Consider the following 283,657-nt stretch of genomic DNA (forward strand, 5'->3'; position numbering starts at 1 on the left):
ACTTTTGACTTCTTCAGTTCCCGAGCCAAAACAATGAGGCCTTAGTGCATAGATATTATTCACAATCCCTTGAGCAAAAAACTGAAGTAAATATTCTCTCAAATCCCTTTGAATACAGTCAGGCCTATTTCTCAAAAATATCAAATCTTCTGTCGGAACTTTGTGAGGGCGTATAACAGGTCAGCGATCAGATCTATAATTTAAAAGTAAATCTTGTCTTAAGGGATCACTATTGAGAAACCTCTTTATCATGCATTTGTGGTGGGCAGTTTCACTGTGTATTCGCAGCTGGAGGTCTCCAGTGGAGACGAGTTGATTCTGTCAACTTTTTTTGTCAGAGTGAGTCCGCTCTGTTTGCGCGCTTATGAACACAATGGCTACTGTGCTGCCATTCGCGTGCAAACCCCGGTATGCAACATGTCTCTGTTGATTAGTTTCTCTGGCGGGAGAATCCACAGATGACTGTGCTTCCTGTCTTGTTTATTATTAAACTACATTATGGTCACTGTTGTAGCCTTAAATGATGGCTCTGTTCCTTTCTTGAAGAACCTGGAACCATTTAGTTGTACCCACCAATCCTGTCCTGTATGCTCTTATAAATGTTGAGAATGTCCAAATAAATGCAGAATATGTTTTTTGTAACTAGCTGAAACTTTTTAATGATTACATTTTTGCTTGTGTCTCTACTCATCCATGATAGAATTTTCAGCAGCCGTTACTCCAGTCTTCAGTGTCACATGGTCCTTCAGATATCATTCTAAAATACAGATTTGTCACTCAAGAATTTTGGTATACTTGTAATTATAACCAAAGATAAAAAAAAAAAATACAGTTGTACTGATCCCAAAATTATATATATAGGATATATATAGGATAGGATTGGTAACTATATACATGTATATATAGTCAGGTTGTAACTACCCAGAACTGCAAGTTATCCAAGTTATAAATAATATTGTAGCTTTGTATATGTATAACTATTGCAATGAAAAAGAGACTTACACCAGTGGTTTCACACTCCAGACAATACATAAATAAGGTTAATATGCACCCTCTTTTTAATGTCCTGGGAAAATCCTGGCCTAAAATGTCTGGATTGTGGCTGTTTTCCAGTTGTTTTCATGCTTCCTGAAGTTAACAAATGAAAAGTAGTTTGCACAATAGTGTGCAAGCATTGTACATTCTACAGAGAACAGTCCAAGCAATGCAAATTACACTTAGATATAATGTATTAATGTATAAGGACTGTATGGAGCATCCAAAGTAAAAAAATTTAGGCAATCTAGAAATCCCAAACAGGATATGCACAGAAAAAAAGAGAATATATGGTCACCCTAACATAAATGATACATACAGATCTGTACATTTGCATAAATCTTTTGTTGAGCACACGTTGATTGATCCTAAAGTAAAATTGATGTTTCTACCACAGAGGTTACAGGGGTGAGCTCCCAGGGATGCCAGGGAGGCTGTCAGACCTGCTCGGTTTACAATGGCTGTCTGACCTGCAAACCCAAGCTTTTTATTCACCTGGAGAGGGACGGGATGAGGCAGTTTGGAGTGTGCCTGGCCTCCTGCCCTAATGGTTTCTACGGCACCCGTTCCCCTGACCGGAATGACTGCATAAGTAAGGCACATGTTTTGTCTCAGCTTCTCCTTGAAATATTTACACTACCGACGTCTTTATGTCTTAGGTACAGTAATAAAGCTACGGGCATTGTGTGTATACTATAGCATTCCCTTCTGAGCTCAGGCAATGTGGTAATGTGTGCGTATCCTGTCTTGCAGAGTGTGGGTCAGAGTGCGACTCATGCTTTAACAGGAACTTCTGCCTGCGCTGCAGAGCAGGCTCCTACTTGCACAAGGGCAAGTGCACGGAGAGCTGTCCAGATGGGCTGGTGCCCAGCGATACCATGAAAGAGTGTGTGCCTGGTGAGTGCCCAGTTCACAGTTACAGATATGATGGACTAGTTTTTAGTATCCTTTCCTCCAGTGCTGGGGAAGCTACTTTGAAACTGTAGCTGGCCAAACTGTAAGAAGCTAAACTTAATTTCAAGTAGCAAAACTACAGCCAAGCTACTGTTTTGCAAAGTTAGCTACAATACAAGCTACAGACAAAAAGCAGTTAAATACAAGTTACTGATTAAAAGGTGTGATATATTATAAAATATCTCAGTGATATAATTTAGCATTTAATTAGAGCTGTAGTTTTATGGCACAAAAACTATTAGGGGTTTTGGTTGAATTAAATTAATTATGGTGACAGAATCAAACTTGAACATATAAATGCATAGTAAATCTACTAGAAACCTTCATTTACACAATTTAGGTGACAATTTAGTACATTGTACTGAGATATGAATCTGTAAATCATTTTCAATTGTCATCATTTTCATCAATTTATTAAATCCGAATTAAACTATTCATTAGAATGAATTAAAATGCCTTTCAAAATGTATATATGAAAGAGATAATCAACTGAATGAACCAGTTCACTAGAACGAAGACCATTTGAATCAGAGAAGGGTCATCTGAATAAAATGATTCATTAATATGAATCAGACTTTCAGAATCTACATATGAGAGAGAGGACAGTCCTGATGAGCCAATTCACTAGAATTAATCCAAAGCTACATATTAAAGAGTTGACCATGCAAATGAACCGATTCTTTAAAATGAATAAGACTTTCAAAAGCTACATATTAGAAAGAGGATCAACTAAATTAACCAGTTGACTGGAATTAATCAAATTATTAAAAGCTACACGTTGGAGAGGGTGCCATCTGAAAGAACCAATTCATTAAAACGAGCCAGACTTCCCGAAAGGTACATATTAAAGAGAGGACAATCATAATTAACTGAATCATTTCTGTGGTTCTCAAACCTGTCCTGGAGTACCCCCAGCCCTGCACATTTTGTATGACCCCCTCATTTATCACACCTGATTCAACTCATCAGTGGAGACTGCAAGACCTCAAGTATGTGTGTCCCACTGGGGGTACTTCATGGAGAGTTTGAAACCCCTGTATTAAACAGAGGGCTGTCTAAAATAACTGATTCACTAGAAAGAATCAGACTTTTAGAAGCTACATATCAGATAATTGATTATGATTGCTGAAGTGCTGAAGCAATTAACTAATCAGTAACCAGAGCAACTAACAAGGGTGTGGTTCAATGAGTGTCCATCACAACAAACAAGGGAGCAGAGCAGCAGGGAAACAGGATAGAAACAAGGCAACAATAGGGACACAAAACTACATACTATAAGACCTTGAACACAGACACATGAAACACAGACAGGGATTGTGACACTAATACTCAATGGAAAAAGTAGTTTGTTAAAAGCTGCAATAGCTGAACACTCTCAGAAAAAAAGCTTTCTTCTTTCAGACGAATCCAGTCGGAGTGATATTAAAAATTGTCTTTGATCTTTCAAGCTGTTTCATGGCACTCAACGGGTGTTGCATTGCTTCAGTCCAAAAGACGTGAAATAAAAAGCGCCCTTCGAATCGAAAACTGCTTGTAAACTATGAGGTTGGCATTGTGAGTCTCGTGAAAACCAATGTTTGTTTACAGGGTCAAAGGAAGCAAAGTTTCCTTACTTTAGCAAAAGAAAATCAGTCTCCTCTTTGCTTATATCGAAATCCTCCAACATTCTTCTTTACAAATCCTTGTTTTGTATTTCTAATAAGTGACCGTTGTTTTGTTTTGATCTCTCTGCTGCGTTTCCGCGTGCGTCACTTCTGAGTGGCGTATGCGTCACTTCCCTGGAACCACTTAGTTTACTACAGTGAGAACATGCCAGATTAAAGTGATTATTACGTTTTGAATATGGTTATTTTTCTTACAAAAACGCATCAATTCACTACAGGAAGCCTTTGTTCAACCCCAGAGCATTGTGAGACACTTTTTTTGTTATGGAAGGGCACTTTTTATTTCACAACTTTTGGACTGAAGCAATGCAACACCCGTTGAGTGCCATGAAGCAGCTTGAAAGATCAAAGACAATTTTTTAATATAACTCTGACTGGATTCATCTGAAAGAAGAAAGTCATATACAACTAGGATGCCTCGGGGGTGAGTAAAATGCAGACCAATTTAAATTTTTGGGTGAAGTAACCCTTTAAGAATAACCCTTTAAAAAGTTAGTAGCATGGTTACTTTTTGTTATTTATTCCCCATCTAATGAAACTGACAGTATGTGTGTGTGTTGGTTATACAGCATGTCCTGCAGACTGCGACTCCTGTCAGAACGGTGACGTGTGTACAAGGTGTGGGCCGGGACACTTCTTACTGCATGGACAATGTCATCACGTCTGCCCAGACGAGTTTGAGCCCAATGACTCAATGGAGTGCATCCCGACAGGTTAGAATCTGACATAACACCTGCTGTCAAGACACAGTGCTGTATGTGCGTGGCTTCACTAGCTTGTTAACTGTGTTTTAGTGCACTGTGAAGTGGGCGAGTGGAGTGAATGGGGACCCTGCTCACGCTCAGGTAAAACCTGCGGCTTCAGATGGGGTGAAGAAACAAGGACCAGGAAGGTCCTACAGAATCCCTCTCCAATGGGGACCCCGTGCACAGCTACTTCTGAAAAGAGGGAATGCCTTGTCAAAAGAAGAAGATGTAAGTCACTAATATAATTATTGATAAATAGACCCAGTCATCACTGAAAATTGTAAGCCTGATCACAGGAGTAAAAAGCTGCCTAATTTGAGGTACTATGAAGTTGAGGATGAGGTTTGCACCAAAAGCTTAAAACCCTATATGAGCAATAATAATAGTAATGCTTGATGTAGTGAATGGAATTACTAGTGGGCTGTTGTACAGTTTCCACTTTTATAGTACAAAAAACATTTTCTGTTTTTATTATCGTATAAATGCTTGTTTTGTATCGTCAGGATTATAATTATAAATATAAGAGCCAGAAATATTTCCCAACTAATGCAAAACAAATACATGGAGCAGATTCAAGGATCCGTCCAGTTGTAAGCTTAACCATATTTGGTTTGTTTTGAATGTTTATTTGTATAGTGGTATTTGTGGGACATTGCTGCTTTATGACAGACAGCAGGCCAACTCGACGCTCCATTGCTCTCCACCTCATAAACACTCAGGGCCTCAGCGCAGAGAGAGGGAACAGAGGAAAATATAAGGGGGTGGAGATCTGCATGTGAACTTTTCAGACTCCAAAGAACAATGACATAGATTGATCTCACACACAAGTTCAAAAAAAAACTTTGCAAATGTCTCTCTGTTCCAATAAATCTTTAAAGAATCATAGGCACATTTATGATGCAGATATATTTCAAGAGGATAGCAATGCATATATACATGAAGTGTCCAACATACCACATTAAGGTTAATTAAGTGCATTATCAATTTATTTTTTTCTGAATTTCCAGCGTGAAACACTCATTGGGTTGTTTTAGTGTATTTAATAAAGTAGAATTTAGCATAATTAGCATAAAATAGAATTCAAAATTGTAAAAAATAAAAAATAAAAATTGTAATAATTTAATAAAAATTACACATTACACATATTACATTACACAAAATTACACATATATTTATGCTCATTAAATTATGAGGCCCCTCCAAATTCTATAGCATTGCATATTTAGTTTGCAGAGAAGGAATCCCATAATGCACTGTAAAACAATCTATAATAAAAGATGGTGCACTAAACACAAAACCACATAGACAGACGGACGGACAGACAGACAGATAGATGGACATGTATTCTCTTATTCCCCAACTCATTGCTTGTGCCCAGAAAAACGTTTTGTTCCATGTTAAGACAAAGTGAGGAGTGTTGTATTGATCCGCTGGGGGCCACGAGTGAGGGGTGTATTTTATACACTTCAGGCTCGGTTATCGACCTCGCCCCTGCTTGTGATTACCCAGCTGCCCCAACTCCTGGAACATCAACTGCACACTAATTATCTGCTGGGGTTCTGTCCTGTCCGTGTTTATGTTCCACATACACCAGCAGGGTCAGTGGTCTGACTCCCGCCAACACAAAGTAATCCCAAGCCGCCCACTGACACTGATACATCCTCCTTGTCCACCCCCCGCTCCTGATACACACACACACACACACACACACACAACTGTTTTACTTGTTGTTACCCCAGCCAAATCCCTCTCCATTCTTCTCCCGTTACTTGTCATTTGTTTTTCTTTCGTGTTCTCCCGCTGACTAATCCTGACCTTTTTCTTACACGGCTTGTCCAAAAGCAGCCCTGTGTCTTGCCCCTGTCCTTTCACTTTCAGGCTTCATGACTCTAAATGCAACTCCTTGTGTCAACAAGTGATCTTTTTTCTTCCATTTTTTTGTTGATGGATTAAACTGAATGACAGCAAATGTTACAATGTAATGTAATGTTGCAAAAATGTTCCTTTGATGTTTTTTTTTTTTTAAAACAACAATTTTTTTTAATTTTATTTATCGTTTCCACAAAAACATTAAGCAGCACACCTGTCTTCTTAAAATAATAATAATAATATATCAATCAATCAATAATAAAAAAAAACATAATAATAATAATAATAATAATAACAGTAATAAAATAAATAAAAATTAATTTAAAATATATAAGTAAATAACTGTTGCTTGTACACCAAATCAGCATATTACAGTAATTTTTAAAATAGAAAAAAATATTTTAAATTGTAACACATTTTGACAATATTACTGTTTTATACTGTATTTTTGATCAAATAAATACCACATTGTTGAGACTTAAAAAAAAAAAATTAAAGAATTTTACTGACACCAAACTTTTGAATGATAGCATACATATACTGTGTATGCCTGTGTGTACATGTTTTACCTATACAGTATGTGACCCTGGACCACAAAACCAGACATAAGGGTAAATTTTTCAAAATTAAGATTTATGCATCACATGAAAGCTGAATACATAAGCTTTACATTGTTAGGATGTGATGATTTTTGGCCGATATACAACTATTTGAAAAACTGGAATCCGAGGGTGCAAAAAATCTAAATACTGAGAAAAAAGTTCTAAGCAATGCATTTTACTAATCAAAAATTACATTTTGATATATTTACAGTAGGAAATTTACAAAATAGCTTCATGGAACATTACTGAAAATTATTTTTCAATAATTCAGTTCAATAATTTTGACCCATACAATGTATTTTTGGCTATTGCTACAAATATACTATATATATATATATATATATATATATATATATATATATATATATATATATATATATACACTATATACTATATATATATTGCTACAGATGATGCTAACCCTGAATCAACAAACAGAACTAACAAATATTGCTACAAGTGTGACTGCATCATATAATAATTGTTAATTAATAATATTAATAATGTTCATCGTCTGGCTGACTACGTCTTGTATTCATTTTTCTAAAAATCCTGTCAAACGTGCACAAACTGACAGTCACCACATATAAGCTACTACTAAATATTTTAGAAACATAATTTTCTGTAAAGTTGCTTTGTAACGATTTGTATTGTAAAAAGCGCTATACAGATAAACTTGAATACCCCAGCGACTTAAGACTGGTTTTGTGGTCCAGGGTCACATATAGTAGATTAACAAATATGGCATCCCAGCATCAGTTGTGTGTGTGTGTGCGTGTGTGTGTAGCTCAATTGTTCACTGAACTCTTAGCCTCTGTATGCAGCTCTGCCCTGCTCAGCAGCACCAACCTCCCTAAGGGAGTGCAGCTATACTGGGCCTTCAAAGCCCGGGCATTCCTCCTGTGGGACAGGCCAGAGCCCTTAATCCCAGCCTGGCTCCTGCCAAAAGCCCCCCGGAAGACAGCATGCCTGCAAGGGAGGATGTGACCCCCTCCACCCTTCCCTACCCCACTCCCAGGGCTCATTAATGAAATTGTGCCCCACTGCACCACATCATATCCCCTTTCAACAATCCCCACCTCAGAGTCCTTAACAGCAGCAGACTGGGACGATTTGGGTTGTCAGGGTTGATTTTAGAGGGTTTCACCTTTTAGTGACTGTGCAGCAGTTACACCCCCCCCCCCACTCTTCAATCTGTCCTGACACAATTTTCACCCTCTCATCTCCCTCCTTTTCTCCCCTCTCAATCACTCTTTCAAGAATAATGTATAATCAGAGCCAGATGACTCCCCATTTCATCTATGTTGAAATAGACACAACTATGAGACAAAATTTGTTCCAAACCATTTCAGGCTTGCAACACATGTTAGAGGAGGATAGAACTGCAATCCATTGATGATGAATAGATCCATTATTGTGTGGCTACTTTTAGCTGTAGATAGAACACCTGTAAACTTGTGCATGGATTTGACATTTTTTATCGTCACAGAGCAAAACTATTTATTTTAAAATGTTATACTCATAATTGCACTTTATTCTATCACTCAAATGTTAAAGGTTAGTAAGATTTTCTTAAATAAATTACTACTTTTATTCAGCAGGGTGTATTAAGGCTAAATAAGATTATTTTTCTTGCTCCATTGGCAGACATTTTTGCTTGTTTTAAGTAAAAGCTAACAATTTTATTTATTTATTTTTTTAGAAAAAAGACAATATCTATTAAAAAAAGTAATTTTACTTGTAAAAAAAAGCATCTTGATTTGAGAATGTTTAGCTGTTCAAAAATAAGACAAAAATACTAAAAGTGGCAAAAACTATAGAGTGTTTAAACAACATGAATACTAATTAAATTAAACAAGCACATACAATTTTAATCTTTCAATTGAACAAAAGTGACAGTAATGAAATGTATAATTACAAAATATTTCAATTATAACTATTTCTATTCATCAAAAAAGTTCCCGCAAAAATGTCAAGTACCACCACTATTTCCAACCTTGATAATAATAAGAAATGTTTCACGAACACCAAGTCAGCATATTAAAATGATTTCTGAGGAATCATGTGACACTGAGGACTGGAGTAATTCAGCTTTGCCATCACAGAAATAAAGAAAAAATATATTATATTGAAATATAGACCAGTTATTTTATTTAAATTTATTTCAATAATGTTTCACAGTAGCACTATTTTAATTGTATTTTTGATCAAATAAATACAGCCTTGGTGAACATAAACATTGAGAATCTTTCTGACCCCAGACTTCTGAACAGTATTGTGCATATCTCACAATTATGAGTTCATATCTTACAATGTGACTTTTGATTTTAAATTATTAAATTATTTTACATATAGTTTTACCCTGAGGCAGAAACAGCCTTCCATAACTAAAACGATATGTCACCGAAAGATCACAAAAGAAAATTGTTTCTCCTGGATAGTAATAAGATTAAATGGAGAAAAAATGGAGACTTTCCATTTTTTCAGTTGCCCCTTAAAAAAATAAAAGAAAGAACAATGTCTCAAACACTGCTCAATGTGCTCAAAAGTCTAAGCTTTTTATCACATTATTCCTGCAAAACCAAATTATCTGAGCAATGCTACCCATAATAACTTTACACTGTTTATACTGTATGACATTAATTGTCACATTCGATTCAAAATCTCCAATGGGTCTTGTGCCTGCGCTTTGAAAGAGCCATGACGTTTTCCTCAAGGACTGAATCTGCTTCAGCATTGGTGAGCAGATGCTCAAGAACATGTTCCATCCCTGAAGAAATCGCTTGTATCCAAATCATCGCATGACAGTTTACTGAAAAACTTGACAGCCTTCCAGCTCTGAAAGAGTGGCAGTAAACATATCCAAAATAATCACCGCAGAGCTCTGGTCATGTCATGCCTTGGTTTATGGGAAAGGCAGAGAATTACGCCTAATCCATTGATCTCCAAATCATTACGACAAAGACAACAGTGTACGCAGAGGGAACTTCCTGTGTTTAAAGAGACGGGACGGCGAGAGGGGAGATGATGACAGTGAGTGAAATGTGTGTGTGTGTGTGTGTGTGTGTGTGTGTGTGTGTGCTTCGCTCGGTCAGACACCGTACATGAGTTCATGATGCACCATACAATCAAAACAGATTGGAGCCAGCGGAAGGTTAGTTCCTACTCCAGTTTCAGTGGCAAAATAAGAGTCGTGCATCCTCAGGGGCGAGTTTATTTCAAGAGTCGGGACTGCAATGGCCCCCAATCGCCCTGGCTGGATCCCAGGAATGTGTGGGTCAGTGTGAGTTGCAGTGGGCAGGGAGTCCGGCTGATAAATAGAGCCCCGCTTCGGGAGGGGGAAGCGGGGGAGAGGTGCTTGTCCACCTCAGCGCTTTTCCGATCCTGATCCGTGCCCCACCGATAAGCCTCTGACAATAATGGAAATTGGCTAGCTGTGAGCATTGAGCAACAGCGAGATAAAGTCATATTAACAGAATTTTTATTTTAAGTCTTTCTATTTTCGATGAGCTTATCGGTTATTCTGGTGTCAAACGTTCAACTGAGCGGCTTCACCTTGGTTGTTCATCTTGACAGTTGTATTCCAAAGAGACGTACGCTAATCTCAGGAATCGTGTTCCTGGAAGAACCCGGACCGGTTGCTCAACAGCGCAGAGCTGATAAAATTGATGGGTCGCCCCCACCTTTTTGCATATCCACTGTCTTATTCACACAGACATGAAAATGCTGTCATAATTCACTCACTCTCATGTTGTTCTGAAACCATACGCTGTTATTGTTTGGCGAATATTTGAAGAATCTTTCTGTATAATGACACTTAAAGTGACCAACTTGGGGGAAGGGCCAAAAATGCTTCTTTCTGAAAGAATAAAGACTAGTTAGTTAACACCAAGAATGGTAACTAATGATAACTACTAGTGTCCACACCAACACACAATAACATTCTGTTTTATTATAAGCGCACACTGCTTGAGCCCTTTAAAGCAGGATGCATTCTGATTGGCTGTCAATGTTTTTATTGCTCATCAGCTGGAAACAAAATAGTTCTGAAAGTGATTCGAACCATATAGTTTCTCAAGTTTTTATCTTGTGTGAATGTGAAATTTTGATTCATTGTCATCCATCATATGACTTCAGAAACAATATTATTATTTTAATATTATTAATATATACTATTATAGTATATGGAAATATTTTTAATTAACTTTTATCGTTGTTTTCATAAAAAAAATTAATAATTTATTATGTGCTTTTATCAATTTATTTTATATATATATATATATATATATATATATATATATATATATATATATATATATATATATTTTTTTTTTTTTTTTTTATATAGGCCATATATTTTGTGTTTCTGTAATACTTTACTTTTTATTGTTTTAGATTTAAAGGTCACTGAAAAAAACATGACACAAATTAAGACAAATGTCATTTGTAGGCGAACCGCCTCTTTAAAACTTGACAGTGTAAAAGAAAGAATGAAATGGAAAAAGATGCTGCACAAGACTGTCATCTTGTGGTAGACCAGACACAACCAATCACACAATGCACCAGATGGCTCTGCTGTTGCACAACTGTATAAATTGGTCTTCAACCTGGATTCCATCAAACTCTTAATAATCTATGAAAAACACTTTTAAATATAAGTGATGATTGCCGAAGGGATGTCTCCCAAGCAAAACTGCTGAAAATTAAGAACAATGGTCATCTTAGGTTGAATGAGTAGTGCCATCTGGAGCTGGGGAGAGATGAGGGATGATGGGAAATCACTAAAGACTGATTAATAGAATGACAGAATAATTCAACATGCCTGCATTGCTAATAAATCAGCCCAGATGCACGCCAAACTCTGTCTGGTCAGCGCGATATTCATATTGTGTGTGTGTATACTTCTTCCTGTTACAATACTTTCTCTTTTTCCCAGATTAATATGCAAAAACACTGAAAGCAATTTTCCTAAAAACTGTAAACATTGTGGTGCTTGAAAAACATTACTCATAAACATCCCAAACCAAAATGTAAGCATTAAAATCTGAATTGTTTGTTCTGTAGATATGAATGATAAGTCTTATGTTCAGCAAGGCTGCATTTATTTGCTCGAAAATACAGTATAATCAGTAATATTTAGAAATATTACAATTTAAAGAACTAATTTTCTATTTGAATATATTTTGTTATGTATTTGTAATTTATTTTCCTTTTTCTTGAAACATAATTTGTTCTTGTGATATGGCAATTTATTTTTATTTTTACTTTGATGAATAGATCATTTAGAAGAATGATAAATCTTTTGTTAAAATATAAATCAATTTAATACAACCTTGCTGAATAAAAGTATTAATTTCTTTCAAAAACTAATATACTTAGAATTTTATTTTTATTTTATTTTTATTTAATTACTTCTCTAGTGAACAGATTTTTACCTGGTGAAAAAAAAACACTTTATATTTGCCTCAATAATTGTTGCACAATGCCTCATGCTGTCACCATTTGTCCTCTCAGGTAAGCCAAAAGGTCAGCGGCGGGGAGAGAAGAAGAAACGCTTCAACCTGCAGGAGAAAGAGAACACTGAGGCCCGTCGAGAGAGGAAGAGAGAACGAGAGAAAGAGACGGTCGACCGAGAGGATTCAGAAAGCCGGAACAAAACAGAGCACCGTCCCCGGAGGGACCAGAGCAGAGACGCTGGAACAGTATAGAGAGATGCTGCTCCTCACTGCTCCTCTGCCTTTCTTTCCCCTATCAGTCCATGTCACCCCCTCACCCTCTTAACCCCTCGCCGTGGGGGTGTTGCTGCTACCTGTATAATTTAAACGTATACTGTATATGCATATGAGAGAGGGGGCGCTCGTCATCCACACCATTGCAGACATTGAGGACGCAACTTAAACTTCAGAGGGCACCCTTCAGCCCCCTTTGCGGCCTGTCAGGTGCTGGATTGAGGCTGAACTGTGTAATGTGGGGATGTTTCCGTGGAATGTTTTTTTTTTTTTTTTCTAAAGGGGGTCCAGGTACAGCGCTGTATCATGGTTTGAATGTAGGTTTTTGAGACATTAAAGTAGACTTGTATAAACATCTGTTTTTTTTTTTTTTTGGGGGGGGGGGGGGCTGAGTAAATTAAAAATGAGCATGCTTACTGCCACCGAGGACATTTCCTGCCGCCAGGGGCTGAGAGACTGCATGTTGATTGGTGTAAATGGCTTTCTTCATTCTGGGTGAGCAACAACACTCTCGCTGCAACGTTTTAGTAACTTTTGTTCAGTTTTCTCTGAACAAGTGTTGATTTGCCTGTCTGTATAAACAGGATCCGAGCTTTCCATTGAGGCCAGCTGACCAGAAATCAAAAGCACCTGTATGTCAAATAAACAGTACTGAGTTTGTATTCGTTTGTAATTTATTGCCTCCACCAGCATAAATATACAACAAACACAACAGTAGCCTTAAATGTTTGGTGATACATATAATCAAGATACGAATCTGTCTTATTTTGCATGATTTGTCATTGATCCATATTTAAAGACAGTAACACCTGCACTTCAGTTTCTCTGTGAATAATAGCATTAATACACAATTAAAAAGATAGTTGGAATAAAGTTTTTATTTTACTTATTCAAAGTCTCGTATTGATGAAAATACAGTAAAACAGCTATTATTGTAAAACGTTAATACAATTTAAAATAACTTTTTTATATTATTCAAATAATTGGTGAAGGATGTGATTGAAGAGTACTGACTGCTGAAAATCAAGCTTTGCCATCAATAAATTACATTCTAAAGCATATTCACATAGAAAACAGTCATTTGATATAATAATACTTCACCAATATTTACCTTATTATCTCTGTCAATTAAATGCAGCCTTGGTGAACATACAAGGCTTCTTTTAAAAACATAAGCAAATCTTGATTATTCCATATAATATAGTGTATACATGAATAACAAAATTTGTGATTCATGTTTATACAGCATTATTTGCAGAATTACCTTAACAATAGGCCAAATTAGTTTTGTGGGAGCTTCAGTTGTATAAACAGCCTACATAAATTCACAAAAGAAACAAATGCAATAATAGGAGAAATTGGCTGTTTTTAACCATCCTGTGTTATGAATGCCTGTTCTCATATAAAATTTCCCTATCTTATTGTTTTGTTTAGAAGATTAAAATAATGTTATCATTATATGTTTGAAATGTGACCACAAGAAGATAACACATTTTGAAATGTCTCCACACGCAAGAATCTGCCCGTTTGTAACTGCTGTGCGTGTCTCATCCAGTCCAGTAGGTGGCAGTGACTGATATTTTCTTCCTTTATCACCGCAATAGCGCTTGCGCGAGTGAGACAGATGCCGATTGCCGAGTTGAACGACAACATGCTGCGTTTTAGAACAATGACTTTCTTATTAAACATGTGAAGATTTTACTTTTAATAATTTACCTTGCTTAATATACTGGTATATTAAGTACATGCGGGTAGCCGAAACCGCTGTTGTTTGTGCTTTTGTCATTTTATTAAACACAAAGTGCTCTGTCTTTTACTATCGTATAAGTTGTTTTACCTTTAATCGTAGAGGTCGGGAGCTCAGACAGTCATGTCAGTGACAGGTGAGTCTCTCCATCAGTCCAGTGCTCTGAGTGAAAGGACCCTGACACCAGAAGAGCTGGACAAACTCAGGAATGACCGCGTCTTAGTGTCCGACTTTAAACAGCAGAAACTCGAAATGGACGCTCAGAAAAACTGGGACTTGTTTTATAAAAGAAACACGACGAACTTTTTCAAAGACAGGCACTGGACTACCAGAGAGTTTGAAGAACTGAAAAACTGCAGAGAGGTCAGAGAGATATGCATGCATTTGCTGTAACATGTTTGAGTTTGTGTATATGATTGTAACTTACATCTATTCTCTCAGTCTCAGGGCCAGAAGCTGGTGTTATTAGAGGCTGGCTGTGGGGTTGGAAACTGTATTTTCCCTCTTCTGGAAGAGGATCTCGGTATCTTCATTTATGCTTGTGACTTTTCTCCACGAGCTGTTGAGTTTGTGAAGGTAAAAGTAACCAAGTTATGTTTTTTTCACTCACATCTGTTCAAGCTTTTTCAGTTTTTGTAATGTTGCATATATAAGCTAATTGTTTACATGCATGATTATTCTTTATGATTGCAGCAAAATGCCTTGTATAGCACCGAGCGATGCCTTGCGTTTCAGTGTGACCTCACTAAAGATGATCTCCAGGCCACCATACAAGTGGAGACAGTGGATGTAGCCACACTGATATTTGTTCTGTCTGCAATTCATCCTGACAAGATGCTGAAAGCCCTGGAACAGATTTATAAGGTACTGCTGATCACATGTTGTAAGACTGAAACTATCACAGTGCATAAACATTTTTCTAAACACATGTAAACTTAAAACTGAAAGTGATTTTTCATGTTTTTGCATAATATATATTCTTAATATTATGAAGTAATTTATTTTTTAATCAAACTGACAGGTATTAAGACCAGGAGGTATTGTCCTCTTCAGGGACTATGGTCTTTATGATCATGCCATGTTGAGGTTTAAGTCTGGCAATAAGCTGGGCGAGAACTTCTACGTAAGACAGGATGGGACCCGTTCCTTTTTCTTCTCTAGAGGTCAGTATAGCATTAATTTGTTCTTAATCATTTGTTTTACCGCATTGAAGTTAGTGTTTTGTTTCTAATGTTTGTTTTCCATCTGTTTTTTTTTCTCATAGAGTACTTGGCTGGTTTGTTCCAACAGGCAGGATTTGAGAGTCTAGTGAACGAGTATGTGTTGAGAGAAACTGTGAATAAAAAAGAAGGTCTGTGTGTTCCCCGAGTGTTCCTGCAGAGTAAATTTCTCAAACCTGTCCCATCATCATCACCAACATAAATGTATTTTTGTGTCAAGTGTCATTCATTCATTTATTGTATTTCAGATAAATACAATTTCCAATTACATGTTGTTTTTGTACTATCTCATACTGAAATAAAATCTGTATATTTTTCAATTGTTTGGTGGATTTCTTTATTTCAGGTTTGAGAATAACGTTGTGTGGTGGACACTTTCTAATGTTTATTGTAGGGTGCAGAGTTGTATGTAATTATACCCATAGATATGTATGTAAGTAGAATGTATTTTTTATATTTATATATACATATTTGATCATACATATGATCCGATCATTGTTGTTCTAGTCAAGTGGTTAGGAATTAATCGTTTTCCACTTCCCAATGAACCCAGCGTTAGACGAACATTGGATGCAGTTTGTTTTTTCCGGGGCAGCAATGGAGTGTAGCAAGTGCGTTTGTGTGTTCTCTCGTCTCAGTGACAGATGTTTTATAAACAAGGCCTAAGTCGACGCTGGATTTGCACATCGTTTGCTATTAAAACATGGAGTGGTCCCAGTGATAAAAGACCACATTCACGTAAGTACAACTGCATCCGATTTCTGTCTTTTGTTGGAAATAAGCACATAAGTGATTACGTTATGTTAATGGAAACAAAACGAAACGTCAGTATTATAGCTCCGCCCACTGCACGCCTCCAGGAGCTCGGCTTTTTCCGGGGAGATTCGGAAAGCTGTATTTTTCTTTTATGTATATATGATAAAACTAAAGGCTTTTTTTGGAGATATGAAGGATGCAGTACTACTCTACTTAAGATTAACATGAGATTAGGTGAAACTGTGTATGTTATGTACCCTTTAAGGAACTGTGTAGTTTGTTTTTTTTATTTTATGTTTTGGAGCCCCCTGCAGTAAGGTTTGTAAAAAGTCCCAGTGGTAAATCTCGTTATTGTAATTATTGTGATTTTATTTTCATTTTATTGTTTGTTTTTTATTTTTATTTTAAATAAAATAATTTAAATAGAAAATAAGTACACATTTAAAACTATTTACGTCAGGTTAAACGTAAAACAATAAATTAGCAAACGAATACATAATTTTAAATGCACACAAGAAAGCACGTTGGAATATTTAGTAATGTCGTTTTTAATACTGCAATAAGCCATCTCATAAAAATTATTGAAAAAATTGTATCTCTGAAAATACTATTTTGTCAGTTGTCGTGGCCGAGTGGTTAAGGCGATGGACTAGAAATCCATTGGGGTCTCCCCGCGCAGGTTCGAATCCTGCCGACAACGAATCTTTTCCGTTCTGGAAACCAACCAGCAAACCGGAAGTGTTAGACCAACTTCCAGAGCACAGAAACTAATGTTTAACAGATCGGTAATTTTAATTTAGTAGAATTTGACTAGTTATATTATGCATTGACAGGATAGCAACGAAATGATCCACGCGTTTCTATGGTAATAAACTCCACCGGATAATCATGGCGGATGATCTGGATGATTTACTTGATGAAGTCGAATCAAAGTTTTGTTGCAGCACGTCTGCGTCTAAACAATCAACTTGTGCTTTAAAACAAAAGGACCAAAAATGTGCGAACCCCGAGGAAAAGAAACAGTCCAGGTATTTGGCTAGCGACATTAGCACCTGAGCTAACGTAGCTACAAACAAACTACTGCAGATAATTTAAAACTAACGTTAAACCCTTTACTTATACAGTCATTACCACACACTTTTGACACAAATAATGTGTTACCAGTCTGAGTGAAAAGATAAAAGGTTTACCATGAGGCTAACAAAACATCCTCACATGGCGATAATGTTTACATGATTTCCAAGACTTGGACAAAACCAGATTCTTCCGAGACAAAACTATAACGTTTCGACGTATTTTTACGGTTTCCAGAAAACAAGGATACAAAAAAGCTCGACATGATAATGATGATATTGACGCTATGCTGCAGGAAATACTGGATGATGATCAGCCCACCAGCACTCATGTAAGTCAAATAACTCGACAAAACCTTGTTATGTTCAGTGAACAAAGTAAAAATACTTTTTCAAGTTTAATATTGCAAGTTGTTGTTAGCAGAGCATCTCAAGCATTTGTAAAATCTCTCATGTACTAACAGGAATCCATTGCAGCAAAGACTTCCAGAAGTGATGCATGTTCACAGACAATGTCCAAGAAGTAAGTTTTTAGTTTTCATAAACATGGAGCAATGGAGCCTTTCAAACATGAAGCAACTAGATTCAAGACTTAAGGTGTGTTGTTACTGATTAACATTCACCTTTTTCCTCGAACAGATGTTGTCCTGTGTTTCTTGGGGGAAGTTCTGTACCACACGGAATTGGAACCAGCGTTTCTCAAAGGTGAAAATTACATCAGAATCAGATCTTGCATGGACTTCAAGGCCTCATGCATATTTAAAGAATTTTCCAATGAGCTCAGTATTACCAACCACTATCACTATATATATTTCCCCCATTTAAATTGTATGATAGATTTACTTAGACATGTGCAAATGTATTCTAACTGTGGTCTGTAACAAGGATCATCTTGTTTTTGAAGGGCCTGCAACCGTTTAAGATGCACATCTTGCGATTTCAGTGTAATCATGTTTGAGGATCAGGAATGGGACTCTTCCTGTGACTATTTATTTTTCAGGTAAGGTATCAGGAGGGGGCAGCATTGATCCATGTGTCCCACTGTAGCAGATGCAACGCTTTACTCATAGATTATCAATTCATTTATATTCTGCCACATTTTTGCACAGCACCAGCATGTCGTTTAATGATATCTTTGTTGAAGTCATCATTTTGCCCTCTTCAAGAAAAGCTTTATTAAATCTGCACATGCTGATAAAGAAACACTTTTGGACTAGTGTTCAACAACGCAACACGCCACCCTTTTAGCTTGAACTATTTTTTCCTCCAGACTGCGTCATTTCCTTATTATCTTCAGTGCAGTGTCTTGCAGCGACTCACTCAACGTTTGCATCAAACAGACAGTGAATCATTCGAACCATGTCTTTTATGCTGTTATCTTCTGTATTTAGGCCATGATGCACTTTGCTGCGTGCTCCGACACAGCCGAGCTCTTAAGTTGAAGCGTCTTTGTGTTTTAATGATATTCAAGCTTGCATCTTTAATTAGGAGAGAATGTTTTTGGAATTTGTCAGTTAAGCTTTAGAAACTTGAACTTGAGGCTTCCCCTTTGAAACAGGTTCCGGTTCAAGATTGTAGCTGCGTATATTGCTTGTATTACTTGCTATAGTTTAAAGTACAAGATAGAATAGCGTAGAATGAAACCATTACACTTCTGAAATATGGATACTTTATGGTTCAGAAATCCATATCTGGAGTTTTTAACAACTTAGAATAGACGTAGAAATTCCAAGGAGATTTGGTAAGCTTGAAAATTGTAACTCTGTAATGCTGTTTTGAACCATGTGATCTTTAGGTATTCAAATAATTGGTTCTTGCATTTAAGATTATATATAGATTCAGATTATATAATAATAATAATAATAAAAATATAATTATAATAATAATGATAATAAAAAGCCTACAAATGTAGATAAAGTTGTCTTTAAGATAGGCTTCCGATTTTTGTGTAAAATATAAACTATTTTTTTATTATTGTTATTTTTTTTATTATATTATTATTATTATCATTAGGATTTTTTTGTGAAATGGCACCACAGGACCATACAGCATTATTATGTTTATTGGGTTCCATTCTAATGGTTATTCTATTAAAATCCAGGCTTGTTTATGAAAAACAGCTTTCTATTTGGTCCTTGAAACAGGGCAGAAATGTGCTTTTATTGCGGAAGAAATTCTAAATTAAATCTAAATCATAAAAAAAAAATCTAAATTAAAAAAATGGTCCTTAAAAAGCCTTCCATCTTCAGTGCAAAATATAAACAATTTTTATAATTATTTTCATTTTTATTATTATATTTTATAGGATGCATTACAATATTATTATTATTATTATTATTATTATTACTACGGTAAAATTAGTCCAGAATATCCAGATGACTCATGTTTGCTCGTTGACAACATCCTGCACCAGTTTGACATTTCTAAATACGCAAATTTGAGAGAAGCACTCACACACAAGATACGTTTTTGCAATTGGTTCTATAAATGGGTTGTAAATACTGAAAAAATAAGGTTTGCAGTTGGTGATAAAGTTCAGTCGATAAACTAAAGCGGTGAGTCAGCTGTGCAATTGATCGCTCCAGGTTGAATTGCTTCTCTTCTGTCCCCTGCTTTAGGAATAACATGCCGGACCATCACAAACTAAAAGCCAAACTGAGAAGGAAAAAGAATGGGCGAGCGTACGCCTGTCAGTGTAGCTGGCACTCAGCCGTGTCACTCTCTGACCTGAGGGAACAACAGCAGCTAAAGTGGGTTTGTGGCAAACACAAAGTATGAGCACGAGTCTGCAACAGTTCTCCTCTGAAATCTTATCTTTGTCCACCAGCGAGTGTTGCATGCTCTGCTCCTCACAAAAGAGAATGCTGGCCATTTTCAAAATTTGCTTCGTGCAGTTTGTGGGGCTGGATAACAAAAAGAAGTTGTTTATGTGTGATATAATTGTAAAACTCTTTAATGACGCTACATTCTCATTTAGAATGATGAAGCACTGTGGCTGGTTTATATTATGTAGACTCTTATTTTGAAAAAGGAAGGCTGATAACATATACAAATATTCTAAATACACATGCAAATTGTTAGATATTTTACACAGTTAGAAATGTAAAAAGAATGAGATTGGATATTAATAATAAAATGGTTGTTTATAGATTGTTTATTCTAAAATAGAGAACGTCCATGTTTTTTTTCTTTTTTTCTGTTCTTCCAGAATATTCCTTTAGAAACACTCAGGTATTGCAAGGGCACGACTGTGTTACATTCCATGGTTTACAGGAACGTGATGTTGTGAATCATCTGTCCTAAATAATAAAAGCACATAATGAAAGGGAAAGTCGTGACATTTGCGAAGTGTGGTTACCCATACTCTGAATTGGTGCTCTACATTTAACCCATCCAAGTGCACACACTGTGAACACACACCCGGAGCAGTGGGCAGCTATAGATCCAGCGCCCGGGGAGCAACTAGGGGTTCACTGTCTTGTTCAAGGGCACTTCAGCCATGGGTATTGAGGGTGGAAGAGAGCGCTGTTCATTCACTCCCTCCACCTACAACTCCTGTCGGCACCGAGACTCAAACCTGCTTGTTACAAGTCCAACTCTCTAACCATTAGGCCACAGCTCCATTGTCCACAGAATAAATAGAATCAATAATAAAAATAATCATTTGTGTTTTTGCATGGGTTATCTCTTGCAGTTGTCATGCTGATTTCACCAGGTTCCAATTTCATCATAGTCGCTCTCTGAAGATTCAGCAGAATGGTCCTCCCTCTCATTTTTAGGTGGTACATTAACATATGATGCCTCTGATGCTGTGCTGCTGTTATCGGTTTCTAAAAGATAAAAAAAAAAAATTAATCAGTTTTGTGTTTTACTTGCAAACTAATACTGCTTGCACTAAGATTCAAGTTTGCTGTACAAAACATCTAGGTTTAAAGGAGTTGGGGGATTTCAGAAAGGAAGCTCTGAGTGAAGAAAGACTGTCACATGGTTAAGTACCTTGACTGAGGTTTCTAGGTACATGATGGTCCCCGTAACCATCAGTACTTTCTGTCATCTGTGACATCTCAGGAAGTGATGGGCTTTCCTCACCTTCCAAAAAAACAAGAAACACAAATTTTTGTTAAGTTTTTAGATAATTCCTTGAAACATAGTATTTGATTAAAAATACAATAACAGTAATAATGTGTAATATTGCAATCATTTTTTATTTTTGTTTTAATAAATTTTAAGGTGACATGATCCTCGAGAAAGTATTGCTAATTTGCTGCACTTTTGGAAAACAATGCATATTTTTTCAGCATTTATTTTAAACAAATATTTTGTGTTATAATTATAAAATATTTGCATTTAATTAAAAAAATCAATTTGTGGTCTTAAAAAACTAAATCACATTTATATATTGTACTAGATACTGTACATACTACTTTTTTATACTATACTGTATATATACTGTAGATTTGCACTCTATTCATTAACATGCTTGTATTCTTAAAAAACACTAACACCAGCTTCTTTTTTCTTTCTGTTCTATCTATTCCTTTTATTTATTATACAATTAACAAAAACAAAACATGGCACTAACACTAGCTTGCTCTATTCTTTATTCTGTCTGTTTTTTCTTTTTCTTAATTTATTATCTAATAAAAAAAAAACTTGCTGTGTTTACTGCGTTAAGCTAACTGAGACTTGTTATAGCACTTGCATATCATTGCCTTTTTGTTAATTTTGATTGCATCCATTTTCCTCATTTGAAAGTCGCTTTGGATAAAAGCATCTGCTAAATGGCTAAATGTAAAGTATATATACTGTACGTTTCATTCATACCATAATGGTCAAAGGCGTTTTCATCAATCTCTGTGTTCTGATAACACTCTTCTGATGAAGTACTGTCTGAATCATTCCCATCTGCCAAGCACAAAAAAAAAAAAAAATCACACATATCCCTATCAAAATACATGGTTGTCAATCCTGTCACATTGTTAAATCAAATATGTACTTTGACTGTGGGATACAGGTGCATGAGAACCGCTGTAACCAGCAGTGCTTCCTGTCATCTGAGTGCTGTGTGGTGTCTGTAGTGACTTCTCAGGAAGTGATGGGCTTTCCTCGTCTTTTAGAATAAACAGTACATGAACTTTTAACTGACAGAATGAATCCTCAGAATGCTAAGTGAAAAAAACCCTTCTTCAAGCCTCAATATTAAATGATTTATGTGAACCTACCGCACTGGAGACTGTTGTCCATGTCGATCTCTGTGTTTTGATAGCACTCACCAGAAGATGTACTGCTTGAATCATTCACATCCACCACTAAAGTTAAAAGAGAATTCATAAATCCGAAATTGTACTTCCCTACTACAAGATACTGTTTAACCTTAAAGGTGGAAGAAGTTTTTACAGTCTGGTATTTCATCAGTAGGTTTACATCAGAGCTTTACCTTGACTGTCAGGGTTTGATAAGTGATGGTCACCGTAAGACAGGGGTACAAATGATGACTTTTTGTGCAACAATGGTCTTTCCTCACCTTCATTAAGGGAAAAAATAGGAAATATCAGTGGATACACATAAACATGTTCACTCTGAATTAAATTAATTAAATTATCCCAGTGTATGATTTATTTTTACATACGCGACATGAAATTGTTGTCCGTGTCAATCTCTGTGATTTGATAGCACTCGCCAGAAGATGTACTGCTTGAATCATTCACATCCAACGCTGAAGACAAAAGAGAATTCATAAATCTGAAATTTATGTCCCTACCACAAGATACTGTTTAACCTTAGAGGTGCAGGATATCTGCAGGATTTTAAAGCTCAAATATATTGCTTGATACCTGCACAAATCAAATTAATACCATATAAGCAGGGTAGGGCAATGTCTATGCTAACATATTAAACTGTAAAATGACCATAAAAGCATAAAACATTATTAAATGATAAACTTCACATTTAAGCCTTTAAACCATTTTTAAGAAAATGGATGACAATCCACCAGTTCACATTTACTCCTTTGCAGTGTGAAAAAATAAAAGGTTGCTTTTCACATTAGTCTGAACAAAAACAGCAGACGTGCTTAATGAAAATGCAATTCTTTCTCTGCCAGCAGGTGGCACTTTCGGAATGGCAGAAATACAGTGGTTTTTCCCGGTAGCGGCAGCACACTTTAAAATGTGCAGCAATCATATTTATTCTAAGAAATCATAGTCTTTTTAAAGTTTATTCATTACATTGAGACATACCGCAATTCTTGTCTTTCTGTCCCCAAATTTAAGACGTCTTGAAATCATATTTAACAATTTTTTTATCAAATTGAAGGCCATAAAATATCTTAAATGCTACATCTAAATGTAAGACTTTTTAAGGACCTGCGGAAACCCAGAGGTGGAAAAAGTTTGTACAATCTGCGATTTCATCAAGAGTTTTACATCTAATCTTTACCTTGACTGTCGGGGTTTGATAAGTGATGGTCACCGTAAGAAAGGGGTACAAATGGTGACTTTTCATGCAATGATGGACTTTTCTCACCTTCATTGGGGGAAAGAAAAATCCAATATAAGTAGATACACCTAAACATGTTCTCTCTGGATTAATCAAATTAATCCGATGTATGATTTATTTCAGCATATGTGAGATGAAAATGTTGCTTGTTTCACTCTTATATACTCCTATGTACAGGGAAAAGAAAAATAGTTTTTCCTCATTAAAAGCTGAACAATACTGTCACATGAAATCTGCATACGTTTCCTGTGGGTATCAGGAGCACCAAAGGACAGTGGTGTCAGTGAGGGGTTATCAACTTTATAGCAAAGATACAAAATATCATTGGATTTTTCTTTTGAATAAAACAATCAATAGGCAAGTGTAAACATTTCCCATTAATTTGAATATGATTTATTTGTGCATACCTGACTTTTGGAAGGTGTCCATGTTGATTTCCACATTGTGTACACTTCTTTCTCTCGAGCATGCGCTGTCTATGTCATCTCCTGCTAGACAGAATTCAAACATTTTAAATGTGGTTGCTCACAAGTCCCTGCTTATTATTCAATGCACAGCATTGACTTCTTAGATATGTCCATAATGTTAAAACAGAGAAACTACTGTATTATTGGTTGCACTTTATTTTACAGTATGTGTACTAACATGTACTTATAGTGTACTTACAGTATATTTATATAAGAAAGTTCTGGTAATACAAGTTAACTACATGGGGTAGGGTTAGGTTTAGGGGTAGGTTCAGGGTTAGTACCTAGTTATTACATAGTTATTGTAATTACTATAATAGGTACATAGTATGTACATGAGGAACAGGACTGTAAAATAAAGTGCTACCGTATTATTTTAATCTGTACACTACTTGTCAAAAGTTTGAAGCCAATAAGATAATTCTTTATTCAGCAAGGATGTGTAAAATTAATCTAAAGTAAAAACTTTACATTGTTTCAAAAACAAAATTGTGCATAAAAAATAATAAAATGCATCAGTTTCCACAAAAATATTAAGCAGCACAACTGTATTTACTACTACTAATAAGAAATGTTTCCTGAGCATCAAATTAGCATATTAGAATGATTTGTGAAGACACTAAAGACTGAAATAATAATGCTAAAGATCATCTTTGCCAGTACTGAAATAAATTACAGGTTACAATATGTTTAATTCAAAAACAGGCTATTTAAAATTGCAAAGATTTCACAATATGTCTGTTTTACTGTATTTTGTATCAAATAAATACAGTCTTTGGTGAGCATAACACACTAAATTCAAAAACAAAAATCTTATCAACCCCTAACATTTAGAATAGTAGTGTATCTTGACATTTTGCACCATTTAAAATAGCTTTCAACTTTAATAAGGGAGATGTCAAAAGCTGAATAATTGTGTTCAATGATTGCAGTGTAGTCTGAAAGCTCTCTATAATGTAGATGAGTTTCAATTTAACTTGAATTAAAGTATAAAAGGAAACTATTTTCCTCCATCAACACTCACTGACACTGTTTTATGTAAAAATGGCAATAAAAGCAATAATATAGGACTTTGTTTAAAACCATATTTCTCTGATGTGTGCAATTTTAAATGAGGAGTGATTATATCTATTTTAGCTGATGATTGTGGTCATCTGCAATAGATGTGTCGTCTGCTAAAACCAGCATACTTGATGGGTTTAGATGCAGTCTTTGTGGTCGACTGCTGTTGAGATGTTCATAGTTTGAATCATTGGAGCTGTCCGAGATGTGAGTGGCTCGGTTTGTTCTCTTGGTAAATCTGCGGCTACTGTTTGAGCTCGTTCCCGGGTCAAGATTTCCTGAAGAGTGAAAAAACATTGCAAAATTTTAAGTTTGACCATTACAGAAATGACAAAATAGATAGTTGTGAAGTCATCATTTTATCTATATTATAATTGAAGTAATGTAAAATGTAATCACTTATTTCAATACATTTTAAATATTGTAATTATAGTATTATTTCACATGATTAATATTCAGAAAAATAACAGATTGAATTCACATTCTGTGAAATTAAAAACTAACAAATATGGGTTAAAAGCAGACCATACTCTGAAATATATTTAAGAATATTTATAATAAATACTATAAATAAAAAATCAGTGAGGACATAGAAAATAAAAATATAAAATAAAAACAATAGCAATACAAACCATACTGATCCCCCCGAGCAGTGTGGAAAGATTGTGTGTTGTAGACTCCTAGCTGTGCAGTGTACTGGTTCCCCAGGCTTGTGTGAGAATTACTGTGTTGTGGGTTAATCACACATTCTGTTGGAGAAGAGGATCGAAACAAATGGCTTAAACTTCCCCATGCAGCCATAAACCATTGCCTTAATCTTTTTGTATTGTCCTATTAACTAAAATCAAAAGAATGCGCTAATAGTTCACAAAAGGTTTGTCGCTAATCATGTTCTATAAAAAAGAATTTCCTGTTATTTGAATACACTGAATGCACACAGAAATTGGCCAAGAAGTCAGTAAATTCCTTTGAAGATCATAACAATACAGTAGCAGTAACATCAGTGGTGTATTTGTATGCACAGATGCTCTCAGAGCAATCTTAGACAATGATAAAAAAAAAAAAAAAATACAAGTCTGTTTGTTGTAGCTCAGCTCTATACTTGCTCGGTTCAATGTTATTTAGTTCTAAGAAGACGTGTGTGTTTTTTTTTTTTTTTTTTTTTTCAGATGCCACTGTTTCATGCAGTCTAAAATGGTTTGAATATTTTTTGGTGCCACTTTATTTTCACAGTCAGTTATTTAATGTGCAGTGGATATTATTTAGTTCCTAACCCTACTGCAACACCCCGATGCCACTGTTTCCACTGCTTCAGAAGGTATGAGTGAGTAGTGCTTTTACATGTAAAACATGCTTATACTTGCCCTTTGCTCTTTTGAAATGCACATAGGCAGCAGCATTTAAAACAATAAACATAAGCAGAGCGATAGATAAGATGATGCAGCCGATCGCTGCTGCTGAAACTCCACTGCTGCTTTGTGCAGATACCATTGTAGTTGACACTAAAAGAAACAGAGAGGTTTATAATAACAGAAATCATGCAGGTTGATGTTAATCATTTATTAAACTGAAGGAGCTGAAGCATCACCTGCCACCAGAGTTGTCAAGTTCAGCTTGGTTGTGTTGCCTATGAGTGCGATCTGAACACTTTCTATAGGAAAGACAATTAATCCATTTGGATACAAAGAAATACATTTCACAACAATACACTTGCAAATCTAAAGCTTATATATGCTTGTTTTGACATTTCAGGAATAATGTTATAAGCCTGCCCTACTTTTTTAGCTGTTTTTTTATACCAACTGACATGGAAATTCTTTCCCACCAACCTAAAAATTAATTCTGACCCACATTTCAGTGAAATTGTGGTTAAGGTTCCACCTCAAGAGGACATGTGCTAGGACCTCAGGTACACACAGGAAATTTGGTTGCTAAGTAATACATTTAGCACAAAAAGAGTTGGTGTCTACACCTCAGATGTCTGGTGTCTCAACACAAAGTTCATGCTGGCCATATTTATGTCCTGTTTTTACTGAACGATTCAACAGTGTTTGTTATTTCAAACAAAAATGGATTACTCTTAATTTTAAGGTGTCCTTGTAACAGTATAATTATAAGAAATGTTAATTAACCGCATTGCTATCATTACCATATTTGGTTGCACATTAGTGGTGCATCCAGGGGCTCATGCGCGATAGAAAAATAAACTGTTCATTTGCATACCAACATGACTGACAGCTCCTAATGCACAATCAACCTTTAGATCAACTAACTGTAATACTGTATAAGATTTCCATTCAAACATAAAGCATAAATCTAGGCTATGCGCTGGCGTTTTAACATCAAAATGCAAAACTAAAATTTTATTCACTGACGCTCCACTCGGCAGCGCTAAGACCAGCACCACAACCCTGCAAATTAAAAGCTTGCTTATTTTATAAAAAATATCAAATAAAAAATTTTAATACTGGCATTGTATTTTTAAGCATACTATAAAATAATTGTAATTTTATCTAATACTCTTTTTTTTTAAATATATTAATAGACATATCATCATACTCTTAAATACAAAAAGTACATTAATACTATTATTAACTATTTGATTTGGATGTATATTTAATGAGTCACATTATGTGCAGTGTGATTACCAAACCATATTTCCAGGTGCTTATGTGTGTAAAACATATGTGCACCCCTGAACATACTTATACATATATACTTTAGAATTGAAAATTTACCATTGTTATTATTATAATAACAAGGACACTGTAAAATAAAGTGCTCTTAAAATTTATTTTGTAATTTTTAATGCTGTCAAGTGATAAATCGTGAAGTTTTTGTTTATATAATGTGTGTGTGTGTGTGTGTGTGTGTGTGCTGTGTATATTTATTATTTATAAATAAATACACACACATGCATGCATATATTTAAGAAAAAAAAGTTATTTTTATATTTTAAATATAAATTATATGAATATAATATATATACACACGTGAATATGTCTATTTTCAAAATATATACTGTATGTGTGTGTATTTATATCCTTATATACAATGTAAAGTATGCACACATTATATATATATATATATATATATATATATATATATATATATATATATATAACTTGTGATGTGATTAATTATTTGACAGCACTAGTCATTTTAAATCTAAACAAAATTTAGATTAGCTTTTTTTTTTTTTTTTTGACATCATTAGATAATATCAAACAATTGCCAAAAGCTATTTAATGTTTTTTAAACAAACTTGCATTCTCCAATCAGTTATATATTGTCCACTTTTCAATTCATATATATTTATATCTATATATTTTTCATTTGAAAACACTACTTTCCAGTAAAGTGCACAGAATCAGAATGTGTATAGTACCTGAACACACAACGCCAGCATCTTCCTTATGTCCACAATAGTTGATGAGAGTGGTGTTGACTGAGCTGCACTCCCATAAGCTTCTCTCAGAGCCATTGCATTTCATTTGGCTGATGTAGATGGTACCTGTTCCAGGCCCAAAAAACTCCAGGCTTATCGCATGTCCACATCTCAGCTGGGCACAAACTACATGTCCACTACTGATGTCAAAATCATCATCACACACTGTTCCCCAGTTCTCAGAATGCAGCAGCTGCACGCGACCAGCACAGTGATCACGTCCTCCAACCAACCGGACCTCATGGTGCTCTGGAACATAGTGGTCAGCCCGGACATAGCACAATTACAACAATGAAACAAAAGTAGAACACTTATCAAAAGGTCTCCGAGAAGACCTCAGATGACTCACCGCAAATAACTTCAGTTGCATTCACGCAGTCCCCTTTTGCAGCTGTAGTGCAGTTGTGCAGTTTTGAGTCTCTCAGGATGCAGTCTGCAAGACAAGTGCCATTGTGCACCGTTGCAGTAACGTTGTGCTTGAGAACACGGCCACAACTTAAACGTTCACAGATTTGGAGAGCAAGTTCTTTCTTTTGCTCAGCATCCAAAAGGTTGAGAGTCACATCGAGTGTAGTGTTCTTGTAAAGAGCCCTGGGCACACCAGAGCAGCCTTTGGACAAACTCAGGGTGGAGAGCTCAACTAGCTCAGAAAGACAAAAAACAAGTCATTCAGTTATTTCATTCAAAGTTTCTTTCTTTCTCATGAATGTATTCACTTTGTTATCTTTACAGCATGCTGTGTTGAGTCAGAACATTTTCCAACATTGCATCCAGACACTGATCTTATCTGAGTGTGTATTTCTAGTACATCAGACACTAGACTTTTATTTAGACCCAAACAGCAAAGTGTATATCTAAACCGTGGGGCATTGTTTTGTGTTGCAAAGCATTGTAGCACTACACTGCAACACAGCCACATCCCGTGAGTCACTTCCTGTGGAAATGTCATATTGTAGCATGGAGGACCCTGGGGAAATAACTTTTTTTATATTGAAAGTTTATGACATTGCCTCCGCAGTGTGGTTTGAGCTCGTGAAGTTCTCCTGATTTATGACTACAGGATGCAGATCAGTGGAACTGTGACTCATTCTAAAGGCCTTGCTTTGGGGGGACAGGGTCAGAGGTCACTGGTCTGATGTTCCACGGTGGTGGTGAAAAACACTACTATTCAAAAGTTTGGAGTCTGTTTTTTTCTTTTTTTTTTTTTTTTTTTGAAATGTGTATTTTAATTAAGGTAGGATGCTCTAAATTTATCAAAGGGGACAGTAAATTCTTTGAAATTGTTTCAAGAAATGTTCCAAATAAATACTGTTCCTTTGAACTTTCTATTTATCAAATAATCCTGAAAGTTTCCACAAACTGTTTTCAACATTGACAATAGTAAGAAATGTTTCTTAAGCACAAAATCAGCATGTTAGAATGATTTCTAAAAGATCGGGTGACAGTAGTAAATCACTTTTTATAATATATAAAATACAAAACATTTAATGAAATTGTAATTTCACAATGTTAATGTTTTGTACTCTGTGTTTTATGTTGAGCGTAAAATACCTCTTATAAAAACATGAAAAGATTTTACAGACGCCGAAACATTTGAATGATAGTGTAGTTGATAAAGAAGCATGGAAACACGATATATAACAGAGCTTGAAACATAAAAAACAAAGACCTTTAGTTTTTTTTCCAACACGGTTGGTGGAAGAAGGTGCTTAATCTACCGAAAAGATCATATTAAATATAATATTATAATATTTTTTACTACCCTGTTAACAGTCTGGGAAGTTTATACAGATAAACCACGATTTGTCATATTAATATTATAATATATTTTTTTACTACCCTGTTAACAATTTGGGAAGAATCTGTGTAATTTCATTCTAACGCTAAATACTGAATAACCATCAAAGTGTAATAGACAAAATATGTGTAATAAAAATTTTCTACAAAAAAAAGGGGCGTGCTAGTTTGGAAGAAAATGTTTGTAAAATACATTTTTAATAAGATGAAAAAAATATCAGTTTGATCTTTTTTTGACTTGAATAACAGGGTTGATAAATGCAATGAATATACAATATTTATACAAATTTGGAAGATGGTGATCATTTAAGCATCTTCCTGTAACGCTGCAGAGAAGACTCAATATTTTTTTTATTTTTTTTTTTATATAAAATTATGTTTTTGGTAATTCAAATTAATCAGTAATTACATAAATTCAAAATGATGACATTGTGCTTAATTGTCGGATACGGTTGAGACTCTCCCAAATGATTGCAAGGACTTTTCCTGTGTGATTGCGTACAGCATTTACATGATCATTACAACATTCGTTCACACAGTGATTAATAATTTTAAAATAAACTCTAGCGTGCAATAAATGGAGGCAGTTGACTCTGGGGTGGTAGATTGCTCTATCAGTTCTGTGCAATCTTGCGGTGGTCTTTTCTCTGTTCAGTTTGATGATAGGAGTTACTACCTCAAACACAGTTCTCGTGCATATTCTTCAACATCTTGATTAACTGCTTGATTTTGCAGGCCTCTTAAATAAGCTAGTTTTTTTTGATTGTCGTGAGATTGCTGCTAACGGCATCCACTGATAACACTTATGTAGACAAGATGCAGATGTAGACAAGACACTTTCTAAGGAAGGCATGAGTAGCAGTAATCATTCAAACTCACTCTGTTTGTCTTTATGATCCGCATGCTTTTTCACACTCTTGGAAGGTCGCTCATCTGTAAGATTTAGCCCTGAAGATTAAAAAAAAACAAAAAAAACATCATGAACTGTCATTTCAGTCTAAAGCGTAAAAGTAGAACAAAGCACTTAAACAGTCTTCCAATTTGGTATTTTTTTAAAGACAGTACCAATGAGACTGTTGAACAAGAACATTTACAACATGGAATAGGTTTGAGTGGCTTCTAGTGTAAAGAGAACGTATAAATCATATATCAAAGTTGTAGTTATTTATAACTATAGGACTATTTCTTGAAAACCTGCTGTGTTAACGCAAACTACTGTAGATAAAAGGGTTGCTGATCTTGTATTTTAACACAGCGTGGTCCTCTAAATGAGTTTTTCTCCATCTGCCTCACTCCGAGCCAACACTCGGCTTGGCCATTAAAGCATACTCTAAAAAAGGCACAGTATAAAATTCATTCAGGAAAATGATGATTGCATTTTTTAATAACCATTACATTCTCACTCTCTTTAGACATCCTCAGAGAATCTAAAAATATTCATTTTTATTACAAAAATGGTATGATGTCTATGTGTACTTAGTACATTAAAAAAATTATATATATATATATATATATTTGTGTGTGTGTATGTATGTATGTATGTGTATATATATATATATATATATATATATATATATATATATATATATATATATATATATATAATCACAGAATGAAATACATGTATAAGAAATAATACCGCTTTGAGCCAAATACATTTAACTTAAAAAAAAAATGTAAAAATTGCTTACATAAAATTCAGCGTAACCTCACAACGTTCTAATAATTCATGCAATTTCTGAGAGTTAAACATAAAATGCAAGTTATTAGTTTTATAATTAATATTCTCTATAACAATACATTTGTTGTATTACAAAATGAGATCATTAATTAAGATCAAAACAAAACAAAAACATTTGCAAGGATTGTCTTTTTACGATTATTTGCAATATGTAATCTTCCTCAGATTAACACTTATTTTATACAGACCAGGCATATGTACGGTCTTATTCATCAAAATACAATTTGTAGCACACTCTATGTCTGTCAAGTTCCATGCATTCTTTATAGCAGAACATTTCACTATCATGGAAACACTTTTCTATAAATGCAGAGTCCACATACCACAAATACCACATTATCATGTTAATAAGATCCGTAGCTTTTTTTTTTTTCCTTCAATCTAAATGAACTCGGTGTAGTCTAAAAATGGACCCGTCAGCGATAAGGTGTTTTCATCATATGCATTTGTCTTACAAATGAAGTCATCTTTCTTCATTCAATCTCCTGTGAAGATCAGCTTATTATTTGCGGAGTGTTTCATAGTGCACTGAAGTGCATAAACGAATCTCCGGTTGCACTTTGTTCTAACAGCACTTTACTTAAGCGACGTAATGAGCCGAGGCAAAACTTTCTTTTGTCACTTTTTTAAAAAAGCCTTCAGATAGCATTGTGCTGCATTAGTTAAACTGAGCTTTGTTCAACCACAAAGCGTGTCTTACACCAAGTCTTTTGTTGAAAGTGCACATTTGATTTTCCATCTATGATAGTGATTGTCTCTCAAGAGCTAGTAAGATTGTGCAATACCCTTTGAGAATTCTGCAGCCTCAAGTACCATCAAATTAATAGAGAAACCACTAGGTCCTTTATTAAATATTAAAATGTTTAGTTATTTTTTTTATTTTGCCAGAATATTGAATATTAATAGCAGTTGAACTCAAGCTCTCTAGATGAAAGACCCAGTCTGCCTACACAAACCATACACCAAAACTATTTTACCTTGAGACAAGGACAAAGCCTGGAGAACAACACACAGCAGCAGAAGAAGCATCTCTCAGTCAGTCAGCCAAAGCTTTCTGTTCATCCCTGACAGAGAAAAGCCTGACCCTGCACGTTCAGGTTTTGGTTTCTGTGCAGTTGCTGCATGTGGTTTCCACTACGGGGCGAATCTGAGCACATATGCACTCCCTACACAAACGTGCACCCTATTTTGCTACCGCTACAGGTCAACTTTCACTTCATATTTCACTTTATTTTGGACTGTTAGTGGCTAATGGAGTTTTTTCGATTCTGGCAATAGTTTTGAAGCCATTTTCATTTCTTTCCAGTTCATTACAGACTTTTATTGAGATTCTTTGAGTAGTTACACAAAACGCTCAAGCTAGGCAGAATCGATTAAGAATTCATCATGAAGCCCAATTCATCATTGGCCTGGCATGCAATTAATGAGTTGAAGGGACAATGAAAACAGCTTTCTGTAGATAAATTGTCTGTTATTATCTTCTAGCCTTAATTATAAGTTTAAGACGTCAAAGAAGATTTCCACACTCGCTGCAGTGCCCAGAACTTCAGTTAGATGACCTTATCCTATTGAATTTCTACAGCATTATAGAGAAACTGGTGGGTATGACCCCAACTTTTTTTTTCTGATATGGGAGCAGGGGGAAGCCAAATTCAAATAATAAAATCCATCTAGCAAAATAAACAAGCTTTTACAGTGGAAGAGAAAAGGCTTCCCATATCTTTTGTTGTCAACATCAAAGGCCATGTGTCCAATCAAATGGACACATTTGACAGAAATCTGGGACACGCCAGGCAATTTATGCAGAGATGCAACATGGAGAAGTTGCATAACATACCTTCATCTTTAAATCCAAGAATAAAACAGTGCAAGGTGAAAGGAAAATATGACCGAGACTACATTAAGTATGGGTTCATTTGCACTGAAAATAACCATGTTTGAGCCAACATGGGAGCAGGGGGGGAAAAGCCAAATGCAAATAATAAAATCCATCTAGCAATATGTTCTGGTAAATTATTGGCTGCCAGGAGCAATTGTTGAATTGTTCAATTAATTCCCCATTTATTTAGCATATTGTCGGTCCTATGCTTGACAACAGTATTGTGTCGAGTCTTCACTTTTCCAACTTCCAACCTTTCCAATGTAAAACCAGTTTAGAACCACTGTTATGAATATATATATATATCTCTGAAAAACTGTAGCAAATGCTTTATATTGACTGTCGAAATGTCAATGTAAAATAACTTGAGCTTTCTTTCATGTGGACTTTAAGTGTGGTGATCTTACCATATTTTTGGGGATTACTCAAACTGAGACTCGGTCAGTTGTTGCAGATATAATGCAGTTTCTACCCACAGAATCAGCTAGTGGTTAAAAACCGGAGCCGGTTAGCCACACATAGCCGCACGAAGGGTGAAGATTATACCTTAAACTTAACAAGGGCGACTTAACGTGAAGTCATGAAAATACATTTAATTGAAAGAGGAACCAGAGCCAGCCAGTGAGCATGTGTAGGAGAAAAATGTAAAAACCTCGTTCACCTGTTCTTTATTTCTCTTTAGCAAGCAGCATTTCTGTGCACAGCCACAAGGGGGAGCTCTAGTTTTATCTTGAAATACAGCTGAGATGTGAAAATAGGAGTAGTATTCACCAACCATTATTTATCTTCTTTAAATGTGTGTGTATATTTCAACATCTGTTTCATGTTGGCATGTGATTTCAGGTAGACTGCTGTGGCTGCATTGTCAGCCAGAGGAAAGATGTTTTGATGGCCAAAACACTGCTAAGTATAAAAAGATTCACATCTCCACAGCACAAATGCACTGAGGTCTCTCTCTCATCTCGGCTAATAAAAGACACCACAGGTTATGGCTTTCCCACCATTATGGCCCTCTCAGGTAGTTTTCATGCTAACAGTACACAGGCCTAACAGCAAAGCTGTTCAGGGACAACACTAAAGTCACTGTCCTCTCGGTCTTTGTGCAGATAATCTGTTTTTCTCCTGTCAGTTTCTGGATGTGATTTTGGATGAAAATATAATTTCTCAGAATACTATTAGTGACTTCAAGGTTCAAAAGAACTGCATTTAATTGTAATTTAAATGTTGTATAGCATTATAAATGGCTTTACTGTCACTTGAGATCAATTGCATTCTTTCTGGGAAAAAAAAGTATTAATTTCTTTCATTTAATTTTGGTGGATAAGATTATTTTACAAAGTGGCATGCTATCCACTTTGTATAATACAACCAATAACAGATTTGTTGCTTTAATAATTAAGACTAACGCCCTCCAATGCCATTTTACTTCAGTTGGTTGCTAACAATTTTCATCCACAAGGTGGCATCATTGAGTTTTTCTAAATGACATTTTCATGACGTGTTCCCGGAGACGGGGATGTTACCACGGACAACGGTCAAATATCGAGTTTACTAACCAATCAGAATTAATTATTCGGTGTATAATTAAAGTGTTTCCTGAATAAAATCACATCTTTAATAATTCAGTAAAAACGTCTTGCTGTGAAGATGAAAATATTAGTCCTACAGGCATGGTTTAGCTTACCAGATTTGATGGGTCCCTTATGGAACTCATTGTCCTGGTGACATCTTCAGTAAATCCACTCACTGGAGGTCATGCCACGTTATTTTCCATTGTTTATTTTAGCAGAGACATCAGGGGACAAGGAGACCTGGCCATTCACAGTACAGCTACCAAACAACTAATTATTTTCAGGGTGTGAAACAATTATTGTCACACTGACTGAGCTGAAATTGCAGGTTATTTTCATCAACAAATTAAGGATCACAGGTTAACGCCTGACTGGAAAATTATCTGACTGACTCATGAATCTCTTGTATAAATGGTCTCTAAAGCATAGGGCAAAAATGTCCCTCTGTATCTGATGGAACAACCATGTTCATATGCTCCACATCACACCAAGAAACAGCTCTGTTATTATCAAAAGTGAATCTGGTTTAAATAAAACAGCCACAGAAACACAATATTTTATTGGAAATGCAGAAATCCTTTTTCTGAGTAAAGCTCAACACTTTGTGAAAATCAGTGGCAGTAGCTTTTTTTTTTCAATACAGTTAAAGCTCAGGTCATTCAGGTAACATTTTGTTAACAGACTATTATTTTTACTCAGACCCCCTCAGCGACCAAGCAAATTCACAATAATCATAAAGACAGTATGTGCTATTTTACACCTTCCAGTTCTCTGACCTCATTTGAGACAAAATGCTGAGTTCAATCATGTCTCTCTTCACAGGGAACCGCTGTAATCTTGCTACTTTCTGAGATCCGAGTCAGGAAACACACCTTGACCCATAGTATCGTGCTAGAATCAATGTTCCTACAAAATATCCGAAGAGTTTTGTGTTTACATGTGTGTGTTTGAGATATTTGGCATTTGAAATGTCAATGTCAATGAAATTTATGTCATACAACATCTATATGTTATGTTGGCTATTATATCACTTTGCAACCTGCTTATTAATCCTTACAAATCTAAATTAAAATAAAGCACAAATCAAATCAGCCACTGTCCGGTGGGATATATTTTTTGTGTCATTTAAACCGTCCATCTAGAGACTTTGCTGTCATAGAGTGATGATGCATCTCCATGGACAGTCCATGACTTATGCAAACGGTAATGCTTCATTCTTAGTTATCATGACAATTAGCATGTTAGTGACAGTAATTAAAACAGAACACAGTATAAACATAAAAGGCTCTTGAGATTCCTCAAGAGTTCCTCCAACACTCACATGCCAAAGAGCTGTCTACCACAAAGCATTAATTAAAGATGATTTAATCATTTAATAAATTATTCACACACGAGTGTATAGAGAGAAAGTCCCTGACCAATATTGGAGGGATTAGACTTTAAAGCTATCTTTTTTACCTTCATTTCATTGAACAGTGTTTGCATGGCAAATGTGTAATTACATCTTTGTACAATTAGGAAAGGCACATAACCAAACTGCTTTTAGTATTTCTGTAAAAAATATTTAATACACAAATAGCATGGATACTAGACTAGAATGACATCATTACAAATTAAGTTGGAACTAACAATTATTAATCTTAACTAAAGGCTGAGAAGTGAAAAGGGTTCAGGAACTGTCTGTTTCTGAATGCTGTCTGATCTGAACAGCTCCTTTTGACATCCTACGCATGCAGTCTGCTTTGCACAACCTACCTTCCCATCATGCACTTATGCTTCAATTCATTGCACAATCATCTATTTCACCATCAGCTGCCACAACACTGCACTGTCCATTGTCCTATTCCTCTTTATTGATTATTATTTGTACTTCAGCATTTTAATGCTAGATGCACTGTACTTTCAATTGCCATGCTTTTTCAGTTGGTACTCACTGCATCATGGTTGCAAAAAAATTGTCCATTTAACCAACTTGACCCGTAAGTAGAAGGCATGTGAACTTAAGCATTAGAAAGGGGTCTCAGAAAGGTCATATCACAACTGGAACTGACATATAAAGCACAGCAATTAAAAACAAAAACTGCCTGAATAACCTTGTTATAAGGAAGATCTATTGGCATCAGTGTCAGAAAAAAGCAGGATATGGAGAATCTTGTTAATGCTTTGAAAGTACAGTTTTGACGATGTCTTGAATGTATTCAAAGGTTTTGCTTCTTTCTATTTTCTTCTATTATATACTGACTCAAGCCTTTTCTCAACTGCAGCAAAAGAAAAATAATTACTACACAACGTGAAAGAAGCACAGCAGACTCCTTACAATAATTTAATTAATTTGCTTTTCTTACCTTGTTGCATTATGTTCAATTTAGACCGTAATTACCGTTTTATTCCCCTGGTGTCTCAGGGAGATGAAGTTGAACGCTACAACACCGTAATTGTGAGTCTCTTTGTTTTTGTTCAAGGGCACTTGATGTTAACAACATGGCATTTCTGTGCCCCACTTCTTTATAGCTTTCAAACTGTAATGCTATTTACTTGTTTAGTAAATCTTGTATGTACGACACAGTTCCCCTGGCAACCCCGTATGACGCTCAAAGAAAATTCTTCTTGCCTCCAGAACGGTCACATATGTGAGACCGTGAGACTGAACTCCCTCTGTCTTTAAATGAATAATTTCTCCAAAAAGGAACATTTGCTGAAAATGTACTCACCGTCAGGCCATCAAAGTTGTAGATAATTTATTTTTTCATCACAAGAGACATGAAGGAATAAAGCATTACATCAGTTGCTCACCAATGGGTCCTCTACAGTAGATGGGTGCCATTAGAATGAGTGTCCAAACAGTTGATAAATACATCACAATAAACCACAAGAGCCTCTTGCTTCACAATTATTGTGTTGTTTTTCAGCTGTTTGGACTCATTTTGATGGCACCCATTCACTGCTGAGGATCCAACTTCACCCACTCAGCATGTCAGCTGCACCATTATCTTTTTGGACAGGCTCACATCACAATGGCTATTTTCCTCACAAAACCTCCCTGCAATGGCAGGGGAATTTAGAAAACAGATGAAATAAATAATTTCATTTGGTTCATCATAATAGCAGCTTTGCCTTTATGTTTTCTGAACGATGAAACAGAAAGAGGAGAAAAGAATTCACTAGCAAATGCAGCAGTCAGGCGGCTTTTAATAGACAACCTTGAGACTAGAGTTTTAAAGAGACCAGACGTGGAAACAGGATGAAAACCTATTTATCGTCCAAGGCTTCAAAGTGCATTAGACCACAGACGGGGATATAGATTATGAAGGACAAATGACAACTATTTATTCTCTGTTAGCTGTATTTCGGCATCTCCTGAAAGCTTTTGCACGTTCTGTGAGAGATGTGCACTTATTGTTGAGTTGCTGCGTGAGTATGTGTAAAGGTAAGTGAGCAGTTGTAATGACAGAGTGGGCATTTTTACACAGATTTCAGATATCCATACAAAAGAGGAGTGTGAATAACTTCTGGGTTTTACTGATTTTGAAAACATTTTTATGGGCTTTTTCAATAAAGGAGAGGAGAAAAATCTTATTTCAGTTTGAAAAGACATATCCAAGAGCCTGGCTTGAGGAATGGGCCATTTAGATAAGGCGTTTTTCTTAAAATACCACTAAGTATTTTTTTAAGAGATATCTAGCAGAGTGTCTAACCAGTTTTCCACTATTCCACCAATTTTTGTACAAAGAAACATGGGTCAGTTTTAAACTTAACTAAAAAAAAAAAAGTGTGTTTTTATGGAGGAATATCCCAAATACATACAGGTCTATGGTCACACCATAAATAAAACAAATCAATCTTGAAAAAAGAAAAAAACTGTTTTTATAAAAACAAAATTTTACAGAAAATAAATCCCCAAAACTCCTTTAAATATGTGTGTGTGTGTGTGTGTGTGTGTACACATATATACATTATTATTATTATTATTATTATTATTATATATATATATATATTTTTTTTTTTAAATGAGAATATACTGATAATCCCCATAATAATACAGGTGGCAACACATGATGAATTTAAGATCATTAAAACTGGGCTTCCAATAAACCAAAGTGTCTTTCTAATGAAACTTGAAAACATGATTTAAATTCATTCATATTCATTCCTATACCAATACAATAAGCTGTAATGAGAACAGGATTTTTTTTTTCTTAAAGATACCAACTGAGCTGTTTGTGTTGTGAATGTAAACATCCCTAGCTGCTCTGTGTAGTCTATAGAGGGTGTGTGTTAATGTTGTAACCACTAATTAGGTGTTATCTCACAGCTTTTAGACAGAGAGCGAGATCGTTCCACCCACCACCTGACATCGCTTGAGCTGATATGAAGTACATCCTTTGCACTCTTCCAGAAACACGCACAATTACACCAGTCACGCACTCCTCTTCTGCCTGTCACATACAGAACATTCCTGACCTACACTGTAAAAAATTTCCTGTAGAAATTACAGTAACTTACTGGCAGCAGTTTGCCAGTAACTTACTGTAAATTAAACTTACAGTAAAAATACTGTATTCATATTTACAGTACCATTTAACTTGCTGTAAATGTATTTGCAGTAATATATTTTTTTACTGTAAAACACAATTATGTTTTTTTCTCCTTTTATATATTTTAATACAATAAAATATTACTTTACACTGTGAAATTTACTGTAATTGGTTCACTTTTATGTATTGTAAAACTTTACAAATTATTGTATTTCAACAGGTCTCATGTCTCAGTAGTAAAAACTATAAAAAGAAACAAAAGACTGTTTAACTTCTTTTATTGGTTTAACAGTTAAATTGTAATACTTGAAATAACATTTTAATATTCTTGCAGATTGTACTTTCAGTTTTCCAAAAACTTGAATACATTTCATTTATAAATAAAAGTTTCATATTAAGAGCATTTTAAAACAACAGACATGAACAGATTCAGTCATAAGAGCAATCTTAAAAATTTACAAATTCAGAAAACTCCTGTGTAGAATGTATTTGCTCTTAGTAGCTTATAGTTTTGCCAGCTGAAATCCAGAAACTCCTTAAAGGGATAGTTCACCCAAAAATCTGAATTAGGTCATTAATAACTTACCCTCATGTCGTTCCAAACCCGTGAGACTTCCGTTTATCTTCAGAACACAGTTTAAGATATTTTAGATTTAGTCCGAGAGCTCTCAGAGTTCCATCATCAAAGTAGTCCATGTGACATCACAGGGTCGGTTAGAATTTTTTGAAGCGTCGAAAATACATTTTGGTCCAAAAATAGCAAAAACTACGACTTTATTCAGCATTGTCTTCTCTTCCGGGTCTGTTGTGAGACAGTTCAAAACAAAGCAGTTTGTGATATCCAGTTCATGAATCATTCGATGTAACCGGATCTTTTTGAACCAGTTCACCAAATCAAACTGAATCGTTTTATACTGTTCGCGTCTCCAATACGCATTAATTCACAAATTACTTAAGCTGTTAACTTTTTTAATGTGGCTGACTCGTGAACGAGTCAGTATTTTGTTCGTTATCTGGCTCAGCTCGGTGTTCATCTTCAGTTCTCTCCTCACAGCAGTTCAGTCAGTGTACTTTTTGAGTAAATGAATTACTCCGGGATATTGGTTTGTTTGAACTCAGAAGTGTCAGCCACATTAAAAAAAGTTAACAGTTTAAGTAATTTGTGTATTAATGCGTATTGGAGATGCGAACCGTTTAAAATGATTCAGTTCGATTTGGTGAACTGGTTTAAAAGGATCCAATTACATGGAGTGATTCGTTCGCGAACCAGATATCACAAACTGCTTTGTTTTGAACTCTCTCTCACAACAGACACGGAAGAGAAGACAATGCTGAATAAAGTCGTAGTCTTTGTTATTTTTAGGACCAAAACGTATTTTCGATGCTTCAAAAAATTCTAACTGACCCTCTGATGTCACATGGACTACTTTGATGATGTGTTTCTTACCTTTCTGGACATGGACAGCAGACCGAACACACAGCTTCAATGGAGGGACAGAGGAGATAAATGGAGGTCTCACGGGTTTGGAACGACATGAGGGTGAGTTATTAATGGGTGAACTAATTTTTGGGTGAACTATCCCTTTAATGAAGTAGGATACATGAGGGTTCAGACCAGAGTTCTTCCTTTGCACCATCTTCCCACTTCTTTTGATGACGTGGAACTTTGAGGAGCACTTGCTGTTGTCAGGGTTAACATTTAACCTTTACATAACAGAGAAAAAAGTAAGATCATTTGATGTGAAAAATGTCTAACAAAACAACCAAATACTCACAACACAACCAAATACAGAAATGCACTGCAAATGGCACAGAACACAACGGAAATATTTCCAGGGGACCCAATATGTGACGAACCCGGATGGAGCATGTTTAGTACTCAACGTCTACTTTTATTTTCTTGCAAAAAATACAGAGATTACATATTTATGACATACAACTTTATATACAATATAAAAAATGTAAAAAGAACATGAGGGTGAGATATTAATCTATACATTAGTAACATTGTAAAAAAAATTGTAATGTTATGTTTAAATAAGTTTCATAGGTAAGAAATGTAAGGTAATGTAGGATCCAAAGATGAAACAGCTACTTTTAAAGTTGAGACACACACAGATAAATAAAGCATATTACGAAAACTTTTTTTTGTATAAAATGTATTTATTTGCAACAGTTATGTTAACAGCAAAAATAAGACATTTATGTCCTAAGTACAGCTATTAGGCTGATAGACACCATGCTGCTTTGTCACGAGAACATCCCAGGTTAAAATAATGAGGAAATTACGTTGGCTAAATCCGAAATCGCCCCCTTAACACTCATTCACTCATTTCTACATTAGTCCACTAATACGGTTCACTTGAAGCTGTGAATGAAAACGAGTGAGTGAATTCGGACAGCCGTTGATCGCGCATTGGATGTACACAGTCGGGTTCGTCACTTATTGGGGTCCCCTGAAAACATTTCCATTATGTTCTGTGCCACTTGTGGCGCATTTTCGCGAACGAGATTATGTTATTCTCCCGATGCTGATGTACAGAACAAATGTTACATTTGAAGTAGACATATTTTTCTCTTGGTTGTTTAGTTTCCTTAACTTTATGTGTTTGCGGTAACGTTAAATGTGAGACTGAGGGGCGGAGAGGCTTTGGAAAGTGTATGAGCATTCAGGAACTGCACACGAAAACCTTAAATTCGCCGTGTTTTTATGCCCTTTGGCATGATTAATAAAGGCGTATAATGTCTCCACAGAGACGCCAGTGTTTGCACACGACACGAACATTGCGAGTTTTACTCTAGCACTACAAGCATGACGTGCATTTATATGGGGTAATCAGTTAACAGCAAGCGATAATAGCGGGAAAAAATCCGACTGACTTTAAGCTAAATCCACGAAAGCTTTGTTGTTCGGCTAACAGTTCACATGAACACTCACCAGCTCCTGGAGTGGGGTCAAACCCAAGGCAGAGACCCGTTAATGTCCATATTTTGACGGTGAAACGTTCAGAAAAGGGAAAGAAAGGAAAGAAATATGAATGTTTGCACAGTGTCACCACAACTCTCTCTAGCTCTCTTCACAGCATAAATGTGAGGTGACTGCGCACCATTCAGTGGCAGCGTTTTTTTATTTATATTTTTGTTTTAGTTAAACCAAAGATATAATATATTTAAAGTAAAAGAAGTAATATTTGTACCCACCTTTGCATCTGACTGGTTCTTTTCGCATCTGTGTGTCTTGTTTTCTTCTTTCTCCAAGTGGGAAATAAAACTTGATCTGTGATTGGTCAGGTTTCGCGCTCATTTTTTCTTTACTGTATTTAGATTTACAGTAAATTAAAAATACTGTAATTTAGTGTCGCCAAGAGGGTATTCCCCAAAATGTAACTTTAAAATACAGTAATATGCTGTATAACTAACCTACAGTAAAATACAGTTCATTTTACAGTTAAATACTGTTGAATTTACAGACATTTCTAACAGTGTACTAATTACCGTACAAGTCTAATCTCCCAGTTATTAGGCCTTAATGTTAACATGGATTTGGTGAACTGACAAATGCTGCGAAAACCTTTTGTCAACATCTCACACTGTCAGTTTGATTTAGACTCTTGGGAGGGATTCTCTGTTTAACCCTGTCTAAAGCAGACTTTGTCTTTAAAAAATAAATGATGCATTGTGCCAATTTGAACAGTGCAACCTGACAAAAAGACAGGATGAGTAATATCACAGATGTCTCCTTCAAATTCAAGTCCCACATTTATGGAGCAATACATTTTCATTATTTTGTTGGTTCAAAGCGCAGAGAGAGTTTAGATCAGAAAGGTAACAGGTGCACAATCGTAAAGCCAGGGTTAGGATGCGTAATGCGTGAGAATGACAGCAATGCAACACTTCTCACACTTCCAACCCCTTAGATTTCTGTAAATACTATTTCTCTTACAAACGTGTTGCTTTTAATAAGATGGCATTCATGAAGCCGCAGCTGTGCAGCTTTTTTTCCATCTCTAAAAAAGAAAAAGCCACACAGCGGGGCCACGTTGTGACGCAGTCAATCAAATTTTCTCGAGGAAAAGCAATTTCCACATCATTATCTACAGGTTTCAGTGGTTTCCGCTTTACATGAAAGTTAATTGCTTTAAAATTGTGTTTGTTCTTTCAAAATATGACCGTTTGGTTTTGGGAAATGGAATAACTTGAGTGATTGCTGTGGTGGATGGTGAATGAGAAGACATAGTAATAAGATTATTGTTTTTGCATATTGCATTGAATATGTACACTGAATTGCATAATATATAAGTGGCTCAAGTATAATTCCATTAATATTTATTTACTCATACAAATAACTTATGAGCTTTTTCTATATGGTGAGGTTTGCAAACAAGCACTTATTTTTCTTCAGAAAACACATGAATCTATTTTAAAATGGATTAATATTTTCTAGAGCACAGAAATAATTGACATTCTCCACATCCAATTACATTATCTGTTAGAAGATAAAAAAAAATAAAAAAAACTACATTCAGTCAAGAATATTTCTCTTGCTAAGCATTGTCCCTGTCCGGTAAAGAAATAGTTCAGCTAAAATTTAAAATCGTGCTTCCAAGGCTATATGCTGTTATTTTCTGTGGAACACAAAAGTCGACATTTCTGAACAATCGTTACACAGCTTTTGACATATAATGACGGTTCACATCGCTGTCATGCTCCAAAAAGGGCCAAAAACCCCATAAAGGCACAATCAAAATAAAAAAATGACGCCTCCTGTGCAGTGCTGTAGGGGGTCGTGTGTTACACAAAGCAAAGTAATATCTGAAAGCCCAGCCAGTTCGAAATCGTGCGGTCACAAAGCAGACTATTGCATAGTAATGATGGGTGTTAAGGAATGGAAAAAAGATCTTCCTCCTACTCTCATGCATTATGCTATCAGACACAAAGGGCAAAAGCACATCCAGCATTTTTAAACAAGAACACACAGATGAAAGCCTCATATCCTGCAGTGTGTGGGTGCTTTCCTTCTGATCATTATAGCTTAAAGCACAGGGCTCCACTCCTCCTATAAGAACCAATGTTGCTTTAAAATACATCTAACATCCTATTGGGCAGTTGCTACTACCAAGTAACACATTCACTGAGAAATAAAAACAGAAGTATAGGTGAAGTAAAATAAATTAGCAGTTTTCTGTTGTACCAGTGGAAAAGCAATATCTCCATCTCAACAACAAACGCCTAAAAATAAAGGTTTTTATTGGCATCTGTGATTCCATAAAGAATCTTTAACATCCTTGTACATGATTTATTGCACAAAGGTTTTATATGTATATGTATATATATATAGAGAGAGAGAGAGAGAGAGAGAGAGAGAGAGAGAGAGAGAGAAGAAAAAGTTTTCCTCTATAAGCATCGGTGCACATGAGCACTGAAGAAAGCACGGGCTGAAACATCTACTCTTTGGTCTGTTTTTAAGACATACTGATATTATAGATATATTTGATATACCTTTTTTTCGGTCTGATTGTATTTTTCCAGTGTGCTGACAAATTCAGCCATTTGGTTAAGAACTTTTCACTTAATGGTTCTTTGGGAAACCCAACATGTTTCTTCCATGGCAGAAACCCTTATTTGAAAACTTTCTTTTTTAAAGTTTAGATATGCATGACCAATAGTTCTCTGGCATAGTCTGTTTCTATAACTCTCGGACAAGCAGAAAATATGATTACACATTTTACCATATTTTTATGTGATATGTTCTGTACGATTGTTGAATGCCACACCGTTATTGAAGTAGAAAATGCAAGCCGCTGTCCGGTGCCAGCAGGGGGCGCACGTTAGCTGTCATTATGAGCGCACAGTAGAACTCTCATGATGAATCTCAGCCATTCTGACATTCTGCACGAGTTTCTATCCTCCCACGGTCCCACCCACCACAACTACACACGACTGAACTCAAACTCATTGAAATTCATCGGATACCGGAAGCGCATTCTGTCAATCTTAATAACTGATGCTCGATAGACTTATGCAGGCGTATCAAAAAAAAAAAAAAAATTCAATTTGGATTTTTCAGCTCATGGACTAAATTCAATTTAGATTCGAACTTCGACTTAAAATATCATTATACACTGCGTGATTTTGCATGTTTGCAATAACTAACAATTTGGAAGCTGCTTGAATTGCATATAGGTCTATTTTTCCTCCAGGGATTCAGTCCTTAAAGAGACAGCTCACCAATTTTGTCATCGTTTTAGGCCTACTCATCCTACAAGCTAATTCAATTCTGTATCACTTTCATCCATGGAACAAAAACTTCACATTTTAAAGAATGTTCATGCTTCTTTAACGAAGTATATTAAAAAACCAGGTGCCTTCAAGCCGCCCCGCAGGACAAAAAAAGTAAAAGCAGTTCACATGATTACAAATCTTCTGTTGCCATGACGTCAAAACACAGGACAATTCTGAATACAGAAAAACACAATTGGGACGTATTGCATTTCAGTCTATTCAAAATTTTGAATATAGTCTGCCATATCAATGTAGTCACATGAATACTTGCAGAAGAAACTGCTCTTCTAATGCTTTTGTCCTCTTGAAACATGATTAAAAATGTGACCGTTGACCTCAAAACATCTTTTGTGTTTGATGTAAGAAAGTCATAAGAAAGTTATATATATATGGAAGAAATGTCATTTGATATGGAAGAAAGTCATACATCTGGGCGAGTAAACAATAACAGAATTTTCAATTCACATGAACTGTTTAAAGAAACTTTACAATTTTGTCATCGTTTACACACCATCATCATGTCATCTCAAACCTATCTGACTTACTTTTTTCTTCGGAACACAAATGATGATAATTTGATGCATGTTGGAAACCAAAATATGTTGGTTACCTTCGAGTTCTGTTCTATAATGAGAGAATTTTCATTCTATGGCAAACTATTTCTTTAAGCTACTCTCAAAACAGAATATTAGAGTTAAATGAACTTTACTTCGAACACATTGACATCATCTGTTTACAAAAACGAAGCACTTGTCGTTCCTTTTGTTTGCCTTCTCTCTTCACAATGGCACTTTCTCTGAGCATAAGGCTGAAAACTTTAATCACCATGACTGAAAAGCAAAAGGCAAATGATTTATGAGAGAAGACTATGTGACTGCAGAATACAGATACAACATTCCCCACATTAGCCATGATAACCTAGAGTGCTTCATATTCTTAATGATCCTTCAGTATATGTTCAACACCTGCAGAATGTGCACATCTTGTTTAGTCTTAAATGTGATTATAATTACATTTTACTTGTGTATTAGCACAGAAGACAAATATTGTGCAGGATTAAGCCATTGATTTTGTTTTCCAAGTGTTTAAAGGTCATATTAGCATATAAAATGTCCTGGTTGAACTTGTTTTAACCCTAGAGATCCCCAGACTGATAACTGTATTACGGAGATTTTTCTTGCATCGTGACATGCACGTGATATTTAATCGCTTATATCAGCAGTATAATCCACATGTGCGGAGCAGAAGGGTTCAACATCTGCAGCGGTGGGCCCTCTGAGAAACAGTCCCAACAGGTTATTAACCAGCAAAACGATCTGCAGTGAAACCTTTTAGAAATATAGACACACCCAAAGATCCTACGGTCTGGTGGTCAGAGTAATTTTACATTGCCCATAAATCTGACAAGGTTTCAGGGATTAAAGCGCACCACACCTCTAACGCCTATTAAAAATCCAGACTGGCAGTTCGATGAAGTAATTTAGAGTGGCAATTGACTGAATATTACTGACAGCACAAATGAATGGATTAAACAACCCATTTATTTCCATGCTTGTCTATCAGCGTCATAGAGATGTATGATTTTTGAATTTCAGGCTTCAGTGGTTGTTTCCAAGAGCATGCCATTAACATCATAAAAGTCTGACTCCTTAAAGCTGGTTATTCTAAATATAGGACCTCTGTGACCATTATAGACCAAAAGTTTCAGAACAAATGCTAATCAAACAAACTAAGAAATCATGTCATATAAAAAATTTCAATGGCACATTAACCCAAGGCACATTAACTACAGCACGTGGCATGGATTACCATATAAAGGCTGACACAAATAGACTAAACTGCAGCAGACAGATTATCAATCACAATGACAGGCTAGCCCGGCAGGGTGCAAGCCTTCAGTTTGGTTCCGAGTCCTTCTAGTGACATTAATACTCTCTGTTGCATATGCTGAGCCGCGGGTACTTGTTTTTGGCAATTATTACAGAAGACAAGACACAAGAGTTTTAGCAATGCATATATTTTCCTCAGAATTAGTATCAAATAATGATGATATGATGGATTACATTCAGTTTTCAGCCCTTTCAGAATTTTAAATGAGAATTTTTAAATGGCAAAAAATGTAAAAGAAACAGAAAATACCCCAAAATCCATCAAAGAACAAGAGAATCAGAAATTACATGTTCAAGAAATCACAAAAGAAAACAAAATACCAGTCCTGTTTATCCTCTACTCCAATCTATTCTCTTGTATTTGAAGGCCAGATTTGTAAAGACATGTAGTCCCCGCCCACATCCTACCCAAGCCACTCCCCCAAGCAGGCCCCGCCCCTCTCTTGTGGTTTGAAGAGAGAGTAAAGTGCTGGTAGCTGATCCAGAAGTGTTCAGGAAACGCACACATGAACCACACGGAAACGCTATGAAGAAGAAGAAAAAAAAGCAGCAAGCCCAACTAAGTATATATACAAAAAAAAACAACTGTACAAAAGTTTACAACATGCTAAATCAAAACAATCATCTCAGAATGTTACAACATACAAGTCAAATGAATAGAAATCATCTCAGGTTAGATTTGGAACGATTAAAACAATTCATTAAATCAAACACTATGCCAAATATAACTATCCTGGAATCTAACGTTATATTCCGAAAGCAAGATTAGATAATTACCTCGAGTCACTGTAAACCTGTTTCTAAGTCTCAAATAAGTCTCACATAAATGTCTAAAAGCAAAAAAATACTTTTGACTTGAGTGTATCTGTCACTGCATATGAACTAGACATATGAGAAGGCTCTTTAGCCAGAGTTAGGTTAATTAAATATCCCTTTTCACTGTCAGTTTTCTTATTCTGACACAAACAAAAATATGCCATCTTCACAGGTGATCAAGTATTCAGTACTGAGACAGTACAGTTCTCAAGAAGTATGCTGATACTCTCACTAGCTTGACTTCTGTAGAAGTAAAAAAAAAAGCTTTTCGAATTACCCGCTTAGCAGCTTTTTTGGAAACAAGGTGGCTGTGTGACAATCTCTTCCTCATAATTCTTTCGATTCCCGTTCAAAGCGTGTAGGATTGACTGTCAAGGCCCGACATGTGACTTCTCTAACACAAAGACCCCAATGAGAGAGGGCAGGCCAAAAGGAAAGCACGTCCTTCACCTTATTTACATGCTATTCCTGTGGACTGCATGCTAATGTGTGAAATCAGGGCTGGAGAGATATGTCAACATAGTGTAGGGCATGTGGACGATAGACACAAGATGCCAGAAAATACTTCAGCTGGATTCATGGGAATGTCAAAAAGCTATTCGGACTGAGAGAATATAATCGACTGTCCTCAACTGAAACTGTCGGTCTAGTTTTGACCATAACTACAGTCATATGAATAAAAATGTTCACTGAATGTGCACCTGTCGTGTGATGTGCCATCAAATGAAGGCAGGTGTCTCAAAGTGAAGAAATCAGTCATAAATAGTTTCTCATTTCGAGGATCCTGAGGATAAATAAGAAGGCACTAAGGCAGCGACGACCTTGTCAGATGAAATTTCCAACAGACTTCCTACACCACAGCATTATATACACGCATTTACAAGCTTAGTAGCGTCTATCTGATATGTCATTTGCAATTACTAGAAACTGAGCAAAGTGAGAAACAGAAGACCTTCACCTGAACGCACACTTTCATGTTTTGTTAGTGGTTGGTTGTTCAAAGCACTAAATGCAGTTCCTTGTTTAAAAACCTAGTTACAATGCACTACACGGTTTCACCTGAGGGAGTGTTTGCCTAGGAACAGCCCGCAATCACATTACCCAACATTCTCTTCCTCCAGCGGATAGCAGCATTGCTCAGTAAGAATATGGTAGCTAAAAAGGAAAAGGGGGGAAATAAGATGAAAGAGCACCATTGCCAAGAAATGCATTAATAAAATAAAATGGATTATGAGAGTGACTTTAATGTGAAAGTAGAGCGAACCGACAAGTAGTGTTCATTAATACACAGGAACAATTCCCATCAAATCTTTTGTTCATATGCACAGGGGCGTTTAATTGTTTTGGGAAGGTGTTATTGCCACAGGAACCTTTGCAAACCTGAATGAAAATTTGACTAAAATTATGGGATATGATCTGCGACCCTCAGTCACTGCTGTCATCGTCGTCGTCGTCGTCTGAGATATTGTTGCTGGATAACAAGGAGTCTGAGCGGGACGGGAGGGTGCCGCCCGTGGAGAGCTGTTTGTAACAGAACTCGCACACCCGCACCGGTTTGGTTGACTGACTGGGTAGCAGGAACTTCTTCTCCGAACACGGGCCGCACACGACGAAGCCGCATTTCCGGCAGTGGTGGCGGCGGTTGACGGGGTTGAATTTGATCTTCTGGCAGCGCATGCACACGGTCGCCTCAGAGTCGGGCACCCAGACGGCCGCGTGCTCGCCGGTGGGAGATTTCCCACTTTTTTCCAGTAGGTCCGAGACGCACTTGCTTATGTGGCTCATCCACTCAGACTTCTCCGTAGCTGTGGCGGCGTAGACGGCGAAGGATTTGGTGGGCGTTTTAATGAGCCAGCCGTTGCGCAGCTCGCCCTCGTCCTCTACCGTGTCTATGGTGACGCTCTCCAGAGGGATGATGTGCTGCTTATTGTACTTCTTCTTCTGGATGACGATGTTGCCGTACACCAGGATGTCATTGAAGAGGAAGAACTGCCGGGCTTTGGGCCTTTTGCGGCACAGCTTTGTGAGAACGCCCTCTCCGATCAGCACTCGACCTGGGATGGCCAGCGGTTGACCTGCTGTGCCGAAGCATGTTTCCACGACTCCGATGCGCTTAGAGTTGGCCTCACTGTTCGCCAAGCGGTCCACCATCTTTCACACGCCTGACAAAGAGAAGGGAAAAAAAATAAGAGGTTACGATTGGAGCAGGAACAGAAAGCAAATATCATGGCTCAGACAATATCAGCACACATAAAGAGATGATACCACACAGACTTTAAGAAGGAACACTTGTGGTTTATCAAATCTGTACCAATTCTTTTTGGCCTTTAAATAGTTCCCAGTATCTAGTTCATTTTGAAGCTACTTAGGCTTATATAAAAGAAAATGCTTTTGTTTTATACACACAAAGAGGTCAGGATGTCATACACTGCTAGCAAAAAAGCTTCTGTTTTGCATTTTATCATTTGAAATTCTCTATATTCAATGCCTCCAAGAAAATCACCAACATATTTTCAGTCAGGTTGCAAAATGCTTTGTAAGACTTTTTCTTAAGAACAACATTTCATTATAATATAAGTATTATCAATGCATGTAACTGATATCATTATTAAACCTATAGCAAAAATAGTGTGTCCAACCATTTTGTTCCATGTTACTGACCATATTTGTTTCATATTACTTAGTTAACAAACACTTGAAGCAAACATAATGCTCATTTAAAATACCATTCAAGTTTGGGATAAGCAATTCATTTTTTATTTTATTTATTTGACAAAATAGCACTGATTCAGCAAGGATAAATTAAATTGATCAAAAAATGACAATAAAAGGCATTAATAATATTACAAAATTTCTATTTGCAGAATCTGCAAAAATGCATAACGGTTTTAAAAATGTAAAATAATAATAAAATAATCTGCATATTAAAACGATTCCTTAAGGATCATATGACACCGAAGACTGAAGCTGAAATGTATATTTTGCCATCAAATAATAAATACATTTTATTAATATTTATAATATAAAATATACATGCAAACACACTTCCAGGACAGTTTATATATTTTTTTTTTACCATGGTAACAAGAATTGTGAAATATTTCTGGTGAAAATAAAGTATTGCGAGAAGAATTTTTTTGCGACTAATAGTGACTTATATAAGATACTAGAAATAAAGAGTGGTCTCATACATCACCAGAAAGACAAGTCTGTTTAAAGGAAAAAATGAGTGTTCCTCCAGAACAATATCCATCATTGTGAGCTACTTTTTTCATTTTTTTTTTTTTTGTTTGAAATAGCCTTCAATCTGCAGATTGTTTGACAGAGATCACGAGTCAAGATGTATAATGACATGCTTTCACAATAAAATGTTTATCCAGTTTATCACAGGAAACCGTAGATAAGAACAGATTATCAAAATTAGCTGCAGCTCTAATAGTAATCTTCCAATCAAACTGCTTTTTTGATCACCACATTATTACAGAGTATCTTCTTTTCACAGGGCTGGAGAGAAACAGAGCTACATGACCTTTTCAAGGACAACAGGATCTGATCATTCTCACATTACATCCTGTCTGCCCGAGTCGCATCTGTGCAGGTCTGAGAAATGAACTGCACTAAATATAAATAAACAACATGTTGCAGCAAATGACAAACAAATCTCATAATGCTACGGTTCATTTAATAAGCAGGTGCTAAATCTCGCAAGTGTGTAATACAGTAGCGTCACCCTTGTTTATCCAACTTGCCTTTCGACGTAAACAAGTGACATAGTCCAGAGCTTACCAGGTTGCTTCAGATGGCGAACACAAACTGGTTTAGTCTCATGCAAAAGCTACTCTTCACATCTCTGGTATCAACTCGTTTCCTCTTTGTGAATTAGAAATGATCAAACACAATCTCGTTGTCACGCCAGCTGGGTTTCTAAGATGCAGAGTGTTTGGAAAAAAAGAGAAATCTGAGGTTTGTAGACGCCTAAGGGAAAAAAGTGTATAATGTGAATTGTGATGCTTGGTGAACTCATAAGTCACTTGAAGATGAAGAGGATTAAGAGACCAGAAACAACTCAAATTCTAAGATAAACCCCAGTTCTGCCTCGGTTATGACTATCATATTGTAATCCGACGAGAAGGCACACCAAACAAGCCCCTTCACCAAGAGAGGAACGCCATGACATTTAATACATCCTACACGTTGACCTCGATGTTGAGAAAGCAAGCTTGCCCATGTACAACTTCAAACTTCGCACACAAACCACATATTTATCAAATGCTGTCTCCTCCAATAGCACCACCCCCTAAACAGGAAACTTCACCACACAACTAATCTTCCCCGGCTAGAGTTAATACTACTGATAGACTATGGACAGTTTGCTAATAAATGAAAGGTGTTTCTTGTTCCAAACCTGTATGACTTCTTTCTTCAAGATGCTACACAAAAGTGTTTCTGTCCATGCAAACATAATGGCGTCCAAAACAATATTGGATTTCAATTGTAAGCTCAAGACTTAATAAAAGTATTCTACAAAATACCACAGAAGCATATGGTGCTTTACAGCATCAAGGAAGTCATTGGAACATGAAATGAGTAAATGTTGACAGAATGATATTCCTTTAATGTCAGCAAATATGTACGTTTAAAATGCTACAGTGACACCATATCAGACAGTATCTCGCCAAGTGCCAAAAAAAAGAGTCACTTGAACACAATGCATGGGTCTCAAGACACATTTTCAAATGTTAAGACTATTTTTAACACAAGTGTCTTAAAACACATCGCGTGTGGCAGGATGCCCAAATAACAGAACAAAACACAATGATGCAGCAGCCAAAGACATTTGTCAGAATAGTGCTTTAAAGAAGATGAATTTTCTGAGAGGGTTTTAACACAACTCACTAATCGACTAGGCATCTGGGAAACAACATCCGATGTTTGGTTAATCAAACCAAAAATGAAAAGACAAAAATGTGACCAATTTCACATGGTCTTTCACATGGACACTCAGAGGACCTCAGCAATCATTTTGAAGTACGACGCCGGGCAGTAGAGAAGCTCTGTGTATCTGAAACTCAGTGAAAGGACACTATGGCCTCCTACACAGATGCACTTTCCTGACTCACTTCCTCCTTCTTATAAAAAATGAAAACTGATGCAAGCGTATTCTATTCCACACATGCTGTGGGCAATACTACATGTTCAGAATAGCTAAAAATGTTCCATTTTAGTTAGCATTTTAAGTTAGTGAAAACCAGTTGTGCTCTGAATATTATAAGCACTATGCAGTATTAGCAACATTAACCTATCTAGAATCAGTACTGTACAACAATGCAACAGACAAATACAAATTCTAGACTAGGGCTGCAGGATTAATCGAATGTGATTGTGATCATACGATTATGAATTTGAAGAAATCATTCACGTTAATGACCGCTGTTTGCGTAGCTTCTCAGTGAACTAATGCTGTGTAGGTTTTTTTAACTAAAGTGCAACTGAATCATAGCAAAATGTAAATATTGTAGACAAAACACTAAAAACTTTCACTTTCTCTGTTGAGAATATATGACTTTCTTCTGCAAAGAAACGCAAAAGCAGATATTTTAATACATGCAGTTCAAACAACACTGGACCCCACTGACTTTCATGAACATGAAAAAAACTCTTTTGTTACTAAATAATGAATTTTTGAACGAGTCAATGATTCAGTGAGCCATTTATAAAAACAGTTACTTGCTTCATTTATTGAATGAATCAGCCGTTTGAATGAATCAGTTGAATCAATGATTCACTCATTAAGAAAGTGACTTGCCACTACCTACTGGTGGTTTAATTTCATATTTAAAAGTATTATTGAATTTTTCCATCATTTCATATTTGTAGGGCCGAAACGTTTCCTTGAGTAACTCGGACAATAACTTTGTTTATTACACACACGGAAATGCACGTGACACTTACAGTGATTTCAGCTTCTGTCGTCTCACTAAATGAGGACGTGAACACATGTACAACATCTCCAGAACGGTTTTGAGAGTCACTTCATTTGATGAGCATTTGACCGTTTGATTTGAGTATACACATACACAGAGCTGTAAAGGTATGTCAACCTGTCAAAATAAAAGTCTGGTTTAATTTAAAGACAAGAGTTTACCAGAAATTTTCAACAGAATGTACATAGCCTACTACTACTAAAAAAAAATAATAATAATCTTTCATGTTTTATTTTTAATAGTAAATCCCCTTTGTTTACCAAAAAATTAGGTTTGCTTAATTTTCAATAATTAAAAGATAAATTAATGTTTTATGCATTCTTGGATAACAAGAAAAATGCAAATACACACCTGAATGTCCGAGGGGGAAAAAAATTTCATAAGGCTATTTTAAGAAAAAAATCTAATAAATTAAGTTGTTTTTATGCATTTAAATAATTATACATGCTAAAACACAGAATAAGGTAAAAATAAAAACATATGGTGAATAAATAATAAAACATTTCATAGGTCCCTAAACATGTTATTTTTTAAAAACTTTTAATAAATTGATGAGAAAATTTATAAGTTTTATGATTTTAATTAATTAGACATGCTTTTAATAATAAAAAAAAATGGAATCCAGAAAAATTAACATGGAAAAAATGGAATTTGGAAAAAAATAAATATGATTTCATAGGGCCTAACACAAAAGCACATCTTCCATGCTGCAGCAGAAAACATCCACTCTACTCAGAGGACCGTCACCCGGGACAAGGTAATTTAATGTAGCATTAACTCAATGTGATTGCTAGTCGAGATGAAGGCTGTTAAATTAAAATGGTAAATGGACTACATTTATATAGAGCTTTCAACAGACCACATGGCCATCCAAAGCGCTTTACAGTTTGCCTCACATTCACCCATTCACACACACATTCACACAATGACTGCAGTGTCTGCCATTCAAGGCGCCATCCAGCTCGTCGGGAGCAGCTGGGGTTAGGTGTCTTGCTCAAGGACATAGACACTTGGTCAGGTGGAGCCACCAACCTTCCGGTTTGTAGACAACCTACATGAACCACTGGGCCACTGCCGCCCAAAATTAAGTATGTTAACTATGTAAGGGACAACCCACGACAGGCAGTACAATTATGTGAAAATATACCACACATAGTTTATACCACGGCTACCAAAGGAGTTAATTTACTGCCCCAAAAAGTTGCGAATGGCTTTTTATGATTAAATATACTAGATACTTTCTTTATAATGTGAAAGAATGTGAAAACGTATGTTGGTTTATAATTTTTAGTTTTTAGATAACTTTACACATTTAAATTTATTTTACACAGTTTAGCCCATGATTGTATATCGAACACTGCATCTTGCAAGTTATCGCATATCACATTTTTCTTTAATATCGTGCAGCCATAATACAAGTTATTCTATTATTCACAACTTTTTTGATACTTTCTTTATACCAAGCCTCTGAATACTCAGTTAATACTTTCGTTTGAATACTGAACGTTGAATACATGTTATAATCATGTCCCTAAAGCCTTATGTGCTACATTTTGAGTCTTTGTTAATTTTAGTTTGATTGCCATGAATAGGATTTATAAATGCACAGGCTTGAACTTACTGTATGATAAAGATATTTTAACTTAGTAATAAATATCAATAATTATCTTTTCACCTCTTTTACAGTAAATCATCACAGCTTCGTATGGACAGATATGTGCGGAGAGCTACTTCATGATCCACTGAGCAAGCAGTTGAGTTTTCAGAGAGCATTTTAAACATGATTCTCTTGTTCCAAGTTCCTGTCCATGTGTTTTTGCCTCCTAAATGCTACAGCGCATTCCAAGACAGTAAAGGCTTATGTTCAGAACTTTGTTTACTTTTAGTTCTGTAAATTAAGTTGCATGACTAAAAGGCAGTGTTTTTGTATTATTAATTAATGTATGGCTTAGTTTTGATACTTAAAAAAAGTAATTTAAAAATAATTAATTTTATTTGTTTTTGCATCTCAGAAAATGCTTTATTTAAAACCCCAAATGGATGGCACTTAAATGCACTTAATTCATTTGTCAGCTTTATTGTCATTGTTCACAGTACAAGTACAGAGAAACAATGGGTAATAATTAAATGTTTATTTTTGATGTATGCATTGTATTCTATGCATTTAAAAAACAAACAAAAAAAATTCTAAAAAAGGAAACTTAGTTGTTCATTTTAAGAGACCCAAGAGTCTTATTTTCTCTTGCATATTTAATACTGGACTTTAAGCAAAAAGACGATTAATCGATATCTACAGCCCTACATATTTGTATGTCAAATCTAATAACATTATTTATGCATTTGGACAGATGGAGTTTGTTGATACTGATTTCATCTGAATAGTAACAGTGAAAAGTAGTGGTTGCAGATAATTACAAACATGCTTGGAATTTGATATTAATTACTGTAGTCCCTCAGAGCATGACAGATAGAGTCACATTTCTTGCCTGCTTCACTAGATTGCTCAAACACTAATTTCCTTTGCTGAAGCGCATGGGTCTAGCTATTAAGTCCCTGACCGAATTTGCTTAGATGGGCTGCTGGCAATGATTAAGTGAATCTGATCTGGAAAAGAGGCCTAGGAGGCCTGCGCTGGACACACTGGCCATGCAGAGAGATGTCATCCTAATTCTGCCAGCCTTCATGACAAAGGCTGATGGATGGGTGCCTGTCTCCATAATTAGACTCTCTGTGGCATGACTCACTACAGCATCTAAATTAGCCACAGCATCTATTTCACAGGTTCTCAAGTCCTCCAAAAGCACTTTCATCATGCAACAGACAGGAACCAAAGATAATATTTTTTTACTGGATGTTGCAATATATAAATGAAATTAAAATTAGGCAATGTAGGGAATGTCACAATGATTGTAATCTGCTTCTATCTGGCCATCAAGTTTACTTATTCACTAAAATACACTTTTTTCCCAGAAATTATGTGTAAATAGTAAATAGAGTTTGATTCTTTTATAAACATAATTTTTTTATTCTTGTGCAGCTAAAATTTTCAAGAACAGATTGTCTTACATGTACATATGTACTTTAGTTATATATTACGTGTGTTTGTTTCGGGATGGTAATAAAAATGTATTATTGCAAGATTTTTAAAAGAAATACTGTATGCAAATGCGAGTCTATATTTCTTTGATCAAAAATACAGTAACAGTGATATTGTGAAACATTACTACAAGTTATAATAACTGTTTCATATTTTAAAGCGTATTCCTGTGACAGCAAAGCTGAATTTTCAGCATCCATTACTCCAGTCATCCTGGTGCTTTTGGACACTTGTATGGGAGATCAAAGACAGCTGGAGGTGGGAGAAGAGCAGCAGGTGCAGACCAGACCTCTCTTTCTCTGCAGAACGCAAACACATTGCAGGTCTAACAGCCAGCACCTGGCCCTCCAGAAGCCAAGCAACTTGATAGTCCATCTGCTGGAGGAAAGCAGGAGCTGGCGGACACGTCAATCAAATACAATGCACAAATGGTCATAACAGGAATTAACTGCTTTCTCTGATGCAGAATTATGTGATTGTGAGAGGCGGGTGTCAATACTGAGTCAGCTTACTGGCAAATCACAATTATATGAAATATGAGTTCAATGTATCATGAGAGTGAAGGAGCTTGATATGACCTCAGTCCCCAGCCTCCTCAATTGTGTCAGGAAGGTGACATGAGGTGGAAGAGAGATGGGAGAGGCTGTGAAAAATAACATCTCAGAGATGAGAAGAAAACTGAAGGCTCAGACTACACCAACTAATTAATGACATGCTTAGTTTCCATTAGGCATGTGCTGATTACCGGTTTCAAGGTATACCACTAGAGTTGTTCCGATTCCGATACTAGTATCGGAAATATCTCCGATACCACAACAAATTCTGGCATCGGCATCGGCGAGTACATGAACCCATATACCGATCCGATACCATTTTCTTAAAAAATACCTAGTTATGACCGCAAGCTTTGCCTAACCGCTGCACGGTTCTTCTTCGCTGCTCAAAATGCATTGAAAACACAGGAAGTTGTGCTGTGTTGCCACAAGCAACCCCTGTTTAGAGCAGCGAAGAAGAAATGAAAACGCGTTAGCAGCCCTTATCTATATATGACTGGATCACTCATCACATTCTAAACTGCCAAAAGACAGTGAAGCCGCTACTATATTATAGATCAGTGGTTAGCAGTATGTCTCTGTAGTACCGGTAGTTACAGACTCTCGAGTATATTCAGTACCGGCAACTGCGTTCAGTCGCTTCCGTGTAAGTCAAAACGCAGGGCTCCAGACAGTAGCCGAATATATACTAGTGTCTGTGAATATTAAACTGCAAAATACTATTTAAATATTACTCCCGCAAAATCTACATCTCTGTGGGTGACTGGCACAGATGCGCGAGAGCTCGCTGTTTTGTAGTCTCTGCTGTGTGTCATGAGGACACGAACGCATAAACCGTCACTTCATGAGAATTTACCGTTTCATTTGAGAATACTGTCATATCATAAACACAGACACTCAAAGATCTTCATGGCAGCCCATTAAAATAAATGTTTGGTTTACATGAGTAAATTGACAATATATAAAGCTACTGTTGTAGCCTACAGTAATAATAATACATCTCTATAATAATAATAATTATGCCTAGATGGTTGCTTGTTTTTTACTTGTTTTTTACTTGTTAGAGATTATCTGATTAATAGATCTTTTTTTATATTCCTAGACTTATTTGTTGCAGTTTTTTTATACAGTTATATTGTAAAACTTAAATACCTTTTTTAGTTTGCGGTGTTAGATTTTTGGCTGCATTTGAAGTTCTTTTTTGCATAAGAAAATAAATAATACTGTCAAATTCATGTTAGATAATAAAAATACTGTAATAAATACAGTAGTTCACCATGTATTTGTTCATGTTTTATTGAGGGATCTGTCTGAAGCACACCATAAAAAAATTCTAGCAATTTACACAGGGCTAGTAGTATATACAGCTGTATATACAGATATACACCCAGGTATCGGATCAGTACTCGGTATCGGCCGATACCCTGAGCCCAGGTATCGGAATCGGTATCGGGAAGAGAAAAAGGGTATCGGAACATCTCTATATACCACGATACAGAAAATTTCACGGTTTCAAAACCACTAATATTTTCCATGATACCGTTCCTGCGGTATGTGCTGTACACTTTCACATTCAGTGTTTCTTTCTGTCTCACGCACAGCCGTCCCCCACGGTTACGAGTCATCCAAAAATATTTTTCATGATATTCTGGTGGCGGTCGGTCGGGTCGTTTGAAACAAAGATGCCAATAAACCTTTGTAATTTATATAGTACTAGACACAATTTTTAAATACACTTTATTGGCTGAATGACTGGCGCGAAGATGACGCACAAGCTCAGTCTGCAGGTAGAGATGGAGGCGGCAAGAGAAAAGGTGAAGACTGGGGAGCAACCGTGCTGTTTTTGGTAAAACATGATTTTGACGACTTAATTAAGTTTTGTTTTAAAGAAAATATGAAATTATATGAAAGTATCTCTGAGGGAAGCTGACAGCCTTCTAAAATTTTACATGGTATGATTTCACAAAGCTTGTCAGAAAATTCAGTTTTTGCTTCAAATTGGGTTATTAAATCAAATGATGTGTACGATTATTATTATATAACTAAATTATATGAAATGATATAAATTATATGCATATGAATTATATATCTAAAATTAAATAACTGCAATTATATCTTTAGGTTCAATAAAGATGTCAGTCCTTTTTTAGGAAACAAATCAAAGAAAAAAAATAAACTGAATTATAATTCTAATAATTCTACTGTTTCTAATATTCTGTATGTTGCTCAGAAAAAAAAAAATATGGTGTCCAGCTGGAACAAAAAAAAAAAAATTTTTTTTACCCAGATATTTAAAAATAAAACATTTTAGGGGTGCTCCGATCACGATCGGCCGATCGTTATGCGCATCTCGTCAGTAAAGCCGTTTCTCTAATCAGCAGTTAATTCCATCAGGTGCATGATCGTGATCGGAGCACCTCTAAAACATTTCAGAGCTGTAACAACAATACCGTGATACAGTGAAAATTTTGCTTAAGGTGATCATAGCGTCAAAATCTCATACCGGCCCGTGCCTAGTTTCCATGTTTGTTCAAGCATGTCTAGAGCATACTAACAACAATGAAATGATCCTGCAAAACAGTCTAATATAACCTTGCATACTACATATAAATGCACTCAAAACCATCAGCATATTGGCTATGCAAATAAGGCTATATGTTGAACATTTTTAAACAAATCACAGTCTTTCCAGAACGTCCACACTGAAAGTGATTGAAACCAAGTGATTGTAATAATGTAATGCTTTATTGCATCACACCTAGTATAAAGAGGCACAGTATAAATAATAAATCTAAGGCAAGGCAAGTTTATTTATATAGCACATTTCATACAATGGTAATTCAAAGTGCTTAACATAAATGAAGAAAAATAATACAAAAATAAAAACAAGCAATTTTAAAACTTTGGAAATGATTTAAAAATCGACTTATTTAAAATTAATTTAAAAGTTAAAAATAAAAAATGATTTTACATAAAATACAGTGAATAAATAAAATACAGTGCAATCGGTTCAGACATTGCACAGTGCTCAATTAATAAATGCACAGCTGAACAGATGGGTTTTGAGTCTAGATTTAAATGTGACTAGTGTTTTAGCACATCTGATCTCTTCTGGAAGCTGATTCCAACTGCGGACGACATAGTAACTAAAGGCGGACTCTCCTTGTTTTGTGTGAACCCTTGGTATTTCTAACTGACTCGATCCTAAAGATCTGAGTGCTCTGTTAGGTTTATATTTAGTGAACAAATCTGCAATATATTTCGGTCCTAGGTCATTGAGTGATTTATAGACAAGTAAAGGTACTTTAAAATCAATTCAAAATGTTTTTAATAAATCTAAGAAAGAAAGAGCCCAAGAAAGTCACCAAGTCTCAACAAAAACTGCATATTATGTGCTTCATAAATCTGGAATTTATGGCAGGGCTGCTATTTGGAAACCATATGTCTAAAGTCCAAGTCCAATGCACATAAAAACAAAGAAAATCCACTACAAGAAGCACAAACCTGACACCTTGAGAAATGAAAAACTATTATTTCCAAAACAACCTTACTGCCAAAATAAGGATGTGTTTACATTTAGAAAAACCAAAGAATCCCCTTTAAACCACAATGTCTGCTATCAGCTTCTAAAAAAGTATTTGTTATTGTACAGACAGCCACCTCATGGGTGTCGTCAAATCAAATGATTTAACGATCATATAAAAGGCAGTTCACAAAACTAGACACACTGTATGCTGCGCGATTCTTTCTTGAATCGATTCTGAGATTAGTTTTGAACAGCAGATGGCACTGCATGCTTTAGAAACACCTGTACTCTGCACATTTCCAAATCAGTACAGACACTTGAACCAAAAATAATAATTCATAAAATTCAAAAAGGTTGAAGCGAATTACAAAGGTGTTCACAGTGGGCTGTGTTTACATTAGGGCTGTCAAAATTGCTCAAAAATGACGTTCGAATATTCCCTCTAAAAAAAACACGAATATTCAACTATTTGAACATCTGGTGGCGCATCTTGTCAATGACGCGCATTACGTCAATAACAGGACAAAATAATACAAAGAGACATAACTACTTGTATAGGTAGTTTATTTAAGTTTAAACATATTTGACAACGTATTACCTACACAAAAAACAAGGAAATCAACTAATGGCCAAGACTGCAGACCTCACGCTCTCTCACCCTCTCTGTGCATAACGGTTTAAATGAACAAACAAATTTTTTCGTGCTGATCAAGAGTTTGGGCAAGCAATTTTAGGGCGCGAATTCTGTCCCAAATATAGCAGGCTTCATTCAGTGATTGAAACAAATATTATTAATATTAATTGAAATTTTACAGCATATAGAACTGGCACTGAATGCTCCGAGCGAGCTGTGCTGTGGTAAACATGGAACTTTTCCTTGACATGAAACGATAAATGATCAAACCTCGGATCCATTGCTTGACAGAACTCCCCGAAGCCTGCCCCATCCACGACACTGATCGGTCTCACGTCCTTACAAATGAACGAAATTAATTTATCCGTTATGGCCTCTTGTCATGTTGCAGACAAAGAGCTTGTGGCGGGCGATGCAAAGTAACGTTAAATGTCAAGACGTGACTGTTTAGCTGGAGTTCCACACATTATGCAATGCTCATTTGGGTGCACATTTTTGAGATGTGACCTCATGTTGCTAGTGGTCGAATGGTATGCTAACTGTAACTTGAATAGCTTGCATACAACTTTATCTCGCGGGTCAACAATTTTACCTCGCTTTCTCTGCTGCGGTCGAGTTGGGCTCTGCTATTGCTGGCATCTTCCATGAAGACGCGTCAACTTTCAGCAGTGATGCTGTGCCAGACAGTGCGACTCCTGTGACCTGTCCTTGAACCCTCAGGCGTGCTAGCGCCCACTCGCAAATCAAACAGCTACGCCTCTACTACCGTGGGCATTTTTCCACATTTTTTTTTTTATTCGAATATTATTTTTCACCTTCAAAATTCGTTTTTTAAAAACTATTAGAATATATATTCAAATTTAGAATATTCATTGACAGCCCTAGTTTACATTACTCTTGCATCATAAAAGCATTCTAAGATGAAGTGAAGTTACATGCCTCAGTTGAATGCATTCTTTAGCACTCTTCTTCATGATAAAAAGATTAGAGCACCATCTGCTGTTAAAACCACGAATCGATTCTGCATCACTTTATCGTCCCAGCTGTAAGGTAAACAGGTCCATTTAGCTCAAAGGGAATCATTTAAGATTTTAAAGGGAATTTGAACGGAATCACTGTTTCACAGCTGATCATTGAGACGCCCTGCGATTCACTGAACGAGCTGTTTAACATCAAATCTGCACTGGATATTAATATCCGAAGTATAGTGAAAACACTATTAAATAGCACAGTAACAAGATCGGCAGTTTAAGACATTAACTTGTAAGCACAAAACACAAGATACTTCTTTAAGACATATAATCTAATCTAACACATAAACACACGCACTCATACATAATTGTTACAATAATTGTTCTAAGGGGCCGTTCACATATCGCGCCTAAAAACGCGTGGAAAATGCTAGGCGCACTGCTTTCTCCTTCTTTCCAAAGTGCTCGGGCAGAAGCGCTCCTGAGGCGTCTGCCGTTGCTAAGCAACAATGACGTGCTCTCTCCATGAAGAAGCGGAAATTTCAGCAAAGTATAAATGGATTTGCAGCACTAAAATCGCTCGCAGTAACTCTGCTACTAAATTTATTTCAAAATGGCAAATCCATATACATCTATGATCAGCTGTTCCTTCATCTTGGCTGAGCTTTCAACGTTGTTACGGGAAAGGATAAAGCTGATTGGTTAGTTCTTGTCACATGACCCGTGGTGCACTTGCGGCATTCTGAAAAGTTGAGATGTTTTTAACTCAATGCGTTGCGGACACTTCTGGAAAAAACGGGAACGTCGCGACCACGTCGCTTCCATTATGAGCACGCATACTGCGCACCTACATTGAAAATAACGAGCTTAAGCGCGCAAAAGACACGATATGTGAACGGCCCCTAATGGTGTTAATGTTGAAAGCTGTTCTGTGAAAGAGTTAGTTGGTTATCTTGCTTCTGACTTGTGGCACTAGGAATTCATTTACAACCTCCTGTTGCCTTTCTGAGGAATTTGGCTGTTTCAACTATGGTCCTGATCGACTCTTTAATTTGATTGGTTCAGGTTTGATACTCTACACAGCCCTAATTCATACATCTCTATACTTCAACCTGTGTAAGTTCTGGGATGCTGATGGTAAACACTGTCTTTCCTCAAAGAAAGAAAGAAAGAAAGAAAGAAACACTCAGGACTGAAGCTAGCGCTGACACTTTAAGGTAAAAAATCTAATTGATTTCTCTGATAAAAAATAGCAGTTTAAAGTACTACAGGTTTGCTTTGCTTGTAGGTCTGCATAATTCAGCCTACCATTTTGTTAAATCTACGATTATTTTTATTATGTTTATCATCATTACTAAATAAAAATATAAAAAATTGAGAAATACTAGTCTACTATTGTAACATTTCACAAGTGTTTTTTATTTTATATTAGCACATTTGTAAAATTACAATACTAATATTTATTATTGTTTGCTGCTGGGGCTGGGTGATATGGCCTAAAAATAAAATCTCTGATTTAATTTTTTTTAATTCGATTTCGGATTTTTTTTTCAGATTCCCCCCCCCCCCCCCCCCCCACTTAAGGAAAGCAATAAGTACAAACAGCAGACAACTTAAAGCAAATTTTGCTTTTATTTAATCAAAATTAGGGCTGCTCCGATCACAATCGGCCAATCGTTAATGCGCATCTCGTCAGCAGGACCATTTGAAGGAATTTGGGGGCCCCAAGCAAAATGGACATAGAGGCCCCCCGACCCCCGCACGCACGCACGCAAAGCCTACAGAAACCACAACATAGCCATACAGTTTAAGTTCACCCACACTTTATATAAATAAAAAAGGTTTACAGTGCAAATACTACTTGAAAAAATAGTTTGGTGGGAATTCAATAGTGATTTGCACTGGTTTTTTTTTTCTAATAATATGACAGCACACACTTATCAGTTTAAACTCTGGGCTTTGCAGGATATCAGCTATAATTACAGAGCTTGTGGTACCTTGTGCTATACAGAGGAAACATCAGCACTGAGAAGTGATGCATCTGTTGATGGTGAGGATGAAGTTGATGGTGTAGCTGGGAAAATAACTGAAAAAAAAAATCTGAAATTACCTGTGAAGTACGTCTTACCATTTCACTGTTAGCATATTGACAGAGGTCACTATTAACAGCTCAGGGGTGCGTTTCCCAAAATCATAGTTGATAAGTTAGATGGTAGACCCTTTGTAATAACAATCATTAATAGATGGTAAATTGATAGTTAATTAATCTTTAATCTTTGTCATTTAACTGTTATCAAACAGTATTTTTACTTATTATAAAGTTTACCGAAAAATTTAAGATATGTTAGTATTTCCATATTTTGATATTAGAAGGGAAGGGATGCAGACAGCTGCTTTCACTACCGATGCTTAAAAACATCCCAAGCTAATGTTTGATGCATGGAATTTATTGTGTGGTTTTCCTAAACCCCATTTGTTAAACAGATTATCACGGTGGAATAGTATAGCATGCTATTTGCTATGCCACTTTCATCTAGGGCTGTAGCTATCAAATTTGTTAGTAATCGAGTATTCTACCAAAAATTCCATAGATTAATCGGATAAAATGTGTTTTTGCTTATTAATATTAATTATGCAAGAGAAAATAAGACTCCTGGGTCTCTTAAAATGAACTACTAGGTTTCCTTTTTTTAGAAAATTTGTATTTTTTTATTTTTAAATGCATAGAATGCAATGCATACATCAAAAATAAACATTTAATTGTTATCCATTGTTTTTCTGTTTGTACTTGTACTGTCCACAATGACAATAAAGTTGACAGATGAATTAAGTGCATTTAAGTGCCATTCAGTTGGGGTTTTAAATAAAGCATTTTCTGAGATGCACATTAAACATTGAATACAAAAAATTAATTTAATTTATATTTTAATTATTGAAAATTAAGTAAACTTAGCTTTTTGGTAAACAATGGGGATTTACTATTAAAAATAAAACATGGAAGAAATTTTGTGTCATTAAACCTTAAAAAAAAAACCTTTACAGTTCTGTGTATGTGATGTGACGCTAGTTTAATTCAAATCAAACGGTCAAATGCTCATGAAGTGACTGTCAGAACAGTTCTGGAGATGTTGTTCATGTGTTCTCCTCTTATTTAGTGAGACAGCAGATGCTGAAATTACCGCGAGCGTCACGTGCGCTTCAGTGTGTGTTAATAAAGGAAGTCGAGCTTCAGCTCCATTCATTAACAGAGACACGCAGAACATGCAGGATTCATATTTAAATAGACTGTTCCGGCTTAATATTTACAGATATTAGTCCATCACGTGAGATCACGTGGTTGGCTGGCTGTTGTCAGCAACTACTGAGAGGGGCCCCCTTGAGGGGGATCCCGATAACAGTGTCATTACACGTTATGTATGGGCTAGGTGCACAAGATGGCGCCGGTGAGCTTCAGCGATGCGAGTGTGTGCGTACTTATTTCCGGTCTTGAGACGCTCGCATTGACTGTAAGGGAAACTTACATATGAAACTTGGCTAGATGTATATAATTAAAGATTTTCAAATTTAACAGCCGATAGTGGTATATCAAAAACATGGGGAAACATCCTCCCTATATTTTGCGTACCTCTGTGTGGAAATTCATCAAGATACAACGCGGAGATTGCTTTATTCTTCTGTTGATTATGTGGATCAGCGTCAGTTCAGGTCCACAGGGATTTCTTTTTTCAAACACAAACCTCTCAAATATGCAATACTTTTTATTTTCGAAGAGCTTGTTTTGTTCTGTTATGTAAGATAAATGTTTCTGACTGTCAAACAAGACGCACAGAGATTTCTGATAAAGCGTTTTATTAACTTTATTTGATAACATAATTTATAACTAACTGTACAATTAAACGTAATATAATTATGGTAGGTTTGCCTTAAATAAAAGATCGCTGTTTGCATTCATGTGTGTTTTTATCTGGTTATTTGTTTTGTGAAAGATCTGCAGCATAAATCATTATCTGTCTACAAGTAGCCATTGTTATTGTTTTGCATTAATTATCAGATTCAACAGATATTAAAATTAGTCACGTATTTTTTACTGTGTAAAATAATCTTGTGAAAATAACGATGAAACAGACTGATGTATGTGTACAATTGAGAAATGGATACTTCTGAAGATAAATCGCAGCCCACGTCTCACGAGGTAAATATTTAATATAAAAAATTATAATAACAATGCAAACATCTTCGAGAAATAAGTAATTTGTACATTTACATATTTGGTAAGATAAAATACATTATATAGCTGTGTATATACACCATGAGTTAAACTTTCATCTCGTGAACAATAGTGAACATTAGTGTACTTAATTCATTCACCGGACCGAAACATACACAGGTTTCAAATCCACTGGCTCAGTTAACATTTGTAGTATAGTGATAATAGCAGTGTATATCTTATTTGCATATGAAGTGATATTATAAATCCTGTAAACATATAGAAGGTAATATTTGGACTTCTCTGGTTCTCTGCACTGACTTTAAGCACAACCGGAAATACCTACGCACACACTCGCAAGACCGGAAATCCAAGATGGCAGAGATATGCATCTAGCCCATTGACGATCAAAGGGGCGCTCACACAGTGTCGTTGCATTTCATTCTTAACCAGTCGTTGTCTTGGGGCCCCTGGCCAGCTCAGGGCCCCAAGCAATTGCTTGGTTTGCCTGCCTTGTCGCGACGGGCCTGCTTGTCAGTAAAGCCGGTTTTCTAATCTGCTGCAAATTCCCTCAGGTGCGTGATTTGCTCGATGTGTAATCATTAACGATCGGCCGATCGTGATCGGAGCAGCCCTAATCAAAAGCAAGAAAAATGTAACCCCCATTTTCATATTCGGCTGGTGCTGCTGCTTTTGACTGCGATGGGCTTTAGGCAGCGTCGGGTCTCTTGGGGAATCTGTGATTGTCAAATGCACTCGGCTGCAAAGATGGAGTTTGTGAGAAGCATTTATTGCGATTCGAGGCACTCAGAGTAAAAGCAGCTCACGTTTAAAAACACAGTGCCAAACTTCTCTCTAAAAAACAAGCAGCAAATATTTCATTAAAATGCAGTCTTTTCGGTTAACCAATCTCACTGAGCCATGTCACAGCCCCATTTTTCTTTTAATTAATTGTGCAGTCCTATGAAGCTATTCAATATCCTTTAAGTAAAAGGGTAAGACATACTGACCCCTACCGAAGTTTACATTTTTGTGATCAAATAGTTATTTTATTTTAAAACCAGCATGTAAGTCAGCACTGTAAAAGAGAAGTAGGTGATGACCTGTAAACTTGCATGACTGCACTTCTGGCTTTGTCCCAGAGCAAGTTAACTCAACAAACCTGTCAAAAGTAACTGTAATCAGCAGCTTTGTACAGTAAATATCTGACCTTAATGAAGCCAATAAACCATTCTGGGCAAATTAAACACAGTCAACTGATGACAGCACGGTTCCTTCCGGTAAGTCAAGATTAAGGAAGTACAGCTAAAGTATTCTCAGCAACACCAAAGGATATTTTTAACCGTTAAACCTTAACTACATTCAGATCTTTTGGTTTCTCCTTCAACTCAAGACAAAAACAAGATCTTCAAAGTAAACCCTTTTTAAACTTCTCAAGCATTTCAGCCCACAAAATTAGATTTTGTGACATTCACACACAAAATCTAACCATACATCCTGTCACATCACTATGCATAAATAACCCACAGGTAACAGATCAGTTAAGATCAAAATTTAAGGTCTTGCGGTTTACAGCTATTAGTAAATGTGCATTTAAAAGCATTTTGCCTTCTGCAGTATAGGTTAAAAACTAATTCTCATTCTGTCAGAGCATCATCCAGCATGGCCTATACATGGAATCAGAGACTTTGCCTTAAATTCACAAAAACATCTGTGTGCCTGTCTGTTAATCTGAATGAAATATTTTGTTTTAAACCTAACATAAAGTATGTGTTGCTTAGTGATATAACTCAAACAACTTGCATCGTAATAAGCCACAGATTATCTCTGGCCAAACAACATGTTAAGACTACTGAAGGGTAAAGTTCACAACCTTTGTGCGGCTTACACAAGGTTTACTGGAGTGCGTTCAGAATACATCTCAATATGCTGTGTTCAGAAATTGACTTTCCAGGTACTTGGTTAGGTGGCAGACATAAGCCAATTCCCTAATAAAATCACAGCTGGATCTGTTCTATGGATTAAACAACAGAAACTTTCGGTCTAAGGTTGTTTTGATAGCATGGCAAGGGGTGGGAATATTTAGGCACCTCACGATTCAATTTAATTGTGACCTGGGAGTCACCATTTGATTCCAAATTCCTCACTGGCTGATAAATAGTTGATGCTGACAATAAAGTGGGGGGCAAAGGCCAATTATTAATTATCAGTCACTGAACCAATATATTAGATGTGCAGTTCAGTTACAAAAAATATTAAATTTGTGCAACAAATATTCTTAGATATGAAAATAACATGAAAAACAAAAGACGACTGCATTACTTTAGCCTTTTAGCTATTTAAAGGTACTGTGCTGGCGATTCAGAGACAGAAAAGAAAATGTGAAAAATGTGATGCAGAATTGATTCGGCCTCCAATGGTGTATTGGACTTTGTGATGAGTAGAGCTTTGATTATAGGCAATGCTCAATTTGACAATGCCCTCTATAAAATTGTCCTTAAAGGGTTAGTTCACACCAAAATGAAAATTATGTCATTAATTACTCACCCTCATGTCGTTCCAAATCTGTAAGACCTTCGTTCACCTTCGGAACACAAATTAAGATATTTTTTTATAAAACTGTAGAGCTACCTGACATCCAAAGACACCAACTCAACTGAAATGTCCCCAAATAGTAGATTCATCGGTAAAACAATCCATGTGACATCAGTGGCTCAACTTCAGCTTCGCAATACTTTTTTTTGTGTAAAGAAAACAAAAATAACAATATAGTCAACCATTCTTCTCCTCCAAGGTGCATCTTCCACCATCTTGGAGGGTACCCAAGAACGTATTGGACGTAATCAGCATTGTTTACGTTCAGGGGTAAGATGAGTGCATCAATCATTTGTGTAATTAGCACTGTTTAAGCTAAAGGGAAAGCGTGTGTATGCATTGTAATACTCTTTAAAATGGCAGTAGACATAACAAGGGGGAGAAGAATGATTGAGTAAATTGTTTTTATTTTTCTTTGCACAAAAAAAAAAAAAAAGTTTTTCTCATAGCATCACATAACGTATTTTCCGGACTATAAGTCACACTTTTTTTCATAGTTTGTTTGGTCCTGAGACTTATAGTCAGGTGTGACTTATTTATCAAAATTAATTTGACATGGACCAAGAGAAATGAACTAACAGAAAACATTACCGTCTACAGCCGCGAGAGGGCGCTATATCCTGCCAGAGATGCTGCTCAGTGCTCCTGTAGCCTACACTAAGCAGCATAGAGCGCCCTCTCGCAGCTGTAGATGGTAATGTTACCTCTTGGTTCTTGAGTCTAAATAAATGCGACTTATAGTCCGGTGCGACTTATATATGTTTTTTTTTTTTTTCTCGTCATGACGTATTTTTGGACTGATGCGACATATATTAAGGTGCGACTTATAGTCCGAAAAATCCGGTAACTGAAGTTGAGCCATGGATGTCACATGGATTGTTTTACCGATGTATCCACTAAGTCTCTGGATTTCTGTTGTGCTGCTGTCTATAGAGGGTCAGGTAGCTCTCCGATTTCATAAAAAATATTTTTAATTGTGTTCTGAAGATGAACGAAGGTCTTACGGATTTGGAATGACATTAGGGTGAGTAATTAAAGACATAAATTTAATTTTGAGGTTAAATAACCCTTTAAACTGTGCACAGCTTTTAAGACAAGAGGGATTCAAGAAGGTCATTCGAGGGCCTCTTAATAGGACATAATCTTTGTTGAATAACTGCTTTTCCCTCATTACACTGGACAACATTTCAGCTTTGACCCTGCTGTCTGTCTTGCTGACACTGCATGGCCATATGTCTGTACATTACAGACATGAGGAAGGTAGCACAATTTAAAAAAACCTCTACTTTGACAACTAAGACAGACTTGCATAAGCACAGACTTCTTCTTGGATGTAATAATATGAAAATAATAATATTATTACATAAGATTAATTTAAAGCATTATAATTGGTTGACTCAGTATCTTCAAGAGATATATTGCACAATTAAGATGTTTGCTTAAAATAATCATTGCACTAAATCACAGCAAACACGCTAAGGTCAATGGCAGAGTAATGACTAGAATGTAATGTAGAAACTAAATCAACTCAAAGTCTAACAGAATGAAACTTTAAAGAGCTAATCTTGACATGTACATTAATAATATTTTTTTTTTCAGAAAAAATACTATTTTTACTTTATTAGGGAAATGAGACCAATTGTATTCAATGTGAGCATCAAGAAATGAACTGGAAGTATTAAGCAAAGTTGGTAAAGATGCTTTTTTTTGGGGGGGGGGGGGGGGGGCACTAACTTACTTTTCACGTACTTTTTATATATAAAATAGTTTATTAATATATAAACTATTAATTTTAAGCATATGAATAACAATCATAATTAACAATAACACATTTTAAATAATTAAAGGTAATATTATATCACATAATGTAAAAAGGGGCATAAGTCTCTGGTGTCCCCAGAATGCGTCTGTGAAGTTTCAACTCACAGTTCTCCATAGATCATTTAATACACCATTTTGAAAATGGCTATTTTTAGTGGAAGCAGAAACACGCTTTTTTTTCGTGCCTGTCTCTTTAAATGCGAAAAAGCTGCTGCTCCCTGCCCCTTTTGCAGATTAGAGCTGCATCATTACAGCTTGGACCTGCTAAAAACATCTGATTATCATGTTTATCGAAACCATGCTTCTGATATATGGCTTTCTGAGTGCACACATCTGAAGCACATGGACAGAAAGCACGGTCACAGCATGGGAGTACTGAACTCAGTTCTTATTCACACAAGTTTATGTTAAACAGTTTTTTGTTATGTCTGTTAAGATTTTAGATCTGTGTGGAAGCAGCAATATACAGTAAATAAATCAATAAATCAACTGCTCTGTTGTCTCCTCTGAGGCCGGGAATCTAGTGTTCTGTTCTCGTCTGTGCAGCCAAAGACAGAACACTTACCGTATTTTTCGGACTATAAGTCGCACCTGAGTATAAATCGCATCAGGCCAAAAATACGTCATGATGAGGAAAAAAGCATATATAAGTCGCACTGGACTAAAAGTCGCATTTATTTAGAACCAAGAAGACAAGAGAAAACATTACCGTCTACAGTTGCGAGGGTATGGAAGCATATGGGTAGCAATAGGGCTGGGCGATATGGAGCAAAAAATATATCTCGATATATTTTGCTATATCTCGATATACAATATATATCTCGATATCTTTACAGGAAAAATAACCCCCCTAAAACTACTGCAAAAACAAATATGCCAAATATTACATGTTTAGGGCCCTATGAAACGTTTTATTTTTTTCTTCACCATATGCTTTATTGTTACCTAATTCTGTGTTTTAGCATGTGTAATTATTTAAATGCATAAAAACAACTTAATTAGTTTTTAAAAAATCTTAAAATAGCCTTATGTGAAATTTTTTCCCTTCAGAAATTGTGTATTTACATTTTTCTGGTTGTCAAATGAAGGCATAAAACATTTATTTAATTTATCTTTTAATTATTTAAAATTAAGCAAACTTTATTTTTTGGTAAACAAAGGGGATTTACTATTAAAAATAAAACATGGAAGAAATGTTGTGTGATTATTCCTTAAAAAAATATGTTCATTTAATTTTAATAATAGTAGTAGTGGGCTATGTACATTCTGCTGAACAATAGTAAAAGATTTCTGCCAAATACTTTTATTTTGACGAGTTTACCTTAACAGTTCTGTGTATGTGATACTACAGTCTATGATGTGATATGAGCTAGTTTTACTCAAATCAAACGGTCAGATGCTCATGAAGTGACTCTCGGTGCAGTTCTGGAGATGTTCCTCATGTGTTCACGTCTTTATCAGTGAGAGGAAAGACGCTGAAACCAGCGCGAGCATCACGCGCTTCCGTGTGTTTAATGCTGAATGAAGACGCGCTTCTGCGCCATTCGTTAACACAGACACGCAGAACATGCAGGATTCATATTTAAATAGACTTTTCCGGGTTAATATTTGCAGATATTAGTCTATATCGCGATTTGATTTAAGTGCATGACCTACTTTTGATAATTCATTCAAAATTTAACCAATTCCGTGACATTCCGCGTTAAACTGTACCGTTTATATGACTGGATTCCGTCCGCGTTTTCTGCATCGCGGAAATCATTGGGCCCTACGTTAGACATCTGCCTTCTGTTCGTCCTACGCCTTAAAACCGAAGTATCTCCATATAATGGAGCAAGTTGTCCTTTTGTTTTTAGACTTTGTTTTTTAGACTAGTTCTATACACGCGAAGGGAGTGGGGACAAAAGCAAGGAGGCGGGGGGCGAGCGAGCGGGGGCGTGCACAGCACAGAGAAGGCAAAGAGGCAAAGTGGCAGAATCAGAATGAAATATAAACAACATATCGATATATACGATATGTCAAAATCCATATCGTGTTTAAAAAATATCTCGATATATTTTTAATATCGAGATATCGCCCACCCCTAGGTAGCAATATTCAATTTGGAATGTAATATGCAAAATGACAATGCAATATGTAAAATGGCAATGCATTTGTGTTACATTTAAACTTTCCAATACATTTGTGCAACGTTTGGTGCAAAATGAAAATGAAAATTAAATTACATAATTTTCATTTGCCATTTCACACACTAGTTTTAATATGTAAAATGAATACTAATTTTAACACTTTATAAGTTGCAAAATTAAAATGAAAATGTATTACAGAAATTATTAGATATGTATAACATGTTCAAGCAAAAACTGTGGCAAAATTATCATTCAAATGCTATTTTTCTTAATTGCATTAACACTCACAGTCAAGACACTTACGATTGCATTTTCATTAAATGTCCCGCAATGAATGTAGAAAAATTCAATTTGCACATTGAAAATGCATTCCGAGTCGATCATGTCTCCTCCCCCTCATGCCACGTCAATCACTGCGTGAACAAGGCGGGGCTTGCAGAAGATCAAGAGACTGAAGTCTCAAGAAGAGGATTCAAGTAAGAGTACATGGACAAGACAGTTGGTCCGTGTACGTTTTGATCATTTCGGTTTATGGCTTCAATATTTCATTCGCACTTGTGGGTGGAGCTTAAACGCTGCTTTCATCTGATTGCTCGAATCGCTCCACCTTCACCACAGCTCTTTCATTCTTTCAGACAGAATAAGAGACAGTGCGAGTGAAGCACCGTAATGTCTGAAACCACCGCTCACTGTTAATTAGCATAATATTTGAATCAGATGTAGCTGGGCACATAATTCGTGCTGCTGAGACCTGCAAATTATTTCTAGGTTGTAGTATTGTATAAATATTGTCCCACTGATAAATACAGTGCAAATATTTCTGTCTCCTTGGGGGGGGGGGGGGGGGATCACATCATATGACCCCTTTAATCTTTTTCACATTTCCTTGGTTGGTAGATTGACCCGGGACCTGATTATAGCACTTAAAACCTGTTAAAAAACAGTCAGATTTTCATGATATGTCACCTTTAAAACATTCATAATAAAATGTTTTTATTTATGCAGTCCAATTATTATCTCTGCACTGAAATGCAGGAATTTACATTTTAGAATAGGTTCTCCTTTTGCATATCAAGTGTCAAACACTCAAAGTTGAAAATATTTTTTTTTATTTATTAGTACTGACCATACATAAACGCATGCATGAATGTATACATGGAGATACTGAAGAGAGCGAGTGAGAGAGAGAGATCAGTCTCTACTTTCAAGTACTTTGCACAAAGTCACACAGTCACAAAAGGAAGGAACAGACAAAGCCAAAATTACAAGAAAAGTCCATTAAAATACATCCATGAATATATGACAGCATCTATCTTCACAAATAAAAACACCCAACTGCAGAGCCCTTTTTAAAAGTGCAGGTGTGAATCAAACAGCCATATGAATGCAGAAGTGAAACTGTGACGATAGAATATATTAAACATTTCTGAGGACCTCATCTTAAATCATTCTAAAATTAATGCTCAGTGTGAGGTCATAAAAAAAACATACATATATATATATATATATATATATATATATATATATATATATATATATATATATATATATATATATAATACGTATATGTATATATCTTTATACATTTTGTAGGGGAAGCAAAAGTATCAGACTAAGACTGCTTCCTTAATTCATGGTTTAACAGCAACTAAATAAAAGTTTCATAATGCCTCTACTGCTACAATATGTTTGGATTCATGTGTTAATTTCATTTCATCCTGATCGTGCACAGTTGCATGCTGTGTATAATATTAATATTACCCATGGCATGTCGATCAAGTTTTTCCGCCAAGTTAACCACCGCAACTTGTAACTAGTGACTTGTAACCTTAAATCTAAAGCAATTGCAAATAGTCTCGTTGACAAGCGATTTGACAGAGGAGAATCTGCTACTCCTCGATTTTCCCATCACTATATGACTGAAACCACGCTGTGAAGCAAGGAGCAGAGTTGGGTGGTTTGCACTATGTAACGTTAGTTTCGATGAGTCACCCAGGCAGATGTGGCTGTCACACAGGCAGATAGTAATAGGAAAAGTTCTGATGTTTTGTCAAGTCAAAAACGCAAATATTTAAACCAAACTGATTTAAGGTAACGCTACTTTGTCATATAGCTCCAACTTTAACGTTTTTGGGTTTCTTGTTTTGACACTGACAACTAAAACAACTAAAAGAGAAGCTACTTTCACAGAGTTTGCACAAGAACTTAGTACTGGCTGGCTAACATGAGTTATGAATTAGATGAACATATCTAAATAGCAAACGACATATGTTGTTATTGTTGTGAAGTTAGTTTTACATTTCATCGTTGACTTAACTTTTTCCTCAAGTTAGCATGCTACAAGCTAGCAAGGCGCTCGGACTGTCCCATAACGCACGAATAGTTCCTTGACTTCTTCCTACAGCTTTCAAACTTACCTGACTGAAACACATTTCACTTAAACTAATGTAGCAAAATAATAAAGCGAACCACGGTACACACGCAGTAGTTAAACAATTGCAACGCAGACTTGCTCTGACAGGCGCGAATGGAAACCAGCGCTTGGTAAATTTAGACAGACACGCGCGCACTTACCGATCGACGGCTGTAGACGCGGAGCCACAATCTCTTGTAAGATTTCCAACGGCCAAAATACTTAAATTCCAAAATCAAAAAGCGTTAGATGGAAGTTTTTTGCCACTTTCCCGGGCAGCCAAACTCGGAAACTGCACTTTCAATATGGCTGAGGGCAGGAGCAGGGAATGTAAGCGTCACTAGCGTGACTCTGGGTCGGGGTGGTGTGGGAGAAGGGGCAGGGACTAATCTGGATAAACACTGATCCTTGTATTTACCGTAGACTGGCGATCATGTAATGCCTTTCGCTTTTCCTTCTCGTTGGGAACATGCACTTGCATGTTTTTTTGGAAAGAGCCCACGTTTATAACCGCCTTTATAATTGCCATAAAATGAGTCATGAGAATTAGTGTGTGAGGTTATCAGCAGGTTTAATAACTCGATCGAGTAGTTAAAGGGTTAGTGTAGTTTTAAGACATAATCTTTCGTTTTACTGGTCAATGATTAAGGTCTGCAGCCAACACAAATGACATTTGTCTTTCTCGGTTAAGTTGACACATAGCTATGATGACTATGCATGACACAAAATGTGGGTAATTCTGTTTTCAAATATTCTATTGTCTTTGACTATCTTTGTAGAGGATACGTTATGAATATCACATTATCAAATTTGAGGAAGAAGTAACCTTTCACCTTCGGCCTATCAGCATAATTTTACTGTAACCCACTGACATATAAAGTCCCCATCCTATATATGAGCCTCTTATCTAGCTGTTGCCATATTGCTTTTTTTTTTAAAGATGAAAAGCATAAATGTTGTATCAAATATTATCGTCTGACACTTCATGTAAGTACTCTAGTAAATACTAAAAGTGCCAGCATGCATTTCACTGTTTTCTTAGTCAAAGAATCCTAAAAGTGTTTTCCTGTTGTGTGAAGGAAGCGCCCATTGATGATTCAGCACATGTATATTTGGCTCACTAACTGTATTTCTTGTTTCTGCAGAGAACAGCCTTGTCATCTGAACATGATATCCATGCACCACACTAAAACTAAAACTGTAAATGTTTTTTTTTTTTTCCTAATTACAATTACGTTGACAGCAGCGTTGTTATTCTACTTTCTAGTTAGAACTTGTGAGACAAATGTGTAAACAGTATAACTCTCTGCTGCCCCCAGGTGCCTGTGTGTGCACACACACAAAGGATTCAGGCAACTGCAATTTTTTTCTTTTATCAGGTATTTTAGCTCTGACTGTGTTCGTTGAATGTTGCATATCAATGATACACACAATTGCTTTTTAAGCATGATGCGGTGCTCTTATAACGGAGCCACTGGTTGATAACTACTCGTGATTGATAATCTCTAATGATTATGCCTGTGTAGTAATTGAGGGAAAAGTAAACAATAGCCTCTGGGGGAATCCAGTGACTGCTGCAGCGCACGTCAGACTGGCATCACTCCTCGCGCTCAAGGCTGTTCGTGCACACGCGTAATGTAAAGAGCAGTCAGACACAGGGGCTTCTAGTGGACATTTCCCCATTCCTCCAAATGCATAACTGGTGCAAAGTTTGTCAAGGTGTTTGCTTATAAACTGTATACATATATATAAAGAATCTTGGCAGAATAGCCCGGACTCGTAGACAATATTTTTTCAGATGTGCTAGAAGGCGCCGAGAAGTTGGAGATATGGATTTTCATTTTAAGGTACGTCCACATCAGTTGTACCGCATTACAATTAGATGCTATACACTATCCACATGCAGTAGCCTAATTGGTAACTCAAATGGTTTTCCTTTAGCCTTTTGTTCTAATATTGAGGTGTTTAGTGACATTTCCCAGTGTCATTTTGTGAGTGTCATTTCGTTAAATGAGTCTTTTCCATTTTGAAAACGTGGTTTTAAAGTTATTCAAGATTTTAAACATACTCACGGGTAAATTTTTTAATAATATGCATAAACAGATGTGTAATAGCTTTATCCATGACAAGTTAGCATGCTTAAAATATTTATTTTATGGAATTCTGTTGTTTTAATAATTGCTAGTTACAATAGGGTTGATGCACCTAATCTATAACTTAGGCTACTTAAGTTCGTTCATGTACACTAAAATGAGAAAAGATTTTTAAAAAAAATAATTTTTAATAAAATCTAGACTGAAAAAAATACAATGTAGCTTGTACAATTTCAATCACAATGTATATTATTCCTAATACAGTTTATTTATTTTTTATTCTTATTTTTTTTTTTCTCGATGTGCCCAAAATGCCAATTAATACCAATTATTGTGTCTGGTGTCAGTATTTCGTGGCTGATATCTTTGGGTACAAATATTATGGCACCATTTTCGTGGAATGACCATTAGCCTACTCACACATTCATTTTCATCATTATATCATTCTTGGCAGGAGTGAATTTCTCAATTTGGAAAGACCACCATGAGCAGGTTGCTGTGCCTTGCCTCCGAGCCAGAAGGAGAAATACCACTGTGCTACTGACAGGAATTTTACGCGCAGCTGAACAAGGATGCCAGAGGAGCTCGCAAACTGCAGTGTGTGTTGCTGTACCACGACCAGTAAGATACTCATGGTGGTCTTCATGATATCACTGATACTTGCTATACTCTTCGGGAACCTCCTGACATTAGCAGTGGTCGTTGGAACGAAACACTTCCACACTCCACAGGGTTATTTAAAAGCCTCACTGGCCGTGGCAGACCTAGCTGTGGGGATTTTTGTGGTGCCCGTCTCCGTTTACGCAGAAGTATCTCTCATGATCTACAATTCAATGCCAGAGTGGACAGCGCGCAATTCCCAAGCCACACCTCTCCACCCGTGCAATTTTATCGGACCTGTGTTTGCGGGATGCACTTTAGTTTCCATTACAACAATTTTCCTCCTGACTATTGAAAGGAGCATTGCCGTTTTGAGGCCACTGCACAAGGAATCGGTCATAACTAAAAAAAGAACAAGCATACTAATAGTCTTTTCCTGGATGGGCAGTTTTTTCCTGGCAATATCCCCATTGGTTTTCAGCGATCAAATCGCGCTGGAGTACAATCCTTGCAGTCGCATGTGCAATTACGCGCTTGGAAGCGCAGACTTCCCTTCCCAAGCATGGAACATTCTCTTACTTTTCCCTGCCTTTGATTTTACGCTACTCGGAGGTACTATTGTCATCAATATCATATCCCTCACCACAATCCGCCAGCATTCAAAAAGAAGAAAACATCTTGCAGAGAACGAGAGTCAAAGCTCAACGAAACCAACCTTCTCCGACATCAAGGCTGCCAAGACAATAGGCACTCTGACGCTGGCTTTCACCGCTTCTTTTACTCCCATCGCCGTGTTTGTAGTTGGAAATGTGCTGGGAAATGAATGGTGCAATTTTGCGTTTTTTGCCTTTTGGATTTTGACCTCAAACAGCTGCTGTAATGTTATTATATACGGCGCGAGAGACCAGAAGTTTAGAAGTCGCGCGTATCAGCTGCTCATATCCGCTCAATTTAACACTGCGCCTAAGAAGACTGAGTATGAAAACACTGTAAATGGAGGGAAAGACAATGAAGAAATAGTCAAGCAAACCTAATTAATGATATAACTGAGCAGTAGCCCGATTCAGGTGGTGCTTAGACCCCTTAGTATCTGGTTTCTAGCTGGGCATTAGATGGACCAAGCTGGTTAAAATGGCTTATAGCTGGTTTGTTGCTGCTCCTGGGTCTACCAGACCAGCTAGAAACACAGCTGCCAGCTTAACCTGCCAGCTTTTCTAGTCCCCCTGGATCAACTTGAGGCTTACTGGCTTTCTTCTAGACACATTGAGGACATGGGCCATTCCTTGTAATCAAATGTTATGATTATTATCCTAGCCTAGATTTGCAACCGTTAGGCCACAAGATGCCTATTGAAGCCAGTGGAATTTAAGGCCTTCATAACCACCTGGCATATGTAACTATTCTCAGGTCCCCTCTTTTGATTTATTCTAAACTTTGCATGACTCATAGCATTATGTCACATGATTTCACCTTGTATTTGAATATATCCATAAACATGGATCATGACAGTCCCACGGAAAAAAAAAAGTGGTGGGGTCATCATACACATTACATGGATGCTCCTCTAGAATTTTAATTTGACATCTTTTTTTCATTGTGGAGAACTGATATTTTGAGACATTGTGGCTTAAATTAAATGTGTGGATATACACTGGTCAATAACTGACACTTAAAAGGATTAATGTAAAGACATAAAAAGTATACATTATTATAGGGTTCATTGTTTATTGGCTTGTGTAATTTTTATAATAAAAACCTAGGTTAGTGTTAGAAGGCTGTGTCATAAAAGACAAATGCATTTTCTCATCAGTGTATTCATATCAAATGTGTAATTTGTAACTCTTGTCAAGGGCCAAGACATTATACCAAAAACCCCATGGTTGATGCTTATTATTTATTTAGACCATTATTCTTTTGCACAGTTTTGTACTATATACAATAAAGTATTCTTCATTAAAAGTCTGTTCTGTATTGAATCATTACTATAAATATACTTTAAATTCCTGTCATATATACAGTCCAGACCAAAAGTTTGGAAACATTACTATTTTTAATGTTTTTGAAATAAGTTTCTTCTGCTCATCAAGCCTGCATTTATTTGATCAAAAATACAGATAAAAAATGTAATATTGTGATATATTATTACAATTTAAAATAATTGTTTTTAAATTTATTATACTTTAAATTATCATTTATTTCTGTGATGCAAATCTGAATTTTTAGGATCATTATCACATGATCCTTTAGAAATCATTCTAATATGATGAATCATTATCAAAGTTGGAAACAGTTCTGCTGCTTAATATTTTTTCAGAACATGTGATACTTTTTTAGGATACATTGATGAATAAAAAGTAAAAAAAAAAAAAGTTTTTAAAATATAAATATTTTGTAATAACAATATACACTACTGGTCAGTAATTTGGGGTCAGTAATTTTTTTTCTTTCTTTTTTTAAAAATAAAATCAATACTTTTATTCAGCAAGGATGTGTTAAATTGATAAAAAGTGATAGTGTTAAGTGATTTTTTTTTTTTTTGAATAAATGCAGTTGTTTTTAACCTTTTATTCATCAAATATATTAGACAGCAGAACTGTTTCCAACACTCATAATAAATCAGAATATTAGAATGATTTCTGAATGATCATGTGATAGACTGGATGTTACATGTGTCACTGAGGACTGGAGGAATGATGCTGAAAATTCAGCTTTGCATCACAGGAATACATTTTTTTTAAAGTATATTCAAATAGAAAACTATTATTTTAAGTTGTAATAATATTTCACAATATTACTGTTTTTTCTGTATTTTTGATCAAATAAATGCAGGCTTGATGAGCAGAAGAAACTTCTTTAAAAAAAATTAAAAACAGTAATGTTTCCAAACTTTGGTCTGTACTGTATATATATATGTATATATAGATCTGACAATGACAGTGCTTTTAAAACGTTTACTTTTAAATTTTATAAGCAACTTATCCTCTAATATCTAAATAGACTACTGATTACAGGAATAGTCCGCCCCAAAAATGTAAAATCTGTCATCAACAGCTCAATCTCTGTGCTTTACACATGCCTTAACAGCTCAAATGGACAACTTACCCGTCAAAACCTCTTATCCCTCTTCTTGCAAATACCCTCACACAGATGTGATGCAACTACATGATGCATCTGAAGATCCAGCAGAGTAGGCAAATGTCAGCCATGTTAATCTCAAATCAGAATTTTGCTAAACTGTCTTTAATCTTGTTTCGGAGATTACTGTCTGGTGAATCTCCAATCATTCGTCCCCTCATAGATGTGACAAGCCTGGAGGGTCCAGTTCTGAACCCGGGGGCTGTCCAATTCCCATAAGACCTTGGGAGGAGGGCAGATGGCTTGGCTTTAGCTTTTTTTATTTTTTTTTTATTTCAATGTCATTCCAGTGGAGCAATAGCAAGATTGTTATTTATCACAACAAAATATGGCAGCTGCTTACTCATAGGACCTCTGGTAAATAATGTGTTTCATTTTCTTTCTTTTTTTTTCTCTACACGTTGTAACCTTCTGGAGAGTGCACCAGTCACGTGTATGTGCAGGAGGACAGGACATATGTGTATGTACGTTCACCTCACTTTGAGACCATAGAATATCTAAAATACACTATTCTGTGCCATAAATGTAATTGAATTTAGTGCTGGTATTGTAGCACTATATTTCATCTTAGTCATCCCATATTTTGTCCTAATAGAGTTGTTTGGAGAAAGTGGTTTTCATTAATCCAGAGTTTATGTTTGTCCATTTATGCCCTGCAAAACAAGCCAATTTAATCTGACATTTATAAGGTCATAATGAAGGATGTGTGTCTGGCATCCATAACAAATATGACCCGGAATTGCCTCCATAAAACTGGCACATCATACTAGGAGGAAGGTCGCATTACTCTAATTTGCCTTTGCTGGTGGCTGTTTGCTTGCATGGAACATGTTAAAGTCACATTTGATGTATTGGTTTCATTTGTGATGGTTACATTCATTAAAGTTTTTAAATTAAGACCTTAGAAAACATTGGGAGAAAAAGTTCTACATGTATTGTGTGCTATAAAATGAGCAATGACTTAAGTCCAGCAGCAGTTATTTTACTCCACTTCAGATTCTGTTCTATTTGGCAATCAGTATGCCGTTTTTACAGGTCTGTCTGTGCTTAAAGAAAATGACCCTAAATATATCACTTCGGTGGAATCCATGCGAAAATGAGAAATGGCAGAACAGTTGATCAGAGACACAATACCCCTCTATTATGCATGGCAGAGATGCAAAGGATGAAATGCATTCAATGACTTCATATGCCAGTGATCTAACATGATAATTGTGTCTGAAAGAATAAAAGAACTAAAGTGATGATTTTCAGCGCTGATTCAGACTGATAATAATGTAGATAGTATCAAAGAGTTCATGTGCTGCATAATTACTTAAAGCATTAAAAATGACCAAAAATGTAGTTTCATATTTTGAGTGCATTTATACTTCGTACAGGCTTAAAATTAATTTCTCAAAGAAATAGTTCATCCAAAATTCAAAATGTATTCTTCTGTTGTCCTTGATTTCCTCACACATTTGACTTCAGAAGACTTCGATCCATTTGAGCAACCTTTTATGGTGCTTTTTTTTTTTGTCCTTTTGTAATTTCTTATTCACCTTTATTATGTGGAAAAGAGTGGCAAGACTTTTAAAAGATTCACCTTTTTTCATTTCTTTAATTTCTTAATAAACTGCTCCTTTACTCTTTTAAAGAGACGATTTAGCCATATATAAAATACAATTCTGAAATGGTTTACTCATCCTCATACTGACTTCCAATACATTGGGATTTTTTTCTAAATGTGCAGATGAAAACCTGTGGGAAAACACTTTAGGCCTTTCAGATAGCTCTCACTATCTGTCCTAAGATTCGCTGTCTTAAGTGTCTTCAGAAATGATAGATGAGAGGTTTTATCTAGCAGATCTGGTGCTATTGCTATACTCAAATCTTTGTACACTGCTATTTAGTTCTATAGTATTTAAATGGCCAACGAGAGCTTAGATGCTAATTATAATTTGTTCTTTTCATGTTTGTGTGGTTTTTCAGAGCAGAAAGACTGCTCACACAATCAAAACCACCTCTAACTCCATGCACTCTTGTTCTGAAAGACCAACAATGAAGTAAATCAGAGGACAAAGAAATGTGTTTCCATTCATTCAAAGAGTGTGGTGTTCACTTGTAGCCAGTATTTCAAAGGGATAAATGGAATTTCAATGAAACACCGAGATCACAAACAGTTTGAACAGAGATCAAACTGGCAATCAGCTGTAAACGGGTATGGATGGGTATTTAATAATTTGGACATGTTTTGTAATGACAGGTGTTTCATTTGTTGCCAGTTATCTTCTAATTTGATGGATTGTAGTTGTCACTTAAAAAAAAAAAAAATTAAGACATGGTATTTGCTTCGGGTCAAGAAATGAAAAGCATTTCACCTTGGGAACCGAGGCTGTTGATCTCAAGATTCGAATGTGAATATGAGGATCGTGATGGGCCAACAGAAGCTGTCAGTTCCATTTCAAAGGTGCAGTGCAGCAATTAGAAACTGTTTTCAAAATGCATCACATCTCCACCGGCCAGAAAGAACAACTTAAACAAATGAAAGGTAAACCTGTTCTAACTTTCTGAAAACAACCTCTCCATCCTCTCCTAATTCAGCCTTAGAGGGAAATATGGAAGACCATTTATGCCACAGAATAATAAAACAAAAATAATACAATATATGAATTGTTTTCCTCATAATGCTGAGTTTATATATCACAGTTCAGAGTATCAGAATTGCAAAATATAACATTAGAATTCAGAACTTTTTTTTTTTTTCACCTCACAATTCTGACCCCCCCCCCCCCCCCTCAGAATTCTGGGTTTACATCTTGCAATTCTGTGTTCGTTTTTTTGTTTTGTAAATTGTTTCTGACAAAGAATCAAAAAATAAAAGCAGTGTATGACATTTGTATTCTTACAATTGTTAGTTTACATATCTATTTATATAGTTTATATCTCGAAAAATTTCTCAGAATTGCAAATGTATATTTTTTTTATTGTGTAGTGAAAACAGGCTTCCATTCAAATGTGATGCTAAACATCTACACGTGGAAACAGTGCATAATGCTATAAAGCATTGGATGAGATAACATAAAGAAATGCCCTTAAAAGTACATGTCAGGATCAAAGAGTCTATGCTCACTTTTAATAATAATTAAAAAAAAATGACCTTGACATATCTCAGTGAAGGAGGCAATTATTTGCCCGTTTTACTGTGATAATTACTTGTAATTTGTCTCCTTTCATTTCAGCACCTCCATTCAAAGGGCCAGAACTTAATCACTGACCCCCAACTGACTAGATAAGATTTGGGAACAGAAATTAGCTTTAAATGTGCTTATTATCTATGAGAAGTAGACTAATGAGCTCCAGATACATTTTGTGTGTGTGCTTTACAATATGTGATGATTCATTGTCTTAAAGGTATGTGCTTTAAACCAAATCATTTGAACCTTATAGGAGCTCAGTAACCATTTATACATTTTACCAGATGAACGCTATAATGCATATTATCTATGCAATTGAAAAGTGTTTCTATTCGATTTGTTTAATTATTGAGAGAACATGTGGCACATGTGTTATTTCTGAAACTAAACTCAACTGAAAACCCCAACTTGTTTAAAACAACTTAAATGAACCTTTTTTTTAAAAAAGCATCCTAAACCAGTCTAAGCTGGTCTTTCAGCCTGGACAAGCTACTTCAGCTAGTCAGCAAGCACATATTAAGCTATGAATACACATATTACTGAAAAAAAATAAAATATAATAATAAATAACGCTTACAAATACATATATACAGCGGCATGAAAAAGTCTGATAACCCCTTGCAGAATCTGTCAATAATTTTAACTAAATAAGAGAGATCATACAAAATGCATGTTATTTTTTATTTAGTACTGCCCCGAGTAAGATATTTTACATAAACAATGTTTACATATAGTCGACAAGACAAAAAAATAAATAAAAATAAAATAAAGACTTTGGAAACCCTTGGTTCTTAATAACATCTGTGGATACCTGGAATGATTCACGACTGTTATGTAAAATTCCCTACTAAGGACAGTACTAAATAAAAAATAGCATGCATTTTGTATGATCTCTCTTATTTTGTTAAAATTATTAACACAGATTCTGCAAGGGGTTCCCAAACTTTGGCATGCCACTGTACTGCCTTCAGTCTTCTATCAAAGCGCCTGAATGAGTTAAGAAAAGCAACACAGTGGACCTCGCTCCCAGCAAAATATTCTCTGCAGTTCAATAGCAGTCACAAACAGCCTGGAGTTGTTTTCTTGTCGATCAGATAAGAGCTTTTGTGGCAGTGGGAGGGCTACTATACTATATAAAATCATGATTGTGCCACTAAAATATGCCACCTTGCATCACATTTGCAGCATGAAAAATATTTGGTTGACCTTACCTATCAGAAAAAGCATGTGACACATTCCTCACCTATAAATATGTAAAATTGTTGCCAATTTGTTTCGCAAATGTCTTAAATAATTGAATTTATTCCAAACGAGTTCCACAGACCAAGTTGGGAAAATATTTGCTTTGATTCATGCCACCAACACTAATTAAGTTTGACATAGTTTGTACTATCTCTATATTTGTTGAGTTAAGACACATTTAAATTTGTCTGTTTTGATTGTGGTTATTTTCTGTGAAGCTTGGAAATTGAGTAATCAAACACTTTACTTTCAGACATGGAAAAGACAGGAATACTATAACATTCTGATCATATAGAAGCTAGATGATTTATTACAACTGCTTGGTTTGTTTTCCTCATCTGTCAACAATCAGAGGATTATTTAATCAAACGAATTAATAGATCTTCCTCCATGATCGTAGATAGAGCTGAAGGGGCAGCATTGGATTCCTCTTTTGTAGGCTGGGGTGAAACACATCAAAGTCTGCTTTCCTCACTCTCTGCAGGTAGTCCTCCAAAACAACCTGAGGGACCGAACACACTATTCATTTCATTTCTTTTGTGCAAGCCTGGACGATAATACATTTTTGAAAGAACGTAAAAGTATAAAGAAATAGAACCAAAGGCAAAAATGGAAGTAACACACGGTGACAAAACACAGCAATGCGTTTTTAAAATCTAGCAACAAAAAATTATTTCAATCATCTTGATATTGTGGGGTTGAGATTCAGCTGCAGGAAAAAGTCATAATATATACACAATTTGTTTTATTTTCTTGTCTTCATTGAACATAACTGTTGAACAATTTGGGGTCAGTTAGACTTATAAATGTTTTTGAGTCTATTATGCTAACTAAAACTGTAATACAGTAAAACAGTAGTGAAATATTAGTCAAATATTATTACAATTTAAAATAACCAAATTCTATTTTAATATACATTAAAATGTTGTTTATTTCTGTAACCACAAGCTGAATATTCAGCAGCCATTACTCCAGTCTTCAATTTCACATGATCCTTCAAAAATCATACTAATATGATTATTTGGTTATCAAGAAATATGTCTTTTTATTATTAATGTTGCAAAAAGTTGAATATTTTTGTTGAAATAATATTTTTTTTATTATTCCGTGCTAAAATGCTGAATAAAAGCATTCAATTTCTCAAAAAAAAAAAAAAAAAAATTACCACAAAAATTCACATCTGAAAAAAAACACATGTGAATCCCTAGGCTACTGACTTAACCGACTAGCTCAATAAAAATATTTTTAAGTTCACAATTTAAAAGAAGAATACCTAAGTGTTCACATGCTTTTTCCTGCGACTGTAAATGAACCCAAATACAAAAATACTATCCTCAAATGCCAAAGCTTACAGTAAAGTCCTTTCATGAGAACACAGTTACGAATAACACCAGCCAAAGCAAGTGGAGCGCAATGTGTCACTAAATGGCCCGCAGGGAAACGATGGCTTTAAAGAATGCGACTGACAGTTAAACACAGGGATGTGGAAATGCAAAGTAAGAGCAGAACATTACAGTAATATAAAGTGATATAACAATGCTTTACAGGCCATTTAGTTCACAGAAAGCATTTCATTGGCCGAAGCAATTGAAACACTGAAGAGTCTGCAAACAGGCAAAAATTACAGCCTGCCTCCCAATGCTTTGCCTCGTAATACACTAAGAGTTATTCCCTCTCCTCCTCCGAGGCGGGCTCCCTTACAGAGAAATGACTGTAAAAGAGTAAAAAAAGGCTTAAGATGTGTAATCAGACCGTGAGCTGGTAGTGGTGCCTCTAGGGGGCAGGAGTCATGAGGCTCAATGGGGCTCCGCCTCTTTTGGAGGCAGAATGAGGATAAGCCATGAGCTTCTCTGTGTCACATCACATTAGTGAGGCGTAGGGAGGGGAGAGGAGCTGAAAGAGATGAAATTACTCACCGTTTGCAGGAAGGCGGGCATGGCCGCATGTGGAACGTTCTCGCTGAATGATCTAGCCTGGAAGACAGCGCAGTAATGCGTCAAGATATCAAAAACAAGATTCTCACAGCTGAGCTGTATAGTACCCTACACTACAAAAGCCTTACTAAGTGAATCAAATTAGGTCAAACAAACCTGGACATGTCCAGATCATATTTCACATCATATTTTTAAGTCAAATTTTTCATTGAAAATGTAGCACTTATTTTCATGACAGTTCCATAATCACGCCCAATGGTAGTATATGTTGTACATTTTCTGATCTGAATCTGGATAAATGTTCTATTATTTTGTAAGAATAACTGAATTGTATAAAATATAGTATATATATAACTGTTTTCATTTTATTAATACAGATTTTTTTTTTTTTACTGTGGTATAGTAACGAGAATCGTCACACAGAATTATAGGAATCGCAAAAAACAGATCTGAATGCATTTCAGTATTATTGGGCAACATGCTTAACTATCACAAAAATCTAAAATATGGTATTCTGAGGTGAAATGTGACTCAGACATGTTTTTATGACTCACACAAATTTTAACCCACACAGTTTCATCAAAAGTTTGATTAAAAGTATAAAATTTCAGTTTGGCCCTTGTTTGTGATTTAAAAGTGGTCCTCACCAAGGTCATGTGGCGCTAACCTTGATTCATACCATCTGACCAGATATGCAAAGCAGGGTGAGCAATATCTGACGAATTCTCCGATTAGCATTTCCTGGAGATATTCCCTGTGGTTACACTGGACTTTTAATACATTCATTAATGAGGAGAGGGCAACAATCAAGGGTCATCAGAGCTGCTGGTGGAGGAGGGGTGATTTCGCTTGAGAAATCTAATGAAGTTAGTATGCAAATTGAAAATTACTAGGGAACAAACACACAGTCAACATCTCCCATCTACCAACAGATATTAAAGTAAAGAGCTTTGCATACGTGCTGGAGATGGACATGGGCTTGGCTGGCGATGTCATAAATGACATCCCTGACGTTTTGGTCCCTGCTGCCACGGATGAAGTCCTCTTGAGATGCTCCATGCTGGGTGAGAAACAGTGAAAATGCATTATCAGTAACCATCTCTTGATAGATAGAAAAATGAGCTTGATGATACCACAATCTTTTCTTCATCCCTCCATATTTCAGGCACCATCACAACAATACACCTGTATTACACACCGAAAATGTAAAAGAAAAAAAAGACTGCACTCTGTGTAAATATACATATATATACACAAATACACTTATATGCATATATATCTATACATACATACATACACACATACATACATATGCATACATATCTATATACACATACATATACACATACATAATGTTCTTTGGGGTGATATACGACCCAGGCATTTCTTGAGTTTTCATGAGATTCATCTTTATAGATTTTCCAGCATTAAACAAAAATACTTGAACAGCAGAAGAAATTAGTATGCTGGATGAAAACGTGACAATCTGTATGCAGAACATGAGGTGAACCGTTTACGATTCTGCATCCCAAGACTTCTTCAGAATAAATGTTTACTGAAATTGCACTTAGTTATATGTGGGAAACTACAGATTCAAACGAAGACATAAACAAACAAGTGTGACATACGTTCATCACTCAAGTGTCCCCTGGATTGCACTGCCTCAACTGTGATCATATGAACAAACACGAATAAATCCACGATAGCAAGTGAAGTGATCAATAAACACATACTGCAGAAGCTTTGATTTAAAAGCCAATTGTTCCTCAAACAAAAGCTGTATGGCAGAATAAAGCATTGGCAAGACAATCAACATCAGGAATAACCAGGCTGTGTAACTGGCGGGAGGCTATCATTGATCTGTTCTGATTCTTGAACAGGGGTTTCACGTCAAACAGAGCCCTTAAACTGACAAAAATGGCTTGCATACACCCAGAGGCTTGTATTTACAGTCTACCTAACAAAGAAGCACCCACAAATACCCCTTGCATTGTTTTACAAACATATTTGGCTAATCTCGACAGGTTGCACATTAATATTGTTTACAATTCCTAGAGCAAATATTCTCTAAACAACTGCAAATTAGATAAACCTTCAAAGTTCTGCTGACTTTTTTAATTCAACATAATCCAATTCAATATTAAAGACATCAATAACAGGTTTAAAAGTACAAGTGTACTTAAAAGTACATTATTGCCTCAAGAAAGGAAGTTTAAAAAAACAATAAGTAAAGACAATTATTAAGGAACGTCCGCATGCTACAATCAAATAATTACCTATGAAGAAGCAAAAACTTTAAAAACCTACAAATAAAGAAGTATTTATTTAAAACGAATTATGTTTTAGTGAGCATTTATTAACCTCAGAAACATGCCTACGTTGTTTATGGTGAAGCAACAGTGCCCCCTTTTGGTGAATGTGCAATCATAGGGCAAACAATACATAACATAATTAGATTTTAATACTGTACACTGGCTCTAGCAGAGATTAGTTGAGGATAAACGACAGATGATATTCTTTTCTTTAGTTACATTAAGGGCAAGATCTTCTAAATCCCAGTTCTAATGGCTCGTTCATGCTGAAATGGTGACAGATGGCTGAAACAAAGCCAATGGGTTTGGGTTTAGCAGATGAGAGGGCACTGGAGTGGACAGCTTCACCCACATATATACTGACTGGCACATGGATTGTCTCTAGTCCTTCACTAGCGCCTCTGATGTTAGAAAAGCATGGAGTTACAGACAGGAACAGAGATGACAGGTTGATAGCAGATTTACTCACCAGCATGCAGATGTCCATGGGCAGGTAGACCTTGCGTCTGCTGCTGTTGTAGGGAGTTGCCCGAAGGCAGGTCAGGATGCCCTGGGCTTTGCCAATGTGGCTTGCGGCATGGTCTGCATGGACATTTTTCACACCTACATTAAAAAAAGATCCACAATGCATACAACTTTGAGACCAATTTAAAACAGATTTGCGTAAAATAGTCTTGCTAATCAAAAAAATGCGTTCTTAAATTATATTTCGAGTCATATCATGAAAAATCTAATATCCCACCTTTCAAACAATAACATCTCAGAAGTCAAAAATTCCTTAGTCTGAGGAATTCCTTAGTTTAGTTTCTGCAGCATATTACCAGTGGCCTAATTTCTGATTATGACTTTTTGAAGGATGGGGAAATGTAAACTACACAACAGTTTAAAAGTTTGGGGTCAAAAAAAACCAAACAAATATTGATGAAAAGTTAAGTGAAGTAAAGGCATAATATTAATATAATATTTCAAAAGATTTCTTAATCAAATACATGCTGTTCTTCTGAACTGTCCATTCGTTAAAGAATCCTAAAAATAATTTACCACATTTAAAAAAAATAATAATGATAATGTTTTTATTAAACATTGATAATAATAATGTTTCTTGAGCTGTTAATTAGCATATTAGAATAATTTCATATAAATATATAAATAAATAAATAGCATTTTAAAATATATTAAAATAGAAAGTTCAAAATTCAAAATTCTTACCTTTAAACTTTGAGTGGTAGTGTACATTGGAAATATTCTTGCAAACCCACAGTGCAAATCAACAAATTATAAAACTAAGCTATAATAACATTTTAATAGTTCCTTTCAAAATTTAAGCAATGAATTGACTTATCAGGGTGATAACGGTGTTTCACAGAGGAAAGCAAATCCATAATGTGAGGATGTGTAAATGATAGAATTTTAATTTTTGAAAGAACTATTTCTTTAAATTGGAGATCTGCGTCTGCTCACCAAGTGTCTCCAGAAGCAGGTAAAGAAGAGAGGATTGTGTGTTTTCGCCATAGTCCTCCAGCTCCCGAAGGTTCCTGTATGCTTTGTCCTCTAGATCTTTCTCCTTTTCAAAACATAATGTTTTTAATACAATTGCCAGAGGATAGTATAATGTGCATAATATGCCGACTCACTGAAAGACAGATTAATGTCTAGAATTAGAAACGCATGTCTCCGACAGCTGTCAAAGTTATTTAAAGAGAACTTTCCAGTATGTTCTTGACTCGTATATTAGGAGACATCTAAGTACTTACTCTTTCAGATATAATTCTTAACATCCACCTCCTTGTTAATGTGTGTTTCCTCACTGCCTGAGAACACAGAACAGTTATAGTATATCAGTGCCCAATGTTTTGAAGAAGACTTTGATCCAAACAGCATTGGACATTGTATAGATACATTTTTCAATTAGACAGAAAAAAGAAAGTCATACAAGTTCAAAGGGCATCATTACTGTTGCCAAGATTGGAGATTGCCAAGTTTCGTTTTTTTCCCAATGTTTTTGAAAGAAGTCTCCATTTACTTGACATAAGATACAGTAATACAAATATAGCTTTTTTCCTCAAATCTTTGATAAGAGTTTAAAAAACAGCATTAATTTGAAGCATTATTAAAAATCTTTTGTAACAATAGAAATGTCTTAACTGTCTATTTTGAGCCATTTAATGCATTAAAGGGGTAGTTCCCCCAAAAATCAAAATTATGTCATTAATGGCTAACCCTTATGTCATTCCAAACCAGTAAGACCTCCGTTCATCTTTGGAACACAGTTTAAGATATTTTAGATTTAGTCCGAGAGCTGTCAGTCCCTCCATTGAAGCTGTGTGTACGGTATACTGTCCATGTCCAGAAAGATAAGAAAAACATCATCAAAGTAGTCCATGTGACATCAGAGGGTCAGTTAGAATTTTTTAAAGCATCGAAAATACATTTTGGTCCAAAAATAGCAAAAACTATGAATTTATTCAGCAATGTCTTCTCTTCCGTGTCTGTTGTGAGATTTCAAAACACTGCAGTTTGTGATATCCGGTTCACGAATTAAACCAGTTCACCAAATCGAACTGAATCGTTTGAAACGGTTCACGTCTCCAATAAGCATTAATCCACAAATGAGGGAGTGTCAGCCACATAAAAAAAGTTAACAGCTTAAGTCATTTGTGGATTATTGCTTATTGGAGACTCAAGAAGATCTGGTTACATCGAATGATTAGTTCGCGAACCTGATATCACTTAACTGCAGTGTTTTGAAATCTCACAACAGACACGGAAGAGAAGACAATGCTGAATAAATTCATAGTTTTTGCTATTTTTGGACCAAAATGTATTTTCGATGCTTCAAAAAATTCTAACTGACCCTCTGATGTCACATGGACTACTTTGATGATGTTTTTCTTACCTTTCTTGACATGGACAGTATACCGTACACACAGTTTCAATGGAGGGAGTGAGAGCTCTCAGACTAAATCTAAAATATCTTAAACTGTGTTCCGAAGATGAACGGAGGTCTTACGGGTTTGGAACAAGTTATTTATGATATAATTTAGATTTTTGGGTGAACTAACCCTTTAAAGTCTTGGGGGGAAAAAACGTAATGACTCCAAACTATTGAATGATAGTTTTAATGTAAATTATGACAAATTTTCTTTTATAGAAAGAAGACACACCCTCCACAGTTCTGCACTGATGGGCTGGGCTGAATGGTCATCTCTGTAAATATCCTCTACAGCACTCTTCCAGAACTGCATTCGCATTAAACCAATGGTTTTCTGAGAAACAGAGTCCTTAATCTGAAAAAAGAAGCCGCAAATATATATGAGTTTTTCAGGCACTTCTATGTCTCACAAGTTGGTTTTCAAACTATGATTCTTATATCTGTACAAAAAGTAAATTAGCTTAAACCAAACTGACTAAATGAGTTTGTGCATTGCTGCACTCATTATCTGGAATACCTGCCTGTGCCAGTTCTACATTGAACGCCCTCAGTGCCAGTGCAGATCGACGAACAGCCTCAGGAAAAAGCAATGAACACAAAAATCCCTCATAGTCCCTCTTCCTGTTGATGACAGTCCAGTGTTATTCACTCTAGTGTCAACAACCTACATTTACAAAACTAAATAAGCCTAAATAGAGACTGACATTTTTGTAGGCATGGCAATTATTACATATAAACCACTTTATAAGGGTCAGTGACAAAAAGACTTCTCAAATGATAAAAAAAGAGATTATCTAGCCTAAAGCATATTTGCCAAGTTCTTAAAGATTCAAATGATTTAATGTCTTAAAAGTACTGAAATGATTTCCTTGTACACTGAATTTACACACTTATGACATAAATTAATCGCTTTCCTCATTTAAAAAAGTCCCAGAACATGAATTCATACATTATTTATGCATAATGCATTTCAGATTTTTTATGAAAAGTTTTCTCTTTTTTCATTATCTGTACAGAGACATTAACTAGACACGTCTAGCATTGGTTTTAAAAACTGACATCCATTTTATCCATGAACTTTAATCACAACAAAATGTAATGCATTTTACATTATTACTTAAAAAGCGTCACGCCATATTCTTATTCAATTTAACATAAAGACAGAAAGGTATTCTGGGATACATGATGAAACTACTAAAAGTAAATCTACTAACCCAATAACTTACCTTACAACATCAATACAGTACTGTTCATTGTGCTGTCCTGTTGTTAATGCTCTTGAGCATTTGATCTCTGCTGGCCTCTGTATAAATGTGGGATAGGGAATCTTTATGTGGAGAGAATTTTTGGTTGTTAAAAGTCCATTCTTTATGTTTATACTGGATGCCATTGCAAAATGCATGCATCTGGGTATCCTTGAGCTGTACGTTCTGATCTCCTCTTGCGTGTGCGTCATATCACAACTCCCCCGTAAGCAAGCACTTCTGATAGTACGTTCCGCTCAAAAGCAAATCGAAGGTTCGTTTCGGAGTGAACCATACTACTTTCGTGACATTTAGCATTTAATAATTCTTCATCTAGATGAAGTTTAGATACATTCAATGTTTTTGCACAGTTGTTTGCGCTTACAGAGAGCGAAAAAATGAATGACAGCTAAAATCTGTTGATCACGTGAATTGCATCACATGACCAGCACATGTGAAAGTCCTTCGTCGAAGAAGACGGATTATAAACGGGACAGTAACTTTATTCTATTGCATTTTGTTTGATTGTATAATACGTATGTCTTATGGCAACATCGTATGTGAATTTCGTTCTTATATATATAGGAGTATGTTTGTCTCAATGCAAAGACCTCCGGTAAGGACGTGTATGTTGATGATCAAAACTCTTGAAGTTGAATGTCTGCAAACCCCTGGCTTGGATGGAGATTTAGAATGAATTGTGGCCTGTTTTTCTCGAGTTCAGCAGTTTTGACTTATTTTGAAAATCTATTGCAATTGACTTTTTATTCTAAAAGACTTTATAATTAGGTTTCAGTTTCATACCTCATTAGTTGCCTAATTATTGCACGTGAAAGAAAAATATATGGTTGCTGCTTCTCTTAAAGATGATGTCAGTTTTAGAGTGCCATTCATAAACTGTAGTATTTAACATTATATATTACCTGTCTCTTTGACAGACCTAGGGTTTGCAAACGGATATAAGAAAAAAATCTTGATGACCCTAGTGGTCCAGGAGTCGCTAAAGTTTTAATTTTATTTGTGTACAAGTTTTTATATATATATATATATATATATATATATATATATATATATATATATATATATATATATATATATATATATATATATGTTGTTTATTTTGTCAATTAACATTATTTTAAAGTTACCAAAATAAGACTTTAACAACAGCGTCTCCTGCTGTCTATTTTTTAAATTAATTCTCCTAATATAGAAACTTTGAGATAAATTTGCAGAATAATAAATGGTTATTTTAAGCATTATTGTATTAACTGCAGTTTTCATTAGTTCTTGTATACACACACTTGCAGTACAGTACAGCACTCCCAACTGAATCTACAGTTAATTTGCATATTGAATTTGCATTAGTGTAAGAGGATCCCAGCAATCACATTCTGAACCTAGACTTGCATAAGGATTGCGCAATCAAACATCTGCTGCTCCTCAACCTCCTTTTTTCTCCGATAATTGTGTTGGGTTTAGATGGAGAAGTATGCAACACAACAGGTGTCTATGAAAGAAACATGAACACATAAAAATGTCCTTACTCAACAGAACAATGAACCACATCCACATGCTGAGATCTAGAAGAGGGATTCATTTTCTCGGAATCAGTTACACATGCTCCAAATTAACCTAACTAGCTTAACAAACACAATTTGCTCTTTATTTCTCTGATATAAGCATGTTCATTTTCCACAGACATTCTTCGGATGACGATCTCTTGTTACCCTACTCCAAATCCCACGGCCCATCTCATTCCCACCGCCATGTGAGGGACTGTCAGCCCGTCTCTCATGGAAATGTAACCCACGAAACCTGGGCAGCAAGCAAACACTCTAACTCTCCAGTGTTCAAGTCAAATATATTCATCTCCGACATCACCGATGACTCTGGTGTTCACAGATGGGCGAGCGGCCACATCACAGAGGTTCATGACCCATTGAGATCCGTGTCCGTTCTGGAACCAGGAGGCCCTGGAGGGTGCAGGTGGAGTCACAGAGAACTGGTGGAGCTCACTGCCAAAACTAGAAAGTGCCTCGTCGCCCAGAATGGAGGCTTCTTTGACACTGCAAACGGACAGTGTTTGGGGAATGTCATAAGTGATGGGAAACTGGTGAGGAACAGTGGAGGAATTCTAAATGCTCAGTTTGGCATCCGAAAGGATGGGACGCTAGTGTTTGGGTAAGGACACAGCCAAAGGTCTCATCCTCTACAGTCTTTCTCCTGGCTTGAGTGATGTTTTGCAATACCACATGGTTTGTTTTTGTGTGGAGACTGAAGAAACAATAGGCTTTTCCTGGTTGGGTGCTGGTGTACTTTTGACCTGTCTACAATTAAGCTGTGCTTTTATATCTGTATCACACCCTTAAAGAGATCGGTCATCCTAAAATTAAAATTCTCTGAATATCTTTTTTTTTGAAGCCATATGATACTTATTTTCGTCTGTGGAACGCAAAAGAAGATATTTAGTAGAGTTTACTTGAGTGCACTGCTACATTGTAAGTTAGCATACATCTTTAAGCACAAAGTGGTTTCCTGCACTGCAGGGTGCTGTAACAAACCTCAGCCTAAATATGGGTGCAGAATTTGGAGGAAGTGTTCGTGGGAATACAGGGCCCCTAGAACATCTGTTTCCTAAAATAGAAACTTTACAAAAACATGGCAATATTGCACAATGCACCAGTGCGCTTAATAATAGGCAGTACTTTGGAACACTATGTACCCAGAGTGTATGGTCAGTCATTCATTATGACGTTAAAGGCCTTTAACCGGAATATTCTGACGTTAGATAAGGTGTTTATATTGCATATGTTGACATTCACCTTGATGAGCTTTAAGGAATTCAAAGCAGCCTATAGTCAATAGAGAATAAAATAGTGCACTTGGTTAGCCAGTTTAGTAAGAGATTATTAATGTTTGCTTTTTGCTAATTACTATTTTTCATTTAGTTCTCACTTTTATCCAGTGTGAAATAGGGGTGGTTAATCTGTCTGATTTCCCGATTCGATTCGATTACGATTATTGAAGTCCCGATTCGATTACAGTCGATTTTCGATTATTAACGATTCTCGATTAACGATTATTGATTTTCCATTTCACAACAGTAAGTAGTAAACAAACTGTGTAAATCATTACTAATAAATGGTAGAAACAAACCGAATGCATGTAGCGGTTGGGATTTTCAGTTTACTACATGCAGCAGGCACTCTGATTCCATGTATGGGGCACATATATATTATTCATATGACACACAAACACAAGTAGACAAGACCTTTTTAGTTCAAAATCTATGCCCCGTGTCACATCGCCTCTGCTTCTGCTATGAGCAGCGCGGCCAGATCTGCCTCGCGCACGCGCCGAGTGTGCACAGCTCGGACTACTGTCAGGGTCATTGCGACTCCCCACCTTGCCTCCTAACTGTCCTATGAATACTTCGACCTCGTTTAACATATCCACTGGCATTAGACAAAGTCTTCACTACAATACTGTCGCCGCGATTGCGGAGAGGTGCGGTCAGAAGACAAATATACATGTCTAGTAAAAATCTCCCACCTCGTCCCCGCAACACTAACACGCCTGATAATTTCGCAATGAACACTCCGACCCCTGCAAACATTGTTCACACCTCTGACATTTGGCAAAGGACCATTTACATTGGGCAAAGGATTCACCGTTTGTGCTTGGTGTACTTTCACTTTCAATATCACCGTCATCTTCTGGATACAGATATTCCCCTTCAGAATCAGTGTCCGCGAATAGAAGTCCCAACACTTCATTGCGGGTTTATTGAAGCTTTATTGATGCCATTAGATAATAATAAAAATAATAATGATAATAATAATAATAATCTAATGCCAATACTCGCTGACGTTGACAACATTGGTCAGTTAAAATGGCTCACTCTCACACTAGCTCCGCTTTTTTTTCGCACTGATTCAATGCGCTCTCGAAGATTTTGTTAAGGAGCATTACGTTTTTTTGAGTCAGAGATTAAGTATTACATGTCTGCTATCTGGTGCAGGGGAGGTCGCGTGAAATTTGACACCCTATTTGACAAAATCGGCCGTTTTATTCAGTGCCGCATCTTGTCGAGTAAACTCGACCATGGCGCCAAGAGGGTTAGAGCTCCTGCCATGAAAACCAAAATAAATCCACACGCTTGCTTTGAGCCCAGATGGAGCTGGGTGGTTCGGTTGGTTGCTCGCTCCTGGTTTTTCCATTTTACACACCTGTTCTGGCTGCTTGCTAACTGGAACTGGGCGCGTTCGTGACGTTCAACTCCCGGTATAATTTTTTTTACAAAATAAAATAATGCAAAAAAAAAAAAAAAAAAAAAAAATCGATTTTTGAAAATGTAATAATCGATTCATACTCGTCCATAACATACTCGCGATTAATCAATAATCGATTTTTTTCACCACCCCTAGTGTGAAATACAATATGGGTATTATTAGGTTAAACCTTGTGGACCAGCCTGGTGTTAAAGAAATTTTTTTGTGGCTTTTAGTTGGCAGTAGAAAGGAAATGCTCTTTCTCTAACACCAAAATAGTGTCTGGCTAGCAGTAGTAAGTAGCAAGTGGCAGGTTGTGATAATATTTATACTTCGTTACCTTTCCAAACAGACAGCTTCTACTGTAAAGGAAGTTGCTAGAATGTATTTGTTTTGAAAGTGCCTTTCATTGCTTTAGTCCATAATGCAGTCTATCTAGTGTAGTGGACACAACCAATCAAAAGCTTGAGTCAGTAAGGTGTTTTTTTTTTTTTAAATCAAAATACAGTTTTACATTAACAATACATTCATAATGTTACACGGGGAAAAAAAATCATGTTCTTCAACACATCATGAAATTATGCAGAACTGTCCGGCAATCATAATATGATTTCTGATGATTTCTAAAGGACCATGTGGCCTTTGATACTGAGTGTTTGCTGCTAAAAATTTGCCACCACAAGAATCAATTATGCTTTAAAAATATTTAAATAGAAAACACTTATTTTAAGTAAACACTACTTTCTTTTGATTAAATGAATGAAGCTAACATCCCACCCCACCAGGAGATGCATCAACTCAGAAAAGAAAATTGTTCCCAAAACATATTTAAAAGCAACCCCGTTATATGCTTTGACTCCGAACCTACAGCCTTTCAGTTACCAGCCTAGATTTGTTACCATTATTTAGGCTATATCTCTTTCTTGTGTATTTTCTTAGCTACCTGTCTGAGGATGACATCCTGGATCAGGTAAACCCTTTCGTACAGTTGATCAGTGGGGTGGTGTGGCTGCTGAGAAATGGTGAGATCTACATCAGTGAGAGCATCCAGGCAGAATGTGACGAGACACAGGAGACCGGTAAGATTAGACAAGATTCTGGCTCCCTAAAGTGTTATACACCCCATATCATAAAAAACTGTATTTTCAACAGCAGTTCAGGCACTTGTCCTGTTGTTTTTGAATACATCTATGCTCCAAGATTATATTATAACATTCAATAGGTCCTTAATCTTCTATTGCAGGACAATTCCAGTACTTTGTGAACGTGATATCTGCCCGTACGGCAGTAGGTCACGATGCAGAGGGCAATCTCATCCTCTTCCACGTCGATGGTCAAACTGGTGTAAGAGGGTGAGAATAGACTTTAAACCGGAGCCGATCTCAGCTGTTTAACACTGTAAACATTGATTCCTCCCCTTCTGTCTGTCTGTGCATGCTACAACACTAAGTAACCCAAAATGAACCTTGCTCAAGAAGACAATGCAAAAGCAGAATGTTTTTTTTTTTTTTCATTCAGGGAGGGTATAATCATAATCAAGCTTTTTTTGGTTTCTTTGAGTTCACTTGTAATGAAACTCAATGTCTCTTGCAATAAAACATCATAATATACAATAAAATTCTAAGGTTTGGGGTCCGAACATTTATTTTATTTTAAGTGAGGATATGTTAACTGATTGACAGTAAAGAATTGTATAAGGTTACAAAAGATTTCAGTTTCAAATGAATGCTGTTCTTATGAACTTTTTATTCATTAATGAATCCTGGAAAAAAATGTATAATGGATTCCACACAAATATTAATAAGCACGGCTGTTTTCAGCATTTCTTATTGCAATGTACGGGGAAGTCGTGGTCTAGTGGTTAGAGAGTTTGACTCCTAACCCTAGGGTTGTGGATTCGAATCTTGGGCCGGCAATACCACGACTTAGGTGCCCTTGAGCAAGGCATCGAACCCCCAACCGCTCCCCGGGTGCTGCACCATAAATGGCTGCCCACTGCATCGGGTGTGTGTTCACAGTGTGTGTGTGTGTGCTCTGTGTGTGTGCACTTTGAATGGGTTAAATGCAGAGCACGAATTCCGAGTATTGGTCACCATTCTTGGCTGAATGTCACGTCACTTTAATAAGAATACTTGGGTTTCAGCTTAGTTTTAAAACCTTTATTTAAACCACTGTGGGCCATCTAAAATCCATCATACTAATGCATACCAGAAGTTCAGGTACAGTTTAGTTCAGTTTATTTTTACACATGTTTACTAAACTGCTATCTTTGCAGTATGAACCTCTGGCAAGTGGCAAAGTTTTTGAAGGAACAGAATGTCATTAACGCCATCAATCTGGATGGAGGCGGCTCGGCCACTTATATCCTCAACGGGTCCCTGGCCAATTACCCTTCAGACCACTGGTGTGTAAATGCAAAACTACACATTTGCCAACAACAGCGTGCTGAGTTTGGCTTTTTTATTACAATATTCTCATTTCATTTTCAGCAAAACTCCAGAGTGGCGCTGTCCACGGCCGGTTTCCACCGTGTTGTGTGTTCATGAGGGGCTGTGCCAGCCGGAGGACTGCAGCGGACATGGGCACTGCGTGGAGGGCCGGTGCGTCTGCCAGCAGGGCTGGAGCAGCCCAGGATGTGCCAATCTCACATGCCAGACTGAATGTGGAAAGCATGGAATCTGCACTGAGAGTGAGTTGCTCTCTCTCATACACTCCTTTATATCACAAAAGGACATTATGGTCACACTTTACTTGAAGCTTTTTCTAATACATTGATTGAGCCTTGTAATGCACCCTGTTATGCATTTTATGATCTCATGAATAATTCTAACCACAGTTCAACACCTCTATTCATTGTTACATCTTGAGAAAATATAACGCATTAAGAATTATTCATCATAACAAATTCATTGTCTGCTTCTCTAAATGCATGACTAAGTAGCCACATAAATTGATCTATTTTAAATGTAACCAGGAATCTGCAAATATTATAATGCATTCTAACTTTGGTTTCAGTTAAGTAAACATATAATGCATTACGATGAATACCTTTCTAATGATTGATACATAAAGGTGACATTTGATTTTGACATTTGATAGCTTAAACTACATCCTTTACACTAGATTAAATTTATTGCTGAAAACATACATATTGTTTGTAGTTAATGTTTTTAACAGTAAAAATTATCTTGTATTTAAGGTAGTATAATTTTTTTTTAACTACAATTCTCTCTCTGTTTTTCCTCTCTCTGAACAGATGGATGTGTGTGTGATGCTGGATGGATGGGTTCAAACTGTAGCCAAGGTAAGGGCAAAATCAGCTTGGCTGTCATGCAGATTCTAAAGATCAAACTATCTGAGTGGCTCTTTACTTGGGAGATCATTACATTTAGTAATTTACTCTTATATATGAATTTATTAAAATCAGCAGTGATTGGTTATTTTTAACCAAAATGCTTATACTTCTACAATGAATAACATCTGTCTGTATCCTCACAGTATGTGCAGCAGGTTTCTATGGCGATGACTGCAATCAAACATGTGCATGCGCACATGGGGGCTCATGTGATTCTGTTCACGGACGGTGCACCTGTCCTGCTGGTTTCCATGGAGATTTCTGTGAGAAAGGTATGCAGTCTAATCTCAAATGTTTTCGGGAAATATCAACAGATGCACATTTGATATTTTAACAGGGGCGATTATGTTTCCAAATGTATGTTTAAGAGTTGCCTAAACTTATGTCAAAAAACATACGTCAGAGAGAGCTTTATTGGCAAGTACATTTGCACATAAAAGGAATTTGTTTTAGAGTGTCACAAGCTTCCAATACATAGAGACAAATAAAACACAGATAATATATAAATTATATATTTTGGATGAAAGTGTCAGTTGAATGTAAATTTTATTGCTTTTGCTGCAATGCTTTGAAACGCTGTTCATTGGCAGGAACTTAATCTCAGCAAATACTTAACTAATGCTCTTCATTGAGTCCAACAGTTTGACGTTAGCACAAAACTTAAAACATACTCAAATACGCTCAAAAAATACTTCACACACACACACAAATATTAAGTGATGTTTCCAGAACCTTTCTTTCTTTCAATGCCTTCTAGAATTATGCATGCATTGCTGTTTTAGAATATAATTATCTTAACTGTGTCTCTGCTCTCTTTGTCGTCCCAGAATGCCCTCTTGGATTCTACGGGCTGAACTGCAAGCAGCCGTGCCAATGCCATGACATGTGCCCATGTGATGCGGTCACAGGAAGCTGCAACACCACATACCAAGGAGAGAGAAACATCAGCCTACACAGAGGTGCCGGACAGCCCCTATTAGCACTCACACGACATGTAAACAACACATACCCCGTGTGACGTCTCTATAGATCCGTTTAATGTTCACACTTTCTCAGCACATAACTCTATCTGCTTCTAGCTTCGGCCATCAGCATTCCTCACTGTTCTTCTATATGTGTGTGTATGCTAGTGTCGGTCCACAGTTCTCTACTGTAGAACATGGCATGCAAGTTGCCTGAAATAGTAGCCTTGAAGGTCCCATATTTTCAAAGTTGAAATTTCCTGGCTTTTTTTCATGATAACTGAGGTCTAGGGGCTATTTAACTACCATATAAATTTCAAAACATTCAGTCCACAGTAAAATGCACACAGCCTGCTTAAAGTAGCTGTGATTTTTCATGAACCGTTGTGACTTCTGTAAAAAGTTGACGTCAGAACTACACAGTCGCCTCCTTCAGTCACCATCCCGAGCACGGCCCACCGTCCCACCCTCCTTTTGTCAAACTCCCAGACAACATTGCGTTCGTGCCATTGCTGAGCACTGAGCAACAACAGCACCTAAACATGTCGAAAAGGTTAACTTTAACAGCAAAACCTGATTGGCCGAGCGTAACGTTACTCTCTCACTCAAGGGATGGATGATCTGACAGGATTGTTACTATAAGGTAGATCACATCACAATGTGTATAGTAAAGACAAACTCATCGTGTCTATCTAGCACGTCATGTTGAAAATGTATATACATTTCAATTTCAGCAGGCAACTATTTTTACAGCTAATCGTCAGTTTGTTGTTTTATACACATTCACAGACATTTTGTCAAACACGACATCGTGAGATGCAAAAAAACATATGGCAAGAAATCTATAGACTCGTCCATAACAACAAGACAATACTTTATTGAACCTTTTCAGTAAGTGTGCACTGCAAACACGAGCATTTTTGACGAACGTTTCTGTCCTGTCCGCTCGTTTTATCGCTTTTTAACCATAGCTGTCATTGGTTTGTTTGTCTGGCAGTGGCCGCAGATATGCAATCAAATTTCTAATTTGAGGCTGTATTACGTCAATTCTGGCACCACACATCACAACAATATAATGTTAAGCTTGTTACGTAGCTGAATCTGTGCTGGTTTGCACTGTGATGTCGGCTGACTTTAGTTACCTGTGGTTGGCCTGGCCGTGTGTCACTCAGAAAACAACAGGCCAATCAGAAGACAGGCGCATGAATATTAATTAGACCGTCTAAAATCGACCTGTTCTTAGCAGACCTCCTGAGAAAGGAGCTGTAAAATATATATAAAAATGTAATTATACTGCAAATATATAATCTCAAAATCTAAAATAAAACTCAAGAACATTTTACAATATGGGGACCTATAATGGATCTCAATTTCTCACCAGCCTTTTTCCACTTAACTTTGGGCTGATTTCGTTGGAATTTTTATATATATATATATATATATATATATATATATATATATATATATATATATAATAAAAAAAGCTTAAATACGGAATGCAAATTCCATAAAACCAATTGTTCCTACAATCCGATAAAATTGAACCTGAAAAGAATATATTGGCAATTTTGATATGTCATTTTTATAACAATATAATTCACAATAAAAAAAATTTAGGCTTGAGTTTTTCAAGTAATATTTGTATTTTGGAACATATGCACACACTGTCAGGGTTTTTCTTTATTTAATAAGAAGTTATTTCCAATTAATTTATCCAAAGGTTTATTCAGCCAAAGTATCTGATGATTACTCTCTCTCTCTCTCTCTCTCTCTCTCTCTCTCTCTCTTTGCTCATTCACTCTCACATGATTGCAACCTCTCTTGCTCACTCACATCCTCAAACAATCTGTGATAAACAAAGCTGCCGGGTGTTTGCTGAGGGAGTGTTGAGAAAAGAGACCTTGCAGTCTACCCAGCAGCCCCTCGTGTTACTGATGACCCGTGCCATAGAGAAACTATTTGTGTCAAGACCAGAAAAAAAACCTTGTCAGCTCATTCTAGCCCAACTCTCTGACCTCTGTCATTTTTAAAATGAGAAGAAGCTGCATTCTCAGACTTCCCTGCAGAGCAATAATAAACCCCAAACCCCTGTTCACTGGAGTTCAGGAACAGGCCATCCGTTGACACCACGGGCTCATAACGATCCCATCTGCTGTGCACGTGAACCGCTTTCTGCTTATCATTCTCTTCTAGGTCTTCTAGGTGATCGCCTTCTCCATTGTTTGCTCTAAGTGAAAGATTTGAAATCCAGTTGGATCTTTCCTTGTAGGGGTGCTCCGATCACGATCGGCCGATCGTTATGCGCATCTTGTCAGTAAAGCCGGTTCTCTAATCAGCGGTTAATTCCATCAGGTGCCTGATTTCACATAGAGCAGCTGTTACTACACAGAGCCGTTGTTAATAAAAAAGATGCGCAAATCACGTTAATTTTCAGCGTTTTTTGGCGCATCTTCTCAGCTAACAACGGCTCTGTGTACTAACAGCTGCTCTATGTGAAATCAGGCACCTGATGGAATTAACCGCTGATTAGAGAACCGGCTTTACTGACGAGATGCGCATTAACGATCGGCCGATCGTGATCGGAGCACCCCTATTTCCTTGATGTTTCATGTAAAAAATGTTGCGTTCTGTACTATAATTTTCTGAACTCCAAATGTAAATACAAATTTTGGAATTTGGAACTGCAAAAAGGAATCTTTATTTTTAGCAAGGTCTCTGATCTTTGCAGTCTTGCACAATCTAACACAGGCTTTCCAAAATCTGTAAGTGAATAATAGGGCAGTGCATGGCTGTATTAGACCTGTATTAGACAGTAATGGGTGCAGAAAACCTGTTTAATTTTAAGGTTCTGCGAATATGTTGCAAATGGTCGTAAAAGCTTCATTTAGATAGTTGTTGTGCAAAAAGTTTGACTGATATTATAATTGAACTTTAAAAGAAAAAGTATATATGATAGATCTTAATATTTTCTTGATACATCTTAAATAATATTATATATTAAAAATCAGTGTCCATTATGAATTAAGTTGCGGTCACATTTGCCTCTTTCCGCAAATTTTAACAGGCAAAATCCAGTCATTCCAATAGGAATCCATGTGTTTTAATCATAGACATGTATAAAAACAGGTTTCAATGTGTGTGCGAAAGATTTCCCTTCGCAGATTTTGAAACCTATTCAAGTTGGTCACTTAAATTTGGGGGTTGACCAACATAAAGCTGCTTGTTTTGAAACTGTCTTCCGTGTGAGCTGTGCTACATCACTAAACATCACTACACTCTTGGCCATAAACGATGGACATTTTTCTTATCTGCAAATTTTCTTCTCTGAATTATCATCAGTGTGACTGCAGCTTCACTTTACAGCCACATTTGGATGTTTATCGAAAATAAAAAAATATTTTTTATTGACTGTAATAGACACTACACTGATTTACCAACACACACAGAAAAAATTAGTTGCACTTGCGCTTCTGTTTCCCACAATTAGAGCTGAAGTTAGGAAAGGGGGAGAGGTGAAATATGCCTGTAATGGAGGGTTATTGTCCTAACAAGGGATTTGATTCAAAAACGTTGTTGTTGTTTTTTTCCCACAATCTTTCAGCTGGTCACTGCCTGGCTACCCAGATGTGGACGGAATGGAGACAAGAGGAGAAGGCTCATGCTCCAAAACCATATTTATCTGAGTAAGAGCTCCAAACACACACAGACACACACACCATAACAGCAGCCAACGTGTCCTCTCACCACTTCATGAACAATAAGACAAAACATAAAATTTTGTCAACCTTAATTACTTACTTTGAGTCAGTACTGTCAGATACAAAAACCATGTGTACTTTCATGAGCAAAATACTTTTTATGAATATTTATAGGTGTAGCATGTATGCAATTATAATAAAAAAATAGAATTAATATATGACTAATTTTACATAGCAATTGTATATTGAATCCAGAAGCTGTTTTGTTTTTCTGGTGTTTCTTGTTTATAATCAGTCCTTGTCTAAATGAGACAATGTGTCTAAAAATCCAAAATAATTTCTGAAATAGAGCTATGATATGATATGAAACAGAAAATATAATTTAAGACTAACTCAGTATTTGATAAGACTAAAATATTTATCAAAATAATATTATATTTAGTAATATATAATGTTGTTACTATATATAATACTAAATAATATATATTTATAAAATATATATTTATATATATTATAAATAATGTATACATTTACCCTAATATAAATATGTTAATCTATGTGAAATGCATTGAATTGTCGACTGAGGACAGGTGGTTTTGATAAAATCACAGTGGTGCGTTTTTGTTTAGAACATTCTAGTGATCCTCTCTGGTAAATTTTCATAGGGGGAATATTGCTATTTTAAAAACTAAATGTTGGATACAATTATAGGACATGTTTTTCCTATGACTTAAAGCCACAGTTTCCACAACATGAGACTCAAACAACTTGTCATTTATACCATTCTCTATCTGCGTGTTTGAGTAACTTGACTATTGCCATGGAAATTCACTCTGACAAATTCCTGGCCCTTGTTTAACAGAACGGGCTTTCTGACAAATCTGAACCAAGTTCCCCCCGACTGTACTGTTAAACAGCTCTGTAGCAGCGGAGTGGCACAGATTAATTTAATAGTCAGCTCGGCCTTTCACATGTAAGAAAGGGATTGTACAGTGTAGCCTTGGTTGCAGTCAAGTGCTTTGTGGAGGCTGCGGGCAGCAGCGGTGGAGTCAGAGGTCAAAGTGCAACTCCTCCCCCTGAGAGTGTTTTGTTTATGTTTGCAGACAAAATTGGTTGGTTGTTTCCGCTATCCTGGCAACGTTGCTGCTGGCCAGCCTGGCCGGTAATCTTATCCAGACGTGCAGAAAATGCAAAGCGCGTGGGCAAAAGGCAGACTACTCGTACTTGCCACTTGGAGAGATCAACGGGTCCATGGAGCGAAGCAGAGGACAGGGGATGAAGTCTGGGAAAGTTCTTTTTCAGCAAGAAGACTCTGACTCGCAAGACTCCTCATAACCATGTTTCAAAATGTATGCATTTGTGCAGGGTTATGCAAGTGTGCCATCCAGCAGAGAGCAAGCGAGCTAGCTAGCCAGAACAAGCCCTCATTAGTCTGAAGACGAGGACAGGGTTTTTTTTTTCCCCTTGCTGTGAATCGATGAGCTTTTGGAAGCGCCTCTTCGTCTTTGGATTGGGGCGCCCAAATTGGCGATGATGGACAATGGGATGGGTGTTAGCATCCAAACAGCTGTCTGCGCGGCTCAATGCGTTCACATGTAGGAGGCAGTTCTCACACATGCCAAATGCCCTGATTGTGCAGTTTGCTATTTTTTTGGTTTGTTTGTTTTTTTTTGTACACTTTCATATTAGCTGCTAGCAATGTAAGAACCAGTTCCTCAAGTGACATCCTTCATAATTTAAAATACTATTTCACTGACCTCATTGAAGACTTTTATTTTGGTCTTCAGATGAGAAGAGAAGCAATATCACCACAAAGCCTTTTTATTGACAGAATGGCCCAGTTGTCCCACCTGTTGCCGTAGCAACAGACGTGTTTTGAACTATGGACTCATTTTGAAAAAATCCTTCCTGCAGGAACTTGCCAAACTGCTATTTTGAAACCGTTTTATTGAATGATTTTTCTTCCTCCTGTGGCTCTAGAGGTCATTCAGTTTATTTAGATTTCTAGCCCTCAGCCCTTTTGTTTCTGTAAACGCCTTGCCAACTCCTGCCAGATGAAATATATATATATATATATTTCATATCGTGTTTCTATGTGTGTGTGTGTGTGTATATATATATATATATATATCAAGGCCTGGACTGTTTTCTCACCCTCACTAGAAAAGCAAGAGAAGGACATTTATTTTATGCCTTGCTCAAAGATGCTCTTTTTTTCTTCTATCTCCTTCTTCTCTGTTCTGAAGCAGTGAATCTAGGCTTTGGGAAGAGATTTGAGTAAAGTATTTTGTTCAGGTTCTGTTTTCACTCTGAAACATGACATGAATATTATGGAAGAGGAACATTTACTCGAGTGTGTAGTTCCTCTGTTGTTTCCTGTTTAGCATTCAAATAGATCTAGGCTTGTCTTGTTTTAAGAGTTTCAAAGTTTCATTGGCAAACACAGAGACATGTCGACGGATGAATTTCATTAAACCTGTCAAAACGTTCCAGATCTTATTAAATTCCCAAATCAGCCGAATAAAGAATCATATTTTTCCCCTTAAAAATGTAATTATTTATTCAATTTGGTAGTGCTTGTACTTTCTTTAATATATGCTAATTTAAATAAAATACAGTGAAAGCAAAACACCTAGATACATTACGATAATGAGAATTTTGGGGTAAATTTGCTCACTTGTAATTAAAAAATAATGTTATTCTGCAAAATATATATATTTTTCTAGTTGATATTCTGAGGTGAAATATAGCTTGTAAATCACCCACAAAGTGATGTCTTTAGTTACAGAATTACAGAAATATAATTTAATATATAATAGTGAAAGGTGTTTGTCAGCGGTGTGAAACATTTGACCGTTTATTGACTTCCACCTAGCTCACTGCATGCTTTGCATATCTTCTTCACTGGGAGCAACCTCCATGCTGATCGCATTGACAGTTACAAAGACTTTAATCCAGGTTTTTAATACATTTTTTATTTTATTTCAATCTAATCAAGGCAGATGCCGCTCAGGTTAAAAAGGGTACTTGTTTGTCCACTGTTCGGTGATTATGCTGATCAGTGTCTGAGGCTGCTGACTTCTTCTGAGTGATTTTATGTTGTATGTCTTTTTGTTAAACAATAGTAATTGCTATAAAAAGAACATGTGCAATTCCTTGTGCAATTAAGTATTTGATTGATTTAAAGTTATGTTAGATCGCTCTAATTCAGATCGTCTGGTTGCTCTCAGGTTGGCTTGACATTGAGGTTAGTTACAGCCTAACCTATGTGCTTGACCTGGTAATTACTTTCACCCATTTCTGGTCTTGGGTTCATGCAGGATCATTGGTGGACACCCTTTCGAATTTCAATGAATGTATGAAATAAAATTATAACAAAATATGAACTATGAGATTTTTCTATAAGAAATGGCAATTATTTTTTATATTGCATATATGTTAGTGCAGAAAATGGCTGGTTTTCCACTGAGCACCCTCCCAAAATACATTCACAGTCCTAATGTATATTTTCTATACACTGAATTAGTTACTAAAATTTGACTTTATAGGTTATATGAGGATATATAAAGAGTGACTGCTTCATACATGTCAGGCTGCTAAACAAACACACTGCTGATTTATCTGTTTTGAGATAGAATTGATAATGAATGTGTCAGGTCACTAAAGGACACACAATTGGTTGTCATTGCACAGACTGCAAATGAAAGGTGTGTTCTTCCAGAGAAGTTAAAAGCCTGTTTCTCCTGGGTGTGTTCAATAGAAAATTGTGTTCAGGAACATATTTGTGCTTCTTCAGGTTTCATTTAATTTTATGCTGCTTTGTCAGTAGTATTTAAATGCCATGTCAGTAGCATTGTTTGTCACTTCCTATTCTATTAAACTCCTTGCATTATGTTTGGAACATTATTCTTAACATAATGCAAATGTGAGACTGTCTCTTCGAGTCCATGGGTCCCAAAACAGGTCACTTTACCAACCAACAAAACAACTAATAAAAGCCATTTGTGCATGTGCTTTGTCATTGTTTTTCATGATTGTCTGGAATTTTCCCTTTTTTCCCACTACATTACTCAACTCATCTGTCTGACATATTTAGCATTAAGGATGGGATCATCCATTCCTCTCCAGCTCTAAAATACGACACGATCTTAACAACAGTAAAAGTGGAATACTGTACACCTCAAGGCATGCTAGTGTGATATAATACATTATATTCAATGACAAAGTATATCTTTCTTCATTTGACATATATAAAAAATTGTTCAGGGCTTTTCAGTCGTTGTTTCAGACATTAACTTGATGCGTTCACTTTTTTATACATGCTTTAAGGTGTTTGGTATGCAGAGGAATATTTCTAGAGGCACAAGATTCCTACGGCATTTTAACTGCAGTTTCTTTGCAAGCCTCATTATTAATGCAGTCTCACACAACCACAAGACATACAGGTTCTGACTGACAGGATATCATAATTGACATCTCACGGACAAACACGCTCGTGCCTCCACCTGCATGTCTGTCCTCTTTACATGATGCAATCCTCTATCCAGATGTCACACTATGCTTCTTTGCATCATCATCCCTACTCCCAATATCCCTCCACCCTAACAGTCACACATGGGCCTTATGTGCTTTAAGTTTCACTCTGCCTTTTCATATTATATAAATCTAATGTGTTGCAATGTGATTACGGATGGTATAAGACCAGTTTGCTTTCAAGTGAACTTTCTTAATGGAGTCAAAAGATTGACATCTGTGGCCATGCAAGTATGTTTACAATTACAAATGCATTCCAGAAGATTTTTCCTTCACTGTAGTGCTTTCTTGTAACATTTGTGTCTACATGGATGGCATTAGAATTTCAAATTGCTGTATACTAAAAATGTAGATACAATTTTCAAGGCACAGTTTAAATCATGTACATTTTGAGTTAAATTCAAGTTCACAGGTGTAGCTCATGACATTTGACATGGCCAGAAAGTGCCCAAATCTGGTTTTCCATGTTGGTTTATTATTATTTGAAATGGATTTGGTGCGATGGTGATAGTATTTCTTGAAAGTAAATGTCTTTTTTTAAATATATATCTAATGCATGCGTCACATATCCTCCAAATACATTTTGGGGCCATTGTAAGTTTATGCAATGTGTTTGATTTTTCAGACTGCTTTGTTTAACCTAAGTGTCAGGTAGTAAACCAGGTCATTTCGGAGATTATGTCTGTGTATATAGTGCTTTTCGTGAATAAACTCTTACGTCACACTCCTTTTTTGACATCAAGCTGCGTCAGAAAAAGAGGCTCTGGAAATGCCACAAGGATTCGATGACATATGAGTTTTGTCATCCATGGACACTTGTATTAATTACATCAAAGAATGACTCACAAAAGTTACCACTGATAATATATGTGTGGACCTGTATAAAGACCACCACAAAAACTATTATATTGCATTACTATCCCTCAGCCTTGTTTTCATTTGCTCATTTTACCACAAATTAAAGAACTTGACTATGGTTTGTTGCACAACAGGTTTGGTACATGCCCTAAACATTAACAGAATTACATCAGAGTGTGGACCTCTGAACGGTGGATGGTGGATAATATGTTGTTTATATCAGGAATGCTGTGAAATCATAATGGACAATATGTTCTGTTATGGCAGGGTTTGATAAAAATCAGTTCAGACAATAGATTAGAAATCTTAAGCCTAGTTAGGGTGGAATTAGGCATCTGTTTTGTTCAGATTTTTTGAGCTTTTTTAAATAATTTATAATACAATAATGTATTTTATTTAAAAAATGCTCAAATAATAAATAGCATGCAATAAACTCTTACTTCATCCAAAAAGTTACTTTTCCAACTAGTCAAACTCTTGACTGACATTTTAATCAGTTAGTTAAATGACTGGATGTTCTGACAGCACTTCAGACAAGGCCTGCCGAGGTCAGGGTGGATTGTGGCTTATCTTTTTGGTTTAACCCAGAGTGAGCAGGTGCGACCTTGTTTTGGAGAGTAAATAAAGGAAATATCCAGATACAGAAGAAATGCTGATTCACTCTCATGTCATCCAACAGGGGGAAAATGAAGGGTTATAACATATTTATCCAACAGGAAAATTTCCCTCATGTACATAATCGGGACAAGTGTTGTGGTCTGAAAAAGTTGCCTGATTAGATAGTAAACTAGAAAAAGTGTCAGAGACATCATTCCAAACCAGGAAAGAAAGTTACTTTTTTTTCAATATTGATGAAAAGGTGATCTGTTTCATTTCAAGGGAAGAGGGGACAAAGGGTACAAATGCTATTCGGCATTGAGTAGGGCTGGAATTTCTATCCTCAATTATGCAGTATATACAGTAATTAAAAAATCTCATAATTTATTTAAAATACATTCATACTAAGTATACTTCAAATCCTTTAACACTTACATATCACTCTCATTTGTTGTTTCTTTATTGTAAAATGAATATTTCTAAACATTAAGCCTAAAATGTATTTTAATATCATTAGCTATTAATAATTATAATATTTTATAAATTATCTATATAGATTAATATCTGAATATATGGACGATGCAATAACATGTTTGGCTTGCTTTATTGGATCTCACCAGGGCAAGTCCTTTTGTTCAAACTATAGTGTCTTAGCGGGGGCAGAAAATGGGCCATGGCTAAATCTTTACAGGCCTCTCAGCAAAACAGCCTTCTTGAATACATCCATCTGAGCTGGGTTGAGGGGGGTGGAGTGCTTTGTTCCCAAAAAACTGGTGACCTACATCTACAACAGGGAGGATTTCAATGTTTTGTTCTAGACATTTCACTCAATAAAGAGCTAAAAAGAAGATACTACTTACAATTTACCCCAAAACGTCAGTTTTACTCAAGTATTTTAATCATTATTAGATGCACTTGATTCTGATAGGTCAGTCATGCGTTCTGTGGTCAGATAGGCCAGTTTTAAAGCTGTGTAATCTTCTTTTCCAATAATCAAGTCTATATTTTATTTCCATTTATTTATTTGTTAAAGTAAATAAATGCATTTTTAGGATGCTATGTCATGGTTTATGGTGACCAGCTGACGGTACATAATCTTATGCTGTTTTCTTTTAACAGTTTGTTTAGTTGGATGAAAACTAAGGTACACATTAACATAGTTAAAAGTTTTTAGAGCCATCAGGATGTTTTAGCACTGTCTGGTTGAAGATAAACTTCATGAAAAAAAAATCCAGTCATTTCAGTTATGTAATGTGAGTGGATTGTCCCAAATGCTTAGTTTATCACTGACCTGATCCTGCTCTGCCAATAATGGTTCAAAAGTTAAGGTGGCAACATGTAAGGTTTATTAAACCATTATATTTTTAAATAATATTTTCAGAAATTTAGTACAACTCATTAAACGAGTGACACTCCTTAACATGGAGTGCTCTGCCCGGTCTTGCCTTTCCCGGGATGAGGTCACGTGCGTTGGTGACAGTCAGTCATACTCAGGGGCGACATTTCATTGGCTGAGGAGGTTCTGATATGCCCCGCCCATAGGCCGTCCTCAGCTACGTAACGACCGATCAGCTGTTAATTTTCCACAACAATAACAAAGGGAGCAGTTGAGACCTCGGAGAAGAAACGAAAAAAAGAACCGACTGCAAAACTCCGAACTGAAGGGTCCAGAAACTTTAAATTTCTTCCGGGAAGAATTGTATTTATATATTTTTATATGTCGCACGTCAAATAATCTACCTCAAGCACTTGAAGCGATCTGTTTTTGTTCTGGAAGTCAACCCTCTTCCTGTTTACATCACTTTTTGCCGCAGGTGAGTTAAAACCTCATCGACGAACATTCTGCATTAATACGTAATAGAAACGTATGGACTTAAAGAATACTATGAATGTATTATCACAATTTACTTAATATAGGTTGTAGGGGAAAAAATAGAAATTTAGACATTTTCATCGAACATGTAGGATCAGTGTTAAAAATGGAAGAAAAATTTATTTGCATATATTAGACATTCTGCATATCACAACCTGTCAAAGCCTGCAGGCGATTTGATATGTTGATTATTTGTTTCTGCAATGTGAGCATGTTCAGATTTTACGGTCCGCCCAGTCGCTCGGTGTAGGGTTACGCTCATCCCTCCCCGTCCAGGCTCCGTCTGCGGGTCAACAAACCATCATATATGACAAGCAAATACAGCTTTCATGTATGTTTGCACCTGTACAGATATTCAGATTGTAGTAAGCGAGACAGTGCATGCTTTCTTAATGCATGGGTGCGTTATTAATTTTATTTTAACAGTCTAAGATGATAGTTAACTGTATTAACTTGAGTGTAAGGTACCTTGTTTTGTTCTTTGCTTCCACAATAAATGTTGTTCCCATTTTATATATATTTTGGACCAGAAATTTGAACAATATCAGTGAATGGATATTGAAATGTGTGCAGTCAGTGGTCAGTTTTGGGCCTGAAAAAAAAAAAAAATAATAATAATAATAATAAACATAGCATATTAAAATATCTGCTTAAACCAGTAGTCTAAGATGGTTAGCTGGTTTTCATTGGTGGCCAGTTTTCAGCCAGCTAAATCAGCAGAATACAATTTTGGTCAGGCTAGAATCCCAACCTGGTTTGGATTTAGATGATTATTTAAAAGGAAGTGCAGTTCCAATATATTCTGCTTTAGTTGTATTTATTTATTGTTTTTAATTGTCATGTGCATGAGCATCAAGTGCAGCTTAATTTGCACTTTGCATTTTTTTTATTTTTATTATTACTATATGAAATACATAGACGGTTTTTGTTCAATTTCAATTTTGTTAACATCTTTACTGATTTATATTTAGAGCTTTTTTGTTGTGTACCGCAACAGATAGATTAAATGGTACTCTTCAATGCTTTTCCTTTGAGAAATGTGTATATAGTGAAGATCTCCTATCTAATGGAAAACCAAGTAGACACATAATGGAGTTCTTGGTGTGTTTAATTTATATCTCCTTAGCTATAAAAGATTGACCTCTCAGCAATACAGTTTTCCTCTGGGCTGCTGACACAAAAGCCATCCCTGCCCTGCTTATCTCTGCTTGTCAGTCTATAATCCTCATTTTGGGCTTCAGAAGGGTGCTTATTATATGTATGTGACCCTATAATAGCCCCCCTCCCCCTAAACACACAAACAAAGAGTGCTGCCATGACTATATGAGCAGGTGGAAGGGAGTATGAATTGTTTGTCTTGTTTTAATGATGTAGTGGGGTGAAGAACAGCTTGTAGCCCTTCACTTCACAGCTGACTCTCTTTGTTGCTGGAAGCAAAACAACGGATAAGGGTACCCTAATGAGTCATAGTCCTGAATGAGGCTGGGTGTATCTGTAGTCTGTACAAAGATCAGATTTCATAGGCATCAGCTTCGTGTGAAGAGTATCTGTGACAGCAGAGACACTTTAGACCGCTTTGTTTTGGCTGGTCTGTTCTCAGGAATATCTGTCTGTATTTTATGACCTTTAATTTATGGCTAATCGCAACAGAACATGACAGAACCAGGAAATGTTCTGTACTTGAAGGCTGGTGAGTTTTTGTGTACATTTTCGTTAACAACACGGTTATCTTCTTGCTTGTCCTCCAGGGCCTGTTTTGCACAATCAACAAGAGCTATGGCTGATCTTCATCAGGTGTTCCTCTGCTGAGAAGGTGTAACAAATGCACTTCAGCGCCTTTACTAAGATCTCAGTGAGCGGCTCCCGCAGCTGATGACCAAAGAGCCCGGCCTTCGCCCACACCGAGCAGGACTATCCAGCCTCGCGCAATATCATGTTCCAGAGGTTCACCAGCATCTTGTTTGGAGACTCCCTGGAAGAGGACAATGGATGTCCTGTGGATCCAGACTTCAACGAGAAGGAGGAAGATGATGAGTGGATTTTGGTAGATTATCTAGGTGAGAGATCTTTCTTGCATTTCCTGTTTCTGATTTGTGAACTGAAATATGGATCTTGTGTAAGAGTTTCTCCCTAAATGCAGAAATGAACAAGATGTTTGCATCAAAAGAACTACGGTGTTTGTGAACATTGGTGCTTGCTAGTCTAATTGTCCTTCACAAGTGTCTTCAGAATCTAATTAAAATGTACTTGCTCTTTCTCTGAATCAACTTTCATTTTCTGCTGATGTTACTTAGGCCATACCATCATAATGTTGAAGTCTGCATGATATGGATCAGATCAATTTCCAGTTATATAGCCAACTTTTACCATGCATAGAAGATCCAATTTTACTCTCAAATTTATCTTATGATGTACATAAAAGGGGTTGGAAACGGCATCAATTTACATGCATTAAAAAACAGAATTCCACTTAATTTCTCCCAATAGACGACCCTAGATCACCTCGGTTGATACTGATGACTTGGTCTGCAGGAGCCATATTACAGATTCTGTAACCCCTGGCACAGACGCAATGCCCTCATTAACATGATGCCTCTCATAAGCTGCCTGCCCAAATACAGGCCTTCTCATATTGTGTATGTGTGTGAATATTTCAGGTGCAAGGCAGTCTAGATGGTCCAGTTCCCTGTTTTAGGACAGACATGTTTATGGGCAACAACGCTTTTAGCCTGTCAGACAAAAGTGTCTATGATGGGGTCTACGACAAAAATAGAACAGATTAAGTTACCTTTTATGAACATAAAGTGTGTCGTCCTTGAACACGGAACGATTACAAGCATCAGTCGTTGCCTGAAGGCTGAGGTAGACAAGAAGGGAATGGAGATTAAAAACATTTCTCTTGTTTCATAGCCATATAGCTTGACGGAAGTCATGGTCAGAGGGCTAAAGGATAACTGGCTACTCAGGGACATTGAAGAGTGCCATAAGAGGGTTAAAAGCTTTCTCAAGCAGCTGAGTTGAGAATATGTTTGATGTCATCTGGCAGGACGCTGCAAGGCTACAGATAAACAAGGTGTGGCTCTGTGAAAGGGAAGTTCTGTGTGTTCTATAACACCATGTTATGGGTGTGGGACCCTCCAATCACTAGTTGGTCGTGTTACATTTAGTGTAAATATTAGGTGTTATCACTGTAATTTCAAATTTGTCACATAAACTCCATGTGAAGGCTGACAAGGATCTGCAGTGTTAATTCACTTCAAGTTCGATTACACTGCCCTCTAGAGGCCACTAAATGTGTAGCGCCTCACAAAAGCCAGCTGTTTACACCATTTCTGGTTCCCTGCCAGGAGCTACGAAGAGGACAAACAGAAGTGGAGTGTGTGCAAAATATTTACTCTCTCGGTATCTGTCTAAACATAGGAGTTGTTTTCGATAGAACTGGTGATACTTAAATTATATATGCAGATATCTCGAAAGTGTTCAGATGTTTTCAGTGTTAAACAGTGAGGAATTATGGTTTCTCAGCATTCCAAGTTACTTTGTGTGATATTCTACACTCTACATATGATTTGGATTAAATATAGGCCTAGTACTATTTCAGTGTCAATGGGACTTTTCCCCTCATTGCTTTGTCTTCCAGAGTGAGTAATTCATTATAGTAAAACATTTATCTGGGTACATTCCTTCTTTTTTTTTTTTTTTCCCCATGTACCCTCGTCAACATTTTTTCTCGCTCAAGAAGCTTTTTCACCCGAATAAACATCACAATAGTGGAAAAAAATTATCACAATTTTCATTTCATGCTGAATTTGGGGTTTTATAAAAAGTGTGAACCATGCAAAAAAAGTTGAACACTGATGTTTAAATGTTACAGACAGTATTTTGTTCAAATCTAATGAACTGATTACTATAGAAGCTGTTTTTTTACTGTAATAACATTCTCTCTGCTCCTGTAGCAAAGGCCTGCTCCGGTGCGTGTGGAGATGATCTGGTGGAGGTGTGCTCTGACGATGTCGCTCCCCTGGACTCTCCCGTGCGCTGCTCCTCCTGCTCCTCTCTGGATTCGGTGGCAGACACTGACGCAGAGGACGGCAACTTCTTGAGTCTAGAGGCGACATGTGGGCTGGAAGAGAGCTGGTTCATCACCCCTCCGCCGTGTTTCATGGCTGGAGGCAGAGCTCCGGTCCTGTTGGAGACTAGTCCTCTGGAGAACCTTCTGATCGAGCATCCCAGCATGTCTGTGTACGCTGTTCACAGCCCTCGTCAACGACCTGCCAAGGACAGCACCCGTGAGCCATCGATTTTAAGGTAAAGGGCAGATTGAGAGCTTTGCTTGTGAGTGTTAATGTACATCCAACTGGTTGTTATCGCAGAATAAAACCTGTCAGGAGATTATTCCACTGTACACTCAGAAAAACTGTTATAACATGTCTCATTTAGGGAAAACGTTGTGCCCCCCCCCCTTTTTATTTGTCACTCTGAAGGGGTTTATGCTCTAGCTGTACATTATTTTGCTTATTAATGGCTACTTGCCATATAAGTGAATAAATGGTCAAAAATTACTTAAGACTTATTGAGCCAAGACAAAAAATTGGGGTCATGTTCAATCAGACAACTTATAACATGGCATTTCACCAAATAAATAATTATGTGGACATGAAGTATTGATGTAAATTGAAACTGTCCTTGTTATAATGCATTACAATCTTCACACACACACAAAACAAATCTTCCTCATAACCACCAGAACTCAAAATCTTGCGTCTGACCCATCAGAATCAAAAATGTCAGGAGGACGTGTTAAATTGTTATATAACGATCTGAAATAGTTGAATCTTAGAGATCCTGTTTGGCTTTGCAGATCTGAGGTTCAGCGCCGGCCCAGTCACCCTTCTGGGTGCTACACAGCTGCTCTGGTTGCTGCTCACGCTGGGTTTCTGGAGCAGACCAAGAACGGCTGCTTGGCCCAGCGCATCCGTGAAAACATGGAGCGCCAGCAGCTTTCCCGCAACGCCCTCCGCCGCCTCAACCTGCTGCGTGATGGCGGAGCCAGACAGGCCAAAGCCACTGGAGGCTACGTTCACCAGCCGGGCCAGAGGCAGTACAACTACTGAGACCGTCCCCACTGCACTCCCCCGTCCTCCCCTGCATGACACCCCTTCCACACTGGGAGACTTAGTTTTTCGCCAGAAGGAACGGAGTCCTTTAGAATCAATGCCATAGGTCACTTTACTTCACGGCAGGTTCCGGTTGACCTGAATGTGTCTGCATCTTGTTTCCTTTATAAGCTCCATCTGGTTCTGTCTTATGTTATATGTGATGAAGGTTGAATAACCAAGTGTCTTGTTATAGTGAGCACGGTGTTGTAGTGCTCTGTTGGAGCATGTGTAGGCAGCTTGGCACTTTCAGTGCCTTTAACTTGTCTTTGCATTTTCTTTTTTTAAAGCCATAAGTTCAGTCACATCAGTGATGAAATCATCAGCAGCACTTTTCTGGTTAGGAAGGAACCTGCCTGTGATTCTGTAGATCAGTGCTTTCTTCCTCTTTAGTTTTTTTTTCTCTTTTAAATAATTGTAAATATACTGGGTTTATTATCACTAAAAGCCTTGTTTCCACAGTAGATATAAAAATATGTAAAATATATTTAAAAAAAACTTCCAAAATATTTTCAAAAGAAAAAAATATTGAATATATTACATATCAGTATGAAGTTGATAAGAGTGTATGTAATCTGCATAGATGTGTATGTAAGCAGTTTTTCCTATTTGTAGTGACTGATTTGATGTATGACTGTGTAGTGGTAATTTTCCAACAGGTTAAAAACAAACAAAAAAGACATCAAGTGTTGTAATGCTAATTTTCATGTTTGCTCTATATCTGCAGTACATGTCTCAGGGTCATCACTGTTCACCTTTGCTCTTTGCTAAAAATGCAGATTACTTGCAGACAATAAATTGTCTCTGTACATACTGGAGAACCTCTTACTTGTGTATGTTACCTAGTGGAAATATTTGTGATTGATGTAAATCTTTAACATAATGCGTGTCTCACACTTTGAATGAAAGCTTGCTCCCCCAAGGACTGTGAAAACAAACTCTCTTAACTGACTGTTAAAGCCTTTGACAATGGAGTGAAACTGTTAGCATTTTTTTTTCAATGTAGTGACTTCTTGTGTTATATGCCTTTTTCATGTTTTATTTGATTAGTTACACATTGTATTTGCTAAACAAAATATTTAAAGTAGCAACAAACTTAAAATTCTATGTAGGTTATGTTTGTTTCTCTTTATTCCTTCATCTCGTGTGACCTGGTGTTGTAAATTTCCAGTGACACTGCCAAGGTAAATGTCTCCCCTTAATGAATGAAACTGAAATCAGTTACTCTTGACATTCAGTTGAATGCATATTACATGCATTAGCAACTCAAGGAAACCTACAGCTTTTCTTCTTTCGCTTGCTGCATTCTGTGTTGAGCAGTATATTGTATTCTGACATTTTTCTCTGTGGACGAAGGGAATGGAAGGGACGTAAGGTTCTCTTCATATTCCTTGAGTAATAGTGGAGAGGCCCTCTTTCACTATGTCAGTAGATGCCTGGTATTTGGTATTCATAACAGGGATTTGATTTAGCCTTGAATTGCATTTGGGGATCATGTGCCTTCCAGGTGAACAGTATGACAATGCATCCGTGAAGAACTTGAAATTTGTCCAAATGGACACAAACAAATGTAATTTTACTATGCACAGAGGATTACCTTGTCTCTGTGAGCCACTTGCTCTGTCAACTTTTACACAAAATGTAGCAAATGTTTTCTATGTTTAATGTGTGAAGAAAATTCTTTGTGGCATTGCTAAGTTTTAGACTATGCTTTGGTTGAATTTTCTTTTTTTTTTTTTTTTTTTTTTTTTGAGTTTACTGGAATAATACAGCACTTTGCCAAAAGTGTAGGGTTTTAGCATTATTTAGAATTGTTTATTTATCTTTTTCTTGAACTGATGTGTTTTGAATAAATGTCATACACAGACTGTTTTATATGAGTAGCATTGTCATTATGTAAACTCCATTCTCAATAAACATTTTAATATAAAATTAAGGTTTCTGCCTTTTCTTTTAGTGAACAGGAATGTTAAAATATAATGACATACGTCTTAAAGACTAGGTCGATGTTTGCATGTTCAGGCATCATGTGTAAGTTATACTTTAACTTAATCACCACACCAAATTATAATGAAAAGTTGAGCGTTACAATATCTCATCCCAACCTGTAACTCAACTCAGCTAATCTCTAAAGAATCCCGAGCCATGATTACTGCAAGCCTGTTATTCATTGTACCAGTGTGGGTATTAACCTTAATAGAGAAGATTTCTAACTGTACCAGTTTAATCATGCCCTCCTCATTATTCTCCTTAATGCATTGGTACTTTTAAAGGTTACTCATAGGGTCAAAAATGCCCAATATATTTAAAATGCTAGAGTAAAAATGCCAGTATAATACATTTTGTTGTTCTGTTATGGAACATTTGATATATTTTTTATATTGATTCCTAATCCTCTTGTGCCTAGTGACCTGTAGCATGTATAGTCTTATAGTCTCTCAACAATGCTGAACGTGCAGTTAATATGATGGCTTTGATTGACTAAAATCAGATATATAAATCAGAATATACCATATTTGCTTTTGACTTGATTTTGATATATAATATTTTAGTTAGTACTTAATACTGTTTTATATGACCAGGGAAACGTAATGTTATTTCCTCACAAGTTAAAAAGCATTTTAATACATTCTTAATAAGAAAGTTAATTTCTGAATGTGGCAGTAGCTTTTGTACTGGAGTTCCTCAGAATTTTCATAACTTTGGTTTGAAAAAGTTAATGGAAAATAGAATGTTGAGGGTGTCTGCATTTTGAAGACATAGTACGTTAAGAAGAAGTTATTTATTTCCATATTCCACGTAGCAATATTTCCCCTCACCCCGGATGTGACGTATTTTAACATACACAAAACAAAAGAGTGAGCGGGATTACTGTTTGAAGCTCCGCTTTTCCAAAAAAACTATTCCTGGAGTTTTGTAGTTTTTTAAAAGGTTAAAACAATCAGTTTTTTACGTGTTTAAGTAGAGCTGATACACTGATCGTGTATCGATATAACTGTATTTCCCTTGTGTGTTATTTAGTGTTTATCTTGCCGGGTGCAAAAGCGGTAAAATGTATGTTAGCCTATTCATGTCATTTTTGTTTTCATGCTCAGATAAATATAACAATGTAACCAGGGGCTAGAATACATACAAACGCCTTGGCACAAAAAAAAAATGTACATGATAATTACAGAATCAAGATAATTAATTTAAGAACAACAACAACAAACAAGTGTTTTGGTTGATAAATTGACATCTATGCTTGTGAAATGCAAATAATATTATGATAAGATTAATGTTAAGTATCTTATTTAATACGCCTGTCAGAATAAGAATCCTCTCATGGGTTTGTTTACAAGAGCACGTTGTTTCTCACAGAATAACCGGATTGGTCAAACCGATTGGAATCCCCGCCCACTAGAAGCTGTCAAACTAGGAAGCGTCTCCTCAAAGTCAAAAACTCCGTAATTATTTAATATAAACGCGACTTTTAACACACAGACCTATTCGCATATGATGCATTAGGTCCTCGAACCCCGGATTCGTTTAACCGGGAAAGCAGGAAAGCGCGTTTTTTTACATATTTAAACCAAAGGTCGACGCGGCTAAAAGCAAGTCTACAAACCACAGACATTTCTGTAGGTTTCTCGCAAACAATCAATATAATCATTTCTAAATCCATGCAGATGTTTTTTAAACCATCACACATGAGACTGTCCGGTCATTTTTAGCCCCCAAACACAATGCTATATGTATATTTCGGGTTGTTTTTAAAGGCTGAAAAGAGACGCATGCGCAGTAGCCGCGAACCGCTGGTATATAATGCTTGGCGCCATCCTTTCATTCATTTGCACTGAACACTGCGGTAAGGATACTTACTTTAGTCTTCTTTCACCTGTAATCTTTTTTTATTTAAATTTAACTTAGTTGAAATCGTTTCGTAAACATGTTTTAGCAGACAAAGTGCTGTTGTTTTATGTTGCTTTTGCTTTAAAACGTAAATTTGTGCCTTTTAACTTGGTCAAGTTACGACTTAAGTTGAAGACCCCTTAAAGCAGCTGTTTTAGCTAGATTGTTCAGACAGAAAGCGCAATGAATGTGTTTAGAAGTATCTCGTAAGCAAAAGTTGAATGTAATGTCGACCTCGGAGGGGGATGTTGCTGAAAGTTAGCCAGCTCTGCTAACCTTAGGCGCCAGATTAGATCCTCGTATGTACGTGGACGTGCGTTTGTAACCTTCTGAAATTGTCAAAATAACTGCTATTGTGACAAATTGTAACGTTATGGGTAACCTAAGAGTTGCTTTAACTGTATTTTCTGTTAAACTGGTGCTTAATGCGCTTTAAATACGTCTTCGATGGGTTTTTTGGGGGGCAGCCGTAGTCTCCCGCTTCATGTAAATTGGCGCGGACTGTCCTTTCATAAACCTACAAAACTGGATCATGTATTTCTGGTTTGAGTAAAAACATCAGATGATCATATTGCTGCTTGTGTAGACTTAGCATTCAACTTACTCGCAGTTCCTTTCGATTTGCAATTATTTTTAATTCGTATGAATTATAAAAATTCGCTCGGTATTTCTGGTCATGTGTGTAACTTCTCTCTGGTCAAATGGCTAAAGCTTCGGTGTTTGTTTATTGCCTTTTTTTTGCTAGCAAGTTATTTCTCTTAAGCGCTTTATTCTTTATTAATACGTTTTAAATATGTAGTAACCATCCTATTCTTAGTTTAGACTGAAAAGGTGCTGACTAATAAAAGTGTAATTTAACGTTATGTTTCTGTTTCACAGGAGAAAAGCACACCATTTGTTTAGAAAATGTCAAGACGCAGGTAAGAATTATTAGTTAGTTTTTGTTTGTTGAATTTGTTCGTCGAATGTTTGATTTGGCCAACCTTTAAAAACCCAGCAACGTTAAGTAAATTCTTTCTTTATAACGTTTGTGTTTTAATAGTAATCGCATCACATTACAAGAAAGAAATGAAAACGCACCAGAACAAAATAAACCTCTGAGGAAAAGAAAAGGCGAGGTGAGATATTACGATTTATTTTGAATGTTACGTTATTGAAACTGCAGTGTATATTTTTCTTCAGAATATACGCAAATATTTAAATATCATAACTGCTTTTTTTGTTTTCTTCAGCAGTGCAATAGAAGAGTCCCGTCAGCAGCTAAGAAACAACACTATGAGATTCAGGTAAGCTGATGAAATGTATTATTATCAGTATTACATATATTTGTTTTTTATTCGTATTATTTGGCTAAAAGAGCCAGACTGGTTATATTAATTACAAGTTTGTGTGGCAATAAATATTCGTTTATCACTGGCAGTCACTGTTTATTAGGAAGTAATTCAGTTACGCGCAGTAATGATGTCACCAAGATAATCAGCGCGCCCTGACGTCACGTCCAGAACCTCCCGCGTTTATTTCCTTTATTCAGCAGCCCGCGAAAAAACATCTTATTTTTTATTAGATTACTGAAATTTTTTTTTTGAATTCTGTCTGTGATCTTTAGTGTAATTAACGTTTTGTTTTGCTGCTGCTGTATTGATAAAGGTTAATAAGCATAAAATGTCATTTGATGCCTGAAAGAATATTCCTTTGCGTCAATGCTGAATGTAAACCATATATTATGTACACTAAACAAGGATTTATAAAAAGAAACGCATGCTGAGTAATCTAAATCTTTTTTTTATTCATGCCTAATCTTTATTTAGTTGGCTAGGTCCTATTCATAAAATCTAAATCTGTTTTCTTTTTCTAGAACCGGCGTTTTGAAGGAGATATTAGTCCCAGTGTGTTAATCGAGACTCCTCAGAAAGAGGTTCATCAGGAGACCAGTAATCTTTCTGGTTTCAAGCGCTTCAGATTCAAGAACCTCTTTGTGAAACCCTCTCCGCTGCCATGCCTCAGGTAACACATGATCACAGCGTCTCTTCCTTTGAAAAGAAGAAATGCTATTAAATCAAAGTCTCTTACAAATAATGCTCAATGAAACAATCCACATTATTAGCTTTTTTTGTTTGTTTCTTTTGATTAAATTAAATCCCTAATCAATCTGAATGACTAAACTCAATGTCTGTGATGCCCAGATGTACAAAAAAGACCCTCCCACCTCTCTAATAACCACGGAGATGTTAGTCCTGTCTGAATTAATACATGAATATCGCCGACATCAGATGAAAAGAATCGAAACTCAAACGTAGTTTAGAAAACTAGTCCCGTCCGAATAGGGCACAATCCAGACTCATAGTGAAAACAACTTGGCTTAATTTATTGCAACCACTTCAAACACTTCCTGTGTTATGTAATGCTAGTTTTGACAGATTTTTATCACCAGCATCTTGCAATATGCAAGCATAATTCATCTATGAACATGTTTCGTTGAGTGTTTAATATCGTTCAGTACTAATTTGCTGTTGTCCTGTCAGCTGGGCCAGTTCAGATGATGTGTGGATAAAGATGCTAAACAAGGAGCTGAAGTATGTACACGACAAGGGCTTCATCCAGCAGCATCCAACCCTGCAGCCCAAAATGAGGTCCATTCTGCTCGACTGGCTCATGGAGGTATGTTTGTCTTTTTTTTTTTTTTTTTTTATAAAGTGTTTTTGTTCTTGTCATCTGATTGTTTGTGTGTTTAATCTGATATTAATTGTTTTTTACTCAGGTCAGTGAAGTTTATACTCTCCACCGGGAAACATTTTACTTGTCTCAGGACATCTTTGATCGCTTCATGCTCACTCAAAAAGACATCGGCAAAGATCAGCTGCAGCTCATCGGCATAACGTCACTCTTCATCGCCTCAAAGATCGAGGTACTTAAATTTTGTCATCAGCTACAATCTGTTTTGCAGAACTGCGGGGGTTTACTGTAAGATTTGTTAATGATAATACAAGTCCTCAGAAGTCCATGGTGCCACTTTTCTCATAAAATGTATCTCTGTTTGACAGGAGATTTACCCGCCAAAGCTCCAGGAGTTTGCTTACGTGACGGACGGGGCCTGCAACGAGGAGGAGATTCTGGCTAAAGAGCTTGTGATACTGAAGGCGTTGAAGTGGGAGCTCTGTCCTGAGACCGTCATCTCATGGTTGAAGCTCTACTCCCAAGTGGACTCTTCGAAGGACGATGCTAATTTCCTCATTCCTCAGTTCTCGCAGGAAACCTACATCCAGATCACTCAGGTGAGGCTTCAGCTCCTTAAACGTAAAGCTGGATACAGCTGTTTTGTTATCTTGATGCCCCTTCTGACTCTTGAATCTTCTCTGCAGTTGTTGGATCTTTGCATTCTGGACATGAATTGTTTGGATTACCAGTATGGAGTCCTCGCTGCTGCTGCGTTTTGTCACTTTACTTCTTTTGAAACGGTCCATAAAGTATCAGGTGAGCTTTCTGGTCATGGATATCCTTTGAGGATTTTCAGGGTTTCTGCAGCTCTTAAAAAGGTCATTAAAAGTATGCTCTTCTACAAATTAAGGCCTTAAAAGGTTTTCAGTTCATGAACTTATGGGATTAAATGTTATGTGCACTGTGAAGAATGAAGAATCTTCCACAGTATTTTTGTTTTGATTTCCTTTTTAAATATCTAATCATAAATCTCTGATGTTTAGAGAGTTGGACTCGCAATCTAAGGGTTGTGAGTTCTAGTCTCGTGCCGGAAGGAATTGTGGGTGGGGGGAGTGCATGTACAGTTCTCTCTCCACCTTCAATACCACGACTTAGGTGCCCATGAGCAAGGCATTGAACCCCCAACTGCTCCCCGGGCGCCGCAGCATAAATGGCTGCCCACTGCTCCGGGTGTGTGTTCACAGTGTGTGTGTGTGTGTTCACTGCTCTGTGTGTGTGCACTTTGGATGGGTTAAATGCAGAGCACAAATTCTGAGTATGGGTCACCTTACTTGGCTGAATGTCACGTCACTTAAATCAAGAGAAATTCACTTGAGATGCAAAATGAAGATAGCATTTTTTTTTTTTTCAACATGAAGCGAGTTTATGCCTAGAACAATAACAGATACCTGGGCTATGAGGGCTATAAATTTTTTTTTTTATGCCAAAGTTTTGAATCAGTTGATTTGATTTGTGCTAAATATTTTTTTTTCTTCCTTACCAGGGCTCACATGGGACAGCATATCAAGCTGTGTGCGGTGGATGAACCCATTTGCACGAGCGGTACGTGAATGGCCCAGACCACAGCTGAAGGACTTCAAAAAGGTGGCGGCAGAAGGCCGACACAACATACAGACCCACGTGGACTATCTGGCCATGCTGGTGAGTTCTCTTTTTCATAGTCTCCTCAGTTTTATTTACGATTGAACAGGTTTTTACATTCTTTTTTTGTGTGCGTGTGTTTTCAGAGTGAAGCACATGATCGGCAGCAGGACAGCTTGGACCGGATGTCTCCATTGGCTGTAGCTGGAATACTGACCCCTCCTAAAAGCACTGAGAAACCTGCTAATTGAAATTGATGGAGAACCCGAGTTTGGTTTCCCAGAGCAGTATTTGAAGCACTCAGAAGTGCCTTCCATCGAAGAATGGATTAATATACATTTTCTGAAGCTAGAAATGAAACTTTAATGATCATAAAGCTGAACCTGCTTAAGAGCTTCTGGCTATGTTGCCAGTTCAGAAGTCTGCACAGATGCTGCTGCTGCTTCATGGATCATATGTTACCATTTTATGTTATGTAAATACAATTTAATTTTATTGTGAGTGTGTTTGTGTGTGATGTGAAACGTATGTTCTGAATTTTGGCGTGAATGTGTTAACCCAGTGGTGCTAACTGCTTGTTAAACAGGACGAGCCTGTACAGCCAGCCGAATCGCTTATTGGCCTATTTTCTTAAACCTTCAGGTCCTTGTGAACATCATTCCCTTGTTTTAATTCTCAAGATACTCCTGTAAGACTTGACTGTTTTCACCCCTCAGAAGTGAATTTACCAAACTGAATTTAAGCAAAGTGCATATTTATTTCAAATCGATAGATTTTCAGTTTTAATATTTGAATTGCAATTTTGTTCCTCAATGCCAAAGGCATATTTAATAATTTGAGGTGCTTGCTATTTATGAATTTAATGCCTTTTGTTTGTAGCATAGCTTGAATAAAATTTGACCTGGGCTTGAGCCAGTCATGTTAGCTTCATTGTTGATTTGAGAACAGTGTAAAAATGTACTATGAATTGTACAGAAGATGTATATGTGTACAAATAATAATTTCAAGACTGTAATGTGTAATTTCCAATGTGAAGGTATTAAAAGTAAAATGAGTCCTCTGTGTATTTTTGTCATGGTCAAAGCCCAACTCCAGTCTTAACTGTCACGCGATCCTGCAGAAGTCATTTTTAAAGTCTTATGTGCTTTCAATTTCTCCTTTTTCTTTGGAGTGATACAAGCACTTGGAGCAAGAAGATCTGCAAAGTTGCAAAGACTAAAGTCAAATCCAAAGATAAATTCTATAAAAAAGTTAAGACTGCCCCTCCCAAAAAAACGGCTCGTTCAAACACGGATACTTTAAATATTACATTAAAAAGAACAGCATTTTTTCTTTCAAATAAGAATTTATTTTTTTCAAGTCATCAGACTTGAAACTTGCAGTTTTACATACACTAATAATTGAACGTTAATCTAGAGAAATGTCAATCATTGCTGGTCTAATATGAAGCCATTGTCATTCTGTTGCATGCGAGTGATGGAGGAGGAGGTGATGTACCTTTTGGTGGAGTGACAAAGGAAAAGCACTAAGACCGATTTGAATTGTAAATTGTCCTAATGAGGGTGTTGAGGTGTCCTTGTTATGTCTAAGTCTCCCAAGAAGTTGTTGCTGTCCTCACACCCAGACTAACTGAGAGAGGAAAGACAATGAAGACAAACACCCTTTGATACAGTGTGTGGAGAGTTTTTAACAGGAAACTCTTACAGCAGCTCTTTGCAGAAGCCACTGGGTATTATTAGAGCTCAAAGTTTTTTTCTCGTATTAAAGTTGTGTAATGGTCTTTTTCCATGTTGGTACATATAGATCCTCCAGCAAAGAGGATGCTTGTTTTTGCAGTGGTCAGCTGGTCTGTATGAAGAGGTGTCTGCCAGACATGTGGCTGGCGCTGAAGACATGAACTCTTCTTACAATGCTTTTGTGGGAGTTATTGTGTAGTTCTGGGACGAGTGCCCCCTCCTCAGTGGGCTTCCTACCCCTGAACTCCCAACCCCCTGCAAGAACCTCTGAGACAAAGAACCCACTCCAAACATGCTTTTACATTTAATGATGTGTCCCACATTCCACTGCATTATAATGGCTTGGAGAACTTTTAGACAGATATATGTATATATATACATTTACATTTAGTCATTTAGCAGACACTCTTATCAAAAGTGACTTACAAATGAGGACAATGGAAGCAAACAAAACAACAAAAAGAGCAATGATATCTAGGTGCTATGACAAGTCTCGGTTAGCATAAACACAGTACACGTAGCAAGGGCTTTTAAATGATATAATAAATAAAAAGAAAACAGATAGAATAGAAAAAGAATAGAGCAAACTAGTCTTAGAGGTCTTAGAATAATAGTGAGTGCTAAAGTTAGAGGGTCAAATAAAGACGGAAGAGATGGGTTTAAAGGCGATTCTTGAAGATGGCTAAGGACTCAGCTGCTCGGATTGAGTTGGGGAGTTCATTCCACCAGGAGGGAACATTTAATTTAAAAGTCCGTAAAAGTGACTTTGTGCTTCTTTGGGAAGGCACAATCAAGCAACGTTCACTTGCAGAACACAAGCTTCTAGAGGGCACATAAGTCTGAAGTAATACATTTAGGTAAAGGGGTGCAGAGCCAGTGGTGGTTTTTCAGGCAAACATCAATGCCTTGAATTTTATGCGAGGAGTGCAGGTGCAAATTGATAAACAGAGGTGTGACATGTATTATTTTCAGCTCATTAAAAATTAATCTTGCTGCCGTATTCTGGATTAATTGTAAAGGTTTGATAGAACTGGTTGGAAGATCTGCCAAGAGGGCATTGCAATAGTCCAGCCTGGACAAAACAAGAGCTTGAACAAGGAGTTGTGAAGCATGTTCTGAAAGAAAGGGCTTGATCTTCTTGATGTTGAATAAAGCAAATCTGCAGGACTGGACAGTTTTAGCAATGTGGTCTGAGAATGTCAGCTGATCATCAATCATAACTCCAAGGCTTCTGGCTGTTTTTGAAGGAGTTATGGTTGATGTGCTTTACTGGATGGTGAAACTGTGATGAAAGGATGGGTTTGCTGGAACCACAAGCAGTTCTGTCTTGGCAAGGTTGAGTTGAAGGTGATGGTCCTTCATCCAACAAGAAATGTCTGTTAGACAAACTGAGATGTGAGTAGCTACCGTCGGATCACCAGGATGGAATGAAAGGTAGAGTTGAGTGTCATCAGCATAGCAGTAGTATTAATAGCCATGTTTCTGAATGACAGAACCTAGTGATGCAGGTTCTGTCAAGCAGGATAAGAACTGAAGATTTGGATTCCGCTCTTGCCAGTCTTAGGGCTTCAACAACTGAGAGCAAGGCAGTCTCAGTTGAATGTCCACTTTTGAAGCCAGATTGGTTGCTGTTTAAGGAAGTTGTTCTGTGTGAAAAATGCAGAGACTTGGTTGAACACAGGTCGTTCAAGTGTTTTTTGCAATGAAAGGAAGAAGGGAAACTGGTCTGTAGTTCTCTAAAAGAGATGGGTTGAGGTGGGGTTTCTTAAGTAGTGGAGTTATACGTGCCTGTCTAAATGATGAGGGAAATCACCAGTGTGGAGGAAAGTGTTGATGATGTGAGTGAGTGCAGGTACAACTGCAGGAGAAATGGCTTGAAGGAGATGAGCTGGAATAGGATCAAGTGGACAAGTAGTAGGATGATTAGAAAGGATGAGTTTGGAGGCATATCTGCCTCAGAGAGTGAAGAGAAGGATGTAAATGAGTGTATGTTTGCTGGTGATATGAGCTTGACAGATTGTGGTGGTGAAAATTGTGCACTGATGTGTTTAATTTTATTAATGAAAAACGTGGCAAAGTTGTCAGCTATTAGAGATGAAGCAGGAGGCAGAGATGGAGGTCAAAGGAGCGAGGAAGCGTTTTAAAAAGCATGCCAGAGTTAGATGAATTGTTAATTTGTTATGGTAGTATGTCATTTTAGCAGTGGAGACATTAGCAGAGAAGGAATATACACACACACACATGTATGTATAAAAAACAACTAAAAGTAAATACATTTCATAAATACATAAATACAACAGAACTTAAGGTGTCAGAAAGATAAACCAGGAATGTAGAAAGGTATCAGACCTCATGTAGCTCAAAAATTAAAAAAACAAACAAACAAACACGTGAAACATAGACAAATATATTTGATAGGCAAAGTGGGAGTATTACCACAAAGAGGAAAAGATAGCAAATTATACTGACCAGCTGCCAAAAACATTCATTCTACCCATTTAACTGATTAAACGGGTTCATACTGACCTACACAGCTGCTAAACATTTTTAGTAGATACTAAAAAACTAAGATACTTTATTTTAAATTTTAAGTAAGATACTTTAAAATTTTCTAAGATACTTTATGGCTCTTAACAGTGAAACTTAAACAGATATTGATTCAGAAAACCATGTAACAGAATGAGAGCAAACTTTGCTCGGTTCACATATCAGGGAGTTTAGAAGGCTGAACATTTTTTTTTGTTAATGTTACCTATTGGTACCTCTTGGAAGGACCTAAATAAACAGGAAACTAGAGATCATAAGGCAACTGATAACAATCCTTGGGGGGTGGGATTGTGATTATTGTACATCACCGCTGCGTGGCAGTAAAGCAACACAAAAGAAAATCAGTGCCATTACTGTAAATCACCGCTGGGTGGCAGTAAAAAAACACAAAAGAAAATCAGTGCCATTAAAGCGTGAAATGCAGGATGAGGAAACTACACGACAAAATAACCACGCTCTCACGTTTGCGCAAGGAAAACAGTTCATTTATTAAAATTCATATACAAAAAGGAAAATGTTAAGGCCCTAGAAAAAGTATTTCTGTATTTACATTATTTACATGGTTCAACGAGCAGCACAGGTCTGTGATGGGCTAAAAGGAACATTTCAAGTCGACTATAAGCCATTATGACAATGACCTCATGCTCTTGTTAGAAGGTTTACAGGAGGCATGGAGGGACATTGCCTGGACCTTTCCAGAAAAAGAGCAATGGCCATGTGTCTTCAACTCAATTTATGTTTCTGTATAGGTTTTCTGAGCATTTATTTGAGGACTAACCTAACTGAAAACCCAATCTTATGGCTCCTTGTTCTTACAAAATGCAGCCTGCAAATTTGAGCAGACTAATATTCGTTTTCACAACAATAAAAATAGAACTATACAGATCCTTTGTAAGTATATTGCAATTTAAAATATCCATACTTTTTTTTTTTTTTTTAATGATTGTATTTGCGCTGTGTCTGGCCACATTTGAACTTTTAAAACAGACTTTGACACAGTGGAGTTTTCATCTTCGGCTAATAAATACACATTCATCTGGTGTTGTGAGACTCAGTTTCAGCACACCAGCAACAGAAATGATTGGCATCACACACTATGCCCCTCTTATGAAAAAGACAAAGAAAATGAACTACACAATGAATATTCATGGCAGAATGTAGATTTATACCACCACTGACTGAAAGTAATGTAACGTATGCTCTCTTTGCATGAGTGGATTTGTGATTCATTGGCACATCAGTCACCTATGAAGCCTTTCGTTGTCTTTGTGACCCTCTTTTGGCAAATTTATGCTTCAGAGTAAAATTCATAAGTGGGCGTCCATTACTAGTGCAGCTGGGTGAATTAAAACAAGAGTTTTGGTCAAGTGCAGATTTCTGAAACATTACGCCTTGATCAGTAAACTGCTGGGAATAATGCTGCGCTCCATTCAAAGGCGGATGTGGGATCTATTTAATTTCAACCATCTTTTGTGGTCTGATTCTCAATGACATACAGAACCTAATGGCTCTGCTGGTGTACGGTATGATGATCCGGAGAAGATCATTTAGCGTTTTACACCTTGCTGTCAGTGCAAACTGAACAGGTTTCATCAGTGTGTAAATGTAGGAAAATTGTCTCATTGATGCAGTGAATGTTAATTGTTAACTGGGTATTATTCAAGCAGGGTTCCCAAACTTTTTTGACTAATCTTTCTGTGCAATTTTCATGACATGTCCATTAGCTTTCCAGTAATTTATGACTTCAAGAATTTAATTTATTAAATTATATTATATTATATATATAATTAATTATATTATATATATAATTAATTATATATATAATTATATTCATTTATTTTTTTAGAGATTTTATAGAATTGAATGAATTAAGTATTTTGTATCCTAAAAAATACTTAAACATTTTATTTTATCTAAATTTAAATATAATTTCTTTCAATGTTTAATGTAATGGTTTCCAGTACCATGGGTTCCCTGCTTAAGTTAAAGTATGGGGTCAGTAAGATTTATCTATTTATTTTTTAATTTTTTTGAAATTCTTTTTATTATTATTTCTTTAAGAAATTAATACTTTTATTCAGCAAAAACACATTCAGTTGATCAAAATGACAGTAAAGTCTCATTACGTTGTCCAAAAGCTTTCTTTTCATCAAAAAAATCCTAGAAATTCAACTCTGTCATTAAAGGAATTAATTACATTAAAATATAAAAAGATTGTTTTAAAAAGTTATAGTACTTCACAATATTAATGTTTTACTGTTTTTAAACAACAAAAACAAAACTTCTTACCGATCCCAGACTTTTGAACGGTAGTGTGAACTCACATTTTGGCAAAATCATAGTTCAGCGCAAGCTTCTAAGATGAAAATCTTACATAAAGTGGCATCCTAATGCACATTTTCAGAAAGAAAGCTGGATTTCCAAGTGGGATGAAACGCAGCATTAGACATGTGTGTTCACTAAAACACCCCTTAGTTGTGACCGCATACTATGTTCATCATGGTGAAGTCCTGATGATTCGCTGGCTTTGTTCCCTATCAGAGCAAAAATAAATACAGTACATTTAATATTTCACTCAATAAATAAAACAAGTCAGTCCTCTAACCTCAGCTGCTCCTCACCCTTAAAGCTGTCCAACTGTATCACAAATCAACAGAAACCTTTTTTTAGGACACATTTTTGTAGCGTTCAAACTGGAACCCTATAAAGGCTATAAAACACTAACACAAAAACAAATGCTGGGCTTGAAGTCGTCCGGTTATTGTTGTTGTTCCTGGCTTTGGCTTTGCACCGTGTCCATGTAGGGGATGGCCAGCTCCGGTCGGCGATAAAGCTCGCCGAGGCCTTCGAACTTGGAGCCCCAGCGCCGCAGGGAGTCGTAGGTAAAGGCCTCCTCTGAAACAGCCGATCCCAGCGAGCTGAGGCTGCCTGCGCTGGAGCCCTTTCCCTCGATGCAGTACACGTGGTAGGTGTCCATGGGGAACGCCAGGCTGTCATTGTCGGCCTCCCAGATGATGCGCGACACGTAGCTCTTGAAGTCCATGGAGCAGTGACCCCCGCAGCTGGCGATGTGGTGGTAGGGAAGGGTGGCTCCGGAGGGATGGACCTCCTCCTGAGAGCCCTGGGATGACTTGATGAGGGGGGCGGTGGTGCAGGAGGAGGACTGGGACAAGCTGGAACACAGCGGCCTCTTCAGCTCGGTGATGTCATAGGCGTTCTGGTGGACACATAGGCCACATGTTAAATTCTGGGAAAGTGCTATAGAATCTGCAAATTTTAAAACTTTAATTAAGAAGTATCTGGATTAAAAAAAAATGCAATGTATGACATCATGTGACGTGACAACAATATAGCATAGACTGCATGCTAGTATTCCATTCTGAGCATAGCTGTGCTCTTGTGTAAATCATGTTGTGCAGATTGAATTTCTAAGGTACTGAAAGCTGCCACCTAGAGGATGATGGGATGGCAGTGTAGCTGCTGATGGAGGTCATTCCCCTGACCTGAGTCTTACTGAAAGTAAATCAATATTTCCCCCGGCTGCCCTGTGTTAATGGAATACCTGGTCCTGCTCTCCTCCTCCCTCCTCGTTGTAGTTGAGGATGTTCTCCCGGATGTCCTCCCAGCTCTCGTGCTCCGCTGGGATGTGGTAAACACCTCGCTTGCGGAACTTATTCCGGCTGCCCTTCTGATTCCATACAGTCACTGCCACGAGCACAGCTGCAGAGGACAGAGAGAGAGAGATTATATACAAGAATGATGAAACCAGTTCTACACATTTTTGGTGGTGGAAGTGTGGATGCTTTACATATTAAATGACAGTAAATACTTGGAAACACATTTTACTTCCATAATGTGACAAGCAAAGTGGTCCTAAGAAGTTTAAGACAACTGATGAAAATGCTTCTAATTTGACAAGACAGGAGTAATGAAGCTGAAAATTCTGCTTTGCATCACAGGAATAAACTACATTTTAAAATATATGAAAATACTTAAATTGTAATAATATTCACAATATTACTGTTTTTAGTGTATTTTTGATCAAATAAATGCTGACAAATTATAATTCAATACAAAAATATTTTATATATTAACAAACTGTTATATTTACAAATGATATATGTTAATAATGAAATTATATTATTTACAGGTTTAAATGTGATTTTGGAGCCCTGGATTATAATTCAGAGATGTAGAAAAATATTATATTCTGATGAAAGTTTACAAAGATTTTTTTGTCTTTGGAATAAGATTTACATTGTCATTTAGCAGACTCTTTTATCCAAAGCGACTTACAAATGAGAATAACTTGCACAATTTGTAAATCATCCCCAAAAAAGTTAAAGAAGTAAACGGTCAGTTTTGATTTGATTTTGACTATCAAGTGCAAAAGTCTGATTGCAGGCATCATCTTTCAGCAGCTCATGCAATCCTGCCAGTTCATGGATGCTAAGACTCCCTCTTTTCAATTAAAGACAGATCAACCCAAAAATAACCCATCATTTTCTGCCAAATTTCTCTGAAGGCCATAAGCCCAACCAATCCCATCATCTGGCAGCACGTTTCTCATTTTTGCTTCAGTTGATGAGTAATTTCTTCCTGCCTGCATGCAGTAATGCTTTAAAAAGGATTTGTTTGTCTGCTTGTTATGTGGCTGACGGTGTATCAGAGCTGGCAGAGAGGCCTGGGGGGCACTGCCAGCCTGTCACGTCATTGTTGTACCTGTCACACCTGAGACACACACACACACACACACACACACACACACACACACACACACACACTCACACACTGGCTTGTCTTACCTCTGTGTGTTGGCTCCCTATTGACAGTTTTCTCAATAGACACAGTGGTTCCCAACCTTTCTCAACTAGTGGCCCACACAACCAAACACATATGTTTGTGTGGCCCAGTGCAAGAAAAATTATCTGACCCCTCTACTGTTGGGTTAATAACTTAGTACTCAGAAGCTAGATTGTTAACTGTCTTTATTGAATAAACTGGCAATGAACAGTAAATAACTCGGGCTGGCACGGCTTGGTACAACTGCTGTTGTTCTGTAGCATATGCAGTGAAATATCTATATATTGCTCTTTTTGTTGTTTTTGATTACTTCCACTGTCTTCATCTGTAAATCACTTTGGATAAAAGTGTCTGCTTAATGAATAAATGTAAATGTAAATGTAATCTAAGATAAATTGGCAGTTTATTCTTAAACCAATCAGCGAGCTTGAATAGTGGAAGCATAGTTACGGTTTAATATTTATATTTTGTTATTTAATTATATATATGAAATGATGTTATTATGTTATGACTTTTTTTTTACATATATGAGCAATATTATTATTTCTTTTAATAGTAATTGGCGGCCCACCTGCAATACCATTGCGACCCACTAGTGGGCCGCGGCCCACAGGTTGAAAACCACTGGACTAACACAAAATGAGAGGGTCTCATCATTGTTCTACAATGATAACAGAGACATTACAACGCTTTTAAAGAAAAGTGTTCCATGATATTTGGATAGCTACCGAAAAAGACGAGCAGACACATGCTGATGGCTAGAATGGAGCTCGGGCTGAGTGGGGCGAGACGGAGAGATTTGACTTGGCCGATCTCACACCACTGGCCCCTGAAGCCCTCTGGACAGCGGCACTGGTAGTTCTTGGTAGAGTGAGCCAGGCAGGTACCACCGTTACGACACGTGGTGGGGCCGCAGGGGGACGGGGCACAATGCAAAAGAGCTGTGACCTCATCCACCACCGCAACCTGATTGGCTGGACACCTGGAGTGAGAGAACGGACGTCGAGATGAAGAAAGAAGCATTTGACAGTATGACCGTGGGAAACTCTTGTGTGGGAGAGAGTGTTCACCTGCACTCGTGTTTCCTCCACAGGTCGACGCAGTACAGCGGACTCAGGCAGGGTTTGACACTGCAGGCGTCAGAGTGGCAGCCGGACACGACTCCTCGGCGCTCCAGCACAGTACTGAACTCTGTGCCCTGACCATCCAGCGACAGAGAGTGACCGTTCAGTCTTACATCCCGCATACAGCCTGTATGAAAAAACATGGTGAAAATGCTATAGAACTTTAATATTTTGTATTTGTTACAGTGACTTCTATTTTTAAAACATGACGTGCTCTTGGACTGTAATATACTGTATAATGACTGTAATTTTGATCATTACAGTTACTTATTAAATAAATAAGTGGACATTTAAAGTATTGTACATATAAAAAAAATAAAAAAAATTAAAACATATTATATTTCCCAATACTGTTATATGTTTTTAAAAGTTTTTTTTTTAACTAAATGCTTAGCAAGGCTATATTTATTTCAGCTAAACTACAGTAAAACCAGTAATATTTTTAAATGTTATTTAAGCATCCATTATTCCAGTCTTCAATGTCACATGATCCTTCAGAAATCATTCAAAATCACACAATCACACTTTTGTGTTCAAGAATGATTTTATAACTCTTTTATAACTTTTTTATCATCGGTGTTGAAAACAGTTGAACCTCTTAATATTTTTGTGGATTTGTTCAGAAGACCATCATTTATGTGAAATGGAAATCTTTTGTAACATTATAATTGTATCTACAATCATTTTATTGTGTCCTTGCAAAATAAAAGTATTAAAATAAAATAAAATAAAATAAAAATGTTACACTTTTGCACATTGGGGTATATTACAATAATATTCACAAAACATAATATTATACATTGCACACTGTAGGAGATTGTTTGACAAAGTCTATTATATAGACTAGAGGTAATTATACAAACATATTTGACCTTAAAATGCTGAGACTTAATTAGAATCAAGCATTTGAAAAAACTGATTTGAATTACAGCTGTGAGGAAGAAAGGGAAGAGAAATCCCACCTTGAAAGTCTCCCTGTGTGTTTGGAGCGGCGCTGTTTCCCAGAAACACACTGGAGGGGTGAACTACTATTTCTTTCTTTTGACCCAGGACCCCTGTGACCTCTCGTGAGCCCCCACCCTGCTCCAGTCGCAGGGTGAAGATGTTGTCATGCCGGTGAAGGCTGACGAAGACCCACTGGCCAAGGTTTATGCGATGCCCATTTAGCTTCAGAGAGTGAGCGCCATCCCCAAGGTTAGCACGGACAGTGAGGTACCCATCTACTATCTAAAAGAGACAAGAAGATGGCACAGCATTACAGCTTTACACAATTTTCACAGATGTAATTGGACACTTGAATTTGAATGCAATTGAATTAGATGTTATTGCATTCATGTGCATCACTCACTTCCAGGATAATGAACTCGTTGGCGTCACGTGAGGCCACGCTGAGCAGGCTGCCCATGGAGGAGCGGGTTCTCAGCAGGAAGTGAGCTTGGGTCTTGCGTGGACTTCCTCCACCTCTCAGCTGGTACCTCAGCACACTGTCTTTCTCAAACGACCACTCAGGAAGGGCTTTGTCACACTTGTGTCCACTATATCCAGGATGGCAGTCACAACTGAAGGAGCCCCATTCCCCCAGACATTTCCCATGGACCCCACAGGAGGGTCCTCCGGCGGTCAGACACACACCGTCTGTTAGGGCACATCCCGGGGTGCTGTTCTCACTCTCTGCTGCGCTGCCGAGGTCGTACACCTGACAGAACACAGACACACACACATAGAAAGGCCTGAGTCAGCACAATCCTGAACATCATTGATCCGTATCGACTCGCTGTCAGAAAGTGGCTCAGGTAAACGTCTGTTCCGTCCAAATTAAAAGATTGTAGATTGGAACCCGAAACACATTCAGTCTGAAAGATGTTTAACACTGACAGATTCATTCATGAAATTTGAGTATAATTAATGTCTGGATTCATATGTAAAGCTACGGTGGACTGTATGTGACAATTTTATTGGTTTTAATTAGTAGATTTTCAGCAGAATTCATTTTGTTTATGCTTTATGAATGAGGCCCATTGTCAGTAAACTAGAAAACATAATCTTCTCGGGTCACACTTTATTTTAAGGTCCAATTTTCACCTTTAACAAACCATTATCTATGACTTTTGCCTCAATCTACTAATTTATTAATAATAGTTTAGTTATTGGATAGGATTAGGTGTGTAGCAAATGGTTATGCAGAATATGTGCTTTATAAGCACTTATAAACAGCCAACATGTTAATAATAGTCATGCTAATAAGCAGCTAGTTATTAATGAGAATTAAAGTGTTACCTGTTCTCTTAATAGTGCAATCCTATTTAAAATAGAAACAACATGTATGTATTTATAAATAATCTGTCCAAATAGAATTAGTGCATACCAAATCCATTGAAAATAGCATATTGAAAATATTAAGCCAAACTTATATTACCCAATTATAAACTTGTATGTTTTTTATTTTATATTTTTATTTCCCACAATCTCTTGTACAATGAAAGAAGAGGAGTCGGTAATAGTTCATTTTCAACTTTTTCTCGTTTGGGAAAAAATGCATTGCTACCACAGAATTTAAGCAGGCAAGTAATGTTAAATAGTAATGCATTTTAAGGTAATAATTTTAGATAAATGCTTAAAGGTAAATGCAAACATTGCATGACAAGAAGTTATGAATTAATTTATGATGTGGGACACACTTAAAAGTGTCAATATTTCCAGTTATCAGTGAAGTACATACTTCCAGCACTTAATACAAGTATTAAACAATAGTCATATTTAGCTTCCTTTGTTAAATTATATTTTACTTCTGCCAATACTCCTTCCAGAAAGCTATACTATAAAGAACATACTTAAAAAGTTCAAAACAAAGTAGCACCTAGAAGAATAAACATATTTACACTGGTTTTACCTGACTGTCCACCACCAGGTTCCTCATGCATCCCACAAATCCTTTGTAATGGGGGTGTGACCTACGAAGTGAGTGTGTCTCTTTAACCCCACCCAGCTGGAGAGGCTGATAGACATCCAAAAACCTGAAGAGAAATAAACAAATGCGGCACAGCCAGAAACAATGATTTGCTACTTGCTATTGCTTGGCAAAGGCAGGAGGTGTTTCTAGAGAGCATTTATAAGCAAATATTTGCATATGCCTGAGTGAAATATACGTTTTTATGTGTTGTCCTGGAAAGAAAAGGCACTAGCATAAAGATGAGCAAATTTTACCTTTCACTGCCTGGTGTCTCTCCGGAGGCCTTGCACACTGACATATCAATCTCAAGCATCTCAGCTCCCAAGCCTTCCAATTCGTTCACCATGGCACCAGAGCACTGGTCCAGAATGAGCTGCACCATCTACACACACACACACACAATAATGTAAATTCAAGGCAAAGTATTACACCATCTGAATGCACGAGAAGTCACTTTTCATAATAGAATATTTTAGACCCAAATCACAGAGGGTGATAAAAGCTCACAATCTGCTTTACCCAGTATGAGCCTCAAAGCTATGTGATGATCTGGACTCTCTGACAGCTTCATGTTTCAATGAAATTGAGGTGAGGTTGAGAACATTATAAAATCAAACAAAAATTCCTCCAGGAATGGCAAATGCCCAGTGTCTAATCCTTGTCACATGCCCTTCATTTCAATCAATACCCTTACCTTGCCATCGCTGATGATGTCCAGGTGATGCCAGCGGCGGTCTGTGACAGTGGCTCTCATGGGCAGCTGCAGTGTTAGGGTCCCCGAACCGTGATTCACACTCAGCACAGGAACTCCATTTTTCAGCTCTAATGAAACAGAATCATGGAATTTCATTAGAAGACACACAGAATGTTAATATGAGTGCCAAGAGGTACATTGTAACATTCAAAAATGTGGTGTTGGTAAAGTTTTCTGTTATTAAAAGAAGTCTCTTATGCTCACCAAGGCTGCATTTATTTGATAAAGATACATTTGAAAAAGTAATTTTATGAAATATTATTAATTAATATGTTTTAGTATGTAATTTTTTACTGTAAAGGCAAAGCTGAATTCTCAATAGCCATTACTGTAGTCTTCAGTGTCACATGATCCGTCAGAAATAATTTGAATTTGCAGATTAGGTGCTCTTTTTTTTTTTTTTATTACCAATGCTGAAAACATTTGTGCTGCATAATATTTTTGTGGAAACTGTGAATTAACATGAAAAAATGGCAGTTCTGGGCCTGAAGACTTGTGTAACTTGTCTTGTTTGTGCCACAAACATGAATAAAACCTCAAAATCATGTAGATTTTTGTCCAGAGGATGATAAAATGGCAAAACAATCACATAGATTTGACTCCAGGGTTATTTAGTGCCACTAGTACACTTAACCTTTAGCAAGTTCTCAAACTCATCATGGCAAAGCATATGACACCGGTACCGCAAACACATGTGACATGAAAGTCTAATGCTGTTTTATGCCCCCTAAGATTGGTTTTGACCCCAACAGCAAAAAATGCTTATTCGTGATCAATTTGTGGTCAGTTTGAAATTGCTGTCACTGCAGTGGAGGGTTTTGGCCCCAGTTCAATAAAAACATGTACCAAACTGATGATGTAAGCTTATGCAAGGCCACAGGAGGGTCGTTTCCTGAAATCATATGACCAGTTGCACAATACAGTATTGGACAAGTGGCACAGAATCTGAATATGTGACCTTCATCAGTGACTTGGGGTCAAGATCAATGCTGACCAAACCCCATTCACACCACTGCTGACCACACACATTTACAAACATCTATAATTAACGGCTCACTTTAGATTGTGTTTTTGCCATTAATCGATTTTAGTAGCACTATTAATTGTTAGAGGAAATGAATGTCTTGCAGTATAAAAAGAGAAACTTAAATTATGATGGGACTACGACAGATGTTTTCTCCATTATTGAGACTGCAATGTTTACATATAGTATACATAGTTTTTTTTAGATCATTCAGAATGTGGTGCACGCGATATTGTTAACTATTATTAAATTAATACTTAAACATACAAGACAATTTAAATCAATCTGAAACAAAATAAAATATAGATTAACATTTAGATAAAAAAAAAAGAATTGCCCTAGGAACTAGCTGAAATAAGTTTAGGTACTAAAATTAAGTACTAAAATTTAGAGATTTAACTAAAAGTAATCTAAAAATAAATATGACTTGAAATAAAAATAAATATATTATAAATATAAATAAATAAATAAATAAATGACAATAGCACAGAACAAAATTACTAAAACTATGTACTATGCAAAAAAAAAAATAAAAAAAAAATAAAACGGTGAAATATGTCAATTATGCATACAATACATACCCAGTGCAATGAAGTCCTCTTTTTCTCCAGGCTGAGGTGTTCCCATTGGGCCACTGTAGAACAGTAGGCCATTGCCGGCTTCTGTGATGAACTCCAGAGAGATGTGGCTCTGGAAGCAAGGCCTTATGGGAGGGAACCAAGCATAACCATTCCCAAGGAAACTGTGCTTGGTTTGCTGGCATTCTGGTCCATCAAACATAGGGGGACATTTACACCTGCAACAGAGAGATAGATCAGCCATTGCTTCCCCAATAGTGAAAATGCATTATATGAATAAACAATGTTTATTCTTTTATATAGAAAAACAAGCAATTATTAACAAGACTTGAGTGCTGGAACGCTAGTGTGTTTTACCTGTAGCCTAGTTCACTATCCACACAGGTGCCTCCGTTCAGGCAAGGGTTGTGTGAGTATGAAGAGCAGTGCAGGTGAACGCCCTCTCGAGCGAGGCAGCCACACTGAGCGCTCGCTTTAGCTGAGACAGACACCAAAGAGACATTCCCGTTGTTCAGTGTTTTAGGGGTGTCACTGAATGTCACCTTGCTAGAGCAGCCGCCTGTCTGACCACAGGCTGCATAGGCACACTCGTCCACCCCCACCTGTAGAATGGTCACACCCAGAGCAGACTCCAACTGAAAGAGAACAACAAATCCTATTGAATTACTTATTTACTAAGGTTACTTCCACAACTTTCCTTTTTTGTACTATATTTGTTTGTTCAAAATGATTTTCCTTTTACACATGCAAAACTGCACAACATATTGAAACAATCAGCCACTCAACATTACTACAACTAGATAGCAAAAAAAAATGAAAAGATAAAATACAAAATACATTCAAGTAAATGTTATCTTTTGATTTTTAATTTTCATTTACTTTACTTTAATTTTGTTTTCTCCACCATTTGACCTGTTTTCTAGTATTCTTTTATTTTACCAGTTCAAATACATCATTATCCAAAACAATTTACAAAAGGAATAATGCAACCCAAATGATTCATCATAATCATTTCTGTACATGTTTTGTTAGTTTGAGTGTGTTTGTTTGTTCTGGACTCAAGGACAGTCCATCACATCCCTCAGCAGCGGCTCTTAAAATGTCAGAGCAGCTTCCTGTGTAGTGCATCAACATCATCTCGGTGAGAGCATTAGCACCACGCTGGGCTGTGAAGAGCGCCCACTCTACACCTGATTTATAGACTGGTGAATGCTGCACAGGGAGCAACATGTTCTTTCTATCCATTCCTCTCTCACTCCCTTTCAGAAATCCTGCTCGTCTCCCCGGCCCAAAGCGACAGCCCACCATCTCATACCTTACATGGAAATTAAATATTTATTGACCCATTGCAAAGTGTGTCTCTTGAGTGCAGGTGTGAGATGCATGTAAATGTGAACAGCTTCATAGACTCCATGTCTGTGCCTATGTGAGCAACACAGGAGACGTGGATTGGTGTGAAAGTGTGAGTTTTTGTGCACTTGTCTTTGTCACCTTAGCTTTGTGCATTGCCACGTAGCCGTGGAGTTTCTCGGGCTTGTAGAATGGCGAGCCATGGGCGGCAAACCACACGCTGAGGTGATGCTGAGCTGGCTGGCTGCCACTAGCCAGGCTGAAGATGTCAACATTCTCTATATCAGTCTGGAAGAGGTCGGACAAGAGACGGCGGAGACGCTCGTATCGGCTCTCCTCATTTGTTGATGTTCGGAAAAACTCATTTGCAGTCAGGTCTGTGCATAACGAACACACATACAAAGAACTTGATTTCAATGTAAAACCCAAGCATATTTATTAATATGGTCACATCTGTTCCTTAAGATTTTTTAAACAATTTAAAATGTTCATTGTTACAATTTTTTTTTGCCATATGATTTTCTCTCCGACCCTATTTTGTAAGATTTTTTCATGCTGTCCTTTCTATGCTAAGACTTTTATGCAAATGTGAAATGAGTAAGAGCACTTACTCTCAGGCTGTGGAGTGCATTATGCTCATTCATCAATATCAGCCTGCATTACATGTGACATATTTATAAAATCTGTATTGAAATGTGATGCACAAACTTTTAAGGTCAAACCAAATACCTAGTCATAAAAATTACCAATTTTTGAAATGGAACACAGGGATGCAAATGCTATGCATTTTTTAAAAATGCATTTGGGTTTCTAATATCAGATATTCAGTAATTTAAGAATAATGCATTCAACCTTTTTATCAAATAGTTTTCTTTCAATTAGCAAAGGTTTTGTTTTTTATACACTAACTGCTTGTAGTCTTCATTGTTCTTAGCTTATTCACCTTAGTTTTTGAGTGAAAAAAAAAACAGATAATAAGTGCATAAGTTCAGATCAATTAGGCCTATGACCAATTACTTACGAAAAGAAATACAAAACGTAATGACTAACTGAAATAAAACAACCTGATAAAATACTGAATTCAACATATATAGCATAATAGAAGTAAATTTATTTTTGACCGGGAAAATCCTGTCACACAATGGTTAAATATAACACTAATGTAAGCTTATGATTAAGAATCAATAGATTAATAAATCAAAACAAAAATGAGCTCTTCTATATTATTAAGATATTCATTTTTGGAAAGGGAGATTCACTCACTGGCCAGTCTGATTGACCCAGCGTTCCTCAGTGCATCCTCCTCCAGCTCCATCACCGTGACCTCGGCCGATGAGGTGACGTCTGGCCAGCTCTTATCTGCCACCCTCACCTGCAGGCTGTAGAATCCAGCTGGTGTTCCCTCTCGGATACTCAGCTGACCGGTGTTTTGGTTCAGGCTGAACTGCCTGTGTGGGTTCATGTTCAATGGGGCAAAAAGATGAGATAATGAGGATTAAACTGGAAATTTACTCATGCAGTAAATTACGATGTTTAAGAGAATGCATGGAATATAGTGTATAAGACATAGAAGAAAGCCTTTAATTTTGCTTTTTTTGTTTTTTTGCTGGAGTTCAACAGCACAAAGAGCAAATGTCAACATTCTGTCTAACACCTCTGTGTTTGACGGAAAAGAAAAACATTTGGTCCTGCATGAGGGTGACAAAATTGTGTCAGAATTTCCAATTTTGGGTGAACTATTCCTTAAAACTTAGACAAACAGTAACTGGAGATTTATTCCAAGGTTCATTCCTGCATCATCACACATGAAAGATCAGCACTGATGCTGTAAGATGACTCAAGCTTTATTATTAATGGCAGTGTGTATATCAGTGAAAGCACTTATGTCAACTCCTGTCTCCGTCTCCAGATGTGATGACCATGACAGGGACACTTCTGCTGTTCTGGATAAGAGATTCCAGGAACAGCTGGGCAGCACAAGTCTCTTTTTCACTTTCTCTCTTTTGAATGGATACACTCCTTCTCTGTCTAGATCACAGTTGTATTATCTCTCTGCATTTTTAAGTATGATCATGTGCACATTTTTCTTGCTTTTAAGTATAAAACATCACTAAATTATTTAATATTTGTGCTTAAAAATAGAAAATCACACTACACTTGGGGTTAGTTTGATAAAAATAATAATAATAATACTTTCAGTTAGCAAGTATGCATTCATCATTGAATTAGCTGTTACAGTAAAGACTTTTTGTTATACATAAAAATCGATATCAAATAAATTATTTTGAACTTTTCCACAAAAATATTGAGAAGCACAATAGCCTCCCTGACCATATCCACTATCCTGAATTTGCATTTTCTCACGTAAACTAAAGCACATAGTAATTCAAGAGTTGATTTTAGGATTTGTGGTCATTTTTTGCAATGTTCTGCAGAAGCTGAAAAATAATTGAAAAGTAAGACTCGCAATGTCATTGGCTGCTGCTCATGTCTCTCTTGAAACCATATTTCAAAATGTATTGTATTGTCTGTGATTACAGGCTAGTGTGAGTGACGAGCTTCTGTCTTGTAGCATGAACTAAAAGGACAAGGACACAAAATGAAAATGACACGTCTATTAAAGCAACACTGGTTTATGGCTCTTAATATGGTGTTTGCTATGAACCTATGTTTGGCCCTGTAACTTCAAACATTGTGCAGCAAGGTCGCTAAACTCACAGTAGTCACACTGCTCAAATTAAATTCAATCATGTTCATATAAGAGGAATAGAGTTCCACCTCGATGGTAACCTTCAGCTCCTGTGCCAAATTAGGTACTTAACTGTCAAGTAAGCAAATGAAAAACGGCTTGGATCGAAGCTACCCTCTTGATGCCAAGAGATGTGTCACACTAGCTAGCATCATACTGCTAATGTATTAATGTGTTAATTATCCAAATTAATGAGAGAAGATCCTCGACAACACACCGTCAGGCACAGTTCTGGATGGAACTTGAAATAGACTGTGATTGAACTCAAGACTAAACTGATTGAGTTGGCATTGCTTGCTGGAGTGTTAGCATAATCACTTTGCTTAAAGGTGCCATCGCTGGCATGATCCACAAAGTCTGGTTTGGACAAAGACCATCACTTAGATGCAGCTCATTAGAGAGAACCTCTAGCCAACATAATCTTTCTTATCAGTTACTAGGAGAGAACCCATGTATCACTTCAGAGTGAATTTTGAAATTAAAAAGGCGAGTGACAGGCAAGATGTCAGTAAGCTAATATTCTGTGCTCCGCAGGCTCTCATCCTTTATCTTTCCCTCACTTTTGTTCTTTTTATTCTCTTGTAAGTGTCACTTGACACAGTAGAGTTTGAATCAAACTTCAATAGAAGATCAAAGCACCTGGGGGGTTTGCCTTCGAACTTGTAAACCTTTTCACTCCAATCATCAAGGTCAGGGGATTGAACCTGTCCTAGCACCGTGGTGGGGAGTGTACCTGGGGAAAATACATAATGAGGTTAGAGAAAAGCTACCTTCATCCAGGCTGTGCGATACCTGGGGCGATGCGCGTGTGGGGGTGGGCGGAGAAAACATATCTTTAAAAAGATAAGCAAAAAGCAGAGCATTTCATTGGCACATATGGACCCACTTAAACAGCACAGTGGGGAGGATGCAGTGCTATTAGCATGCAGCATTGCCATTTCTCCAAAAGGCAAAACGTAATGCTGTAATCCTGTTAGTCATGAAATCAACATCCTTAAAAAATGGCTCCTGTTTATGTGCCTCTTAAACCTGGGATTTAAGTAAATTGTTAGCATCATGCCATGTTTGAGCTACATGACGAATTCTTATTAAAAGGCTAATGCATTTCCTTCAGAGAAAAGAGAAAAATGCTAAAAATATATCAAGTAATGCTACATTTCTTTCCTAAAATGTGTTATTTTAAGAAGGCTTAAAAAACATAGTGTTTTGGGAATGTACCATGGCAGTATCAAAGTTTTTCTTACACATTTACCATGAAATATATTTAAGTACCCTAAAGTAATGCCATAGTATTGTGGAAGTGAAGCATGGTACTACAATGGTATTTTGGACATGTATCAATGGCAATACCATCTGTTTTTACACATTTACAATGACATTACCATGGTATATTCTGAAGTACTTTTGAGTACCAATATCATTAATAAAATAAATTAAAATTCTAACACTTACAAAAAGTGCAACCATGGTATTTCTCACAATGGTAGTATCATGGTATTCTTGGAAGTACCATAAAAAACATGATATTTTAATTCCAGTACCATGGTATATATAAAAGTACCATAAGGGAGGTAAATAACATCCTGCTGAATTTCAGAACTATTACCATAGTAGCAAGATTATGACATTTATTTGGAACATACCCTGTAAGTTGTACACTATGAACTCGCTGTGTCCAGGTGCATGGGGATGGTCATTTTTATCTCCAATTATGACGGTGAGTGTACTGGTGGAGCTCATTGGTGGAGAGCCGCTGTCAATCATCAGGATGGGAAGAAGATACTGCTTCTGCTGTTCCCGGTCAAAGCTGCGAAGAGCAGTTATCATGGCACTGCCGTTCCGCAAATCAGTCAAGTTGAAATTAGTAACGTCAGAGGTCAGCATCAGCAGACGAATGGAAAAAGGTCCTCCATTGGATGACGTGTCTCTGTCAATAACATGCAACAGAATGGATGTATTGTTCATGTGAACAACCTGTGGCGCAATAGTGTTCTCCCATAGAACGGGCCGATATGGAGCCTCAAACTCTGGTCCATTGTCATTGACATCTTGAACAGTCACTAACACGATGGCAGAGCCAGTCAGAGCAGGGCTGCCCATGTCTGTGGCCAGGATCATAAGCCTATGTTGAGACACCTTCTCCCTGTCCAGAGAGTCAGCTACAACCACCCAACCACTCTTATCCACCAGGAACTGCTGAAAGGGGTCGGATTCTGGGGCGATGCTGTACGTGAACTTGCCATTTTGACCAGAGTCCAGATCCATGGCTGTCACCTGTGCCACGATGGTGCCTATTGGAACATCTTCAAACATGGATCCTGCCTCGTAGAACTGTGGGAAGAAGACTGGAGCTTGGTCATTGGAGTCTTCAACCTGAATGATGCAGTAGGCCAGGCTAAAAAAGTCAGCGTCCTCCACTTTGACTGTCAAGTTGAATGTGCGCTCATGTGGCTTTTCAAAGTCAATCTTCTTCTTTAGCCTCACTATACCACGACGGTTCACCTTGTCAGTCTCAATGAAGAATTTGCGGTCTTCATCTCCACCAATGATGCTAAACGTCATGACCGAATTTTCACCTTCATCACCATCGGTGGCAGCCACTACTACTACCTCGCTGTTGATGTCCAAGTTTTCTGGCATAGAGGCCATGTAGACCCTTTGGGTGAACACTGGAGGATGGTCATTGACGTCAGAGACTACGATGGTGGCTGTTCCTGTGCCTGAAAGTCCTCCTCCATCACGAGCTTCTACCACAACGAGGTATCGATCCACCACTTCCCTATCCAAAGAACGAAGAACAGTATAGATTGTGCCGGTGGCTGGGTTGATGGAGAAGAGGTTAAGATTGATCTCATTGCGCACATTCTGCACAATTCTGTAGGTAAGGATAGCATTCTTCCCAGCTTTTGGATCATCTAGATCAGTGGCTCGCATCTCCATTATGGAAGTGTCCGCAGGGGAGTTCTCAGGCACGTGACCCAAAAAGCAGTTGTCCGTTGCACACAGGAAGACAGGTGCATTGTCATTGATATCCTGCACTTCGACTAGAACATCAGCAAACCCGGTAAGACCTGCCCCATTCTCATCAGTGGCAAATACTAGGAATTGCCATGCCGAGCGAACCTCACGATTTAAACGACGTTGGGCAAAGATCCTACCATTCATCTCATCTATGGTGAATTCACTACCAGCTCCTTGCCCGTGTAGAGAATACCGCACTGCATGCTGGTCTGCCTCCTGATCTGGATCCGTGGCTGAGACCTGTGTGAGGAACAGATGGGTATAAACTTGCATACATATCAGAATTCAACACACTTGTCACAGAACATACGACGCAATTAAAAGTTAATAGTCACAGCAAAGGAATGCAGATAGTTCTCTCCGCCTCTTTTCCGGTATGTTTATGCAAAGCCTTTGAAGTCTATATTTTACACTAACAGCACAATAGACAGCAATATTGAGACACACTAGCAGAGAATGATAATCATAGTAGGGTGTGTCAAAATATTTATTTTAAATAGGCTTTCTTTTTTCTTTGTAAGCTTTAAACTACATGAGGACATTAATAAACCCATAACGAAACTGGAACTAATATATAGCACAATACAAAATGTACAAGACAGCCACAAAATAATTTCATATTTCTTTAAAAAGGTTGATATTATTTGCAGCAACATTATTGTCTTTTTCATTCAATTGCATGTGTCTGAGTATTTTAACACCTCACCTCTAGTACAAGGACAGGAAGCTCTGTAAGTTCCTCCATGACGCTAGCGTGATACTGAGTCTGCGTGAAAAGGGGTGCCTCGTCATTCTGGTTAATGACGTTAATCAAAACCATTGTCTGGTTTTCCCATTTTCCATCCGATGCGACCAGCCGTAACTCGTAGCGCTGCACCTGCTCATAGTCTAGCCGCTGGGCAATGAAGATCGTGCCAACCTCTGGCTCCACATCGAACGTGCCCATGGTGTTCCCGGAGGTAATCTGGTACCGCAGTTTGGCATTAGCACCTGTTTGGGGGGTTTGGGAAGCGTTAGCATTCGAGGAAGTGTTAAGCTTGGCTGAGCTGGATAAAAAGAGAATGTCAGTATTAATCTGTGCTCATTTGATGAGGATTACATAAAGGACAAGAAAGCTCTAATGCACACAGGGCATGATATGATTGTGCTTAAATACTGAAATCAACATACACATAACAAATGTCGCACAGACGGCTTTGTACATATTTTACACTTTATTTTGCTTACACTTTTTCTTAGTCAATGTGTCATTAAATCCAATTTGGTCATTTTAACATGGCAGTTTCATTATAAAAATGATACACCAAATGTTTAATAATGTTTAATATGAAATCCCATATATCTGAATATACTGTATGAACTGCTATGTTAAATCTCCCCAGCCTGACCCCAAATGGTTTTATCCACCCATGGTACACTGCATGGTGGAAAGGCTCTAGTTTCGTGCCAGCTCTGTTTACCAGTCCGGATCAGATTTTATGAGACAAACACCATCTGGGCGTGACGTGTGAGGATTTCATTAGAACATGTCATGCTCATCCTGGCTACGGCCATCACGGTTGTGAAGTGTGATATGCTGTGACACTTGCTGAGGGGAGCTCCAGTGATTTTGCCAAAAGCAAGCTTCCTTAATGACTAGCTGGGCCATATGGCGGCCCTCCCCACAGTTCCACCACAGGCCAACCAGTTTAAACTTAACTATGTGATCTATAGAATGGTCACTGGTGATGAAAGACAGCCGAAAGTCCAGGAGACCTTGTACTCATTCGGCTATTGAAGAAAGTTCAGTGTGTTTTACATATTCCATCTTTGAAATCAGTCTGAAGTTTAATGAACAGCTCAGAGAGGGCACTGCTAATCAGCTTTAGGAAACACTTAACAGGACCATAAAATTCCTTCTCTCCTGCAAATCAGCTCCTAATTATTCCTATTCCCCATTTTCATCCCCAGCGTAATAAGAAATATTGCATTTTAATGGCAATCTCATTCATTGTGCCTTTCAAAGCAGGAAGGGGACAGAGGGACATCAAGCTTCGATTTGCATTCCCCTTCATGACAGTTATGAGATATTAGCTGTCGCCCTGCTCTGGACCGTCCATCCAGCCGTGGCATGTCACGTCACCCTTATCACCTCCACGGTGGCGTGGGCGTCTCATCATTAATGAGCTATCTGAAACTTGCACGTCTCCATCCCGCTGCCCGTCTCCTTCTCTTCAGTCTGCTTGTTGATGCAGCTCCACGCCACACATAATTTGTCATGCATATGTAACAGGTGAAGCCGTGTCGCAGTGAGAGACACCGCGCTCCCGCCTGTTTGTTTATGTTGACAGATGAGCCGAAGTCGCCATGCCCTGATGGAAATCAGAGCGAGATCAGGTGGAGGACTCGTGTCACCGAGATGTGTGGAGGTGACAGCCCGGAATATTCTACAGGCAGAGGATGAGAAATGAGGGGGTGGGCAGACAGGCAGGCTGCTACGCTACATTGGATGGATAGGTGATTTGTCCAAGCCTGACGCGCTCAGATTAACATGAGCAACTCTATGGCTGTTGGTGGAAAGGGCGACGGACCTAATGTTCCAACAGGACAAAATCAACACTGGAAGTCGCTCCAGAATATGCAAATTCGACTGACCACGAGAGTACGGTTGACTAATTTATAGCTGCTCGTGCATTCACATGGTTTCAGCAGCTAAGGCGAAGTTTTCAGGCAGTGTTGAGATTGTCTGAAGGATACGGAGCTCTCTAAAGACATAAATAAAACATTTACTAAACAGCCAAGTTTCATTTCAGAGGTCAAACAATGCATAGCATTAAGGTAAAATATGCTGTCAGCAATGCTTGTACACATGCTAATTTTGGCATCGTACAAAACCAAAAAACAGGCTGTCTTGTGTAAAATGGTGTAATGGTGATTGTTACATCATTGTAAAGTCTGTGCGCTATTGAAATAAACATGAACTCCCTGCAGTTTCAGCTTGCCCTTGAGGGGTTCAGCATACTTTGGTAACAATACCAAAAGTATGCTGCTGTGCGGTGCGGATTGGACAACAAAAATGGCATCTTGTCCCTATTTCTGCCTCTCGGTGCTATCTTAAAGATAATAGGGTTTGTCAGAAAATTTACATTCTGTCAGCATTTCCTCGACCATTTAAAAAAGTTATGTGAAATAAAAGTTAACCAAGATAATATATGTATTAAAATGACAAAAGCATAGAACAAAATTACTACAAATTTTCCTAAAAGTAAATTAAAACTAAAAACCAACTACTATCTATATTTATTTTTATAAAACTAAGTCAAAATATTTAAACTACAGAAACCTGTACAATATGTAACCTGCATTAATACCAAATAACATAAGAATAACGGGATAACAAAACATTTAGATTTTGGACGTTCCTCGTGACTCTTTCTCAAGTCATGGAATAAACTTTTATGGCATTAATGTGGTGCCATACGGAAAAAGAGTACTCAGAATAAAACAATAGCCGCTAGTTTGACTGACAGACAATAGACGAATGAATCTGTGCAGCTTGTTTAATACACTTGTTATTTTCTTTCTCATTTATTCTCTGGTTACGCCACCTGGTAAAGCCTCTTGAGAGTTTTGTCAAAAATCTACCATTACACTCTACTTTTATCATTTCAGTATATTTTTCAAAAGTGTAGAGCTGCCTATTCCGTTCCATTTAAAAATCTCAATGGTTATTTGCCTGGTCCCTCAGATGTCACGCATCTCATGTAAATTTCGATGCAAAATCTTTCACACAAGGGTTTACTTCAATCATTAAAGAAGGCCTGCTACTTATTTAATTCTTTATCTTGAAGACAACAAAGAAAAACAAATCAAAGAGACAAACATCAAATGGGGTGCTGAAATTGATACACCCACATTCACCACAGAGATTTGCTAACAAGCTCAGCACAAAAAGGAGTGAATTTTCCACCTAGATTTATTTCGCTCAATTTCTTTATGCAACCCCTCCTCCTCCATCTCTGTCAAATATATCAGTGGGCTGTCAGATAGAAATCATTGCACAAACAAACAAAACTAAAATAACAAAAACCACAAACTAAAGACAAGTGACAGGACCACCTGAATAAGATATTTGATACACCTACACGCAACGGGGAAAAAAATTACCTTCATCTTCATCGTTAGCTGTAACGGTAATGACCACAAAGCCCACTTCTTTGTCTTCCTCCACGCTGATCTCATATACAGGCTGAGAGAAGGCTGGAGCATTGTCATTAACATCTGTGACAAAAACCCTCACGTAGGCTGTGTCTAAAGGGCAGAAGAGGTGTGCATTACTTTTAAGATCACATCACTGCAAATAGTCTCTCAAGAGAAAAACCATTCTTTATGGATAATTAATTTATAATTCAAACCAAGATGGGAAAACAGAACAAAAACAAAGTCACTGGTATTCATTAAATGATGAAATTTAATTATCATTGAAGCTCAAGTGAAATGTAAATATGTGTTTATATGTATACATTTGCATAACTATTTTTAAAAATGATTTTGAAAGAAGTTCCTAATGTTCATCAGGTTGCATGTGATTCAGTAAAAACAGTGATATTGTAAAATATCTGTGTTCTACTTTACTATATTTAAAATGTCATTTATTCCTGTGATGGCAAAGTGTAAGTTCAATCAATTATTATTCCAGTGACACATGATCCTTTGCAATATGCGTCGGTTCTCAAAAATTATTTATAAATAGTTATCAATATTTAAAACGATGTCTCATGAATATCAAGTTCAAAAGAACAGCAGTGATTTGAAACAAACATATCTGTATCAGTCTCATTTGATCAATGCGTCCTTGCTGCATAAATGTCTTAATGGTCTCATATAGCTTTTTTTGAAAACATATTTCCAAGAACACAGGCTTCATAGAAAGTGTTAATGGGAAATTATTATTTGTGAAAACTTGTAGCAATGATTTATTCTATAAATTGTATTAAACATCCTAATGACTGTTTAATATTAAAACTGCGGCCTTATTATATTATACGCCGACTATATTACACAGAAATCCCTGGGATGGCATTAGTTCTTCATTAGGCATGACTCATTGAAGTCTTAATGAATGGAGTTCATCCTGGAGGCTGGTGTTCCCTGCTGCAATTGGTTGAGGGGAAATAGAATAACTGAGGGGTTAAGAAGACATGCTTGATGGATCACACCTGTGTTGGGTTGGCCCTGCTGTCCGGGTCGGGCCGACTCTGAGCTGTCCTGAGACTGGACCTCGATTAAGTAGGAGCTTTTCTGCTCACGGTCGAAGGTGGCCCGGGTGTGGATGATGCCCGTGTAGGAATTAATGCTGAAGAACTGTGAGTCGCCACTTTGATCCTTCAGAATGATGTAGTTAATCTAGAGAGGAAAGAGTGCCAAACAAGATTAAAAAAGAACTTTGCATCAAGTATTTTACGAATCTTTGCAAGGTAGTTTGAGAGTTTTAAGGCCAATTTACATGCAGAACAACCAGACAAATGCAGAATCAAGTGCCGACCAACACCAACAGAGGCCAATGGGGGTAACACATTGATCCGACAAAACACAAAGATGTGTGTTGCCATTTCTTTGCATCTATCGGTGCAATGTCAATCAGCCTTTAGAGAGAACCAGGAGGGCACATTATCAGAAGAGTCTCACCATTCCATGGAGACCAGAGTCCAGGTCAGTTGCTGAGACCTGAGCAACTGATGTGCCAATCTCTGCACCCTCTGGGACTGTCGCCTCATACGTGGATGACATGAAAAAGGGAACATTGTCATTCACATCTGGAAAAAAAGAGTGAGAGCAATCTGTTATGAATGAAACACTATGGAAATAATCAAATGGATTCATTTGAACACATTAGATTAGTGGAAAACTTTGTTTTATAGTACACTATTAAAAATAAAGGTTCTTTATTGGCATCAATGGTTCTATGAAGAACCTTGAACATCCATGGAACCTTTCAAATGCAGGTAAGGTTCTCTATATGCGAAAAAGGTTCCTTAGATTTTTTAAATGTTCTTCAAAATGGTAATTTTAGGAACTATTGAAATGCTCTTTTGGGAACAAAAAAAAGTCTTTCTATGGCATTAATGCAAAAACACCCTTTTGGAACCTTTATTTTTAAAGAGTGTAAATAATTTAACTTGAAAAATTTGCTTTTGCAGTCTTTCTTTAAAATATACCCCACCTGGTTTGATATTTTATATCTAATTCAATGGTATTTTTAGGTGTGACTTAAAAGTTTGTTGGTCTTTCATAATTGTTATTTTAAGGCTTTGTTCATTGTAATCATGTTTGGTTTGAGTTTAAGTCTGCATAAGTTAGGCAAGAATAAGTGCAGGTTTTAATATATGGATTCATTTACTGCAGGTTTACTGTCGGGATTCTCTGCTCTTCGCAGATTACAGCCCCTCTAAACTAGTTTTTCCGTGGGCTTTTTGTCTCCTTTTCCCTCTATTTCAATCTCCATTTTCCTCTTAATTAATGCTGATGTGGTCTCAAGTGTTGTGTGTCGGTGCCAAAGCTCTTCACTGTTCCTATTACACACACACACACACATGCCATCGCTCTACGACCCCCCCCCCCCCCACTCCACCCCCACCCTCCTCCTGTCATGCACTCATCAGTGCTCTGGTTTTCCACATACACTCAATGACAGCAGAGAACACTTTTGTGTACAAATGCACAACATAGGCTAAATGAGCTATGAAGAAAGGGAAAAAAAAACATTAGCGTCAGCGGCTCAAACACAATCAGTGGATCAGATCAGACACTGCTGTGCTTCTGAGAAACCGCGCTGGCATGAAATGCTGATTGCTAAACTACCGCAAATGTGTTTACCTCTCTGAGGGCACACAGGCAGCTTGGAACCGGTTGTCGAGGCATATTTGTAGTGCACTAGTGAGAGGTGTCAACATGGACTATTTTCATTGTGTCAGATTTATGCATTTTTGTTCTCTTTCTTTCTCTTTGTCTTATACTAAGTATAAAGTAGCATGGTGTTACTATGATATATTGATAATGTTAAAAAAGATTTATATTCTAGAGAATGCTGTTCTTTCTATTCATCAAAGAATACTAAAAGTGCATCCAGGGTTAAAATGTACAATAAATAAATGTTATATATAGATAATTACCCCAAATATATGGTACTCATATTTATGTTTACATATAATTGTGATGTAGTTTACAGAATATTAGGGTATCTCTCACCTGTGATGTTGACATAGACAGTGGTGAAGGAAGCTAGTGGTACAGCCGCCACATTCTGTACACGCACTCGGAGTGTAAAGAAACGTGTCGTCTCATAATCTAGATTCTCTGCCACCAAGATAGAGGCAGAACCGTCCCTCCGGTTAGGCTTGATGTAGAAGCGCACAGGCATGTTGGTCTCGGGAACCTGACCTTCCTCCAGGTTGTAAGTTACCCTGGGGTCACCAAGAGGAGACGTTGCCTTGATGGTCTGTTGGGAGGGGAGAAATGAGCTTTAAGTTGGTGATTATAAAATTAAATATGGCCTACATGGTGAAATATGTCATGAATAGGGAAGATGTGTCAGTTGTGAAGGTTCCTGTTACGTCTAAAACCTTTTGATGTGCCTATGAGTTTGTGTGTGTAATTGGGTAAAAACTGCTTGGATGTGCTACAATATTTTATGAGATTTTTTCATTCTGAAACATATATTAGTGTAAGACGTAAACACCTTCTTCCAGCGCTTAAACAGGATAATTAGTATTATTTGTGAGTAGGCATTTGAAATCAGCAGAACCATCGGTCTAGAGTCTGCTGACTGCAGCGTGTGAATACATTAAACATGGTTCATCTATATAATCCATCCAACTGCTTATCGAACTGATATTGACAGTTATGAAGTAACTTTCTGCAGTAGTAGTTTCCAGACTTCTGTCTCACAGAGCTGCATTATACTAACAAAACCAGGTTACTTAAGGAGAAAGAAATTGATTTTATAACCATAATTAATATATTACTTAGAATTTAATCAGAGAAGTATTTCTCTGGCTCAAAATAAATGAATGTGATAATTTATTCCAGATCTTAATATACTGTATTAACAGTTATTAAAACAGTGATGAACATAACTGTTTATGTTTTACTATAAAAAAAAAACATATAAAACTTAACTACTACTTGGCTGTTAACTTGAATAAATTTAAATTTTTTATTGTTCTCATACCTTGGCTAGAAGTGCTATGCCACAGCCTAAAATGCAAAGTGATTGTTTATTTTATGTACAGCCAAAAACATGTGCATAGTACTCGGATGCAAGACATACAACTGATTTTGGCTTGGAAAATCCAATATTACAGCTGGAACTTGTCTGTGATGAGAACTGAAATGTCTTTTAGCTGACTAAAACACATTTAAACCAAAACATCAACCAAATGACACTTTAAAGCAAACAAAACATTACAGAGACAATACAGCCAACAGCACAGCAAGCCAACAGTCAAAAATCAAAGAGAAAGTCCTAAATCATGTATGGTCATCCAATACTTGCTTGGGAATGCTTGGGGTACAGACGACAGAGAAAAGGGGTGAAAAGGGAAAGCAAAGTAAAGGTGTGTGGAGAGAGAGAGATGGAGAAATGACGAGTTGTAGAGAGAGAACATGGGTCCACTCAGCCATTAAATCAACCCTGACGATGGTTTTGAGAGCATTCGGCCACTTCAACACAGAAAACAAGCATCTTAAAAGCTCTGTGGCTTTTGCTTCCTGCTTTTAAGGGTCGGTTTTGCCATCCGGTATGTGTTCCCCAACAGAAATGACCTATTCAGTGAACTTATTTGCCACAGTCACTTTGACAGATCTCCTCTAACTTTCCTGACCTATGCTATTTTGACTGTCTCAATACTGATCCTGATCTCAGACCTAACAATTTTGAAGTAAATTTCATGAAGATTTTCCATCATTCTATGACATAACACAATTGTAATATATATTTAAATTAATACATTAATTTGAATGAATACATTCATTTGAATTTGGATAGAACATTTCATACACAAGGTACCATTATTGTAAGTAGTTTATCAATTTAAATTTAAATATAAATATGTAAATTTAAATGTGAGGGTTTATATGTGCATGAAATAATATCACAAAATAAAAAAAATAAAAAATACAAAGAAAAGTACTATAAAGACTATTTTTTGATGAAAAATGAATAGATAAAATAGTGTAAAATGGCATTCATACAAAGAACTTGTGAGGCCTTAAACAGTCTCTTACACACTCTCAACACACCGGGATATTTTGAGATCAATAATCTCTCAGAAGTTACCTAGGTTTGTGCTTCTGTCGATTGGGACATCTTGCCTTCACTTCAAAATCTTAATTTCAACTAATTCATCATGTAGTTGACATTTTTATCCAAAGTGACTTACAGTTCAGTTTCTACAGGGACCCTCAAGGTTAAGTGTTTTGATACATTGGTGATATTTCACAGATCAACCGTTATGGGATTTAAACCTACAGCCTTTCCTTTACCAGCCCACCACACCATTCTGTTGGTTAACCACCCGTGGGGTTAAACTATTCATACTACTGAAAGTTCCCTCATTCAGCTAAATAGAAATTTGGTCAACTTTCAAATCCCAACCTGTCTAATCTTCCCCTCCAAGAGTTTATTAGCGGACGTCTCTCAGGCTTGATGAGAACGGCGTTCTCATTATCCATACACATGAACAAGGCTCTTTAAATTACATCCTCAAGGTTGCAATTACTGCTTTTGAAAATGTGTTAATTAGCATTCCTTGAGATAATACCACAATGAGCTGACTGATATTTAAATTTTTAATTAGTTAGACAGAGAGACAGATAGATAGATGATGAAGAAAGGCGAGGGGGGAGGAAGTGAGAGCGAGAAATGAATAGGAGCACTCGATGCACAACAAGGCTACTCAGTGTTGCTAATGAATGCATTATACTGTTTAACAAGCCTAATTTGTATTTAGAGTTCTGAGGATGAATTAGCATGAAGGCTCCCAATGCACAGAACAGATTTGAACAGCCAGTTGCTACAGTTATTTCACATTAGGGAGTTCATACTGTATTTGCAGGGTTGAAGCGAAAGAGAGATCGACTGTAATTGTTATAAAGCGCTTTGTTTTTCAAGTCATATTACAGGGAACATCAATGTTAGAGTTCAGCCGTTGGAGTGGGCGTCGAAGGAAGGAAACAGAGACATGTGAAAGGAAGGATAAGGAAAATTAGGTTATTTGTCCAATTGTCAAGATGCTTTCCATTAACAAAGCCGGTGATTGCATCTGAATACTTGTGCGACCTGTGTTTTGAAACCCCTCGACTGCAATTATAATCATTCCATCCAACTACAAGAAGTGTGGAGGGGCTGACAAAGTAGTGTATGAAAAAGTACTGAAACTCAACAGAGAGCAGGAAGGGAGGTGATAAAAAGCTCTGAGGAACAACACTTATCATGTTTTCTGACTGAAGAGACACTGAAGGTGACCTCCAGGTACATCCTCCATTAGCAGAGCTATGAGAGTGGGCAGGGACACACAGATCTGCTCTGACACACTACCCCCAGGACCATCACCTTCATACACACACTGTGGTGAACTTAATGCTAACACACACACCCACACACACCCAGATGTGCAGAAACTCAAATGCTGAAACTACAGATAACTTAGAGAGGTTATACAGTACAGCTTAGACAGTCTAATACAGCTTCAGTGCAAAATTTTTCACACTAGTCATAGCTGATTAGGCTAATTAGTGCTGGTTTGGTGCTGGTCTAGCTTGTTGATCAATCATGCAAAATTTTAATTTATTCATTTAGCAGACACTTATCCAAGCGACTTACTAAATACAAGTAATTTATCTTAAGGAGGCAATAAAACAAGAAGTGCTAGCATGTTTAAAACATCATCTATACAAGCTTGAACAGGGAGGGATTTATGAAGGATTTATTATTTGAATTTTTTTTTTGAAGTTGAAGAGATTGTTTTCTTGAATATTGTCAGGGACTTAGTTGTCTATGTGGGGTCATCAGAAGATCATTCTACCAGCAAGGAACAGTGAATGAGAAGCTTCTGGAAAAATATTTTGTGCCTGTCTGTGATGGTCCAACGAGGTGGCAATCATTCCCCAAGAATTTTGTCTAGTCATTCAGCATCATAATGGTTGAGCAAGGAAATCTTTCCAGTTATATAAGTTAAAGGAACCGTTTAAAACATATACTAGTGACTTTTATTTTTTTATCAGGGTAGTCCCTTACACCAACATTAAATACTCAATCTTAAAGTTCTTAATCCTGGTAGTCTTGACCCCCGGCCCTGCATATTTTGTATGTTACTCTTATCGTTTCAGAGGTTTGTTCCATTCGACCATAAGTGCCCTGCAAAGTGGACATCACAGGATATACCACCATGATTTATGCATATGTTCCTTTACATCCCAACTTCTTTCTGTAGTGAGTTTTATCTGTTTGGGGGATGTAAATCATCATATATGAAAACTTTTATACTGACACACAATAAATGCTGTCATGGCTTTTGGAGGTGGATGCTTGCTGTTTTGAAACACAGTCATGTTAGACAATTAAACAGACTTACTTTGATGACCGACTTTGCTCAGGCATTTCAAAATGATCAAAAAAACCTTTCAGATGCCGTGCAACAAAAACATTCTGCTGGTTAGTCAAGTTTTTTATGCAATATTCCAAAATACGCATAAAAATAGGTTGATGGAAACGTAGCTACTGTGTAGGGACCATGTCAATCAGAACAGTTCATTCATGGAGCTCTCTTCTAACGAGCTGGTAATTTGAATCATGGTTAAACAACAGATTTGAGACATGCAAAATAAGCTGAGCAGGGTGTTGTGAGTACCAGAATTAAGAACCAAATAAAACTAACACAATGAGAAACTCCTGGCCCTGAACTGGCAGCTGGTACAAACAAGACCATAAATGCAGTGATTGCAGAACAAAACGCATTCTGAGAGCTGCGGTCTCATGTCCTGTAATAAACAAAGAAAATCAGTTTACAAAATCAGAAAAAAAGGGACTGAAAGAGACAAAGAGTAGCTGGTGAGATCCGGTTCAGAGAGCTGTTAAAAAAACACGTCTAAATGATAAGATGGGTAATGGCACTCCCAGCAAAATGAGCACAGCCTGAGGTGCCATGAAATTAGCAATAATTAGAAATCATCTCATTACACAGCAATGACATCAGAAAGAAAAAGCTGATCAAAGATGCCTTGCAGTGGCTCTTTTTCAGTGCCCGTCATAAAAGGCACTTCGGTGCGGTCACATTGGATATTGTGCCTTAGAAAGTGACAGTTTTACTTACTGCTAATACCCCGCTTATAGCAGAAAATTCATGCTGTGTAGAGGATAAGATTATATAGAAATACACACATACATTTATAAATTTAAATTGCACATTTAAATTATATGTATATATATATATATATATATATGTGTGTGTGTGTGTGTGTGTGTGTGTGTGTGTGTGTGTGTGTGTGTGCGTGTGTTTGTGTGTGTGTGCTCTTGTTTTTGTGACATATCAGGACACAACTCTGTATAATGACATGTGTATGACACAGGTATTACAAGGAGAGGGTGACTTATGAGGACATAACCCATGTCCCCATTTTTCAAAATGCTTATAAATCATACAGAATGAGTTTTTTTGAGAAAGTAAAAATTCACAAAGTTTCCTGTAAGGGCTAGGTGTAGGGTTGGTGTAGGGCCATAGAATATACAGTTTGTACAGTATAAAAACCATTACGCCTATGGGATGTCCCCACTTTTCACAAAAACAAATGTGTGTGTGTGTGTGTGCTCTTGTTTTGCTGACATATCAGGACACAACTTTGTATAATGACATGGGTATGACACAGGTATTACAAGGAGAGGGTGACTTATGAGAACATAACCCATGTCCCCATTTTTCAAAATGCTTTTAAATAATACAGAATTAGTTTTTTTGAGAAAGTAAAAATGCAAAAAGTTTCCTATGAGGGTTAGGGTTAGGTGTAGGGTTGATGTAGGGCCATTGAATATAAAGTTTCTAAAGTATAAAAACCATTATGCATATGAGTTGATTTTAAATTTCATGGCATCAACACATCTCAAAAAAGTTGGGACAAGGCCATGTTTACCACCTGTGTGGCATGCCCTCTTCAATACTTAGAATTGAGAACATTTAGTTGAAAGTATGAAAGCAGTGTAGGTAAGAATGCTGTTAGTATAAGTGAGGATTTTAAGTCGTTTAAATAACTGAGCGAAGAGAGTTCTATAGAAGGTGATTAAAGAAATGAAAATACTACATCTGTATTAAAATACCGAACATGTGGTGTGTGGAAGAGTACATTAGGACGATATTAATTTTCTTTGACAGGGATGCTAACAGAAGCCCCCAGAGGAGGGCGGGCTGTCAGGAGATGAATGCAGTTAACTGAGCTTCACGCTGCTAGTCAAGTCCAAGCCAATTAGAAACTACTATGCAACATGCCATTTTAGCTCTTTTTCTGTTCTTCATTTCCATGAATACGTACAACATAGACTGTGGATGTGCATGTGATGTTTAAAAGCTGTCTAGATAGGCAGCTACGTAGGTTTTAGAACAGAACAACTATCTATAAGTGTGTCTATGTACTTCCCATTCAGTGTAAACAGGTTTGTAAAAATGACTAGCGAAGCAGTCCGTGCACTAAAACCCCTGCCGATGCAACCACCCATTACAAGCCAGCGGGGAAAGAAGGTATTTTAAGATCAAACATCCCACCTAAGCCTATTTTACATCCTGTGGCAACACGAAGAAGAGCACATCCCTGCCACAGTTTGTGCCACAGAGGACTGCTAAGACAGATGCGGAGGTTCATACAGATTGTAGAATAGCTGGCAGCAGCCAGAGGAAGCCGCTGATGTCAGGGAAACACAGTGACTCCAGCAGAACTCCTCCTGGCACTCTTCACTGATAAATCTGCTGTATGTGAGGAAAACGGACTCGGAGGACTGGCCTTTTCGCCCCTTTTGAATGAATTAGAATAGAATGTTCAGACAAGCAGTCTGCTTGAGTTTGCTGGACAGATGAGGTTGTTTGTGGATGCTGATCCCTCTGTGGGTACAAGCTCCCAGACGAATGTAAAATGTGACAGCAAATGAAACGGGCTGAAATAGCAAACAAGATGAAGGCTGGATAAGACGTGACAAGCCTCAGCGGTAAGAAAGTCACAACACTCTACCTTTGCTTATCAACAGCACAACAAAGCAAGAGGCATTGTGAGTGAAAACCACTGCTCTGTTTAAAAACCCACTGAAATGCATTTAAAGACATCATAGACGCAGTCCTGATGCAAAGGCTGTTTCAAAAAGCAGGTATCTTAATAATGCAGACTTGCTTGTTAAAATTTATCATTTTGGTTAAAGGCAGCATTGCATTTATTTTTTGAGTAGTCAGAGCTCAACTGAGAAAAGCTTAGTAAAAATAAACCCAATATGGCAGATGAAGTAAGAAGGCTGTTCCTTACAATATATACTTTAAATGGAGATGAAACAAGGGTGGACATTTCAGCAAGACAATGATCCCAAACACAGCCAAGGAAACTCGACTGGTTTCAGAGAAAGAAAATAAAGCTGCTAGAATAGCTCAGCCAATCACCTGACTTGAATCCAATATAAAATAAGAACTGAAAATCAATGGATCTGTTTGTGTGGAAGAATGGGCTAAAATCACACCTGAGCAATGCATGCGACATTCTTGAAGCTGTCATTACCAATAAAGGCTTTTGTACAAAGTAATAAATAAATTTCAGTAATTCAATAAATTTTCTCTGTGTCATGCTATTTTATTACACAGAACTTAATTTCTGATCTTATTTGTTAAGTTTTCTTTGTATGGATGGATTACTTGGATGGATGGATGGATGGATGGATTACCAAAGGCTGTTCTTTTGAACTTACTGATCATCAAAGAATCCTAAAATGTTTAACGTGGTTTCTACAAAATGTTTGAAGTTATTTTACAGTATTGCTATTTTGATTGCATTTTTGATTAAATAAATGCAGTCTTGGTAAGCATAAGACAAAAAGATCTTACCAACCTGAAAAAATCTCGCCAACCCCAAACTTCTGAATGAAAGTTATAAACTATTTTGCCAGTTAAGAACACAATCTGACTGACTGAAAAGACATGTTTTTATGTTCACATTTAATAATGAAATGTGGTAATCCCTCATATTTGGCATATTTCACACTCTTATAGAAAGCAGAGAGGAAACTGGTGGAATATGAATATCTCACCACTATTTTGGTGTCGCGCGGTGTGTTCTCCGGGATCGTGACCCAATATTCCGCCTGTTCCCACTGCGGGGGCTGGTTGTGCACATTGGTGATGATGACAGTGAGGTCGACCGAGCTGCTCCTACTCCCTCCGTCTGTAGCGATGATCTGCTGGCTGATCCGTGATGTCTGTCAGGACGAGAGACAGGTGATATAATCCAGCCTAGGGGCTTATCAGCATACACTGAAATAATACAGGTTGTCACTGATACCAGTGAAGACAGGCAAGGTTTTTTGTCAACGGGGTTCGGAGATGAGAGAAATCCCTGATACTTCCACCTGAAGAATTGGTCTCCATTATCCATTGCATGTATCACATCCAGAATATCATGTACAGCAGCTAAGACCCTAGATTTGTGTATGTGTGTGTATGTGAGATTCCTTCAAATGACTCATAATTGAAAAGCAAGATTGAGTCAGCAGTAAACTTCACTTAACTGGCTTCAAAATGTTGCCTTTTTCAGGTCAGAATGAGGGAAAGGAAGAGGCAGACAGGAAGAGACATACGGAGAATGAGAGGAGGTAGGAATAACAGCAGGGGGCAGTTTAAGTTGTCAATTTGAAGACAGGTGAGTTTAGTGTGGGTGACATTGCCTGCTTTTCTAAAACTGAACCACTCGGACATAAGTGATGCAAGGCAGTAAGACTGGCTACACCAGACGTACAGTATATACTTCTTAATGACCTGCTCTTGCATGAACTTCCATTTCTGTTCAGAGCGATGAAAGCATGTTAAAAGTAGTGTATTATTGGACGTTAACTATGCATTAATAAAGTCTAGCCTCTGGTGCTTTAACTGAACACTGTCATCACTTATGACTCTATAAACAAGATGCAGGAGATTTCACCGGAGCATGGCCCTGTCTTTCTGTCCATGGCTCTGTATGCAAATACAGCGTTTTAATGTCAAATCAACCCACAACCTCTCAAAGCTTATATATCCAGCATAGAAATGACACAGCAGCCATTCGTGGGCAGAAAAATGAAGACCATGGCATTTCTGCCCAGACCACATACACAAGAATGGAAGGGAATTTTTGGCCTCAATTACTTATAAAATAAACTCTCTTAGAACCCATTTCACACTCATACTAGTTTTAATATGTCTATTAGTTTTTATGAGAGGAAACTGTTGGTCATGTTACAATGATGCTATAACATTCACATTTAAAAATAAATAAATAAAAGAGTTGCAGAATAAATACTTTTTTCACTGTTGTTTACATTATGATATCATATGTTTACGACTGATTTTTATAGTCTAGGATTGAAGTCTGGGTCTCAGTCAAAGGTTACAGAAAATATAAAAGAAATAAGTTTAATTATAACAAAAAGAAAAAGGTTTGTTAGTTTTCTAAAACTAAAAAAGGAGAGAGAATGAATTATGTTTAATAAAAAAAGTAGGCAAAATCACTCTCCCACCTGAAAAAAGGAAATATTATATATATGCATATTTTTATAAGGTTTGTATGGATATATATAGAATCTCTTTGGTACCCTACCATGTTTAATATGCAAAACTCAAAAAAGGATAAAAAAAAAAAAAAAAGATCTCTCTGGAGAATGTGGGTTCTATAAAATACACACATGAAAGCCAAAGTACCTGTACTACAACAAGCAGTACTGAGTTTTCTCAGCAGGAATGTGTGCATATGCTCTTTAAACATAAGTTTGTTCATATAAGTTTGCATACTGTATGTGTTTCCTTTAGGGACAAAAACAATGGTTAACTAACAAACATTATTAAAAAAATTATAAATAGGGCTTTTCTAATTAAAACAAGTAAAGCAATGCTGTAATAAATCTTTAATATTAGTCATATATATACATATTAAATACATATAAATTATTGAATCATATATATATATTTATTTCATTTTACACAGGTATATTTCTGCCCAGGTGCACAATGAGTCTGCCCAATAGAAATTTATTTTGCTTGGTAATAAAGTCTATTCCATTTTGAAAGCTATGTAAAGGTGTGTGTATGTGTACCTGTGAGATGGGGTGGTTGACGTAAATCCATCCTGTGCTGGGGTTGATGTGAAAGTAGGCTGGGTTCTGCTGGGACAGAGAGTAGGTGATGGCTGCATTGGTGCCCTGGTCATCATCATGAGCTGCCGCCCTCAGAAAACTCGTCCCAACCGGCGTGTCCTCACGCAGGAAGTCTGGCATGGGCAGGGTTAACACAGGCATCAACAAAAACAAATAACAACAGTCTAAAAACAAGAAATGCTTGCTGCTATAAAAATCCACATGCTGAGAAAAGGAGAAAAGGAATGCGTGTCCCAGAAACGTTTCATTCTTGCCCTTTAATTGTTAATGAGCTTTCTCAGTACCTCTTTTAATGCAATGAAAAGGAATTCTGACATCAAACTTACTGAACTTATATTTGCAATTATAAATAATATGACTTTTCACACTTATAGGCTAAGCGAGCTTTCCAGAATTGCATTAGAAAATGATTAGTGGCATGTTTATACTGTGTTCAGCGCATTAAAGCTCACCTTGCTCAGACTGTTATGCATTTTTAATATTAAGGTTTAATGTGTATTGACTACACTCAGGAATACTGGAATTTGTCAAGCTTGCAAAATCCGTTACTGCTGTTAAGTGCAATGTCAAAGGTCCATGTATAAATGTTTAAAGAGTTCACAGCTACAACGTGAGTTTGTGCTTTGTTCTCACTCTCATATCACTCCTTTATATATCCTCATGGCAGACGAACAAATCTTAAGTATCGTCAACAGATCCTATCACTACAGATGACCATTTGGAAGATTTTTGTACCCATCAAAAAATGTGTAAAAAAATATATATATTTTGACATCAGAAAAATATGCTGTACACTTTAGCTTACATTGGCGTTGATTTGAATAGGTCTTTGATAGGGGTTATAAACAAGTGGTTCTTACATTGGTAGCGGCTATTCTCAAACTTGGGGTCATTGTCGTTCTGGTCAGCAATGAGGACAGTGATCTGGCAGATGCCTATGAGGGGCTCTTGTGCTTGGTCCGTCGCTGTGACCGATAGTGTATACTCCCGCTGCCTCTCTCGGTCAAAACTTACTGCCGTACTAATAACACCTGCGCAACATATACAATGCACATTTCATTGGTGATATGCAATTTTATATATTTCAGAAAAGGTTTAATGCAACTAAATGGAATTAATTCAATTAATTCATTTTTTTGCACACACTAGGATACCAAATTGAAGACATTATGATGTTTGGAGAGCTTTAAAATTTTCAGAAAAGAAAAAAAAAAAAATATTAATGTATTAATTTTTTCGAAATTTCTATTTTATTAAATATAACAAATATTCCATTTAAATAATATTTTAAAATGAAATATACACAATATAAAGAAATGCATTCTGCTTATGTTGGGCTGAAGGGGTTAAAAAATGAAGCCCACTGACTAGAAACACATGACAGCTCAGGTTCAATTGCATGTAATCAATGACCTGGTAAAGAAGGAAGGAAATACCTGTGTCAGGGTTGATAGTGAACCCGGGTGAGGCCCCATCCCTCTGCATTATCCCGTACTTGACCTCCCCGTTGACCCCTGTGTCGGCGTCGTGCGCCTGCACATGCAGCACAAAAGTGCCCGGGGGCTGATTCTCCAGGACCAGTGCATTCACACTGTAGTTGTGGCACTTTAAAGAAACAAAACCAGAGTTTCAGACATGGATAATAACTGGACAAGAAATGCCAGAAATAAGTACTTGGGAAAAGGCCAATATCAAGATCTCAAACAAAAAACTGAAAAGTACTAGATTGATGCTGGTCATATGGTTCCTCATAATTACAAATAAAGAGCAAGAAAAGTGGGAACAGGACACCAAGGCAAGATGACAGAGATGATAAAGTTTGTATTTAGGATAAAGTGCTTGTAAATTCCTCTTTTGAAGTCCATGATAGGAGCAAACACACTCATAATGAGGCTTCAACCTCATTCTTCCTCCTCTTGCTTTCTCATCATGCTCTCATTACAGAGCGGGCATCTGGCAGGGCGTCCTGGTGAGCGCTGCCCACAAGGGAGCGGCATGTCAACTTAAGGCGATTAATCAAGTGACTAGATCGATACTGGGGCTAAAAGCTGGAATTAGCTTCCCTCCCAGCCTCTGAAAAGAATTCTCAGTGCGACTTGCACTTCACACCTCTCATTGTCTTTCGACACACACATTCTCACCCTTCTGAGAGGGCTTAGGGAGGATTTCCCAGTTTAGCAAGGGAAAAGACTCGAACAGATAGTCTATTGCCATAATCTGCAGTGCTATTAAGAGCGCCGGCAAGCAGCGACTACAAAGCAGTGTGAGGGTTTGTATTCGGCTGAATGTCGAAAAAGCATGTGCGACCAAGATGAGGCAGTGTTCCTAGGTGAACCTCACAACCTCACACTTTTGGGTCATACTACACCTTAAAATCAAGAGAGAAAAAAAAGCTATCTTAAAATTTAATATAAAGACCATTAATATTTCTGAAACATAAACTTTGACTTTCTTTCTTGCAATCCTTTTTTTTTCCTAGACTTCTGAGTTACATCTTGACGTTTTGTTTTTTGTTTCCACCATAAAAAAAAAAAAAAAAATTGAAAGTTTTTTTCACATGGTAATATTTGTTGTAAGTGAAAGTGACGTGACATACAGCCAAGTATGGTGACCCATACTCAGAATACATGCTCTGCATTTAACCCATCCAAAGGGCACACACCGCGAACACACACCCAGAACAGTGGGCAGCCATTTATGCTGCAGCACACAGGAAGCAGTTGGGAGTTCAGTGCCTTGCTCAAGGGCACCTCAGTCATGGTATCGCCAGCCCAAGACCCGAACCCACAACCTAAGGGTTAGGAGTCAAATTCTCTAACCACTAAGCCACAACTTCCCCTCTTGTACTGTTTTAAACTCCTGTAGACTAGATTAGATTTGCATTTCACTACTGGAAATACCAGTGCTGTCAATGCAGTTTTATGCAAGTGTTACTGAAATTTAATGCTTAAGCTTTGGGTTGGTGTTAAAAAAAGTGATCACAATTCAGTTTGCAAACAGATATAAGAAACCAGACCTATCCAATTCACAAAGTAAATATAATGATTTCTGCTTCTAATTACATTTTGGATGTTAAAACTTAATTTATATACTCGCATTTTATATACTGCAACATTCCATTATACATTATAAATCAATTACAGTGTTGGCTTTGAAGTACTAATTTGCAATGCAAACATTTTCTTCATTTTCTTTATGCATAATATATTCTCTAATATATTTTATTTTGGGATGATGGAAATGTGTTTTGTGCAATCATTTATTAGCTGCACAGAGCATAAAACCATCAAAATTCAAGAGGCATGTACAAACCAAACACAGACTACAGAAAAAGAAGACTGCTGAGGTGTTCATTTTTTTAAATGTTAATATTAATAAATTATCATTAATAAATACATATTGCATTTGATACTGCATTAAATCACAGCTTGATGTAAAATCAAGAGTCTTGAAACCAGTTGAGAACCAGTGATACAGTACAGAAGGAAAATACTGGTCAGCAGGGCAGGCATAGAGACAGAGAGTGAGAGGAAGGAACAGGGCCAGATGTTGCCCCTGGGGCTCACTTAGTGCTTCTATTTCATATGCATCCCCTGTGCCGGTGAGTAATTCCCCCTTGAAATATTCATGGGCAGCAGCAGAGGAGGTGGCGGCAGCGGCAGCAGAAGTAGGGCCTGTGGGGCTCACGGAGAGTGTACAGGGACACGATTCTGCCTCCTACACACTCACACACAGCCCTCCTGCACCACCGGCCTGTGTGGAAAAGCTCTCCCACCAGAGACCTCCAAGAGCCTTTAGATCTCCTTCTGCCAGCTGTCTGCTCTTCCCTCAGCTCTGCTTTCACCTGTCTCTTTCTCGCTGTGTTTCATTTTGCACACATTCTTTAATATTTCCTCTCATTTACTTGCTCATTTTGGGGGACGAATTCATGAAATAGTGTTTTAGCCAGATGTACAATATCGTCAAACATATTTTCAATATCTTAAAGAACCAATTCAGGTGTCTGGTTCACAGTCTGCTGCCATTTAGAAACAAACCTGAAAACCGAGAATTCTGTCATAGAAAATGCATTCAGCAATGATTTATAGTTTTTTTGTGTGAATTGGGTTATAAAAAGAGACTGTGTGCATGTCATCAGTAGACACAATTCATTGAATATTGCTTTATCTTACAGTATGTTTTTCGCTCTCTTATTTCTGTATATTAGCTCCCACCCATCATTCTTTGCTTTCTGTCCCCTCAGACTTCAGCTCTGTCTCTAAACACTGCCATTAGTGAGGTGTTCACAGTAACACTGGTATTAAAAGCCTGAGGCACTTCATGCTAGGCAGATTTAATGAGAGAATATATTTGAATTCTGTACTCGTATCTAGACCTCTTCTCCTGTACACACTTTTGGTTATGTCTCCTCTCTGTCCGCTGATTTAGTCTTTCAGTTTATAAATCACAAATGGATTTAGACATATAGTTTCAAATATTTTAACCTCACCTCATCAAATACTGGCTTGTTGTTGTTGATATCATTGATGCCAACTATGACCTGAGCGGAGCTGCTGAGGGGGAGAGGCCCACCGGCTGCATTGTCATCAGTCGCTGTGACGTTGAGGACATACTGAGGCCCACGCAGTTTAGGAGGAGGACTAAGCCGCAGTTTGATGATGCCTGTAAATAATTAAGAACAATTCTGTGAAAAATTCTGTGTTAAAGTGTATTATTTCCATAATAAATATGGTGCAAAAGTATACTTTGTTTTTTACAAGAATGTACAACCAAAAAAGTCACTGTCAGACCTGTTTATGAATACAGGCCTGCTTTTTTACCCAAGGTGACAACCTATTGAATCGAATACATTCATATCTGTAAAGAATGACAACTGCTTTTGTGCATCATGCTTAACAACCTTGCAAAATGGGTTTCTAATGGTTGCACATTCACCAAACAACCGAGTAGTATGGGGTTGTGTGCAAAAAAAAGTGCTGCTGCATCTTTGAAGTGACAACTGCATACAGCTTTTCTGAGTGCTGAAGCCATAGGCCATCTCTCTGCGCTGGACTCTAATAGTTTGGGTTGTGGAACAGCCGTGCCGAGAGGCTGATAAGACAGGAGAGAACTTTAGCATACTGCTGTTTTCCAGCTCTCAGGCATGAAATGCGCTGGTAAACAAACGAAAAGCAAACACTGCAGACAAATGTAACCTTGAGACTGAAAGCGCACAGGCAGGCAGGCATAAAAACCGACAAACATTGCATTCACACACAGGTGCACACACAAACAAAAAAAAAAAACAAGAGCTGTAGACCAAAAACAACACAAGGGGTTTGTTTTTTCTACAAATACCGCAAACGTGAGTTGAATGACAGATTAAAGATGCGTGCTGAGCAGACAGGAAGAGGAAACACGTTTTGTTGATTGCTTTGGATGTTCTTGTTAAAGACAGCATCCCTGAGGCCTTGTACCAGATGCCTAGACACTGTTACCAGAGCAGCGAGCTTTGAGTTTGTATCCCACTTGACTCACCCTTTTGGTTGTCCAGCTCAAAATTGCTGTCTTCGTTACCCCCGGTGATGGCATACGTTACACCATCCCCGTCTGGGTCTTTGGCGTGCACAATGGCCACTAGTGTCTCCGGGCCGGCGTCTTCCGAAAGAAAGGTTTTATATCTGCAGAGAGAGGGAGACAGTGATAGATAGACTCAGAACATCACAGATCCACCATCTGCTTCCCCTACACGGCCTCTGAAGCGTATCCCAGGGCACACACATACAACCACGCGGTCCCTGCACTGAGAAGAACCAGAGCAAATCCTAACATAAACACACACACATACTGCAGCTCTAATGATGATACACTAGCACCAGCTCCTTTATGTGTCTCCCAAACTCCTATCAAGGGAGATGATGTTCTCAAATAGAGCTCTATGTGTGTGTGTGTGTGTGTGTGTAGACGGCTCGCTTGCTTCACTGTGATTGTTGTCTTTCTGCTGAATCGGACCAAATGTCTGCCTCTCCTTCTGGCTACATTCAATAAATGCCAGGGCCGTATAGCCTGGTGCTCAGATATTGCAGGACCCTCTGCTTGGATCTGCTCTGATGAAATCCCATTGTGACAAAAAAAAGAGTGTAAAACTGTATATTCTTAGACACTCCAAAGAGATACTAGGAAAAAAGAGGGGGAGAATAAAAAAGAACACTAAAACTAAAATAGAACTAAAAATAAGAAATGAAATACACGTCAAATTAATATTTGTCAACTCAAATTACTAACCTAGTGCAAAAAATGAAATATACTAAAATGTATTTGAAATACATTTATTTTAAGCTAAGTATAATACAAATACATTTACATATTTATCTACTTAATAAAAATACTGTGCAATTGTACCTTTAGTATACTAAACTGCTATACTTAAAATTTGCTAAATTGCAACAACTAATTTTGTACTTAATGCACTTTAGTTGTGCGGAAATAGTGCTGAACTAAAACTACTTAAGTATATACTGAAGTTTAATTGATTGTGCTAAAGTGGAACTATTGCAAGTATACTTCAGATGGACTTTAAATATCTTGAATTTAAAGACCAATATTATTTGACATTAGGCACCATTGCGTTCTAAATAAAGGTAAATTATTGTCCTAAAATCTGCTAAATAAACACATATTTAATTAATTATGTGAGAACAAAAATTGGAGTGATTTGAGAGATCAACGATTAATTCTATAGTTGTGTAGTGATTATATGCAATATTTGATTGCAGAATTTTGTGACCAATCAGAATCAATTATTTCAAAAAGCTTTGCAATCAAAAGGAAAATGAAAGCAGACAGAAGAGAAGAATCATACATAGTTTGTGAAAAGACAGGGGCTTCATCGTTGACGTTGGCCATGCGGATACGGATGGAGGCTGTGCCTGTGCGAGGGGGCGTTCCCTTGTCCACAGCCACCACCGTGCACTCGTACATGTGGTTGGGTCTCTCATAGTCCAGCCTCTGACTCGGGCTAACCACCCCCTGAGATGAGATGTCAAAGTCCACGCTCTGGATGAAGTAGGACAGTTCTGCATTAAGGCCTGTATCACAGTCCCGTGCCAGAACTAGAAAGAGAGAAAGGGACGAAAGAGCCGTGTTAAACATCAGGTCACGTTGACTAAAGGCAACAGCTAGCAATAACACAGCAGTAAATTGTGGCGAAGGCAACCTTGGCGGAGATCTGCTCTGGGTCAGGCACAGAAAAAAGAAATTTCAGTTCTTAATCATGACTAGGCTTTCCTCAGACAGCTGTGTTCTCCTTAGGCCTGGAAAGTTCTGATATGGGGGTATTCACTATCAATTACAAGCTTTAATGACACTATGACCGATGCTTGTGTGGTTTTAAGGATGGATTTGTGTGTGTGTGTGTGTGTGTCCTTAACCATGCATGCAAAAAAACTTGCATTCAAAATTGTATGCAATAATTACTATTCATATACTATTAATAATATAAATTCACTTAATTCACCCCTAAATATATATATATATATATATATATATATATATATATATATATATATATATATATATATATATTTAATTAATATTATTATTATATATTATTAATATTTATATTATTAATAATATATGAATACTAATTATTGCAAACAATTTTGAATTTTGGTAGTTTATAAGCGTAAAATGATGTATAGATACAAAACTCAGAAAACTCTTAATATCATATATGATTTCAGAGTTTTGTGATATTTATGCCGTTAGAACACAGTGTAGCACTGAAAAGCTTGTTTGAAGTTGTTGGACGTCTAGTGCTAAGTGCTTTTTAAATTACGTACGGTGTCATATTAATAGAGCCAATATTAATTAAAACTATGTAGCAGAGGCCAATTCTATATTTGATCAATTTAAGTGCCCATCTGTCAGTGGCATGGCGAAAAGCTGCTGTTGACTGAAGCAGATCAAAAGTAAAAGTGGAGGAAGGCTTTGCTGTCATTAGGCCCAAAGCCAAAGTCAGGGTCCTGTATCATTATACTGCAGGCAAGCTGTCATCACACCCAGCTAGCCAGCACACTCATTTACTACAGCCACATGACGGCCCTCTAATCTCCAAGGCAAATAGCTAGCGCCCACAGTTGTAGCGAGGTTCAGCAGAAACCCTCTTTCTCTGGTTGTTAAACTGAGGACTTGTTGCGGCTGTAGGAAGCAGGTGGGTAAGGGTGGGTGTCAGTGCCCCGCACGCATATAAACAAGTTTCGGAGCGGCTGTGAACGCATGTGAAGTCATACAGCCAGGATTCAAACAGAAGGTTCATTAAAAATACAAGCCCTAATACACCGTCTCTTAGGGCTACCTATTACCATATTTAATGCATGCGAACGAGAGACTAGGGCTAAATTAAACATACCAGTTAGGCGGCTTGAGAGAGAGAGAGAGAGAGGGAGAGGGAGAGAGAGGCCAGTAGGAAGGTGGGCTAAGGTTGGGCGAGTTTTAAGTGCGTTGCTTCGCCGTGCGCTAAATCCTCTCTGAGAAGTTTTCCGTAAGATAATTGGAGCGCGTTCTGCACTTCTCTTCCTGCTAGGCCCTATTAAAAGCCAGCACCCAATTTACAGTCTAATCCTGTTTTAAGGTAAACAACAATAATAATCTTCTCTCCCTTCTGCCAGGCTTCGCACAGTCGACGATTGCGCCCTGGTTTTTCTTTTTTTTTTTTTTTCACTCACAACAGAACACATTTGATAAGCAAATAACAGCCCCAGCTGGTGTTTGTGTGAACCTGCTGCTTTTACACGTTGTGAGCGAGAGAAAGAGAGCGAGGGAGACGAAACGAGAAGAGAAAGAAGATACAGAGACAGAAAAAGAAAGTTGTCTTGCGTACCATACTAAAACAGAGAGCCAACTGGAATCAGAGGCAGGAACCGTTCTGTTTGCATACGGCGAACAGTGCGTGTTTTCATTTGGTGCAGTGATATGTAAACATAACTGAATTGCATAAACGCAGTTGGCATTCTAAATTAGTGCATCTGCCTCACAAAGCGTGCGGTCTGCCAGGTCTGACTCGCTTCTGTTCCTTGTTGCTTTGCTTTTCTCTCTTTTCTGCTTCTTTTCATCAGTGTCGTAGGTTTGTGCACAACAAAGTCTAAATGAAGAATAGTTCATCATTCTGCAGAGAAGGTGAGGGGCTCTTTGAAACGGTGGGCAGCACAGAGCTTTTCGATCTCTGATGAGCGCGGGATGAGAAGAATTTCCTGGCTGCTGAGCACATTTGCTTCTGTTCGATAGTAAGATAACTATTAGATTGGAAATTGTTAATACAACTGAATTAGAGATTTAAAAAAAAAGAAACATGCATGTATGTGCTCACACATGTATAATATATGAATTCTGTCTAAGCCTAAATTAAATCTGTTCATCATATAAAGCAATCTTATCTCTTCTTCACAACTTGAATTAAACTGCTCAGTTAAACTTTCTGACCTTTTTAGGATCTTCTTAATTTTTGTTACCAGCACTTTTAATGGAAGGACAGTAACCTCTCAAGTTAAAATATCTCATTTTGTGTTTTGAAGATCAAGTCTTATGGATTTGGTTGGACGTGAAGATAAATTACTCATGACAAATTTGGAGACTATCCCTTTAATAATGAGGGTTAGAGGTTTGCTCAAATCCCAAATGCTACTTATGAGCAATACTAACATAATAGTAATGCCTGCTTTAGCAAGCACCAATAATTAGGGCTTATGAATATTCAAACAACTAATGCACTCAAACCTCTTTCTGAAACGCAACACGACATCTCATTCATGTTTTTTTAGGCTTCTAAAACACCTTCAATTACAGTGATAAGATTGCAGATGGGGCCAGCACAGAGAGATAAACAGGTCCCATCCTATTAACGCTTGTGGTTTAGAGGAGGAGGAGGTCAGGCATGCCTCTTCTTCAGAGCTGTCTTTCTCTATCAGACATGATTATCTGAAGAATATGGAGGGGGTCGAAGCCCCCCACCTGGCCACAGCAGAGATCTCACCTCTATTGCTGGTTCACAGTCTCCGACCTGTGGTTATAGAGCCCACAATGTCAGCAAAGACACAAAATGGAGGGTTGATGGTCTGACTAGTTTGACAGAGCTAGTCGGGAGGATGAGAGATTGGAGAGGAGAGGAAGACGGGGGCAGAAAAGCTTCTCTGCCTGGAAGCCACTGAGCTGGCTTTGATTACAATCCATTTACCACCCAGAAAGCACTGCCATAATGAATTATTTCATAATTACAGGACTGAGTTGAAGAGACACTCGCCCCCACAGAGCAAGCGGCAACAGCACCTGCCTTAAGAGCGGGACTGCCGAGGGAAAAACACGGACAGAGAGAAAGAAAGTGAGACAGACAGAGAAAAATCAAGAAACAGACACTCACCCTGCAGTAAGGATGTGCCAGTAGGGGTAGTCTCAGGGACGTTGTCTCGACTGTATATGGAGTGCATAAATTCTGGTGTGCAATCATTCTCATCTGTGATGTGAACCACCACCTGCATAAGTAAGAGAAAGAGACAGAGAAAGGAGCATTACTATGTGGACAAGTATGGAAACCTGAATGGTTATAAATCTCCTTGAAAATACTCAAATAGCTTCATCACTACATAGTGAATCTTTAAAGGTCTTTAAAGAATCAGAATCACTAGACAACAGTAGTAATAGAGTTCAATGAAAGGTGAGTGCAGAAGCATTAGCCATCAATTCAATTTCATCTTCTCTAATTACGAAAAGCTTAAAAATGCTTAAAAATGTTAAATGCTATCCACAATGTTGACGCCAGAAATATTTTTTGATATTATTTTACTAGTGGGTGCAGGATACTATACATAGTTCTGTGACATAGTATACCCAAAAATTCTTCATACACTGGACTTCCAGTCAAATTTGGGACCAAATATTATTCAATCACTTTGACCTGACCATGTGTTCTTTATTGCTAATGAAACATTTTTACACCCCAAACTGAACATAATTAAGAATTAGGTGAGGTGTGGACACATTTACCACTTTTCTGCAGGATTTTGTGGATGAATTTATGTTTTTCGCATTAATTTTCTGCCCAGACCAACAGTTTGAAAGTGACTTCTGGGTGAACGTTGCTTCATGAATTACTAAGCAATTTTCAATCGAATTTCTCAGAAATTTCTTTAATGCGAACACTAAAATAGCTCTTGGGACAGAACTTCTTGTGATGCCGCATTCAAAATGCCAATCAGAACAATATTGATATTAAAACAGAACATTTGGAAACCAGCTAATCAGAATGACATTTAATAATTATTTATCACACAACCTCTGTGCAAATATTCTCCATACTCCATATTCTGCATATTGATTACAAACATCCCAATATTTACAACATTGCAAGAGTAAGTGAGCTACAAACATTTATTACTCATCACCTGACTGATTGGGTTGAAATTTTCTTTCTATTTTATCTATTTTATTTCTAAAATTCAGTAAATGACAATTTAAGAAAAAAAAATAAAATATATATATATATATATATATATATATATATATATATATATATATATATATATATATATATATATATATATATATATATATGAAAATGTTCTTTGGTCATCCAGCTTCTTGGAAAGATGGCTGACCTCAATATTTGCACAGAATTCAATCCGTAAAACAGGGTCTAAAACCCTGTATGAGCATGGATAATTTAGTGTCCTGAGTCACTTGGCTTTCTGGAGGCTTTCGGTTAAGTAAGAAGGCATAAGAGAGAGGAATAACATTAAAAGAAGAGGCCGAAGCAGAACAGAGCAGCTGCAGCAGAAGCCACTAAATTCAAATGGCTCAACCACCCCACAAACACACACAGAAACCCCAGTCAAACTCAGTGTGTAGAATGTAATGTAGCAGATCTCAGCTGAAACTCAGACGATAGTTTATGGAAGGGCGGTATTTACATTCAGGCTTCTCTCTGTGCAGCGATTTGTGAGCATTCAGACAGAATACTGGCACAGTATTTGACTTTGACCGAACAGAGGCAGAGGGAAAGCAGGGTACGTGTTCTCAGTGGGAGCGTTAGTCATGGTGAGGGTGAGTCCCGCAGAACTGCTTATCTCAGAGGAACAGCACTGCCAAGAGGGAAAAGTTCCTTACACTTAACACACGGCACTGTAGCTGATCATACAGCTCTGAAACCGTCAGGCCAGAGCCTTAAAACCCATGTAGCTCTGCATTACTGGTTTCTTTTTCTCTGCAGTTGTCCCTCAGGAATCTGCCCAAAGGAGGAAACGTTCTGTGTGTGTTTCATAGCTGCTGGAAGTTGAATATGGCAGTAATGAGACTGATGTCTGCTGCTGGAGGAGAATCACTGCTAATAACAACAGCAACAGGGGTCTAAAAGAGATGAAGAGTCTTAATGTAGAACTTCATCTTTATGAAATCATTTTTCACATGCTAAGCGGACAGATGCTTATTCTTTGCTAATTTTTGCTTTTCTTGTTTTTTTCCAGTCTCCTCCCCTATTGTCTCTTATTTTCTCTTCTCTTCTTATTATTTTTCTTCATCTCATTCCATCTGGTTTCTTTTCCTCTCATCTTCTTGTTTAGTCTCGTCTCTTCTCCTGTTGTTGTTGACTCTGGTTTTGCCTTGTCTCTTTTATTCTCACTTTGCCTTGTCTTTTGTATCATTTCATTTTTTAGTCTCCTCTCTTCTTGTTTCTCCTGGTCTCTTTTCTTCTCACCGTCTCACTTGCCTTGTTTAGTCTCTTCTTGTCTCCTCTCATCTCACCTGTCCTTTTATCTTGTCTGTCTTTGGTCTCGTCTTTTCTCCGGTGACCTTTTCTATTCTCTTTTCCCACTGTCTCACGAACACATTTAGTCTCTTATCCCTTTTGTCTCATTTAATTTTTTAGTCTCCTCTCTTCTTGTTTCTCCTGGTCTCTTTTCTTCTCACCGTCTCACTTGCCTTGTTTAGTCTCTTCTTGTCTCCTCTCATCTCATTTGGACTCATTTCTTCACTTTTCATCTAATATCATTTTTTTTCTTTTATCCTCATCTCCATACTTTTCTTCTAACATTTTGTTGCATTTTAACTTTTCTAGTCTATTGTATTGTCATCTCTTCTCATGACCTGTCCTTTTATCTTCTCTCTTCTGGTCTCTTATTGTCTCATTTGACCTTTTCTAGCCTCTTTTTCTGCTGTCTCATCAACACATTTAGTTTCTTCTTGTCTCATCTCATTTAATTGTCTCCTCGCTTGCATGTCTCACCTTGTCTTTTTCATCTCTTATTGTCTCTTATTGAATTTCTTTCATCTTGTTTCATTTCATCTTTTCTACTCTCTCCTCTTTTGTTTTGTCTCAACTGATCTCCTCTCTGGTTGCATCTCATCTCTTTTTCTTTTCTAGTCTCGTCTCATCAGGATTGTTTGTCTAATCTCTTCTCTGTTCATTTAGTCTTGTCCAGGCTAGTCTCTTCTGGCCTTGTCTCTTATCTTCTCCTCTTCTCTCATTTTGCTCCGTCTCATCTCTGTTCCAGCCTGTCGTACTCATGAAGTCGTCTTCACAGATGGTGTAATCATTTGGCAGGGGGCAGTGACTCCGACAATTATCTAAAATGTGCGAGTGTGTGTGTGACTGGTGCTGGCACAGACACAGGTACACATCATTGTGTCTCAGCCAAGTCCATCAAGAGGACTCAATTAATGTGGAGGAACTTCTGCCAAACAAAGAAGATCAACACGGAACAACAACAGTGTGAGCAACACGCACACACAAATGGATACATTTGTGCCTTTAATGACAGCAACAACAACAACAACACAATGGGTAAAATACATCGCACATCTGTCATATTTCTTTGCCTTTGTCTCTTCACTTCATCTTACACGTAAAGACAAATAAGTGGTAACAGCCACAGCTGTGGTGTGTTTGATGGCCTCAGCGCCACACACAATCTCTCATTAGTGCTTTTCTGCTGATATGTGTTTGTCTCTGTTTGTGCTTGCGTATGCCTTCATGCTTATGTGTGAGTGTTACTGTGTGTATCAAAGCATCCTCAGAAAGTACTGGATGTATCATGATGTGAAGAATGACTGACAGCCACACATCTTAATGTCAGCCCTAAGCCGGTTTGTCGCATTAAGTATGTGAGAGAAAACAAAATATGAGTGGGAAACCAGAACCAACAAAACAACAAGTTATTTACTTCTGTGCTAACTGTACTTTTGGGGATAGAAATGGTTGAAGGCCAAGGGAAGGAGCCGTTTAGATAGCTAGGTAATCGTGTGCTGACCTCTGCCATGTTGCTCAGTCCTGTATCTGGTTCGGAAGCTCTGACTTGCAGGTGATGGAGATGTTGTCCACTCTCAAAATCCACAGTTCGTGTCAGGCTGAGCGCCCCACTCTCCTGGTTTATGCTGAACAGGTTGCTTGGGTTCACCAGCAACATATAAGACAGAGTCTTCCTTTGGAAAGAGATAGCCTGGACCAATGCCACCCTACAGACACAAAAAGGAAATAAAATCAGTGCACAGGCCAGCATATCATTTATTCACTATGTATCCTATTAGAGAATGAAAACTACAGCTATGTTCCAAAACTTGTGAGCTAACGAGACAGTATTTAATAACATTAAAAAAGCATTCAAAATGCATAATTAAATAAGGACTATTTCATACAATATTTGTGTTTGCTATGTACAATACCATTTAAAATGCTGGGGTTAGTAAGAATTTGTAATGTTTTTGAAAATAATCTCAAAAACAATTATTTTATATTCTGAAATATTATAGTTTAAAATATTATTATTATTATAATGTCTATTATGATACATTTTAAAATGCAATTTATTCCTGTGATGGCAAAACTGAATTTTCAGCAGCCAGACTTCCTTGTGTCTCATCATGGTCCTTCAGAAATCATTATAAAATCAGTGATATGCAATGGCCAGCTTTGACAATAAGCCACCAAAAAAAAAAAAAAAAGGCCCATTAGTGGCCAAAATACAGTGACCTCTCAACCTCCTGCCATACAAATGCTGTCAGTGTCAACAAAGCTTTGGAATGCATCTGCTTTTATAGGCAGCGAGGCAACTAACAAGATTTTAGAAAAGGGCTAATGTCTCTAATGAATGTCTGAAATATCTTGGTTGTTCTTTGTGGCTCGCGTCCCCCGTCATCTTCCCCTTCCACGCTCTTTAACTTTAATATGGGTCTCTATTCCTCTCTTTTTAATATGTCTCTCTTTCAAAGATTAGCTGTCCTCTCCTCCTTCACACAGATTATTATGCTCAGTTCTGTGCCAGTGCCCGAAGGGAGAAGTTCAGACACAGCTCTTCATGTTTATCCAAAAGTTTCTTTTAATAAATATTTGAATTTGAACACGCTTTCAAATTCAGAGCCTGGGGACAAAATGATGCATCTGTGTTCCCCCTGTCTTCCACAACCCCCTCTATTCAGTCCGTCCCCCTTCTCTCAACCTCCGCTATCCCTCCGGGGGAATTGTTTCATGCAACAGATGACGCATAATGCTTTGGAGTTGGCCATGTTCACACAATCCTTCTCTTACCCTCTAATGAGCAGGAAATTCTGAAGCTTTTTTACATGTAGATGCACACAAACACGCCCACTAACACACAGCTTCCTGTACTCACGCTTGGCCCACCCCGGTGCTCTCTGGGATGTAGATCGTGTAGGTGGTGTTGGTGAACTGAGGGGGCCGGAAGCCAGCCAGTATGAACACAGAGGTGTGTGGACCCCTCCTGCCCTGCAAATCCACGGCCTGGACGGTCAGTGTGTACTCCTTACTGGGGGTCAGAGGTCGTCCTGTGGTCCTCACTTCTCCTGTTGTTCGGTCCACTTCAAAGGAGTCTTCTCCACCTATCACAAAATACACACCCATTTAATGTAGCAAATAAAATATAAAATAAAATAAAACAAAATATAAGGGTGATATATATATATATATATATATATATATATATATATATATATATATATATATATATATATATATATATATATATATATATATATATATATATACTTTTTTTTAAAGATCCATAGGTTTCTATTGGGTTTCTATTACAATTATTTTGTAATCTATATTTTTATGATTTATTATTTTGAGCTATATTCATAAATTATATTGTAATCAGTGTTGTCATTGTTAACTAAATTTAATAACTATTTTTATGATCCAAATGTTTGAATAAGAATGAAGAAGCAATAAATGAAATAAATAAAATATTAGATAAAAATTTTGTAAACTTAAATTTGAAAAATGTTGCACTAACTGAAATAAATTAAGTTTTTAGTACTAAATATAACAATTAAAACTTATATTAAAATGCAACTGAAAATGTGAAAGTAAAACCTAATTCAAAATATGACTATGTACATTAATAGTAAAGAAATTATACTAAATACTAAATTAATGTTTATGGTAGTAGTAGCATACATTTATTTAATGCCATGTCACCATCTTATGCTATTTTTATGGCAAAAACAGAAACTAACTTTAAATAAAAAATTAGTATATTAAGACACATATTATAGTATTGTACAGTAGAAACAACCTGCCTAATTTTAAAAATGATGACTTGTGGCATGTAACCAATTTAAAACATTGCCCAAAAACTGTGATGTGGCTCTTGTTTATAATCACATATTAAAAGAGCAACTCTTGTAAAGTTCAGCTCAAAGTGCAAGAGCATAACAAAGACAAAGTCACAAAAGCCTTGGAGTCTTTTTACACACATTAGGAGTGAGGGACCCTTCTGCCAGCTGTGGTTCAGTGCATCTGTGTGTGTGAGGAGCAAAATGCTCCCCTCCGTTCCTCCTTCAGGAAAATAGTAAGACAAGAGCTCATTTTAACTGCTGTCCCCTTGAGCATGTCGTTATTTGGGAGCAGAGGAAGAGGAGGTGGATGAAGAACACAGCTGCTAAGGCGGAGCAGATCTCCCAGCTGTACCCGCTCCTGCTTCAATGCTCATCTGCTACAAGCAGAGGTTCTGATCAGAATCACGCTTGATTCTGTCCTTACAAGCTCTCTCTCTCTGTTAATGGTGTAAAATGAAGATCTATTCCTACTTTGCAGCTTATTCTAACTAAGAATTGCACACTTAAACAGGAAAACATTGGGCGACCTCAAATTAATGTTTGGTGTCTTGTTTAGGGACGGGCAGCTCTAAGAACAAAACTGAAAATTTAGGTACACATTTACATGCTACTAAACAAAAAGAAATGATGATCTGACAACAATTATTTTACCAGCTATATCTGCCTGCACTACAAAGATGATTGATTAGTCATGTCTAAAGGATGTTGTAAGGCAAAACATACAATAGAGAGCCTGTAGCCCTTAAGCTGTGAAGATATTCATAATAAAACATGGCCTTGATTTTGTTAAGGGCAATTTTTCATTAAAATACTAAGCAAATTAATTAAGTGTCACTGTAAACCATAGCATGGCTGGAATGCCAAACTGACCAATTATGGTAGCATTTTAATTTCAGTCTTATTTCTACAGAATCAAGGTCAAAAATCTGCTTACCCGGAACAATACCCTTTTTGTCCTACATGGACTAGTAATTTATTCTCTGTCAGCGCAAATCTATTTAAACTGACAATGAACGACATTCAACTAAAAGACAGATCAAAAACTTGGAGGTAGAGTACTATAAAAGACCGAAAGACAGAGTTTATAAACATCAGAGTGTAATATCACCAGAGACAGAATATTTATAGCAGAGTCTAAATCCTTATGGACAGAGAAGTAATTTTGTAATGTCACAACATATCAGATGATGAATGACTGGCCATTATGAGAGGTTATGATGTTTCTGAAGATGTCCTGGAGGTACAATAAAACCAGTACGGCACACCTGTCCCAACATACACATACACTCACACATATACGTGCAGATCAGAGTTGTATGCATAAATCACATTTAGTCCGTTTGCTTCTCACTAATTAGACTAAATTCTAAGCATGCCTCAGATTCATTTAACCTTTTTTGCTCTCTGTGCACTAAATTAAATCACTTAAACACAACTGAATAACTATGGAAACGGCATGAATTACATTAGTCACTTAGTGTTTTATGCTGTTTCTATAACAGTGTTAACCAGCTGGCTTGTTAAAAAGATATGTCATTGCCATTGTTTTAAAATAAAAGGGTGTCTATGGTATGAAAACAAAACAAATTTCTCTCAAACCTGAGCTCCAGCTAACACCTTTCCATTTTAAGGGGTTAAAATTATTGATTATGTAATGTCTGCCTGCATGTGAGACATCAGTTTAATTCCCTTTTCATCTAAAATGGGCCAGTGTTCAGGCAGAATGATTGTATAGATATTTTTTCAATGGTCAAAGAGTCTGATCGTCAAACCCACCATCAACTAAAAGGAAGTGAGCTGTTCCCACTGAGCCATCGCCACTTCGGGCCACGAGCTTGTAAACCACAGAGCCAGCACCAGTGTCAGGCCCAACGGCTGCCAGGTAGGGGTAGGGGAACATAGCCCACTGAAGATCTGACAGGTTGGGGAGGGTCAGAGTCAGCCGGCACAGGTACCATTCATCACCTAGAGAGAGAGGGAAAAGTTCATAAAGAAACACATCACATACCAAAAACACTTTTGAGACATTGTAGAAGTTTTATGCATTACAATAAATAAAATAACAATGCAAGTACACTTTCATAAAGTTCATTGTTATTTATCAGGACAAAATATCAAATTAAAAGATGATGCACAAAATGTTTTTAGTTTTATGCATTACAATACATTAAATAATGTAAGTTCATGCAGTTATTTATGAGAAAAAAAATACATTAAAATTAAATATTGTCATTAATTAGTAATTATTGTAAATTAGTAATTACTTGAACATGGGAGGAAACTATTGTGCTTTCAAAGGGAACTGAGAGTAATTAAGAACTTGGACTGGAAACTAATGGAATAGCAACAAACTTAACCCTCCCCAGAACACCTTAGCAACAAACGGCAAAGATAAAAAAATAAAAATGCATAATAATACAATAGGCCCCAATGAGAGAAATCCAAGGCCCTCTCTTCTTCCCTCTCATGATACTCTTCTTGTTTTATCCCATTCATTGTCTTCGTTTTGGAGAATGTTCACAATGCTCTTCATAATATCTGTAATCTCTGCAAAATATCCCAAATACATCTACCAAGCCGTAGTGTTGCATCTATAGCCTCTGAAAGCACATTTTCTAATCCAAATACCCGCCAAAAGAGCAGGAGGGAAAGGGAAAGCCTTTAGCCACCCTGAGTTCAGTGACGCCTCTCGGCTTCAGACTGTCATTCAGCCCGAGGACGCTCGGCTACAAGAGAGAACTGACATTTCTGTAGAACACATCATCTCTGACTTCCCCTGTAGGTCCTGAGGAAGTTTGCTGTCAGAGACACGATCCGCTCCCTCAGACGGCCTCGGAAGATCAGACAGAGAAAGAAAGTACTTAACAGAACAGAAATATCTTTTTTGGGGTGTTTTTGTGTTCTCTTTTCTCTGTTGTTTGTTTGTTTCCACACTTGCATCGTGTTGTTTTTGACATTTCATGCAAAAGCGAGACAAGAGTGAGAATAAGAAGAAACTTCACTTCTAAGCACCTCGTCAAGAGGGAACATACTACTGTTACCCTCACTTCCTGTGTTTCATAGCCATGCTTTGGAGTATGTCAAAAGAGACTGATCGAGGGAGATGCAAGGAAAAGACGAAAGACACAACGAGAGCAAAGAGATACAAGGGTCGGGGGCTTGGGTGTCTTGCCTCTATGTTTCCATGTCTCTGTGTTGTGAACGTCTGCAGAGTCAGGATGTGTCGTGCAAACGGATGGACTGGAGCTCAGTCAATAAAACCACATTAATACAAGCAGAGTGAAAACACAAACCAACAAACCCCCACAGATCACTGCATATGTGAAAGCCAACAAAAAGTGACATTCTCTATGCAAATACATGTAAATCCTGTCAAAGTTGCTGTTGGTGTAATCAAATTCTGTGGCTGTCCACTTGCCACTGTGATTCACTGACGTTTGATGATAATACAGATAAATTATCAGAGGTCTACATGACTGAACCTAGCAAGATGTATGCTAATACATGCATAAATGTATCCAAATAAAGGGACATCGGCTTTAGCAGCAAGGCCTTACTGAATACATTTTATTCAATTTTTACGTCAGGAACTGTATATTAGAGTGAAATGATATTATTTAATGAATTTGCTAAATGAAATAACATTCTGTGTTAAAAAATATTTTTAATTTATAACAAAAGACCAAAAATAAACTGTTAGAATAAAAGGTTATATAATTTTCATATATACTATACTGTTTATATATATATATATATATATATATATATATATATATATATATATATGAATAATGAATCATATTTATGCACTTTTTCTCAAAATGGGGGACGGTATTGAGTGTTTTTGTTCAAATTATGGTTGGAAGACAAGGCAAAGGTAGGTGACTTCCTGTGGCATGAGCGGGCAGACAGACACTTCAACTCTGTCTGATACTGTTTGTGTAATGTAGGGGCTCCTCATTTTCATATGTGTCTAAAGATCTGCGTTCTCCATGTGGAATCAAAGACCCTAGAAGCGACCCTTCCTACCTCACACTGAGCTCTGTGTGCAGCCCACCATGGGGTGGCCTAAAGGTCCAACAGATGTGGATCAAACTCCAACAGCCAACACCCACACCTGAGAGGCTAATGAGACACAGGCTCAGTCAACAAACCTCCAACAGGGAGAGGGCAGTTCAAGGGACGCCCGAGGAACCCTGGCGAGGGTTTCAACAAATGTATCTCTACCCAACATCTTCAAAACAGCTGTCACAGTATCACGACATCCTGAAGGAATATAAACACCCCTCATACTGAGAAAATAAGGGAGGAAGGATCGGGTAAAAATGCTTTTTAGCTATGATAGAAATAGTAAAAAAAAGCCTGTCTGGTAATGAAAGAGTGTGATTTTTCTATCTGTTTCATGACTGGGCATCTTGCTCTTTGTTTCAAAAGAACAATATGGAACCCAAACTGGGATGTCTTTCTCACCCTGTGCATAAAACACAATGAAACAATTGCTTGATCTTTTTCAGCATCGCAGTTTGGAAGTTCAGATAATGTGGGGAAAAATCTGAGGAGAAAGCGCAAAGACCTTTGTGCATTTGTTTATGCCTCGCTAAGCCAAGCTAAGCCCGGATGGCGTGAAGCAAAGCGTTGGATATAATATGCTCCGTGTATAAATAGCTGGTGAATTTTATCTAAGTCCACCCAAAGCTCCGTACTAATTTGAATATCAATACAGAAGATGTCACGGATTGCTACGTTAAAAGAAAAACAACAAGACGAAGAGCGGATAAAGAAAGAGGGATGGAAACTGTGCGTGCTGTGTTTGTGTTGTGTTTTTGGCCTAATTTGGTGTACGGTAATTTGGTGAGAGGATGTAAAAGAAGCCGATGCCGACTGGGGAAAATTAGATTCCATTCAAAGAGACTTAAACGGTCGTCAGCCGCATCGAACATGTGCAGCTTTCTTTTGTTACCATGTTTGTCTGCATCTAAAGAGCAACTCAAAGGAACTGGAGGATGGGAAGAATACGATGCGATGCCTTTGAGTGGATATGAAGCAATGAATCAATGCTGATTCACCATAATTGCAAAACACAACTGACAGAGGAAATCTGTATTGCTTAGAGTTTGCTATTTCATGATTTCACAGATTAAAGTTATGTTTTATATATGGACCCACTTTATATTAAGTGGCCTTAACTACTATGTACTTACATTTTAATTAATGATTTAGTACAATGTACTTATTGTGTACATACATGTTTTTACATTGTACTTATATTTTAAAAAAACTACATGTAATTACATCTGTATTTAATTTCTGTAATTACTTTTATAATTACACTGTTAACCCATACTTTACACCTTAACCCACCCCTAAACTTACCCATACCTCCAACCCTCTCCCTAACCTTACCCCAATCCCACCTCAATAGCAGCAAAAGTGTCTTACAATACAATATGAACACAATAAGTACATTGTACTTATAAGGCCACCTAATATGTTATATGTATATGTTATATATATGTTATATGTACATACACACACACACACACACACACACAGGTGCATCTCAGAAAACTTGAATATAATGAAAAACTTATTAAGTGAAACTTTCATATATTCTATGTTGATATGTTTAAAAATAATAAAGAAAAAAAGAATTGTCCATTTTGATGTCATGGTGACTTTAAAACTTCACATTTTTGGTAAACTCTCTATTTTAATATAATCCAACATCTTGAAAACTATGCCATTGTTGGTCTGTTTGAGAAGGACTACAGTACATCAGCACCAAACCAAAGACTCTAAGCAGCCAGAAACCACGTCTCTTCTCACTCTGAGCCCTTCCTGATACCGTGTCCCTGAAGTCCCTCTTACAGCTGGATACCTCCCTAATGGACCACCCTGAACAAATGATCTGGAATTACACACACACACAAACAGCATAGGGAAAGACTTGCAGGTGTCTTGGTGAATGACAGTGTAGGCCAAGTTGTCATAGTGACTGGGACATTGCAGGTGTCCCCCTGAGTCAAATCTCCACTTTGCAGGGTTAAGTCTTTGTGACATGCAAACAGCACGCCGGTGAGCTTGTGTAATTGCCTTGTCCTTGCTGGGCTGGCAGAAGCAGTTTTTGCGTTTCGGTCTAAAAAGGGGAGCTCTTTCATGCTCAATTAAACACTCAACGATGTATATCTCATTGTTGTTCTGATGACATGCTTTTCCAGGGATGTAATTAAGTTTTCAAATCAGGGCCTTTGTCTTTTTCTCTCTCTGTCACCCTTACTCATGAACTGCACACTGAAATTCCTCTGGGTGAGAAGTCTCAGAGAGTGAGAGAAACATTTTTAACTCTACTTTTTTTGTGGATTTTAGTCATAGTTATATCTACTCAAAACATCAGCAGACATACAATATTTGCACAAAGCTGCTCCAGAATTTGTTTTTAATCAGGCAAAGACCAAACTCATTCAGGTGATCTCGAAGCGATTGATTTGGTGTGGATCCAAGCACGTTCGCCATCTTCATATATGCCTAAATGCACTGAACGAATTAGAAAAATGCATTAGAAATGCTCAGAACAAGCCAGGAGCAAAAACAGCATCTCGCACTGAGCAGGGTGAAAGGACTCTAGCTTGATGAACCAAACACCCAAACACACACACAAAGGGAGAGAAAGCATGACCGTTAGTGTAGGTGTGTAAGTGCGCATACTAATCTGTAGGCAGTGACAGAGGGCAGTGTGTGACACAGACAGGGCCTCATTATTGAAGTTCTGTGTGTGTGTTTGTAGACTGTGGGGGCTGCTCTGACCCAACCAGAGCACGAAAGCACAGCGCATCCTAATTAATGATCTCGCATTGTGGCCCACTTTTAGTCAAACCATATCACACACACACACACACACACACGCACACGGTAAATAATTTCATCCTCAAACTGTTCTTACATCATTGTTTACTTGTTTAAAATATAACTGATGCCATTGTTTTAATAAAGTATTGTTGTTAGCAAACCATAAATGTTTTTGTCTTAAACTACTGTTCAACATTTTGGGGACATTTGATTTTTAAAATGTTTTTAAAGAACCAAATGTTACAAGTGTGATTGCATCATATATTAATTGCTGTTAATAGTGTTCATTGTCTGTTTACGTCTTTAATTCATTTTTGGGAAAATGTCTGCCATATGCACATAAACTGACAGTAACCACTGTTAAGCTAATATTGTTCAAACTTAATTTTCTATAAAGTTGCTTTGATTTGTATTATAAAAAGCACTATAAAAATAAACTTGAATTGAATCAATGTCACATTATTTTTTCAGGATTCTTTGATGAATAGATAGTAAAATAAATAGAAATGTATTAATAGCATTAATTAAAAAAAAAATTAATGCAAAAGTCTTATATATATGATTAATAGCAATTAAAAGCATATAGCCATATATATTACCCACGTCTCTCTGAAACGTTTTACAGAGAGAAATTCATCACAAAGACAGTTATAACATGCTGCTTCTCTCCTCCACTCTCATTTAGACGCAGTTGTTGAAAAAGAAACATAATTCACACACACGACTCCACGCATCATACACATTCACAAAGTTTCCTGCAGGTTAATTAAGCCCATTTTTCACCGCTGATGAGAGCATGCAGAGGGAGAGATGGGGGGAGGAACTAAACACATATAATTATGTTTCCTCTGTTCTGTTGATTTCAAACCGACAACTGTGTGGGATGTTCTTCCACACACACACACACACTGTCCTTGTCTCTCACTGACAAATGTACCTGCTCTATTCTCTTCTATGTTATATCAAAGCTCGGGCATGTTGTATATTTCATACACTGCCATCTAAAATACAAGCACCAGGGGGAAAAAGGAAAACAGACTTTCAAAAAAACGACAGAGAGAGCAGCGGAGCTGTTACACAGAGGAGAGAAACCACTCAGATAAATGCAACAACACGACTAAGAGATCCTCCATCTTAGTGATGTGTTTTCTCTCTCTCTCTCTCACTCTCACTCCCCTTTTTCCTCTTGCTCTTTATTTCCATTTCATTTCAGCGGCTGAGATCTGATTGAAAGCCCTGAGGCAGTTTATGGACATACATCCTCACTCCACAGTGAAATACTGAGAGAGCCGGCATGCAGGACAGCACAGCGGTGACCTAAACCACAAAAACACCCAGAAACACACTCACCACTCTAAACCGGTCACCAACTGTTCCTCCTTTCTGTGGAAACTGGACAAAAATCAGACCCACACTTAAAAATAAAGAAATGCTTCAGCCAACAACCATCTTCCAGAATTTTCTCTTCTTCAACTGGTTGAAAGGGTCTTTGGAGATTAAACATCGTCGTTTTTCTAATGAACATAATGTTCTCATTGAAATTATTTTAACTGCGCTTTTGGATAATCCAAAACAATTTGTTGACAAAATGTACCTTCTTTTTTAATTTCATCACTGTGCATTATAAAACATCACATTTTCGCATCTTTCAACAACTTAAGTTAATCAAGACTTCTATAGTTACATGTAACAAATGCTGATGGTGCCTACTTTATACAATGCATGCTATTGTTTTCTTTTCAAATTATGTTTTACTTTTATAATTGCAATGGTTACTAAGCATTGTTGTTAGGCAATCTTAGTCAAGAGCACTCGATGGAAAAACTAGAACATTCTATTTTACCATAGTCAATTTCGTTTTTAAAATGTTACCATATTGGTTGGTGCTGTTCACAACTAAACCATTTTAGACCAGCTACAACACAGCTGTACAACCTTAAGTTGTATAACCTGATTTTCCAACAGAGGGTCAAAGTAAAGCTTAATTTCATAATCTTGTTCTGTAGATGATTAGAGTGTGTCAGAAATCATCTGGGATGCTGGGATTAAGATGCTGTCTGACCACAGAGACAGAGAGATAGTAAAAGGCTTAGAAACATGGAAGGCAAGCACTTCTCTCTGACCACTCGTGAGCGAATCAAAGCCCAGTCAGCAGAACACAGAAACTCAATTAGAGGCTCTGCATGTGTGTGCAAGGGTTACGGCTGCTGAGTCCTAAGGTGAGATAATGACCGTGATCAGCACCAGCACACACCTCTCAAAGGAAGCCTGCCAGTACGGCAAACGCTCTCTCTCACTCTCCTGGATGGAGTGGAGCCGTTATTTCAAAGGATGTCTCATTAACTCTGATCTGCTCCAACTCTGACCTGGAATCATTAAAAGGCAAGAGAACTCCTCTCTATGTCCCCTCACACATGCTCCATGCCATGACTTGGCAGTGTGAAACCAGAAAGCGTGGAGGGCGAAGAGGCCCTGAGAGGAGGTGGAGAAGCAAGTTAACTTTGTGTTTGTTTGACTTAACTCAGTTAAGTCTGTACTGTCCAGTCTTGACTGACATGTCTTTATGTGATACCTGCCATTTCATATGACTTTTCACTATAGTTTAAAGTAGTGGTTCTTAATTGTTTTTGGTGTTGCCCTACTTTTAAAGATGAAAATGTATACCCACCACATCAAAAAATTTTAATAATAAAAAATAAAAAAACATTTATATAAATCATTTTAATTTCACAAATATATAAAATAATATATTCACAAATATAAGGATACATTTATGTAATAAAAAATGTAATATGCGATAGCAATGCTGAATTTTCAGCAGCCATTAATACAGTCACATGATTCTTGAGAATTATTTCTAACATGCTGACTTGATGGTTAAGATCCATTTCTTATTATTATTGCTGAAAAAAGCTGTGCTGCTAAAAGTCTTGTGGAAACCATTATACTTTTTTTCAGGATTCTCTGATTAATAGAAAGCACATTTTTTGTAACAATGTAAAAAACACTTTCATTGTCTTATAATATGCATTTGTTTTTACCTCATATGCACAATGACTCCCAAACAATTTATTTAACGATTCATTTTCCAAACACCTCCTTTCTGTGACACTAATCTGTGGTGATTGGTCCGACTGACAGTTGGTTGAGTTCATTTCCATTTCATCATGCCTGTAATGCCTAATAAACCTGCATTTGTGAACGCAGTGCTGCTTTGTGTACAGTCGTTATCGGGGGAAACAGCTATTTTAACGTTCCAAAAGCAGCACCTAGTGGCAAAGAATGAATTTGCATTTTCATTCAGACCAATGCGAAAATCTGCTTACATAAGAGATTGCTCATTTCCACGTCTTCCTCACAGTGTTAATTTTGACACAAAATTTTAATTTAGTTTTAGTCTTAGTCTTTTGACTATAATTCTTTTTAGTTTTAGTCAAGTTTTAGTCATCTGATTTGTTTTAATTTTAGTCTTATTTTAGTCGACTAAAATTGCTTGGTATTTTAGTCGACTAAAATAAGACTAAAATCAATAACAGATTTACTAGACAATTTTTTACAGCTGGTATAGGAAACAAACTTAACCAAAATATATAAAACACAAATTCAACTTTATTTCAACACAACTGTGTCTTTATTTCGATTCAAAAGCTTTTATGCAGCAACAAACACTGTCATGATAATGTAAACAATAACTAGCTGCCAATTGACCATCAATAAAAGAAAAATAAAGTTAGGTCCAGGACCTTAAAGCTTACAGCTGAGCTGAACAATAAGTGCATACATTTAAAGTAAATATTTAATAAGTTGGGTGGATAAAAAAAGTAACAAGATTTTGTAAGGTATTAATTTGTCTAGGAATATTGTATGTTTTAAATACTACAATATTGCTAGATTAGTATGTATAATGATAGGATGTGAACATTCACGTTTCACATGACTAATATAGAAATATTTGTGATATTGTCAACAAGTAGAACATTATAAAATATACTAAACATTAGTATTAATCAAATGTATGTATCATAATATTATGTATTAGTATTGTGCTCTCATCTAACTTGAAGAAGGGGCTATTTTACAGTACTTTTCAGTTCGTAATATTTAATGCTACAACATCTACGCACTGCAGTCTTCCAATTTTGCTTAGCTCCATAAACAAAAGAACATCGTTGTGAAATTACATTTGAGAAAATGTCCAGGTGGCTCGTCTGTAAATGTCTTTTCAAATTGGTTTTGTTCTTGCCACGAATGAGCGCTCCGCGTGCTTTACACTTTGTTTTGTTTTGTTCGTCGTCAAACGTAAAGTGAGCTGTGAACATTTTGTCGCTCTTTTAGACATCACCTCTTCGAATGCCGACTCCCCGGGAGCTCATTTAAAAACTGAAACCTTCGCTTCACGTCTCAATAAGTCAAGCTCGGATTGGTTCTCTTCTCTCATGCAGTCTCGCCTGTTGTGTTTTGCCGGTTCTTTTGTTCATTCCTCGCATCTCTCCCGTCTGCTGATTTGATTTTCGGCACAGTCTATTTTCGTCTCGTCCTTTATTCGTTGACGATAATGTCAATCAATTTAGTCATAGTTTTAGTCTCCATCAGTGCCTTCTTTTTTAGTTTTCGTTTCGTTTTCGTCGCAAAAATATATTTGTGACGAAAATAATGACGAAAATATTTAGTCAACGAAATTAACACTGCTTCCTCATCTGTGTTTTTGATCTGGAAAATGTGGTCTCATTCAAACAATGTGTTATAGCTCTCCCGAGTGTATATAAAAGTTAAAACATGAAAAGCCATAAAAATGGGAAGCGTTTTCTCATAAAAGACAAGATGACTCAGCAATGCCTGGGAAAGAGTTAATTATATAAAAAAATGGTATGCCATGACATATTTACAACATACTAAAATAAATAACAGAACAGTGGCACTGCTTTAGAGGGTGCACCCCACACTTTGAAAACCACTGGGTTAAAGCAATAGAGCAAGGGCGTCTGTTTACCACAACACACCATCAATATGTGATCAAAGGCCTGTGCCCTCCAACGTGAGGTACTTTTAGTTTAAGATTGCTCACATACATCATCTCACACATCAAGGTATTTTTTCCCACATGGCATAGAGGTGCTCTGCAGAACTCTGCTGGATCTATGAGATACCTGATCCTGGATCCATCTTTCCACTCTCTCCTTTACTACAAGGGATTAAATCGATTGCTTGGGCTGTGAGGAGTAGACAAACCACAAGCAGTGCCTTACCCTTTGATGCTGCAGCTGAAACTTCAGTTTCATTTCGCCTCTGCAGAAACTCAATTACCTTGGTGGAGTCTGACAGGCTATACTGGAAAGGGAACATGGGAAACATTTTCAAATTGATGTTAGGAGAACTGCAGGCACCCTTCCACCATTGACATCTGCTCTGTCTCCCCCTCTCACTACATCTAGAAGTGGCTTAACAAACAACGACCCGCAAGTCTTTTGCTCCATTTGCTGTTTCTAGTCCTTCCTTTCCATAGAATAATAGTATGATAATTAGAATAGACCAAACTGTGTTCAGTGTTGACCATGTGGGAAAAGTCATTTTAAATAAGTCAGTCTGTTCAGTACAAAGGCTGACTGCCCTGTTGCTGCTGGGGTTTAGCAAGACACATCTCTTTCCCTATGTTTTCAAAGCTAGTTAGATACTTCCTCTGAAAAAATAAAACTCATAACATCATTCTCCTAGACAGTGATGAGATAAAAATAGAGACTTTCAGAATATTTCTTTCAAAGAAACAAAGAGACTCTAGTAATCTCAAGATTCTCATCTAGATTTTGAGAAAAGATCAATCATTTCTCAAACTGTGCTCAGATTAGTCCAGACCACATAAGTCTGAAATCATAAGTCTCAGATCTCAATCTGCACTCAAATATTTCTCATTAAATTCTTTCAGGGTTAAATGATCTATATTAATCCATAAAACTATATGAATTTTCTAGATAGCTCTTTATAGTTTCTACTTTATGTCAATAATTGTTACATTTTTACATTTAATATTTCAGATAAATATCTGAGGCCAAGTTGAAACTTAAATGAAGCGTACATGAACAAATCTTACCACATGTATTATTGCCCAGCGCGCTCTCTCTCTCTCTCTCTTTCTCCATATATATATATATATATATATATATATATATATATATATATATATATGTGTGTGTATTGTATATATAGTTGGATATGTATGTCCAACATTATCTGCACACATACAGTATACTCATGTATGGACAATATATACTATATAGTATATCTAAACTGCCAGATTGCTTGAATCGTTGCAAAATTTAAATTATCGCCCAACTCTAATCTGCTATATAGACTATAGGACATTATAAATTAGAAACAGTAACATCATGATTTTCTATAAAGCTGCTCTGAAACTATGTACTGTACATTGTAAAAAAAAGGTACTAACTATATAAATTAATTTGCTTTCAATAATTTGATGAAACACAGTTTTACAAGAAACACAGAAAAAAACATAACTGAGCAAATCTCTTTCAGAGCAACATCTGAGCAATAAACAGTTCCTCTGGGATATATATTTACAAAAACCTCCACGCTAGCAATAAGAATTGTCATGCAGTAAGCTCCATGTGCTTGTGAAATAGTCTCATCGGATGCTCTTTAACACTCCTGTGGGTACAGCAGTCAGTACCTGCAGCTTATTCAGACAAATAAATCAATCTGTTCTTCAGGGAGCTTCATTTCTTTTGTAATGTGAGACAGGTGTGATGGAAGAGAAGACTCAGTCCATGTGGAGCACTTAAACAATGAATGACAAAGATAAAGCGAGCGGAGGAACAGTTAAAAGAAAAAAAAACAGATAAATTCTTGTTGAGCTTAATATTCCAAACCACATGTAATAATACAGCTGTTTTTGAGCCCTATAAACCACCTCAAAGAAAGACATATGAGAAATGGAGACAGAGAGACTCGAGAAGTTAGTGTATAGTACTTCCCATTTTTCACATTGCACCCTCAGGACACACTCTCAATAATTTACCAGTCCTCACATTTACAATAACGGGTCCCTGAATAAAGACTATTTTCAATGTGGTTTTCATCATCAAGCAAACGTCTCGGATCCACATTTCATAAGCTCTGTGGAAATAGACCAATCTAAAACATGGAAACTGTCACTTAAATTATGAATATCTGAGAACTTTTGTTCAGCATTAAAAAATAAAGCCCTGAAAAATTGATGCGAGGGCTCATATCATATTTATGATTTATGCCAGGAAATTTCTTTAAAAAAAAACTACAATCAGAGATTCTGTGCACCATGTGTGTGGTTTCATCATGTCGATATCATGAAGCCTGAAGAAGAAAGGGGAGATTTTCAACAGGATAGGTACTGGATCTTCTCAGGTTTGGACAAAATGGACAACGAGGAACTCAATGAACATCCCGTGGATTATGTAAGACATTATCACTCAACGACTGACACGTTTCTAAATAGTATTAAAATTCTGGATGATACCAATAAATCAATAATTAATTTTATTTGAATGGCGGACTATAAACGACAGACACTAAAATTTTATATAACTGTATTTAGATTTTTTAATAAAACAATAAAATCTAAAATCAAACATTTTAATGGACAGTATAAAAATGGATATTCATACTGAGATTTATCATAGGCTACAATTTAATAATTGTTTTTTAAATAAGATTAATTCATTAATGTTAAATGAAAAAAATAAATAAATATATATATATATATATATATATATATATATATATATAGATAGATAGATAACTAATATAATACCAATATAGGGCAACCGATACTGGGCAACCACGTGTAAAATGAAGCTTCTTTAGTAAAAAAAACTGTTGCATTCACATTAGTTGTGTGGACTCTGTCTGTCACTCCATCTGTCCGTTCAGCTCTCACTACATTTGTGAGTAAAGATTCATTAAACTTCCAACAGGGCTGTCGTCCATTAAGCTCGGTCTCAGGATAAAGCTTGTTAACGGCTCCACGTTCTGCCGTGTTAAACACAGGCCGTACACAAAGCATTCTGCACAAGCACATGCAAATGCATGTTAAGTCATGCAAATGAGGAGCATAATTGCTGTTCTTTGTTTAAGTGTGCATTTCAGGCCTCGGCGTCTCCATAGACAACAACAGAAGAGAGAGAGACAGAAAAAGAGAGTGAGAAAGAGATTTGCTCTTCATTATTCATTAGCGTATCATATGTCTGGCTAGATTTATGATGCTCCAACGGGATGAGAACAAACAAAGTGGATCCTGCCGTCACTCATGCATAGCGCCCTACAAGAATAAAAATGATGGAAAACATGTAAAGTGCAGGATTTGTGCCAATACATCATTCCATTTTAACGAAAGCAATTATAGACACAGATAATGACCTACAGCCCTTAGAAACCAAAGGAGGGCTTGTGTGCTCTTAAGAAAGCTCATTTCCTCTAAGGCTGAATGTGCTTGTATTTGTCGTTAACCCCTGTTGAGGCTACGCTCTTTCCTTTGAATAGAGAAGTGCCGCGCTGGAACAAGTCAGCGTATGCTGGTCTGGTTGAGCTTAGTGGCCAATCCTGGAAAACTTCCAGCCATTCATCCGGCCCCCGGAGTCCCCGCAGGGAAATCGCTCCTCCTCCGCCAACATTCCCATGTCCCATTCAGGTGAAATGCTCCCCTCCACGTCTTGATTTTCCACTCAAGTGACTCTGTGAAGAAGTGGCACACAGAGCTGGATGGGACCCTGGCAGACCCGCTGGGCTAGTCTATGAAAGCAGACGCACACATGGGCACATGAATGCCAATGTTTTCAAACACTAAAAGATGAAGTGAAAGCAGAACTGCCCGCGTTTGGGAGAGATGAAAGGTACCTACAGCTGCGCTGCAAATTAGGTTTGGGGTTGACCCGTCTGACCGTCTGATGTGGGGGTTTGCCAATGTACCCAAACAAACACACGTACCCAACCATTGTTGTTACTGATAACTTAAAACTATAAGTAATTTTCCATAATTTAAATACAGCTGAAATAACTCAAATTAAAACAAATACGTATATTTAGGGATGTAACGATTAACAGCGAACAGGATGAAAATCGATTCAAATATGTGATCGTTGAGATGCTAAAAATATTGCGATATTCATTTAGGGTTAGGAGTTTATATGAATGTATGTCTGAGGGGAACTTACTGTCTTTAAAAAAGTTCAGATGGTATTTTTTCTTTTCATCTTGCCACTGTATAATGCATATTTAAAATTCATAAGTGCAGCACTGCTTTGTTTACAGCAGAAACCAAGAAAACATTTTAAGTGCCACCTGCTGCCAGAGAGTGAATCTGCTCCTTCGCTGTTTCATGTGGATATTTTTATGTATAGTTTCACAAAACTGAAGTCAAACTATTCTGTTTTTTATTAAAAAAGTAAAAATTATACAATCTAATTTAGATTAAAAACTGCTCAAGTTGCATGCATGCAGCATCTTTGTTTGGATCATGATTAAAATGCAGCGATTGCCTCATTTTAGATAGAAAGAGCACAGACAAAGCCTTTTTTTTTTGTTTATATTAAGAGATTCATTTTATTTGTGTTACTGCTATTTAAATTTTGTCATTTAACAGATGATTTTATCCAAACCAATAAAAACCAATAAAAAAGCAATAATATGCAAGTGTTATATTAGTATATTATTATAGTTATATTTCAATTTCACAAAGAAATGAGCAGCATTTCTATTAGCTAACCAAAATAAGTTGAAATTCAAGTTCTAAAATTACTACACTTAAAACTGAATTAAAAATAATAATTAAAATTAAATATAAATGAAAACCTTAAAATTTGACTAAAATAAAAAATTAGCTAAGTACTAAAGTACTAAAATTACTAAACCTAAAACTAAAATACAAATAATGTGAGTATATTTGATAATTAAAATGAAGCTGAAATCAATAAAAATACAAATAAATATATTTGATGAAAAACTTAAACTCAAAGCTAGACATGTGAATAAATACTCAATTAAAGCTGTATAGATATAGAATTAAAAGAACTAAAAACTACAATTACACTAAAATTAAAAAGAAAATGTTAAATATATGTATAAAAAACTGAACTTAAAATATTAATAAACACTATAACAGACTATAAATAAGACTGTGCCCAACCCCCCTCATACAACACGGCTCAATCTGCATCCCTGTAGAGCAAAGACATGGCTCAGCGATCAAAGTGAAAGATTTGTCCTTTTGTTTGCATAAATGGCTACCAAAATGGGCCATATAAAGAACGCTAAGCCGCCTGTGTGTTTGGGGAGGGATGGCGATTTCAAAAAGCGAACAACTTGCGAAGAAATGCCGAACAATGACTGTGAGAATCTGGAATAATCTCACTGAGCAGTCACAATGGCTTCCTTTCCTGCAGGAGAACAGAATCATGGGAAACAAGAAGCCGTCGAAGTCTGCCTCAGAGTTGGTTTCATTCTCTCTCTCTTGTTTCATTCTCTTATAAGTGCATGAAGTGTGACTTCAAGACTCCTGGGCCTGTGGAGGCAGAGAATTAGATGCTGGTGTTGAGTTCTCACACTGGGATCTGAAGTATGATTAAGGAAGCCTCCATCTCTGCCCCAGTCCTCTCTTCTCTACCCCCCATGCATCCGTTTCTTCTCTCTCCCCCTTGTTCCTCAACCACTCACTTCTTTTTTACATTCCTCTCACTTTGGCTCGGAGATATCTGACAAAAACTGTTTATGAAATTCAAGTCCTGGTGAGGCTCTAATCGAACCCTGAGTCTCCCTTCGCTTGTTTAAAGGATCTCGCTGCTGGGAGGCAGCTAGATAAGAAGCAACCACTCACACCAGCTCTCCAATCGGATTTCCAGTGATAAAGTTGTTTACCTCACTCCTCTGCTCTTTTCTCCTCTCACGCTCTGACTGAAGCTGTCTAGCCTCTAAGATGCTACAGGGAAACAGCAGCACACAAAGTTTCTCTTAAAACAAAGACTTAAGAAAGCTGTCCACAGGCTACACGTTTTCATGAAATGATAGATGGAAGTGTCTCTGGAGATGACGGATGGGTAATGGAGGTCTTGGTTTGGACGTGGAGTAGGGGAGGGAACGGTAGATGCAGGAGCGTTGGTCTACACTTGTTGCTTTGCCTTTTTGTCAGCTCTCTCTCTCATTTTCAAACTGTCCATTTCTACCTTTTCTATCCATGGAACCTCTCTATTCTACAAAAACATCTTTATAGTGGGAAAAGTTCTTTAGATTATTAAAATCTATAAAAATGGTTCTTTTGAGAACTGTTCCCTGAAAGGTTCTGTGAGGAACCCAAATTATTTTTCTATGGCATCGCTGTGAGACCCCACATTTGGAACTTTAATTTTTAAGAGTATAATGTACTCTTTCAACAGCAGTTATGATGTTTAATGTATTGCAAATCCAGTTTCTGTACAGGGAAATGATTTTTCGCATTTGTCTGTTTATTTTAAGCACCTTACTACATAAAATATGCCAGTACACACTCTAACTAATATAAGTTGTAATTAAACCTTTGTATTCCATGCAATGTTCCAACACCTAGAGTCATATGCTGTGTGCCGGTTACATAAACGTGGGTGATGAGCCAATTACAGTGTGTAATCTAACTAGAACCTGCTGCCGTGTCGTGAGGTCTATCTCATCCAGCTCATACACACATGACTGTGACTCAGCGTGCACACACACATACTGTACACATTCACACAAGTACACACACACTAAATAGCAAGGAAAACAATACAGTATGGCTGTCACGTGTTGAAATGACACATGACCATCTGAGTCTCAAACACAAGTAGACTAGAAATTATACAATTTAACCAATATTTCCCACCATGTGAGACGTCCAACAGCTTGGTTTTTCTGACAATCTTAACTCTCTTATGATGAATTGTCTCTCTTGAAATATACTTTTTAAGCTCTCCCTAATATGGCCAACAATGATGTCCAAGACTGGACATACTGTACAAACATTATGATTTCCATCATATCTCAAATGATGTATTGTTTTTGATTGAATTGTGTGGTGGTAATTATATATATTAATGGCCGACTTCATTCAAGCATTTTATGTATTTACACATACAAATAGAGTTGGGAACCGAGAATGGTTTCTTATTCAGAACGTTTTTTGAAAAGAATCGGAACCTGTGTGCAATTTCTAAGTTTTGGTTTTGAAAACAGTTTTGGTGCGACACGTGACCAAGCGCTGTTACCAGCCTTGCTTCACTGCCTCTTTAATTACTGAGCACATCATTTCCCATGTCGGGCACTCTACAGACGTGTTTCTGCTTCCACTCAAAATAGGCATTTTCAAAATGATATAATAAATGATATGTGGGGTATTTTGAGCTGAAACTTCACAGACGCATTCTGGGGACACCATAGACTAATATTACATATTGTAAAAAGGCACACAAAAACTTTCCCAGACAGTTGCAATGTGACCTTCATATAAATAAGGGGGATGGGGGGGGCAGGCATTATATTTCTTTAGATAAAAGTCAACCCCTGGGACATAAAAGTTGAAGAAACACCCATTTAAAAAAATCTGTATGAATCCTTCCAGAAGCAAGGTTAGAACATTTAGCTGTGCACTATTTAAGCAGGACATCAATTGGAGGAAGTGGACGAAAAAAAGATAGGAAGAGACAGAGGAAGTGTGTTTGTGTCAATAATGAGAAGCAGAGAGACAGCAATTATGCTAATGAAGCTTCCTCCTGGAACTGGCCACTTGCCGCATTAACGACAACCTTACTAATGGGCGCCATTAATAAGATGCTATCCTACTGGCTATCCGGGGTAAATATCTCAATCTCTGTGTGAATGGATATTAGAGGGGACAATGAAGTCACACATCTGTGTGGAGCTCAATGAATCATGTAGAGGAGTGCTATCACACCACAGCATCTTTATTTTAAAATGCCAGTATGCTTGCGGGCAAGTCGCCTTGAATAATGTTTCTACCTGGGTATTCAAGCTCACACCTATTTGTCAGTATCTCAATCTCATTCTGTTTTCTCCTTTTTTTGAGGAACTGGTGTACAGTCCATTTAACGCACAAAATTAAAATATCCAAAACTAATATTTTCCACAATACAGTCTTGATTTGTAAAAAGACATAATTTCAATCATTCACCAACCTAATGATCTTCATTCATGTAAACTACAATACCAAATACTGAGTGTACAGAAATATCTCACGGCCTTGTCTTCATTTAAATCAAATCAAATATGCTGTCTACTGTGACAAAGGTCTATTATGGGTCTATTATCTCAAATATTGATGTCTAAATGTACTTGATTAAAATGGTCTTCTATTATTTCTAATGTGAGTCAAGCTAATGCATTCAACAAAAGCTGACTGCTTTCAGAAATGTGGCAATGAGGAAATAAAGAAAGAAAAGGATGGGGGAGAAAGTGGGAGTGGGAGAGAGAAACAGAGACTAATGCTGTAGAAAAGGTCTACAGGTCCCTGTAACGAGACCATTAAAAGCTCTCCTAAGTTTTATAATTTGTCCTATTAATATTGAACACCTCCATCAAAGGACGCTAGAGTTATAACAAAAAGCAGTATAATTTTCAAATGAACATACAACTATTTACGACCTCTTAATTATCCCTGCAAAACTTTGCCATATTTAGCTAATGCCTAACTCTCCTTCATGGCTAAATTGTTTGTAAAAAGAAAAAAAAAAAAACACATTCCACACCTAATAGCAAATTGATCTTTACAGTATTGCACACCTTTTCTATATATTCCTCCAGCAAGGAGAATATATTTGCCTATCGTTTTAAGAATTAATGTATTAGGCCTTTAACTTTTGCCAGAAAAAAACTCAGACAGCACACTTCATTTAACATGTATTAAAGAGGGGAGAGAGAGCAGCGTGTTATTTATCTTCATTCTACAGAGAGCGGGATTAGTCAGGATTGATGTGCGTTTGCCTTCGGGAGCACTGGCAGCACAACAAGCTTTGAATAATAGCAAAAACCAGCAGGAAGAGCAAGTGATTCACAGCGAGTGGAGACCATGTGCTGGGGAGAAATGGAGGGGAGGTGGGATGTTTCTTCACGGAGCGGGATGCATCAAACTAAGGGGGAAGCTTTGACTTAGCCCAGGGTCTTGGTCTGGGCCTGAGGAGGATTTCAGGACGAGCCACTGGGCTTGCATCAGCCACTTCGCCCCACGGACCAATTCTGAAGAGCTAATTCTCCTCAACTCTGTCTATTCCTTTCTCTGCTTATTCATCACACAGTATGGTGATTGGCAAGTGTGCTCTGCACCCGTCTGCCTTTGTTTCCTTTCATTAAACACACTCATCCTGCTTTTGCAGAGGCTGGTGGATTCAATAATGAATACACCAAGTGTTTCTCTAGCATGATTGCAAGAGGGATCAATAGCCCTTCAGACATATAAAGAGGAGAGAGATTACCACCATCTTTCCAGTGGCAGGTAACATCACCAATCAGGCTCCACGCCACTCACCATTTTCATCAAGGACATTTATTTGATTATGCCGTACTAACACTCATCATTTGAATCTGCCACTGTCAAACTAATGCTAACTTTCAAAGTTGATCCAAAACTGTGTAAATACTTTCTTAAAATATATATACTCTTCCACTAAATTATTTCTATGACTGAAACAAAAGGCAGGTTTAGCACATTAAAATGTCTTTCTTTATCATTTGGCTGGCTCACCACAATCGTGCTAGGCCTCTCTGATGACTACAACTGCTTTTGTTTCCTCTAAAACAGCTATCTGTCTCATTCTCTATTCTAGCAATTAAGGCGGAGGCCCTTTGATCCGGCCATTACCGCGTGAAACAATTAGTCAGCACCCAGAAACAATTCAGGTGAGAATTGATCTGCCAGGCACAGCTACAAAGTAGAAACAAGGTCTTTAATTCTTTTAATTAAACCGAGGGCAAAACCTTTTTTGTGTTCTCGTTATCGATATTGCAGAGCATGGTGGTACTGGAGCAAGGCTAAGTGGGGTTGACTCTAAACACCATCAGCATATTCCCTCACTGACACTGAGGTTACATACAGGTAATGACCCTGGAGGAGACAGAAGAAATTAACTAAGGAGTGAGGGAGGGAGGGAGGAGGGAGGAGGGAGGTGATAAAGCTGGAGAGAGGATACAGCTGTGTACTCGATGACTGCAGAATGCTCCGCTACCTTGTATAAGTGCCTCCTGAAAAAAAAGCTGGTAGCTTAGCTGGTAATTTTAAATAACATTTTTAGCCATCTTATTACTAGTATAATGAAATTTTTGGATAGTTTCATGCTACTTTTCACTGGTCAATGCACAGCTAATCTACCTATAACAATAACCAGACTAACAAGTTTGTGTCGGTGAGACCAGTTAAGAGTTTAAGCTGGTCCAAACTGATCGAAGCATTATTTCTCAGCATGCACATATACTTGACAATGAACAGAGGTTAATGTAAATACTTTAAACCATGATAAAATCTTAGTATTCTTAAGAGGCATTTACAATAAGCAATTTGTAGCAACAAAGCAACAGAAAATATTTCCTTTTTAATGAGAGTTGGATGTTGAAATGAATTAGGAATTTAAACAGTAAACAGGAAATTAAATTGCTATTAAAATTTGAATATAGGGAAGGAGAATTAAAACGGAAAAAAATGTTAAATGGATGGATGGAGACAGACAGATAAAGACAGACATGGTTAGATTAATAAACATTGTTAGAGAAGTCGATGGATAAAAAGACAGACAGACAGACGGATGAATAGAGAGAGATGGTTAGAGGAGAAGATGGAAAAAAATACAGACAGAGATGGATGGATGGATGGATTATGAAAATACAGAAACAGACAAATGGATGAATAGATAAATGGTTAGAAGAGTAGATAAATGAAAAGACAGACAGATAGATAGACAGATAAATAGATAGATGGATTGACTGATTCACTTTTGTGGAACAGAATGGAAGAATAATTTGTCTTCAAGGATGCATTATTAATGAATTTGTTTGAATTGCTATTTAGTAACTTCTTATTCATGTTTATACAATTTCCATTTCAGGATTCTATGGCAAATTCAATTTAAATTCTCACTCATGAATTGAAATGGAGTCAATTCTTCAATTATGAATTCTGCTCACCCCTGGTAGGGTAATCTCTCTCCATACTCCGTTCCACACTTGAAATTTACAGTACTACGTACTACAAACACCTAAGATGTCACAAATCTTGACATGAGGATATTGGCTTATTCTATAATTCTTTGGAATTCCCATGGTCTCTTCAAATGGGGTTTGACACAGTCATCCCCTCATCTTGTCTTCAACCTCACAGAGTGTCATGGGGTAGCAATGGTCACAGAGGACTGTCACGGTGCATTAGCATTTGTCTACTGCCCTCCTGGCCTGGATTCACCCCTCTGCAGGAAGGTGAGGAGCTTTTATGCTGCTCCTGTCAGTCTGTGGAGCCTCTCTGTCCTGTTCAGCCACAACAGATCTCTCATCTCCAAGTCATGGATATTAACCTCCAGCTTCACGCCTATTTCTCACCCTAAAGAGTGAGTGAAGTCCTGGGGCTGGTATTTTTCAGTGCCCGGACCCAGACAGTCAGAACAATGATGGAGTGCAGAAAAGAGGGAAAAGAAAATAGTACGGCTAATGAAATGCTGTTTAAGGCCCTGAGAAGATGGACAGAAAGAAATGGACGGAAAAGCTTGAGCCTGTTGCATTTGAAAATAACCATAATCTGCTTTCTTTAATTAATTTATCGAAAGCAGAACAGGAACGCGTGTTTTTAAATGACCCTACATGTTATAGGCATATGTGTAATCCTGGAAGAAAAACACTTTCGGTCCATCTGCTGTGATTCCAGACCAGCTGTGTGGCACGTTGATGGGCGAGAGATTTTAAAGCAAATCCCAGAGGTGCCAGCCTCACCCTGGCAAACCGGATTACAGAGATTTGATTGGATTTGCCCTCATCCTGTTGAAACACCATTAATGCAACTCCAGATTTAATTCACCCCCTCTCAAATTAGACAAGGTTTTCATCTAAAGCCTTCCTGCGTACTAATAAGTCAAAACTGGATATCCACAACAGCAATCTATAGCTTTCTTTTCCGAGAATACATTAAAATTATTATCTCACGACATGCCTTTCTCCTGCTTTGACAGTTTGTTTACAGATATTCCACTGCTCGATATTATTCGGTTCCACACACATCAATGTCTGAAGCAGACAAGAATAGATTGGAATCGTCTGTCCCGAATACATTTCACTGCCTATTTCAATAACAGCTCTCGCTGACGGCTTTTTTCCCTCTCTCGGCCGAGTGTTTGCTAAAAAGATCAATTTAACAGTCACTTGAAAGAATATTTTATCTAATTTAAAGCAGATTGCAGACCCATGCTTGTCTGTGCTTATTGATCTGAGGAAAAAGAAAGTGGCAAGGTGGAAAGGGCAACAAACGTGCTCAGCTACAGAACATGACGTTACTATAATGTATTCACAAGGCTTTCCTTTTAAGTATACTTCACAATGTTGTATATAATTTACCTTGAAGGTGGTGCTGCATTCATTCATAGTAGCTCATTTAAAAACTCCTATTAACTGTAAATGAGCTTAATTGAATGGCAAAATCAAGCATTCATATGACAAAAATACACATATATATATATATATATATATATATATTAGCAACTTTCCAACATGGGTGCTATGAATGATGGGATTTTCTAAGGACGCTAAAGCAGGATGGCATCCCGATAGAAAATGGTCATCAGCATGTTCTGTACTTACATATATAAACACACAACATCAAGTGAGACATCATTAAGGAGAGAGACAGTCATAGAGGAAAAGAAGGATGGAAGTGAGGAAGGACAATAGTAGAGTGAATACCAGGACCAGAGCCCATAATGAGACATGGCCGTTAACCTGATTAGTGTTATCAGCAATAAGACTAATTATTTCCTCTACCTCTTAAACATACAGAGTTAATCCTGTTACAAGGCCTGGTATTTTGGGTCTCTGCTTAATTGTCACTGGAAGGGGGTTGGGTACCAAACAGCAGTTGTAATTATTTGGGACAGTATTTATTTATTTATTTTCCCCCCTCGAGCAGATAGCAGAAGAGCGTAAGCAGCTTTCCTCTCTAATTTTCTGTATTAAATCAATTAAACATGCAATCATAAATCCTTGTGTTTCAATGACACATGCTGCTGTGGATAACGGAGTCCTGACTTGTTTTTAGAGGAGAGAGAGACTAGTTTTTGTTTGTTCAGGCTTTTTTTGGCAATTCTCTCTGGCAAGGCTCTCTCTCTTAATGGAAAGGTCTGCCAAAAAATATGGTTTGAAGGGGTGAATAAAAGGAAAGAAGCTCTACACAGGCAACATCTTAAATGAAACAGAACCTCAACCAAATTTAAAATTCAGTTTCATCAGCAACCTCATGCGCAACACAAATAGCAAGACCTCATTCACAATTGATTTTTCCATTATTATATATATTAAAACAGCGATACTAACGTAAGCTTAAAAATACACTCCACAGATCAATAATGAATATGATAGCTAGAAATTGAAGTAGATTTTACTATTCTTTAAAATAAATCTTTCTATCACTATTTAAGATTACATATTTTTGGCATGCTGCTTTTATGATCATAACATTTTATATTTGAATAATATATTTAAAACAAATGTGTCCCAAAATTATTAAAAATGAAAAAGAAAGTATTGTTTAAGTGTACATTCAAAAATATTTTGTCCTAAAATCTTGATGTTGATTTAAAAAATACAAAAGTACATCAATTGTGTCAATTACATTGCAATAGAATTCTGCCAAACAAGTCATCTTAAAAGACAGCATGACATGTGGAACAGCTTACTTATCTGTCTAGTTATCCAACTTTCCAGGTTTTGGAACAGACCCAGAAAGAGTGATTTTTGAAGGTTTATTTGTTTTCCCAATTCTCTGGTGGCAGCAGTGGCAGTCGTATCTCATCTTAATGAAGCCCTCTGCTTTCCTCATGGGGTCAGTCTGCTGAGTGCACTAACACTACAGCACACCTGGCTTTAACTTCCGGACACACACACACACACACACAGTTCACCAGACTGACTGCCCTCTACCCTAAGGTCTTGACCACAGTCTTGATCTCATACCCTTTCTTCTCTTATGGGCTCAGATAACAAACATGCTTTGAGAGGCTTTTGATAATTAAAGCAGCGCTCTCTAATAAAGTTCACATGGCAGTTAATGTCCCCTCAGCGGGTTGCAGGCGGTGACCGTCTGCCCGCTCTACTGATGTGTGCACGTGTGTAGATGTAAGAGGATTGGATCTGACACTCTTTGGCCTTTGCTTGCATTAGTTTGACTCTGTGATGTTAAAACAGGAGCCCAGCTGCAAATCGGTAGATTTGGGCTTAAGAGAAAGGTCAGTGAGATGGGTCAGAGATGTGAAGCCCAACTGTGCAACTTCAGATGGATCAGTTTCGGGTTTTATTTCACTTTTTATTATTCTTCTGTTGAATGTTTTAGGGATTTCTGATTGACTGGTGTACTAAATCTGTCTGCTGAAGATGGCTGATCATCGTGGAAATTAGGAATCTAAACACATGTATGTATTGTCTTTCTCTCCCTCTGTCTTCTTCTCTTCTCCACGCTCTTGTTTAGGTAGAATGCTGCAGGGTTTTGTGTGTGTGTTCTGTGTTCAAACTGAGGTTTCAGCTTAAGTAAACCTCTCTAACAGGCCAGATTGTTCTAAGGGAACTGGGCTGAAAGCTGAAATGTGTAATCTTATCTCCTATTTTAGCTCAATATACAACGATAACTTTAAAGCAAGTCTTCTGTAGTCACACTGTGGTTCTGTATTTAAAAAATTATCAGAGCAATCCGACCTGTTTGACACAGCAACACTGGCATAAGTCAGTTTATTAAAACCAATTTGCTTACGTAGAATAAATGTAAAAAATGTAAGGTATAACAAAATGTTCAATATATAAAAAAAAAAATAAAGGTTGATAGAAAGTTCTCGCCATCATAAAAAAGCAGGATGTGTGGACCTACGTGTGTGGATGTGTATAGTGCTTGTGATAATGCTCTCGTGTTTGCATTGTCACAATAGCGCAAATTTTCAATTCTGAGGATCTGATTGGGTGAGACAGGAGCCACATCATTGCCGAAGGACATTTGACCTCTAACTCTCTATGTCTCTTCTTTTCTTTTTCTCTCCATGCTCCAGTGTGTGTCCTGGCCCTGTAGTGCATCATGGGAGGTGGCAGAAACAGCACAGAATCTGAAAGAGCCTGTTAGGCCATAACATGTGTGTGTGCCTGTGTAAAAATGAGAGCAGAAAGTGTTTCTTCAAGGTCTCCATCAGTGTGTCCAAGTCTCTCTGGGCGGCAAAACGGCCATGCCAGCTGGCCTCAAGTTCAGAGCGTAGGGAATGCTCCAGACGCCTCTACACTGAGAGATAAGCCACAGCTCCAGGGAAGGAGAGAATGGGATCTCCATCATCCCCAAAAACCACACACACCAACACATACTTCAAAAATGAATTGTGCTTTCCTGCCTTCAGACATCAACCTAAGACACACACACACACATAAAAACATTGAGTTGGGATGGAGAGCCATGTGAGGGATGAATGGGATTATATTTGATCAATTCTATATGATCAAAGCCTGTGTCCACTGACACAGCCTTCATTTACCCTTACAGAGACTTCAGATTACTGCTACACACTTCCAACATTTATGTTTATGTCATGAATGTTTTCTTTAGTCAAGCCAAGCCAGAAGTGTCTACAGTGCAAAACAAACTTCAGTAGAAACGTTCCTACCACTGTGAATTGAGATTTAATGTCACATGCTTGGAAAATGATACAAACTTTGATCTTTAAGCATCCTGTCAGATGCCCAGATGCTGAGAGATGGGAAGTAGTCATACACACCTGTGAATGACAGGGACTGACCTTCACTGATCCATTAAAGCCTGCCTTTAAACAGAAACTAGAATATTAGATTTTCTGAAGAGAAAAGTTTCTCTTCTCAACAAGCCACATGATTTTGAGTTTTTCTGAGGAATTACTCGCATTTACCTCAAATTAAATTAAATTAATATCTAGAGAAGAATTTAGATCTCTATTCAAAAACTGAAATACATTTTAACTCCCTGCTGGAACTGTTTCAGCCCAGAGATGAGACACATCATGGTTTTTATTTCTCTGGAAACAGCGGCTTTGATTTTTCCACACTGTTCTGATGACAGCTCCAATCTCTGTTTGTTTAGCTCTCTGAACAAAGCCTGAGTGTCCTTCATCTTGGCTGCCAGCACCTGCGGTTTCTATGCTGCCTCTGTTTACTTAGCCTGGGAAATGGACTTCTCTGAATACCACACACAAATTCCTATGATGCATGTTCCTGATGACTGGCTTTCCGTAGCATATTGCAAAGGCTGGTTGAGTTGGTGCAATTTTTGGTTGAGAAGTTTGAGGTAAAGTGAAATGAAGGTATCATTCATACAAAATATCAAACTGTGAAAGAAATGCATTTTCATGGTATTTATAATAGAAGACAATTTTACATTTTTAAATTTTACAGTTTCAAAGCTTGTAAAAATCATACATTTAAAACTTAAAAACTGAATGGTAAGATTATTGTTATCTATGGTAACAGGTATTGATATCTTATTAAAAATGCTTAAATAAAGAATTTATATTTAAAATGTAAAAAAAAAAATGTATACAGACAGACCGACAGAACGAACGACCGACAGACAGACAGACAGATAGACAGATAGATGACCTATAATAGGAGAGAATAAATGAAGAGACTCATAAGTTTCATGTCTGAATTGAAGGGCTTTGCAAATGTAGACTGAAAAAGAGCGATTACTATCAACCATTGGCAAGGACAGAACAGGCTGTCTTTTGTCCTTTGTTCACCCTCTTTGTTCTCCTCCTTTTAACAGTGCATCCATATTTTAAGAGACAAGGTATGCAATGACATTAATAAATAAGTAGCTTGTCATTTTTGATGCCTGTTCACAGCCAACATTTCTGTGTCCTTGCACCCTTGGAACAAATACCCACTTGTTCATATCTTCTTTCCATCTCTGATTCGATCTTGTCCCTGCTTCTCTTTCCATTTTTTTATTTTTTTTTTATGTTCAGTTGTTACATCCAGGCTGGCGCAGCTGTCGCACTGCCTCAGTGCAACCCAGGTTATAACGCTACTGCCATGGAGTCGGCAAGGCTAAAACACATTAGCTCCAACTATAGGTCACTGCCGAGAAGGGATGCCCCCCTGAGGGGTGGTAGGTCAGGTGGAAGAAGGGCGACACTGGTTACCGATCACCTGACAATGGGAGCACAATGCACCTTGCCTTTGTCTCACCCCTCGGGGGGTTTTCTTGTCTACCTGTCAGTGAAGATTTGACTTTCGTACTTGACCACTGTTGCCCCCACCCCCCCAGGGGGACATCAGCACTTGTCGGTGCAACGTGAAGTACAAGATAAAGTCCAAAACTTAACCAGAACAGGCAGTGGCTTTCAGACGTAAATGGGAAGCCTTCAAAATTGCCTAGATCTACATTATGTGAGAAAATAAACAGGAGGTGAATTTGCTTGTAAAGCACAGACCTGCAGGAAATAGCTGACAGAGGGGAAAATACACAATTTAAATCTTTGAGAGAAAAGGAACGGATAGGACGAAAGGATGCAACCGTATGTCAGAGTGAAATATGACATCAATTAGCACAGCGTGGCGCGTAATAGGAGTCGAAATGGCGAACTCGGAGAACAACAACGGCTTCGAAGAAGGACGATTATGATAAATGCTGTGGTGTTTAAAGTGCTGACGACATCAACGGTCAAGACGAGAGGCTTAGGGAAGCTTGACCCAAAAACCAGGGCATCCGAAACCTAAACAGGTACTGCGTTTGACTAAGAATGTACCTTGCGACCATTAAAAAAGTATGTTCTATATAGTCTGAATGAGTGTAGTAAGAATGCAATTTGGACATACTAGATTAGTCATGTTGTCATTGTCATGTGACCTAAAAGTGTTAGTAGCATCGCTTCACTGGCATTCTAAACTCAAAATGGAAGAGTACTTGATGCTGGACTCAGATTCAAGTACGGACTTGAGTCCAATTATATATGAACTCGGACTAATACATGCTTGGGTAAATCTGTTCTCAAACTTGACATGGACTCAGTCATTTTTAGTATAAACTTTTATGGTATAGTCGTGTCCATGTCAAGTGATAACATAAAAAAAGAAAAGAAAAAAAACATAAAATTAAGACAAGAAGATATTAATAAATGACTCCCACTCAAACTTGATTGGTTTAGGAATTAAACCCAACTCAAACTCGACAAAGTGGATCTTGCACTACAATATAGTAAAGAAGTATGTGATTTTGGACGCAGCCCAGGCCTTTAAAACAACTTGTTTGGGATGAGATGCGCTGAAAGCAGATTCGTATCACTCAGCACCACAGAGAATAGAGCTCATTCACACATACTCAGCCTGCCTCTAAAGTGCTTTGCTTTACAAGCAGATGGGTGACCCTTTTGACCCTTGGCTCGGGTGCTGATATGGGGACCTCTTTGAAGAACAGGCGCACATCACATCCCTCCTTTTTTCATAATCTTCCCGGTTTCAGCTCAGTCAAGTGCAGTACAACGTGTAAAAAGAAAAAAACTAAACAAAAAACAAGACAGGGATGGAATGAGAGTGGCTGGCAATGCAGTGTAATTTAATGAAGCTGAGAGAGAATGTTTACTGCGCTCACTTGGAATGTCCTTTCACTGCTCTTTATAATTACAGATGAAATAAGCTGCCTCAAATAAGGAATTTCTTTTACTTCAGGGTTATTTTGCTATGCATTAAAAAAGGCGTTCCGCTGTATTATCTTCTGGAACGAAGAAAGCCGAGAGAAAGATAATTGAGGGGACTGAGGTTAGAATGACAAGAGGCAAAAGCAAATGAAAAATAGCCTAGTGATTGAATGAGGAAGCAAATGAATGAGATGCTTCTTTATGCCAATACATGCAAGTGCTTTTATTTGCATGGAAAGTGTGTACACATTAGTGTGTATTTGTGACACTGTGGGCACATGAAGTTGCTGTAATGCAATCAGTGTATCCAGCAGTGATAGAGGCTCTGTATTTGGTCAGAGCATATACTGTATCTTTCTCATCAAGGGAGTGCAACCACCCAACACACATTCTCAAGAGAAGGCACAGAGACCAAAAAAGGGTCATTCTGTAAGTTTCATGAATATTATAATGCACTTACTCTTGTAAATTCATTTGTAGTATCTAAAATTGTTTATTTTAGTTTTAGTGTTTTATTTATTTAGACTAAATAGTATGGAATTTTTATAATTGACATTTATACCTTTTAATTGTATTAGGAAAAATAAAAATGAATTTAAATATTGGCAAATAACATGAATAAAACATCAGCTTATCATATCAGCCACGATTTTAATAAAATATTTAAATAAAGATTAAAGATAATATGTGAAGATAGACGTATAAAGTTAATGTAGAGTGTATTTCTCTTTATTTTCACATTGTATTCCTTTGTATATATGGTAAATGACAATGCTGATTAACGAAACATTCCTGATCTGTTATAATGCATCAATTGTAGTGACATCATTTAAATGATTAATAAATTGAATTAGTGAGAACTGATGCATCCAAACCTCAACACATACTGGTCTTTTTCAGCAAGGCTGCTTATTTATTCTCAAGTTAAACATTAGAATGCAACTCTGCACTTAAGTGGAGCTGCATGGTTCAATGTTTAACACAAAACCCAAAGGAAAAGAGACAGGAAGCAGGCATGAAGTTTTCTGTGAGGCCTGACTCTGAATGGAAGCATTAGGAGAAACAGTAAGATGACGGAGCCTCTCAGGCCTGAACCTGTCTGAGTCAACTTGCACACTGAAGAGCAGATGAGAGATGGGATCTGTCACGGGCTGACATGGGCAGTGTGTTGTTCGGCAGGTTTTGGGGAGGGGGGCGCTCCAGGGCCCTCACTCTCTCTGCTGTGACAGGAATTTTGGAGTGCTTTTTAGAAGTATGGAGAAGGGTTTTGATCTGCCAACTCTTTGGACACTACACAAGTACCGACTGACGAGTCATACAGCAAAATGGAGATGTGTGAATGAGTGCCCCGTGCTCTGTTGTTGCTGGGGTTTGAAAGTGTACTCTTTCAGAACAGGAGAAAAGCATATACAAGTCTCTAAAGCAGTGGTTCCCAACCAAGTTCCTGAAGCCCCCTCAACACAGTACATTTTGCATGTCTGACAAATTAATTCAGTGATACATTCATTAGACGTATTCAAACCAACTTTCATTGAAAGAATCTGCTCATGCGATCAGTAACTTCAATGAATGATTTACTTGGTGAAGGATTTGTAATACTATTTTAATGTGACTCTTCAGTTCATTAATGAATGAATCAATGAATGGATTGGTCAGAGCAGTTACTGAGCATGTGACTCATATGAGTTAGTCCATTGAACTCAAAACTCAAGAGTTAACCAATTGAACAAATTCTAACAAATTCACCACAGAATGAATAATTTAGAGTGGTTATTGAATTTTATGAGCAGGTTCTTTCAATTTTTCATAAAGACTCACAAATTAAGGAGTTAACAGTCGAACAAATCCATCACTGAATAAATCGGGCAACATAATTACTGAATCAACATTTCAATTTGAAGTTTTTGATTTTGCTAACTTGCTGCAGTTTGGAACAGTTTCAAATATCAAAAACAGAAACTGCATGATAGAGACAATCAAATTCAGAATCTAATTAATGAAAAACTACCAAGTGCAAAAGTGAAAACACTAAATAGTAACTATGGTCATGGTTGAAAAAACCACAGTCTGAATGGTTTAAGAAGGTGAGCACAGTGGGAGTACTGGACTCCCTGGCCTGGCAGAATCTGGACGAACTCCATACAGCCCAGATGAAGGCAGCTGGATGCCTGGGCTAAGGCCCAGGGAGAGCTCGCTCCAGCCTCATCCTCTTCCCTTCACAGGGCTAGAGAGTCCAGATGGACTCCAGCGAGGGAAATCAGTGCTTCATCTGCTTTGGAAGCAAATAGAAAAACCTCTGTCGTAAACAGCGCCCCACGGGAAGACCGCCCAGTGCAGAATCCAAAAGCCAGTCCAAACTCCAGTTGCATTTCACTAGGACATTGAGGGCATGCATTCTCTATAAAGTTTAATATAACATGCTCTAAATATGTGGAAAAAGCAATGACATGTTCACTTTTTCTACCAGTGTGACATATTTACCAGAGTTTATGAGCCAGACAAAGTGAGGAGAGTGATAACTTGAGTTGGAGCCACTCTGGAGTCGGTGCTGAAAAGCTGTAAAGAACAGACAGACAGCTAAAGACAAAAAGAATATGCAAGTGATTGCAAGGACTTCTCAATAGATATGCTTTAAAAAACAAACTTGATGTAGCATTTCTGACGTTCCTTTATGCAGGTGGAGCATTCATAAGACAAACCACATTCTATGCTGAGGGATCCAGGGACTTGGAGTAAACAAAGCAAGATAAAACACGAGACCTATAAAACACGAGTGGAGTGCAAACCACATGACGAGACCCTGCATCTCCCCTACGCCCAATGATGTTGGCCCACGCTGTTACACTTCCTGTTTAGCCTGCTGTGACAGACAGCTGGTAGATTGACTTATTTAATCTAGAATGCTTCATTAAATGAGCGCATAACTAATGACTCATTGTGTTCTCATAATCCAAAAATAAATTCTCCCAATATTAAGTGAACTAAGAACATTTGCCAGCCATAAATATCTCCCAAAAGTCATGAAAAATTCCTACTGGCCAGTATGTTTTAATTTACATGTCAAAACCAATTTTTACTCACATTCCATGCATGTTGAATGTTAATTTAGGATTCTGTGCATAATGCTTTCAAGTTGTTTATTCAAGCATAATGGCTGAACAAATCTCTTGCTAACCGTGATACGGCTGCACCTTAGCACCTCTCCCCCCGAAGGAGGTTGAGTTATTATCAAAGCAGTCTGGATAAAAGGCAGGGAGCATCTGAGAAAAGAATAAACAACATGACTGAGTTGTGGGGTGATCTTTAGAGCTTTCTCACCCATCAAAGTAAAGAGTTGGACACGGTGGGCATAGCGTTCCCAGGTTCAAGAGTTCAACTGTGTAAAATTCAGTCCTGGGAACCTCCATCTCATGCTACAGTGGGCACAGTCACAAAGTTCCCTGACAATTTAATCCTGTCTTGCTGAACAGGAGGGTTTCAAAGATCAGCCAAGGTCGGGGAGACATGTCACACGTCATTCAACCTAAATTTATGACTAAGAGGGACAAACCGTGACATAATCACTTGGAGTCACAGGAAAACAGAATGAAAAATGGTCTTTTGGCAGTTTTTCGCTCTCTCGCTGTCTTTTAGCCACCCTCCTTGCTCATCCTGCCACCAATTTCTATAGTCCCTAACTAAGTGAGGCATTTGCTAACTGTGTAAGATGACACAGTCTTTTATGTGAGCCCTTAGAGGCCAGGTAGTATCTGCAGATTCTCTGTCTCTCTCTCTTTCGGTCTCTGTCAAGACTCTCCAAGCAGAAACACACCAGGCAGAAAACATCAAAGGAGTCCCTCACACTCGCTAGGAGCACAACTTCAAAGCTTGGACTTGTTACTCACTGCAAATATGTGTGTTCAGCTAAAGCTCGCCCAAGATAACAGCCCCAAATACACTGTGGCAATTTCATACAGGATTCAAGCACCACTGCAACCTGAGAATTGACTTCAGTGGCGTAATTAAAAGTGAATGTTTGGTACAGGGGAGGAAATTGTTTCACATATACAGTCTTCTGAGTTGCATTCTCATTGAAATGCACCTGGAGAAATTTGAGTTACTACTGAATGCTTCTGGAGAACTTTTGATTCATGCAAATACACCCAGTATTAACATTCACAAACTAAATGGCAAAGAAAACAAAAATAACGAATTTATTCAATAATTTATTTGTCAACGGTCTGAATATCACCGTGCTGCGTATGCTCTTCTGTGTCCTCCACACCACAAGGATGCGCTGTTTTATTTCAAATCAATTATTGACTAAAGTCTTTATTATTGTTTTCTTCGCTTATAAAAAGTGTTCTTGTCGCTTCACATAACCCAGATTACATGTCTGATGGCAGATGGAGTATTCTAACGATGACTTTCCATACCTCCAGGTTTCCATCCAAAATATCTTAAATTATGTTCCGAAGATGAACAGAGCTTTTATGGGTTTGGACGAAATTGGAAATCCTTCCATGTCATATCTTTCTATGATAAACAGAATAGACTGACTGACTGACTGACTGACAAACAGATAAAATGATAGGCTGGATCTTGATTCTATCCACTGGGAATTAATTAGATTGTGAAAAGAACTTAAATGGAGCAAACAAAGACTACTGTACAAAGACATTTTTTACAATAACATGCACTGATGAATCATTAAGAACATGACCATGTATATGTATCTAACAAAATACTTTAAGGTCAGTTTTGATTTCATGTTGGCTTAGGTGTAAAAGCTGCCAAAAGACACAAAGAAAGGATGTTTTGAGAAGGAATACACTGAAATCAGTGCCATTCATCAGGCCTCTGTATGCAGCCTTTTCTCTTTTTCATGTCTTGGTAACACAGCAGTGTGAAAAGGTGTTTGGGGCTGAAAATAAGCATAGCAGATATTTCTGACTCCAGCACACCAGCACCTCTTTGTTCCCTTTCTCTCCCTGATCCCAGACAAAAAAACAACAACACAGACGTGCGACGCACTGCACAATTTACACATCCACATCAGTGCACACAGCAGGGGCAAACACAGGCACACTGCTTAAGCAGGGCAGCACTTTTAACCCCTCAGGGTGTGTGCGTGTGTGTGTGTTTGTGGGGTAGAAGACACACATGATTACACAGATGTTCATCACATCACAAACAAACGTTACATTTATTTAGAGCAAGTGTGTGTGTGTGTGTGTGTGTGTGTGTGTGTTTGTGTGTGCGTGTTTTAAATGGGGGAAGGTTTCTTAAGCAGAGAGTTTTAACACCTTGCAATGCTGGGTTTACAGTCTACCACCTCATTACAAAAACAATCGCTGTCTCGACGCTCCACACTCCGCACCGACATACTGTGAAATTTTTAGCTCTTTCCTCACCTTCTTAAAATACTCAGAACATTTCATTTTTCAAACCATCCACACCTTTTAATGGAAGCTGACGTGCTACACCCTAGAGAACAGAGGTGAAACATCCAAAAACTCTCACATTCTCAGCTTCAGAAGATCCTTTTTTTTTTACTTTTTCTATCATCACAGGTAATAAATAGATGACTGGAGTCTTGCCCAGCATTGCTATAGAGGTTCCCATGGGGCTCTGAGTTTTCTTAATGTACTATAGGTGGTTGACAGGGTCTTCTGGGTGGTTGGTAGTTCGAAAGTGATGAATGCAATCTAATGTAGATCGTTTTTACAATTTATAACATAAAAACTCTTTTGATGTGAACATGCAGAGTTAAAATCTTTCATTTTGCATAAAAGATGAAAACTTAAATTAAACATTTAGTGTAATATTAAAAACATTAATAGACATTACTATGCATGCCTTCCCATCATGCACTTATAAATGATATAATAATCTACAGGATTTAAATATTCATTAACATCTTGAATAATTTATAATTGTTTATGAGAGTAATGTAAGATCATTCAGCAATGAGCACATGTTAAAGAAAGTGTGAAATTAAGTTGAACAGCATCTGTGATCTCTGTGTCATCTTGGTTTGTTACTGTCACATTCTATGTCATTATGGGATTCTCAAGGATTCTCCTTGGAGTAGTGCATCACTGGGCTCTTTTTGCAGTATGGACAGTATTATCTGTTGACTTAGAGGAGTGCATTAAATCCAAGATTTAGGGAAGTAGGTCTCTGTATCCCATGGTGGGCAAAGAATGCAGAATGTGGAAACACTGGTTGGATGCTCTCCACATGTCCACTGTCTGTTTGGAGACCGCTTGTCACTGACCTCTGGGTCAGAGCGTCTGGGGGGAAGGGGACAGTGGGTGTCAGAAATGCAACGGGTCACCCTTCCTGCAGGGGAAATCTGAAACACATGTCTCTTTAGGAGCTGGGGGTTAATTTCTTTATCTGTAGGTCTTTTGGTAGTTTTGCGATTTTTTTTCTAGGCACAGAAAGAGACAGTAGTGGCACAACAAAACAACTTGGTTGTACACTGGCTTCGATTATATTTCATAGATATCTTACTCTCAATTATTTATTTCACTACCCCGTACCTTTCCTCTCATCGACTAACTCCACAAGATGACATAGTTGTATTTTACTGCCAAAAGAATCCGACAGTAGCAAACCAAGACAAACAGAGATCACAGATGTTCAACTTAAGGCTGATTTATACTTCTGTTACAAGTTAAACAGGTCACGGGGAACTCCTATGAAGCTCAAGTAAGGACAGAACCTTCCCTGATACTCTAAGCATGGGAGAAAGGCGGTTAAAACTTCACACAGTCTGCTCATTAAGAGGACCTTCTGTTTAACTGAGTTTCCTCTGCCTGTTCATAAATCAACAAACACTCCACAAGCTGCAGCTGAAGCCTTAATACCCTGTGTGGTGAACAGGCATCTTAAATAGCCTATAAGACTCACACAAAACAGACCCCTGCAGTCACCTCCATTAATCTTTGAAATCGCATCTGCTCAGTGAAAAATATGTGCATACATGTTTCCAACGACGGGGTGTTGGTGCCCAACCTGGAACCAAGTCAAGTTTTCAAAGCAACAAATCAGTCTAGCAAGACTAATGCAATTTTATTTGCTATCACTTCTGACCGCTGCACTATAAGCAGGTTGTGGTATCATAAAGATTGTAATTAATTAAATTTGTAAAATTGATTAAATATGTTTTCAGAACTTATGAAAGAACCATTCCCATTTTATAAGGAAAAGTGCCATAGGATCTTCTGACATAAAGCCACTTAAATTGAGACTGAATGCTACTGGTCTTCAGTGCTTTGTTTTAAGCAGTAAGCTGGAATGTGTTGTTTAAGATCATAAATAGTACATGATATCAAACCTTTAATAATTAAATCCATCTGCTAAGGTGCTGGACTGTAAAATGATGTAACAATAGCATCAAATAGAGAAATTAGGAAGCCAAAACTAGCAAGACATATATGACATAGTTAGGAACAGCCTTTGGGTACGTTTTTGTTGCACGATATTTGCCCGTGGATGCGGAAATGCCTTGTGGACATGTTGCCCTCATTTCTGTAGAAGCGTTCGGTTCTGTCTGTCGTTTGGACTCGGCTTTGAATCCGACATGGCTTAGGGCAACACAATGCAGCTTTCATGTTTCCAATCACATCCTGGTTATGCAATCTGGCTCCATGGGACGTGTCGGAGAACGGGTGCACATAAAATGACAGCATGCTGACCGGACGGGCATAATGTTCTGGTTAGGGCAGCTCTTCCTGTCTGTGCTGGGCAGATTTCATGAGCTGATGGAAGCGGGATGCTGTTGTTAGCACTCCATTATGGAGAGATGATTGGTGAAACATCTGTTTCGTAAGGGAAAAAAAGACTTCTTCCAAAGTGGCTTTAAAGTTTTAAGCTGTGTGGTTTGGTAAGACAGCATAAAATCACACAACCCCTCTTAAGAAGTAAAATATGATCAGCCAAATCAAATCAAGAATCAGGCTTGATGGGCATGTGAAGAGAGAACAAAGGAACAAAGTCAGACACTGTCACCAGACAGTGAAAAGAACTTTAAAAAATTAAAATTATAGAAAAAATTAAGGTCTACAAGAATGAATATTGTAAACTGTGCCTGTCAACAACCTAAAAGCAAATTCAGTTTAAAGTAGGTCCAATTTATATTACATTATACAAATCTCAGTTATGGGAAAATAAAAGAGTATCCTCAAAAATCAAATATCACTTGACCCCATACATGACCAGGACCTACAGTTGCACACATCAAATCTAACTAAACATTTTAGATCTGAATATCTCTTATTTTCCAGTTCAAGACCTGTTTCAAAGTAAAATGCCATTTTTTCCCCTACAATAAAGTCAACAGACAAGATGTTCTTTAAAATGGGGCCCTAGGGTTAACTGCCCTCCATTAAGTTTTCACCTGACAGGAATGTCAGAGGTAAATTAGCTGTCTTCCCACACTGTGAAGATAGTTTTAGCTTCCAACAGCACTGACCTACTGGGCCTCAGAGCATAAAGTGTGGCGAAAAAGAGTAAGGTAGTCTGCCAAAGCTTTAAAGTGAGAAACTCCACTTCTGTACACTACAGTATATCTTTATTGACAGGTAAACTAAACACAATGATCGATGTCATTACTGATATCATTGTCTGTGGTTGCTTCTTTTGATATACTGTACGTTTCCTGTTAAGATATTAAACCAGTTTATTTATCTTCTTCTCAGTTTCCTATAATGATATTTGTGAGCCAAAAACACAAACCAAATGAATCCCAGGAACACAGCTCACTGATTTCAATCAATAGGTTGCCCCATAAATCCTATCTGGGCATTTATTTTCCCCCACAAAGTCATTTTTTACTCATATTCATTTAGTCAACATAATATCAATTTCACAAACCTGTCCCTTAAATTGAATAAATTATGCCTTTTGAGAGTCACATCTCACCTAGTGAGCAACAGTTCTATAAAACTATACCCATGGGGCCGAGCGTCATTGCTGAAGGGTATGTGTTTATTTTGCAAGACTAGTTTACCCACAGGCATCTCAGAGACGGCCTCCAATTAAACGTGAAATCTTAAACTAACTGTGTTTGTTTGTTGATTTTCTGCTCTGTACAAACCTAAGAAATCTTTTCGTATTTGCTTAATTGATTTCTGCAGCTTTTAAATCTTTAAACGAGTCCCTCTTTCTGTCAGTTTATTTTTGCTCTTTGAAGTTGGCATTTCAAAAGAGGGAGCTGCAAAGCAATATGCAAATGACAATCTAGGACTACGCCGTTGCCCCGAATGAAATCGACAGTAACACTGGAGAGATTTTCGACTGCATGCTTACATAATATTGATTTCCCATCACAGTTTATTGGCTCATGGACCTTCCAACACATGTTGATGTGTTTTCCTCATTAAAATTATCTGTCTCCTCTGACAACCGGAGCAGAACATATACAGCTTCATGCTTCCACTAGCTCCAAGAACACAAGCAAGAAACAGCTGGTGTCGGACGCCTGGAGACTACGGGACATGCAAGTGTGTGGCACAGGTGTTCCTCCAGTTGTGGGCTAAAAGCCTCGCAGGCCCAGGTGTTCATTCACAACATGCTGCATATTTGGGTCATAGTACTGGGACAGGGAGAAAGAGAGGAATACAGATCAGGATCATTCTTCGCCACCAGGTCTCAAGACCAAATGCAAGCCAAGCTTGAACATATTTAATGATCTAATTAGGTCTCTATGTACTTAAAGGCACAGTTCACCAAAAATGAACATTCTGTCATCATTTATCCATCTATCCTTCCTCCAAACCAACCACGTGTCCTTTGTACGGGTCACGGGTGTCATTATTTACTCACCCTAATTTATGTCCAAATCTGTATAAGGGGAACATTTTAATAGCTTAAATGTGAAAATGATGACACCTTTAACAATGTATACAATGGGACTTTTTCCTTTAGCTTGTGTTCTATAGGTGACATCAGATAGTTGCCAAGATTCAGCAGACGCAGGCAAACCGTAGAAAGAAGAGAGGGAGAGGTAGAGAGAGAGAGAGAGAGAGAGAGAGAGAGAGAGACAGATGCTCGCCACAAACAGAGTTCACATAATTACTGTGTGTCAGGGCTTTGGAGAGCTCTCATTTCCACCGTACAAAGAAAGAGAATACAGGAAGAAAACATGCTGATCCCACAAACTGTATCGAAATGCTTGGCACACAAACTGGTCGGTGGATAAAATTTTCATGTTAATGGCTCTAACTGTCAAATGACTTTAACAAAGTATCTGCACTACTTTCAAATCAACTTCATGCCATGGAATAACGAAGACTGTTTTTTCTAGACAGAGTGCAGGACTCAATGAGTCACCAACATTTTTCTCAGCTGAAACCCTCCCCCCTGACTTAAATTGTTAACTTGAAATATCCCCAATAAGTGTCATCATACATTCATATCATTATTGCAAATTACTTAAGCTAATTTAATCATTTAAATGATTTAAGAACTTAAGAATATAATAATTGTAATAATTTTATGTGATAATGCTCTATTTTAAAAACATTATTATTATTTATTTACTTTGGAATTTTATCAGTTAGTTTTTTAAATTTATTATTAAATTATTTTATATTACAAATCTCACAAACCACTAGTTGAGAAACCTTGGTCTAGAGGTGGCAAAAGGTGGCAAAAAACAAGCTACAGTCTTCTCAGGTGGACAATCACAGTGGCAAACATCCCGCCTTATATTTCCAAGGGCTATTACACAATGATAAGCACTGTGCGATTCTTTCCAGTGGCTGCACTTTCCACACAAAAGGGAACAGTTCGTCCTCATTGATCTCTTAATGGAAGCGTGTTCAGCTAGATTGAAAGACGAATCAAAACCACTCATTGGCAGAATGGGATTTTTTTTTTTATCTCTTAGTTTTTTCCCCCCAGCTTACTGATATCAGTTCAATCAGCCGAAACTCTGATCATCAACTTTGATAAATAAATTTGTGACTGAAATCCCACAGTGGAAGGTTTAAATTGAATGCACTTCAAGAGCAATTTCGTTTGCCGTGAAAGTGAGGGATTTCCAAAAGGGAGGGAGGAAAGAGGAGTGACAGCATTCTTCTCCAGGAATTAAAATAAATCCAAGCCAGCGTGACCAATTTAACAATTAAGATCAAAAACCGAGGCTGAAATGGGAGCCCTGTGTGGCTGAGGCTTGGTGCAGTTTACCACGGGGCGAGAGGACGGGGGGTTCTGATGACCTTGCCCTAATTCATCGTTAAAAAACACCATGGCTCTGGGCCACTCTACATATCCTGTCAATAAACTATTATAGCACAATGGACAGGCGGCCTGCCATGCTGGCACAAAGTACAATTAACTCTGAGGACAGGGTATGAACAGAGAGATCAAAACAGGAACAAACAGCTGAGAAAATGAGTAATACACTACGTATACTAGGGAGAGACAGAAAAAGTAGTAGTTTGAAAGAATATCCATCATCTAGGATTCCAAATCTAGATATTTACCATGGATTTACTAAATGCATAATTAATTCATAAATCCATTTATTTAAAAAAAAAAAGTTTAATTTATTTTTTATTCATTTACTTATTCTCTGTTACTATAATGTAAACTGACTTGTAGCATAAAATATTCTTCTGTCCTCCAGTAGCAGATTTTCTCACATGCCAAAAACCACATAAACAGCAATGAGTACTCAAAAGTACTCAAGGTACACACAAATCTTTTTTTCTCACCAGCCTTGTCCGGCCTTCAGTAACAATGATTCAAACTGACCCAGACAGCTCTCCAGGGCTTCATTTACAACCAAAAAATATCATTCTGTAAAGCTTTGGCTTCCTCACAATAGTATATCCTGCAGCGGTCTCTGAACTTCTCTGAATGCGTACACACACACACACTCACAACAGCATGAATTTAAGGGCACAATTAAAATCACTTTGACTTAAACAGCCGCCCATCACCCCACGCACAACGTGTGATCTTCAGAATAACTCAGCGCAGGGTGAAATCTCCTGTGCACATTGCTATAATAGTCCTTCTCTAGAGCAGGGGATCATGGTCAGGTCCTTAGGCTAACCACAGCAGATGGGGAAAGGACTAATTGTACAAAGCAAACGAACGGGTGAGAAACGGGTGGTCTGGGATGCCTCTGAGCACTTGAATTCCTTCTGCTGGTTGAATGTGTCACTGAAGGGCACGGGGACAAGAAGATTCCAGAAAACAACTTTCTTCAGAATTACAATCTAAAGACAGGGGATTGCTGAAATATTTAAAGAGTTATATTTAGTTAAAAGGTGTTTGGCAGGGGATTAGAGTAGGTCATTTTTTTCTTGTAGATTTATTGTCAGTGCATAAGCAATGAAGTGGTAATTAATGGACAACTACAGATAAACAAACCTCCTCACACTGACAGCACGCCTAAGTGAGCATCTCTTCAGATGACTAATGAGTGACATCCCTAATCACCTGCCCAGGGCAGCCATCAAAACCCTCTGCAACATTCCTATTTCTCATTCTACAGTAAATCTCACATATAATAACAACACCCTATCATTTATTGTTCCGATATGGTGTCATGGGCTTAGGGCTAAGGTTAAGTGCTTTGCAATGGTGATGGTTCATGGCTCAGTTCTTGTAAAGACAGAGGTAACAATCTGCCAGTTATCAGCCATCTCTTGTTTACACTACGCTTCAAGATTTACAATAGAGTGTATACTTGATGCATTAAAAATGAATTTATCTTATGTGTTGTCACATGTCCATATATTCACTATATTTTTACATTTTGTGTTACACGACTGTTCAAAAGTGTGGGAACAGTAGGACCCCCCCCCCCCCCTTTTTTTTTAAAGGAATGAACACTTTTATTTAGTAATCTTATTAAATTACATTCAGCACTGATAATAAGAATATTTCTTGAGCATCAAACTAGCAAGGATCATGAAACACTGAGTACTGGAGTAATGATGAATATTTAGCTTTGCCATTACAGGAATAATAGACATCTATTTACATAAAGTATGTATTTTTCCACTTTAGGTGTCAGCGAACTTAACAGTAGTAGACAGGCCTCTTTTCTGACCTGGGTTTGCACAGAGCTCAAGCTTGGCTGGTGTGTTATAAAATAGGCAATCCTTAGAACAAATCAAGTGCATGTGGGAGACAAAAGGGCAAACTGTCCCTAATCACAACTAAAGTACACTCAACCTTTCTGAGCCCGAAGGGAGAAGAAGGACGATTGGAATATAATGGGTCTTGAGGCAAAAGGAAGCCACTAAACTCCACTGTCTCAGAGCTGTGAATATCACAGTGAAGCACACAAGGTCACCAATCTATGCCCTTGCACTTTGCTGCCCCCTTTTTGATTCGCTTTTATTGACATGAATGAGGTGACTGAGGGTAACAATGTCCAATGGAAGCCGGATGGAAACTCCACGGTTAATGTTTGAGGTTCATTTATAATTCATAGCCATTATTAACCAGCATTTAAAATGACAGCGATTTGTCAGACAGTGAACAGACATCCTACATTTTCAATAAGAGTTGATAACTTGTGGCGACATAAAAGACACAAATGAGCATCTACCAGTGGAAAAGCAAACTTTAACCCTAGTTTGCAGTAGTTTGCTTGCAATACAATATATTTTATACAACAAAAGATGCTCTTTCTGTCTTGGAAAAAGTGTATCTAAACTACAATTGTCCATATTTTTTTTTATGCTAGAAAACCACACTGAACACAATGTCAGATGGGTCAATGCATCTCAAGTGGTCCAATGGAGAAAGCTTGAACATTTGAATTTTTCCAAATTAGGTAAACTTGTATTATAAACTTACCCTATAAGTGAAACTTATCTTGATCATTACATTTGGACTTAAATTCTAAGTCTAAAGAACAAGAATATGCAAAATATTCATGTACATGCACTTTGAAATGCAATCAAAGATCAATTTTTGTTTCAAGGACTATCCTGCGCTGATATTCTGAGGTTTTTGTAAATGTCCATAGCACCAAAATAAAAAAAATACAAGTTATCTAAATAAATACATGCATTTCAAAATATACATCTGCAGTAACGTCAACTGACTTCCGACTGTTACTTGTCATCTTTTTTGAATGCATTTGCATCCAATCATTCACCCTTGCTTCCTCTTTTGACCCACTAGACAATCTTTTCTAACAGACTACACAGTGTTGAATGACAGATAACGTTCTTTATGAGGATATTTTAAACTTTCATGGGTGTATGGATTCTTTAAGGGTGGAAAAGAAGAGAATGCGTACAACATGCGAGCCATTATCAGTGTTTACCAAGCCAATGAAGGCACCACAGGGATGGTCTTTATGAGGATTAGAAAGCTGCCCCGCGGTCCCTGACTGTGTGCGCTGCATAGTAATGCTAATGCTAATATTGCAGGACAAACTGTTAAGCCTCTCTGCTCTATGAGTGGCTTCTTGATCAAATGGCAAGTGACATTGGGGTGAGTCAACCATACTGGTGTCTCTCATCCAGTACTGCTGTAATACAAATGTGGCAGGCCAATAAAATAACAGATATGCTGATGGTAAATGCTAGAGCATAGAGCTAGCAGTGCCAAAGTCATAGGTTTGATTCCCAGGAAGTTGGATAGATCAATACATTCTGTAATGCATATATATATATGTGTGTGTGTGTGTAACCCCTCTCACCCGGGTCTTCTCTGACGCTCCTCGCACTAGCGACGAGCGGGGCTCGATCCCGGGTCTCCGGCATGGTAGGAGGACGCACTAACAAGGAGGCTAAATGGCTACAGCCACTAGCATTTGTCGCTAGTGCGTCTATTGAGATCGGGGAGTGAGGTTTACCTGCACAGCACTACTCGCTGGCCTCCGTTACATATATATATATATTTATATATATATATATATATATATATATATATATATATATATATATATATATATATATATATATATATATATATATATATATATATATATATATATCAAAAGGTGATCTTAAGTATCTAAATGAAATATCAGGGTGAACAGAATAACAATATACTGATATTGTATGAGCACAGCCTTAATGTTTATGTGCATGATAATATCTTGTTTTTGCTGGCAACGAGAACAAATAAACTGCTAATTCTGATTAGATCCCAATTGCAGCAAAAGGAAAATCTCAAATGAAATATGTCTGGCATAAAACAGATCTAAATCTATCCAACTGTGCAGCTGTTACCTGGAGAAGCAACATTACGAGTCAGATATCAAAGACTACGGGGACTATGTCTGAGTATGTCTGTGAGTATCTTCACTCTGTTAACACAGATAGGACTTTCTCATCTAAACTTCACACATAAACGGGACAAAACAAACAGCGCAGTTCCAAAAGCACTCAAACGGACTGTGTTAGCATGAGGGCTTCACAATGGATTCAAAAATAATTGTCTCCCAGAAGACCCTGCATTGGCTTGACTTCACCATACAAGCAGTTGGAGAGAGAAAGTCCTTCAAACTGCCTCAGAAAATGAGATACAAAGCTCTTCTGCTGCCAACAGGACTGTGTTCCCATTGTGCTGAATTCTCACAGAAATGTGGAGAGGACACTCCACTGTTGTAGCGTTTTAAAGAGAAAGCTGTGCTGGAATGACAGAAAGGCTAAAACACAATGAGTTCAGGTCTTTGTAGACCAGACTAGGATAGAAAATGCAGACCAGACAGTAGCCTGTATGTATGGTGAAATGACAGAAATGGACAGCAGCCAAAGAAACATGCAATGCAACTAACTACAAATCGTTTTTTAATCAAGTACAGAATCAATCAAATCAAAACTACACAAACAGTTAAATCAGCCTGAAACACTGTGAAATCACAATCAACAACATCAACGTGACCACAAGATTAAACTTTTTAAATGTTTTCGTTAGAAAGAAGTTACTCAGCACTGGACAAAACAAATGGTGACTGAAGCGGTGAGTATGTGGATTCCAACCTGAACACCTCTGATTGGCCATTGCATTTTTGAAATCAACAAACATGTCTGTGATTGGCTAAATTATTCACCTTTGTGAAAATGCATTGTAAAATTATTTGACGCGTTCCAAAAAAAGATACACTGGATTGTTTGCCAAATCTATTTCGTTATGCTATTCTTACGAAGAATACATAGGTTATGGGCAGCTTTTCCACACTAAACTCAAGTCTGACCGTCCCCCTCGGTCCTAAGTGGGGGGCACAGGGATGTCCATGGGGGGGGGGGGGTCCAGTCCCCCCCTCTGGCGCCATGCCTGATATATATATATACAGATGTGGCCTTATATATATATAGAGAGAGAGAGAGAGAGAAAGAGAGGAGCTTGGCCATACCGCCCACCCAAAGTCCAGACATGTGTTTGGCAGACGCTAAATTCTTAAGTGTAGGAGAAACCTCTTGTTTCATTTTAAAAAGGCCACATCTGTTCTACTCACTGCCTTTGACAGAGCTTTCTAACAAGCTCTCATCCCAACTTAAATTATCCTGTAATTCTCCAATCAGTGGAAGCAAGATCATTACAACAGAGAAGACATATACTTTACAGAAATGCACATAATAACTCTTATTTCTCTTTTCAAGGCAACACGTTGCGCTATTATTTCAGAGGAGCAATTTCGGTAAACATGTCAAGAGGTATATTTATCCGATTGCTGAATTCACTCTGTCAAACAATCACTGAGACGACCTCAATCAGAGTCACAAACAACCCCAATGGCATATTGAGGTGATGGACGGGGACCTTTGCTTGCAAAAACAAACATTTATATCCCCCGACATCAACTACACATCCTGCCCCAGCGAAGGTATTTGAGACCATATGTGCTGTCTGGTGACTTCCAGGTGAATAAATATCACTAATTATCCCAAACAAACAGTTGAATAAAGGTTTGCTTTTAGAGCTCTGATTAGCGAAATCAGACCTGCATGACCTCAACCACTTAAGCTAAACTCACAGTCATTAGACGACTTTCTCCATAACATTTATGTTCACTTGAACCCAGTTACTTGATGATACCGAGTGAGCTCATTTGAGTTTAGTCAACATGTCCTAATGTATCTGTTTCACAATAATTTAAGTCGAGTTACCCGGCAAAGTGCATTAGTGTATTACAGTTAGAGATGTACCAATCACAGATTGTTCCTTTGCTCCAGTTTCACCATTTCTTTGATGATTTTAATCATTTTTTATGGGATCTGAACATACTTCTGAAGCTTGAGCTTGTCACTTAAACCTAGCCACTACTCTAATATTTGTTTACCTGATTATCAAACCGTGAGGACAAACATTTCACAAGTGAATCTAAACAAACTTGACAACCCGAACAAACTACCTCAATGAATTTATATGGTTCCTGCAGCTCAATTAGTAATGCATGGCACTATAATGCCAGTATCATGGTTTTGATTCCAAAGAAATGCATGAACCTATACAAAGTGTAGGCCAATCTTACAATATAAATTGCTTCAGATAAAGGCGTCGGCCAAATGCATACATGTCATTAATATCAAAAGAAGACATAACATTGCATTAAACATCACATATGCTGCCTCTCGTGAATAAAGACACAAATTAAATCAAAATAAAAAACATTATGACGGTGTTTTTTTTTTTTTGAGTGTGTTATTAAATTAAGTTGACTTTCCCCCCCACATTAAACCTCAGGTATTGCTGCAGTTTAAAATAAACAGTACATGTCCCCAAATGAAATAAATTAAATAAAACTTTCACATATCGGAAAGGTGACTTCAGTAAAACTGTGAGGCGCAATGGAAATCCAAAAAACTTTTGAAGGAAATATCGAAGATCTGAGATGATACTCACTCATAGCGCTCAGTTTTAAAATCGCAACTGCAGATTAATATGCGAACTTAAAGGAATGGTTAACTTAAAATGATAATTTTGTCATCAATTGACATCATTTCATCTGCAGGACACTACGGGGACGTTAGGGAGACTCAGTCACCGTTTACTTACATTGTAACGGAGAAATGTGAAATGAAAGTGAATGGTGACTGAGGCTGTTAGTCTCTATTCACGTCATTCTATGTTATACAGCAGAGAGAAAGTCAGAACAGCTTTTGAGCAACATAATAGTGAGTGAATGACGGCAGAATTTGCATTTTGGGGGTAACTAGGCTATCCCTTTAAACATACAAACGCGTAAACTATTCATTTAAAAAGGCTGTAGGCTAGACTAGCCTGCATAAAATACCTCTCATGTTGTGGATTTTGACCATGACCTCGGCTGTTGACATCAAACGATACGCTAAGTACACGCGTCCGGAGTCTCTTTCCATCTGGACCGGTGAGTTTCCGTCCGAAACTACCTCGAACCATTTCTTCTCGAACTTCTGGTCCGGTACCGTAAAGATCAAGTCTCCGACTTTCACATCTTCAGAAACGGTAACGGTGTAGGATACTTCTTCGGAAACGGTTCTCGGCTTCCTAACTTGGCTTTTAACATCGGTAAAAATCTCTATCCTGTCAGTTGTTACGTTAAATTGTGGCGTATTGTTGTTTTTATCAAGTATCTCGATCTTAACTGACACTTCTTCAGATATCTTACTGCAGCGCGGCAAGCGCGCGCTCACTCTATAGCTCGATTTGGATTCCCTGTCAAAAGTTTTGGTGGTTTTTAAAACGAATCCTGCGTTGTCCAGATATTCAAGTGAAAAATCCGACGATTCTTCCCCTGTCAAAACTGTTTTAAGTTCAGCCAAGTTTAATTCTTTGCATTTGTCTCCCAGAGGAAAAGGAAAGCCAGCGACAACAGTTCCAGGAGGTGCGCCTTCCTCAATTTGTCCATAAAAAACAGCCGAATGCACATTAGAAATGGCAAGAAAAAGAATAAAAAAACATGCGGTGGGAAATATGAAAAAAGTCGGATTCCGTAAATGCGCCGTCATTATTCCATTAATTCTGCCACAGCTGTATGTCCTTAAAAATCTGACTTTTATCCCTTATGCATCAATTAAATGCTACAAATGTAGACCAAACCACCATTGAATAAGATAAATAAACTGTTTGCACGCTATCTGCACTTTAGGTTTTCAATGCAAGATGTCAGTGTTTAGTGTGTAGCTCCTCGACCGGCATCATTCAACCACAGGCTACTCTCACTCATTCCCGCATCCACCGATACACAGCATCTCCATGTGGTACCCGAGGCCCCGCCTTCAAAATTATAGCCAATCAAATTGACGGAAGGGTTGGACTAGAGGCATAAACCCTCCTACTAAATTTAAATAAATATGCAGCTTTCACCGGTCATCCAGTGAGTTGCGTGTGCATGGATGCAGTTTATATTGTTAAAAGGTTTTTGAATCATTTCAGACTGAGATTTTTACTTTTTGCCGTTTTTAAACGACACTACCATTCAAAAGTTTGGGGTGTGGAAGGTTTTGAAAGAGACTTGAAGTTTTATCCTGAAAAAGTAAGAATCCTGAAAAAAATGTATCACAGTTTCCACAAAAATTAGTTTCCCAGAAATTCCATAGGAAACTATTGACATGTAGTACTTTTATATATGCATACACACACACACACACACACATATATATATTCCAAATTCCTCATTCACTCAAATTGATGTGCAAACCAAAACCTTTGTCAAGTGCATAGGGAAACTCACTGCCCTACAAAAGGCAAACATCGCAACTACACATTTTCTACAAATTAATTATGATGAAATCACAGCTATTGCATAAACACAGCTATTCTGACCAGTCTGACCAAGTCACAGTAACTTATGCTTTTCGGTTTCAAATTAAGCCATTTAATGCTTTTATGTAAATTATAAAAAAAAAAATTATATGAAATTATATGACTTATGAGAATAGTCTATGCAGTTTATGTAACTGGCCACAGCAGTTCTTTTAGATCATAATCTGTCTTGTGATAGACAACTTTAACTCAACTGTTCTCAGATCCAAAGATAATGGAGTGTGATATGAATTGATTCAAAAACTTTAAAGCCAGTTTTCTTTCTTCAGTGTTGGCATAGTTACTGCATTTTGCCTTTGTTAGGTGGCATATTGCCTCTGAAAGACAGGGGATCAAGGTTTGGTTGGTTAGCCTTAGCAACCTTGCTGGTAGAATCCATTACATCACACTTCACTCAATGTCATCTGGCTGATGGATTCTGTTTGAGGCACAATGAACACACACAGACAGGTGTGATCAAAACAAACAGCCAGTGACATCAAACATCATAGAAACTGAGCTAGAGAATATTCCTTATGGTAATAAATGGAATCATTCTGTATTGCAAACAAAATGCTTTTTTTGGCACAAGGTCAGTTTGCAATTGCACACAGCTGATCATAATTATTTTCCTATTAAACCACATTTTATTTTTCCTTTTCACTCCTTTTCAGTTTGATAATTAGCACCAGTTTGTAAGTGCTGGGTATTCCATGATGTCCCATAATAGAAATGCATAATGAGCACATACTGCATGCATTGTCCATATTGTCAAGGTAAGTAGATTAATAGGATGGGCCCGATTCCAGTCTCTTTCTTTTGTTATGTATGAATGTTTTTCAAATCGAAACGCTTTCAAATGGAAATTAAATTAACTGATATGAGTGCTATTATGGACTCTGTAGTGGAGCATTCATTACAGAGTATTTTTTGCCTTAGCTCTGTGTGGATCTGCAAACGTACATTGGGCATCTGTAAATTTGTTGTCAATTTCAGAGTTTTAAAGTCATTTTCAGTTCATTGTTGCCACAGAAATATAAAATTGTCAAGGCTTTTCTTTATTGAAAACACATTTACATTTACAATTCTGTTGTTCCAAACCTGTATGATTTTCTTTGTTCGGTTGAACACACAAGGAGAAGCTTTGGAGAATGTTCGACTCTTATAGACTGAATCTTTTTGGGGTATCGTGTTTCGGGATACATTTTTAAGATTTATATAAAAATGCTCTTTGTCCAGACTAGCATTTTAAAGCATTTTACAAAATGAAAACAGTTAAATCACTTTGTTTCGAATGTGTAAAATGTCATAAACTATTAATGAGAGGATACTGAGAGAACTGTCAACGTAAAGTTCTTCTGCCATATTCTTCTAGCACAATCATTTTATTATCAAATATCCCACAAATATACTTATATAAAAATGAACTGCATAGTTAGGGCCCTATTGTTAATTTGATTAGAATCTAGTAACCTCAGGTGAAAAAGTGCACTTCCATGAAGTGCTTGAAGTGCTCTATTTTCACACACTAATTTTGTACTTAATATACAAGAAATTAGCATTAAGATAAACTTAAGATCATCAAGTGTACTCAACTATTTTGGGACACCATGAATATGAACTAAATGTGTTAAAAAAACACTATTTCTGTAGGCCTATTTAAAAATGTATTTAGTTACCACTTGTGGTACACTTAACTGTATGTGTATGGTTTTAATTGTGCTACGGCAAGTGGCAACTAAATACATTTTTTAAATACAGAGATAGTATGTTGAATCGGGAAATGTGTATTGATACCTAGCCCTGCTTTTCTTATCCAAACAATGAAAGTGGGTTTGAAATGATACAATGAAGAGTAAACAATGACCAAATTCTGACTTTTGGGTGAACTGGTAATGCCTTTAATGTCTCTTGAGAGAAAATCTCGTATGATGGTACAGTGCTGTGCACATGTCCATATTGCGCTCAGATGTGCGCTGAACCTTTGTCAATTGTGATGAATGAGCGCAATGCCAAAGATGAGGCAAGGTGGAAAAACAAAAGATCCACACATGGGAATATTTATCCTCATTCCCATCAGCTCAACATATGCCTCACCTACTCATACCTCTACCGTAATCATTCCCACAATACAGAATACTGTATATACAAGATGTGACATGACATAACCTCTCAGAAATATGTTAATACTACCTCAATTTCCCTATTTGAAATGTCTTTGCTTGATTTGGGGAGAAAGAACCATCTGAATGCGGCGGTGCCCTCAGAAAGCTACAGATGAAAGATGTGCGCACGCTTTAAATGGATTAAAGCAATCACCTGCACATTTCTCTAAAGTCAAATAGACTTGTTTAAGCATGAAAGCCCCCACAGCAGCCCGCCTCCTCCTCACCACCTCTCTTTGAGAAGCATAACACAAATTATAGCAATTTACCCCAAGAGGCAGTGTGTGCGTGTGACAGCAAAATGGGTTTCGAGTTGACAGTGTCGAATGTCGTGTCACAGCCACTCACGCCAGTCTTTCATCATATTTTGGCATGCCTCTCTGTGGAAAAAGTGACAGGAATGGAGAGGGAAAGACGGCAATCTCGCAAACCTTGAGTTTCTCCGTCAAAGGTCACCAGAACTGACAGGAATTCTCTCTCTCGCCATCACTGGCTTGTTTCCTTCTCATTTCCATCTGTACTCTCTCTCTCTCCTCTTTCCATCCCTCGTGCACTCTCTCTTTAATCTGAGAACTGACAGTCAAATGAATGCCAGGTGGATTTCTTTTGCCTCCGCCCCTGCTGTATCACAGACAGAGAAAGAATTATTCAACAGCGAGAGTAGCCCTGCTCGTCCATCTCCTCTCTGTGTGCACAGAATCGGTCTCTGTTCTCCTGTCTGGGGTATCAGATTGCTGACTGGTTCCTCATATGCTCACTGACAGAAAGGCAGGCGTGTGGGACGGTCCCCGGGCCCGTCCCCGCTACTCTAGTGATAACATCTTAAATCAGAGTGTGCAGAGCTGCTTCTCTCTGTCACAACGTCCTCCTACCAGCACTTCTCTGTCATTTCCAAATCCATCTCCAGCCTTTTTTTCCTCTTCGGGCTTCATCCCATCATTACTGCATCTGCATTCTTCTCTCTTGTGGAAATGTGCGCTCGTTACAACTTTCTACAGTTTTAACTTACAGTTGGCTCATTTTTTTAACGTTTCTTGATCATTATGTGCAAATTACAGGCAATTAAAATATAAGGAATGCCAATAAGCCTGTATTATAATCTACCAGCAGGGGCTAACCAGACAAAACTTGTTTTGAGCATCCAAGCCAGTTAAACTAGGAAACGTTGTCTCCAAAAAAAATTTCTTTGTCTGGTCAGTGGAAGACTGGAGGGAATTTTTTTGCTATCCAAAAATTTTCTAGATGATTATCTGTATGTAAAGGAGATCTACTGTGCTCTTTGAGGACTAGGACTGGCAGGTTGATATGTTTGTGTGAAAGATGATGCTTAGTTGAACAGAAAGAGAAAAGCATGATAGAGAAAGAGCATCAGAAACAGAGAGAGAGAGAGAGAGAGAGAGAATGACACCGTTCTTCTCCTGTGACCTATGCAATTGCTAGAGTAGAGACAGCTCATCAATCTCCCATGGTTGAACATCACTCTCTGTCTCCATCCACCCCAATGGAGGGACAGCCCGTCTTGTCCTAATGCATGTGTCCTTACCTTTCAGCTCCTCTCAACAGATTTACTCTCCAGCCCTCTGCTTGTGACAGCAGCTTTCCTTTCACTCCAATCAACATCACTTTGGACCAAACCAATGGGAGTTTCTGGAATCCCGTCTTAGGAGAGCAGAGCCCCTTACCCCATATCCTTGTACCCTTTACAAGGTTGATAGGGCTGAGTTGAATATTTCTCACTTTCTTAGTGAGGGGTTTGAATCTTGTTCAACTGAGATATTATTTTTCAGTTGTAACCCCTAAAAAGTATTTAGACACAAAAATACATCTGAATTATTTGTATATGAGAACTTATGTAAAACTGAAGAAAAAAACGTTTGTCATCAGAGGAATAAATTACATTTTAAATTATATTAAAATAGAAAACAGTAGAAAAATTGAAATTTCCCAATTTATTTTTTACTATATCTTTGATTCAATAAATACATCCTTGATGAGCATAAGAGAAAAATCCCAACCTTTAACATGGTAATGTACATACATTACATTTACATTTCATGAATTTGATAGATATTTGTATTCAAAGCAGCTTATATGGCATTCATATGTAATTTTATAATTTAGTTTTACCTCAAAGGAATGATTAAAGGGATAGTTCACTCAAAAATGAAAATGATGTTTATCTGCTTACCCCCAGGGCATCCAAGATGTAGGTGACTTTGTTTCTTCAGTACACAATGAACCTGAACACAAACAGAGATTTTTATCCGAAACCGCTGCAGTCTGTCAGTCAGTCTTATAATGTAAGAGGATGGGAATCATGGCTAAAACATGCAATGAAAAAAAAATACACAAACAAAACCAAATTAAGACCTGTGGCTCGTGACAATACACTGATGTGTAAAGACATGAAAAGAATAGTCTGTGCAAGAAAGTGAGCAGTATTTATCTTTTTTTTTACCTCTGATTCACACAATGTGAAAATATAATACAATATATATATAAAATATAAATACTGTTCAGTATACGGTCTGTGTCTTTACACATCAGTGTATTGTCACGAGCTGCAGGGTTTAATTTGTTTTTTTTTTTTTGTTTTTTTTTTACAAGTGATTAACATCCACTTACATTAGAATACTGACAGACTGCAATGGTTTCAATTAAAAATCTCAGTTTGTGTTCTATTGAAGAAACAAAAGTCACCTACATCAGGGATGCTCTAGGGGTAAGCAGATAAACAGCAAATTTTCATTCTTGGGTGAACTATCCCTTTAAGAGTGAAAAACCTTTAACTGTATCTGTATCATATCAACATTAAGAAGGATAGTTTAATATGGTCTCCAAGTTTGGCCAAGCTGATGTTTAACAGTTTTTCCATTCTAAAACAAGTCAACAAGCCAACTCGATCAGATTGGGAGACCAACAAACCAACTTTCACTTCCATCGATGGCCAGAAGAGGTCGCTGTGCTGAACCACGCACATTCTAAACTCTAAACGTGCCACCTGTGCCCAGCATGCACCTCCATCTCTCTGGCCGCCAGCCACGTAAATCACTCAATCAGGCCTCCGGCAGCTCTGCCATCAGCGCCCTGCCTCACGTCTTATGGATAATCAGTGTTGTTTTTCTCTCCGTGCCACACGCACGCTGTTCTCACTAGCGCCTTACCCTCCCTGAACCTCCAAACCATTTCTCCACAGTGTCTCCTCCACTTAGAGTGCCAGCAATCTCCACCCAAGGCCCTCTGATTGCAATCAATGAAAGCACCTTCTAATTCTGTCCGCTCCATTTAGAATCCCCCTTGAAACCAGTTAATGCTTAACCATTTGTGACAGAGTGTATCATCTGAGACAAATGATCATCTGTTGTACCTGTGGCGGATCCGAGGCAATTCCCCTCATCGGCTCAGACCCGCAGCTCTGAGGCGTCACTTAAAAAATGAAAAACTTTCACTATCGTTGGAAGGAATGTGACCATAAGCAGAGGTGTATAAAAATGCATTCATGCCTTATTCAAAATCACAGACATGTCTGAACAGCATACATATCAATGAAAAAGTGTTAGTTCTTTTTAATAATGCTACTACCACTTCTCTTCTTTGGTATATATTTACATGCTAAAAAATATACTTTTATTAAGCAATCACAGTGACATTAAATACATTTATAATGGTACAAAATATTTCCATTTTAAATGAATGCTTTCTATTCATAAAAGCATCCTGGAAAATGTATTACAGTTTCCACAAAAAAGTATTTTTGGAATTAAAAATATATTAAAATATGAAACTTGAATATTACTGTTTTACTGTATTTTTTAAATAAAATAAATGTTTCCTTGGCGAGTATAAGAGACCTATATCAAAAACATTAAAACAATCTTTCTGAACTTTTGAATAGTAGTGTTTTACATTTCTCTTGACTTCATCCACAATCTTAAATTATTTGTTTTTTTAAATGTTTTTCAGAATTGGCAAAACTGGGTACTTTGTTGCCATTTTCTTGTCTCGAAGGTGGCTGTGATGCTACAATACTACACGAATACTACACGCTTGATAACCATCCTTTTATACTGAATATTTTGCTAAAATGTTATAAATTATGGCTGACTGAAAAGTGCATTTTTAACCATAACAAGAAAACAAACAAAACAAAATTACTGAGTGTATTTTTAAAATTCCGTCTAGGTAGGCAGTTTTTGAACAAAGCTATAAAATGTATGCACAGATTAATGAACATAACACCAGGTTTTATTTAGAGCTGATGTTTTACAATCAGAAGTAGGACTGATGTTATTGTGGTCTACTGAATGAAGATGATGTGCTTGCATGTAACCTAGATAACAGAACAGGGTTCTCTCCAAACTCTGAAAGGAAGAGCCACATTAGCCACTGTTTTAAAGAAAAATGATATCCTCCATTTGTTTTTATGTCAGTCTGAAATGCAACATCACAAAAAAAAAGAATCCTGACAAGTGCTATGACAACAGCAGCTTGGGAAAAAAAAACACCTCGAAGGTCGGGGGCAAAAACAAGAACGCTCGCCTTTTGTCTTGGAGGAAAGGGCTAATTATAAAACCTTATGACTATGTGGGTTTAACAAAGCATCGCAGAGAGCCTAGAGTTGTGTATGGTTTGGTGTTTGTAGAATGTGGGTAGTCTCATTTTCGGTTCACAAACAAGCTGTCTCTGTGCATCCCTGTACGCCTGAATACACTCATGGCCGCATTGTTGCTGCGACATCCACAAACAAGCTTTTGTGTGACTCACTCGCTCCTCTCACACTTCTCAAGCAGACACGTGCTCTCTGCCCCTTTTTCAGGGCACCATCATCTCCTCTTTGCATCTGCGACAAAAATGGAGCACCTGACTATTTTCAAACACCATCAAAGAGGGATTTGTATGCTCGATGGGTTTTGTACCCTCTATTTCTCGGTTACTCGCGAGTCCACATCTTCCCTTGATTAGAATATTGTTTAAAAAGATGACAAAAACAGAGTTCACGGTACAGAGATGGCTGCAGAAAACAAAGCCGGTACAAATAAAGGAGGCCACTGCAATAAAAGCACATTAATGCAGGAACACCAATAACTAGCTATAACCTTGTACAATACAAACACAGAGCAGCAAATACAAACACAGACATCAACTATGAGTTTTAATATTGCTGTGAAGCACAATTAATGTGGTGATGCCTGTAGAGATGCAAAACACAGTGAATGGAGATTAGATTTAACTCATCTCATAATGAAATTTCATGAATGACCCTAGGTAAAAAGCTGTGGTTGAGGATATAGTTTAAGACATAGGTATAAAATCATCATTTGAGTTGTTTTTTTTGTTTTGTTTTTTGTTTTGCAATTTTGGGTTGAAGTAGTGCAATTTTAAGGTTCTATTAATCAAATAATCCAGAAAAACATATTTCTACAGGATCGTGTGACACTGAAGACTGAAGTAATGGCTGCTATAAATGTAGGTTTGCCTTCACAGGAATAAATATCATTTTAAAATGTATTGAAAATAGTTACATTTTAATAATGTTTTTTTTAAAAAACTACTATTTTTATTGTTTATTTTTTATTAAATAAATACAGCATGGGTGTGCATAAGAGACATATTTTAAAAACTGTAAATTATCTTATAACACCTTTTAAAGATCTTATCGACCCCAAAGTTTTGAACAGTAGTGTATATGCAGTATAAATAAACAAATTTCAGAGATATACACACATTATCTGTTGCTGTATGGAAAACAGCTGCATGTAGTCTGAGAGACAATAATAATAGTATTTTCATTTTGGGGTGAACTCTTCTTTCAAAAGAAAAGTGTCAGAACCCATGTCAAACACATGTGACTATGACCTTTTTGAAAAGAAAATAGCCAACATCTGTAAACCTATGAACCCCAGACACACAAAGAATCCTCAGAGAAAAATCTCTGGAAAGCTATCCTGAGAGCAAGGTTGAGTTAGTTTTGTGCTGTAGCAGACTTGCAGGTACTATATTAAGCCTGAAATGACAGAGGAGGGAAAAGATTTCAGGTTCATAAGACAACCTGGCTTAAATAGTATTAAAGTTGACTTCTCTCCCTGTTTGTCAGTCAAAGTCCCGATGAGGGAGTCTGGGAAAAATCCAAGTAAATCACCTTTAGCCTGGTCAGCTCACTGAATAAATCCATCCAAATGCATGCCATTAGAAAGTAAACAAACCATAACTATTCTCCCCCTTCTTAATGTCTCCCTGCACTGCGAAGCCATCTTCAGCTGACTCCCGGCACCCAGCAACTCACTTGACTGACGTTTCTGCGGAGTTCCATTAAGGCCAGTGAGATTAGATGGCCGAGGACCTGTGTGAGTGTTAGTGGAAAAGCATGGTAGTGAAGGACAGAGATATAAAAGCTTCGTGCTGGCACCTCACTCATTGTGAGTAATTATTTCCAAGGACTGCCATTATTTAGCCCTGAGGAAAAGCAAAAAAACCTGGAGGAAGCTGGCTAATCAGGCAGCGTTTGTGGCTGTCAGCGTGTACCTGCAACAGGAAGACAAGAGCAGGGCTGGTGCTCAAGGAAAACATGTGGCCTTCACTGGGTCTGATTGCTCTCAGATTGCCATGTGACAGTTTGGACAGAGGGTTGAGGGGGGCCTGTGCCTCTGTGCGGCCTTAATGTGAAACATCAGCTGACACTCAGAGCCCGACTCGACCCACACACACACAAACACACACACACATTCGTGAATGCTGCTTGGCTCATCCCAGTTCACTTCAGGTGGGTTTGTCTGTGACAAGCGTACAGCTTGTTAGTCCAAAGTTGCACAGTTGCTGTGACATGCCTGTTGGTCTACTGGCCTCCAGCATGAGCCTCAGGCCTTCTCATTAGAGAGAGAAGAGAAGAGAAGAGAAGAGAAGAGAAGAGAAGAGAAGAGAAGAGAAGAGAAGAGAAGAGAAGAGAAGAGAAGAGAAGAGAAGAGAAGAATGTGATAAGAAGGGAATAAGAATAGAAGAGATGAGAAGAACCACTGAGATGAGAAGTCATGAGAAGACAGTGAGATCAGATGAGAAGAGAACAAGAAGAACAAACAGGAACACACTGAGAGAGACATTAAACGATACAAGTTGAACGAATAGAGCAGTTAAAATAAGATGAAGAATCAAGATGAGAAAAAAGAGAGATACGAAGAGACCCTAAGAGATGTGAAGATATGGGGAGGAGGACAGTTAAGACGGGAAAAGAGTCAAGAAGAATAGATGGGTCAAGACAAGAGGAGACACAATAAGACTGGATGAAATGATACATTAAGAGACAAAAAAAGAACAGATGACACTGAGACAAGAATAGTCATGGTGAGATGGAACGAGAAAAGAATAAACAGAACACAGAAGATAAGAAATGAGACAATATTATGTTTAACACTGTTTTTATTTAACATCTCTTTGGTTTCCATTGGGTCCTGGACTAATTCCTGTTAAAAGATATTTTCTCAAATGCTTCACTCAATAGCCCTTTTGTGTCCACTTAAGATTTATATCAGAGCAAATAGTGCTAAAGCTAGAAAATGTACTGTAAATTAGAAGCAATGAGTTGGTGAAGTGGAGCGTGTCTCATCACTGAGATCCCAGTTTGACCTACCAGGGATAATAGACTTTGGTCAATCGTCTTGAGAAACACAGCTGGCAGTGCTTACATGTGGATGAATCAGAAGACTTAAGTCCCAATCCTTTCAGTACTTTGCATTGCAATGGGGTGATGGATCACGAAAATACCTATGAATACCAGGTGTGCAAATATCTCATGGCTGACTTTATGTACTTAAGCAATTTATGAAGAACACCAAAACAGTTCTGAAAGTTTCTCACAGCACATGCTAGCACAGTTAACCTTCCACATACACACCATAAAGATTTATAAGTTCTCAAATGATTTTGCTATCTTCTCTCACTCACTCGTCCTGTCAACCTCTATAACCTCATCCCTGCATTCATCTTTATCTGCTATTGCTTCAGACGTTCTGCCGAAATGGGAGGAATCTAAAGGCAGGGGCGAGGAACGGCATCAGGGGTCCTCACCAGTTGCTGGGAAATCAGAACGCAATTGTGCTTCATGAGTGAAAGGTACATGTGGTGAAGAGTGACAATAGTGGCTGTGTAATCCCTTTATGAAAAGCAAATTGAAGTTCATGCTTGAATACTGCTTGCAAAATGGCCCGAATTCAAGACATCAAGTGCTGCGGGCGAACGTGGGGAGGGGTAATTTATGACAAGCAATTTTAAGGCACAATGCCGCGATGACCACTCATCTGTAGAGACGTACGCGGTAGGCATATCTTTTTTAAAGCTAGTCATTAAGGCTGACACCTAGAGACACAGAGTGAGGGGAAAAGGATTTTGGAATTATTAATTTATAACAGAGAGCCATCCAAGCCTTTTCATGTTTAATCGCTCGTTCCCTTAATAGGAATGTTTTATGTTCCGTTTTACATGACAGCATGTCATTGGGTAACAAAAGAAAACAACCAACCCTGGCGCTCGTGAGCACCACGCTAAACGGGAAACCCGGGAAAATTTATCACATGTGGTGCGTTGCTGATCTCTTCCATCAATGCCAGGAAGAAATCTCTCAGAGCGTCTCTAAATCTCACGTTCAAAGATGGCCATTACATAGACATTAACTGCTTTGTTGGACACGTTTGACAGTGTCAGAGTGTGTTTATGCAGAGCGTATATCTGAAAGACATATAATATGTCATGAGAAGCTGGCTTGTTTCCAAGCTAAACATGTCATTGTATGTCTAGCACCCAAGATCTCCTCAACAAAACACAAGGGAGTCTCCATTCATTGGCTCAAAATGTTTTTTTTTTTTTTTTAAATGACAGCTTTGAGCAGAGTATGGCTGGAATTGGATTGGGTGTAGACGTAACGGTCACCGTGTTGGTGAATAGAAAGTTTGTATTTGACGGTTAAAGACAAAGGCCTCCTATACCTCCTCCTCCCTGACGTAAAGCCATAGATTGACATGAGACACCACTGTTAACCTTTACCAGTTGAGGCAGAAAGCATGTGTGATCTTTGTGCTGATGGGTAATGACTCACAGAACGGTCTCTGAGGGATTTCACATGTCCTGTGTGTGGAGGTACAGACATTCATCCAACGGTTCCTGATAACTGGACAGCATATGGAGGCTTTTTTACCGTCGCTGAGATCAATGCAGTCACAGATTGCACCCTCATCATCTCATGATAACAGCACTGACCTCTTCACCTAAAGGGAGAGTTCAACCCAAAATAAAAAAACTGTTATCATATGCTCACCTTTCTGTTGTTCCAGCTTTTTACATACAGTATAGAGATTTTAAATGTAAATCTTGTTGATAAAATATTAACTTAAAACCTCATGAGTAAAATAACTGAAAAAAAAAAAAAACAGATTTGATTAGACAAATGATTATATAATTATTGAAAATATTTCCCTCTTCAGTAGCTTTCAAATACCATTCAAATTTGAAAAAAGTTTTTGTATTTCAGTTTCTAATGTCAAAATTTCAAGTTTAGTTACTAGACATTTCAAGGTAAATTGTATACCATTTTTCACCACAGTTTACACTTTTCAATAAAATACTATTTTAGACTTTTATTTCTACTCCAGTTAATTGTGTTACTTGCAGTTTATTTGTGTTTATTTATCAACATTTCTGAGTAAAAATAGTTTTTAAGTAAATCCAATTTTTTTCAGTGTATGCCTTCAGAAGATTTAATACTTCCCCAATATATTTCAAATAAGTTGTATAAATAACTTTATTTATTTATTTATCCAGTCCGCATTAATTCCTCAAATGCAGTTTCGACATTCTTAAAATACCATAAAGGTGAAAAATATATACGTTTGGAATAATATGAGTAAATGACCATTTTCAATTTTGCCTAAACGTATATCCTTTAAGAGGATCTGCATCTGAAATCCTGTTGCTTGTCATTGTGACGGTGACCTCTTTCTCTGGTGACCTTACCCTAATCCAGTGTACCTTCCTTCAATCACTCCTGCCTTCCACCATCACCATACCAACTCATGACCTGTGAACTAAAGAAGAACACCGTACACCAATAAAAAATCATATGAGAACCCAACAGACAGAGACAAACAGAACTTGTGCTGGACTTGTGTTTGCGAGGCATTACCTCAGCTCCACACAGTCCTAAATCCTCCATGCAAAGTGGCAGGTCATTGATATCAAGGTGACACCAGCCTTCACGAACACTCTTGTGATGTGATGGGAGGGACAGACAGGAGAGAAGCTCAGGGCCACTTTCTTTAAGCTCCATTAAGCTCAGTGGCAAATCATACCCTAATACCTGTTGTCACGACGGATTCACTGGAGTGAAAATGCTTTTCCAGGCCACCGGGTGAGACACACACGCAGCACCCTCGCTCACACGCTGTTATTCACTTACTTAAATTTATAAGCAGGCGATACTACGTGACAAGCGTGCAATCTCCCTGAGTAACCACAACACCTCTGATGCTTGAAGACATTACACTGACAGCAGTGGCGTGTGCTGGACTTCTGAAATGAGGGTTTGGTTATCTCTGCTTTAGTTTTATGTGATATTTACACAGGGAAATGGAACATAATTTATATGATATTTATATTTTATATTTATCAGCAAATATTTATCATTATTATTATCTATGTAATAATTATTTTGTAAATGAATGCAAGGGTAATACAAGGTATAGTGTTATAAATTTACATAACATCACATAAAAAAACTCAATTTCCGTGCAGTTAAAGTACAACAATCCTGTTTATATTGCTTTTATACAGCACTTTTAATAATTGAGTTACATTTTAGACATATTAGTGAAAATTAGATTGTTTGTTTTTGCTTAGCCAACATAATTACATCCAAAAGCCACAGCAACAAACAGTGGAAAATCAATCAGAGTCAAATGTCTGGCTGCATCTGAATATTTACAGTAGACAAAAAAGCAGTATGTGAAAAGAGTAGTATGTCTATAATATTTATAAATCAGTAGGTGAAAGTACCCAAATGATTTACTACCTTCAGTGAGATTTCAAAGTGGTTATCCAGATACTTTACTATCCCATGAGGCCACTTTTTCACTAAGTTTTATTTATTTATTTTTAAGTACCTATTCAGAGAGTATGTGATTATTGTGCATCGGTTTTAAACAAATCAGTTGAGTAAATGATTCAATGACTCACTCATAAACACTTTTTTGATGCTGAATGAATCATTGTTTTTAAATGAATGGGTTGATTTGTTTAATTAATTAATTGATTCAGTAATTTTTTTTTTTTTTGCTTGCTTGCTAACTGATGCATAAACATTAGTAGTCCATCCAATGTAGTGCAGATTTTAATTATGTTATAAGAAATCATATTTGTGAAGACCCACCTCCCTTTCTTCTGTGTGTGTTCTGTAGAAGCACAAAGCCACAAACTCTGAGGCACAAAAGCAGAAAGGCAGCTAAATAATGTCATTCTCCCAGTAGCAATCTCACTGAATGGCTGAATGTGTTCTGTGGTCTTGCCAATCTTTTCGGCCTCAACGTTACAATGGCAACTAATTTTCTCAGCCCACTGTTTCTAAGCAACCGGACACAAAACCACCTCCCTCATGCCATGGGCACTGGGACATGATTATCACTGCCTCTTATCTCACATCAAACCGATACCCAGTTTCTGAGAGATTTTCACCAACCAGCCCAAGTTGGCCCAAATGGGAACGTTTACTATACCGTACAGTCGCGATAGCTTGAACTCAGAATGAAACAATGAATTTTGAAATGTGCTTGGCTTAATATTTGATATGGGGACTTGCTCAGCTGATGTGCCCTGGGAGAGAGAAAGCAGAGGGAAAAGCAAACTCATCTGCCACTAAAGTCGGAGTGCTTAGCATGACGCTGTTGTGAGACACTGCCAGTCTCTTCATCTGCCAATCAATCTTTCATCTAGGAGCAGGAGAGGGAGGAGATTCCTGGCTAAACCTGCTTTGAGAAAAGGTCACACATCCTTCTGAGAGTATTACTGTGCCCATGTACACATACACAATTTACCATAAACGCCCAGTCCAGTGCATCATTCTAATAAGACTGTTTCCAGTGTTGAGGGTGATGTGGAAAAGGCAGCATGCGTTTTTTTTTTAAAGGGATAGTTCACATTTACTCCAAACCAGTATGAGTTTCTTTCTTATGTGGAACATAAAAGAAGATATTCTGAAGAATGTTGGTATAACCAAACATTTTCTGGTTCCCATTTACTAGTGTAAATGGATAGATTTAGATCACAATATAGTCATATTTCTAAAACTCTCCAATAGTCCCCAACCTTTAAAAGACTTCCAGACCAATGTTGTCACTGTTAACTAAATCTAAAACGATCCGATTTAATAGCTTCTGGTAAATGAAATTAATAAAATAAAATACAAACATCAGATGAAAAACGGAGGAAACTAGAATTGCTGCCACAGCAATTAACTGAAGCGAGCTGAAACTGATATAAAACTGAATTAGAGCTATTAAAAACTATAAAATAAACTAATAAAAATGACAAAATGAAAAAAATACTAAAACAAACCAAAATAATTAAATTTTAAAACATTAATAAATACTATAATACTAAAAAAGCACTGCTCCAACCACATTCTCAACACTAAAAACCTCAGGCACTCAAACGTCTCTAGACTTTAGAAGAAACAAACTCTCTCGATACTCTACACACAGAACGCAGCCGTGTGTCTTGGCCCCAGATGATTCTCTACAGCTAGCCGACAGAAGCGATCCCACTGTGGAAATAAAAAATTACAAAGAAAATCCCAAAGAGTGCAAAACACAAGCCCTATTATTATTCTAAAAGCAATTTAATTCTCGCTGAAGAATTATGAGGAATGAATTGGCAATTTAATCTGGTGCATTTCTATAGAACATGTACTCAATACAGTGGAACAAGATAAACAAAAAAATGAACGTCGGCTGATAATGGGGGAGCAGAGTAATAACCATTAGCCTGTTTTTAATGGGCCTTACTGAGACATATTCCAGAGAGAAAGAGAAAATAGCACTAATGAACATGTGCTTCACGGTGCTTGAGACCCTGTGTCCTCTGCAGATGAAACGTTTCTGTGTGTTTTTCGCTCTCACTTTATACCCTCTCTTTCTCGCTGTGCCAGTTTTCTTTACTACGGCCTCAGAGGTGCTTCTTAATGGTAGCGATGTGTAAGAATCTAAAATCAGAGCAATTTAACCTACTTGACGTTGAACCTGGAGACTGCAGCTCATCAGAGAACATCCAGATCTCCCCCAGAGGAACATTTTATTTCTCCGAAGTTGATCTTTCTTACTTTCTTAGCACAGGAGACAATTTATTTCTGATGTCTAAAACTATAGTTTACTTAGACATGGAAACAATGAGACCATTTTTAACTAGTCTTAAGGTTTAAATAATTTGATAATTTAGACATATTTCGGTCCAAAATATTTTTGTGATCTGATTATTCAAACCACAAACCAGTATTGTTATTAATTTGAATGAACTGAAATGAACCTGAAATTAAATAAAGAAATTAATATCAGATAAAAATAGTTTAAAAAAATGATCTGAAATGTAATAAGTGCAAGTTGAAATACTATAAAATGACTCCATTTTAATAAATTAAATCAATGAAAGCAAACAAAAATACTTATACAAAAACTAATAAAAATGAGAAAAAGAACACAAAATCACTAAAACAAACTAAAATTAAAATAAGAACTGAAAAAAATAAATAAAAGGTAATTCAAAATATCATAATTGAATATACTAATATTACACTGATTTGAAGGCAGTCATTTTAAGAGGTGCTTTAATTTGCATTTTTGTGAGGTTTAGCTCAGAAGCAGATATGTTTCATATTTTATCTCATCTAGGAAAAAGAATAGAGATTTTAAAGAGATATAAAAAAAATGTGTTCCCTTCTTCTGGACAACATTCTTTGCAATACTGCGAGAAAAAGCCAAACAAACTAGAGAGAAATTGGGTTTAAGGCTCAGATGAAAAATCTAAAGCTCACTTTATGCTTATTGATTTCTTCTCATCTTTTATTTGAAAAGGGGATTTTGATCTTTTGATTTACTTTTCATGGCCTCTTTATGTTTTCTTTATTTATTTTTGGTGGGTCTGATGTGGGCCTGAGAGGAGAGCATGTGAGTGTTTTTGTTTGTTTGCATGCATCTGTTTTTGGGCCATAATGAGCGCTTCATATAAATAATTATTTTTAATCAATACTTTTGCTTCATATATATTGTATGATCGTTTAATTTTTTAATCCATTTAGAATTTCTAAAGGGAAAAAAAACTAAAATTCAACAACAAAGCAGTCCTCAGCCAGCAAAATCATGATGTTAAATGACACAGTTTCAGCCAAAGTCAGCACCACATGTATCTTTCATGGATAAGGCAGTCCCAGAATGCAGTGCAACAAGCTCAGAAATTCATGCAAGAGAAATGCTGATTAAATATATGTTCTGTCTTTTTACACAAAGTGCAAATAGCCAACCTTGTTTGCGAAGGCTACTTGCATACAAAATGGTAACACATAAGCTAAGTAGGCTGTTTGGTGTACAATAGTGCAGCACAAGGAAATGTCAATATTTTTTTTTACATATTATTACACATTTTATATATTTTTATATTATATCTATAGATAGATAGATAGAGATATATACAGTACAGATCAAAAGTTTGGACACACCTTCTCATTCAAAGAGTTTTCTTTATTTTCATGACTATGAAAATTGTAGAGTCACACTGAAGGCATCAAGGGCTATTTGACCAAGAAGGAGAGTGATGGGGTGCTGCGCCAGATGACCTGGCCTCCACAGTCACCGGACCTGACCCCAGTCGAGATGGTTTAGGGGTGAACTGCACCGCAGACAGAAGGCAAAAGGGCCAACAAGTGCTAAGCATCTCTCGGGGAACTCCTTCAAGACTGTTGGAAGAGCATTTCAGGTGACTACCTCTTGAAGCTCATCAAGAAAATGCCAAGAGTGTGCAAAGCAGTAATCAAAGCAAAAGGTGTCTACTTTGAAGAACCTACAATATGACATATTTTCATTTTTTTCACACTTTTTTGTTATGTATATAATTCCATATATAATTCCACATGTGTTAAGTCATAGTTTTGATGCCTTCAGTGTGAATCTACAATTTTCATAGTCATGAAATAAAGAAAACTTTGAATGAGAAGGTGTGTCCAAACTTTTGGTCTGTATTGTATGTATATATATATATATATATATATATATATATATATATATATATATATATATATATATATATATATATTTAAAGGGGCAAGAAAACTAGGAAAATACATTTTAGTTAAATGCAAATTGAAAAAATGTATGTAAAAATATATTTTTCACAATAAATCATGATTAATGCAGTAAACAAAGGGTTATCGTCCCTATTTAAGTAAATATATAAAAATGTAAATATAAACAAAAAATATAAAAAAAATAAAATAAAATAAAATCACAACAAAATGACTAAATCTTTAAATAAACATTAAATATAAAAAGTGATTCTAAACATTAATAAAACTAGGGTTGCAAAGGGGTGCAAAATTTCCAGAAACAGTCGTCCAGGAGGGGCTGTCATGCTGTTTTGTGTTTATTTTATCATTAAAGTTTCATTTAAATGTTCGCCGGTTCTCGCCTCTTTCTTCCCGATGATTGTGAAGTTATATACAATTACAATAAGTTACTAATTTATATGTGACCCTGAACCCCCCAACTTAAGTCTTAAGTAGCACAGGTGGATTTGTAGCAAAAGCCAACAATATGGGTCAAAATGATCTATTTTTCTTTTATGCGAAAAATCATTCTGATATTATTTAAAGATCAGATTTCATGAAGATATTTTGTAAATTTCCTACTGTAAATGTATCAGAACTTTAGTAGTATACATATGACTTAATTTGGATAACTTTAAACGCGATTTTCTCAGTATTTATATATATATATATATATATATATATATATATATATATATATATATATATACATCATTTCTATTATTTATTCAGCTTCCAGATAATGTATAAATCTCAATTATTTAAAAAAACTGACCATTATGACCCTTATGTTTTGTTGTCCAGGGTCACATATACTGTATTTATGTAAACAGTAGAATCTATATTTAAAAAACTGTGTTTTTCCAGACTTTAAACTCTGACTTTACTGAACTCTAAAGGTAGAGACACCAAAACTCAAACCAGCTCACCTGCCAGAGCATGAGAAAAGATATCCTCCAGAAAGACAGATGTAATAAGAAAAGAGTCAGTCTGGCAATGGCCTTCTCAATGAGCTGTTATCATCAGAGGAACGCCTGGCCTCACCACTAACCTTTAAACAATCCATATCTGACAGACAGCTTGGCATGTGAGCTCCCCGTGAACAACAGTCCTGCTCTTCACACACGTGCTAACCTTGCCTGTCTTTATTCAAAAACTGAAAACGTCTGTCAAGAAACGCCAACAAGGCCCACTTAGTGGAGATCCGCTTTCCGTGAGAAGTCGTTTTTCTCCAGCACATACTCGCTAATCTCATTATTACTGCAACTATCATCCTCCAGCTTCGCCACTTTTTTAACTCTGCTCAACTCTTAACTCGAAGGAAATCCCAGAGTGCTTTGCTGGGCCCGCCCCAAGCGGCAGAACTGGACTGGAGAAGCTTAGAGAGGCAGAGAGGATTTCAATACACACACACAAACACACACACTGTATTCCCTGCAGCCATTAAGTGGCGTCTCCCCACTTTGGGGATAATCTGCGGGAGAGATGCTAAATCAGCTTCTCTTACACTGCCTCAGGACTGCAGATCCTCTTGTGGTGTCTGTGCCTTAAACTGTGCTCAGAAAACACAATCATGGGCTGGCGCTGGAAGTCGTGCGAGATACGGGCATTAGGATTGCAGGCCGGTTCCCACAGTTCTTCAATTCTTAAGAACGGTCATGTGACGCTAATACCAGTCAGTAGTCATGCTTCCGAACTTATGAATAACTTATGAGGAACTTTAAACAGTTTTAGCAGCATCAATTCTCCATATTTCTGCAGCACAGACTTTCACATCTGCTGCATCACATTTGATCACTTTTACCAAGCAATTATTGCTCTGCTGAGCTGTACAGTGATGCAGTTGCTACATATAATGTCAAAACATACAGTTCTGACAACCTCATCACTTATCAGACTGAGATCAAGACCTTTAAATGCACAAAAATCTTTGCCAGTGTCTGATTTCACTGAATTCAAATAATTTAACCTTGTTGGCAAAGGACCTTGTGGCACCTATTACTTTTTACTCTGAACAAGCCAGGTATTATTTGTTATATATAATATGTATACAGGTATATATATAATATGTACAATGGTATATATATATATATATATATATATATATATATATATATATATATATATATATATATATATATATATATATATATATATATATATATATGTATGTATATACCATTTACATATTATAGAAAAATAATTATAAAAAATATAAATAAATACTATAAATAACAATATAAATATATGCTTCCAAAATCTTCAACAAAAACTTTAAACAATGTAACACCATTTAAATATGTACATTTAAACTGAGTAAAACCAGCTTTTTTCACCATCTACTGCTTCTTCCTATGAGCTTTGACCTTAGAAGAACTTTTCCACTACATTTTGTACTGTTAAAATACAAGTTTGAAATAAATTGACTTTTTACGTTTTTTAATTTGTGTATTTATTTATTTATTTATTTACATTTTGTCTTTTAAATCCTTATTAGACACTGCATAAAATAAATAAACAAATAAAATACATATAGTTAAAAACATATTTAAACCTTTTTATTCAATATATATATATATATTTTTTTTTACTTTCTATCAAATTGAAAAACGTATGACATTTACATGTTTTTATTACTAAACAGTCACTTTTAAACAGACACATTTGTAATTGATTTTAAGAAAATTTATAATTATGAAAAATTAATAATTTTATATTTTCTCTCTCTCTCGCTCTCTCTCACTCTGTATTTGGTCTGCTTCATATCCTGATCCATAGAGATTTTTATTATTATTATTATTATTATTTTGGTTTGGTTAAGGTTTATTGTTGGGGATGGGTGTAGTACCTCTAGACCTTGGCATAATGTGTAACTGCTGGTAACCCAGCATGCTTTGCGGCTGGGGTCAGATAAGACCAAGTTTGATGTGATTTCTTGCTGAGTCTGTAAAAGTGTGGGAAACAGGTTTAGAAGGGTATTCATCGTTGAATGTTGGTTTACAGTTCAGTTTACTGTAATACTGCACCTTGTGTTACCGTTGTTGTGCAGTATAGTTAGCAACTGATTTGTTATGTTGTTGTTTTTTTAATACTTGAGCTCTCTTTGCTTCTCATATATCACATTGCTGTCCTGCATGTGTGTGTGTCAGTAGGGAGCTCTGCAGGCGCATATGAACAGACGATGTGTCCACCTCAGGACTTTTAAAAATACTTGAGTGACTGAGATCTGGCCAGCCAGCAGCTGTTCGCCCCATTTAAACACCACAGCCGTCCCAGCTTAGCGATTAAATATAGCACATCTGCAGTGCCACTGAAAACTGCAGCCTCATCCAGTGATGAAGCAGATCCTCAGCAGCAGTCACCCGAGGTGAGGAGTGATGTTCCACTCTACAGACACTAACCGAGGCAGCAGGTGCTGCTCAAATCGCTTATTTGGAGCTCCCAGCTTTGGAGGCTGATTCTGATGCAGGAGATAATGGGTAAATCTAACTTTAGCCTGCGAGTGAAAGCTGTAGCGGTGTGTTTCACCTTGGTGCATGGACATAATGAGGGGAGTGGGGACAGAAGCAGGGGAGGGGGAACTCCAATTCTCTAATGGCATCTACTGCTCAGGAGAGAAAGAGAGAGAGAGAAAGAGAGAGAGATAGGGAGATGTGTTTTCAGCAATGCTATAAAAAATGCATTTTTATACAAAGGTAAAAAAAAAAGAGAGCTGCGGTCTTAGATTGCTGTGGCTGGCAGTATGAGGCCAGCTTTAAAAATGTGACCTTACCTGCTAAGTTGAAAAAGGAAACTGAGGGTCCACACACAGACACAGAGCCATTCAGTATTCATTATTCATGTGACCTCCTTCATTTTGGGCATTCTTTCCACATTTTAAACACCACTGGATCTCATTTGGATGTTGGCAGTTGGGGAGATTACATCTCTCTGAGCTGCATCTTTAATATTGTTTGCTGTTTTGTTTAGTTGTCCATCTCTCCACCTTCTTCTCTCCCTCACGCCTCCAGTCAATTTCGTTTGAGGAGCTGCATTAATCTTAATCATGTTTAATCTTTGCCCAGCACTATATACATCACATATGTGTGTGTGTGTGTGTGTGCTCTTGTTTTTGTGACATATCAGGACACAACTTTGTATAATGACATGTGTATGACACAGGTATTACAAGGAGAGGGTGACTTATGAAGACATAACCCATGTCCCCATTTTTCAAAATGCTTAGAAATCATACAGAATGAGTTTTTTTGAGAGTAAAAAAGTAAAAATGCACAAAGTTTCCTGTGAGGGTTAGGGTTAGGTGTAGGGTTGGTGTAGGGCCATAGAATATACAGTTTGTACAGTATAAAAACCATTACGCCAATGGGATGTCCCCACTTTTCACAAAAACAAACGTGTGTGTGTGTGTGTTTATTTTTGGCAATTTTTCCAATCAACTACAGCATTAAAGCAAAATAATCATAAAATAATCTGCAAATAGACCTAAACACAATCATAGACCTTTTTAATAGCATGTGGTGTGGTCATTTGAATGTTTTACAGAGTAGGGATCCTTTCAAGAGAGATTGTTTAACAGTTAGTGAATCTTGAAGTGGGAGTGTTTAATAATCTTCTGGGATGCTGCTCTCTGTTAATAACTTCGGATTTTTCAAGTGTCGGTCATTGGTTGGTCTAGATGAAGTCTGCAAAAGCAGGTTGAACTGTGAAACTTGCCGTCTGTAGTGCAAAAAAGTGATGAAATGATGAAATGGAGCAGTAATGATTCCACTATAATTCCTCTGCCCTTCACATTTTGCCACCAGACTGACAAATCAGAGAGCAGAAATGAGGTGGGCCGCATTGACTATGCAGGGCTGATCAAAGACAATGTGTTGTTTTGAGAAAGCGAGAACAGAAGGAGACGCAGCACAAAGGAGGATGAGAGAGCGTGGCGGAGGAGATGGGAAAAAGAGAGGGAAAAGTTTTAATAATGCAGCCTCGATTCTTCTGTCCAATTAATTATAAAATATTCAGTCTGTGCACCCTTCGCCGTGGTGTGGCACAAAGGACAGCGGACCAAAGCTGATGTATAAGCGAGCATGTGTGTGTTTGTGCATGTGATGGGTGTGTGGAACAGCAGACTCCATCAGGAGCAGTTACACCGAGCCAGTGATCACAGAACCCAAAGACGGATAAATCCTCCTGTGACGTCAACTCAACAATTCAAGCCAGTGACACTCACAGTCTGGGAAACGTCCACAAGAAGTCGTGTTGAAACATGCGTCAGTTGGTTTTATTCTCTCATGGCATCAAGTGAATCAGATTTTCCATGACAGTTTCTAGTTATTTGGCCTAGGAAAGCCAAGGCAGCAATGTTATGTGCCTCTAAAGTGTTTTTACCAACTGATCTAATGAATCACTGCATGATGTTAAAAGAATGGTGAAGTTCAGACTGATCGGTTTCAGATGACTTCATTGAGAAGCTTTAATGCATAAAGAATCTTATGATTTAATCAGTTTCATTCAAAGTGACTTAACTTTTATCAGCTGACTTTGATCACTGATTCAAAATGGCTCATTGATTCAAAATGATTCATTGATTCAGTTACGTTCAATTTGATTCAGTTCTGTTTGTTTCATTTTGATTTAATTCTGTTTGGCGCAGTTATTTTCTATTTTAGTTTTCACTTAGTTCAGTTTAGCTCTTTGCAATACAGTTCAATTGTGAATTGTAGTTTATTGTAGTTCATTTAATTTGTTTGCTTTTGTTTCAAGTCTATCAAATCCAATTCAGTGCTATTTTTAGTATTATTTATAAAATTTTCAAATTACATATTTATTTGATTTCTATATTATTACTTTTATTTATTTTTTATTTTGTTTCAGCTGTATTTAAATCTATATATGTATATATATATATATATATATATATATATATATATATATATATATATATATATATATATATATATATATATATATATATATATATATATATATATATATTTGTTTTTTTTACAGCAGGTTTTATACAAACATAAAACAAATCAAAGTCTCACAAAATGTGTATAGGCATACATAAAATAAACACACACACAAACACACACAAAAGGCCCCTCAACCCAATATACACTACATACAGTGAAAAATATACACCAAAAATTTTAATTTTAGTTAACCTTGATCCAATTCAGTTCAGTTTCATTCAGGTTTAGTTAAGTGAACAAAGAAAACTAAACCCAATCCCTCACAAATGCATGCTGTCTATAGGATTCTTAATCATTTTAAGGAAAACACACATGCGTTTTTTTTGCTTCAGCTTCTTGTAGAATAAAAGTCAAATAAAGGTGAGTTCTACCTCTCTCTCTCAGCAGTGCCCATCAATGACATCATTCTTCACGGGCACATTTTAGGGCCCCAACGCGGCACAGTGCCATTTTCTAAACATCATGAGCAGAGAGCAGAAGAGCGAAATTAGAGAGAGAGCGCACAGTTTGCGGTGGATCAGCATTCAGCTCAAGTTCACCGCGTCGGCCGTCTGATGGCAATGACAGATCTTCTGCTGCTAGTGAGGGCCCGCTTCATTTTGCCCCACTTGTTTTCAGTGCACTCCTGCCTCATTGTTTCTGAACCCTAATAAAAGTGACCGGTACAGAATATACATTTTCACACTCTATTGGCCTGCTGCAAACACATGGGGACTCTCTCTGCTGAGGAGAGAAATGAGGAAAGACAAAAGGAGAAAAAGGTTGAAAACTGGGCAGGAAAGAATTTACAAGGAAGATGACTTGTGTCAGTGTTGAAGACTGCCATCAGAGGGAGGCAAATTCATTGAAAAGATGATGAAAGCATAATAAGATTTTTATCACCGCTGATTAAGCCCAAAAAGATTTTGATTTAAAAATCCTCTTTGAATTACCCTCAATAGGTATTTGAATGGGTCAAAAACATGCTTCACTCATTATGGAAGCACAAATTTTACATCTATTTCCATTCTGTACAACCCAGTGCAACTAAAAACTATTGAAAATAATATTTTTTTTCTGGTTAAGGTGCATTTACACTTAGCAGTTAAAGAGATGGAGGTCAAAGAGACACTATACTATTTGTTCCTACAGTAGTTCTTACTTGACTGCTGTATCTATGTGTATATATCTTTTTAGTGATGTTTTAACAATAAAAAAATGTCAAAGGGGTAAAAATAATATTAATTAAAGTCTCAAAAAAAAAAAAATCATTGCTTTACCAAAATACATTACTGTTTCATATTAAGCAGCACAACTGTTTTCAATATTGATAATAATAAGGAATGTTTCTTTAGCAGTGAATACATTTTACAATAATAGAATATTGTCTGGAGAATGTGACAATAAAGACTACAAGATAAAGACTAAATATTCAGCTTTGATGTCAGAAGAATAAATTACATTTTAAAATGTAATTAAATAGAAAAGTTACAAAAAAAAGCATATACATGCATGTGTGTGTTTGTGTGTGTACTGTTGCTCAACAGTTTTGAGATGGTAAGATCTGTTAAAAAAATAGGTCTTTTCATCCCTATTTTTATTTTATTAAAAATATGGTAAAATCAAATGTAAGACAATCTATAATACGTATTTTCTATTTTATTATATTATAAAATGCAATTTATTCCTCTGATGTAGAAGCTGAATTTTCACGGTTATTAGTCCAGTCTTTAGTGTCACATTTTCCAGGAATTATTATATTATTGTAAAATATATTTGTATGGCCAAAGAGCAATAAGGGGTCTTGAAAGGGGTCTCCCTCTTTGTTCGATATGAGTCTTAAGAGCCAGTCTTCTTTCTGGCTCCTCCCAGCTGTTTCATCACTTCCACTGACCCAAATCTGCTCCAGGACAGTCCGGAAACCCTCTTCACTTACAGCCTGCAACCCCACAACCTCTCTCTCTCTATCTCTCTCTCTCTGTCTCTCCGCTGCAGTGCCTCTGTCCCTTTAGCAGCCCTGCAAAGTCAAAAGATCTTGGGAGTGTTTGGAAGGTTTTATAGTGTACCAGCATGTTTGTGATATGTTAGATTAATATGCAGATTAAAGGACTCAACAGAGGAATTCCAACGCTATTGTGAGTTGTAGAAGGAAGACACAGGAAAGCAAATCACCACTGTCATCCACTGAGAGGATGATGGCCAGATATTTGGCTGGGGTCAGTTAACTCACTCAACTCTGTCCCAAACCAGTAAGGTTTGCAAAGTTCATACTGATCTGCAATCTGAAAATTCTGTAATTAACTACTCACCCTCATGTCATTCAAAACCTGTAAGACCTTTGTTATTGTAATCGGAACACAAATTAACATACTATATTTGGTTAATATAAGAGCTTTTCTGACCCTAGACAGAAAGGGAACTACACAGAAAGGGAGTAAGGACATTGTTAAATTAGTCCATGTGACATAATTATAATTTTATAAACCTATGTTGCTGAATATGTTGAATAAAGTTGTTATTTCTGATTTCTTTGCACACAAAAAGTATTCTCGTTAGCATCATAAAATTAAGACTGATGTCACAGACTATTTTAATGATGTCTTTACTACATTTATGGGCCTTGAACATTTCAGTTCCATTGCTGTCTATGGAAGGTCAGAAAGCTTCCCGGATTTCAACAAAAAAATCTTAATTTGTGTTGATAAGATTAACAAAGGTCTTACAGGTTTACAACAACATGAGGGTGAATAATTAATGACAGGACTTTCATTTTATGAGGAACAATCTCTTTAAAACATCCCTTTATATAATTTGGAGCAGGTTTTTACATTTTGAGAGAAAAAAATAATAATAATCATGAGCCGGTTTGTGAAAAGAGTATATAAATATATGTATATATGTGTGTGTCGTTGTTCTTGCTGTGCCTTAGGCAGGAACGATTGTGTGGCCAGTGTGCAACAGAAATGTGTAATTACTGGTACAGAGATAAAGGGGGATTGAAAGATAAAAAAGACTTTTACAAGGATAAAGATAGTTGGTTAGTGGTGTGATGACTGCTCGTGATCAGACTGAATCTCTGTCTCCCCCCTGTGTCTAAAATCGGTACTGATGCTATCCAAAAGGGTAGCATAGTATATCGATAAAATCGATGACCCTATAGAATTTTCAACCACTACCATAGAGTTACCATGGCCCAAAGAGGTCTCTCCTATATTTGCAAGCAATCAGATGAGAAAAGCTGCAATGTTTTTATAGCGCCACTTAGTTTCCTCTGAAAACAAAAATGACATTGCACCTTTAAGAGTTGCCATATTTATTCGCCACATTTATATCTGTCCCGCTAGCCATTATAGTGATTTGTACGCTGTATTTTAAGATGCTAAAAATATAGAGGTGTGCACCCTGAACGGTCTGTGTCATTGTCTCTGAGTAATTCATCTCATCCGCATCTGACCATCTCCCCAGCTGACCTTCGCCTGCTGTAATCAGAAGCCAGAGGCAGCACGCAGTCGTTCGCCTTGGCAAACGCTGTGAATCCTGACCTCTGCTGGATGGATAGCCTCCCGTTCTGTTATACAAGCATAACTCACGGGGCATGTTTGGTTACAAGCCTGTCAGGGGCAGTGGAAATCGGGGTCAGATGTTGTCACACTGATATCTGTTCTGGAAGGTCTGGATAGAGATAGACTAGAACTTTGTCATTTGTTAACTCATGTTCTGTAGAACAGTGTTTCTCAACTGGTGGGTCGCGAGCCAAAAGTGGGTTGCAGGTGTGCTGATGGGATTGTTGACAGCAAGGGGGAAAACTTCTACAATCTAAATGCTAAAATGTATAAACCTAATCCTATATTCATGCATACAGTAGAACGGACAGCAAAATAAACTCATAAAGTTGTAAAAATAAAATGCTTCCTATGATTTCTGTAATAAGATGTTCTAGTCTAGTCAAATTGTACAGTAGGCTATAATTCATCTTTCACTTGGAAGAATCTCATATTCAAAGTTTATATTTATTTTCAATAAGAAAAATATGAAAAGATAGGACTAATACATTTAATTTAAACACATTTAATCAGAAACTATTTTTAATGACAGTTTAGAAAATCTAAATATAAATTTTTATAAAATATTAAATTACATATAATCGTAATATTATGGATATAATTGTACATATAAGAATAATAAGTGTGTGTGTGTGTGTGTTGTCCTGAATTGTGTAAATAAAAATCTGCATTTATTTACAAAGAATAAATACTTAATAAAATTAAAATAAATATTAATATATATATATATATATATATATATATATATATATATATATATAATTTTAAATTTTTTCAATAGCTGACATTAAATTCTATTTAAAATAGATTAGAATTTATACAATTTCTTATGTTGTATATATAAATCACCATGGGAAATCAACTGTCCCATTATCTGTTCAAATAAATATTAATTTGAAGCAAGGTTTAACATTTTGAGGAAAAATGATCCTATTTGTGGGTGTGCGGGTGAAAAGTATCAAAACATCAAGTCCCAAGTCCATTAAGAATTATCCATTACCATATTTCCCTTGGCTAGAATGATAATAGTGACATGTTATTGTCTCACGTGTCTGCATAAGCCATTCTATGTTATTGGCTTATAGGCAGACAAAAGAATCACATCAAGTTATTTTAGCGGAGGTGGGAGGGGGGAGGTTTTATGGAGTATAATAAGTGTTCTGGCTCCCATTGTGCGAAGCATCTGCACCACCTAAAAATAGCATGCAGTTTCACGATCACATTTGTGCCAGTGTCGCAGCACCTCCAGGTCATGGCTATCTGTCTGAGACATACGGGATAACAGAAAAACCCTAATTACTGCTCCCTGTGACGTCTTCAAAACACTTGACTATAGAAAGAAGCACAGATGCAAGAACAGTCATTGTAAACACATAATGAAGATGCTTTGTTAATGACAGGACAACTTTAAAATGAATTATATATATATATATATATATATATATATATATATATATATATATATATATATATATATATATTGTTAGGTTCATTTTCTTACAATAAAGATGAAAACAAGTTAGAAAGTAAATTGAAAAAAATATTTTTATATTTTTTCTATTATATATTTATTTTTATTCAGTAATATAAAATACATGACTTTGAGTTCTTGATTAGCTTCTGATGTCAGATGTTAATGAAAGTGAAACACGCTTTTTCTGTGTCTCACTTTGTTTCATTCACTCTTTAGACTGAAGGCCAAACATCTGAAGTCCTTGTAAAAGACATAGTGCTATGTAGTGAACTTGTACCTGATCTGTTCAGATTACTGATGGTGCTGATTGAAGCTGCTTGTTTTGAGGCGGTGACAGAGACGAGGCAGGTTATTTATGTTTATATGAAGCAGCACCTAAGAATTCACTCGCCAGGGACAGCACTGTAAACAACAGCAGTCAAATACAAGGCCTGCAATATCACACACACATCCAGACAGCCAAGCAAGACTTCAAACAACACATAAATCACTGGAAAATTAGCATACATCCTTCTAACTTCAACTTCCAAATGAGACAAACGTTCAGAGAAAGTGGGCACATTCTGGAAAAGTTAGTCGAGGTCAAAAAAAGGCCTGTTTGGCACGTTTATTTCGGGATTAATATTAACATGATATTAATATGTTACAGTCTTAACACTGACCATGTAATCAGTGCTGCATAGCTGAAGAAGCAGAGGTGCAAGCAGAGTTTCACTGCTAAAGAGCTCTACTGTCACACTCTGAACTTATTATATAAACATTATTTTGCAATGTAAGCCTTTATGAGTCTTCATAAAATAATAGTGGGAAATACCACTTATTTCTTGTCAGGTTTGCTTGATGCATGTTATGATTAAACCGATAAAATCTAACTGAAAATAAGCTGGAATCTATCCAGCTTGGTTACACTCACTAAATTTAAACTACTTTATTTTTTTAAGAATAATAATAATAAAACAATTTCATATGAAAATTAATTTATTTAATATTAAAATATTATATATAGATGGAATGAATAAAAATATTCTGCTTTATACCATTTTCTTATTTTAGTATTATTATTATTATTATTATTATAGTTTTATTATTATTTTAGTAGTTTTATTATAGTATTAATATTTTTGAATGAGCTTTTCTAATATTTTGCATTTTAATTTTAGATTAAGCAATTTTGTACACATTTTTTGTGCACTTGTCATTTCTTTTTTTTATTTAGCTGTAATTTATACTTTACATTTAAACTTTTAAACTTTTTTTTTTTAAAATCCCTGCTTTTTTTGACTGAATCATAAACTGATATATGACCATTTTTCTGACCTGTCTGAATGATTCTTTCAAAGGAATTGGAAAAAAAATCAATCATGAATTAGAAATCACTATGAAGAACCTTTAACATCCATGGAACCTTTCCACAAAAGTTTCTTTATGGAAGATGTTTCACAAAAAAATTGTTAAATGCTCTTCACACTAAGAAAAAAAATGTCTCTTTTAAGAACTGCTACCTCAAAGGTTCTCTAAGGAACCAAACATGGTTCTTCTATCTATGGCATCACTGTGAAATGCCTCTTATGGAACCTTTATTTTTAAGAGTATAGAACCCAGAAGATCTTGCACTCATAACTTCATTGACAGGAAGTGTGAAACAGGCCCTAAGCATGATGAACACAATGATTCAGTTCGTCATGGGTCTGACAGGCATGCAGCAGAAATCCTGCATGTCCCACCCTGACAGACACTGCCCTGCCTCCCTGCCCTGGGCAACTGCCAATATTGGTCAGTAAAGCATACAGAAGCTAATTGGTCCACAGTCCAACACATCCAATTCCAATACAGATCAGCAAACAAAAAAAATGCAACTGTGTTACATAAAACATGACAAAGACAGCAATCCATTAGAGAGAGAAAATGTCATGTACTTGAGTGACCTCCCCTCAGTAAAGCGCAAAATGATATAAGCAGCTAAAAAAAATAAAAAATAAAAAAAATAAATAAATAAAAACTTTCTGCAGAATATTTCTACAAAGTCAATTGTGTAGATATGTTAAGCTTATATGGATCTCAGGTCTTGCATCATTCAACTGAGCTTACATTAAAAGAGCATGGGGTGATTCCTGATACATCGCAATGGTTGGCCCACAGAGAACGCATTTTCATTTATTCTTTTGTTCTTGTTGTGAAAAGAGCGGATCAATGGATGTTCGAAGATAAAAAGAAAGAAAGAACAATCAGAACGGCAGAAAATATAGTTTAGTGTGGAAGAAGTGCCATCTAGTGGATATTGTTGAATATTTTACAGTATTTAACAGCTCCTGGAGACTATAATATTTAAAGACAACAATACAAAATTTTATTTTATATAACATTACTTTCACGATTTTTTATCATCTATAGTATTAAAAGGCGTTCACTTTTACAGTAACCTAAATGTTGCATTAATTCATCTCAGTGACGTCACATCTGTTGAAAAAGACTTTATAGTTTTTGTTTTTTTGTTGCTATAAATGAGTGTCGATTAAAGTGCTACACCCAGTTAAAGGTGAAGTGTACGGAACAGCACTTCTGTTATGACATTGAGTTTTATAAGTGCTTTTATTTTAATATGTTAATTATTCATAAGCTTTTATATTTATATTAGTGCTGTCAAACGATTAATTGCATCCAAAATAAAAGTTTTTATTTACATAGTATATGTGGTGCATACACTGTGTATATTTATATACACACACACATGGTATACTTTGAAAATATTCATATAATTTATATTATATATTTCATATTATTTATTATATATTATTATTTAATATATAGCATTTTTCTGAATTATATTCATGCATGTGTGTGTATTTATATTTATATGCATATTACATATACACAGCACACCCACATCTAGTGTAAACAAAAATGATTAATCATTTGACAGCACTAATTTATATATGTGTTTTTATTTTTTAGCTATTCATTTATGTGTGGGTGTGTGGGTGTAATCAAATACATATAATAAAAAAGTATAAAATATACATGAAAATGTAATGAATAAATAGTTAATAAATAACACAATTTGTAAATAATTTGATTTGTATAATTGTTTCCATTTTAGCTATTTATGTGCATGTGTAAACAAAATGTATACATTTATTTACATATAATGATTCAATAAGTAATTAGATAAGTAAATGATAAACAAATATTGACACATATTTAAACTTAATTTTATTTTATGGTAAATTTTTATTATTAAAACATTTTTCGTGTACACTTTCATAATTGTGTATAATAAAAAATAATCAAATGTATTTGTTCATATTAATTAACATAATGATGATAACAATAAATATATTTAATAAATAATAACTTATCAATATTTAGATGTTATATTTGTTTTTATACAATTATATGTGTATATAGTTTATTACACAGAACTGATTAACATACATATTTTAATTATTTAAAAACATATTTTTGATTTTTTTTTGTCTGCCCTAAATTGATTTGAATCTTGTGTTTTATTGTGATTTATGATCAACACAAGATGGCACTAGAGAGAGCAGTTACTCCGCGTTTCTCCTAGTCCAAAGAGTCAAAACAAAAACACATCCAAACACCAAACATTCTTTGCAGGGAGTGGCTCCACAGTACATTTCCTTTAGCCAGTGTTTCCAAGCCACATGTTACTACATGACCTACATCATTTCACAGATCATAAACATTAAATGGGTTAATTCAGGCTTTGCGTTAACAATGTGAAACAGCATTTACATTGAGATACTTAATTACTTCACGAACAATCCCTATTGTTCGCCTACCATTGTCTAGTGCAGTTTCTTTGAAATTATATAAGTTTACTTTAATACTAGTGTACAGGCTTTTCTGAGGCTAGTCTAGCAACAAAGTGTCTTACCAAACAACAAAATGAAAGTGTTCATTGGTTGCTCTTCTGCATTACAACCCACAACTTCTTGAATAAACACACACATGCTTACACATGTCATGAGAGGAACAGTTGTGTTGTACGTGAGATATGTGCATGTCTTGAGGCAGGAAGAAGTCCCCACTGCTGCTCATCTCATTCATTACTATGTTTTGCAATGAGGGAAGTAAGAGAGTAAAAGGAAACAACATCCGAAACACCCGATGACTGAACATGTTACTGTCCCACCCTGCTAGGGCCTCTTATGACATCATGAGGGATAAACTGTCCTCTGTGGTTGAATTCAAAAACACTGCAACCAAACTGTCATGACACTCTCCCTGTGTTTTATTGACCTTTAGTTGCATTTCAGATAATGGCATTTGATGAATCAGTGCTGTAATTCAACTTTTAAACTGATATGCAAAAACTTTGATGCATAGACTTTTATTTTAATGCAGAAATGTGTTCTGTATAAATGGCACCCATTAGTCTTTTAAAGCCTTGTCACACACATGTACTAAAACTAAAGGGGTGTTTACACAGTTATATTTTCAGCTAAAAAGGGCAATTTATGATTACCCGAGATTGGCGTTTTGGGGACCTGAAAACACAAACTAAAAAAAAAACTTATTTAAACCTTTTTTTTTTTTTTTTTTTTTTTATGCAATAACATTTTTAACTCAGTGGTCACTACAAAAATAAAAAATTGTAAAAATGCTGAGAGACGTGGCATTTCTTTTCAAAGTGACATCGCCAACTACTGGCCTGGCATGCATAACATTGTTGTCTGTACACAAAAGTTTTCGAAACGCAGACAAAAAGTACATTGTTGTTGCAAAAGTCATTATTCACTTAAAATCTTAACTTTTACAGTAGCCTTCTCAGAATTTCTCGAGTTGAGATGCCAAGTCACTTCAACTTTATGAAAAACAGAAGCCTTTGTTTTCTTTAGAGAAAAATAAATGTTCAAACAACAATTTTTTAAGCTTTTTGTAATGAAATACCGAACAAAATATTTAAACAATAGAATATAATAGAATACAATAAAAAAATTGAAAAAACAAGGGGTGGAATGGGCTAACATGGATTTTTATAATACGACAGGAAGAGTTTTACATAAAAGTAGATTAGAGAGGCTTCAGGAAATCAAGGAAGGTTTCCCACAGAGCTTGGAGTCAACAGTGTAGATTGGGCTCCAATAAATGTACACCTTCCAATCGTAAAACATGGAACAACTCAGACAACCAGGTTTTGAAAAAACGGGAATCTGAAGATTTCCATTTTTTTTTAGCAAGGACCTTATCCAAAAACAATTATTGCTGTTGAGATCTTGAAAAAGTGTTCAGTACCTCAGAAGTCTCCAAAACTGCTAGAACGGGATCAGGCTTCACAACATTTTTAACATGGTTTTTGGGTGACTTGTCATTTAAACTAGTTGAAGTAGTAGAGTGTATGAAGAATATTTACTCACAAAACATTTCATAACGCAGACTCTAATCTGACAGTTGTTTACTTGTCTGTTGTAACACAAGTGCTTCTAAGAATAGTCCCCATATTTCCACACTGACCACTCTATCAATAACTGTGCCACTCCACAGTCCATGTCATTTGAGATTTGCTTCACATTTTAATTGCTCTGGCAATGAGCTCTGTTTGATGAGGTGATATACGTGAGACATACATGCGTGAGGCTTGCGCAGTAGAACCGCACTGGGCTAAGAACGAACGTATGTGCTGACCACAGCACTTCGCTCCGTTTTCATCCGTGGCCTCCAAAATGGAAATCCAGAGAAAGTCAAAAAGCAGAGGGAGGGGAGTGTGCTGTTGTAAACACAGCTATTAGAGCTCGCATGCTGGCTGCAGCTCAAGGACCGAGGGCAGCCAGTGCGGCTCTCAAACACGTGCTCCCGTACACACACACACACATGGCCTCCATGACGGGGGAGGGGCGCTGATTCTAGGAAATCATAACTCTGACTGACACAACCTTCACTAAAACTAACATGTGGCTCTGAGAATTTCTCCCTCCTTCTGTTATGAGAGATGTGTTTTGGCATCTCCGTAATGTTTAGTATTTTATGCCGTCCTAAATTATCAACCACTCTTTTGAGCAATATGCAAGATCATATATCACACGCTCCCCCTATCAACACATTACCAGGCAGTCATGTTTATTTCTAGACTATGATGAAGTCAACAACGGCATAAACTCTTGTTTGTTAAGAGGCATCTTCAGGCAATCTGTGATTTCAATGACTGTGTTTACACAATATTCTGATACTTAGTGTTTTTGCTCATAGTGCCATCCACATGCATTAACATTACCATATTAAACCAATATTTCCAGAAATCGAAATGCGGCCGCTGGCATATGCCTGTAATAATCACAGTTTTGGATCATCCACACACCTTTTTTGGGATATCCACTAAAGCAATAGGCTGTGTACATTACCAAACTAAGGATATTAGATACAGGTGTTTTAAAAAATAAATAAATAAATCAGTCTACTGTAGAATACTTTATTGTAGCAATTAACATTTTAAAAGCATTAAAACAAACGTCGTGTTCTACATTTTGCAATTCGTCACTGTTGAATGAGTATTGTTTATGAATGAGTGATAATGAGCTGTTTCGTAGATCTTAATAACTGGCAAGAGCAATCATATCCAGTATTTCAAGAAAAGATTCCAGGAAAAGAATGTGCATTTCTGTCAAAATGTCAGAAAAGAATGTGCATGTGCATGCAAATGACATTCAAACAGGTAAATTCCAATGACTGTGAAGCATGTAAACATCTTCGAAAATAAAGGTTTCACCTTGATCACAATACAATGTGCATGTACTCCCATACAAACTGTTTTCTATTGTAATATATTTTCAAATGTAATGTATTCCTAAATCATTATAATAAGCTGGTTTGGTGCTCAAGAAACATTCTTCTTCTTAGTTAATAAAAAAAAAGTATTCATTTCTTAAAAAAATAAACTGACCCCAAAGTACTGTCATCAAGTAGCCTAATAAAGTGATATAATCAAGAAGCGTACAGCATTGAAGTTTGAACTAATAGTGGTGACCTCTCAGCCTTCCAGTACGGTCCCAACTGTAATCACACACTCTGATTAGGATGAGTCTCTCTTAAGTAAGACTGTATGAGATTTACAATTGTCCCTTGCACAAGAAAAGTCTGTGGCTAATCCAGTTCAGCCCAATCCCCGTCCGAGAGCTGAGTTCACTCGTCTGAGGAGGTCGACACCAGCCAGCTACAGTAAGACTCCTTTGATAGCACAGGAGAAGTTTCTGGAACACATCTAATTGAGTGTTTTGTCCAAAGTCAGAATTGTTTGCGTTCATGCAACTACCATTCATCCACCCCCACAATTCACACAGGTATGATGAGTCAGGCAAATGCAACCTGACTGGGGAACTGCATATGTGGAGGTCTTTAACACTTCAGGAGATCTAGCTTTTAGCATTTACATTCATCGTAGAAGCAGCTGTTAAGTTGGGGCAGGACTCCAAGGAAGTATGTAATTTGAAATCTGCCAACATTGCTCACGGCAGTTAATGTAAAAAGATACTTTTGGGCCTAGAAATGGTGTGGTTATGGCATGTGGAACACTGGTATCTGTACAGAACCTTTCCAATGCTCCAAAGGTTCTTTAAGAAAATATTTTTCAAATTAAGAAAGTTTGCTTATTTTAAGGATTTTTTTCAGTGAAAGGTTCTTTTGGGAACCAAAAATGTTGAAGCCTTTATTTAGGCACACAAAACAAAGTTAATGGCACCCGCCAATATTCACTGAAAGAATCTAAAATTGTTCTATGGCATTGCTGTTAAACCCACCTTGTGGAACCTTTAGCAATATTTTTCAACTCTGCACTTAACATTTTTCATGTGGCCATATGCAAACAAGAATGTTGCCACTTTAAAAATAATAAACTATCAACGTTCATACATTTATTTCTGTACCCAGAAGTATATTAGACTGAAGATGGCATTTAAACAGGAAGAAAATAAGCAATAAAGCTTCTCGCTTAACGCTATATAAAGAACAGGGCGGTAAATCAGCAGGGAGAGGTTCTCTGCCGCTCACTACCGTGTTTACGCATTCACTGGCTTATGGATTATCTCCTTGGTTACTTGGCCCTGATTTGCTGTATGTTTGCATTTAAAAAACAAAGCTAGCAGAACACTTAGAAATACCCAGAATCCCTCGACCCTTCGTCTGAAACAAGGCCTCTTGAATCCTTGAAACAGACAGAGCACGCACTTCCTCACATCATGGGTCTGTGTTAATGTTTCTGTTTATTGGCCTCGCCCACAACAAATAACCCATGCTCCCCACCCATGTAAACTTCAAGGACTGACTTGTCCAAAAAGAAACAGGCCTGTTCTTCCTTTCTGAGAAACTAATCTAAGATAGTCCAAAAGCAACAGAACAAGTTTTACAACTTTGACGATAGCATTGAAGATTACAGACCATTACCTCTCCATTCAAATATTTTATGCAGGCTAGATTTATACAGATTTTTGATGATCCTCTTATGAGGGTCTCCTTCTTAAAACATTAAAGCAAAAGCTATATTTTTAATAATACCCATTTACATTGTATAAAAATAATGATTTTTTTGTAAATTAATAATTTGCTTTTATACTGTTATAAAAATGTTGCATTTTTAATGCATTTTTTATTCCATTCAAACAGCACTTTTTACAATAAATATAATTTGATATTATATACATTGTACACATTGTATACACATTATTCTGTTAAAGCAGATAAGAGATCCTTTGCAGCTGGTTGCATTTTTTTTTATAAACATCTATAAAATAGAAAGACTTAACTTAGATTAACTTAATTTAAAATCTGAAAAAAGATGCGAAAGTGTGGTGCTTGTTCATGAAAAAGTAGCTGCCACAATGATAATATATTGTAGGGAAGATATTAGAAACATATTGCCAAAGTGTTGCCGGGTGTATTTTAATGGCCCAAGTTAAAAAAAAAAAAAAGTCTCTTGTATACTGGTCTTTGGAATCCCATCAACCGTTTTTATTCAATGCAATTTTATGGCACGTTTATACTTGTTTTACCATCCTTTAGGTGGTATTCAAGTCTGATGCTTATGAAAGTAAAAGCACATCTCTCATTAATAAAGTGCAAGATTTGAGTCTCTAGCACCAACAATTATCAATATATATAAGGTTAAGGTTTAACCATAATATAAGCAAATACTGAGTATACCTACTACAGTAATAGCATCAATCAATATGTGACTGAAATTTAAGCACATGGTCAGACAACTTATTAAACGTTTACTCATATCACAGTAGTGTCTGAATAAAAAAAGAATGACCTCAACTTCTTTTATCACAATGACCACATGGCACACTGGGTTCTCAGTAAGTTGAATTCTGAGAAACAAGGTCCCTGTGGGCAGGCTGATGACTGAGACTGTAAGCAACGGCACACCAGTAGCCTGTGTAGATACTTCAGTCTGTGCTTAAGACTGTTCTCCTGCTGTGAGGTAAACAAAGAAAGCTGCTATGGATGTTAGATGGTGTAATCTGTGCAGATACAAAATATATATAGAATCACAGCTTACAGGCTGACATATATTAATTTACCATGAAAACAAAACATAAGGAACCTCATCTCATTTTTAGATGTAGAATAATGTGCTCAAAACATCTAAATAAGAGTTTGAATTGACAATTCAATCCCTTGATTCACTAAATGCATCTTATCCAGCAGCTCAGATCATGGAAATTATAATCACATGCACATGGTAAATAGTGGCATTGTATACCATGATCAATACATTTCTCTTCTTGTACTACCCACCCCCTTATGTTGTGTAATACAGACCCCAAAACTGATTGTGTAAGTTAAGAAATATGATATTCATGTATGTTCTTACTTTTTCTGCAAACTGTCAGCATACATTATCAGATTAATACTTAATTTAAACATTGCAATGTGTGTCATGAATGAAACTCTACTCACTGAAAAATGCTTGTGCAACAGCTGGTAAAAAAAAAAAAAAATGTAAGCAGCCCTGAGCTATATTCAGAGTGGTGACCAAATAAAAGTTCAGTGCAAAAGTTTGGAATGAATGACCACAAATCTAGTTTCAGGGCACAGGGCACACTAAGGATAGATAATTATTAACCAGCTGAAACACTGGACATTAATTATATGGTTTGGTGCCATATGCAATCGAACATCCAAACATAGCAGTTGGGTGAAAATAATTCACTGACTGTTTCTAAGAACTCAGAGGCCTCTTCCATTGAAAGAGGACGTGGTCAGACTAACAACTGGGAAACAGAACAGGAAGTGACAGAGCAGACATTAAATACTATTTACATTTGTGCATGGTTAAGAAAGTGACAGGAATAATTCACTTCAAAGTTATTTTTCCCCTCAAAAGTTATTCAGGCAATTACAATAAAGTGGTACTGATTTCAAGGACATAAAATCTTTGTGAGAGTATCATAAAAGTAATCCACATGACTCAACCTAAAAGATGATTAATTCAAAGAGCATTATTGTCAAGAGTAGCATAGATAAAAAAGAAAATAAATACACTGTGGCCTGTTTCTCACACAAAGCACATGAGTCATATGGACCAAACAGTAAGTAAATAATGAAGAAGATTCATTTTAAGGGTGAACTATTCCTTTAATCTGCGAGGATGATTCAACCAACAAGCTGCTGCAGCTCAGCTAACTTCTGTAGAGTCACTGTTGCAAGTAAATAAATCCGGTTATTTAATTTGATTTTTGACACAGTTACATAAAGACAGAACACACCTTTAATACTGGTATGATTGCAAATATTATGCAAACATAGTACACTGTAAAGCCCTTCCTTAATAGCTATATATATAATATATATATAGGCCACAATATATGCAACAGTAGAAAACCAATGATGGAGATATATGCTCTTTACAAACAGATGTCTAAAACTAACCGTACCATGAATTTTTTTGACCCTTGTACGACGTCCCTGCCTACACATTTTAGTTCAACCTATTTGTCATGTTAATTCAATAGGCAATTAATGTGTCTACAATTTGATTACTTGCAAAATTACCGCCTGCCACATGCCAGACAAAACAAACAGATCACCCGTTCCAAAAATGAAAATTAAGTTATCAAGTATCATACTGATTTGATGACCGTGTATACTTCAGAAACTTCTTAAACATCAAGTACTTCTAATAATCTCACATCCAGTTACAACAGCAATTGGGTGCAATGAGTTCACACGTGTCGCGGTCTAGTACAACGTTTTTATCCATCCGGGACTGTTATGTAATGCCATGATTGATAATACAGAGATCTACGGAGATGCATGGCGGAGCCAAAATAAATGAAAATTTTAAACCGAGCGGAAAATGTAATTTATGTAGCAGCTGATACGTATAAAATAATTCTCCAACTTTCTGAATACAATATAACACACGGGTTTACATTTTAAAACGACCGAGCATGCCCCCCTCTTGCTCAGAAATGGTACGTGCCGGATTCTGCGTCATCCATTGTTTACAAATCAACCCTTTAGCTGTTTCTGTTGGGCAGCGTGGCGGACGCCGGCTAAACGGTCGCATCTGTTTGAATAAAAACAACCCTCTCGGCTGGATATTTGTTATCTGAAGCTATAATAAAAATGCCCTGTCTAAAGGAGAACTATTTCTTTTTGGAACAGTCGGTAACGGTTGATTCTAAGGAAGTAGACGCACTCGTGTCGAAAATCGGCGAGGCGCTGCAGCTTCACAACAATAGCTCGAGCCAGAAGGCGATGTCACGTCTACACGGTCTCGCGAGCAGCAGACCTGACGTTAACGACGGCAGCAGCGCGGTGGGCGCTCAGCGGTGCATCCGTCTCCGCAGCCGGAGTTTACGTACCACCCGGGCCAGTCCGTACAACCCACCTGGATCCAGCGATCAGGAATGGGACCATTTCAGATCCCCGTGGAACCGAAAGAAAATCGACGAGGACGATCCGCACCAGCTCCTCCAGGAACTCATATTGTCGGGGAACCTGATCAAGGAAGCGGTCAGACGACTCCAGTTTACCTCAGAACCAACGGAGCACGACATCTCCAAATCTGTAGACTGACTTGAACAAGTGAGCCCGTAGATGCATGAACGTCCTGGCGTCTTCAGAGCTCATTGTCATACGTTGGTTTGACAAACTTTGATATCACACCTTTTTGATTTTTCTATTGTATATTACTAAGATGGAAACGTTATGTATTTGGACTATTTTGGAACTTCATCCTACCCTATTCACCCATTTTTAAATCTCAGTGTTCGGATTGAAATGCAAACGTGATGGAAAATTTTTATTATAGTATTAACTGGCCTCTGGTTGGTTTGTCCTAGAGTGGTGCATCATGTTTTGGTTTGCTGGAGTACAGCACTGTGTGTCAGTAGCAAACAAGAACTGCTCAACTGCTTTGTTTACAATGTAGATGTGCTCGGTCTGCTGGTTTGCGGTCCTCGCATAGATCAGGTAACGGGTCACACTTTTTGTTTACTCGTTTTGAAACCGTTTGGATACCGAGAAATCACTATTTTGAATTCTAACTGGCCCTGTGTGCAATGCCCTTGTTCTCAATCTCTTTGATTTCCATGCGAGGAGCAAGGCCAACACTCCTTCTCAAAGAGAAAATGAGATCAAACTCACATGTGTGTGGGTAAATGTGTTATACACGGGGAATGTGATCACAACATAATGATACTGTGGTGCTTTTTGACTCCAGTGTGGAGTTCTCAAGGTTTTTTTTTTTTCGTTTTCACTTTGTGTAAACCTGCGTATGCTTCGCAACGAAGTGTTTTTAATAACTCTGATTGTTCAGGGAGTTTGGTGTCTAATAAACATGGTGTTTTGGCATAAGATAGTTTCACATGGTTGTTATTGCAATCTCTGGTTTGTGTACTCTTTATTTTATTTATGAATATAAATTCTGCAGATCACCATCGTTCATATAATATGGGATTACTTCAAAGTACTTAAGACCAAGTACTTCAAAGACCATATTCAAAATTCAATGTTAATACTGGGAGTTTTGATATTAGTGCCTTAATCATGCTTATGTTGCATATAGAGTAAACATATAGTTTATATTGTCCTCATGTACACATAAAGGAAACATAAACAGGTTGTTCAAGAATATGGCCACGTTATTATGATAAGCGAAAACACCAAGTTAGCTGACTCACCACAGCTATGATATCTGAAGCGATAAACGCAGCTATGCTCTTTGAACACGGTCTGTGATTTAAAGTTAATTAATGACTAATAATTTATAAACGCAGAATTATTATAGGGTCTAGCTGCTACAAATGTGTTTAGAAATTTGGTGTCACAAATAGGCATTTTGTTTAAAAGCACAGTAGATGGCAGCACAATGCAAGTCACAAAAGTGCAGTATAGTGTTCCATTAGCTCAAGTGGTAGAATATTGCTTTAGCAAGCGCAAGGTTGGGGGTTCGAATCCAAGGGAACACATGTTAGGAGAAAATTGTTAGCCTGAATACAGTGTAAGTCGCATCTGCTAAATTTCCAAAATTCCCACTCAAGACTGCGTTCACTGATTCAACAAATGTGATTGACCTTGCTCACTTGATTTTGATTGGTCAATGACACTTTCACAAATTGTTTTTATTCTATAACCTTGTAGGCCTATAGCTGGACCTAAAGTTCTTTAGAGTGTGTACTGAACGTATAGTTATAAATACATCCCCAGGCATAATCTACTACACTCTGCTGTTGTTCTTAATTTGACCATCTAGGACTCAACCAACTTCAAATAACAATTTATTTTGGCATTAAAAGTTATTGACAAAAAAAATTTAAACGCCGTATCAAACCACACAGATCTCCGACATTTCCACAATTCATCATTTCGACTGTCATAGTCTTATTAAACAAAGGGTGGATTGGTGGCACACATTAAAATCTCATTGGGATGTAGGTCATCAGGCTAATTTTTACCTATTGAATATTCAGATGTTTAATTTATTTGACTTATATTGGGATGTACGGATGATGTTGACAACAAAGCTGTTGTACTTCCATATCGACTTTTTATACTAACACAAGGTCATTGGCGCCATCTTGCAATTCAAAAAGGTACTGTAGAAAACCATTTTTAAAAGTGTTAAGTTTTATGATGAAATAATCTGATAGCTGAGGAGTATCCTGTTCGTGCTAGAAAATCAGAAGACCTATGAGTTAGAAAGAATGCACCCTTAAAAAATATGCAGGGTTCCAATTTCATTTATTTATTTATTTTAGGTGATGCCATATGGAACATTTTTGGTTTCTCAAATAACCTTTCAGTTAACAGTTTTTAAAAGAATGTTTTTTCCTATTAGTGTGAAGTACATTTTAATAATCTGACTAAATCTTTTCCCAATATTAAAAATAAATAAATGTCCAGTTGGTTCTTTTTGTTTCTTTGGATATTAAATGTTCATCATAGAGGGTGATGAATAATCTATAATATTGTGTGTGTGTAAATTAGGTAAAAACTTATATTCTAAATATATATATATATTTAGAATATAGTTATATTCTAAACTAATCTAACTATAGGCTATTAATTAATATTGTAATATTTTTTTGCAATGTCTGTCTTGTGGCCAGGTCAGTTGTTTTCTTAGTGGAAGCTTTAAAATGTAAGTAAGATAATTAACTATTGTTCTGAATCATTTCATCAAATTAATGAAGTTGGAATGCTTTTGTTTTAGCAGTGCTAAAACAATGCATTTTTTATTAGCTTCAGTCTAGAGAATCTAAACTCTTCAAAAGCTTCTTTTTAACTTTGCACAATGCACCGGCTGTCTTTGCCTGCTGAATAAAACCATGCATCCTCAAAGTCACACGCACGGGTACGGCACAGTTCTCACTTCACATTCCCAGCCACCAGAGGCTTCTGCTGTTCTTTCAAATGTCACAAACACCCAAGGCTCAAAAAACTATACATAAACCTTACATAAGAAAAAAAATCTCATGTCCTGTCCTACATTCTGACCTACATCACAAGTGACAATGATTAAATCATGGATCCAAGATCCAAACCAAAGAGTGTTGCTGATTTTCTTGCTTTGAAGGCGAGGATGAGTCACACCGGCAGATATTTTGCTTTTGAGATCATGTGGTGTGCCTCCTCATTTCTCATGATATGTTATGCACCTGGACATTTGACTTAAAGGAACACTCCACTAAAATAGACTCATTTTCCAACTCCCATAGAGTTAAACAGTTTACTTTTACTGTTTTCGAATCCATTCAGCCGATCCATTCAGGGTCTGGTGGTACTTTTGCTGTAGCTTAGCATAGATCATTGAATCTGATTAGACCATTAGCATCTCACTCAAAAATGACCTAAGAGTTTTAATAAATTTCCTATTTAAAACTTGACTCTTCTGTAGTTACATCGTGTACTAATACCGATGGAAAACGAAAAGCTGTGATTTTTTAGTCTGATATTCTCTAGGCGCAGTGATGCAGCACCATTGGAAGTTAGCTACTATTTTGAGCCGAATGCATCATGTAGCATTTTTAAGTTGCTGTGCAGGGGGTTTTGGATAGTTTTTAGGTTGTTCTGTTTGGTTGCTAGGCTGGTACAAGCAAAAAGGCAAGAGTTGACTGCCAAGTTACAAAATCACTTGAATACTTTCTTAAATGTTTATATTTTTTTGTCAATGTGTTCATTAGTTCAGCCAGTAGGTGCCAGCCATAGACAGTAAAAGAAATGGACACAGCGACCCCATTGGAACTCAACTGAGACAATTGAAGCCAATTTTTAGCGTTTTTTAGCACTTCCGTTTCTGGCGCGCAGACTCAAACGAAGCTTGACGACGTCAGCAACCTGTCTGACAGATGTAAATCTTCTAGTAGCTGTGCGAGCAAACTGCCATCGTTAATCTTGCAGAGACGGCGAGCTTGAACGGGGAGTTCTTTGGCGTGAGTGAGCAGGAGTAATATTCTGATTAATTATTTTGTATAGTATTTTAAAATGTAACGCCAGTACGCCATATTAAGTAAATTGCCTGCGAGCTTCTCCTCCTGTCTGTACGGTAATGCGACAGAGAGTCGAGTGGTTATGATGCAATTGTTAGCCTATTTTTTACAAAAGCTGTTGCTACGGGGCCATAATGTAACATAGAAGGTAATGGAGCCCTTTATACATTGTTGTGTATCTTTAAAAATAAATAATGGACAAACGGAGTCTTTAAACGCCTCAGATGTAAAGTTATTTGCTGTCAAAGTGACGCCAAAATGAATGGGAGTCAATGGGAATGCTAACGCAAGTGAAGTTCTGCTACAAGATGGCAGCACGCAGCCGACTTCAACTTCCGATTGGACTTCCTTGCCGCCTGGTGCCAGCAGATGACCGTTTGTATGAGCGAATCACCTAATAATTAATTCGTCCGACTCGTTCAAAGCACTGATTCATTTAGAGATCATACAAATGACTTGTCTTTATGAATGATTCATCGAATCATTTGTTCAACCAATTCGTCCAAAAACACATTTACAACAAAAGGTCAATGTATGTTTGTTGCTTGGAAACATGGTAAATTCTGAGTGAATATTGTCGTTTTTGAAACAAAAACAATGTAACTGACAACACCGTAGGCCTAGCTAAAATGTAAGTTATCACTAATTAACTTTTTGTTTATTGTTCCATTGTATAAAAACATTGTAAAGCCAAAAAATTTTCATGTTTCTTTCAAGATTATAGAAACGTATGATGTTGTGTGGCAAAACAAAGATTATAAGATCCTATGATATTGTGTAGCATATTAATATCAATAATGTTTCCCTTAACAGACACAAAAATAGGGGCATTTTGCAGTGTCCTTTGTACGCATTTTATGGGAGGTATTGAGACTGTTACCATACTGAAACACCAATAAGTTTGTTTAGCCTATTTCAAAAACCTTTTTTTTTTTTTATCTCACTGCAACATATCTTGCGATTTTAAATGCAAGAACATTCTGTAGGTTACTAACGACCACTAAGACACAAAAATGCTCTAAATTATAATTGCACATACCAGACAACAAAATATATTTAGAATGCTAAGTGGACGATACTGTTTTTAAAGCAAACAGCTTTAGCCCAGCTTTGACACAGACCCAGACGCACACAGTCTGCTTTTCTGTAATTAGTGCCCATTGTAGGGCATCATTCTCTCTGATCAGATACCTGCTGGTTCACAGGGCCACTTCAGGGCACACCTGTGAGCAGTTGGAACATGAACAAACAACACCAGAGACTAATGTGTAGCTAAAAGCTGAGATAATTAACCTCATCATCAGGGTCCACCTGGGAAAAGAACAACCATGAGAGTGGCCAGCGACCAGAAAAGCAGCTGTGAATGAGTGCAGCTAAAGGGGTGCATTAATATTTGATTAAAATGTTTGTAGTCTTTGGGCCCATATCCAAACACACAGGCGGCACTTCAGCTTTAGATAACACTTCTTATTTTTATTTATTTATTTATTTATTTATTTGCCTGTTCTTTGACAGTGTCCTATTTACCAGGGCCTTCTAATGACAGCACTGTTAGTGGAATCAAAGCAAATGGTGCATCTTGAATTCATTTAAAAGTACACTGATGCATTTTTAAAACAACACTTACAAAAGAAGTACCACGGTGTTATCAATGTATTTTGGACATGTACCATTCATTATGAAACCATGGTTTTCTTTGAGATAATGAACATATGCAATAATTGTTCACTATTCATTTCCCCAAATCGTTTTTGACAGGAAGTGTCTTTATTTTGAAATTAAGTTTATATATTGACAATATAATTTGGACAAAATACATTTGTAGAGAAAACAGATGTGAAGTGAAATGATATTGAAGTTATGGCTCCCTTAAAATTGGGGCAAACGTTGTCATTGGTGTTATTATTTAATCAAATAATTTGTGTATTTTATAACGTTATTTTATAATTCCATTAAGTAGGCTACTTCTCAAGCATTTCTTCATTATAAGCTATTGACCAATTGAGAAGAAATATGAAATCTGAATTTACAGCATTGCTATGTGATCTGTTTGAATAATAGTAGCCTACAGGCTTGTATCATTATTCATTGCCATATATAACTACATATAGGCCTATATATATATCTAATCAGAAATATTCAGTGTAATTTAGACACATCTCTTTGACTAATTCTGTCATTTGATAAAATGCATATATTTAGAAATAATATTTGATTTAGTCTTTTGCATTGATGACAGCATTTAAAAAAAAATCATACTTACAAATGACATTAAATGTAATTTACATATTTACTGCAACACAGCTGGGATGGAATTAAACATTGCCCAGTTTAGTGAAATGTTTTGCTCTAAGTTTGTGCTATATTTTGTTAACATAAATGTCATTTGGTCTGATCATTTGTTATATAACATATACAATGACATATATGGGTGAATTATTGTTCTCCTGCACTGAAGTACATCCAAACAGCACATTTTTTGTAAAGGAATCTCTTGAGAAACAATACATTTGGTTTTGAAAGAAGGTTTCCCACAGTCTTTGTGAATTACTGCTTTTGTTGTCCCAAATAATTGCAGTCTTGGAGAAAAGTGCACAGCACAATGGGCTTCCACAGCTTTCTATCTCTTTTTGATTCTCTCTTCCGTTTCATTCTGTCTCCCTGTTTTCTGGCA

At 37.1% G+C, this 283,657-nt stretch overlaps 12 protein-coding genes and 1 non-coding gene across 16 annotated transcripts in view; 9 read left to right on the top strand and 4 right to left on the bottom strand.

Annotated features, from left to right (window-relative positions):
- rspo3 (R-spondin 3) overlaps window positions 1-13,261 on the top strand; it is an 18,642-nt gene extending 5,381 nt beyond the window's left edge. The window contains exons 2-6 of the mRNA XM_052577536.1: window positions 1,433-1,627; window positions 1,789-1,932; window positions 4,223-4,366; window positions 4,448-4,627; window positions 12,385-13,261. Coding sequence (XP_052433496.1) covers window positions 1,433-1,627; window positions 1,789-1,932; window positions 4,223-4,366; window positions 4,448-4,627; window positions 12,385-12,578 — 857 coding nt within the window. The 3' untranslated portion in view covers window positions 12,579-13,261. The remainder of the gene's footprint in view (window positions 1-1,432; window positions 1,628-1,788; window positions 1,933-4,222; window positions 4,367-4,447; window positions 4,628-12,384) is intronic.
- Window positions 13,262-14,200: 939 nt separating this feature from the next.
- mettl6 (methyltransferase 6, methylcytidine) lies at window positions 14,201-15,886 on the top strand. Its single transcript, XM_052578776.1, has 5 exons — window positions 14,201-14,709; window positions 14,788-14,922; window positions 15,040-15,210; window positions 15,368-15,509; window positions 15,611-15,886. Exons 1-5 carry the CDS (start codon window positions 14,470-14,472, stop codon window positions 15,766-15,768), a joined length of 846 nt encoding a protein of 281 aa, XP_052434736.1. The 5' UTR covers window positions 14,201-14,469; the 3' UTR covers window positions 15,769-15,886.
- Window positions 15,887-16,940: 1,054 nt separating this feature from the next.
- On the top strand, window positions 16,941-17,022 carry trnas-aga (transfer RNA serine (anticodon AGA)). The gene has a single exon. It is a non-coding gene; the product is annotated as a tRNA-Ser (tRNA).
- cfap418 (cilia and flagella associated protein 418) lies at window positions 17,000-20,726 on the top strand. Its single transcript, XM_052579370.1, has 6 exons — window positions 17,000-17,350; window positions 17,634-17,727; window positions 17,860-17,918; window positions 18,035-18,100; window positions 18,300-18,395; window positions 20,014-20,726. The coding sequence occupies exons 1-6, from the start codon at window positions 17,211-17,213 to the stop codon at window positions 20,171-20,173; spliced, it is 615 nt and encodes a 204-aa protein (XP_052435330.1). The 5' UTR covers window positions 17,000-17,210; the 3' UTR covers window positions 20,174-20,726.
- On the bottom strand, window positions 20,535-33,527 carry LOC127975361 (T-cell differentiation antigen CD6-like). Of its 2 annotated transcripts, none has more exons than XM_052579368.1 (17): window positions 33,386-33,527; window positions 31,547-31,615; window positions 29,220-29,510; window positions 28,811-29,119; window positions 27,011-27,073; window positions 26,787-26,924; window positions 26,055-26,171; window positions 25,551-25,700; window positions 24,301-24,381; window positions 23,834-23,920; window positions 23,025-23,111; window positions 22,833-22,919; window positions 22,618-22,704; window positions 22,392-22,505; window positions 22,220-22,300; window positions 21,392-21,484; window positions 20,535-21,225 (listed from the first exon to the last, which is right to left on the bottom strand). In XM_052579368.1, exons 1-17 carry the CDS (start codon window positions 33,435-33,437, stop codon window positions 21,104-21,106), a joined length of 2,028 nt encoding a protein of 675 aa, XP_052435328.1. In that variant the 5' UTR covers window positions 33,438-33,527; the 3' UTR covers window positions 20,535-21,103. The 2 variants fall into 2 exon arrangements, with proteins under 2 accessions (XP_052435328.1, XP_052435327.1); XM_052579367.1 differs by having other exon boundaries at window positions 24,301-24,384.
- A 17,077-nt stretch (window positions 33,528-50,604) lies between these two features.
- plekhf2 (pleckstrin homology domain containing, family F (with FYVE domain) member 2) lies at window positions 50,605-77,720 on the bottom strand. Its single transcript, XM_052578626.1, has 2 exons — window positions 77,473-77,720; window positions 50,605-51,542 (listed from the first exon to the last, which is right to left on the bottom strand). Exon 2 carries the CDS (start codon window positions 51,529-51,531, stop codon window positions 50,806-50,808), a length of 726 nt encoding a protein of 241 aa, XP_052434586.1. The 5' UTR covers window positions 51,532-51,542; window positions 77,473-77,720; the 3' UTR covers window positions 50,605-50,805.
- A 486-nt stretch (window positions 77,721-78,206) lies between these two features.
- Window positions 78,207-81,075, top strand: LOC127974975 (beta-2 adrenergic receptor). The gene is made up of 2 exons (XM_052578624.1): window positions 78,207-79,158; window positions 79,859-81,075. The coding sequence occupies exon 2, from the start codon at window positions 79,977-79,979 to the stop codon at window positions 81,036-81,038; it is 1,062 nt and encodes a 353-aa protein (XP_052434584.1). The 5' UTR covers window positions 78,207-79,158; window positions 79,859-79,976; the 3' UTR covers window positions 81,039-81,075.
- Window positions 81,076-87,442: 6,367 nt separating this feature from the next.
- Window positions 87,443-96,317, bottom strand: LOC127974774 (NADH dehydrogenase (ubiquinone) complex I, assembly factor 6-like). 2 transcript variants are annotated; one of them, XM_052578277.1, is made up of 9 exons: window positions 95,962-96,317; window positions 95,257-95,356; window positions 94,968-95,090; window positions 93,558-93,614; window positions 93,265-93,367; window positions 92,273-92,406; window positions 90,450-90,551; window positions 89,474-89,530; window positions 87,443-88,059 (listed from the first exon to the last, which is right to left on the bottom strand). In XM_052578277.1, the coding sequence occupies exons 1-9, from the start codon at window positions 96,189-96,191 to the stop codon at window positions 87,931-87,933; spliced, it is 1,035 nt and encodes a 344-aa protein (XP_052434237.1). In that variant the 5' UTR covers window positions 96,192-96,317; the 3' UTR covers window positions 87,443-87,930. The 2 variants fall into 2 exon arrangements, with proteins under 2 accessions (XP_052434237.1, XP_052434238.1); XM_052578278.1 differs by lacking the exon at window positions 95,962-96,317 and having other exon boundaries at window positions 95,253-95,356.
- Window positions 96,216-112,289, top strand: nagpa (N-acetylglucosamine-1-phosphodiester alpha-N-acetylglucosaminidase). The gene is made up of 11 exons (XM_052578276.1): window positions 96,216-96,595; window positions 97,681-98,163; window positions 101,193-101,332; window positions 101,497-101,605; window positions 102,529-102,657; window positions 102,743-102,942; window positions 103,510-103,557; window positions 103,752-103,880; window positions 104,436-104,567; window positions 108,172-108,253; window positions 109,372-112,289. Exons 1-11 carry the CDS (start codon window positions 96,525-96,527, stop codon window positions 109,601-109,603), a joined length of 1,755 nt encoding a protein of 584 aa, XP_052434236.1. The 5' UTR covers window positions 96,216-96,524; the 3' UTR covers window positions 109,604-112,289.
- A 3,536-nt stretch (window positions 112,290-115,825) lies between these two features.
- Window positions 115,826-123,217, top strand: tp53inp1 (tumor protein p53 inducible nuclear protein 1). Its single transcript, XM_052578963.1, has 4 exons — window positions 115,826-116,070; window positions 117,878-118,186; window positions 120,086-120,437; window positions 120,991-123,217. Exons 2-4 carry the CDS (start codon window positions 118,063-118,065, stop codon window positions 121,241-121,243), a joined length of 729 nt encoding a protein of 242 aa, XP_052434923.1. The 5' UTR covers window positions 115,826-116,070; window positions 117,878-118,062; the 3' UTR covers window positions 121,244-123,217.
- Window positions 123,218-125,113: 1,896 nt separating this feature from the next.
- Window positions 125,114-130,528, top strand: ccne2 (cyclin E2). 2 transcript variants are annotated; one of them, XM_052577523.1, is made up of 11 exons: window positions 125,114-125,132; window positions 126,056-126,096; window positions 126,219-126,294; window positions 126,409-126,462; window positions 127,032-127,180; window positions 127,699-127,834; window positions 127,935-128,081; window positions 128,218-128,448; window positions 128,536-128,647; window positions 129,375-129,532; window positions 129,619-130,528. In XM_052577523.1, the coding sequence occupies exons 2-11, from the start codon at window positions 126,083-126,085 to the stop codon at window positions 129,721-129,723; spliced, it is 1,182 nt and encodes a 393-aa protein (XP_052433483.1). In that variant the 5' UTR covers window positions 125,114-125,132; window positions 126,056-126,082; the 3' UTR covers window positions 129,724-130,528. The 2 variants fall into 2 exon arrangements, with proteins under 2 accessions (XP_052433483.1, XP_052433484.1); XM_052577524.1 differs by having other exon boundaries at window positions 125,116-125,132; window positions 126,412-126,462.
- A 3,696-nt stretch (window positions 130,529-134,224) lies between these two features.
- Window positions 134,225-235,941, bottom strand: si:dkey-22o22.2 (neural-cadherin). The gene is made up of 32 exons (XM_052577531.1): window positions 235,051-235,941; window positions 187,885-188,073; window positions 185,142-185,367; window positions 183,783-183,987; window positions 179,903-180,014; window positions 176,351-176,600; window positions 175,027-175,169; window positions 173,999-174,171; window positions 170,946-171,114; window positions 170,370-170,540; window positions 169,450-169,622; window positions 167,416-167,583; window positions 159,336-159,585; window positions 157,776-157,903; window positions 157,307-157,493; window positions 156,255-156,398; window positions 152,815-153,098; window positions 150,731-152,348; window positions 149,727-149,820; window positions 147,602-147,786; window positions 146,480-146,715; window positions 145,346-145,623; window positions 144,992-145,206; window positions 143,327-143,454; window positions 142,887-143,014; window positions 142,573-142,696; window positions 141,031-141,378; window positions 140,645-140,909; window positions 139,629-139,809; window positions 139,287-139,540; window positions 137,318-137,475; window positions 134,225-136,972 (listed from the first exon to the last, which is right to left on the bottom strand). Exons 1-32 carry the CDS (start codon window positions 235,742-235,744, stop codon window positions 136,514-136,516), a joined length of 8,337 nt encoding a protein of 2,778 aa, XP_052433491.1. The 5' UTR covers window positions 235,745-235,941; the 3' UTR covers window positions 134,225-136,513.
- A 40,547-nt stretch (window positions 235,942-276,488) lies between these two features.
- Window positions 276,489-277,207, top strand: LOC127975513 (GSK-3-binding protein-like). Its single transcript, XM_052579651.1, has one exon. The coding sequence runs from the start codon at window positions 276,617-276,619 to the stop codon at window positions 277,067-277,069; it is 453 nt and encodes a 150-aa protein (XP_052435611.1). The 5' UTR covers window positions 276,489-276,616; the 3' UTR covers window positions 277,070-277,207.
- The last annotated feature ends 6,450 nt before the right edge of the window (window positions 277,208-283,657 follow it).

This window comes from Carassius gibelio, chromosome B16 (genome assembly GCF_023724105.1).
Source record: "Carassius gibelio isolate Cgi1373 ecotype wild population from Czech Republic chromosome B16, carGib1.2-hapl.c, whole genome shotgun sequence".
Lineage (NCBI taxonomy): Eukaryota > Metazoa > Chordata > Actinopteri > Cypriniformes > Cyprinidae > Carassius > Carassius gibelio.

Excerpts from the sequence above, each read along its gene's own strand:
- mettl6 (XM_052578776.1), top strand. The coding sequence starts at position 14,470 with ATGTCAGTGACAGGTGAGTCTCTCCATCAGTCCAGTGCTCTGAGTGAA. Across the intron at positions 14,923-15,039 it reads GAGCTGTTGAGTTTGTGAAG|CAAAATGCCTTGTATAGCAC; the intron begins GTAAAAGTAACC and ends TTATGATTGCAG. Across the intron at positions 15,510-15,610 it reads TTCCTTTTTCTTCTCTAGAG|AGTACTTGGCTGGTTTGTTC; the intron begins GTCAGTATAGCA and ends TTTTTCTCATAG.
- cfap418 (XM_052579370.1), top strand. The coding sequence starts at position 17,211 with ATGGCGGATGATCTGGATGATTTACTTGATGAAGTCGAATCAAAGTTT. Across the intron at positions 17,351-17,633 it reads GAGGAAAAGAAACAGTCCAG|AAAACAAGGATACAAAAAAG; the intron begins GTATTTGGCTAG and ends TACGGTTTCCAG. Across the intron at positions 18,396-20,013 it reads TGTGACTATTTATTTTTCAG|GAATAACATGCCGGACCATC; the intron begins GTAAGGTATCAG and ends CCCCTGCTTTAG.
- LOC127975361 (XM_052579367.1), bottom strand. The coding sequence starts at position 33,437 with ATGCTTCTTCTGCTGCTGTGTGTTGTTCTCCAGGCTTTGTCCTTGTCT. Across the intron at positions 29,511-31,546 it reads GGATCATAAAGACAAACAGA|TTGAGCTCTCCACCCTGAGT; the intron begins GTGAGTTTGAAT and ends TTTCTGAGCTAG. Across the intron at positions 29,120-29,219 it reads TGCAACTGAAGTTATTTGCG|AGCACCATGAGGTCCGGTTG; the intron begins GTGAGTCATCTG and ends ACTATGTTCCAG.
- plekhf2 (XM_052578626.1), bottom strand. The coding sequence starts at position 51,531 with ATGGTGGACCGCTTGGCGAACAGTGAGGCCAACTCTAAGCGCATCGGA.
- LOC127974975 (XM_052578624.1), top strand. The coding sequence starts at position 79,977 with ATGCCAGAGGAGCTCGCAAACTGCAGTGTGTGTTGCTGTACCACGACC.
- LOC127974774 (XM_052578277.1), bottom strand. The coding sequence starts at position 96,191 with ATGACGCACACGCAAGAGGAGATCAGAACGTACAGCTCAAGGATACCC. Across the intron at positions 95,091-95,256 it reads TCAATGTAGAACTGGCACAG|ATTAAGGACTCTGTTTCTCA; the intron begins GCAGGTATTCCA and ends TTCTTTTTTCAG. Across the intron at positions 88,060-89,473 it reads TGCCCGCCTTCCTGCAAACG|GTTGTTTTGGAGGACTACCT; the intron begins GTGAGTAATTTC and ends TCGGTCCCTCAG.
- nagpa (XM_052578276.1), top strand. The coding sequence starts at position 96,525 with ATGGCAACATCGTATGTGAATTTCGTTCTTATATATATAGGAGTATGT. Across the intron at positions 96,596-97,680 it reads TCTCAATGCAAAGACCTCCG|ACATTCTTCGGATGACGATC; the intron begins GTAAGGACGTGT and ends CATTTTCCACAG. Across the intron at positions 101,606-102,528 it reads GGTCAAACTGGTGTAAGAGG|TATGAACCTCTGGCAAGTGG; the intron begins GTGAGAATAGAC and ends CTATCTTTGCAG.
- tp53inp1 (XM_052578963.1), top strand. The coding sequence starts at position 118,063 with ATGTTCCAGAGGTTCACCAGCATCTTGTTTGGAGACTCCCTGGAAGAG. Across the intron at positions 118,187-120,085 it reads GATTTTGGTAGATTATCTAG|CAAAGGCCTGCTCCGGTGCG; the intron begins GTGAGAGATCTT and ends CTGCTCCTGTAG. Across the intron at positions 120,438-120,990 it reads CGTGAGCCATCGATTTTAAG|ATCTGAGGTTCAGCGCCGGC; the intron begins GTAAAGGGCAGA and ends TTGGCTTTGCAG.
- ccne2 (XM_052577523.1), top strand. Across the intron at positions 126,463-127,031 it reads AACAACACTATGAGATTCAG|AACCGGCGTTTTGAAGGAGA; the intron begins GTAAGCTGATGA and ends TTCTTTTTCTAG. Across the intron at positions 128,449-128,535 it reads CCTACATCCAGATCACTCAG|TTGTTGGATCTTTGCATTCT; the intron begins GTGAGGCTTCAG and ends TCTTCTCTGCAG.
- si:dkey-22o22.2 (XM_052577531.1), bottom strand. The coding sequence starts at position 235,744 with ATGACGGCGCATTTACGGAATCCGACTTTTTTCATATTTCCCACCGCA. Across the intron at positions 156,399-157,306 it reads GCAGGGCCAACCCAACACAG|ACACAGCCTACGTGAGGGTT; the intron begins GTGTGATCCATC and ends TCTGCCCTTTAG. Across the intron at positions 142,697-142,886 it reads GAGACACCAGGCAGTGAAAG|GTTTTTGGATGTCTATCAGC; the intron begins GTAAAATTTGCT and ends ATTTCTCTTCAG.
- LOC127975513 (XM_052579651.1), top strand. The coding sequence starts at position 276,617 with ATGCCCTGTCTAAAGGAGAACTATTTCTTTTTGGAACAGTCGGTAACG.